Raw genomic sequence first — 288,358 nt, 5'->3', positions numbered from 1 at the left:
GCTTTTTTATAAGTTTATGTTGTAACTGTAACATTTACCCACTTTATGGGGTTGTGGAATACAAAAGAATTAAATAATTTTTAAAAAATGTCACAATATTATCACGTTTGGCATTTTGTTTACCACCGTAGTGTTGTAACACATCTAGCGTATATTATCGATTTATGACAAAAAATCTATTTCATATTAACGTTGATTTATTTATTTTGTTTCTTATATCAGATTTATATGTAGTTGTTGTAGCAAATAATAGATGTAAATTTTCTACAGCAGGAAAAAAAATACCACGTGGTTGTTTTATTAATAAATAAATAAATAAATATTTGACTTATCTGTTTAGTTTGTTGTTTCTCTTTTAGATTAATAATTAATTCATTTTGTTTTAGATTTCCAGAGCTAAATAAAAAATGGGTATAAAACATGAGACGTGTAGATTGGACGCCGTCGAAATTTGCTAGATTGTGTTCACTGCATTTCGAGCCTGCGTGTTATCAAGATGGATACTCTAGAAGAATTGTGCAATCTTACGCTTACGTTTTTTTGTTCCTTTAGATAATAAATACATTTGTGTGTGAGTGAATTTTTATTTGGAAATTTTTTTACACATTTACTTTAAATGTGTAACTATGTGAAAATTAAACGGTTGATTAAATGACAGTTCTCATAGATGAGAAACTACTATTGAAATACATACTTAATATACATGCGTTTTCAAAGAAAAACCCGCATATTTCCCATTCCTGTGGGATTTACGGGATCAAAAGTAATTTTTCCAAATTTCATTGTAATCGGTTTAGTAGTATAGGGCGTATTCAGAAAGAAAGCTTGAAACTTATAAGCGCTGATCGGCGCCGACAAGTTTGTTGAAACTTGTTGGAACTTGTCGGCGCCGATCAGCGCTTATAAGCGCATGTTCATATTATATTTTCCTGCGCGGGTTACCAGCGCTTATAAGCGCTGATAAGCGCTTATAAGCACTTATAAGTTTCAAGCTTTCTTTCTGAATACGCCCATTCGCGTGAAAGAGTAACAAACATCCATCCTCACAAACTTTCGCTTTATTAGTAGGATGTAAGGAAAATGTTTTCTTTAAGACTGTCCTTTTATGAACTTGTTAAAATTCATGCTGACTGTGCCTTTCTCCTCACTCCTTTAACTTTATTGATCTTTATTTTAAATTAGTTACATTTCAAGTTTTAAAATTTATTTTAAAATATACTAGCTTTCCGCCCGCGTTTTTAAAGAAAATCCCGCACAGTTCCCGTTCACGTGGGATTTCCGGTATAAAACCTATCCTATGTGTGTATGTACAAAATTTCATTGTAATCGGTTCAGCAGTGAAAGAGAAAGTTATCCATTCTCGCATAATTTCGCATTTATTATATTCGTAGGATTAAACAAATAATGTATTCAACTGAAATTTATGATTAATTTTGTTTTTTTTATTATTTATTATTTCACGAAACCGTAAATGCAAAATGCATTCACGATTTTATCGATTGAAGCACATCCCATCACTATCACCTTCTATCTATCTAAATACGTACCTATAGTAAAAATGGTGCCATGACTATGTTGAAACGTAGCTTGTAGTCTATAGCTATCTCATTCTTTCATACGACGTTTTCTTTAGATAGAGAGAAACAAATATATGTAAATTGTATACGCTCGATACAAGTACTCTATAGGTTTATTCCTCTGAGCGTATTTATGAAAAAAAAAATATCATGAACGTTAAAAATGACGTTCATGACCTCCCCTGAGTATATTACGAATATTATAATATGTTCTGTGCCAATCAAGAAGCTTTTATCCTCAGAGCAATAAACCTAGGTTTATTCCTCTGAGCTTTTATCTAATGTATCTAATACACTGGAGATTTCAGTATGAACATTAACTTGTAACAAGACAATATGGCCTTGAATGACGCCTATATGTTTTTTTATCTCTTTCACACCTAACTAACTACCTAGGTGTGAAAGGGATAAAAAAACATACAGGCGTCATTCAACGTCATATTTTCTTGTTACAAGTTAATGTTGGCTTCAGTATCCACTTGGCTGTTTTCCAATTACAGAGCATAATGCGACTCAGTGCCGCACAATGCCGAATTATGCTGATGCTTAATTGGAACATGAAACGCACCAGCAGGTTGCGCTAAAGTTCAGACTTGAAAAAAAAAATATTCATAGTTAGCAATAACCTCATTAATGTGTAAATAAATTGGTATAAGTACATAATAATTTTGAAAAATATTTACGGTTAATTTAAGTAATTTGGATTTTGATTATTTCATCCATACTTATATTTATTTTTTTAACACAATTTGAATTAACTTTGATTATTTCTAAAAAACTACAATGAAACGAAAGCTTTAAATTTTTTCCAACAATTATTATTTACTATAACGATACTATAACGATAAATCGATTGCACGCATCAATTCACGCGCATTTTTTTTCTAGTGCTCGATTGTGCGAAGCGTTGCTGTAGTTGGAACATTCAACCTTAAGCATTATGCCGCACAATGCGCTCTAGTGCTGTAATTGGAAAACGGGGACTTTTTCTAGTGCTCGATTGTGCGAAGCGTTGCTGTAGTTGGAACATTCAACGTAAGCATTATGCCGCATATACGCTCTAGTGCTGTAATTGGAAAACGGGGAGTGTTCGCAATCCACGGCGTGGATACCCGGCTTTACTTCGGCTTTAGATAAAAGCAAGATAAAAGCTTCTTGGCCAAATGGCATGGCAATTCACAAATGTCATTGTCACGTTTTGTTTAACAATTTCCAGTGCACGTGTTATACCTGGTTATACCTACTGTACATTAAATTGCAAAAACTTTATTTATGCAGCGAATATGTCGAAGTTAATTAAACATCTAGTCGTCGATACGACAGCGTTTATTAAAGCTGAGAATCTACAAAATATTGCGGAAAACATATACACAGTCCAAGAAGTAGTTGATGAAATAACCAACGATCGTCAGCGAAGAAAACTTGTTGTTTTACCATACGACTTAAAAGTTAAAGATGTATTCACTGAAAGCATCAAATTCATCACAGAGTTTTCGAAAAAGACAGGTGATTATACGAGTCTCTCTGCCACTGACATAAAAGTAATGGCTCTAACTTATCAAATGGAAAAAGAATTAGTTGGAATCGAACATTTAAAAACGGAACCAACGATGCAGAAAACTGTTAAAGTAACTGGGTTACCGGGTTATAACGCTGGTACAGATGATAAAAGCAAAAATGAAAAAGCAGAAGAGATAACAAATATAGAGAATTCAGACACAATAGTTGCAGATACCATTGATGACAGTTCCATTCCTACACATGAGACAGCTGAAGAAAATAAGGAAGATGATGAAGACAAGAAATTGGCAGATGAAATTGCTGAACAAATTAAGAATATGGAATTAAGGGATGATAAGGAGACAGCTGATCTCATTGTTAAGGTATAATTATATATTATTTTACTAGTTAACCCATTGAGCCCCGAACGGCCCGATCGGTCCACAACACAATAGATTTTCTATTATGTCTGTGATTCCGGGGCCTGAGTTATTAACGTTAAACAGTAAAGCAGGATATCAAAAATTATATAAATCTTAGCCAGTCTCAAAATGAAAATGCATGTCTTTGTGCATTTTATTCAACCAAATCATATGAACCAGAATTTCAGTGTAATTATTGTCTGGTGAAAAATAAGTCTCAAAGAAATACAGCTTGCTTTTTAAATTTATTTATAACTTGACATAAATTATATTTGAACTTTATTTTACAGGTAGAAGAAAGTGAAGAAGAGAGTGAAGAATATGAAAGTGAAAGTGATGATGATGATGATGGAAGTGAATGGATAACACCGAGCAATCTAAAGGAAAAGAAAAAGGAAATAGAGTTTGGTGAATGTGAGGAAAAGAATGTAGACGTTGCTTGTATAACATCGGACTTTGCCATGCAAAATGTCCTGAAACAAATAGGTTTAAACGTTACAGCAGTTGATGGGAGAATCATCAGGTATCTACGCACGTTTATTTTCCGCTGTACAACTTGCTTTAAAACAACCAGTGTAATGACTAAGCTATTCTGTCCTAAATGTGGTCATGCTACTCTAAAAAAAGTATCCGTCAGTGTTGACGATGATGGCAACCAACATATTCATATTAACGGACGTAAACCACTAACAGCTAGAGGCAAACGATTTAGCTTGCCGACACCAAGAGGTGGCCAACACTTCCAATATCCCATACTCACTGAAGATCAACATATACATAAACGATTTGCTAGCAAACTCGCTAGAAACAAGACTAACGCATTAGACCCTGACTATATCGCTGGATTCTCACCGTTTGCAATGAAAGACGTTAATTCAAAATCTGCCGTTCTAGGTGTGAGAGCCAATAAACAAGACATTAAATATTGGATGAAGAATTACTCAAAGGGCAAGAAGAAATAAAACAAGCTTGTGAAATATACTGTTTTATTGAAAAACATTATTTATACTGTTTATTGTACATACTTAATAAAAATTTTAAATCTTATAAGATTTATTATTGTCTTTGTGTGCGCCTTATCTTAATATATATAAATCTCGTGTCACAATGTTTGTCCTCAATGGACTCCTAAACCACTTAACCGATTATAATATAATTCGAACACATATAGTAACATGTGCAGTTCGATCCAACTTGAGAGATAGGATAGTTTTAACATGTAGGTACCACAGGCGAAGCCGGGGCAGACCGCTAGTGTATTATTATTTTTTTTTACATTAAATAGTCAGTAAATAGACTATGGCATATAGTAGTAGTAGTAATAATATATGTTGGTTAGCATTGATGCAAGGGCATGCTTGTCTAGATTGGGACCATTTACTCTAAACTATCACTGTATTCCTCTGTGAAGGTATTCCATTCCTTTGCAGTAAGATTGATGAAATTTGTTTGATATATTTTTGTGCGCATGTAATATAGATAACTAATACTTCTTAGCTAACTTTTTAACTTCTTATCAATAAATTTGAACACAGAACTCATACACGCATATGACGTCATTTCATGTTGAGGATGACCTGTAAAAATAAAACATTTATAATAACAAAACAAATTCAATTTTGTTGTAAAGAAAGAATAATTATTCATCCTTTTATCAGGGTATACAGAAATTTGCAAATAGTAGTAAAATACTTAGCTGGAATAAATGAAAAAAATATAAAGGGTGTAAGAAATGTCTCTAAAGGAAGTAAAAAAAAAAATATAGCAATGAAATTACCTGCTGATAATCTTGTTATATCAAACTCAGGAGTCTTCATTGGTGTGTCTAATGGTGATGAAGTAGCTATCCAATTTATTGCAACCTATAAAAAGTTAATATAATTTATATTATAAAATTTATATATATTTTAGAAGGAAATTTTGTACATAGTTTAATGACATATTACTCATATTTCCAAATCCCAACTCACTTCCAAAATAAATATAAGTCTGTATACAAACTACCACCAAACAACAATTTTAATGGTAAAAACTCCTTCATACATCATTCAATTTCCATGTTTATAAATATATTAAAAAGGAGATTACCTTTTTCAAAGCATCTGTTATTTTAGCACCAGAAAAGGAATGTACAGAATCTGTAAAGGCCACAGCTTTAACTCTGTTCTCAAAGTCACTTTTAAACTTCTGAGATAACATAACAGTTAATAAACCCCCATAACTATGGGCTATTATCACAACATTTTTAGCTTTTGAATCAGATATGTATGTCTTCCACACATAAGTAGCATGTTCTTCACTAGAACTGCTATTTGGAATTTTCTTGCCACCTCTGTGAGTGTCGTTTGGATTCATGACCAATATACCAAAATCTCGATTGACGGCTTCCTGGATGTATGGAATTTGGGTTCCTTTGTCTAAATTTTCATTGATTATGAGCCTGTAAAGTTAATACAATTGTAAGAGTGCAACATGTTATAAATTAACCCTTTGACCACCGAGCAGCCCGATCGGGCCACGACACAATAGATTTTCTATTGTCTGTGATTCCGGGGGCTGAGGCATTAATTCAATTTTTAATTAAATTCAATAACTTACCAGTTTAAATGTTTAAAAGCAATGAATTAAATAAAAAGTTATCAAGTAGACTCCATGTTTCTTTTGCCAAGTATACTCCATGACTATTTTCCCTAGTTATTTTATTATACAATACTTAACGTAAAAAATACTTACGATCTTGCCCATTGACCAGCGCGAACAGCGCCTGTGCCTTGTATCAAGACTAAAAGAGTGTCCTTTTTATCATAGTCTTTTGATACAAAAACAAATGTACCATTTTCTGAAGTTGTACCTTTAGGTACGGGTAACCTAGATAGATTCTCTGTAGTCTCCAAAAGCTGGTAAATGTGTTCAGTCACCGCAGCACCAAGAACTTCGTAGTGAGATTGGCATTCTTGATGATCGCTACTGATATTGAATTCAAACGGTTCATCGCCTAAAACACCATCGGAACCGAGCTTTCTCAATTGCCCATCTGGAAATCGATTTATAAAAACTTAGCAACCGCATGATAAATAGGAATATCAACAATAATTTATTATAGTTACCGGCGTTGAAACCGTAGCCAAGCTCTTGCATCGTTTTAATTGGACCCATAGTCCTTTCCTGTGTGACGAAAGTCCTAGCCTGCGAACCTAACAATCGACTAAACTTGGATAGTAATTTTTTAAACATCACATGCACTAGCACAAGGATGTTTCCAGTAATTCATTGAATTTTGAAAAAGTAAATATTTTGTTATCACTATTCTGTGAAGTGTGAAGTGAACTTTTATCATTAGTGTCACTGTCATGTTCACAATAATGACATTTGTAGGTGTTATATTAGTCTATGATTTATGATAGACCTCGGAGGAAGGAGGGAATTTGGAATTACTATAACTCACTGTAACCTGAATCATGTTTTCTAAGATTGTAGTAAAAATAAAATAAATCACAAAAACAATTTTTTTATTAAACCATATTAAAAAATCGTCTTAACTAATACTTTTCTTTCGCCACTTAACAGAAAAAAATAACCCAAGTACATACATTAATTAAATGTTATATTACCACATGAGATAATGACTATGTAATATCATACAATAAAGATCTGCTAAGATATTTTATTTCAATATATTTTCAATAAGTTAATTTATACATTTCGCAAACATTTTAATCATTATACCAATCAAGGAAAAGTAAAGTGAATGACATGACAAGGAAGAAAAATAGCATATAGACTCGCAGCCCAGCATTCCTTTGAATGGCTTGCTTTATTTGATCGTTTGCATCCTTCATAGTTTCTGTTGTACCCACTACTGTGTTGGCTATTCTATCTATATCTTGCTCCTGTTGCAATACCTGAAAAAATCAAATTCTTTAGTATCTGAGTAATTTTGTAAATTATGTTTTATGGTACATAATCAGTGTATTATTTGGAATTTATAATGCATGCATTTTATCTTTGCAGTAGATAAATATAATAAAAACAAGAGATAACTTATAATCCAATAAGATATCTCCACTGTTATTAAGTCTCATTATTTTGAAAATGATGAAAAAAAAAATTTTCACATTATTGTTAAGTTTTTGATTGCAATAGAGTATTCAAGTCATCCAACGCACCTTTTCAGTGAATATCTCCTGTAACTCAGCTATGTGAAGTACTTTGCTTTCAATCTGTCTAACTTCCTCTGTCATACTATTTAGTTCATTCAGTAGTTGCACATTTTCTGATTCAAACATTTGTAACTCCTCTGCACTTAGTTCGCCTTCATCAGACATCACGGCCACTTCATTTTCTGATAACTCTATTTTTTTCCTTGGACTATCAGTTTCTTCATTAACTATTTCATTATCTACATTGTCTTTCTCAATAGGCTCAATAATATTATCAACAAATGGATTTGGAATGGAAGATTTCTTCTGCGGCAGCTCCAAACGAGACAGTTTCCGCATATCCAGAGCTCTCTTTACCCTGAACGCTTTTAACTCACTGTGTATCTTACATACCGCTTTCAAATAGGCATCAACAAGATCTATAACAGCATCCATGTACTCCCGTGTCTGTTGTGAAACAGATAGCTTGCGATTATCATTTCGAAATTCTTTCAAAAGATGGGAACAAGTATTTATGATCCTTTGAGCGCCTGTGTCGATTTGATCGCGTTCATATTCCGACATTTCGTCTTCCGATAGAACATTTAACACGTTTAAGTACCTCTCTCGGTGCTCTAACAAAAAATCTCTCAGTTTCGTAATTTGAGACGTTATGTCTTTAGCTGCTAGCATAAAACCATTTTTTGATTTTGTTCGCAATATTGTCTTCTTCTCTTCAGGTATGGGACTCAGTATACCAAAAGTTTTATTCCGGGTCTTCACTGTTTTAATACAGGCTTTAAACAGAGGCGTGATATCCATATTTCTTTCAAAAATATGTTCTAAACGTATATGTAAATGTAGATATTAAACCAGTTTAATGTTTAATAAACCCTTGAATATCAATTCTTAACTTTTTACTTTGTTATTTGGTAAAACATACGAATCATGTTCTGCGAAATTGCAAGAAATTTATTAAATAATAAAGGATTTTTCAGTTTTCACTCCTATCGTCAATATTTAGATATTTGACGTTGACATATTTTGGAGAAGACATATTATGACAGTAGACATGTTATTGACACATCCACAGCACAGATACACACACACACAGGATCTACAGTACGGTATTTTTTACACTTCGCACAACTTATTTTACCTACTATTTACGTAGCATTCCATAAATTAATTTAAATCTATATTCTGTTATGCACATGCGTAGACAGAGATTCTCCGTCTACGTGCACATGTGATCTTTGACAGCTGACGTACGTGCAATGCGAAATTGTCATTTGTTTGTTTCTTGGTTTCATGTCATGCAAATTGCAAACAGTTTTGTTGCGTAGAAATAAATGCTTATATTAATTATTATTAGTTTCTTGTTTACTAACAAAAGAAATAAGCTGAGTTACAGTGTTTTTTAGACTTATTTTTACTTTTGTGTACACAAAGAAATGGCTTTTCAAAGCACAAGTTCAAAAGTAAATAAACATTCAATACCGATCGATATCCTCGACGATTTATGCAGGTAGAAATATAATAATGTGATGATATTTAAATACGTTTTTTCATTTTAGATTATGAACGTGAATATCGATTTAAATATGTTTAATCGTTTCTTTTTTTATCTAGTCGTTTCATCATAAATTTGCCGCCAGAAGACAGAGGCAATTTGGTACGAATATGTTTCCAAATAGAATTAGCACATTGGTTCTATTTGGATTATTATTGCACAGATGATAGCACCAGACTTAATCCATGTGGGATAAGGGAATTTGCAGCACATATTTTTCAGGTATAGTATTTTAAACATAGTACAGTTATTTCTACTTTGAATCCAAGTGGATTTTGTGTTATTATAGTACAGTTGAATATGACAGCAGAAATCAAATTGAAATAGTTTTATCAAAGCTAAATAAAAATAAAAAAACCGGTATTTCTTTAGAAATTTGCGGCACGAATTAAGGGGGGGGAGGGGAGGGAAAGGGAGGGGGGAGGTAAGAGGAGACCCCCTATAAAGTGGGGGGGTGAGGAAACCCCCCCTTCTATTTTTTTTTAATTTTTTTGAGATTATATTTATACTAGCTTACCGCTCGCGGCTTCGCCCGCTTTGACTTAAACCTAATAAATTATATACTAAAACCTTCCTCTTGAATCACTCTATCTATTAAAAAAAACCGCATCAAAATCCGTTGCGTAGTTTGAAAGATTTAAGCATACAAAGGGACATAGGGATAGAGAAAGTGACTTTGTTTTATACTATGTAGTGATGTAGTTAGAAATATAACGAAGATTATGGGCTTTCTTGACTGCTCCGGCGCTGCAGAACGTGGCGCTTGCCCCCGTGTACCTCGTTGCAGGCAGGAGTCTTCACTCGCCTTCGTAGCTTCGGCTTTTTGGTCGCCTTTGGCGACCAGCCTCAGCCACTCCGGCTCGCTTGACTCTGCCTGCTCCTCAGCACACGCGGGCGCCACGCTCCTCCGCGCCTCCGACTTTTTAAATACACTCTAGTGTATGACAGACAAGTACCACGTGGAATCGGGGTGGACAGATTCGGTTCTGTGATTAACAATTTGTGTGCAATATACTTACATACAATATTAAACATTTTTTTTAAATAATTATTTTTCAAATCTTGTATACATGTTTGATACAATTTACAATGGCAATGAATGGATCCATTTTATTTATTTCCACCCATCGTCTCCACATATTCTATAATATTATCACCGAAGTTTGCTGGGTGGTTATAGTTATCTTTTTTAAAAAATCTTTTTACAACATGCCACTGGGACTCAAATGGGTCAGAGGCAACAAATGGGTTGTCTGGGTCTGAGTGATCAACTTTTTTATGAACATACCCATATTGCCCCAAACAATCATATTATGCTCGCCAATAACCCGTATGAATTGTTGTCCCCTCAGCAACATGCTTTTGAATGAACTATGGTTTTTAATATGTACATTAAGACATTTGTTATCTCTTTCAAACACAATTCTTGTAGTTTTGTCAATGTAACTCAAACAATTTTGAACATAATCTCAAAAATTAAAAAAAAGATTTCTCTGTAATTACACGTTTCCGCACGAAAAGCCGCTAATGTATGTTTCGGGGCATCATTATCGATCGATAAAAATTAAAATCGCGCCGAAATTCGTGCCGCACGTTTCTAAAGTCAACCCAAAAAACCTATTGAGTACTTACCTATGTGATTTTTTGGTTGAATTAGATACTTGATAGAAAAATTCTTATTGCATTGTATGGCTTTCAAAATCTACTTTTACAACTCTTTAAATAAATCCATCATGTAAATTAAACTTTTAGAGAAAACAATAGTTAATCATGCAATCTTTGACTCAAATATTGCAGTGGTAACCTTAAACCTATCTACATCTTTTTAACCGACTTCAAAAAAAGGAGGAGTTTATCAATTCGGCCCGATTTTCTACTTATATCATTGTGTTTACCAGCATGTTCCCACACTCCGTGAGCATGTGAGCAGTCTGGACGCAGTGTTGGATAACTGGAGGGTGTACAAGCAAAGCGTGCCAACGTACGGCGCTATTATACTCGATACAGAACTGTCGCATGTGTTGCTAGTGCAGTCGTACTGGACGAAGGCGTCCTGGGGCTTCCCGAAGGGCAAGGTTAATGAGGATGAAGAGCCGTGGAAGTGTGCTGCTAGAGAGGTGATTTTATTTTTAGTCTTACTATCGGCAACTAACAAATAAACTTCACAAATACAACAAATAGGTAATACTAATCCAACTTTATCATAGAAAAATTTTTATTTTTATTTTTTAATGTTTTTTGTGAATGTTGTGTGTCTGTGCATTGTGAGTGTAGAACAAAATATTATAAAACTTTCATCATTCATGTAATTTTTTGTTACTTTAAATATAATGGAAATCTGATTTGTATAATCTTTCTTATATATAAAAATGAATCGCAAAATGTGTTGGTAAGCGCATAACTCGAGAACGGCTGAACCGATTTCGATAATTCTTTTTTTGTTATATTCCTTGAAATACGAGGATGGTTCTTATGTAGAGAAAACGTAAATATGTACCACGGGCGAAGCCGGGGCGGACCGCTAGTAACTACATACAATTAATATTAAAGATTTAACTAAAATACACTACATATTTACATTTTTGTTTGAATGCCCTAATTTCGACTAAAACAGTGTTCCATACAAGACTTTAAACTCATTTAATTAAAATTACAGGTACTGGAAGAGACTGGCTTTGATATCACCAATCTCATGAACAAGCAAGACTTCATAGAAGCTACAATTCACGATCAAATAGTTCGCCTCTACATAGTAGCTTACGTGCCGCGCGATACCAAGTTTCAGCCTAGAACCCGAAATGAAATTAAAGCGTGCGAATGGTTCCCTATTGCTGACTTACCAGCCAATAGAAAAGATATGACGCCGAAAGTTAAAATGGGCGTCAGCCCTAACGCATTCTTCATGGTTCTACCGTTCGTTAAACGCATCAGGCGTTGGGTCTCCGAAAGAAATCCTAAAGTGTTCTCGCGAAGAACGAGACACAAATCCATGGGAGAACTCGAATCTTGCAAGGGCAAACCGAAATCTATATCGCAAGGCTTGCAAAATGAAATACAAGAGTATCAACAGAATTCTGTGCAAGAATCGAAAAGTAATGGCCACTCAAGCAGTGGATCGAAGGTCAACAGTAATGGCAACAGAAAAGGCGGGAAATCGACGAAACGTCAACTGTTTACACCACAGAATGTCAACAATGACACAAACAGAATCTCGCCAGTGAAAAATGAAGAAAGCGCAAAAGATGATTTTGATAATTATTACAGTAAATATATCAACTTCGTTGCGCCTTCTTGGGCGAATTTTAAATTCGACACACGTGCAATTATAGAAAGTTTAAATTGAACGAGGGATGTTGGATTTGATCTCAAGAACTTTTATTACGTAGTGATATTTCCGTGGACGAAATAAAATTTTAAGACTGATAATTGTTTTATTCAAATTTATACATTGCATCACTATAATCTATAAAATTATGCTTTAATAATTAATATGAAGACCATGAAATGCAACTGCTATCTTAAAGTTTTCAACAGTTAGGTAAAAGTTATTTTATTTTGTTAATGTGTAAAGGTTAGCCTGGCTCTATATACATTGGTAAGGATGGGAGCAGAAACATAATATTATGTAAATGTCTGATTATAATATATACTATAGGTCATAGGTATAGGCCAAGAAGCTTATATCTAATACACTGCAGATTGCACTATGAACATTAACTTGTAACAAGAAAATATGACGTTGAATGACGCCTGTATGTTTTTTTTATCCCTTTCACACCAACTTGTCTTTGTCGCTCGTTCCGCGCTCTCGCTTGCACTTCAAGCCTTACATGGAACGCCTCAGAGCGAGGTAACGCCGCATGAGTCATGTTTTTTCGTGCGTGCAGCCGGCTCTATCGAATTATAAGACGTTGTCACGTCAAAAGAATTTTAGATTTATATGAGGCTGCGAAGAAATGTATAAGAGAAACAAGTTATAGCTATAACATCAACTTTATTTGCAAAGTACACATAAACATGACATCACAAAATAAAACAATCTTATAAATATACAAATTGGTCTAAAATATACAAAAGCCCGTAAGCTTCACACGTCTTAAATTAATTAGATCTTTTCATTAAAATAGTCAAAAAAAGTAAAAAAAAAAAATCAAGTCAAATTGATGAAAAGTTATCAATAAGTGATCTAGTCCTAAAAAGTGTTGAAAATATAAATTTCAAATTGAAATTTTAAACTTTAGGATAAGGAACATCTCGTTAATAAAAAGATTGTAATAAAATAATATATGGAATAAAGTTAAAGAAGATTACACAAATCATAACTCAGCATGGAAATAAATTAACTAAATTATTTTTAAATTAATAATATCCCATAATTTATGTCTAGTATTTTTGGGGTATTAGTGTTTATACATGACTGAAAAATAATGAATGCATGGTCAATCATAGAAAGTACGATTGATTCACTACATTTCGCAGCATAATCTGTGGTCTCATCATAAAACGAACAATTATTGACAATTACAATATTATAGAGGATAACTTTTTTTTTAATATTTTACACTCCAATAGTTAGAGCCCGCGCATAGGTACATACAACTTTTGCATGACTAAACTGTTCTGTCGAGTTGTGTTCTCCTCTTGAATTCCACACGACTAAACTGTTTAGACGATGGAGGTCGATTTCAGTCTTAATTTATATCCCGAACAAATCTAACAATCTTCTTGCAATTCTTGAATCCGTGATAAATATTAACTGTTTAGTCGATGACGCGCACTTCAATACGTTCCAACACTATGAGCGCGTGGTCGATAGTTGTCCAACTTTTTACTCAAAAGCAAATCGATACGGCTTTTCGACTTTTTTATCGATCAACTATCAAGTTGACAGTATGCGCACGTATATATTCTTATATACTTATGAGACACAACAAAACAGTTGTTCAACTAATAGTTGCATGTATACGCTAGCCCTAAGTCATTTAAAATTTCATGACCCATGGTCATCATCATATTATTGTGTTTATCTGTTTTTTTTAACTGTTCGAATTTTAGATATGGTCAATAGCATTTCTTTTTTATATGAAATGCTTCAACAATGCATAATAATTGTTATAAATTATAATACCTTTCTTAACATATTAGGATTCAACTACATCTTACTCGAATACATAATATTATACAAAACATTTATTTTTCTTTTTTTTTCTTATATAAAAAAAAACATTTAACATGTGTGTTCAATAAAGTCTAGTAAAAGTTTTATTTTTACATAATATTTAGTAACTGCCAAATTTTGTATACATTTCTGTGCTCAAGCAAACTTTTCTTTTACCATTTTTAGTGCCCAAAATTTTTTTATATCATATGTCATAAGTATAGGTACCTAGTTTGCCTGCATTTCTTAATTCCATATTCCTAAGATATTTTCTCAGTGTCCAATAAAATCATATACATTTTTTAACATTCAATTAAATTCCTATAAATTCAAAATATCAGCATACAAGCATATCATCGAATTACATTTAATCAATCAACATCTCATATAATAACTAAATAACGTGCCACATTCATTTGAATCCAGAATCACCAGTGCTACGGGTGCACCGAGTAATATCGTAATTACGAATAGTATATGACCTGTGGAATTATTTTTACCATCCAATCACAATCCTATATATTCCTAAACAAATGTTCCTCATATATTATCCCCCCCCCCCACAAAATCACAGTCCATCATCCAGCATCACATACAAGAGTAAGACTTCGCACGAGAGTACGTACGCCGAGTCCAATCGAAATAATGAGTTTTAGTTTTTATTATGTATGTGGAATTTTTTTTCATTACACAATCCCTCATCCCCCCCCCCCCTCTAACAAATCACAGTCCATCATCCAGCATCACATACGCATGTAAGTCCTCATTAGGGTGCGAAACCTCGATTGGTGCACGCAGTCCTATCAAAATGTTGTTAGTTATGTAGTTTAGCCTATTATGTATTATCTGTGGAGTTTTTTTTATCCCCCCCCCTACAAAATCACAGTCCATCATCGAGCATCACATACGCGAGTCAATCCTCATTAGTGAGTCTGGTGCGAGTCCTGGTTCGTGAGTATCTCCGTGCGAGTACATACACAATACCAGAAAGCGCTAATGCTATGGGGACACCGAGTCCTATTGAAATTATTAGAATAACGAATAGGGAAAAGCCCTCAACTGGTGGTACGCCATAGCCGATTGTGTATGACCTGTGGAATAAATTAATAGAATAAGGGCCGATTTTTCAATGCTTGGATAAAACTTATCCGTCCATTAAAGTATTACACGATAATATTACAATGTCACGTAAACTGTCAAATACGGGCAATTAGAATACGTTTTTAAAATGGTAGTTTTATACATTATTCGACGAATAAGTTTTATCCAAGCATTAAAAAATCGGCCCTAAGAGAAAATAATTAAATTGTTATATCTGTACTAATATTATGAGCTGAAGAGTTTTTGTTTGTTTGCTTGCTTGAACGCGCTAATATCAGGAACCATGGGTCAAATTTAAAAAATGATCGCTATTAGATAGTCGATTTATGGAGGAAGTCTATTAAAGGTATATATTATCACGCTAAGACCAATAGAAGCGAAACAATGCGTGTAAAACCGCAGGTCACAGCTTTTAATAATTATTGGATAATAGTTTGAATGGGATTAGCATGATAATTATAAACCCTTTTTTTTCAAGTGGGGAAATCTATAATTATAAACCCTCAGCAAGCGGTGAAACCTGTACATGGTAACATGAATAATTTAATAAATAATTCTCACCAGGCGGTATAATTGTGCTGCTTATAGAAGCCATCGCTAGCTTCACCAAAAGACATGAACATGTCTTGCACCAGCACCTTGGGGGAGTCTTTGAAGAACAGTTCTATGGTGCTGCGTTGGGGTAACCTTGTTCTGGTAATATGAATGGAATATTTCGTTTAGTATCCAGGCATTAATTAAAAGCCTCACCTAAGATATTTCTGGGTTGACACGGAAAAAAATTTAACAGCTTTTACTTCTTGATTGCTTTTCTTGATTGCATTACAATGTAATAACCCATAATACCTGTGACTCACAATAAATAATTTTTGAATTTTGAATTTCGTTGCTATTGATTATGTATATTTTTTGGGTCTATCCATTTTATACCGACAAATATTAATAATATTACAACAAGTTTAACATCTGCGCTTAATTTAATATGAGATTATGATCCCCCTCTGGACTCTTCGAGAATAGAAGCATTTTTAAAAAACTTACTGATACTTTGTCTATAAAATTTTCTCTAAAGTAAAAAAATAATAATTAGGTACATATTATTTACGCAGATGACTTTTTTGTTTATTTTTAATTACTACTTACATAAAGGCTTTGTCAGACAGGACGCGTACTTAGCGCGCGTCAGAGCGTTAAGTTGACGCCGCGATATGACGCTAAGATGTGTTCTACTACCATCGTAGAATACCGTCAAACAAAGCGCCGGCGCTAGCAGTACGCAACGCTCTGTCGCGGCGTTAGGACGCTTTAACGTCGGGTGTTGTATTTTTTTACAAATTTTATTTTAGCGTCGGAGTTAATAGGCGTAAAATAATAATAAAATACTGCATAATGACCGAAAATTTGATAGAATTGGTTAGAAAATATCCATGCTTATATAATACGAAGGATAGTTCATATAAACTATAAAGATATATCAATGAAGGCAAAATTGTGGGCACAAATCGGAGAAGAAATTAATGAAACTGGTAAGTAAACAATTCTTCCGACTCCGGAGTTAATATCGCTGTACCTTGTTTTGTTCGTAAGTAATAATTATGTAAACAACATGCAGCTTTAATAATATCAATTGCTGTGTCCTAACGCGCGCTAAAGCGTTCTGTTTGACGAAGCCTCGCGCGACGTTAAAACAGGACGCTGTAGCGCTACTACGCAGCGCTAAAATACGCGTCCTATCTGACAAAGCCTTAAGTCTACACTTATATTCTCACAAGTTCAAGGTTTTAGATAACACACAAGATTTTTTTATCAATTCACTTATCACATACTATAAATAAATAATATGCAATAATATTTCGCAAATTAAATCGTTTTCTAAAGTAATAAACAGAAAAGATTTTCATTTTTCAACATAAGCAGACGAATAATCACTTATAATACCACAAGAGCTTCAAGCTTTTCAGGTTAAAAAATCACGAGCGCGAAGCGCGAGTGATTTTTCCTCCTCCTTCATTTGTTTGCAACGAACCTATCGGAAAATACCCAATAATTTTGAAGCTCGTGTGGTATTCGGGGGATTATTTTTCCGTCCCAAATGTCGGCCAATAATTTCACAATTGAATTCAACCTGTCAGTTTGACGTCAACGACCAGAGAAAATTTTCAAAAAATTATCACTTATAATACCACAAGAGCTTCAAAATTATCGGGTATTTTCCGATAGGTTCGTTGCAAACAAATGAAGGAGTCAAGTCTTTCAGGTTAAAAAATCACGAGCGCGAAGCGCGAGTGAATTTTCCTGAAAATTGACGACTTTATTTGTTTGCAGGGAACCTTGAGGGAAATGTCAGATAATTTTGAAGCTCGTGTGGTATTAGGGGGATTATTTTTCCGTCCCAAATGTCGGCCAATAATTTCACAATTGAATTCAACCTGTCAGTTTGACGTGTGGCAACTACCAGAGAAAATTTTCAAAAAATTATCAGTATAATACCATGTAGGTTGTACCACGTGACGTCGAATGGTGCAATTCTATTGGTCGATATTTGGGTCGGAAAAATAATCTCAAAAATTACACGACCCTTCGATACATTTTTTCACCAGCGGAAAACATAATTCCATGAAAAAAATGTTATATTTTTCCAAAAAAAAAATACATGAAAAAATGTTATATTTTTCAAAAAAAAAAAAAAGATTACTTACCTGTTAAAATTAGATACATGTGCCATAGTAGAGCTGGCAACATTCCGCTCTTTGTCCGTATAACCGACAGGTCGGAACTGAAGATAGCCTCCTTCTTCATCATTAAATAGAGATGGAGTTTTGATCTCGATTATCTGTAAATTTTATTTAATTTTTAGTACAGACTATCGACAGTATGTGTTAAACCAGGCTAAAATACCAAATTTCATATTACATATAATCTGATAATTTTTTTTTGCATAAAGAGTAATAAAATATCCATAAAAACTCACAAACGTGTATGTTTATAAATTTAGAATAGAATGATTAGGTGAAAGTTAGAACTGAAGTAGAAACAATCAAAACTATGTTCACGGTGCGTTTACGTCAGCGTCATACGTTCGTTGTGCGGAGTGGCAACGCTGCGTTAGCCGCTCGTTATGCGTTCGTCGCGATTGTGCTGAGCGGCAATGTCGCGCCATTACTTAATTGTGCGGAGTGGTAACGTCGCGTCATGCGGCCGTGTAGACACAATATTAATTGTTTCTATGCTTGATGCAAACATTCATGTTGCAATTATCAATTAACGAAAGCATGCATATTATGTACAATTCAGACCAATAAGAAGATAAGATTAAAACTAACCTCAAAAACGCCTGGCGTGTGTTCATCATCCAAACTTTTACGCATAGTATAGTGCATTGTATCGCTCGCGTCATCTGTACTGACCAATACAAAATGTAACGCGAATCTCGAAGCATTGTACTCTTTAGATGTCGTCAAGTTCACTAAAGATAGGTCTATGAGCGTTGAATTGGCAGTGTGAATCAAATGTGGTAATTCTACTGCGTAGTCTCTGAATGGTAGTAGATCTAGCTGGAATACGAAAGTTAGATTTAGACTATTGTACATAAAATTTCCTCAAAAGCTTTAAAAATTCCATGCCGGTTTTTCCTTTAAAATGTTTGTGTAAAACTTGTGCCGAATTTAGGTAGGTATCAAATAACATTATTTATAATGATTTCCTGTTGATACAATATCATAAAAAGGAAAATTGTTTTTTGTTATTTTTAATTCTTATATCCTACTAATAACATATATGAATAACTACAGACACAAAAATTATCACGCCCCATGGCTTCACAAATAAACACTTTCGAATTTATAACATTCTTAAGGATACCTTACCTTTTTTTGTCTGGTGTCTCTAGATGTTAGCCAGAGGGGCTTCTACATTTTAACGCGAATGCGATATATATATATATATATATATTATATATAAGTATTGTGTATCCTTACCTTCATATGTACAAACCCGTCCTGTTCATGTCTGTCTGTGTGTAGCGTTCCAACTACGTGTATCATGGCCTCTTGTTCTGTCAAAATACTCTCTTTCAAGGCCCACGAGATTCGTTTGCAACTGTATTCATTTTGTGGATACTTCGGGCTTATGTAACCGTTGTCATTTAAGTCATCATATTCAATTAACTGAAAATATAATACAGGTCTTATTAACAGCAAAAAGCAAAAACACCATTATTTTTTTAACAATGTTATTGTTGATTTCCATTATTTTACAAGAAATGCAATTTTTAATTTTAGTGTTTTACGAATAATTCTTGACAAATGATATTAGGTGCAACTAAGCAGAACACTTATTTTTATAGCAAGGTGAAAATATTACATAATATTTCATACTCATATTACAAAGTATTCTTTTGTTTTTATATAAATGGGAAAAATAGCATCCCAATGACGCCCAAGAGTAGAAAGATGCTGGCGAAGCAAGTTTCAAATAATATTGTACTATAATGGGTGAAGTCTGATGTGTGAATAATTCTCCGTTTTCTAATAGGTATTTCAACTATGTTTACTAATATTAGCCATCTGTGAACATATTGATAGCAATAACTGGGTTAAATGTGACACTATCAGCTTTGCATATGCATATTATAGCCGACACTCACAGATGGTAGTGATTCATGTATTTGATTAGAGTAAATCATATTACAATAGCATTATTGAAATAAAAATGAAACTTGAATATGTGACTCATTCAATAAATTTATGGTATTTTAATAAGATTATAGTCAATTATGTACAGTTAACTTAGTTAATAAGAATAATATGTTATATGTTGCATGTTTACTACTTTCATTTTAACTGTAAATAATGATTTCTTCCGCTTTTAAGTTATAGTTGCCAGTTTATATAACAGAAATATTGCTTTGTTAATTTTATTTATATGTCGTGGCCATATCATACATTTGCTCATTTCATGAAATGATTGGCCATTTCACGAAATGGTCGCATTTCGTGAAATGGCCAATCATATCATGAAATGAGCAAATCTACAATATGGCCACGACATATACATAATATGTATGGTTTGAAAAAAGAGTTATTTTGATTCTCTTATGCTACTATGTTTATACTGTAAACAGCCATCTACATGCTATTATGATAAGGAATGAAACTATAATAGATATTTAATTGTAACTAACAGATAAAGCAATATCACAAAATTTGCCAAGTTTAGTCACTAAATACAACTGTTATAGATTTGAGTAACTAATATATTTTACTCAATAAATATCACATTATATGAAAAAAACCAAACATTAGTGAATATTATGTAATTTTATCATATTGTTATTATCTTAAATTTAAACATTTATGCAATATCATAAATACCTTGTCCATAACCGTAGCAAAACTATATCTCGGCTGTTCAGACCAAGAGAAGTATTTTGGCTCCGTTCCTTCCCACTTAATGTTTAAAGTGGAGTTGAGACTGCCGACAGACATAACCATTGTCGGTAAGTGTCTAGTGAAGTCCCATATCTGGTGAATGGTGTCGGAGTCACCATCAGCCCTGACATACACCAGGGTTGTGGTGTTCATGGGACAATCATTGCATCCAGGATTTAGTAGCGATGTTATCTGTGAAATATGTCATATTATTGTTAACATTTTTTAACTATATTTGAAATGATAGATAGATAGTGGTGATTGCTATGCATAGTTAATATTTATAAACTATCGTTAATTAATAATTATTGTAACATTTAATATCAATAAGTTGAAGGAATAACCACGTCTTATAAATCTAGTTCGAATAATTATTAGTCTACCTAATTGTTTTATTCATTAAGTATAGAGGTAAAAAGTTGAGCAATTAGTATTAATTACATCATTTCTAAAGAGAAATAAAGGCTTCAGTGACCTTCGTGATAATCTAGGTGAGGACAATTATATTTAAACACTATTAACTTAACATCTGTTACAAAATTATAGTCAATAAATAAAATTACTTACTTTTCTATCCAGTCCATGAGCGATAGAAAAAATAAAGGTAATCAATAATGCGTAATATACCCTTATCACCGAAGGGAACATTGTGTTTATAAAAACAATAATTATTCACTAAGGGGAAAGATCACAAGTCAAAAAGTAACAAATTATACAATAAACATATCAGCACGTGCGCCGAGACGAGACTGCAATTAAACTGAGAACGATAATGCGTATGATATCTTTAATTTATTTGTCTCGGTGTAATAAATATCAATTATTTCATTTCCTAACAAAGAATTACGCGAACTGAGCTTCAAATTTCAATTGCAAAATAAGCCTGTGTAGTGTGTCATTTGTTGACGTTATAAATGTCATTATAATGACATTGAGTGCGATAGCTAACAGATAAGATTGTAAAAATTTGTGTTATAATATCTTTTTTAACTCTTCTAATGCTTTAAAACGTGTTTAAAACACATTTAAAATAACTAGCTGAATTCATAAAATATTATCCTATTCAGACACAGTATTCAGAATACATTAACACCCCTCCCAAATTTAATATACTTAAATTTATCATAAAAGAAACAAGATATACCTATATTATATGTTTACTGACTACATCTTCTCTTTCACTATTATCTAATTTCTGTATTTGCGAATTTTTAAAGTATGGGGAGAATTTTTACAACTTCCCAGTTGTAACTCACAAGTCAATCATTTTTACCACAGATTGTATCCACAGATGAAATAAAACAATTTTTTAACAAAACATTTTATTGTACAGGAATATCGTCAACGTGCTGTTTCTTGCGTCCTTCGTCATCACTGCGCGGTGAATGTTCCCGCTTTTCTTGCTTTTTTCCCTTTTTATTCTGGTTTCGAACCGCCTTTGACATTTTACCTTCACCCACACTGTAAAAAGAATAATAAAATACTAATAGACATTGCAACTCATATAAAATTTAATTTAATTAAATAAAATTTGACTTTTTCTTTTTTCTTAGAATGCAGGTGCTTGATGAAAAAATTGGTTGATGATTTTTTTATAATATCGCATCGTTATAAAGTAACTAACTTTCATTCCTTTTACTTTCAATGTACATAAAAATACGAAGAAACGAAACAGCCCAACAGTAATTATTATTATACTTTAGTAGGGTCCCGGGATCCGGGGCACCAGTACGTCTAATCATTTTGAACTTTTCAAATATTAAATAGGATACAAATGATCAAAACCGTACACTAATAGCTTATTTCACAACTTACTTAATAGAGGCCCTGGATCCAGGGCCCCAATACGGTGCCGGGTTGAACTGGAACCTCAGGGCCCCGTTTCTTCGACTCACTGGGTTCGCATCCGGTCGTTCTGTTAGATCCACTGTGCTTTTGATCTCTTGGCTTAGTATGAACTTCGTTATAAGGTCTGCTTCAAGCCTGTGGTATAAATGCTTTGGTAAAATTTTCAATGTTTTGAAGTTGTTAAACCATTTTTTTAAGTTTTTAATATAGGTTGTAGGGGGTTGAGATTATTTGTGAATAATAGATACAATATATTCAATAATAAATAAATGATGAACAGCTATGAAATATCACATAATATAAAGATTATAGATAATATCAAACAAGACTTTTTAAGATTTGAAATATGTAAATGAATCCTAAATCCTTAAAAATAAAAGTAATTCTACAATCTGATTTTTAATTGATGTTGCTAAATAAATTTCAAGTTTCATTAAAATCGGTTAACTAAGTACCATTTATTACCAAAAACTGGCAACACTCACTTGGCTGGTTTGATAGGATGCGTTTTTTCCCATGTCCTTATAACTTCCCATAAGAACTGCGCAGGCGCAGTCGTTTTAATTGATAACTTTGACGCGTGTGAGAATGATACTTGGTAGCCAGCGTTCAGGATTGCTGATCTGAAATTTTGTTATATAATTTTATTGATGTAATTCTGGGCTTAAAATGTGTAACATGATTGCGTGCTAAATATGAAATCCAATGTTTTAAAAGCAAAAAACAAACTGTAGAATAGTAGTTAAGCTTAGCCTATAAAAACGTACGTATGTACGTATGTACATACGTACGTACATACGTACGTTTTTATATGTATGTACGTATGTACTACGCTAGCTATTACGTAATTTGACGCCGAAATCTCAAATAAAAAAAAAATTTATTTGAGATTTTTGAAGGGGTCAATTTTCGTTCTTCCAGCAGCAACAACAAACATACACCGTTAAACGTTAGAACTAATTTTATTCCTCATATTCTTGCTATTTTTACATCAAAAACTCATACCACATACTTAGCACACTATAAATATAAAAAACTAACCTCAATTTCAGCATCGGCATAGTTTCCAAATGCACTCTACCAAACAGTTTATCCAATATATAATACAGCGGTACATCTGGCAACTCCTCTAGGACCACAGATAACACACCGTTTATCCGTTTGGACGTGCCGAATCTGTGGCTATTGTCCTCTACGTGATGTAATACGCGGGAAACGAATTCCGCGTTGTGGATCGGCGCTGACCATATAGGACCACCTAGCTGATGATTTTTTTTTAAGTTAGTACAATATTTGATGGATATAATTTATAGAAATAAATGAAAATTTTTGAAAAGCTTGATGCTAAAACTGATCATTATCAAACAAGAAAGGTTAAAAAATTGTAACATATTACAATAATAGACAATATTAGCACTAACATAATATCAAAGCACAGGTAAAAGTTTAATGATCAAAAACTTAAAAAAATAGTGCAGGTTGTTGAAGGAATATTTTATTGGTTAAAAAAGTACTCACACAGTGTTTGTCTCACTAAAGGGCACAAAAAAATCATTTGTTTCGTTTTTAACAGTAGTATTTTTAATAAAGAGCTTAATTAAAAATACTTACATGGTGCCTCTGATTACAGTGTACACAGAACTCCGAAACCGGCGGCACAGTGGGCAGGCAGCTCTTCATTTGTCCCGGGTTCTTTTCCGTCGGGTTCGGTTTGAACGCGCCCAACGGTTGTAACGTTAGGTTATCACAACCCACGCATTGGTACACCATTGATAGCTTGCTGAAAGTGTTGATTAAATTCAATAGACAAAAAAAAAGACGTGTGGCACTCGGGGACTGGCGCGGTAAAGCTATTGCATAGCATGCCTTCAAGCGTGAGGTTTTTCGTAACGGAATTTCTGGATTCAGTCCCCGCGCTCAAGGCCCGCGATAGAAGCTATGCAATAGCTTAAAAAAATGTTGATGGTATTTTTTTTTGTACAACGAAAAACGTTAATCGTTGTAATAAATAGCGAAAAATAATCGTTGGGTAGACTGACAGTACTCAACTTTGCAAAGCTTTGGATATAGTGTATATAATTAAAAAAGTTTTGATACAAAAAATTATTGTTATAAAATAAATTACGGAAGCATTATGATGTCATAAAAGATAACTTAAGTTATTGCACGCCTCATAAGCGAAGCGTTGAGGTGGGTACTACTGTCACTTCGCGCAAAACATCTGATTTTTCAAACTTAAAATGTCTTTATGTATCATACATTGCACTTGTAAGATAATACATACACACACATATTAAGAAAAAACACTAATTTTAACGTTCATGATATTTTTGATGTCATTTTTGTTATTTAAACTAGTTAAAAAACAGTTTAAAAAAGTTCTGTCTTGGACGTCCGTGTGTCTGTATGTGCGGATCCTTTTTCTTGTTAACACGATAGCGACCGAAATACTTTACTAATCGAGTCTTTTTTTTTCTCTTACGCTTGAGTATGCTCAGGAATAGAACCCTTTCATTTTTCAGGGTCTGATTCGATGTGGTTTAATTGTTATTAAATAAACAAAAATAATAATTAATAAATATTTATAAAAAAAAAATTATGAGGCGTGCACTTTTGGATTTTCCAAATTATTTAATACTACTCTAGTTCGATAATTTTTTACCTGGTTGTTTTTTTACAATGTATAGCGCCGGAATGCACCCTTACAAACACGCGTATGTAGAAATCAGCCGATATGCTGAGCATCGGTTCTATGTACCTGCTGTATCTATTTGCGTGATGTTCTATACTTTGGAGTAATATTCTTAGTGCCTGTGAATTGCAAAAAATATGAGTATTTAATATTTTTTTGTATGATATGGAAAAATATTTGTTATAATATAAAGACGCATGATTATATACTAATTTTCTATAGATTACCTATCGGAATAAAATATTTTAAACTTAACAAATTTAAATGAAACAATGCTTTATTTCTACGTGAGAGATTGTAGATTCTTTTTAATTCTCACCATTTCATGACAGCATTTAGTTTTAAGGCTAACAGCACCATATTTGACGTAACAAGTTTCTGGCGAGTTTCCCGCCAAAACCGCCATGTCAGTTGCTGTGACAAGCAAGAGGCCGCCATCTTGGACACTTTGTACAGCCGAGTCGAGGAATATGGAAGGACATCCGTAGGGATCTAGGTCGATGGCTGCAAATCTTTTTGCTGGTGATTTGTGTTTGTACATTAGCATGCTGTAATAACAAATGTTATGTTTAAAAAGCAGATTGTGGAGGAAGGAATTCCGCTATCAAAAAAGGAAGGATCCTCGACCAGTCTACTCAGGCTGGCCAGTAAGGCCCCGATGAATGATGTCATAAAGATGTATATGTGGTCTGTTGCAAAAACATTTTGCTTATGTGATTCAAAGTGAAGTTTCCCTACAGAGATTTTTATTAAAATTATTTAATAGACTATTGTGAGGCAGTTTTTTCACTCATCTATACTAATATTATAAAGCTGAAGAGTTTGTTTGTTTGAACGCGCTAATCTCGGGAACTACTCGTCCAATTTGAAAAATTCTTTCGGTGTTAGATAGCTCATTTTATAGGCTATATATCATCACGCTACGACCAACAGGAGTGGAAACCGCACGGAGCAGCTAGTCTTTTATATGTATGAAAAACATAATGAATAGCTATTTCTTAATTTTTTTCAGCCTAGGCACAATTTTATTAATAAATTAGATAGAAGTAACCTACCAAGCATCATCATGGCTGGTTTCAATTAAATTGTCCACACCATTATATACAACATTATCTTTAATAGTTTCCACTGCTTGTTCAGATAAGTCATTTGCAACAATTTTAGTTACATTTGGCACTTCTTTTGCATATCTAATACTTCTCAAGCCAGTGGCTGATAGAGCTTCTAAAATTGTTATGGGAATCTGAAATAAATATCTTATCTTATCTTAATACTATTATAAAGGCGAAAGTTTGTATGGATGTATGGATGTATGGATGTATGGATGTTTGTTACTCTTTCACGTAAAAACTACTGAACCGATTACAATGAAATTTAGCACACATATAGAGGGTAACTTGGATTAACACATAGGATAGGTTTTATCCCGGAAATCCCACGGGAACGGGAACTATGCGGGTTTTCCTTTGAAAACGCGGGCGAAGCCGCGGGCGGAAATCTAGTAAACAAATATATAGTAAAATTACAATTTAAACAAAATAAATCTCTAGGACAGTTGTCCAATTGGAAAAATTAAAATTTGGTGGAATTGTGCCATATACATATAAGAAATGAAGGGCCTGGAAACTTAGCTCGATATTAAATAAGAATTTTACTATCACTATTTCCTGCTGCAACTTATATATTTTAATTTTTAACTTTAAAATTGGACTTAACTATATATAAATAAATAAATAATAACAAACCTCTTCAATCTTTTCATCTTGTACACCTTCCTGTGACTTTGCATCTAACTTTTTCTTAATTTTTGCGATCTTTTCATTCTTATAATCATTGATAAATACACTCAAAACAGCAATACTAAGATCTCTATTGAATTCTTGAACTGGGTTATAAAATACTTTTTCGGAAGATACTCGAATTTCCGCTTGTCCCTCTATTATACTTTTTTTAATCCCTGAAGTTGATGATTCCATTTTCATTATATTCTGTGCCACAGGAAACAAATGTTCAAAATAGAAAATCTAACCTATACGTCATAATCTTCTTATTTTTTATTATAAATAAGTACCTACCTTGCTAACTACAGATAGAACTCGTATATATTGTCTCATATATTTATTTTAAATTAAAAAATATGAAATATTCATTTAGGAAATAAGTAATAATATTAAAATTTGAGGTTGTTTACATTTTCAAATTGCAACCCATGGGAATTGGGAATTGGCTCGGGGAATTGGGATTTGGGAAGTTAAAAATAAATGTCAAAGTCATAAACGTCATAGATCTGTGAGTGTGAATTGTAGCTAAAAAAATCGAGCATGGCTTCCTATCTTTTGGTCAATTATATTACTTGCTCTGTGTTATATACAGTCATAAATAGATCAAAAAAAATCCAAAAGTGCACGCCTCATAATTTTTTTTAATAATTATTTATTAATTATTATTTTTGTTTATTTAATAACAATTAAACCACATCGAATCAGACCCTGAAAAATGAAAGGGTTCTATTCCTGAGCATACTCAAGCGTAAGAGAAAAAAAAGACTCGATTAGTAAAGTATTTCGGTCGCTATCGTGTTAACAAGAAAAAGGATCCGCACATACAGACACACGGACGTCCAAGACAGAACTTTTTTAAACTGTTTTTTAACTAGTTTAAATAACAAAAATGACATCAAAAATATCATGAACGTTAAAAATAGTGTTTTTTCTTAATATGTGTGTGTATGTATTATCTTACAAGTGCAATGTATGATACATAAAGACATTTTAAGTTTGAAAAATCAGATGTTTTGCGCGAAGTGACAGTAGTACCCACCTCAACGCTTCGCTTATGAGGCGTGCAATAAGCCTGTACAATTTCATTATAAGCTAAAATTCTCATTTTAAGTATTCATGACTTATTTCTGTGGTTTAGGCCAAGTTTTGGCTGTATGAACTATGAAGCAATGAAGAGTCAAAGTCAATTGTAAAAGTCGATGTCATGTGTCAATTTGAATTTGAACTTTGAAGAATCTGGAAAGTTAACCTTACCGATAATATTATAAATATATTTTAAATTTTAATTTAATGAATATTATTATTTATATTTTAGTTGTCTAAACTATAAAAACGCAAAATGCACACTGCCAGTTCTGTGATGCGAAATACTTTCTTGTTTAGTCCAAAAATTAAATATTCGTCGCGTCTTACCAGAAATGTTACTAAAGTTGCATCACAACTGAATTGTAAACCGGCAAATAGCAGACTTTTAAGCAATTTCAACAGCAATGGTTTAAAAGACTGTCGTGTATGCAGTAATGTTACTAGCTATGTACCCTACAACAAGGTAATTTATTCTTATACTTAATCATAAAATTCTCTGTATTAGATTTATCAACACTCTTGCTTCATTTTGCACCTATATTTACATTAAAACAAGTTGTTTATACTGTATTTATCAATAATTTAGTTACGATATGAATAAATTTTCCATGTTCTTCATGTTTACACATATATTTTGTGCTCAAAATTTTTCAGATTATAAACATAAGGCAGTATTCAACAAGCAATAAAAATGACCCGGAAGAGGAAGAAGTAGACGATATTAAAGAGGAGACACCATTGTTCTCCAGCCAACTACCAGCCACAGTAGCTGTGCCGGAGGTCTGGCCACAAGTGCCTGTTATAGCGATAAATAGGAATCCAGTGTTTCCTAGATTTATTAAGCTTATAGAAGTGAGTTGTTCATATTGTTAATAAGTAACTTGATATGTTTTCCAACAAGAGATTTATTGAGAATATTCTACTTAATTATTTTTTTTAATTTTGTAAGCTATTGATTTCTATAAAATTTGTCATCAATGCTAAAGTTATAGCCAGTTTCATTATGTTTGGATAATATGTTCTGTTATAAGCCTATCTGTCAGTTGGAAGCAAAAATGTTTGGAAATAAACATAAAACAACTAACTATTATGTACTGAATAATTATAAATTTTCCTAATCTATCACATTACAGATATCCAACCCAGCCCTCATAGACCTAATTCGACGTAAAGTTAAATTAAATCAACCGTACATAGGCATCTTTCTCCGCAAGAAAGAAGATGAGAAATCGGATGTTGTCTCAAACTTGGACGACTTGCATCAAGTCGGTGTGTTCGCACAAATACATGAAATGCAAGACATGGACTTCAAGTTACGACTGGTTGTGATGGCGCATCGGAGAATTAAAATTACAGGACAGTTTATTGAAGACGAAATCGAGACTGGACCAGCTGGTTAGTTGTAATATGAATTTAAATAGTTTGGTTATCTAGTTATGCTCTGTCTTTATGGTGAGAAAAACACAAAAGAGACACTATTAAGTCCCTAATTTGGTTAAAAATCTAAATATTGCACGTTTTAGCAGGCATCCAAGCTTAATTTCTTTGGATAGTTTTTGTTTATTGAAACAGATGTTTTATTAAAACAATATTAATGAACAGCTGTTGTAATGATATCATTTATTTATTTATCATACAGGTCACTTTTCTTGAGCAATATTTATGTAACTTCTAAATTTTTATGCCTTTCCAATTTTGATGCAGTTACAAAATATAGCTTTAAAGATCATAGATGAGAACTTAAAAGCATAATAACATCTTATAACTAGATCTAGGTTTAGTAAAGCAATATTATTACCATTTATGTTAAACAAGAAATATATGACTCAGGTTGTCTTTACATATTTATTTCAGTATAGTTTGCTTAAAACACGGTTTGCTATTACCCTTTCTAAACCATATTTATACACAACACATTCACACAGCTTCAGTTTCATTTCCGAAATGCGTGTCATTTCAGAAATGAACTTGAAGTTTCCGATATTTAACACGGAATTTAACGTTACGCGCGAAGAGTCGGACGCGGAACGGCGTCGGCGCAAGTACAGGAACTCTAGGAAACGGATTGATACTGAGAAAGAGGCTCCGGAAACTAAGAAGCCTCCGCCTGACCAAGTGTTAATGGTGAAAGTAGAAAATGTCATGCATGAGAAGTTTAAACAGAATGAAGAGGTTAAGGCGTTGACGCAGGAAGTCATTAAGACGATACGGGATATTATCAATTTGAATCCGTTGTATAGGTAAGTGATTTTGATAGTTGTGTGTGAATATTCTTTATATTTTGATCAGTTTGGTTATTCCTTTACATGTTGAAATGATTGGGTATATGACATTGATTTATTAAAATAGCGATATCTAACAGACATATTGTATTTTATCTATCATATTTTATTATATCCTATCATTTTAACATTATTTCTAATAAAAAATTTTGTTATGCAAATTTTTGATTTATAGCAAAATGCTCAAAATAAATTTTCATTTTCAAGGCTTTTGTCTAACAAATTGGTTACCTACATTCTATTCTTTAAAAAAATACAAACAATAAGATACGACATATTGTCGAAGCCACAATTCTATAAAAAAATATTATCATATTACATGTAAAAATTTATTTTCGTGCCAATCAGGGAGTCGCTCCACCACATGCTAGCTCAAGGCCAGCGAGTAGTGGACAATCCGGTGTACCTCAGTGATTTAGGCGCAGCGTTAACAGGCGCTGAACCCGCAGAGTTGCAGGCTGTGCTCGAGGAAATGGATGTAGGTTTGATTTTTAAAGTGAAACTTTTATTACATCGTCTCAAACTTTTTGGTCTGTGTAGCGCATGTCGCGTGATGGTCGGCTGCCGAGTAGGTATAAAGCAGTGTTCGGAACCGTTCGAACAGTTTCACTTTTACCGTGGTTTCATAAAACCACACAACATTTTATGTAGTTACTAGCTGCGCTCCGCGGTTTCATCTGCGTAGCTCTGCTGCTATTGGTCTTAGCGTGATGATATATAGCCTATAGCCTTCCTTGATAAATGGGCTATCTAACACCGAAATAATTTTTCTAATCGGACCAATAGTTCCTGAGATTAGCGCGTTCAAACAAACAAACAAACTCTTCATCTTTATAATATTAGTATAGATAGTATAAATTTGCTTATTTATAATTATATGTAAGTTTCTTGTGTCACCATTTTAGTTACTATACTCTTCGAAACGGCTGCACCGATTTTCATGAAATTTTGTGTATCTATTTAGTAGTCTGAGAATCGGCCAACATATATTTTTCATATGCTCAAGTGATAAGAGAACAATGTTTGCCGGGATAGCTAATTTATACATTTATTACACTTTATTGTACGTAGAATCTATATGAACTAATAATAGAATCCAAAAAAAGAAGGCAAGTAATTCTTATTAATAATGTTCATTTTGTATAATCAAGCTTTCTCTTTATGAGCAGTGGTGGCTCAGTGGTGAGACCTCGGACTTCGAATCGATAAGTCCGGGGTTCGAGACCGGGCGAGCGCGCAGGAAATAAATTGATTTTTCAATTTATCTGCGCATGTTGTAACATCACCACTGCTCGAACGGTGAAGGAAAACATCGTGATGAAACCGACATGTCGAAAAAAAAGTTCGACGACATGTGTCATCCGCCAACCCGCACTTGGCCAGCGTGGTGGATTATGGTCTGTACCCTCATAGGAGGCCCGTGTCCCAGCAGTGGGAACGTATATTATGGGCTGATGATGATGATGATGAAGCTTTCTCTTTAAGTCCATTAAGTTTAAGAATTAGGTATACAAAATATATATTATCCAATTGCAGATTCCAAAAAGACTGATGATGTCCCTATCGCTCCTTAAAAAGGAGTATGAACTATCAAAGCTTCAACAGAAGATTGGTAAAGAGGTGGAAGAGAAAGTTAAGCAGCAGCACAGGAAGTATATTCTACATGAACAGCTTAAGGTAAATAAATAAATAAATATTATAGGACATTATTACACAAATCGACCTAGTCCCACAGTAAGCTCAATTAAGGCTTGTGTTGTGGGTACCAGGCGACGATAAATATAATATTATTTTAATAAATACATATATAGATAATAACACCCAGACCCAAGAACAAATAATTGAGTTCATCACACAAATATTTGCCCTGACCGGGGATCGAACCCGGAACCGTCGGATCAATAGGCAGTTACTTTACCACTGCGCCAACCGCGTCGTCAAGGTGGGCTAAAACAGAGTGTTTTGAGCAGAATGTCATCGTAAATGTGGTAAAATATAGACAATAATTTATAAAAAATCATGCTCAATATGACTGTTGGATAAAAAAAATTAGAATTTAAATTTTATTAAAAATTGAATTTTTTATAATAATTGTTTTATCGATAAGTATGTACTCGAAAGGAACTCATAGTGTTATTTCTCGATGAATTTATGATTGGTAATGGAATTCGACATAATATTTTGTACGAATTTATGCATATATTTTTTTTCTTTCTAAAATCTTGTGGCACTAATCCATACTAATATTATAAATGCGAAAGTAACTTTGTCTGTCTGTCTGTTACTCAATCACGCCTTAACTACTGAACCAATTTGCATGAAATTTGGTATAGAGATATTTTGATACCCGAGAAAGGACATAGGCTACTTTTTACCCCGGGAAATAGGATAAGTTTTTTCCCGGAAATCCCAAGGGAACGGGAACTATGCGGGTTTCTCTTTGACTGCGCGGGCGAAGCTGCGGGTGGAAAGCTAGTAGTCTATAATAATGAATTTTCAATAAGATTATACTAAATTCATATGCCTTTATATGCTATATGATAATTTAATCTCCCTACAGGTAATAAAAAAAGAGCTAGGCCTCGAAAAAGACGACAAAGACGCGATCGGAGATAAGTTCCGGGAACGTCTCGCTGACAAGAAAGTGCCTCAAGCTGTACAAACAGTTATAGACGAAGAGCTCAACAAACTCAACTTCCTTGAGAGCCATAGCTCGGAGTTTAAGTTAGTATTTACTATTTACATACGAAAATGTACATTTTTATGCACAGCAAGGAATAAAGTTTACAATAAACAAAAATGAATGTAGTTGTACGCACACAGATAGTTGGGATTTCAATATTTATTGCTATGTACGCATAAAATTGAGTGTACATTTCAATGTACACAAAAAACACAGAGTACATTTCAATGTACCCAAAGACTGAGTGTACATTTCTATGGACATTCAAAATGTTTTTAATGGTAAATGGGTAAATTAATTACAGTAGTAGTATGTGTGACTATACGCGTGTTTGTGCGTGTCTAAATTTGTTTAATTATTACGTGTAGACACTACATCGCTTAAATGTTTGTTCTATAAAAAACTTCCACGAATGTGATATAACACCATCAAACTTGTTGAAAATAATATAATAATAGTTTAAAAAAACTAAAAAACACGCTTTTTATAGAAAACCGAACTAAAAAATAGAAAATTTTATCAAATTAGTGTATTGTCATCGGTCCTCAATAAATCTACAAAGTTTGAACGAAATCTGGCCGTTTAAAGTGGGTCAAAATCGCGCCCAAAGAAGTCGGTTACAAACAAACATACAGGTGAAGCTAATATAAAGCGTGTAAAAATAGAAATCGATAATTTTTATTACAACGAAGCTATTACTAACATTATAATTACAATTTAATCTATTTTCCAGTGTAACGCGTTGCTATCTCGACTGGTTGACATCCTTACCCTGGGGTATTACCTCCGAAGAGAATCTAAAACTCGAGGATGCCCAAATCATCCTCGACGAGGATCATTATGGGATGGAGGATATAAAGAAAAGGATATTGGAGTTCATAGCGGTGTCGCAGTTGAAGGGAAGTACTCAGGGGAAGATATTGTGCTTTCATGGACCTCCCGGTGTGGGTAAAACTAGTATTGGTGAGTGGAATTTATGTATTTATTTATTTAATTAAGAAAAGGATATTGGAGTTCATAGCGGTGTCGCAGTTGAAGGGAAGCACTCAGGGGAAGATATTGTGCTTCCATGGACCTCCCGGTGTGGGTAAAACTAGTAATGGGGAGTGTTCTGGAATTTATTAAAGTGAAACTTTTATTACATCGTCTCAAGCTTTTTGGTCTGTGTAGCGCATGTCGCGTGACGGCTGCGAGTAGGTATAAAGCAGTGTTCGGAACCGTTCGAACAGTTTCACTTTTACCGTGGTTTCATAAAACCACACAACATTTTTTATTTATTTATTTAATTATTGACAGTTTACAGGGTTTAGGGTACTTTTCGATCAATAATATGCAAGGATGTGTAGCGAGGAATGTACATACAATTTTTTGTTTTACACTTATAGTAAATAAATTGCTGTATTAATAAATTTATTAATTTATTATTTTTAACTTTGGAGAATAATAGTTTATTTATGTAGGTGAAAAATGTAGTAGTTTAAGGAAAATAATCAATAGTCTATTATGTATGTAGAAAATGTTTTAATTTAAATAAAAAAAGAGCGTATGTGCCGAGCATGTCAGAAGTGAAACTCCTTTGGCAAGATTCAAAGATACCAAAATCGTCGCCTCACTCCATGACGTGATGGTATTGCCATAACGCGACATTGAAATTTTACTCTCAACGCGCATAAAGAAGATTCATTTCAATAACAGTTATATTGATTAATGTGTTCGAGTTTTGACTTTGAAAAAATATTTTTTTTGAAAGAAAGAAGCATTGACAGTACAACACACACACACGTAGACATAAAACATAATGAACCGTAAATGTAAAATAAGAAAACATCACAGCAAGAAATAGCAATTAAATTAGCAGCATTAATAGAGGATTACATTTTGTTCCCGCTTTAGGCATGGGAACTGGAATCTCTTTAGGGAAACTCAATATTCCTTGTATAAAGATTTTATTTTCAACACCAACGCCCCATTTGTACAAAGGTTTCTTTATGAGTAAAAAAATACATTCTACCCGGCCAATAAATAATAAATAAAAATGACAATCCATGTCGGTGCGCGCGCGATTGCTATTATAAATTAACAGGCGTAGACATAATCCTCCCCCCGGTGAAAAGCGTAGATTTTCAAGCTTGAAGGTCTTCAGAAGTGGGCAGAGGACACAGTCGAACCAAAGGTCTTCGAACGCAGCCTCTTGTAGTTTCGACGTCCGCAACTCGACAAACGCCGTCTGTTTGGAATAATCGAACGATACGCCCCATGCGCCAACAAAGTGGTGGAGAATTATCCTCTTGAAGCAGTACGAGGTCTCCGACGTTTATTTTTGATTTGTCAACCTTCCATTTGGTTCGTAGTTGCATTTCTGAGATATACTCTTTCTGCCATCTCTATCCAGGGAGCTCTCTTTAGCGTTATCCAACGAAGGAGCCGGCAGTGCATTCAATGGTCTTCCGATTAAGAAGTGCCCTGGGGACAAGGAAAGGAAGTCATTGGGGAAAGATGACATGGGACACAGAGGACGGCTATTGAGAATGGCCTCCACTTGAGCAAACAATGTCGAAAGTTCCTCAAATGTGAGATGAGTATTGCCCATGACTCGCTTTATATGAAATTTAGCGGACTTAACCCCGGCCTATTCCACCAAAGTGAGGAGCGTAAGCGGGGATAAAAGAAAATTTTATTCCCTCCTGAGCAGCAAACTCAGAGAGAGGTTCCTGATTAGCCTTTAGAAAACTATTCAATTCTTTCGCGGCAGCTACAAAATTTTTACCGTTGTCGGAAAATATTTCGATTGGCTTTCCACGGCGTGCCACAAATCTGCGAAGTGTCATAATATAAGCATCTTTTGTCAAATCAGACACGACCGCTAAGTGAATGCATTTGAAACGCAGACACACAAACAAACATAAGTAGCACTTAACTACTCTAGCACCGCGTCCTTTACGATTTAGAATGAAGAATGGGCCCGCATAGTCCACTCCAACAGACTTGAAGGGAAAGTCAACGTTGACGCGATTTGAAGGTAAGTCAGCCATTTTTGGATTATAGGTCTGACCACGAAGACGAGTGCAGGTCACGCAGTTTTTGAAAAGAATAATTTAATTAGTCAATTGATAAAATGCCGGTAAGTTTATTATTTTTATTTTGTTTTTAGAGTTGTGTAAAATCGTAGAATGTAAGTGAAAGTTATTTGAAGTTTTGTAAATTTAGAATATTTTTTAAAATCAAAATTAATTTCAGATTCGACGGCTGTATGGACCTTGACTTCAGGTAAGTCTTCTTCGTATTTTTTGTTAAGTTGAGGCCATCAGCGCATTGAGATGCATCGCTAAACGAATGTAAACGATTTTTGGTGAATCGCAAAGAACTCTACGAGAAATATCGATGTTTGAAAGAAATTTTAGATTATCAACAATGTCCAACCAGTCATTTTTGATATCCTGCGACACAGGTTCATCCCACTCAACACCCTTGAGTCACAATTTTTGGAGCAAAATCTTTGGTTGAATAATACACGGGCTCAAAAGACCCAAAGGATCGAAGATTCGAAATGAACTTGAGAGGATATGTCTCTTTGTGATTTTGTCAGTATGAAGTGGAATTTCGATAGGAAAATTGAAGGCATCCTTCGATGGATCCCAACAAAGTCCGAGAGTGCTCGACGACTCACTGATTGTTAAATGTTCTGTATTACTTTCGTGTAAATTTTGAAATAAGTTTTTTGAATTAGTTTTGTACTTTCGTAGAGGAAAACAAGCTGAATTTAGAGCGTTTGAAACTGAATTTTGAATGTATTTAAGTTGATCTTCATCATAACAGCCGGTGATTAGATATTATTTCGTCTAAATCTTTTCTCAAGATTTAGGAATCGTTTTTTAGCTTGAGAATATGAATCGCCGAGGCAGTCAGGTGAGTCCTTTAGGGGTAACTTCACGCAGAATCTGCCGCTTTCTAAGCGAGTGGTGTTATTTAGAAAGTGTTTTTCGCATGCTATGTCATTTTGACTTAGAACAGTTTTTTGGGGTAGCTCTTCAAGCTCCCAGAATTTTGTGAGAATTTTGTGAATTTCGTGAGAAGTAGAGTATATAATTATGGCATGATTGCAATGAATTTCGTTACTACGAGAATTATTAATTGGGCCAGCTATTAACCAGCCGAATTTAGAATTTTGCAATTTTGGATTATTAGGACCTAAAGAAAGCTGTTCGCTTTCTAGAATGTCCCAGAAGATATCTGCTCCAATTAAAACTTCAATTGGAGCTGGCTTGTAGAACTCAGGGTCCGCCAAAGTTAAAGAATTAGGTATTTTGAGACCTTGAATGTCAACTGGCGTCTTAGGTAAGCGGCCCGTCAATTCCTTGAGAACAAGACATGAAAGAGTAACGCTGTAGTTGCTATTTAGAGATTTTAATTGAGTGAGACAGCTTTCGTGCACTGTATTAGAAGAATTATTGCCAATGCCAATGACATTCATTGCCTGCAATGGGCAAGTTCTTAATGACATTCTTCGTTGCAGGGATTTAGTGACAAATGAAGACTGGCTGCCACAATCTAAGAGAGCACGAACCTTTTCTACTTGCTTATTAATAGGGTTAAAAACTTCTATCAATGCTGTAGATAGAAGAACATGTTTGGACATTTGTCTAGAAAATGCTGCTACAGCAAATGCTGGTTCAACTTGTTCATCTGTGCTGAAGTTGGCAGTGACGTCATCATTAGAATTATGGAGAAGAGTGTTGTGTTTTTGCTGGCATTGTCGACATGAACCCATGCGGCAGTTGCTGACAGGATGCCCTTGTCTGAGGCAATTTCGACATAATTTATATTTATTTACATACGACAGCCTATCTTGAATGTTTTTAGACTTAAATGTAGGACAGTCATAAATTCTGTGATTTTCGTTACAAATTATGCAAAGATAAACGTTTAATTTATTTTGATTAGATGTAGAAAATGAATTAGTGTTTCTATTTGTATTAAATTTATTATTTTTTTGTGAATTTAGTTGTGAGGGACGTGACGTGAATTGTAATTTAGAATTATTTTGGGATTCATTATTAGTGCCAACCTTATTGCGATTTAAAGATTCTAGCACATCTGCACGGTTGATTAAAAATCTTTGAAATTGTTGCAAAGTTGGAATGTCATCAATAGTATTTCGATACTCTTCCCATTTAACAAGAGTACATTTGTCCAATTTAGAAGTCAAAATAAATATTATAAGTACATCCCAATAGTCAGTAGGCTGACCCAGGCTAGACAAGGCGCGCAGATTTTTTGTAACATGATCGACTAAAAAACGTAGTGACTTGTCTGACTCACGAGTTAAAGATTGAATATTAAGTAAAGAATCTAAGTGATGATCAACAAGAAGCCTTTTGTTATTATATCTGTCGCAAAGTAGCGTCCAGGCTGCCTGGTAGTTTGCTGTTGACACTTCGAGATTAGAGACAATCCGTGCCGCATCACCCTCAAGGTAAGAAATTAAATAATGAAATTTATGTATAACAGTAATATTTTTGTTTTTATGAACTAAATTTGAAAATGTATCGCGGAACTCTAGCCAACGGAAGTATGAACCATCAAACTTTGAGATTTCGATTCGTGGTAATTTAACATTTGAGTCTTGATGGAAGGAGTCTTCATTGCCCATCGATTTCCTACGATTTTCGTTGTCATTAAATAAATTATCATATTGTTTAATCATTATTTTAGCAGAAGCAATACCTTGGACGAAATCGTTCTCAATGTCGTCTCTTTCATCAATCTCAGAATCTATATTTTCAGAATTAAGAACCTCAATCTCAGTCTGCAACACATCAAACTTTGTTGACAATGCTTCAAATTTGCTAAGTTTCAATTTAAATTCAGCCATTAATAGTTCATCCATTGAAGTGGACTCGCTAATTCTGTCCAAATAATTTTTAAATTTTGTAATTTGGCCCTTAATAGCAGACCTTTTTGAATATAAATCTCTTAATAACTTTGGATTAGGTTCCGTAGACATTTTGTAAAATAGTTTAATTGAATATTGTTATGAAATTAAAATTTAATTGTATGTTATTATTTTGAAATTATGTAATTATTTTTCGATTAATTAATTATTTAAATGCACGTCAACAAGCTTGATAAAATTATGGAAGAAATAAAATGCTTATCTCACGCTCCTCGCCTGGTGGAACCTGCCGCTGGTAGCCGGGCTGCTGCTCACACGCAGCTGCTTCGCAGAAGATCGTGCAAGCGATATTTAGTCGCCTGAGAAGACGGCTCCTGAAATTATTCGGCGAAGTCGAGTTTATAAGCGAGAAGGGCTATGATATTCGAGATTGTTGTTAACAAAAAATGAATTTAATTTGGAACAAATGAATTACGATTTACATGCCAATCCCGCAAGGGAATCTGGCGTGAAGATATGATAATAGGTATTGATAAACCAATATTACTATAATTTAAATTGTTTTACACAAATGGAAGCGAAATTATAGGTAATTTTTGGATAATTATGAACGTAAATTTTATGTTATAAGGTTAGGTATAGGAATGTGTTATTGGAATTAAGGATTTGCACTTAACTTGGTACTATGAGCTGCACTCCGGCACGACACTTTAGCTGTATCGTTGTTCAGACGAGCAGGTTATCCTTTTCGACAGGAATCAGTCCCAAATTGAAGTCGTCAATTCCAGAAACAATGTTGCGTAGATGTGTAGATATTTTGTAATAAACTCGTATTTTGCGGTGAAATCCGTTTTCGTCCTGTCACGGTCGCCAAATTGTTCCCGCTTTAGGCATGGGAACTGGAATCTCTTTAGGGAAACTCAATATTCCTTGTATAAAGATTTTATTTTCAACACCAACGCCCCATTTGTACAAAGGTTTCTTTATGAGTAAAAAAATACATTCTACCCGGCCAATAAATAATAAATAAAAATGACAATCCATGTCGGTGCGCGCGCGATTGCTATTATAAATTAACAGGCGTAGACACATTTATACATATTAAAAACCCATACAAAAAATAATAAAATAAAAGCAGTATATTTTTTGAGATGTGTTACACGACCCTGACAAAAAGGACAAAGCTCAGCATATGCTGCAACGTTCAGGAACATTGGCAGTGTTGTTTTTCTGTGCCCACTCGTTATTTTTATAACCTTTTGCATTTTGGTATTATTTTTTTCTGCGGTGGTGGTAATTTGATGTCCCTAATAAATTTATTTTATTCTTATTCTATTCTATCTTAATAATTTTTTCCCTTTACCAGCGCGTTCGATCGCCCGGGCACTGAACCGGCAATACTTCCGTTTCTCTGTCGGCGGTATGACCGACGTGGCTGAGATCAAGGGCCACAGACGGACATATGTGGGCGCAATGCCCGGGAAACTGGTGCAGTGCTTGAAGAAAACGGCCACGGAAAACCCGTTGGTGCTGATCGATGAAGTGGACAAGATTGGCAAGTGAGTATAGAAAAATAAATAAAAAAGTTTATTTATCTCAATTTATCTTTCTTACAAGGGTTTTACAAATAATGTTTATAAGGGAATTTAAATTAATATGTTGTTTCTCCTGTAATAACCCAGGCCCCGGAACCACAGACACAATAGAAAATCTATTGTGTCTGGGACCGATCGGGCCGCTTGGGGCTCAATGGATTAAAAAGATGAGACTTTATTTTAATATTTGCGCATTGCTTTTTTATAATATCTATACCGAGCGGCAAAATTCAAATCCCCTAAAGAAATGAAGTTTCTTTATAATATACGACATACTATTTTCTTTCACTGCTGAGTTATTTATTTTTGCATTTTTGATATCATTGTCCTTTTTTAAATTAATAAATTATATTAATTTAAAAAAGGACAATTTAAAATATTTAATAAATTATCCATCCAAATTCAATATCCCAGAGGCGTCCACGGTGACCCATCCTCCGCACTACTCGAATTACTGGACCCGGAACAAAACGCGAACTTCCTGGACCACTATCTGGACGTACCCGTGGATTTGTCCCGGGTATTATTCATCTGTACCGCCAATGTGGTGGACCTCATACCCGAGCCGTTACGGGATCGCATGGAGTTGATTGATATGTCCGGTGAGATATGGCTTATACAGGGTGTCCCACTATTGGTATACTAAGCGCGAAGGGACTTGTAGTTTTGCATACACTGATCACGTAAAAAATACTTAAACAAAAAGATTACATCAAAAACATAATCTTAAACGATAGGTCACGTGCTGGTAGCAAAGCTGGGCGGGTTGCTTGTTATGGGTGTACACATAGAGTTTTAAGAATTCATCTATTTGAAAAAAAAAACTGCAAAAAACCTCATTTGAGCTTAGTATACCAACAGTGGGACACCCTGTATATGACACCTTACATATCCATACACAAACCTTACATACACACACATACGCACCTTGCATAGACTCGGCTTGCACACATACACCTTATACAATACGCATACACAAGCACATACATGCCGATGGACTTACTCCTCACATAATATGTAATACTAGCCGTGCCTCGCGGTTTCACCTTCGAGTTTTTCCGAGTTTTTAATAGGTTACCGTTTCACCTGCGTGGCTCTGCTCCTAGTAACTAACTAGCGTAATGATATATTATAGCCTATAGCCTTCCTCGATGAATGGGCTATGTAACACCGAAATAATTTTTCAAATCGGACCAGTAGCTCCTGAGTGAACAAAGAAACAAACTCTTCAATTGTATAATCCATACTATAATATATTATAAATGCGAAAGTAACTCTGTCTGTCTGTCTGTTACTCAATCACGCCTAAACACTCAACCAATTTGCATGAAATTTGATATGGAGATATTTTGATACCCGAGAAAGAATATAGGCTACTTTTTATTGCGAAATATGTACCACGGGTGAAGCCGGGGCGGACCGCTAGTATTAATATAAATTATAATTATCAACTTGCAGGCTACGTAGCAGAAGAAAAACTAGCTATAGCGCAACAGTACCTAGTACCCACAGCACAAAAGAACTGCGGTCTAACCACTGAGCAGTTGGACCTAACGCCAGAAGCACTGAATACGCTAATCAAGTCATATTGTAGGGAAAGTGGTGTGAGGAACTTGCAGAAGCATATTGAAAAGGTTTGGGAGGATTTTGTGAATTTTTTGTTGGCTTTTATCCTTTTAGAAGACTCTTAGGGCTGATTTTTCACTTAACTTATTCATCGCATAACGTATTAGACTACCATTTCAAAAATGTATTTTAATTGCCTGTATTTGATAGTTTACAGGTGACCTTTTTAGTATTATCGTGTAATACTTTATTATTAAAATCGGCCCTTAAAGTTTTATTTTGAGTTATATTGTTTTGTTTTGTTTCTGGGTATTTAATAAATACATTTTTAGTGTTTATATATAATTTTTTTTCTAATTGGCCAAATAAATTGAACTTTAAAATCGTGGATTTCGTCTTTTTTTCAAATAACTCTCAAACATATGTTTCTCACATGCTCCAGATTGGTCATTTTTATAACTTTTAAACCATTTGTTTTTGTTTATAGCATTAAAATGTTTATAAAAATTTGTTTTCTAACACATCAAACTTGTTATTTATATTAGTCCTTATAGATTGCTCAACTATATTATTTACCCAATTGTTTTACAGATTGCTCGCAAAGTAGCGTTCAAGATAGTGAAGCAAGAGGCCGACAAATTGGTTGTAACAGATGACAATCTGAACGAATTGGTCGGCAAGCCAACGTTCAAGCACGACCGGATGTATGACGTCACACCGCCTGGTGTCGTCATGGGATTGGCGTGGACCGCTATGGGTGAGTGGCCATAGAGTATAGACTACTAGGTTTCCGCCCGCGGCTTCGCCCGCGCAGTCAAAGAAAAACCCGCATAGTTCCCGTTCCCGTGGGATTTCCGGGATTGCGTCATTTTCCCGGGATAAAAAGTAGCCTATGTCCTTTCTTCCGTTAGTAGTTTAGGCGTGATTGAGTAACAGACAGACAGACAGAGTTACTTTCGCATTTATAATATTAAAGTATGGATAGCAGCGTTTCCCAACCTGGGGTCCGCGAGCATATGCCAGGGGGTCCGCAGACAAATCAAGAAAATTATGAAAGCCTTAGTAGCCAGACTATTTTGACGGCCGGATTTATTTTTCAGTTTTAAGATGAAATAATCTGTCAATAATCCAGTCTGTAGGTATTTATGCTCTACAAAAGGTGGCGTAGAAAATGTTTTGAAACGATATTGTTTAGGTATGAAAGGTTAATCAAAATCCAAGTTTTCGACCTTGACGGACCCAGGCGCTAGCCGCCATCTTGAATTAAAGGTGCTAAAATTAGGTATATTTTAAATAACTTCTCAATTGTTTACTAAATCACAAAAGTGTCTATGAGGGGTTCAAAGAAGACAAAATTACCTACATTTTTTTCATACATGATTATTCTGTAAGTCTTAAAGGTAAAAAGTTACAAGCGACGGAAATAAGTATATTTACAGAAATCATATAATTTTAATTTTGTTTAAAAATTGTACAGCTATCATTTTTTAATTCTCAATTTCATGGTTGTAAACTAAAAATACAGACAATGAAACAGAAAATTTCAGCGACGATAATGAAGAAGCCACCATTAACCAGCCCGGGCCATCAAAAAGAATAAAAAAAGATTGCTGCACAATTTTTAAACAAAATTAAAATTATATGATTTCTGTAAATATTACTATTTCCGTCGCTTGTAACTTTTTACCTTTAAGACTTACAGAATAATCATATATGAAAAAAAAGTAGGTAATTTTGTCTTCTTTGAACCCCTCATAGACACTTTTGTGATTTAGTAAACAATTGAGAAGTTATTTAAAATATATCTAATTTTAGCACCTTTAATTCAAGATGGCGGCTAGCGCCTGGGTCCGTCAAGGTCGAAAACTTGGATTTTTATTAACCTTTCATACCTAAACAATATTGTTGCAAAACATTTTCTACGCCACCTTTTGTAGAGCAGAGGCTTTTACATTTCCCGACAGACTGGACTACAAGTGATGGGTGGCTAAGCTATTTCATACCAAAACACTGCAAGAAATCAATCAATTATTAAAATAATTTAGATTGACTTATAAGAATACGTTTCTTTGGGGGTCCGCGGATCAGGATAAGGTGGCACTAGGGGTCCGCGGATCATCTTATGGTGGCGCTAGATAGGAAAGGCTGGACTATAGATTATATATACAGGCTGTCCCACCGACGGCCGAAAGGGCCGTTTATATCTGTTAATATGTGCACCGAATTTATAAAAAAAATGTCTTTAAACGTAAGCGTGCAAGTTGGTGACTGATGTGGGAGGGGGTTGCCAGATAGTACACATAATTTAAAAAAATCATCTAATAGAAAAATATGCGTCTTGAATTTTATATTCTTCGTCTTCGTCTTGAATTTTTACGTACTCACCGTATGAAAATCTGTACGTGCCTTTCGGCAGTACAATGACGGTCGAAATAAGGTGTACATTTCAACAACATACAACGCTATTACCTATTATCTTCTTTATTCTTATTCTTTATTCTATTAAAAGGCGATTTTGAGATTAGTTGTTTATACACGTCAATGAATTTCTATTTATTTCGCTACCATAAAATATAATTTAACCCTACTTTCTTCCACCAGGTGGCAGCACACTATACATAGAAACAGCACTTCGAAACTCACATCACGAAGAAAAAGCGTCAACCGGATCTCTCGAGCTGACGGGTCACCTCGGCGACGTGATGAAGGAGTCCGCCCGCATCGCGCTCACCGTCGCACGGAACTATCTGCGAGCTAACGAGCCCAACAACCAGTTCCTTAACACCAGGTGAGGGTGGCCAACCAGCCCCCCTAGACAAGTGGCTTTCTATTATCGTAACGTTTAATAGAATAGATTATGAATGTATGAGATTGACGTAAACTGGAGATACGTTTATATACAGCTTACGTCAATCTCATACATTCATAATCTATTCTATTAAACTTTACGCTAATAGAAAGCCACTTGTCTAGATGGGCTGTTCCTTAACACCAGGTGAGAGTGGGCAACCAGTTCCTTAACACCAGGTGAGGGTGGGGAAAGTATTGGACGTGAACGTGACGTATGTCACTAATGTCAAACGACAGTTCTCATCAAGAAGCTTATGTCTAATACACTGGAGATTTCCGTATGAACATTAACTTGTAACAAGAAAATATGACCTTGAATGACGCCTGTATGTTTTTTTATCCCTTTCACACCTAACTTGGCAAGTGGGTTTGTTAAAATTTAAATGTCCTTTAAAATTGATCGCCATCTCAACTCATTAACGAAAAAAATGTTTGAATTTTTACATGACTTAAAATGAAACTACATTTCACATAAGTCAAGAAACTTACAGAATATATTACGCACATATTTTGCAACCTCTGTCTTTATATTAACTTTCCATTATTCTTTACATAATATAATAAATAAGTATTTGAACTTAACTATAATAATGTTTATGTAATAAAAAAAAAAATTCTGATTATGCGGAGCTGTGAAATTATGTTTGCATGCCAGTATAACTGGCGAATGTGCTGTACTTTCCATAAAATAATAACTTGTGAACCACATTTGAGCAAATAAAGATTTATTTATTTATTATTTATTTATTTATTTATTTACAGTCACCTTCACCTCCACGTGCCTGAAGGTGCGACACCCAAAGACGGCCCTTCAGCCGGTGTTACCATCACAACAGCTCTACTCTCTCTAGCGCTGAATAAACCGGTTCGCCCGTTGGCCATGACCGGGGAAGTATCGCTTACGGGACGAGTGTTGCCAGTTGGTGGGATCAAGGAGAAAATTATTGCAGTGAGTTGTTGATACGCATAAATTCTAATATTGTGAACAATTCTTATGCAAAAACAATGAAAATATTAACACAATTTGTAATACAATCATCACAAATAACACATAACTGTCCTGTAACACTACCACATTCTGTAACTAATAAAGTAAACTACATAGTATAAAACAAAGTCGCTTTCTCTGTCCCTATGTCTCTATGTATGCTTAAATCTTTAAAACTACGCAACGGATTTTGATGAGTGTTTCAAGAGGAAGGTTTTAGTATGTATATCATTTATTATGTTTTAGACAAAGCGGGCGAAGCCGCGGGCGGAAAGCTAGTAATTTATAACAAGAAGACAATGTGAAACACAGACACATTTAAATCTTCACTAGTCCGCGAAGTTTTGTAGTAATATTTTAATGGACAAAGCTAGTCGTCCGCTAAATGGATGAATAAAATAAATTAGTCGTCCGATTACCGGATGAATAAAATAATTTAATCGTCCGATAACATCTATTTATCTATATAGTTTGGATGAATAAAATAAATTAGTCGTCCGATTACCGGATGAATAAAATAATTTAATCGTCCGATAACATCTATTTATCTATATAGTTAGGTTATCGGGGTTTCTTTAGAGAACTGCCGCACGTATTATAGGTTTTTTGTGGGGGGAGGAGGGGAGAGGAGGGCACACGTTGGTATTTGATTTTTTTTTTGCGCGTCGACGGAGCCCCGCTTCGCGGGGCTCCTATTTCTGTGTAGTTTTTTTTTTAAGAAACCTAACCTAACCTAAACTTGATTTTTTTTTGCGCGTCGACGGAGCCCCGCTTCGCGGGTCTCCTATTTCTGTGTAGTTTTTTTTTAAGAAACCTAACCTAACCTAACCTAACGGCTAACCTAACCTAAACTTGATTTTTTTTTTGCGCGTCGACGGAGCCCCGCTTCGCGGGGCTCCTATTTCTGTGTAGTTTTTTTTTAAGAAACCTAACCTAACCTAACCTAAAGGCTAACCTAACCTAAACCTAACCTAACGAATTAAGGGCGAATATCTCGGCCATTTTTGATTTTAGAGAAAAGTTGTTCCTATAAAACATGCTTATATTAGCGTAATCTTTACGATAAAATAATAATAAATAGGTGTTATAATGACACCAACTCCATCAAAAATTTTTTAAGTCCTGCGCCCCCTTTGCCTTAGTCCAACCCAACTAGCTTTAGTGTTAAAAGGTTATCTATTAATCCGAATAATCGGACGATTAAATTATTTTATTCATCCGGTAATCGGACGACTAATTTATTTTATTCATCCGTTTAGCGGACGACTAGACACTTCGTATTTTTATTTAGTAGTAGTAATACTTATGTTTCACAACTCGCAGTTTTTTCATCTATTTAATCTAATGTTTCAGGCGAAACGTGTAGGCATGACTTGTGTTATTCTGCCCGAAGAGAACAGGCGGGACTTCGACGATTTGCCCGACTTCATAAAGAAGGATATTGACGTGCATTTCGTCAACGAATATGATGACGTGTTTAAGATCGCTTTCGACGAGGTTTGAGGGTAGTTTGAGAATTGTAGATAGTTATAAATAGTGTTTAATTATAAGTAAAAAGGTGTAGGTTACCAATACAACATTCTATCTTCAAAAAAAATTGGTTGTCTGTAAAGTCGGTTTACTGACGATAGTTGAACGTGACAACGTCCGATTGTGCTTCTTTGTCGCTCGTTCCGCGCTCTCGCTCGCACTTCAAGCCTTACACGGAACGCCTCAGAGCGAGGTAACGCCGCATGAGTCATGTTTTTTCGTGCGTGCAGCCGGCTCTATCGAATTATAAGACGTTGTCACGTCAAAAGTAACAATAATGCACACACGATTAGACTTCTAAGTGAGATGGCATGATTCAACTATCGTTTCTTAAGTAAAATGTTTCTAATTAGCCACATTTCTACGTGACACTACCGGAGCGCTAAAAACATACCTACACCTTTTTACTTATAATGTTATTGATATTAAAAGGTCAATTCCGTTTAGTAATCCTATTTTAAGGTGATCACTATGGTCAAAACCGAAAAACACCTTAAACATATTGAATTTTGTTGAGGAAACTGTTGGTACGATCGTCTTAAAAAAAATATATGTGATACTCAAGGATATAATTAACAAAGTGTATTGTTTACTTTTCAGTTTAGAACGGCCTAAACATAAAAAAAATACATACAAATCAACCCCTTTTTTAACATAAAACGCATTTTGTTAGGAAAACGGCTACATATTTATACATGAAATTTATACCAAAAAATATGTTATGACATTTGTAACAATTTGTATTGATTGTTTTTTCAATTTTCATTATTATCACTAAATTATCAAGAAAAAACTCGAATTTATAATAAAACCCACATAAAACCTCACCTCTATTGCATATTTTCGACGAAATTTGACGGTGTCAGTTCGACTCGGACGGGGGACTGTACGTGCGGTTTTTTTTGCAAAATAACGCTAAAATTCACCGAATTGAATGTTTTGTTAAATTAAACCAGATTGTAATAGGTATTTACATGAGCAGTTCATGAAATGAAAGTTAAAAATAGGTATGTAAAGATATAAAAATCTGTTTGTAAATTAGTTTTGTTTTTGAAAGGCGTCATTGAATAATATCCAGTGTTGATAATTTTTGACAGTAAAATATTATCAGAAAACACATACCTATAAAACAGTAACCAGACTTTCCCTGTGCCTTGAATATTTTTAAAAAAAGATTAATTGCTGTTCTATCGTATATTTTAAGGGTCCAAAACAATCCAAAGCCGGGAGATACTGACACAAAATTTTGGGTCATTTGTAACAGGATGGCGGTTCTACAGTGGTCTTAGTACGCAATGACAAAAAGAAAAATCATGGTCAGAACAGTGGTACCGGTAGACTAGTCGCGTGGGCGTTAGTCGAACTCGTCGGAAAAATTACGGAAGGCAAACGATTTGTAACACAAAAATTTTAAGATTTACCGATAGCCCATAAAAAAGAAGTAGGCGGTAGTGTCATGCCATACTTTTCCGGTGTAATTTACAGCCCACAATACCGACGTGAATGCGTTGATTAAAAAAAAAATTCAACCATTTGTACCAGGCTAATTTTTGCACAGGTAATCATCGTCCAGTAGCCATTTACGAAAATCGCCATGCCATACTTTTCAGACAGTCCATGGTCGCCATACCGCCGAAAATCAGCAATTTTTTTTATATTGTATAAAATCATTTAATTTTATATTATTGTATAAAATCGTAGGAAAGTCAAAACTGACATAAACGTATAGCAACATTTTTAGCCGACGCCATTATAGGACGAAATTCTCAATTCAACTGAATTTTTTGTTGGTTCCGTTACCTCCGCACTTTTAACTGGGTGAACCGATGATTTCTTCTACACTAATATTATAAAGAGGAAAACTTTGTTTGTTTGTTTGTTTGATTGTAATGAATAGGCTCATAAACTACTGGACCGATTTTAAAAATTCTTATTCTTTCTTTTGTTAAATCAACGTTCGGCCTAGTAATCCAAACAAATATCAGATTTAATCAGATGTCGGCGATGTCTTATAGACACAAATAATGGAAACAATGCTAAAAAACATAAATTTAAAGTTACAACATCATAAAAAATAGATTTGATCGGAGCCCTCAGTGCGCGAGTCTAACTCGTACTGGGTCGGTTTTATTTCCTCTTCAACTGTACTATAATTTTCCTGTTGCCATGACATGGTGGTACTGATCTACACACGTCACATGCATTTTTTCCAAAGCCACAACAAAATAAATTATCCAAGTTTGCACCCTTATGAAACCAATTCCAAGTTGCCCAATTTCTTCCTTGCCCGCGCCAACATAATATGTAAGACTGTTTAACTATAGCGTTGAACATTGTAATAGACCATAGATACCGACACAACTAACACTGTATTCTTTGAACGGAAGGTATGACCCATATCAGTCATAGTCATAGGCTCTGGTAACTTCAGTCGCAGGAAAATCACTCATTTTGTAATTAATGTGTTCAAAGATAAACAGTAGAAAAAAATAAACTCAGTTTAAAACACGTTATAATATTTTTGATTTTAAGCTGCTATATAGTCGATAAATAGGCACCAAACTCTTAAAGGGGTATAATATTTTAATGTTTAAAAATCGAAACACATTTTTTTTCTCGTCATCATTTCAAAGACGTAAGGGATTTAAAAAATTAACCCCGAACTAACTACAAAATACATACCAAGTCGAAAAAAACGTGATTTTTTGTCCGTTCCCCTATTTTTTTCGGTGTGTGTAGGTTGCATGCATATATTCCTACTAGGTATGAAGAGATATACAGAGAACGCTAAATACATTTGCCTGGTCACCATTACCATTCGATACACCATGACATGTTAGAGGCCGTTCTATAGAATTACGTCAAATAATGTACTCCATCTTTTATATCTCTGTAGGTGAGATGTTCTCCACCCTAGCCATCATCAGGTCTCCAGAATATAGTAGAGTCCGTGTTGAATAAAATTAATTTCTAAATCGGTGTTTTCTTAACTGTTCCCTACTCTAGAACTTATATGTAATTACTTGCTTAGTCATCTTAAGGTCTCCAGAATGGGTCATGTAGTAGAGACTTTGCTTATAACGGTTAATGTTGAAAGATGAGTCTTCCTACATTACATTATTTTACAACATACATAGTACACAATATTTACTATTCATAAATGTAATATGTTACTGCCTCTCAGAGAAAACATAAATTAGGTAGAAACCAATAACACATTACGATACAATACGATACAGTATACAATTCCATAATCGTTGGTCACTTTTACTTCAACAACGATGTATATTTATAGAGGGCGGTTAAAAAAACAAATTCAAATGTAGTGACAGAATCATTAAGGTCGTTGAACCGTGTAATTGCCTTAAACATATTGTGTTCGAATTTGTATTATGGTAGCACCTGAAATGTTTTAAATGGGTAGCACATAATTATTATTTATTTTTTCCTTTATTTTACACATATCAGGCCATATTGTATGTGAAGTGAAATTGATTAAAATTGAATTGAGACTATTATTATTTCATACAAATGTGAAATTGTACATAAAATAATTCCTTTCAAAATGTGATGCAGCTTCGCTTTGATATTTGAGTCTTATTAACAAAGCATTTAAGTTCAATTTTGCTTGATAAACACACAAATATACATAGTTTATGCCGAAAAAGTATATGAATAGTTTTGAAGGGTTGTAACTTAAGAAAATAAATAGTTATTATTTTTCTTAATTATATTACGCCGGTACTCATGTAATATTTAGTTGTAAGTATGTATGGTATGTAAATATATAGCGATTATGTATGATTGTCTGTTTGTTCATTAGACTGTTATAATAGCATTTAGTTGAATATGTACTTGTGTATGCTTAGATTTAAGTTGTAAGTACGTTGTTGTTGAATAAAGTATGTTTTTTATATGTTGATTTTTTATTTTGAAAAAATAAGTGAAATTTAAAATAGAAAAAAGATAATAGTAAATGACCCTATCATATTAATTTGAGAGTTGTCTAAATGGTTAGCCTAACAATCATGCTTGACCCATCATACCCCTGGGGCCTGGGCCCTGCCCCAATTTTGGGATACAGGTTGAATTTCCTTTTTCAATTTAATATCTGTAATCTGTTCCTCTTGGCTCTTATATCATTTACTAGCTGTTCCCCGCGGTTTCACCCGCATTGCTCCGCTCCTGTTGGTCTTAGCGTGGTGATATATAGCCTATAGCCTTCCTCGATAAATGGGCTATCTAACACCGAAAGAATTTTTCAAATCGGACCAGTAGTTCCCGAGATTAGCGCGTTCAAACAAACAAACAGCTCTCAACTCTTCAGCTTTATAATATCTGTATAGATTACGTGAAATTTGACAATCAGTCCGTGGCTAAATGCCGGCTACTCAGGTACCTGCCGCAGGGGCGATATTGGTACAATCTCGGTTGGTCGGCGGTCGGAGCAATTTCAGTTGTTCTCTGAATTGCCCCTACTTGCTGACACATTACAATTTAGTCAATTAAGGGTCCAATTCCAATATTGCCCTTGCTGAAGGTACGTGAGTAGCCGGTTAAGCCTGCCTTTTTTTGACTAGGTAATAGGCATGGGCGTTGAATCAACGGACTAGTTAAATTAACCGTCTATGTACACTCAACGATTCGACTAGTCCATCGTTCATCAACGGACTAGTTGAATTCAACGACTAAACAAAAGAGTCGAAACGCTCGTCAACGCGTCCGCGACGGTTAACGCTTCGACGTGGCCGTATAATAGTCCACCGTAGACGGCTAAACGACTCGTCGCGTCGTAGACGGCTCGTCAGTCGACACGTTTGTATCAACTACCAACTTGCGACGCGACGCGTCGCGAGTTGATAGTTCAATATTTTTACCGTTAATTCCGTTTGACTTTTAATGAGATTACTATGATCAATGCTCGAAATATTGAAAAAAAAGGAGATTAATTTATATTAATTTGATATTATTGAATTGTCTTAAAAATCTAAGATATTTTTTTTATTCAGTTAATTTATTACATATCATAAGGATTACCTACCTATAATAATATATTGAATAATGTTAAAATATCGACTATAACTAACGACTTAAAACGACAAGTTAAAACATAAACAAAAACTTGGTAATAGATAGGTGATAAATATATAATTGTTAAAAAACAGCTCTGACTTTTTCTTTACTAGAGACAACCCTGACATTGAATTCTTTGAAAATCTATAATTCGTAATAACTTCGTGGTAAGAATGTGGAATTTTACATGTAGAGTGTAGACCTCAGTTCAAGGTAACGAACGTTCGATTACCAATACCGTCGCGCGTCGGTCGACCGTGTCAATTCGTTTCAGTTTACACATCGACTAGTCGAAGATTTTAACTAGTTGATCGACTAGTTGATGAACGACATTTAACGGTCTAGTCTCGTTGATGAAAAATGCGTCGACGACCCATTCCTACTAGGTAAGCACACAATTCTATGTATCTAAAATGCTGGACAGATTTTGATGAAACTTCGTGAGAAGCTTTAAATTTACATTCTAATTTGATCACAATATTATTCGATAGGATATTTATTTATTACTTGATTTAATCTAGGTAAGGCATGTCAGAAGTTAGTTTAATTTTACTAATTTAAATTTTAACATTTGTTCTAGGTATATGAAAAATCAAATACATTAAAGCGAGCTGAAGGGGATGTTTGAATAATAAAACATTGTAATTGTAAATAAGACAATTTTATTAATAAATAATTTCATATAACATAATATGTTTTATTTTAAACTTTTATTGCACTTAAATATTACTTCTTAACTAATTATAAACTACAATAGTTTATTTCTTAAAAATTTTTCTTCCATCATCAAGAAGCTGTAGTAATATGGGATATACTTCATCATATGTAGTGATTTGGTTCTGCCTCACATGGTTTTGGTATCTCTGTAAAGCACCCGCAACAAATTCAAGCCTGTCCTTTTCGTTTTTATGCGAATCCAACCATTGCATGAGTTTTTGTATGTTCCACCCTGCACATACATGGGGAGCTAATAGCTGAGGCCCAGAATGTGAGAATAAAAACATCATGACTAACGAATATGGTAAAGAAGCACCCTCATACTGGCTTTTAGCGACCTCTTGAGGTGTTTTTTCTAAAAGCAATTGCAGCGCTTTTAACTGACGATAGTGGTCCCCTAAATCCATCATATCAGTTATCAATGGGGATAGGGATATTTCCAATTGCTTGCAGTCAGCCTGTAGTTTCGCTCGCCCGTATGCGCTTAGGGGACGGACGTTGCACGCGTGATGTATGAACCGTTCAATACATGCCTTCGATATTGTAATAGAACACTCATTTAGCGCCGATTTCTCGTGAAACATTGAGAGGTATAAATCTTTGCAGCGTGACACAAACTGTTGCAGTTCTTTCATGTACGGTGAGCAAGAAATAGTTTTATTGCTTGGGTCGTCACTTCGACTGAATTCCTGTTCATCATGCATGGTCATAAGAATAATGAAGAGTGAATTTTTAATAGACTCTGCATATAATTGCAGAATTGGTAAGCTAGAAATGTCTTTTAAGCTGTTTTGTACGATTTGTATGCTCTCTGGTGGAAGAATTGAGTTCATGTTGTTGAGAACTCTGTTGATTTGTGATGAAAAGTAATACAGAGCATTGCATAGGTCAGCATTCTTCTGTTGTGTACTAGTGGGCGCTTCTATGATCTGAGCGACGTCACTGTCCATTGACAGTCGCTGTTCTGTCTCAACAAGCATTTGTTTTATACTTTTAGCTACACTATAAGCAAGGCTAATGCTCAGTTGTTTATCTCCAAGAGAAATACTGAGCGCCTCAGCTATAACTCTAACTGCGTTGTCAATTTGGTCCATATTCGGCACTTGGTTAAGATGCCACATACTTCTAACAGGTTCTAAGAGCTTTGCAAGAGACTTGGATAAGAAGGAATTCTCCCATTTTGTGAAATATGATCGATTCATTTCTAGATTCTTGTATTTTAGTTTAGACAACAAATCATTGAAGCATTTTAACAATTTAGCATAGTCTATCTCAATAGACTGGCTTACATTGGAAGGACTCTTGTCCAGTTCAGTACTAAAGACTAAACACAGTTCATTCCAGAAGTCTCTGGCTATGTTCCTAAAGTTACCAATAGCGTGTAATTCGGTTACTACATTTTGAAGCATTATCACTTTCATGCAGCTGTGATAAATACTACCAGCGAATAACTTCTCTATATTATCCCATAGTTTTATTTTAAAATCTTGTGCATTCATTATATTTGCTTTCCCTGGTGCAACACGCCCTGATGATGATTTCTTAACTTCTATAGACACCATTTGTATATTTAAAGCAGTGTGTATTTCTTTTTGTAGATCTTTAAGGATAGTTTTGACTGTGTTGTTTATTTGTTCGCTAGTACACTGTAAATTGTGGAACACCTTAAAACATTGTAAGAGTTTAGTTTTATCTCCATTTAATAAACTGCTTTGTAACAATTCTGTTGAATTATTCAGCAATTCCGTTCTTCTTTGTCGTACTTGTTTCAGTACATCATCTAATAAGATAATCCCATCAAAATCATAGTCACCAAACAATTCGTTTAACTCATACAAAAGCATTGCTTCTTTAGCCGGATTTTCTTGAATAGTTTGCAGTTTGTTCCATAGAGCCAATATTTTAGATGCATGTCGCAGTAGTTGACACGTTATTTGCACTCTTTCAAGCATACGCGTTTGGTTTTCCAAGGAATCGTAAGAAGCAAAGACCCCTTCAGCTAAACCCTCTGTGCCACGTAAAAGTGTTTCTTCTTGCACTTTAACCGATTCTAACATAGTTTCTAAATCTGAAATGTGGCTGGCTTGCGTTAATAAGTCATTGTGTTTTGCTAGAACTTGAGTTTCTAGGCTTTTAGTTAGTTTATTTATGCCTTCTGTTAGCTTGGTAACTTGGTCAGTTACCGAAATGTTATCTGTTGTGATCGGTTTAACAGTCGCTTCAAGGAATTTACTGTAGAATTCATCATTTTCTATAGCGGCGCAAACTTCTTTTGCTTCCATTGTGTTAAGGGGCACTGGGTAGTGGGTAATTACAATTTACGAAATTGCAAAGTAAAATTTAATTCAATTCAATTTATAAGTAAAATTTATCACTGGCAGAAGGGCAGATTTGACTTTTGACATATTTTGAGTTGTGTTTTGACAATTGACATTAAACGAGTAGCATGTTGATAGCATGACAAACGTGTTCCTTTACACGTTCTACATATTATTTATTCGAAAAATTTTATGCACAAGAAAGGAACAAGACACAGAACAGTTAAAAATAATAACGAAAAAGCTAATTCATCTACCTATTCAATTATACGTATATATGCCAACAATTTTTTTTTATATTTTATTTTGCATTTAAGACAAATAGGTATTGTAAGGGTGTTGTAGGTAGGTAAGTAATCTTGAAAAATATATCAGTGGTGTAGGTGGTGATGGCCTCTGACTTCCATTAACATTGTTTGGGTTTTAGGACTAAACAATAAGAAGAAAAATTATTCCAATGTATTCATTCGAAACATTCATAAAATATATTCTGTGAAAAAATTAATCATCTATTCAATTTGAGTATTTTTTATTAATTTATAATCCTCTATGTACCAACAAATAAGCTGTAATAAGTAGCCTATGCTACTGCTTTTTAATTATTATATACGAATGCAATCGTAGGCCAATCGGTACCGTAGTCAAAAATTAGTAGAATATTTGTGTCAAAATCAGTAAAAACTTTAATAAGTTAAAATAATAAACAATCGTTTCTACCAAAATGTGTGATATAATAATAAACTATTAATATTGATAAATTTGAGAATTTCTTTCTCATTTCACTAAGGATAGGACACATAGGAAAATAAAAAACGTATTAATTTTTTGCCAATTTATTAACCACAACAAGCACAATCATTGTGCCAGTTTCACAGAATTACAATGATTTTTAATTACCACCTATTTTGTGCTTTAGCGTTGATGTGTTTACAAATCATTATGTTGTCGGATAATATAAAGCCTTGGTTGCACTAGCATTGATTTTTAATAGCATAAAGTATAAAAATGAATTACTGGCAAAAACTGGGACTAACTTTCCATGGCAGTTTTACTTCGTTAAACTATAAATAAGTAAATTATCTAGGTACGCAATACTAATTGTAACTTAAAACTACAGAAAAAAACTGTCAAATTATTAAATAAAACTGAAGGTATAAAATTCGTTACATTGATTCATTGTACCTATATTTTCTTAACTAGGATAGTTTTATCTATATAAATAAAAAGTAAATAATGTTATATAGATAAAATTATTTGAAGATTAAAATAATGATTGCTGTGAGAAATGTAAAATTTGTACACAAAACATTGGTATACTGGCAACACAGCATTTTATATGATTATAAAGTAATTGCATGCCATTTTAATCACTAGTATTACAATGAATGATATTATAGTATAATAATATGATGAACAGCTTGTGTGCGAATAGAAAATAACATTAAAGAATATGTAAGGCAACTAATGATATTGTATTTATTACTAGATAGTTTGTGATATAATTCGGCAATTGTCTATGGTCATGGACAGTAGAAAGACATAACTGTTTATCATGAGACGCGGGTAAATATTGCTTTAAATTCTAACACGGTAATTTTATAAAATAAACAGAAATTAGCTTATATAGCTTATATATACACTATAACGAAACAATTGTAGGTAATTATGAAAATATAGTTACGCTTAGCATATTCTGCTAAATCTATTTTTAGCATCATCTAAGTTTACTTAGATCAGGTATTCGCGCAAGATCCAAATTGCTTATAGCAAATTAAACACCTATAGATAATAATTATAGTGATATGAAAAAAGAGGTTTTAATTTTAAATACAACATATTGCCATCCATTCTGCGTTTTGAGGAACGACACAGAGTATTATCCTGGTCACATATCAAAACAATGATTTTAGAAAAAATATGACAATACATTGAAGTCCTACCTGATCTAAGAGTAGAATTTAGTCCATTGAACATTGCATTACGTTAAGTATAAATTATGTTTATACTGGAGCATTAAATAACCATTGACGATATAATACATTCACATAATGCACATTTCACACCGAACATGACACGTGTGATATATTACAATAATTACATATCACGATTAGTAACTCTGATGACGGCTAAATGCGTTTTGTGCAAATAAAAAGCTTCCAAAACAATTAAAGTACTTAAAACAAAACCTTACAGCATAAAGGGGCCTTTGCAATTGATAATAATTATGTTATATTATGTAGAATGTAGATTGTCTACTTATAAACAATCTAAGTATAAGAATAACTGTATTATTGATAAACACAACCATGCTTAACATTCGTTTTAATACGAGTCGAGTTTTTCATTTAAATCGGCTTTATGGCCTATAGATTAGAGTTGCAAATGTTTATACAAATTTTTTACATGTTCAATGAAATATATGAGTTTAAAATGGTGCCACATAATTATGTGGATATACTAGCTACCATCGATTGTTTTGTCTAACAGTTTGACTTTACTGTATCATACATAATTGAGTTATAGTATCGTCTAAAAACATACATAATTTTGATATTAAATTTCCATTTTTCTTCAATTTTATACTACAATATATAATAGTACTCGCAGAGCTTTTAAAACATACTTTTTACATGAACAGAGGACTATCCCGATTTAATTCCACATGTTTTGTGAATACTATATATTTATATAGTCGATACATAAAATATTTAATGGTATTTATAGTATTGCAAAACTCTAAATTGGAATAACCCCTATTCCCAATAACAGTATTAACCATTAAATTATCGCCTCTATTTCGCGACCCATAACAATTCTTCGAATATTGCACAACGTCAAAATCTGTGCCATTTACTTAAATTCACTTATTATTATTAGCTACAATTCATTTAACACTATCTATCTGACGATAACTGAATCTGCGGAAGCTTAAAAACTAGGAAATTCAAAATTTATGTACAACAATTGCACAGTACAAAAATATGGGAAAAATTCTTGCGAACCCATTTCCTATTGTAATCGTGTCGTGTGAATATTATCAGTTGTTAAATACGCTTTTCGGTTTTAATGTCGGGAATGCACGTAACATATAACATTTACAATAGATTCCGTATGACTTGTATAAGTTTTTTTTTTTACAATTTTCGCGCGTTTTTACTAACGCTCACAAATGTCATTCAAATGTTAGAATAATGTTATGATATCAAATGATATAGACTAAAAAAAATATACGAATTGCGACACGCATGAACGCTCTTTAAGTTAAAACCCTTGCATTTCACGAATTTTATTGTGATGCTTTGAGTGGGTGGAAGGATACCTATATTTTAATTATGATTAGTATTTTATATCTGTAAACACTATCCCTATTGGATCCAATAATAAGCCGGTGTGTTATTTTAATTGTTCTCGTTAATTTGAATGCGAATTCTCAACGTAAAATGCAAAGGTATTTAACGATTCGCGTTCAATAATATTCATATACGTTTATTTTATTTCATAGTTATATCTAATACAATATGTATAGCATTTACAAACTTCATAGCTTGTGGGAGGTAAAGGCGTATTATAAAAGTGTCAAATCCAAATCATAGATAATCTAGAGCAGCAGTTCTTGTCAAAAATTTTAATATTTTTTGAGACTATCAATAAAAATGCTTGCAAAACTGCTAATCTTCGTATTAATTATTGTAGAAATTCAACGCCAACCTCCCACGCATTACAATGTGTATAACACAGAACATTACTTGGAAAAAGTTATTTAAATTTGATAATTATTAAAATTTGACGGTAAGTAGTAAATAAATTTTATAGAGTACCATACTAATACATATCATTATTTTGTAGAACTAATATACAGTGTAGTTTTTATCGGTCTTATTAATGTATCTATAAAAATGAATATTTCGTTATAAATGAGAAGTAGAGTTATCAAATCAGAAAAGCAAAAGCTGAATTATTTGTGCATATAGATAAATTTTTAAATGAATATCATCATATTTAAACATGGTGCATTAGTTTCACCTGGATTCCTTACATTTTATTTTTATTAGTAGGTCATATTGTTATATGATAGTATGCTATCTTAGGCTATGCATAGAAAAGTATTTGATTATAAAAATTGTGATGTTAGATTTTTTTTTTTATTCTATATTCATGGCACTATTATCACAATACACTGCAGTTGCAACAATACAAAAGCGTTGTGAAAGAAAAAACTTCGAAATAATCGTCAAAATTTATGGTAAGTATTATTGTCACTGAATATGGTTACAATTTTTCATGCAAGCAAACATTAAAATTAATATATAAAAATAGCAAATTAAAAAAGAAAACTGTATAAATGTTTCTTATTATTTTAATGTTGAAGTGAATAAAAAACCTACATATTAAACACGTTTACGGTAATACGTTATCGTTAACGTTATCAAAAAGGCATACGAAATACAAACCTTTGTAGGAACAGTTAATAGAATATGTCACTTGCCACAATTAATTCTTAATTCTTATCCTACTAAGACCAAGGCATACATGCTGAATCTTAAAATATGAATTGATCCGATACTGAGACACTTATGGAATAAAAATATATACCAAAGTTTATATGTCAGCTATACAGCTATACCTCTACACTAAACTAGGGATTAACATTGAACATTATAACCATAGACATAGAAAGTGTACTGACATATTCATTTCTTTTAACATCTTAATTGTGTGGCTCATAACAATCACTTCATTTTTATTTTGGTTTGTCATCAAACATCACACTTAGATATGAATATCTTTAATTTTCATAATATCACTCGCAAATTGTGTAGATAGTAAAATTGGCATGTAGCAACACACGATACCGTCAACGAAGCATTAACGTCAAACTCAACCCGTGCGAAAGGGAGGGAACATTTGTCTATGGTAATGTATGTGACAGAGTGCTCTCTCCCTTTCACGCGTAGACCGTCGTCGTTCGATTAGCCGTATATCCGATCCGTATAGAAAACCACACTGTATAATAAGCCCTGCACAGTTCAAAATTACAATTACTGATAGAAGCCTTAATTTAGAGTAACGTACACTTGAATGTACGCCTAGAGCCGAGTTTGTTACCCCGCCTGTACTTTTTCCCGCGGCTCTCCTTGTCTTTGCGAATTTCGCGGACTAGCGTGTAGAATGCGTCGTCGACGCCCATTCGTGTTTTGGCTGACGTTTCTACGAAGGGCACTCCGTAACTCCGCGCCACCTGGAATGTACCAATTGAATGATTAAATTTATGAATTAATTCAGGATAGTTTGTTACCTATTGTTTTTGGTGGTATTGTTAAGGACATTCATTATAAATAAAAAAAGTTTATATTATCATTTTATCATTTGAAAACAACACAAACAATAAAAAAATGTGCTTTAACTTAATAAATACATAATATTATATTTTTGTAATGAACAAAATCAGACAGAGGAATGATCAATGACTTGATGAACTGTTTAAATTGATGAAAATATTAGGTATCTCTTTATTTGAGTAATGGATAAATCTGGATGGAAATTTAAATAGCAACAATAAAACCAATAATTTCTTTATTCATAATTCTATACTCCTATCCTATGTGTTAATCCAAGTTACCCTCTATATGTGTGCTAAATTTCATTGTAATCGGTTCAGTAGTTTTTACGTGAAAGAGTAACAAACATCCATACATCCATACAAACTTTCACATTTATAATATTAATAGGATCAACATCACAGACCAAAACTAACTTGATGACTTTACATGCTTTAGTGAATACTAACCTTTATATAGAATTATATAAAGGTAAAGATTTTAGATTAAACAAGGTCTCCAGCCTCAATTCATTAAAGTAGTGACAGCTAACAACTTACAAATAGCCGAAAATCAATGAGTCCAAAGTTTATGCATATGATTAAATTATTTTGCTCATAGACCAACAAGTTGAAAAATCATCCAATCACAAATTCAAAATCCAAATTCAAATTGTCTTTATTTGACACAGATGATAATTATTCACTAATCTTCTATAATATAAAAATGAATCCCAAAATGTGTTGGTAAGCGCATAACTTGAGAACGGCTGAACCGATTTCGATAATTCTTTTTTTATTATATTCCTTGAAGTACGTGGATGGTTCTTATGTAGAGAAAACGTAAATATGTAAGCACGGGTGAAGCCGGGGCGGACCGCTAGTAATACAATAATTACAGTAAACAATGTTATCCCTTATCTGTGAAACAAACGATAATGATGATTGTTCTTGCAACAAAATATTCTTTAAGTTGAATTAAGATTAGAATGATTCACAGCAGATGTAACTGTATGAATCATGAGTCACAGTTTAATATTAATCAGGAATTATGAGCCATTGTATGGTTAAATACTTTGTTAAGGGCCGATTTTTCAATCCTTGGATAAAACTTATTTGTCGAATAATGTATAAAACTACCATTTTAAAAATGTATTCTAATTGCCCATAATTGACAGTTTACGTGACATTTTAATATTATCGTGTAATACTTTATTGGACGGATAAGTTTTAACCAAGCATTGAAAAATCGGCCCTTAAACGAATTACAATTTGAGAATTCTTTGTTAATTTGATGGTATTTTTTTTAAGGCACCCGCTATCTAAGCATTTTGTCTAAGCATCCTCTGGAATGTAGTTCAGAGTTTATTTTCTTTTTTATATCTACTTCCAATCTAATTTGATTGTTGTGATAGTGCCTAATTAAGATAAATAAATATTTCAAGACAATTTTCACACACGGCACGATCTGATCCCATACTAAGCTATCGCTTGTGTTATGGAAACCAAATGGCTGATAAACATACATATATAATCCATACTAATATTATAAATGCGAAAGTAACACTGTCTGTCTGTCTGTTACTCAATCACCCCTAAACTACTGAACTAATTTGCATGAAATTTGGTATGGGGATATTTTGATACCCGAGAAAGGACATAGGCTACCTTTTATTGCGAAATATGTACCACGGGCGAAGCCGGGGCGGACCTCTAGTTCTAAATAAATACATATTATATAGTAGATAATTAACACCCAGACACAGAGCAAACATTTATGTTCATCACACAAATATTTGCCCTGGGTGGGAATGGAACCCACAACCTCTGGCTTAAAAGGCAGGGTGTATAAGTACTATAGCTTACTCTTTAGTCAAATTTTATTCTAATTTGTTTAGCAATTTAGACCTTTGATTGTTAGACCAATATCAAAAACATAATAATTATATACCAAATCCAATGACACAAGTATTATAGGAATTTAAAACCTGCCTCATCAGATAATATCTATATTATTACTAGCGGTCTGCCCCGGCTTCGCCCATGGTACCTACATGTTTAAACTATCCTATCTCAAGTTGGATCGAACTGCACATGGTGTGCGAATTTTATTATAATCGGTTAAGTGGTTTAGGAGTCCATTGAGGACAAACATTGTGACACGAGATTTATATATATTAAGATAAAAATATGCTACTTATCTATAAGGCAAGAGATGAGAGAAGAGAAGAAAAATAAGAGGATTGACATATCTTCCCAGGAAAGACTGTACCAGGACCCAGAGGTAGAACACACCTTCAGCTACCAGAATCACCTTTCATAGTTTAGAAGAATATGATTTTTTGTGAATTTTCTCTTATTTACATATTTCATTAAACTTATTTAAGTGCTCAATGGGACACCCAATATATCAGTTTAAATTGATCAATTTTTTAAGGACAGGTAAGTAATTAGTAGTCATTGTTTGTGTATGTAGTCTTTAATTTTTTTAATACTTATTCTCAATTAATTTCTATTTATTATTAATTAATTTATTGTAAGTGTACTGTGTACTCCACGTCGCAAGGGGTTGCTGAAAACCAGTGTTGTGTAAGGGCTCTGACTCTTGCACAACTATTAGCTGAGACAACTCCTTTTGTCGTCGACTAATGAGCTGCAATTCACTAAATGTATAGTGATTATTTATAGTTTGTTTTATTGTTTGTAACCAGTGTATTTGTGGTGTGGTGGAGTTGAAGACAATAAATTATTTCTTTCTTTCTTTCTTAATTAGGCTTCTGTATTTTGCTGGAGGAACTACATTTGTTTTGTTAGTTGTCACACAGAACAGAACTCAGGACTGCCTAGTATCTAGTATCTATGCTTGCATATAGGGATGTAACGATACATGATTTTGCCGATACGATACCGATACCGATATTTGTAGTAATGTATCGGCGATACCGATACCGATACCGATATCGATGGGTTGGTAGAAAAATAAATAGTGAATTATGCATAAAAAGTTACCAACATTTAACAGAGACAACTGTTAATCGTATTCTTTTAAATAAAAATGCCAAATCAAAAAACAACAAAACCATTTATTTTAGTATTATTATTTTACGAAGTCAGTTAAACTTTAAGTAATACACATACAATCAGTACCTAATAAAAGTTTACTATTAATTGGTAGAGATTTTTCAGAAAACAAAGTGCGCACGGCCTCCGCGGGCGGCCTCCCGCATCGTTCATTGGGCGCGGAAGTTTGAATTATTTGATATCAAAAAAATTGGTTGTTTGTAAAGTAGGTTTACGATCGAGATGTTTACGTGATAACATAATGCAGTGGCAGCGCTCGAGATGAAACGGGAGATCGGTCCGTCTCTCTCTCGTTATACCTGCGATCGCGTTCGTGAGGTTTTGGTGTGACACAAGTTTATGAACATGTCACCCGACTAAAACGATTTTAAAAACGTTATCACGTTAAAAATTAAAAAAATTCTAAATTATTTATTTCTTTCCTTTACATAAACAAATTTGTGATTGGAACACTCCTAGTAAGCAAATAAAATGCTTGTGTCAGGAGGTTCCGCTCTTCCTTAACACTATTACAGAAACAGAAATAAAACAATATGAATGAATACAATGCAAAAACATAAAAGAAAAGAAAGAATTTAATAAAAAAATATCGGTATCGGTTGAATTATTATCGGCGATACCGATATATCGGCTTGCCGATATATCGGCCGATATATCGGTATCGGTATCGGTATCGTTACATCCCTACTTGCATATTACCACTGAATCAAGATAGCGGCTACAAATGGTGTGGAATAGTAAAATTCATAGAATATGTAATCTGGAATGCAGTAATTTTTAAAGTATAAAACTATGCTCTTCCACAAATAAAAAATATTTTAATAATTATTGGTCTATTATTGTGCCAGCTATTAGTTTTTAAAATTGGAAATAGTAATTGGTTAAGGAAAATATTTAAGTGTAAATACAATAAAAAATTAGTAGCGTTTCATTTAGTTTTGTTATTATAATATCTTAAATAACATTATTAAAGAAAAATAAGCTCTTAAGACCTTTGATATGATGGCCATCAAAATAAAGGAAAATAATATTCATGACATTCATGTTTGTAAAATAGTAAACAACATTTACTATGGCTATGTTTATAATTCAGTATGGAGGCTGCAACTTTGATACATATTATCTTCTTATATATATTTATATATACAAATGAAGTAATAAAGCAAGAACTGCAAAAAATTAAATTTCCTGCACCACACCCTATAAGGAAACGAATGATGGACATAAGAACAAATCAACCCGATGTAAAATTACATAGTTCTAACAGCAAAAGAACTTACGCTTCTGTCACAAAAGGTGCGCAACAACCTAACATTGAAAATAATAATGAATCAACCATAAACAACAAAGCTGGAACTAACGGCGATCTAAACGGTATACGGGATCTATTAACAACTCTTATGAACCAAATGCTCATTATGACAAAAACGTTAACCGAAGTCATTGCCAATATCCAAACACATTCACTGCACTAATTATTGGCGTATGGAATGCGAACGGCTTGTCACACCACTCAGAAGAGTTGAAAATATTTCTCAAAATGAACCACATAGATATAATGCTTATCTCCGAAACTCACTTCACATCAAAGAGCTACCTAACAATAACAGGTTATACTATATATCGCACAGACCACCCAGACAACAAGGCCCATGGTGGTTCAGCTGTTCTTATCAAATCGAAGTTAAAACACTACCTTCTGGGCTCTTACTCAAAAAATTATATTCAAGCAACAAGTGTAGTAATAAGTGACTGGGTCAGCGATATTACGGTTTCAGCACTATACCTACCACCAAGATACACTGTAAAAGAAGCAGAATTTAACGACTACTTTCAAACGCTTGGTCGCCGTTTCATTGCGGGCGGTGATTATAATGCAAAGCATACTTTTTGGGGCTCCCGGTTGATACTACCTAGAGGGCGAGAGCTTCTCAGATGCGTCCAAGCCAAGAATCTGGAAGTTGTGTCTACTGGACAACCCACCTATTGGCCATCTGACAAAAATAAAATTCCGGATCTTATAGACTTCTGCATCACCAAAGGAATCCCCAAGAACAACATCACCTGTCAAGGTTCCCTAGATCTGTCCTCCGATCATTCCCCAATTCTAGTAAATGTTCAAACTGTCGCTGAAACACAAATAGAAAAATGTACACTACACAATAAAAACACTAACTGGCCACTTTTTAGAGAACTTGTCGATAAGGCATTTACTAATCAAATCCGTTTAAAATCAGCAGATGACATAACAAAAGCAGTGGAATTTTTCAATAGTAGTGTACAAGATGCAGCATGGTCGTCGACCCCGCCATCGAAACCTCCAAGGACAGATAACCTTGTCCCCAGACACGTACTTCATAAGGTAGCATTAAAAAGGAAACTACGTAAACAGTGGCAAGAAACTAGAAATCCCAATACTAAAAAGCAGCTTAATCACATCATCAGAGACTTGAAGCATACACTAGATCTAGATCGTAATGTAAGATTTAGTAATTACCTATCGGGACTGGACTCCACCGCTTCCTCAGACTACTCCTTGTGGAAGGCCACCAGAAAACTCAAACGACCTGTCAGAATATCACCCCCCATTAGAAAAACAGATGAAACTTGGGCCCGAACAGACCAAGAGAAGGCTAAGTGCTTCTCGAATCATCTGACGAACGTTTTCTCTCCTCACCCATATGAAGGCCCATTAGATCACCTCGAAGTTGTCAACAACCTTCTGGGCACAGATGTGGATACGGAAAACCCCCCGCCCAAATTCTCAAAAAAGGAGATCAGCAATACTATAAAGTGCTCTAACCCAAAAAAATCACCTGGTTACGATCTCATCACCAATCGTTTATTAAAAGAGCTGCCTGAATCGGGAATGATCTACCTAACGTCTCTTTTCAATGCCATAACGAGGCTACGATTCTTCCCTGATCAATGGAAAGTCGGGATGATTATTATGTTGCTTAAGCCAAACAAAAAACCTGAAGAGGCGAAGTCATATAGGCCCATAAGCCTTCTACCGATGGTTTCCAAAATATATGAGTCACTCCTACTGACACGCCTGCTACCCATACTCGCGGAAAAGAAATTAATACCAGATCACCAGTTCGGGTTCCGCAGCAAACATGCCACTGTTGATCAGGTACATAGGCTCACGAAAAAAATTATGGAGTCCTTGGAAACAAAAACGTACTGCTCTGGTGCTTTCTTGGACATATCCCAGGCATTTGACCGTGTATGGCACGAAGGCCTACTCTATAAAGCTAAATCCTCACTACCAAATGACCTATATGACCTTATAAAATCATTCTTGGAAAGAAGACACTTCATTGTCCGGGAAGGAGAAGCGTTGTCCGAGCTGTGTCCTATAAAGGCGGGAGTCCCTCAGGGCAGCGTGTTGGGACCTGTACTATACCTGCTCTTTACTGCCGATATACCGACACCCACAACAGTCATCACAGGTACATTTGCTGACGACACCGCTATCTTAGCAACGCATAGTGACCCAGTAATAGCCTCAGAGATACTTCAAAAGGCACTTAATGAAATCTCCCAATGGCTCAAGAAATGGCGTATGAAGGCAAATGAAACAAAATCTGTAAACGTCACGTTCACTTTGAGAAGAGGCTTATGTCCCGCAGTAAAATTAAACGACATTGTAATTCCTCAAGCTGATCATGTGAAATACCTCGGAATCCACCTTGACAAGAGATTAACCTGGCAAAAACACATCTTCACTAAAAGAAAACAACTTGGGCTACAGGCTAGAAAACTGCACTGGCTCATCGGTGGAAAGTCCCAACTGTCCCTTGAGAACAAAATACTAGTATATAAGGCTATCCTAAAACCCATATGGACATATGGGATCCAACTTTGGGGAACCGCGGCTAATTCCAATATTGAGATACTACAAAGATTTCAAAACAAGATACTAAGAATAATGACAAGCTCTCCGTGGTACATACCCAACGAGCTCCTTCACAATGACCTAAGAATCCCTACTGTGAAACAAGAGATCCAACGCTACACCAAGTCATATAAAGACCGCTTAGCGCACCACCCTAATATTCTCGCCCAGACACTTATGGGTGAAGATCATCAAGCACGACGACTGAAACGAAAAATACCTCAAGATTTGGTCCGCCCACAGTGACCACACTGTTATAATGAGGATGTGACAAAGGTCACATACCGTGCATGCCAATAATGATATGTCCAACATGCCGCTTATTGTCCCAATTATGATGGAGACAGATCGCAGCAAAAAAAAGATAAAAAAAAAAAAAAAAAAAAAAAAAAATGAAGTAATAAATGAACTATACATACCTCTCTTGCTTGCGCCATATCCACAGCCCATGCTTGCAAATCACACTTGTTACCAACTAATACCATTGGCACTTCTTCCGCGTCCTTCACACGTTTTATTTGTTCTCTATACGAGCCTATATCTTCGAAACTCTTAGCACTGTTCACTGCAAACACCAGTAAAAATCCTTCCCCCGTTCGCATGTATTGGTCCCTCATCGCGGAGTATTCCTCTTGACCTGCCGTGTCCAAAATATCGAGGAGACACGTCTCCCCGTCGATCACAACCTGCTTCCTATACGAATCCTCGATAGTGGGATCGTACTCGTCCACGAAGTGGTTTTGTATCAGCTGTATTGTCAAAGCTGATTTACCGACGCCGCCAGCGCCCACCACTACCAATTTATACTCGGTCATCTTGTGGCGAGATAGGAATATTTTTTCTTAACACCAAACGTCACAGCACTAAGATATATCAAAACGCCCCACAACGACGCGCCACACCTCTGATATTACTCACATCTGCATGGCTGTCACGACCTGTTATGTATGTTATTGCACTCACTGTACCCGTAAAACGGCTAATTAATGTATTATTAGAGTCAAATGCAATAAATAACAATGAGGCAGTTCACTCACCCTTTATCACAGATTAAATAAAAGTACTGTTATGTTCCGTATGACATTGCAAAGATGAATAGTACAGTATTTTTATTTTTATTTTTGGAACATCTTTTAAAATTCTTAAAGACAAATCTGTTTCAGGCAAATTATAATATCTATAAATAGATTTATGTTATGAATATTATTTTTGGGGATCCAGTTGTTCATGAAAATTTTTAATCTATAAATAAAATCCAACCACCTAGTTCCGAAGTAGAACACAAGATGTCGTGATAACAAACTTTTAGTATTCAAAGGAAAATTAAAGATGGCATTAAAAATAAAATGCATTTTTAATTGTACATAAAAAGCATAGCTCTTGATAAAGGTTTAATTGTTAAACTAATTACGATGTATTGGATTAGATGCGGAAGTTGGTAATATTTATAAACATAAAATAATTTTCGGAATTTAACATGAATTTAAATAATTTTTAATTTTTTAAATGGACCGTCATTGGACAGTGTAGACTACTCACAGGACTACTGGACTACATTACATTGTCAAACATAAAATTATCAATAGAAATTGTTTTATATTTTCAATTTTGATATAATTATATTAGCTAATTGTAGAAAGATACTGGATAGTTTAATATTAAATAATTATAATTAATTAGCATCAGCATGTCTTCAGATAAAAATGACGATGATGATGCCGAACCGGAAAGTTTGGAAGAGGCGGGAATTTTGGAAGCTGATGTCGGAGCGAATTTGTATGTAAATTGCTTAGTAAATTGCATCTTATTAGATAAATAGTGATAAAATAATCGAAATAATCTATTGAATATGTGTATCAGCGTATCAGTCACAAATAATATAAAGATAACAAGTAAATTATTAAAAAAACAAAATACCCGACTGCACACTAAAAAAAGAGTGATTGAAATGAATCTAATGATACCGCATACATATTTTTTTAAAGGGAAATTTAGAAAAAATATTATTATGTCTTTATCCCGTGGGACTTTTAGGATAAAATGTATCCTATGACACTCCCGTAATCAAGACAAATCTAACGATACCTCATACATCAAAATCCATCAAGCCGTTTAGGCTACAGGTGGTCACAAAGGAAAAGACATACATACATACTTACATACACTCGAAAAACATTACCCTCCTTCTTTGGCAGTCGGGTAAAAATTGTACCGAATAAAAGAGGAAAATTGCATAAATGAAAAAACTTGTTCCTTTTTATTGTTAGTTAGTGTTCAACATAATATTTGGCCATCGCATATGTATTATGTACTTATAATTTTAATTCCCTTCAACCAGCGATCAACAACTGGCCAACATAGACCCAAAGCTAAAAGTTGACATGGATCCAAAAGCCCATCGCGACTTGCGTCCAGAAATGATGTTCATACGAGAAGAACTGCGGCAGGCTAAGATGCAGACACTTGCGGTAAATACTACTAGCGATCTGTCCCGGCTTTGCCCATGGTATATTATTAAAGCCTATATAAGGGGTCAGGATTACCTATATACCAATCTATATACTGATATTATAACTATATATATATTATATATATAAATATTTGTTTTAACGGGCTAATGTCAGGAACTACTGGTCTGATTTGAAAAAATATTACGGTGATTAGTGATAGATAGCCCATTTTATCGAGGAAGGCTATATAGTCTACTTAACGCTACGCTAAGACCAACAGGAGCGGAACAATGCGGGTGAAACCGCGGGGAACAGCTAGTCGTTCATATTACTTTTTTGTAAAATATAAATTTCTGATTTAAGAAGTTTCTGTAAAGAAATAAAAAAATTTAGTTTGATGTATATCGACTTTATGTAGAATCTATATATCCTTAGTATATCTCTTATATTTGCTTTGAAAATTATACATTTTACGATTGAGAACTGAAGTCACCACATTTGATGTCTAGACCTTTGAGTATACAAGTAATTAGTAAATTATATTATGTAGATATATTTTGTAGGTGCGACGAACTGCTCTGAAGAAATTACTCATAAAGGACTTTTTGCAAGAGGACTGCGAATTGAAGAATATCGGGCTGTCGTATGCACCGCCTGATCCTTAATAAATTTTTTAAAATATTTGGTGTTTTATTTTCTCTATCAGTTCCTATTTTTTTGTAGGTACTTACTGTAATAATTAGCATGCGTAATTATTATTAGATAGTGGATATTGATGCTTGCACAACCAACAAAAGGAGAATGTTTATAAAATATATAGTGGTACCACTATGTGTATCGATTTTGATGAGGTTTGCAGACTGGAAAAGACTCAAAGCCAGTGCTCAAAGCTCACTGAGGCCACATCTTTTTATTTATTCGGATGAATTTTTTGGTCCGTGGTTTTGTTGCATTTTGTTGACGGTAGAAAACATGGGATAGAGCCTATCATGGTAGAACTAGTAAAAATCATTTTCATTTACACAACAATATTTCACATATTTTTAAGGCGGGCGGTAAGCTAGTAGAGCTTACCGGCTACCGCCCACGGCTTCGCCCACTTTCTCTGAAACCTAATAAATTATGTACTAATTTCTTCCTCTTAAATCACTCTATCTATTAAAAAATGCAACAAAATCCATTGTGTATATTTAAGATTTAAGCATACAAAAAGACATAGGGACAGAGAAAGCGACTTTTTATACTATGTAGTGAAGGAAATTAGCAAGAAAGTCGAAATAACGTGACCATAACGTGACCAAGAACGTGACACATTCACGTATAACGTGACAGTAACATTGATGATTTCATTTCCTGAGCACGGAAATGTTATACCTACATAATATTATCTTAATATATATGTTACGGCTAAAGGTAGGTGAGAACATAAACTTAAGATTAGCCGGCTAAACTTAGGTTTATTTTCGACGAGGTGTTAATGTTAGTTTGTTCTATCTTTAGCCGGCTAAACTTAAGTGTAACCGCAGGCCCGTGGCTAAAAATGTCGGGGTGGGTAGATTTGGTTACTATAATACATGTAAGGAACAGGGCGAGTGTTTTCTGGCACTTCGCCGGCTGCTGCCGCAGCACGCTCGCTGCGCTCGCTCGGCTCGTGCGGGTCTTAAGAGTTCTAACCTAACCTAACCTAGCCACCAGCTTTCTGCCCTGAGTCGGGGTGGGTAGATTTGGTTACTATAATACATGTAAGGAACAGGGCGAGTGTTTTCTGGCACTGTGCGGGCCCCTCAAGCCCTCCACCGGCCCGGCGCTAACCAAATCTACCCACCCCGACATTTTTAGCCACGGGCCTGCGGTTACACTTAAGTTTAGCCGGCTAAAGATAGAACAAACTAACATTAACACCTCGTCGAAAATAAACCTAAGTTTAGCCGGCTAATCTTAAGTTTATGTTCTCACCTACCTTTAGCCGTGACATATATAAATCTCGTGTCACAATGTTTGTCCTCAATGGACTCCTAAACCAATTAACCGTTTATAATAAAATTCGCACACCATGTGTAGTTCGATCCAACTTGAGGATAGTTTAAACATGTAGGGACCACGGGCGAAGCCGGGGCGGACCGCTAGTATTATATTAAGATTATATTCTACATAGAATGAATTGCATTTTCGATTTATCTTCGAGCATTAAGTTCGAGCACTTTATTATATTTAATTAGTTAAGAGGGCTGTGGACTTTGGACTCATCTAATATACCTAATTAAAGTTAAACTGTTTTTAACAAGCATAATATTACATTATTGTATGGCGGTAGTGCTATTTGTTTGAAGTGGGATATCTTTTATACATAAAATGATTTGCATTTTCATCTTATCTTCAAGAGTATCTTATAAGCGGATAATTGATGAGAGAAGCATGTGAACTTTGGACATACTTGTATTTAAGTGAAAAATTTAGATAAAGTTTATCATGCCAATAAAGCTGAAGAGTTTGTTCGTTTGTATGTTTGTTTGTTTGAACGCGCTAATCTCAGAAACTACAAGTCCGATTTGAAAAATTATTTCGGTGTTAGATAGCCCATTTATCGAGGAAGGCTAAAGGCTACATAACATCACGCTAAGACCAACAGGAGCGGTGCAACGCGGGTGAAAACGCGGGGAGCAGCTAGTCACTGATATTATTTAAATTGGGTGACAATGACTCTTTAATGAATATTGACAGATATATTTGTTGTAATAAACGTTAATTACTAAACAAGTCCTTTTTACAAAACAACTAGCGGTCCGCCCCGGCTTCGCCCGTGGTAACTACATGTTTAAACTATCCTATCTCTCAAGTTGTATCGAACTGCACATGGTGTGCGAATTTTATTATAATCGGTTAAGTGGTTTAGGAGTCCATTGAGGACAAACATTGTGACACGAGATTTGTATATATAGATACATAGCAGGTAATTCATTCGATGAAACAATACAAAATTCATTTGATGAAAAAATTAGGTAACTCATAGGTACCATGTTTACAATGAACAATCTGTATCATCTTTAATAATTACGATCGCCTACACGTGTAATAAACCTACATAAAATTACATACCTTCGGAAAACTTCGAACTGCATCGACAACCTGACGCTTCAACAATGTGCAGCAAAGGTATTGCGAAGTTTGTACCACGTGTGTTTGGTTTTTAGCTAGAAATTTGCAATATACAGTTATGGAATACTTGGTTGTGTCAGGCTATTTTTAGTGGAACTATGTGGATGCATTTTAATTATAAATGCTACATTGGTATAGTAAATGTTCAAGGGTTATAACCAATTAGCTGTGCCCCACGGTTTTACCCGCATTTCTCTGCGCCTATTATTCCTAGCGAGATGATATTATACCTATTATCTATAGCTTATATTATAGCCTTCCTCGATAAATGGACTATCTAACACAGAAATATTCTTAAATTCAATTCAATTCAAGTAACCGTTGTTCCTGAGATTAGTGCGTTCAAACAAACTCTACAGCTTTATAATATGAGTATTGATATGAATCTATGAGACGAATCTAAAAGGACAGTTTCGTTTATGTGCTTGCGTGCCTACGACGAATAGATAATAATTAACATCACCAACTTTAGGAAAGCAATATACATCGATTTTCTGACTCTTATTTTTCTTTTACAAAAATAATCCATACTAATTTTATAAATGCGAAAGTAACTCTGTCTGTCTGTCTGTTACTCAATCACGCCTAAACTACTGAACCAATTTTCATGAAATTTGGTATGGAGATATTTTGATACCCGAGAAAGGACATAGGCTACTTTTTATCTCGGGAAAATGACGCAATCCCGGGAATCCCACGGGAACGGGAACTATGCGGTAACTTTGACTGCGCGGGCGAAGCCGCGGGCGGAAACCTAGTTACTAATAGGTACAAACTTTTGAATGTAAATATTAAGTCAATAATGCGTTTATTACAATGTATTACATTGTATGTAGGATGTTTACTCTGTTCAAAGTTAATTGCACGAAACGCATTGTCTACGTGAAAATAAGCCAACGACATAATATTGTTTTTTAGCGAATTTCCAGGACTTATGTAAATTGAACTCGTCTATAATATGTGACGTCATCGCATCGCGATCCGTCAATTTTTTAATATTTTTCACAGCTTTTTTTAAATAGTAGAATGTCCTTATTTCTCAAAGGTTTAGAGAAATTTATTTTGGATATAATATAATTATGAGTAATTATTTTTTTATAGATTAGCAGATTCATTATATTATTATTACCCAGTACTTATTTGTGAAACTTAGTTTAGTAGAACAAATAACAATATATACCTATGTTGCCTAGATTACTTCACTAAACATACCGCCGTAATATAATTTTGATCGTAGAAATTGTTATGTATCAATAATATTCGTGTATTAATTATAATTCATTAAATGTAATTACTACTATGATAGGTTGATTAACTTGATTATTGTTTTTAATTAAATCATACTAAAACTGGGGGAAAGTGGAAACTAAATAACTTTGAGTAGCTCGGTTTGTGAAATTTTCAGACAACTGTAGAGTAAATATATCAGACATTAGCAAGAGGCACACAGGTAACAAATAAAAGGCCATACCTACAATTTAATCGTATGTTGGGTAGATTAAAAGTAAGGTACTTATAATAATGAAGATTTGAGAAGAAAAAACTATATTAGTAAATATTTAAACGTAAATAATGGGCACAAAGTGAAATAAGGCAAGGAAGGAATCACTTCTGAATCTCTTTATTTTATGTATTACAACTAGCTCTTACCTACAGCTTCGCCTGCGTGGAAAAGATAAATTTTCATGATACAAATTCAATCATTCCCTATTTTATCCCCTTGGGGATAGAATTGATCGAAATCCTTAGCGGATGTCTACGTCCTATCATCTACCTGCAAGCCGAATTTCAGCCCGATCCGTCCAGTGATTTGGACTGTGCGTTGATAGATCACTATGTCAGTCAGTCAGTCAGTCAGTCAATCACCCTTGAGTTTTATTTATACCTATAGCATAGCCTATAGATATTACAGTTTAGGCAACAGTCTCAAACTTTTTAGCGCGTAATTAAATTAATTTAATTCTTTGTACTGAAATAAATGTATGAAATTTTGGTGATATCTTTAACATCCTGACATCTAAAGTATCAAGAATATTAGTTTTAAATAAAAATAAAATAATTCGAGTATAAAGTGTCATCTACTGTATACGGCATGGATAATGTTGGATGGTATTACAATTTTTATTGTTTTTTAATTCATCATGAACAATCGCTAAATAAATAAAGATAGAATTTGAACTAGCTTTTTCAATAACCTGATAAAATGAAAAAAATAATAACAAAGGACCGGGTATCTTCCTTCTGGTGATACCCGTGTATTATGCAGAGAAACATAATAATATAATATATAATATTATAATAATAATTAATATATGTGTACCGGGGCGAGCAGGTATGAAGTAAACTGGTACTACCTACAAATATTATCTTGTTTATAGAATTAATTTAAATAAATAATAATAAGTACCAATATGTTTGTTCAACTATATAAAAAAAAATCGATTTAAAATGTTTAAAAACAAGATATTTGTTGATGTGAAATGAATGGTAATAAATAATTTTATTAATAATAATAATAACTAGTTACGTGAAACTATAAATTAATTTGCATATATATTTGAAAGTTTCGAAATAATATCCTTCATTTATCAAAGTCGGTTAAATAAAAAAATTAATAAACAAGACGCAGGCTTTCGATCTCATGCCTCGTGTACGCCAATATAAGTAATTACAAGTAATTTATAAGTGAATGTCGGGGAATAATAATTTACTTACAAAAGAAGCTTCAGAAAACATAGTTGCTGATATAGATTTTTATTTGAGTGTATCGTGGATTCTGTTAAAACTGACGCTCTAAAAAGATATACTACCTATTATTTTTTTAAGAAGATAAATAATGGTTAATTTATTTGCATTTAAATTATTATAAAAACGTTAATAAACTCAAGGATTAATTCAGAAAAACTGGAAGTATTATACATGCAAGTTAGATTCTAGAGAATCTTTAGTCTTTATTTTTATTAGTGTGTATAATTTTTCCTCTCAGTGACAGTCTAAAGAGTAAGGAAAAATTGTGGAATTGGTGAAAATAAAGTTATTTGTGTGATATAATAAGAAAGTAAGGTGAGTTTAAAATTAGAGTTTTTATTTTATTTAATTGAGTTAAAACCTAAGTTTAATATAATATTTGTCGTTTAGATAAAAAAAATAGTAATTATATGATTTTTTATGGAAATGGAGAAAACACTATTTAGTATATATTTTTTTCTCTGTGGCCAATACTGGTCGATCGTTAAAATTTAAACAATTTCTTTTTACTTTAAATATTCAGGTATTTTATAAAAGGTCTAAAAGTAAGTTTTTTTATCAATGACCACGTGTCGTATGGACACGATTTCTGTTTGTTTGAATGCATTTATATCAGGAACAACTCGATCGATTTCAAAAATTCTGTCAACGCTGAATATGTACATTTTCTATGAAGAAATGGCTTTCTATAGTGGTTAAATTAATTTATTATTAAATAAATGTAGTCTGTTCAATACAGATTAAAAAAAATAATCTATCCGTTAATAAATAGCTTAGATAAATACATAGTTTAATTTGTTGGAAATGTTAAATTCGATAATGCTCACGAATTTCCGCGTAATATGTAACTAATACCATAGAATCATAGAGAGTTGATTGTAAAATTACTAAGAATTTAAAATAACAGATATTAGCCTCACATTAGCTTATAACTTTGCTGAGGATCCAGTATTTTCATGTAGTCCAATTAACAACAATTACATAGAACACATAACAATTTTCCTACACAAAGTAATTTCCTACTGACATACTACTAAAGGATAAAAGGAGAGCTATGATTTTTAAGTATATGTCTTATAGTATGTATGTATTTTTATTATTTCTTTGGCATGCCCTATTGGCCAAACCATTGGACGGATTTTGACTTATGAGATGTCGTTATAATCTTGAAAATTGCGATATGTAGTGATAGAAGGAAAACCCACCTGCTTATTTATGTAGCCCCCCATAAATTAGCAGACGGGTTTTTCTTTTCAATATGATATTGTTATTTTCAGTTACAATGTTCTACCAAATAATAGCAAGTGTTCTGGCTATAATAGTATGGTGTTTCTTTCGGGGTAGGAAGTCAGATGTGGATGATTTGCCCGGACCACCACGATGGCCCATCGTGGGCAGCTTGCCCATTTTCCTGGGACTTAATGAAAGTATGTATCATCTTTATCCGACTTTGCTAAAAGGGGGGTTATGTTTTTGATCAATGATTTGACAATAGTTGATTTGGTACGCTTTGTAGCGTAATGCATTTAGAATGTAGATATTTGTAGTGTTAAATGCAATTTATAAATAGTTGAAAAAAAAATGGTGTCTAAAAATGTTTTAAAACTGAAAGAGTAGTTAGTATTACTCTGACAAATTAAGTTCTTGGGTAGGCGGGGAGTTGAGTGGTCGAATAGAGATTTTTATTTTTTATTTTTTACAAAATAAAAAAAATTGTGTCATATAAGTAAAAAATATTTTTCAGGTGAAATATTTTCAGTGATAACTGGTTTTTCGAAGAAATATGGGCATCGTATTGGTATGAAGATATTTCATTACAATATTATCCACTTGTACAATCCTAAGGACATTGAGGTAATTATATGTATGTACTGTACTGTAGCTTCTCAGTTTTACCCGCAGTGCTCTGCTCCTGTTGGTCTTAGCGAGATGATATTATAATATAGCCTCGATGCCTTCGATGAGGGCTTTCTAACACCGAAAGAATTTTTCAAATCGGAGCAGTAGTTCCCGAGATTAGCGCGTTCAAACAAACAAACTCTTCAGCATTCTAAAATTAGTATAGATTAGTAATTATTAGTATAGATACTATATATAATATGAATACGCATAAATCATCGCTCAGTAATAATTTTATTTTATTTTTTATTCTTCATAGTTCTTAAAAATAACACTAAAATTAAAATAAAATAAAAATTAAAACAATCACCAGATGTATTTGCGTCAGAAACAAGAATAATATAGTGGTACGGGAGCTGTTAACGTTAAAAAAAAAGTCATTTTAGTATAGTTGGTTTTTTTTGATATACTGTTCCTCTTGCTATTTCGGTTAGAGTCCGGGCTGTCTGGCTGGTCGCAGTGGTTGCGTTTTTTAGTGCGCATCTCATCTGCACAGGATAATTTCCTTAATTTAAAGTCATTTTTTAACGCGTAATTTTTAATATTTTGCCTTTAGATAGATCCATTAGACATAATTTTTTTATTGCAAGACGTTTTTTTCGTTGTTAAATAGGTGCCAGACGCAATTTTTTATTTCGTTTTTATAAAAAATTCAAATTATTTTAGAATGTCTGTAAATTTCATATTATGTTCTTCAAACATAATATAATCTAAAATTAATTAGCCAGACGCTAATTCGATTGTTAAGTATTAAATATGTACAAATAAAAACGTAGTGAAAGTAGGTAAGTATAACGATATGATGATTGTGTATATGGAGAGATAGTTTAAAGTGCAAGAGAGATACAAAGGGTCGGCCGCGAAAATTAAATAACAATAAACAGTAACTTTTTTTTTCGAAAATATAAGATGCATAGAAATTGAACTGTTCCTACTCTAGGATTCCCTGTGTTGTGGGAACAAGTACCTTCCATGGTACATTTTATTACTTAGGCTAAAAAATAAACTATGTATTAGAGTACATCAACAATCTTCTATACAAAACATTTTTTTTATTACTTAACTATTAAGTTATGGGTTTAAATGAAAACAACGATTACATAAACTTATTTATATTGTTTCCAATAGCACATTGCCTAATACCACACATTACACACCGCGTACAAGAAGAAAAAGAACCACAGACAAAATACAGTGTTGCCAATACAAGTTAAATTTTCTAATATTAACTAGTGACCCGCCCGGCCCTGGCTTCGCATGGGTGCAATGCTGATACTAAATACACTACAGAAAAACTGTGAACGTTGAATATAAAAACATAGCGGCCCGCTCCGGCTTCGCACGGGTATAAAATATTTAGCCGGGCGGCCGGCTGGTACCGCCGCAAACGCTACGTCCCGCAATTTTTAAATCTGTAATATCTTCGAAAATATTCACTTAAATCATGCGGTGTAAAGGGCCATATAGATCTATATTAAATGAACAATGTATTCAAGGTCTTTAATTGGTTAAGGATTAATGCTGTATTGGTTTAAATCGCTTCGAAAATTAGCCATTATTTGTCGTAAAAAGTAAATGACAAAAAAAGTTATTGTGGGTTATCCATAAGAGATAGACATATAATACCATCACGGACTTTTCTGTAGACCTTTTCAATGTGTACTATAGTTAGTACATTATTTTGATAAAACTCGTAGGGTGCCTGCGTTTGCACTGTAAGTGGAAAAAATGTAATTATTTACGAAATCACATTAGAAACCTCAAAAATAACAGTACTTCTCCACTATTTAATGGATGTTATTATACATATAAACCTCCCACTTGAATCACTTTATCTATTTAGAAAAAACCACATCAAAATCCGTTGCGTAGTTTCAAAGATTTAAAGAGACATAGGGACAGAGAAAGCGACTTTGTTTTATACTATGTAGTGGTGATGATAACAATATTAATTCATTAATCTTAATTCTTAATATATATACATAAATCTCGTGTCATAATGTTTGTCCTCAATGGACTCCTAAACCACTTAACCGATTATAATAAAATTCGCACACCATGTGCAGTTCGATCCAACTTGAGAGATAGGATAGTTTATACATGTAGGACCGCTAGTATACCTATATAAATTCATGCTATGTAATTGTTTAACCTTCATTGATATAGTTTTTATTCCATTCTTTTCAATGTATGGTAACTTTAATTTATTTTTCACTTTTATGTTTTTTTTTTCATTTTAGCTTTTATTTATAAGAACAAGTGTAAATAATATTGTATTCTTGCAATTATTTCCTGTCGCATAGTTAAAATACACTAGCTGATGAGCTGCATGCTTCATTACTTTTTTTTATTTATACACATTATTTAAAACTTAACAATCGAATTAGCGTCTGGCTAATTAATTTTAGATTATATTATGTTTGAAGAACATAATATGAAATTTACAGACATTCTAAAATAATTTGAATTTTTTATAAAAACGAAATAAAAAATTGCGTCTGGCACCTATTTAACAACGAAAAAAACGTCTTGCAATAAAAAAATTATGTCTGATGGATCTATCTAAAGGTAAAATATTAAAAATTACGCGTTAAAAAATGACTTAAAATTAAGGAAATTATCCTGTGCAGATGAGATGCGCACTAAAAAACGCAACCACTGCGACCAGCCAGACAGCCCGGACTCTAACCGAAATAGCAAGAGGAACAGTATATCAAAGAACCAACTATACTAAAATGCTCACTTGTCAACGTTGGTAGCTCCTATACGATAGGAAGTAACATTTTTAAGCTATTGCATAGCTTCTATCGCGGGCCTTGAGCGTGGGGACCGAATCCAGAAATTCCGTAACGAAAAAACCTCACGCTCACTCAGTGGGGACACTCCGACGGGCACGGAGGTGTGGCTTGAAGGCATAGCATGCAATAGCTTTACCGCGGCAGTCCCCGAGTGACACACGTCTTTTTATGTTTTTAATTTTATATCATTTAAACAGTGCAAGTGTTCTAATAGACCGGGAGATACTGACACAAAATTTCGAGTCATTTGTAACAGGATGGCGGTTCTACAGGGGTCTTAGTACGCAATGACAAAAAGAAAAATGATGGTGTGAACGCTGGTACCGGTGGGTTAGTCGCGTGGGCGTTAGTCGAACTCGTCGGAAAAATAGCGAAAGTCAAACGATTTGTAACACAAAAATTTTAGAATTTACCGATAGCCCATAAAAAAGAAGTAGGCGGTAGTGTCATGCCATACTTTTCCGGTATGACTTACAGCCCGCCATACCGACGCGAATGTGTTGATTTAAAAAAAACAATTATTCAACCATTTGTACCAAGCTAACTCTTGCACAGGTAACCATCGTCGTGCAGCCATTTACGAAAATCGCCATGCCATACTTTTCGGACGATTCCAAATGGTCGCCATACCGCCGAAAATCTGCAAAATTTTTTTATTTCGCCTATCTTTTTGTACCAGTATTGCATTTGGCTTTTTGGAGAGTATTTGATAAAATGTGACCGTTATTATATTTGCCATACTTCTAGTAGGGGGAAAAAGTGCTGTCATACTTGAAAAATAAATTTATTATTAATTTATATAAGTGAAGATTTCCAACACCTAGATCTTTGAAATTTTGTATTTATATTCGTTGATCCTCAAACTTACAGGAAAAATAAGTGCCATACTGTTACAAATTGTTTGACTTTCGCTATTTTCCGATGAGTTCGACTAACGCCCACGCGACTAAGCCGCCGGTACCAGCGTTCACACCATCATTTTTCTTTTTGTCATTGCGTACTAAGAACCCTGTAGAACCGCCATCCTGTTACAAATGACTCGAAATTTTGTGTCAGTATCTCCCGGTCTATAAATACGAGTAACAAAAAGAAAATAAGAAATGAGATCTTTTCTTTATATGGCATTTTTGAAATTACAATCTACAGATTAAAAATGTAACTTCCTGCACGCCGCGGCTTCGCCCATTTTGTAGAAAATTTATTACTGAAACCTCCCTTAAAAAGCACTATCTGTTAAAAACAAACCTCATCAAAATCCGTTGCGAGGCATACTTAAAGATAAGAGACGGATAGATAGACACAGCGACTTTTGTTTTACCCTACGTGGTGATTAATAGTACATTCAAATGGACATAAATAAAACGTTTCTTTTGCAGATTGTTTTAACAAATTCGAAGAATATATCGAAGACGAAAGGATACCTTTTTTTGGAACCCTGGCTCGGATCGGGGCTGCTGCTTAATACAGGTATGTTTAATTTTCTTTGCCGTCCTAGATAGCTTCAAGTCTCAAGTTTTCTGGCAACTTAAGCCCGTACGAAAGTCCGTCGTTAACCTAAGTTTTAAAGTTTTAAATAATCTTTCTCAAAAGCTTAATGCTCATTTCTTTAGCTGCGAGATTTATTATATTTCTAGTTCATAAATCCATTCGCTTCTTATTAAAAACGTTTTCATAAAAATTTATGGAAATCATATTAAAATATCCCCGTACACTTCCAAGTTTTTTTAACAAGAATCCTCATGTTTTCCTTTTGAAATTAATATAGATAATCATGGCCGACGATGCTAGATAGCAGGTATATTTTTTATTACAAAGACTACATGTTCATCTATAGATACAAATTTATCGTACCATAGGTGCAAAATGGCACAAGCGTCGTAAGATCCTTACACCGGCGTTCCACTTCGACATTCTGAAGAACTTCGCGCGCGTGTTTGAAGAAGAAAGTCGTACTATGGTTCGAGACCTGCATGAGCGGCTGCAGCGCGGCGAACGCAACCTCGACGTGATGCCCTTTATCAGCGACTACACGCTCTATACTATCTGTGGTAGGCTCCTTATATCTATACTTAATATTATAAAGCTGAAGAGTTTGTTTGTTAGTTTGAACGCGCTAATCTTCTCTGGTCCGATTTGAAAAAATATTTCAGTGTTAGATAGCCCATTCGTCGAGGAAGGCTATATGCTATATATTATAATCACGCTAAGACCAACAGGAGCGTAGCTACGCGGGTGAAACCGCGGAGCGCAGCTAGTAAATACATATAAGAAACGATAAGTAATCCTTCTGTGAATTTTTTCTGTTAAGTGTGATTGAATCTGTTTACGGCTTACAGTAAAAAATTCTTTAACTTAACTTACTTTACTACTTCAAAATTTAATTTAACTTACTCCCATTATAAGCGTGTTCACAGTAATACCACAGATAATATAATCCTATACTAGTAATAGTATGGAAAATTAAAGATCACTAATTATTTATTTTTTTCAGAAACCGCAATGGGTGGCAGATTGAATTCAGAAACTAATGCTGCAAAGGAATACAAGAAGGCCATTTTAGGCTTGGGAAAAGCTATCTATCGCCGTTTGACTCGATTCTGGTTGTTTTTTGACATTATGTTTTATTTATCACCAACTGGCAGACAATTTAAGAAGGATCTAGAACAGAACTGTATCTTCACGAATAGTATAATTGAGGAGAGAAGAAGGAAGAGAAATGGAATAGACTTTACGGGGTCGGGGAAGAGAATGGCTTTGCTGGATCTCTTGTTGGACGCGGAGAGTAAAGGGGAAATTGACATGGAAGGAATAAGGGATGAAGTGAACACTTTTATGTTTGAGGTGAGTAAATAAAACAAATATTGTTATCTTGAATTGCATGAAAGTTTCATGTTATTAAAAAGTCAGAAGGTCAACAACGATAGTTGGAAAAGCGACCATATTTTACGTCAGAGGAAGTTTGATGCCTCAATGCTGGTCTTAGTCCGATGAGTACAGTGATTTGCTTTCTGATAATTAATTAATAATTACTGTAAAAAATGAATGAATGAATGTTTTTTATGTATTGTCTAGATGCAATTATGAAAGCAATGATAATAACTTAAAAGGGGAGGACAAAAACATCTATTATTATATAGTATAATAGAATGTTGTTTTGATGAAATGTTTTTGCCCTGTCTGTTTATTTTTACTACGTTATTATATTATGATAGTGGATATCATGAAAATATGTAAAAGATAGATACGTTATGTGGGTACTTAGCAAGTTTTTGTTTGTAATTCACTGTTTCAAACTTCAGAAATTGAAAGGCGATTAAAGCGCTACTCTTCAAACGACGCGACGCCAACCACTTTCAGGGTTGTCACTTGACAGTTTCACTTTGACGACATCTGTATTACAGATTGATCTGTTTTTTTAAAACCTAATTTGATCTACATTAGTCGAGTTGGATAAATTCAATACAGCATGGGAATAAATTATTTTTGAAATAATACGATTATAAAAGCAAAAAAAGTTTTTTTTGAATTTTTGGTTTAGAGTTTTTTTGTAAGTGAGCCTCCCTTAAAAATTATTTTATTATATGTTTTTAAAGCGGCAACGGAAATAAATATTGTCTGAAATTTAACAAATTCTAACTATCACGATTGAAGAGATACATTTATAGCCTTGGTGATAGATGGACGGATCGGCAGACAGACAATGAAATCTTACGTTCCCGTTTTACGTTTTAAAAACACAGTATAGTTTATAATGCGACATTATCACACTATTTCAAACTCAAAAACAAACTCAAACATTTATTAATTCAATTAAACTTCTTCAAGAAGCACTTTTGAATCGTCGTTACATATTTTAACATTTACCACCGATTCGGTAAGCAGTATCTATGGAGAAGAAACCCCATAGTCGCTCTTTTAAAATCATGTCAATTTTACATAGGTAATTTGTAACTACATAATATAAAAAATTGATTGTCTGTAAAGTCGGTTTACTGACGATAGTTGAACGTGACAACGTCCGATTATGCTTCTTTGTCGCTCTTTCCGCGCTCTCGCTTGCACTTCAAGTCTTACATGGAACGCCCCAGAGCGAGGTATACGCCGCATGAGTCATGTTTTTTCGTGCGTGCAGCCGGCTCTATCGAATTATAAGACGTTGTCACGTCAAAAATAATTATTAGAAATGTGTTTTAAATACATATTTAGAAGCAGCCCTAACAGTTGACGAGGTAAACCCAATCATTTTGAATAAACTGCAATTTATCCAGACTTGTTCGTTCCGCATTCCACATTGATTGATAAACTGAACGGGATGCATTTTAACCCACTCCCTTTGATGTTACTGGTTTGTAGGTTTGAGTAAATAGTAAATATACCTTTGGATAAGGTAACAGAAATTCAGAAACATGTTTACAAAGCTTTGCGTTAATCGATATGTATCGTTTCGATGTATCGTTTGAATAAGGTTAAGCTAAATTACATTTCAACCGACTCAAAAAAATATTCGTAAGTATTTTGAGTTTTGGATTTTTTATCATTGAATGAATTGAAACCTATGAATGAAGGAGGTAAATTACTTTTTATTGTGATATATTGAAAACTAGAGGTCCGCCCCGGCTTCGCCCGTGGTACATATTTCGCAATAAAGGGTAGCCTATGTCCTTTCTCGGGTATCAAAATATCTCCATACCAAATTTCATGCAAATTGGTTCAGTAGTTTAGGCGTGATTGAGTAACAGACAGACAGACAGAGTTACTTTCGCATTTATAATAATAATAATATAGTATGGATTGTAAATTGTAATAAATGGAAAAATAAATTGAATTGAATTGTCTTTATAAATTATTCGTTATTTTGATAATTATTTGTTCAATGGATTTGATTCATTGGAATCGCTTGCAGGCATTATGGTATTGTTTTCACAGAATAGGTGGTATCGGTGTTGTTAGATCCATTAAAATTTCATCGAAAATTTCAACAGCACTTGTGAAATTCGAAATAATCTGAGTTTACAGGAAATGTAACAACAAGTCTCTTTATATTTCTATGGCTTTTGTTAAATTTTAACTCCTAACACAACTGAGGGATTTTATAAATGTTAAGCGTGTCGCTTTGGGTCTGTTTACTTATCATGACTTTTAAAGGGAAACTCAATTTAAGTATGATTTCTTATGACAGTGACTTTTTAATTTTTATATCAATAGAAATAAATATATACTAACCTAGTCTACTAGTTTTTGGAAGGGTTCGCCGGCGTTTTCTAGACCTCAACAAATTATACACGAATTCCACATATTTTTAGAGTGAAGATAAACAAAGAAAATTTCATGTTTTGCATTTTCCCGCTCTCTTTACTAAATTAGTTTCATAAATATCTATAATGCTCCAGACGGTCTATTACTATTATATGTATAGATTGGAATTCCATTGATGGCATAGCATTCACCTTTTACATTGAAAATTAAATCTAGATGTTAATTGCTAGCACTAAAAGGTAATTACCGTAGAAGCTGTTGCTAAGAAGTAATTTAGAAATTTTGTACTATAACTGTTAAAATAACTCAAAGGCTAGTACCTAGGACTAGGTATTCTGATCAACTTGTGCCATTCTTTGTGTACTAAAATCAATTATGTGATTTTATATTGACTGGTTAATTTTTAGGATACCTACTAGGCTTTAGTAGGCTTTAGGCTATTAGGCTTGTATTAAACCTTTTCGCTGAAAAACAAGAAAGCTTTTTTGCGATTCCATGAAAATAAATACGTTTTCTCTTTTTGCCTTATCCAGATTAATTGATTTCGAAAATAATTTTACAGCTATGGAATAGGAAATGGCAATTTGTACACTGTATGGGCTGCTGATTGATATGGTATGATATCCCATACACTCCTTTAGCTGATAAATTGATAGTTTGATAGTTTCTACTGATGATGTAAAACAAGTTATTGCCTTTGATCACTTTATTGTTGATTGCTATAAACTAATGATGATAATATGATATTGATATATTTGATAGTTGATTGATAATGAGATTAATTGATATAGCGCGTACACCCCGAGCGCTTTACACGAGCCGCGAGCGCAGACCAACTGGGTGAAGATGTTCTTGTCACCATAATGAAATAGGATCGTGTAAAGCGCTGAGTCAGGATGTACGGCTAGCCCGTACATGCTCCCAGGCCAAAAAGATGATATTGATGATATGATAATGATCTAAAACTAAACAAGGTGATAAACAATAAGAACTTATATCTAATGATGATGATATTACAATATATGATCTTAAATGCTAAACACAGGGGGAGATTATACATTGAACATTGATAGAGTGTTGTTTGGGGAAGTGGACCGATCACACTTTTTGCTTTTTGCACTTTCACTATCACTTCTCACTAACACTTGTTGCTGCAATGGCGAGCCCTTAGCTCGCGCCACCGGCCCCAGCGGCCGCTGGAGAGGCGAGCCTCTGGCTCGCGTCGACGACACCGGCGACTGCTGTAGTGGCGAGCCTCTAGCTCGCGCGGGAGACCCCTGCTGCTGTTGTTGAGACGGTGAGCCCCGTGCTCGCCGCCTTGCCCGCCAGAATAAGATGCCACCGATAACCAGTATGATGACCATGGCGAGATAAATCATCGCATAATGATGTATATCGTGATAAGATATACCATCGATGACTGGATCAATCTTTTTGATGTTGTTAATTTGCTCTTCAATCTTGATAATATTTGATGTGATATTATTTGTACTCTCATCGGCTGGCAGGTCCGTTAATGATAAATTTATTAAATTATTGATAGGTGATAACCATGATGTGTTCATATCAGGTGTTATTTGCAATATATTGTTCTTCTTTCTATAAGTTTGAATATAAAATTCTGATGATTTTATCAAACAATTTTGATCAATTGATATGATTCCGGTGTTATTTAATTGGATGGCCATAAGTTTTTGTTCACATAATATCTTGTACTGGCAATTGTTGCAGCAAAAATAAAAGTATTTATTGGGCTTGTTGATTGAAACTAAAATATTCTTGCATTTATTCATAACAGTTAGACAGCTGTTGGAGTTTTCTGCTTTCTCACATAAGTCTTTTTCGCTATTAAAATGATAAATAGGCTTGTTAATACGACACAACATTGTCTCTATGTTTTGATTCTCACAAACATGTAATTCGATCTCTGATAGCATTATGAATGAGTCTTTCTTTATATTTAGCGCCAGGTATTCGCTAATAGGTACTATACTGATCATATTTTTTTCAAATTGTTTTGGAATAGCAATGACCTTGAGTAAATCATATGTATCTCTAGTGACTAGAGGTATTGATATTTCGAATATGAGAAACTTTTTTGATAATCTAGCTTTGATCTTTAGCAATTTATAAATACTTGATGGATTCGTGGGGTCAGTGGGTAGTGATAAATCTTTTGATAATTGGGATGATATTATGTTCAACTCTTCCTGCAGTTGCTTGGGGGTTAAAAAGTGAATGTTATATTTTCCATTAAATATATCTGTGATAGTTTCTAATAGATAACCTTGAATGCTTTTAAGTTCAATTAAAATATTATTAACGATTATCGCTGTCATAGTAAATTCACTGATATAGGTGTTGTTTTGCATCTCCGACTGTAATACGCCCATTGCAATGTCGATTTCATTTAACTTTTTGGTAACGCTTTTATGATGATTTTGCATAACTGATTCAATTCTTTTGATAAGATTAAATTCCGCTTCTACAACGGAAGTTTGATTTTTCCATAAACTAGCCATGTGCCGCTGATTTACTTTAATTAATTCGATATCTTTCTCGTACTGTTCGGCAAAGTTACTATCGAGTATTCCAAACAACTGATTAGCGACGTAACCTACACCGTTGATAAGGCCGCGCCGTCTGCGCGCGTGCCCGTCCAAACGCTGATCTAGCAACAATCTATTGTAATGTTGTAGCTCGGAGTACTCATGATTTAATTGATACATGATACCTTCGCACTGTGAATGTTGTTTTATCTTAACACAGATGGATTCTAAGTATTCTAAATACTTGCGAGACGCCATGTCGCCATGCCAATACGGGTTCATGTCGTAGTAAACAATGAGTCTCCAGTCATCTGTTATTAAATGCATTTTTGCAATGTCGTCGAAAAATAAACTTGTATTATTTTGTAGCGGAGTGATATTATATGAGGCGATTGTGTTTGTAAATAATGTCATAAAAAATAGAAGAATTGTTGTTGCGACGGTTGCAAAATTGTATTTTTGATTTCTCCTTCTCGTGGTTGTATGATTGTTTGATACTGTTTCTTCTTGATTGACGGGTAAAATTGATAACTTTATGATAGGTCTTTTGATATATCCATTTTTAGTTTTTAATGTGACCACACGCACGTAGCCATCACTACCAGGATGCAACTCCACCACTCGCCCTAAAGGCCATTTTCCTGCGGGAAGATTGCTGTCGTGAATGATTACAATGTCATTTAATTTGATATTATCTTTTGATTGTCTCCACTTGCTTCTCGTTGATAAATTTGTTAAATATTCATGTTGCCACCTCTTCCATATGTCTTGAAATATTTTTTATGCTAAATGTAATCTTGTTCGTAGACCCCTCTCTGTTTCATATATTGATAATACTGGACCGCTGGCTAGAAAATGTGATGGTGTCAAATAATCGAGCTCCTCGGAGTCTTCTGTTAAAGCACAGAGTGGCCTTGAATTTAAGCAAGCCTCCAGCTGAGCTAGTATTGTACTATATTCTTCGTATGTTAATCGTTGCTCGCCAACCACCCTCTTAAGGTGAAATTTGAGACTTTTGACGGCTGCTTCACTAAGACCGCTCGCTGAAGGCCAAGATGGGGCATTAAAATGCCATGTTATGCCCATATCCGCCACCTCTGATTGAAATTGTGTGTTAAATATTTTGAGTATTTCATCGTATTCTTGCTGTAATATTTTATTTGCTCCTATGAAATTAGTGCCGTTATCACTGTAGATGTGACCAGGCTTACCCCTGCGAGCTGACATTCTACGCAGGGCTGATATAAAACTTGCACTTGATAAATCTGATACCAGTTCCAGGTGTACAGCCTTGGTGGCCATACAAGTAAATATTGCAATGTAACCTTTTGTTGTCTTGATACCTCTTCCAGCGTTTGATTTGATAAATACATGACCTGTATAGTCGACTCCCACGTTGTAGAAGGGTCTTGATGGGTTTACTCTAGCAGCTGGTAAATCTCCCATAATTTGATGATGCTTGGTGGGATTATGCCTCCTACATTTGATACATTGTCGTACTATCTTTTTAACAGCCCTATAGCCACCCATAATCCAATATTTCTGCCTCAAATATGATGATGTTAGCCTAGCACCTCCATGATAAGTAGATTGGTGTGCTTCATTAATTAATAATTTCGAGAGACGACTGTTATTCGGTATGATGATAGGATTTTTCATGTCAGGGTCAAGGTAAGCATGTCGCAGCCTTCCCCCTACTCTGATGATTTGTTGTTGATCGATATAAGGATTTAATTCACATAATTTACTTTTCCTATGTATATTATTACCACTTCTTAAATCTGATATTTCCCTTTCAAATGATAACTGTTGAATATTTCTGATAATAAGCAATGTTGCACGTTTCAATTCCTCGACTGATAAATAACTTTGATATTTATTTTTGTTGTTGGTGAATCTACACATCCATGCAACAATTCGCACAGCCTTACGGAATGTGCTGTGTTTTGATAATATATCTAGTATGATAGAATTATTATGATGATTTGTTACCGCAGCGGTAACTTGTTTTGATACTTTCAACTCTTGATCTGTTGAATATATTGTGACCTTATTATTTTGATCACTAAATGTTGATAGCCACTTGGGGCCTTGCCACCACAAAGAATGATCCTTCAATTGTGATGCTGATAAACCTCGACTTGCACAGTCAGCAGGATTTTCTTCTGATTTGACATACCGCCAGCAATCTGGAGGCATGACCTTCGTTATTTGCTGCACTCTGTTTGCCACAAACGTTTTCCATCTAGCTGCATCTCCATTTAACCAACCTAAAACTACTGTACTGTCAACCCATCCATACATTTTGATATCATGATCCTTAAAATATTCCTTAACCTTATTCATTAATTTTGATAAAAGTAATGCTCCACTTAATTCTAATCTAGGTAATGTAACGACCTTGCTAGTGGGCACAAGTCTCGTTTTTCCAACCAATAATGTTATATGTGAATCTTCGCCTTTATTTACACGGCAATATATAACACATGCATATGCTTTCATAGACGAGTCACAGAACCCATGTAACTCGATACTATCGCAATTACGGGTGTGAATCCAGCGTGGTAGTTTTATATCTTTGATCACGCTAATATCGTTTCTAACTTTGATCCATTCCTTATATATTTCTTCTGGTATTTGATCATCCCATCCTATATGCGCCGCCCATACTTGTTGAAAAATAATTTTTAATTTTGTTGATAACGGTGATAGCCATCCGATAGGGTCGAATAATTTTGATATGTCTGATAAAAGCATTCTTTTTGTTATTTTTGATGATTTCAAGGGTTCTAGTTGCAAATGAAATGTAAAAATATCTTCTTCGGGATTCCAGCCTAATCCTAGCGTTTTTGTTGTTTCTGATTGTTTAAAACTAAAATCACTAGAATTGATATTGGATTCTTTTATATTTTGTGATAATTCCGTAGTATTTGATTTCCACTTACGTAAGTTAAAGCCACTTGATTGCAATAACTTAATTAAATCGTTTTGTAATATCTTAGCTTCCTCTATGGAATGACAACCGTGTATGACGTCATCCATATAAAATGAGTTCTCTAAGACTTCGATTGCGGAGCTATGTAAATAATTATTTCTCTCATCACTAGCCAGCTGTTTTAAGGTCATCATAGCTAGGAATGGAGCTGCTTTTGTACCATAAGTAACCGTCGTGAGTTGATATTCACGAATAGGTTCCGAAGTAGAGTCCCGCCATACTATTTTTAATAATTTCTGATCTTCCGGGTGTAGCCAAATTTGACGAAACATTTTTTCTATGTCCGCAGTAAAAGCAAATTGATATTGTCTCCATTTAATGATTAAAGACTGTAAATCTTGTTGAAGATTCGGACCTTTTTGCATAAGGTCATTTAAACTGTATCCTGATGAAGTTTTGCATGATGCATTGAACACAACTCGAAATTTCGAATTTATGTCGCTATCTGTACGCACGCAATGATGAGTATTGAAACACTCTGGCTTAGACGTATTAGAGGCCGGTATCATATGACCCATTGAGTGATAATCTTGCATAAATAATTTATATTGTGTATGAATGTTATTGTTTTTGATAAATCTCTTTTCTAACGATTTAAATTGCGCTACAGCCTTGAATTTTGACTCTCCTAATTTTTCCGAATAATTGTTATGCATTGGAAGACGAACCTCGTAACGGCCATCTTCCCACCTTGTTGTTGTATTTTTGTAGTAGTTGATACATTGTTGATCTTCGGTTGATAATTGCGACTCCTCAATGATATCCTCGATTTCCCAAAATTTTTGAATTTCTTCCAAATTATTGATGACGACGTTGCATTGTAAAGTTTTCACGCTACCTATCAAAATCCAACCCAGCTGTGTGTTTTGTGCTATAGGCATATTATTATTACCTTTACAAATTCCTTCCATAACAATTAATGAATAAATATCTGCCCCTAATAGCAAGTCCACCGGGCGACTTATATTGAAGTCGGGATCGGCTAATTTGATATTGTTGATATACGGCAAAAATGGCTTCGAAAAAGTGCTATTAGGCAGGTTATTCACTAGGTTTTTCATGATATATGCTTCCGTTTCAAATTGAAAATGATTGTTAATTGATGCACATGTGATTGATATGACACCCTTGCAATTGCTCTCCTTGATACCGACACCTGATATTACACCACGGCATTGTTGTCGAGGTTGTCCTAAAATTTGAGCAGCGTGTTCTGTGATAAGTGAGGTTTGAGAACCTTGATCAATTAAAGCCCGCATTTTGATAAATGACCCGTCGTTTGCTTGTACTTTTAATATGGCCGTCGCTAAAAGAATCTCAGGTGTTTCACGTTGCATTGAAACGTGAGCATTCCTCTGCACCTGTTGCGGCTCATGTTTTTGATAACCCTGGCTTGCTATTTTCGAAGAACTAGGTATGGATATCTCATACGCCTCGTGTATGATAGTATTATGCTTCCCATGGCATTTCAAACATCTTTTTTCAGAAAAACATGGTTTACCATTGTGTGAATAGAGGCAACTTTCGCATACACCCAATCTTGTAACCGTGCCGCGTCTTGTTGGAGGTGTCATATTCAAAAACTTATTACAGTAAAACAGACAATGCTCGTTGGTTTTGCAAAGTTCGCATTTATGATGTTTCTGCGAACTGATGGGAACTGATGGGTCTTCTTGTTTGCGATTTTGATGGGAATGGGAAATAAATTTATTGCTTGTGGGAAACGATGTCTTGATAAAATTTTTGTTTAATTTATAAAATGGTTGATATGAATTCTTGATCTCAGGTTTCTTTTTTAATGACTCTAATGATGTAAATTTGTTCTCCAAAAATGTTAAAAACTCTTTTAATGTTGCTAATTCTCGAGGCTGTTTTAAAGCATTGATATATGCGTTATGCGTCTCGGAGTCTAATTTCTGGGCAATTAAATGTACAATTAATGGATCCCACGATCCTACGTCGACACCTAAGTTTTTGATAGCGTTGATAGTTTCTATGGTCGTATCATGTATCCGTTTGATATGATTTAATGATGTTTGTTGAGCGACAGGTATATTCAATAAAATATCAATATGCGAACGGAAAATTAATGATTTGTTATTGTAGCGATTATTAAGTATATCCCAGCATATTAAATAATTATCCGAGGTTATTGGTAGATGCTGAATAAGCCTTTCAGCTTCTCCTCTAACTTTTGTTTTCAAGAATTGCATTTTTTGCGCCGATGATAATGATGGATTGTCATGAATTGTTTCTTTAAATACATCTTTAAAAGAGCACCACTGATGATAATTACCACTAAATACTGGTATTTCTATATGTGGTGTAGATTGTTCCCTATGTGATATAGACCATAATTTTTTGTTGAGCGATTTGATGATATCATTATATTTTTGTTCATATGATAAAAAGGTATTCTCGTATTCCGAGTTTCTACCCCCAAGCTCACTGTCCAACTCCCAATGGAGAGAGTCTATTAGAGACCAGCGCGACTGTATTGATTTTAATAAATGATCGAATTCCCACTTTTCGTTAACATCATCCAAAATTATATTTGATATTGTATGATCAAAAGCCTTAAAATAACTTATCTGTCTACGAATCATTTCGTCCGTTTTGCTACTAATTTTTTGATCAGTTAGTACCTTAGAAGATGACTGAGATTGAGAGGTCCCTGGGACACCGAGAGGTTTAGCAGGTTGTAATAACGGTGTCTTAGGCCTTTCCTCTTTGCCTTGATTATAATTAGAAATTACTCCCCTGATATATTTATATCTATCTTGCGCTAACTCAAACTCATTATTTTCGAAATAACTATGAGATCGTATGACCTCGATATTACATAAAGCATTATGATTCTCTTGATATTCGTGCCAGTGTCTATCTAGCACATCCAACCTTCTTTTTATGTAATCGAAGGTTTTCCTTTCCGCGCCATCCTTTTTAAAATTACTATAAATGTTTTCGATGGTATTTGATAGTTGTTGTTGATTTTGAAGCAAATCTTCGGCGTTAGACATGATAAAAAATTTAAAGACTCACTGCTTGATACTAATCCTCACTTGTGAACACTAACACAACACTGATCACACACACAATATGTCCACACGCGAGGTCCAAGGCTGCGAAGGACCAAAAAGAGAGTCCTTATGATGATTAAAATGATATTTATTTTTCGCTCGAAGAACCAAAAAGAGAGATGTATGGGCTGCTGATTGATATGGTATGATATCCCATACACTCCTTTAGCTGATAAATTGATAGTTTGATAGTTTCTACTGATGATGTAAAACAAGTTATTGCCTTTGATCACTTTATTGTTGATTGCTATAAACTAATGATGATAATATGATATTGATATATTTGATAGTTGATTGATAATGAGATTAATTGATATAGCGCGTACACCCCGAGCGCTTTACACGAGCCGCGAGCGCAGACCAACTGGGTGAAGATGTTCTTGTCACCATAATGAAATAGGATCGTGTAAAGCGCTGAGTCAGGATGTACGGCTAGCCCGTACATACACAAATTAATTTGCATCCAAACGCACACGAACAAATATGTTGTATTTGAGTTAATAGAGCTAATATAATTATTCAAGTATTTTGTTATACTTGGACTTTCAGTGGAAAATGTTGTATTCAATTTTTTTTAATATATTTTTACTGTTTTTATCCGTGCCCATTTTCAACTGAAAATGTTAAATCAATGACCATTTTTTTGTAGAATTTTCTTCTGATATTAACATTTCGTGGGAATTTAAATAACTTTTGAAACATTTCTTTTTTTTTCTTTTCAGGGTCACGATACTACGGCAATGGCGTTGACATTTGGATTGATGCTTCTGGCTGACCATGAAGATGTTCAGGTATTTAGAAAAAAAAAATGGAATATTTTTTTTATATTTGTTGCCAGTCTTATCATGTTTACTTAGTAAATTTATCTATGGTTATGTGGTTATGCACAGATAAAAAATGTATGTCAGCTCGCGAAGTCTTTAGTTTTATTTTTATTGCATCACTAGCTGCGCTCCGCGGTTTCACCCGCGTGGCTCCGCTTCTGTTGGTCTTAGCGTGATAATAATAATATACAGTCTTTCACTATAAATGGACTATCAAACACCGCAAGAATTTTTCAAATCGGACCAGTAGTTCTTGAGATTAGCGTGGTCAAACAAACAATCAAAATCTTCAGCTTTATAATATTAGTATAGATTACCGACTGATCAACTGTTACTTTTACCCATGCTTTTACCACCTTTTACTACAGATAATATGATACTATACTTCTTTTGCTATAACCCGTGATATAACTAATTAATGGTAATTAACTCATTTGAAAAGGCTGCGAGAGCCAATTATTTGAGGGTCTATATTGTGATGCCGAATAGTCTGTTATTTACCCGGGAATTGGTCGATTACAGCAAAAGTTTTCTTTGAATTTCGACTTCTAGGTTCAATAATTATCGTCTTGAAACTGTTCTTATAATTTATTAGAGTTGTCGATTTCTACCATGATTTATTACTAGAAATAAGACGTGGTTTTCGTTCCGGTAGAATACTAAAACATTTTTTCGTACAGTAGGATTTTTTTTTATAAAATAAACATTTTTAAAGACCGTTGTATCAAAATAAAAACGCATTAATTATTATCTATACAGGGTGTCCCACCCTTGGTATACTAAGCTCAAAGGAGGTTATAGTTTTGCATATGCTGAGTACGTAAAATATACTTATAAAATTCCAGACGCATTTCTTTTTTCAAATAGATGAATTCTTAGAACTCTATGTGTACACCCATAACCCGCCCAACTTTGCCACCCGCATGTTTTCATTGATAAAATGCTCATATTAGCGAAGCGGTATATGCCGGCTGCGCGAAGTTAGAGAAGAAAACATGGATATTAAGGAAAAATGTAGCAAAAAAAATTTTAAGTAAACTTTTTTGTTTAAGTATTTTTTACGTGATCAGTGTTTGCAAAACTACAAGTCCCTTCGCGCTTAGTATACCAATAGTGGGACACCCTGTATACTTACCTTAAAAAAAATAATATTCAATTTCTAATTATACATTACAGGAAAAAATATACAAAGAATGTAAGAGCATTATTGGAGATTCGACGAGGACCGCCAACACATCAGATCTAGCTGAGATGAAGTACCTGGATGCTGTAATCAAAGAAGTACTGAGGCTGTATCCCAGTGTGCCTTTGATTGGGAGAGAGATCACTGAAGAATTGGTGTTAGGTACTTGTTAATTCTATTATGTTTCTCGTTGAATATTTGCCTTATGAAATGTAAATATCATGTTAAATGTGAAGTAATTAGTATAAATTTTTAAAGAATAAAAAAAAATCGATCACGAGGCGGGATTCGAACCCGAACGAATTTCACCTATTTTTCAAAAACTAAATACTTTTTGTCTGTAAAAATCAAACTTACAAGTAAACATTTATTAATATAATCTTTACAGATGATCTAGTAATACCACAAGGTTCTGAAGTTATAATACACATATACGAGTTGCAGCGGCGAGGCGACTTGTTCCCGGATCCCGAAGTATTCCGCCCGGAAAGGTTCCTACATGAGGATAAGATTAACTTCAGCTATTTGCCGTTTAGTGCTGGACTTAGGAACTGTATTGGTAGGTTTAACAATGCTTTATTATTTGTTGTGGTAATAGATTTGTTTCTGGATCCTGAAATTTCCTTTCTGGATCCTAAAGGTTTTTTTACTGGAAAGGTGCCTACAGCACGGCAGATATTTTATTATTAACAAGCTATATAATATTTGGTTGCTTTTATTGGAAAGAAAGGCCAAAATATTAGTATGATAATAATTATTCATCTTAAAAATATTATTTTCAGGTCAACGTTTCGCAATGCAAGAAATGAAATGCATGTTAAGTGAAATAATCCGCCATTTTAAATTCTCACCCATCGTGAAAGGATATCGGCCCAGTATCAAATCAGATTTGGTACTACGACCCAATGAACCTATATTGGTGAATTTTTCTGCAAGATGACGTATAAATTGACAAGATTATTAAAGTGAAACTTCTTTAGGGGCGTCGAGAGTAAAATTTTAAGATCGTGTTATGGAAATACGTCACGTCATGAAGTCAGACGACGATTTTAGTATCTTTGAATCCCGCTCAAGAAGTTTCACTTCCGACACGTGTGCTTGGCACACACGCTCTTTTTCATCCATGAGCGTTCGCTTTTTCGGGGACCCATACAATTAAATTAATTTTACGCTAAATTTAACGCTGTGATATTATATTTGTATTTCTTTGGACAATAAGTGCTAATTAAAATGTTAATATTAGAACACATTGTTTAATTTAAATACATTTTAAAATATCCCCGATGTTTCCTTCATAAATTTTAATTTTATTCCTTGGTGGCTACTGTTAACTTTATGTGTTATAATTAGCTATGGTAAGTTCTCTCATATTCTAAAATAATTAAGGCAGGCTTAAATAAATTTGGAATTCTATAAATTTGGAATAAGAATTCCAAATTTATTTAAGCCCGCCTAAAAACGGATTTCTACAAAATTGCGTGTTTGACTTTTGCCATTACATTTGTGTAGGAGTCACAAAAAGGTTATAAGATTACAATAAATATTTTTCAGAAATGTATTACTCAGAACATTTATTTTAATTTTGAAACCTTATATTCCTGAGAACTTATTTCAGCTCTTATGGGTTTTGTTTTTGAGACAAATATTACTATTTCTGTGTAAAAATTTAATCTTTCTTACATGTTTATCTACACTTACTAATATAATAAAGCTGAAGAGTTTGTTTGTTTGTTCGAACGCGCTTATCTTAGGAACTACCTGGTTCGGTGTTAGCCCATTTACCAAAGAAGGCTATAATAAGCTACATATCATCACGCTAAGACCAACGGGAGTGCAGCACTGCGGGTAAAACCGCGGGGCACAGCTAGTTTTATCTATGGTTAAAATCATAACAATCGGTTCAACCATTTTATAAACTGAATACGCATACATATCAATACAATTTCGTCTTAGATTAAGGATTGGTCTCCGCGCGCGCGCTACGACTAGATACCGCCCCACCTAAAAAAAATAGCTCTGTGAGTGCGGCAACTCAGTTCTGTAGTGTGTGTTAGGCAATTTGTAAAGACGCTAGTGTGTGTGAAGAATTGGGCTGCCAGCTACATAAATTTTACCTGATAAATGGGAAATCTGCCATCTTGGAAAGAAGTTTGAAAAATATATTTTTTCATCCTGACCTGGCCGGGAATCGAATCCATGAACGATTTGAGTCGCATGACTCAAATCCACTTGCGACGCTACTATACTATAGTCACAAAGGTTGATTAAAAGTAAAAAAGCGGAAATAAAAAATATAACATACTAAATGAGTCAGTTAAACATGGTTAAACCATCGAGATAGAATGTACTACGTACTAGAGAGGCGATCGCTACTACACTCTCTTTAACACGAGCTAGAGGTAAGAATCACAAGTCTCTTTAGTCTGTGTCGGACTGTGCCCCCCGCTTGCCGCGTCAACACGTGTTATTGCTCTGTTCAAAATGCCTTCGTGTTTGCTTAGATATTGTTTTAACAGTTCCCATAATACAAACAAAGCCCGAGGAGTGACTTTTCACCAGTAAGTTTCCTTATTATGAGTAAGTCATGCATTTTACTAATATTGTTATCATTTTGCGAAAAATCACCACGCGTTCTGCGTTTCGCGCCATTTTTCATAGACTAACAGCACAGACGTGACACTATCGATGAGTCTGTTAAAAAAATGTAACTGGATTTTTTTAACTATGTATATACAATATCTACTAGGAAAGATTACCGTGGTGTAGTACCTAAATATTTATACTTTTACCCGACTACGCAAAGTAAAACGGTAGGTTATATTAAGTAATATTTATTTATTTACCTATTTTTATTTATTAAAAAAAGCCTAATCAATAGTTGTTCCAATAGGATTTATAAATTATTATGCACAACAATTACAAATAAACACAACATTCACAGAAACTAATACAGTAAAAGTTCCTTAATCGCGGTTCCTTTATTCGTGTTTTCACTATTCGCGGATTAAAAAAATGCGACCCAATTTCTATATTCACGACTAAAAATTTTTTTTATTCGCGGATTTAATAAGTACATACATAATAATAAAATTATTCCAATAGGTATCTTACCCAATATCCTTGTCAAATGGACTAATAAGAAAGTAAAATAGATCTTATAACAAGTTTGCCTAAAGTACATAATATTATGTTCTTAAATGATATCGCCGAGGCCTTTGACACAAGCCGCCTTTGTCGCAAGCCACCTCTGCAGCGATTGATGTTTTTGAGAATGTAAATAAACAGAATGGAAGCAACCTTATAACTCAATAAATAAAGTATATTTTTAAATGTAGTTCCGTTTATAGTAAAGTTACAAAAATTGTGATCGAGTAAGGGCGCGTCCATAAATTACGTGAGGTGTTTTTTTAAATTTTCTGCACCTCCCTCCCCCCCTGGTGAGATGTCGTGAGAATTTATTCAACCCCTCCCCCATCCTCGAATCTCGCGTGAGATTTTTCAAAATGTGAGTTTCTTATACGTAAACGCCATCAACATTGAATCATCGTATCCATTTAAATTACATCATGAAGCAAAAACTGATAAAACTATTGATTACTACACAAAACGACAAAAGCTTAATAAATTGATATTATTTAAAGGAAATTAAAATACATAGTTTAATATAAAATCCTCGTTTTATTAATTCCCTAGTATCAGTACCACCAGATAGTACCGAGTAAACAGATTGCACAATGTGTCGCATCTGCACGCATTGCTTAATCTTTGAACTTGAAGCCACGCCTCGCTCGTTCCACACGTACCCCACCACATCGGCCGCGCGCAATGTTTTTGTTTGGAATAACCCCTCTAGTAATATATCTCGATGGGTTAAACAGAAATAAATTATTGTTATTATACTCTTTTATGTATGTATTAGTAATAGTATTGAAAAAAAAAGTTCAAATTATTGCTAAAAGATTCAACTCAACCACGTGTATTTTTTTGGATATGCAATACGGCAACACTGAATGGCATCGTATTTTCGTAGAAAAAAATTTCGAAGTAAAGGAGAAATTTCGAATAATACGATACTTAGTGATGGTACGTGATCCCATTGTCATTCTTATTTTTTGTTGTATTATTTTTAAATAGTTTTATGGCACAAATAGGCATTTTACTTCAGATTTTGTTCAAAATCTTTATAAACTATCGGTTCGCCCTCTCCACACAATGCTTGTGACACGACTGGCTTGGGTACGCCGAATTCGGCGTACTTTTAGTTGCCGCATTTTTCAAGTACGCCGGCGGCATCTAGTCGTAGCGCGCGCGCGGAGACCAATCCTTAATCTAAGCAATTTCGTATTACCTTTCTCAAACTAATATCGGTTAATTTTCCGGTAGCAGTTAATTAAACAACAAAGTAACAAACAATTAGCCGAAACTTCTTACAAGTTTAGGTATATTATTAATTATACTGATTGAAGATGATAAATTGATCAAGTTAGAAAAACTCCAGGCCAAAGTTCGTAAACAAAGTTTTTAGAATGACTTTGTTTGAATGTTTAAGTGCCAGTCATGGTGATTAGTACTTTATCATCATTTCACAGGAAATGGCTTGATGACATATAATTTAGTTTGAGAGTTATGTCTATAGTTCTGTGGTTTTTGTTGTGAATGAAAATAGGTGTATTATGAAAATTATTTGTAATCTGAAGAAAATCTATCTATATACTAATATTATAAAGCTGAAATGTTTGTTTGTTTGAACGCACTAATCTCAGGAACTACTGATCCGATTTGAAAAATTCTTTCGGTGTTAGATAGCCTCATTTATCAAGGAATATATCATCACGCATCGTGCATCCGCGAAGTAATATATCATCACGATAAGTCCAACAGGAGCGGAGCAATGCGGGTAAAACCGCGGGGCACAGCTAGTATTTCTTGCTTTTAAGTAGATCAAAACGTAACGTATTCGTAACTTTAAAAAGTAGAGTTACAAATGCTTCTTTTCATATATTTTATTCTATAGAACTGTTAAATTTGATTTGAGTTAGAGTTTGAGTTTAAACTCACACACAAACTCATTTTTTGTTCATAAATACATAATTAATGATAATTTCACTACAATTTTATTAAAATTTGCGTAAACTATACCACATCAACTCACATCATAATAATTATTATACACAGCTATTTGGATTATCAACGATAAAAAGATAATATTTAAAGCGAAAGATTTTGTAAAAATATCTTATCTATAGTTAGTATCATTAATTAATAATATAAATAAATAAGATAATACGTATAAATATTCCATCTATATTTACTACGGTTCATGCCAAGCAGTGTATGTTTTATGTAAATATGTATTTTAGTAATAGACTTGTAACTATATTTATGTACTAAAACAATATTTGTAATAGGTAATCCGTACTAATATTATAAATGCGAAAGTAACTCTGTCTGTCTGTCTGTTACTCAATCACGCCTAAACTACTGAACCAATTTGTATGAAATTTGGTATGGAGATATTTTGATACCCGAGAAAGGACATAGGCTACCATAAACCATTTATTGCGAAATATGTACCACGGGCGAAGCCGGGGCGGACCTCTAGTAGGTAATAATATATACAAACAAGCTGTGCTTCTCGCTCGCGCCGCTCCTGTTGGTCTTAGCTTGATGATATATAGCCTGCTAGCTTTCCGCCCGCGGCTTCGCCCGCGTTTTCAAAGAATAACCCGCATAGTTCCCGTTCTCGTGCGATTTTCGGGATAAAACCTATCCTATGTGTTAATCCAAGTTACCCTCTATATGTGTGCTAAATTTCATTTTAATCGGTTCAGTGGTATGTACGTGAAAGAGTAACAAACATTCATACATCCATACTTACAAACTTTCGCTTTTATAATAGTAGTAGGATAGCCTTCCTCGATAAATGGGCTATCTAACACCCTAAGAATTTTTCAAATCGGATCAGTAGTTCCTGATATTAGCGCGTTCAAACAAACAAGCAAACTCTTCAGCTTTATAATATTAAGTAGGTATATATTATTGAATTATGTTAAGTAAGCTATTTCTCTACTTTTAATAACTAGTAGATTATTTTCGTAAGATTTTCAACTTTTATCAGTTATTTAAAGCGGTGAAAAATCCAACAATTTATTTGGCCATTTTTATTAGACCGGGAGATATTGACACAAAATTTCGAGTCATTTGTAACAGGATGGCGGTTCTACAGGGTTCTTAGTACGCAATGACAAAAAGAATAATAAAAACCGGCCAAGTGCGAGTCGGGCTCGCGCACAAAGGGTTCCGTAGCAGCAAATATAATAAATTACAGTTAAATCAACCTATCTCAAAAACTATAAGAGATACTTTGATCAAACCAAAAATCGTTGAAAGAGTTAATTAGCATGCATCACCTCTATTTTTTTTAGAATTTTATACCCCGTAGTTATAAAAATAGAGGGGGGGGGACATACTTTTTACGACTTTGAGAGCTGATATCTCAAAAACCGTTCACTTTAAGAAAAATGTTTTTTAGAAAACTTTATATCATTTTAAAAGACCTTTCCATTGATACCCCACACGGGTATGTACATCGAAAAAAAAAATTTCATCCCTCAGTTACATGTATGGGGGGCCCCACCCCCAATTCTTTTTTTTACTATTTAGTGTCATATTTTTGTAGCGGTTCATACAACACATATTCCCATCAAATTTCATCACTGTAGTACTTATAGTTTCCGAGTAAATCGGCTGTGACAGACGGACAGACGGACAGACGGACAGACGGACATGACGAAACTATAAGGGTTCCGTTTTTGCCATTTTGGCTACGGAACCCTAAAAATGATGGTGTGAACGCTGGTACCGGCGGCTTAGTCGCGTGGGCGTTAGTCGAACTCGTCGGAAAATAGGGAAAGTCAAACGATTTGTAACAGTATGGCACTTATTTTTCCTGGAAGTTTGAGGATCAACGAACATAAATACAAAATTTCAAAGATCTAGGTGTTATATAAATTAATAATAAATTAATTTTTCAAGTATGACAGCACTTTTTCCCCCTACTAGAAGTATGGCAAATATAATAATGGTCACATTTTATCAAATACTCTCCAAAAATCCAAATGCAATACTGGTACAAAAAGTTTGGCGAAATAAAATTTTTTTGCAGATTTTCGACGGTATGGCGACCATTTGGAATCGTCCGAAAAGTATGGCATGGCGATTTTCGTAAATGGCTGCATGACGATAGTTACCTGTGCAAAAGTTAGCCTGGTACAAGTATATTATTATTAACCCGACTTTCTTTGATATATCTTTATATATATTTTATATATATATTTATATTTAACTGCTACATTATACATATCTCTTATTTGTACATATATGCAATTGGTGCATAAATATCATTTTTATATTATATAATTACTTAACAGTTAATACTGCTTGACTGGCTGCGCCCGGGATGACCCCAGATAAAAAATTTCCTGTTTAAAGCAACAACATGAAATTAATAGGAAAAATACAAAATAAATACGAAATATTAATATAATATTATTATATTAACTAACTACGGAAAAACGCTTTTTATCATTAGAATAATTTCGTAATAAGGTCATGATTCAGTCCTCTCACTGAATTGAAATGTCATTGTGAGTATAGAGTTTACACAGAAGCCCTCTTTAACCGATTTTAAAAAAGGAGGACGTTATTGCTATCTGTGCTATATACAGGGTTACTTGTAAAACACCAGCAACCTCGCAGGACAAGATAGCTAACAATCTAACATCATAAGTAACAACATTTTGTTCTACGAGTTTTGATAATTTGTTAGATTTTATTTTGGTTTATCAGTTATTTAAAGCGGTGTAGGTTAGGTAGGCGGTTAGGTAGGGGCTGAGCGGCGAACTAAAAAATACTAAAGCGAACTAAAAAATAGAAAATTTTATCAAATAGTTTGGAAAATCCAAAAGTGCACGCCTCATAATTTTTTTTAATAATTATTTATTAATTATTATTTTTGTTTATTTAATAACAATTAAACCACATCGAATCAGACCCTGAAAAATGAAAGGGTTCTATTCCTGAGCATACTCAAGCGTAAGAGAAAAAAAAAGACTCGATTAGTAAAGTATTTCGGTCGCTATCGTGTTAACAAGAAAAAGGATCCGCACATACAGACACACGGACGTCCAAGACAGAACTTTTTTAAACTGCTTTTTAACTAGTTTAAATAACAAAAATGACATCAAAAATATCATGAACGTTAAAAATAGTGTTTTTTCTTAATATGTGTGTGTATGTATTATCTTACAAGTGCAATGTATGATACATAAAGACATTTTAAGTTTGAAAAATCAGATGTTTTGCGCGAAGTGACAGTAGTACCCACCTCAACGCTTCGCTTATGAGGCGTGCAATTAGTGTATTGTCATCGGTCCTCAATAAATCTACAAAGTTTGAACGAAATCTGGCCGTTTAAAGTGGGTCAAAATCGCGCCCAAAGAAGTCGGTTACAAACAAACAAACATACAGGTGAAGCTAATATAAAGCGTGTAAAAATGAATCCCTATTTAACTTGGTCCGATTACAATAACTCTTTTTTTGATGTGTTCGTTATTGTCGAGCGTAGGATCTTAGGAAAGAAAACATTATCAAGTCAAGTTGTACTTTGTAGTGCAATAATATGTTGAAACCACTGAAACAAACTTGATTTTTATTTTGCCTCACAAAAACTTTGATTTGCAAAAACTTGTGCATTAAATTATAAATATTCCTAACAAAATAAGATTGAAAAACTTGAAATGGGTTACAAAATTGGAGAATTAAACATCTTTATTTATTTGAGACAAGCTTTCCGACCGCGGCTTCGCCCACGTAGTCAAAGAATAACCCGTATGTGTTCCCGTTTCTGTAGGTGTTCCGGGATAAAACCAATCCTATGTCGTCGCTTAGGTCTAAAGCTATCTCTGTACCAAATTTCATCCAAATCAGTATGGACTCAAAATAAATTCCTCATCATTATGCAAAAATTTAAAATATTATGAAATGCGCATGAGTCATAATTGGCCATCCGTTAAAATTGCGTTCCACCAATTTCTGATGAAACGAAGCTTATTTTCGCGTAAAGTGTTATTCACTACAATTTTGAACTTTGTATTGTTACATCTTGATGTAACTGCATTTTATATTATACTAGCTTTCCGCCCGCGGCTTCGCCCGCTTTGTCTAAAACCTAATAAATTACACTAATAAAACCTTCATAGAGAATCACTCTATATACAAAAAAACCGCATCAAAATCCGTTGAGTAGTTATAAAGATTTAAGCATACATACGGACAGAGAAAGCGACTTTGTAATCTACTATGTAGTGAAGATTCATAATATCAAAAGCTAAATACCTACATTAGCTCTAGTTTTATTTCCTTTTTAAATTTATCATTATTATTTAATCGTCACTTGTTAAGTATACAAAGATTGAATAAATCTGTCATTTTTGATCCTCTTAGGGTCAATAATAATTCAAAAAAAGTCTTAAAGGTTCGATTGCGTAACATCGTAACATTTATGCACAAAGGTTGTTTTTAAAATCTTGTAAACTTAATTATATGTATACCTTTTCATTTTCATATTTTCTTAAGCGATTCCGAGACGATTGACTCAATTTTCAGAGAAGCGAGTTGCAGTTACATCGCATGTGAACGTAAAATACCTAGTCACATTTTTATGAATATTTTATGATTTTATCTTTCGCAACCTGATCTAATTATTTTGCACGCCTCATAATTTTATTATTTTTGTGAAGCTACGTAGATTGTTGAATTAAATCTCTTAACTAATTATTTATACTTAAATACATTTATAAATTGCAAAATGAATAATATTATATACCTACTTAGATGTGACACGAGATCGTTTTAGAAAAGGTAAATCTATATATGCGGTCCGCCCCGGCTTCGCCCGTGGTACATATGAAAAATAGATGTTGGCCGATTCTCAGACTTACCCGATATGCACAGAAAATTTCATGAGAATCGATCCACCCGTTTCGGAGGAGTATGCAGACTACATTGTAGACACGAGAATTTTATATATAAGATATAAAAAAAATGAAACCCGTTTTCCTTGGTCACAGCATCACGCGTAAACGGGTGGATCGATTTCTATAATTCTTTTTATCAATTTCTTTCTTTTTTTATTCCTTGAAGTACGCGGATGGTTATAATGGAGAGAAAACGTAAACATGTACCACGGGCGAAGCCGGGGCGGACCGCTAGTACCTACCTACCTTATAAAATTTAAAATATATTACAACTAGATTTCCGCCCGCGGCTTCGCCCGCGTTTTCAAAGAAAAACCCATTCCCGTAGGATTTCCGGGATAAAACCTATCCTATGTCCTTTCTCGAGTATCAAAATATGTATCTCTATACCAAATTTCATGCAAATTGGTTGAGTAGATAAGGCATGATTGAGTAACAGACAGACAGACAGAGTTACTTTCGCATTTATAATATTAGTATGGATATTGTAAACGCGTATCCTTATCTATATACTAATATTATTAAGCTGAAGAGTTGGTTTGTTTGTTTGTTTGTTTGTTTGAACGCGCTAATCTCGAGAACTACTGGTCCGATTTGAAAATTTCTTTCGGTGTTAGATAGCCCATTTATCGAGGAAGGTTATAGGCTATATATCATCACGCTACGACCAACAGGAGTGGAGCCACGGGGGTGAAACCGCGCGGAGCAGCTAGTTTTCTATAAAGTTTATTAAAATATTCAGCCTATTTAATTAATTGCGGTTATCGTTATTTTCATCGAAGTTCAATTACAGTTTTTACGTTATGCAAAAAAGAAGTAATATAAATTCAAATTTGTCATTAACATTATGTAAATTTTTTTGTAGTTTTCAGCAAACAACATGATTATTTGAATATTGTAGTCGTATATACTAGAACCATAGATAATATAATATTACTAGAAATACATTATTAGATTGATACAGAATCCTTGCCCTAGGACTTTTTTTATTGACCATAATATCGTTTACAACATGCACACGTTATACGATCCAATTTATGCTGCAGTTAAAGTATGAAAAATATAGAAATAAGTATACAATCCAGTTTCGATGGTAGAAATCGCAGTCACAATAGTGAAGGGGAGGTTTTAAATATTATAATCAAGAGATATAGTTAAATGTATTACAAGGTATGCGTAGTGAAAAATCCGTACTAATATTATAAATGCGAAAGTAACTCTGTCTGTCTGTCTGTTACTCAATCACGCCTAAACTACTGAACCAATTTGCATGAAATTTGGTATGGAGATATTTTGATACCCGAGAAAGGACATAGGCTACCTTTTATTGCGAAATATGTACCACGGGCGAAGCCGGGGCGGACCTCTAGTAGTTAATAAATAGATATTAATTACTTTTGCAATTAAATGAACCAATTAATCGATTAGTTTTGTTTAGTTTAAATAACGTTTTCAAATGATGTTATAATAAGCTGTTGTCAAACTTAATATATTATATTAAATTTCTGGTTCATTTATTATGTTCCATAATGTGAAATATCATATTATTTTCATTATTATTATTAATAGAACCTCGAAAAATTATCAAAGTATAATTTCTATACATAGATCAGCAAGTCAACAAGGCAGCAGTCGCCTGGACATTTTTATATCTCAAACGTGAACCAGTTTAGCCGTAACATATACATAGTATGTATATACAGATAAGCAGACCTAGTATATAATACTCAAGCGTAAGGTCAGTGTGATGAATTATGCAATCAACCATACACGTAGTTTGACAGTTTATGTTTTTAATTTCGATTAAAATATAGTCTGTGGTATTGTTATGTGAAAAGTGAATTAAAAAGTTACGTGTTCTTTTTTTAATTTGGGTAAGTTGATTATCTTTGGGGTTTTATTTAAGTATTAGTTTTATTATAATATATTTAAAGTCACCGGCCGGTGTATCAAGGTTATTGTTTTAATTATAGTAATTTAGTCGTAAAGACCAGATTAGATTGACAGCGGTTTTTTATTTATTTATATTTTATAAATAACAATACGTGAGACTTACATGAGGTTTGTTGCTATTAAATTTTTGAAGTTTAAATGTATGTTTATTTTGGATACCGGCATAAAAACGTTAGCTCCAAAATTGGTGTCACAATAAGTTATTATTGAGGGAAATAATTAGGTATGGATAGATTTATAAAAACAAATAATAGTGGAAAACGTTGTAAAACCTTATTTATTAGACATATTTAATCAAAGTTATATTTATTTTCAATTCCCCAACCGGTTTAATCCTTAACATGACCTTTAGTTTTTATGATAATATGTTTTTCTTTAGTTTTTATTTATTTAATTATTTTAATAATAATATGTATTGTACCTCCTTCGTTATAACTTATATAATGTTAAGGAATTGTTAATATATTCGGAATATTTTTTGTCTGTCTCTTTTTTGTTTTGTATGATAAGATAATATACTCATCATAATAATATTTTATTCCAAATAATCCAATATTATATACATATAATAAAAATAATAGGAAATTCAAAACTGTACATTGAATATTTTTTTTAAAGTATAGGTACCTACTTTGATCTACTATAGAAGCCGAAACCAAAAATACAGTTTTTAGAATTTTTGTCCGGGCTAAATTCAAAAAGTGCGGCATGGATATACTTAAAATTTGGTACACAGATAGAGACCTGAAGAAGGAAATTTAGGTTTTATCCCGGAAATGGCATTTCCGGGGCACGGAAACTATGCGGGTTTTTCTTTGACTTCGCGGGCAAAGCCGCTGGCGAAAAGCTAGTAAAACATAATTACGATTAGTGAGTTCTATTATTAGAATATTATTTATTATTAATTTATTTATTAATACTTTATTGCTCTTAGAATCATTACAATAATACTTAATCTAAGGATACATTACAACAATTGGCGGTCTTATCGCTATGCAGCGATTTCTTCCAGACAACCGGACGTACGGAGAGAAATTAAATTAGAGGAAAGGTGAAGGGTAGAGCATAAAATATATATATATTTATAAAAGAAATAAAAATCTTCTTATCTACGTATTTGATCAATGAATGCATAAAATTTTATATCATAATTAATTTGATATAATTTTTTTAAAGCCGGTTTTTTATCTTCATGAAAACTTCGTGCACAATTTCATACTTTTTGTAGTCTGTCCTACCAATATTATGAATGCGAAAGTTTGTGAGGATGTGTATGTGTGTGTTTGTTACTCTTTCACGTAAATACTACTGAACCGATTACAATGAAATTTAGCACACATATAGAGGGTAACTTGGATTAACACATAGGATAGGTTTTATCCCGGAAATCCCACGGGAACGGGAACTATGCGAGTTTATCTTTGAAAACGCGGGCGATGCCGCGGGCGGATAGCTATAGTTAATCATAAATATGACTGACAAAAGTTAATTAGCTTGATGTAGTAAAAAATTATATGGGAAATTTGGTCCTGAATTTATAATTCCAAAAATAACCGGTTTTTGGATACCGGTTATCTTTTTTACGAGAGCTTTTGTGTCTTTAGCCTAAAATAAATGGTGAATATCAATGTGTATCAACTTCTGAATAGTACTTAGGTTATAAAAAAATATCTGTGATATTATGTAAAAAAATAAATAATATACATTCAATTTTGAATATCTGCAAAATTGTTTCATTTATCTAGGCTCAAAATAGATACCTATGTATAATGAAATAGTTATACCTACTTAGATAATGTTGTATCTCATTGTTTGTACTTCGCTTATCAGTACTCAAGACTATACTCATAATATGTTTATTTATTGTTAAACAAATACACTATTACCACAGATAATATAAAACTATCTATACCTATTACCACAGTTGACAGATATATAGTGCTACTAGGTTTCCGCCCGCGGCTTCACCCGCGTAGTCAAAGAAAAACCCGCGTAGTTCCCGTTCCCGTGGGATTTTCGGGATTGCGTCATTTTCCCGGGATAAAAAGTAGCCTATGTCCTTTCTCGGGTATCAAAATATCTCCATACCAAATTTCATGAAAATTGGTTCAGTAGTTTAGGCGTGATTGAGTAACAGACAGACAGACAGAGTTACTTTCGCATTTATAATATTAGTATGGATTACTGTGTAATACTGGAATATTATTTTATCTAGAGTGTTTATTTATAAACAGGTTATTAATAAGAGCTAATAAAATTAACCACTTGAATTAATATTATATCTATTGCCACACTTTGAATATGCAAATAACACTTTTTTGTACAAGGATTAACTTTCATACATATAGTATATACTAAACAGAAAAGTAACACTACATATTATAGACTAATTGATTGAAAATAGTATAGAAATAGTATGACACAGATGCCGTACAAAATCAAATGACCAAATTTACCCCGGCAACTGTCGAAAAATAAAAATAAATTCCGACTTTGTGGACCACCATTTTTGTACGGCATCTGTGTCATACTATTTCTATACTGCTTTTAAGCCATTATTCCGCAACGCCGTACAAAAATCATGGAGACAAGGGGAGAAAATCTCTACCTGAACTTTCGAATTCTCATCTGCACTCAGGTGGACAGCTTACAAGTGACGTCATAGTGCTGAATCTTATTATTTTATGCTCTTATATCATTCTAGATAGGTCAGGTGGTGGGTCAAATGACCCATAATTTTTTCAACATGGGCCTGTAGTCTATTATAATTAATTATTTTTTGACAAAAGACTTTATTTAAATAGTCACAACTGGAAAAAAATGGCACCAATCGGAAGGCATTAGCTTTGAAATTGGTTTAACCAATTGAAAGTAAAGAGATACTAAACCCAAAAAAAGGAATTCGGTCGAATAAGCACCTCCTCCTCAGTCGGTTGAAAAGAACCTAATAAATCAAATACAAGCAATTAGGTAAGAATTTCTTATCGAAAAAGAATCTAAAGGATGGATTGAAAAACTTGTATCATTAACCTTAATATACAATAGAGGTTAAAAAATACGCTTAGAATTAAGAATTTCAGGCGTTTTCGAGACCGTCGTTTGATAAATTACTTCAATTGTTCAATTGTGAGAGATTTGTAATAAAAGTCTAATAAAACTGTAACTATTTGTCTATCTGTATGTGTTTCCTATCAGGTTTCCTACGTGACTTTTTATCTGCTTTATGACATTTAAAAAGACATACAGAACTGTGTTTTCTGTGTCCCCCGAGAACTATTTATTTGGACCTAATACGCTCTTTCAGGACAGGCATAATAAGCAATCAAGCGCATCTACGCTTACCACCAGGCGAGATCGTCAAATGCCCACTATGTTTTGAATAAAAAAAAAAATCGGTGAACAAATTTTTAAATACTGTTTATTTAAAAAAAATGCCTCTAATTGTAAATAACGTTCTATCTTGAATGTGATAAAGTTTATTATAAAAGTACGTTGTAACTTAGCATAAAGTTGTTTTATATTGTCATCGAAATTCTCAAGATTGAAGCATAATGTTTTTATACTTGCATCAAGAAAAACACGGTCCTTGATATTTTATAACATCCATATAATTTAGCTGAATTATGTGTAATAAACAATGGAGCATGTTGATTATCTAAGTGTGGGAGTATGATTAATTACTTCTAGGAAGTATTGTGAGAAACATGTCATTAAATAAAACAAGATTGACTTTTAGTTGTAGACAATAATTAATCGCTAAAGGTTCATGGTAATTTTCATATACTCAGAGTCCATAAAATTCAAATTATAGATACAATATACAGATACAACCAGTTTGGAAACTGTATACAAACGTTCGAAATGGCCCACGCAGTACGCACACAAGCAAGCGTGTTCATGAGAATCGTAAGGGTATTCTCCATCCATAGAAATCTAAATAACAAGACACTAGAAGTCGTAAGCGCGCGTGACCTTGTCGCCACTCAGGTGACTTTCACATCACCAGCTGTGCCACAGTGTGTTCGTCACAGTTCAGTTGCTCTGGAGACGTATGTGTGTAAACATGGTGTGTTTCAGCATTTCCCATTGCGGAAATTCTTCCACAAGTTGTAATTATACTAATAAAGGAATAATATTTCATCGGTTAATATTTTTTTTTAGAAATAATGCCGTTTTTCCATAAAATTATAGAATATTTACAAGTATTACGAGTGTCACCATAGTAATCGAAATAACAATGAATGACACAGTCGAGCATTCTTATTATCACGTTTAACACAAATTTCAACCTTATTGGAGCAAAAAGAAACAAAACGTCTCATATACTTAGGGATGTTATTCTAAAATAAACCGTAAATTCGTGCGTTAGGATACATATTAAAAAGCTTAATTTAATATTTAAGTTAGTTTTCACTAAAATCAAGCTGTTCAATTAAAGGCATAGTTTACTTGTGTGTACTGTTTAGCTATCGGTTTAAATGTGTTGATTTTGGCGACAGCGGTTTTCATACGAATTATGACATTATAGCACTTCTATGTGTCTTGTTATTTAGATTTCTATGGTATTCTCATATCTGTCAATTGTCATAATAGTCCGGGATACATCGCCCATTTTTGCAAGTGATTACTATCAAGCTAATTTTTCGTGAGTAGCTTTATTTTGATGAGTTGCCCAATAATTTCATGTACGAAACTCTCGATTGTGGTAGCTTACAGAGGTAACAAGGATAAAAATTTTTGATTTGAAGTTTATCAAATATTTATTACGCAATTTGTAGGACAATATATCTGTTGAATTATATAAGTATTAAATAAGTGAAAATAAAAAAATCAGCTGGTTAGTAATCATTTATGATGACTTCGTTATCGATACACATTGGAAAGGGGGACTCTTTGATCAAACCATAGATTTTGTAGGACAAATATTTTTTCGAATAATTTAGATAATTATCTTGAGATTGAACAACAAAAAAAACATTCAGTTAGTAATTAATATTTGAGAACCATCAAATCAAAATATTTTATCCTTGTTTCCTCTGGTAGCTACCACAATCGAGAGTTTTGTACATGAAATTATTGGGCATCTCATCAAAATAAAGCTACTCACGAAAAATTAGCTTGATAGTAATCACTTGCAAAAATGGGCGATGTATCCCGGACTATAATACCCTTATGATTCTCGTAGACACGCTTACTTGTGTGCGTGAGCCATTTCGAATGTTTGTATGAAGTCTCCCTACTGGTTGTATTTGTATACTATGATATAGATTTAGTAACTTACCTATCGTTAACTATCGTAAATAATTTTAAGACAGTAAAAGTACACTCATATGAATCAATTGATAAGATTAGTAAGCAAATTCAATGCAATTAAAGTATTTTATGAAACACAAATATAAAAAATAACAAGCAGAAATAAAGAGAGAGAGAACGCGACTTCACATTAAAATCTCTACATAAATAGAGCCTAGAGATACTACTACATTAATTAACTATATATAAAACTAGCTGTGCTCCGCGGTTTCATCCACATTGCTCCGCTCCTGTTGGTTTTAGAGTGATTATATATAGCTTTATAGCCTTCCTCGATAAATGGGCTATCTAACACCGAAATAATTTTTCAAATCAGACTAGCAGTTCCTGACATTAACGCCTTCAAACAAACAAACTCTTTATTATATTAGTAAAATTAGTATAGATTATGTTCTTAATGATAATTTTGTTTCAGGTTTCAAGATGTTGTGGCAGATCGCTTTTGCCTGCCTTCTCATATATCTCATAAGGAATTGGTTAAAGTCCAATTTCAACGAAATCGCGAAGCTCCCCGGACCTCCGAGATGGCCGCTAGTGGGATCTGCTTTTCGTTTCATTGGACATTCGCAAAGTAAGACCATTATTATTTTTAAAACTTTGCTGTACATAAGCAGTTACTACTATTAAACCGTAAACGATATTTATATACTTTTTGGTATTTTTGCATCATATTATAAGGGTTATATAAGTTAAGTATCAAATTAGAGCAATGGTGGTTTTATTATTTTTTTTTGAGACAATTTTAATTTGATTTCCTCATATTATAATTTAAAATTAATGCCTTTCATTTCAGGTGAACTATTCAAAATAGTAACGGATTTTCCCAAGGAATATGGCAATCGAGTTTGTATAAAAGTTTTTAATCGTTATATTTTACATTTATACAACCCGAAGGATATAGAGGCAAGTAAATTAAAATTAAATTAATTATTTATCTCCTCAAGGCACACTATCTATCACTCTCTTGATCCTTCCTCCATTTCATTGCTGTTGTCCTTTTCTTTCTTTTCTCCTCTTACGCTGTATTAAGTTATTCATTACTAGATTTCCGCCCGCGGCTTCGCCCGCGTTTGCAAAGGAAAACCCGCATAGTTCCCGTTCCCATGGGATTTCCGGGATAAAAACTATCCTATGTGTTAATCCAAGTTACCCTCTATATGTGTGCTAAATTTCATTGTAATCGGTTCAGTAGTTTTTACGTGATAGAGTAACAAACATCCATACATCCATACATCCTTACAAACTTTCGCCTTTATAATATTAGTACTTATAGATTATTTATTTTAGGTATGTTTTAGGTATATAATATGTATTATCGGATTTATTATATTCTTATTTTATATTATGCCTGCTTTATGTAATTATACGTGATAAAATTTATTTTTCCCAATGCAATAATTTTTGCTCAACCACCTCCTTTAATTGTGTTTTCCTGTTAATGTTAATGGTAGTCTGGAAGAGATCGCTGCCTAGCGATAAGGCCGCCATTTGTACATACTTGCATCTATTTGTCTTTCTCTGTGTTTATTGTAAATCTTGTGTGTGTGCAATAAAGAATTATCTATCTATCTATCTATCTAAATTATAAATTCATATTCAGCAACATTTGGAAAATTATTGTAAAGAAAGAATTTGAAAGAAAATTATTACTTTAAAACTATTTTAGACCAGTCTTTATAATGATTAAAAATATAGACTACCCATTTATTCACAAACGACGTGGGTGAAGTAAAGTGAAAGTTGAAAACAAAGTTACGAATTAATTACTTTTTTAAATGTCTGTCGTAAAATCATCAAACTTTTCTTCGTTTATTTCAGGTTATATTGACTAGCACGAAGAATATAACTAAAAACAGGCCCTACGTATTCATGGAGCCGTGGCTTGGAACAGGTCTTCTCTTAAGCACAGGTACAACAGTTTTGATTACTTGCTTGATATTAATCCTGCATATTGCTTTACTTCAAAGGGCAATGTCAACGAGCTAATATAAGCTGGGAGACAGCTAATCATTTAGTTATGAAAATTATACATTTATGGATAATATTGCATTTAATATTTGAAGTTCAAATCACAAGATGACAATGATTTTTAGTACCTATAGTTTTTGATAGATGAATTTCGTTATTCCTTTTTTACCCCCTTCTCCTCTTCTCTTTTACGTTGGCCATCTATTTGTAGAGGAGTAAGGACTGCAAAAGATCTTAAGCCTATAGAAATGTTCATGGGCGGTGGTAATGCTAGTATAAACTCGTATTTAATATACTAAAGGACTTTTTATCTATTGAAAGGTGCAAAATGGCACAAGCGGCGTAAGATCCTCACACCAGCATTCCATTTCGATATTCTGAAGAACTTCGCGCGCGTGTTTGAAGAAGAGAGTCGTGCAATGGTGCGGGATCTGCATGAGCGGCTGCAGCGCGGCGAAAGCACCCTCGACGTGATGTCTTTTATCAGCGACTACACGCTTTATACTATTTGTGGTAAGCCGATGTGTCGTAACATGACTTAGTAGTTCGATCTTTTTACTCAGAAGGCACTCTTCTTCTTTCGTCAGGCTTTTCATCTTTTGATCCTTTTCGTTTCATAAATCCACTGAATGTTACTGTTAAATATATTTTACCTACGTGCAGCGACATTTTTGTCATATTATTATTCACTGTTCCTGAAAATAGAAATTAAATCTGGCATTAACCTAAATGCTTTTTTGCAGAAACGGCAATGGGCACTCGTTTAAATTCAGAAAACAATGCCTCCAAAGCCGAGTACAAAGAGTCAGTTCTAGGTATTGGGCTTATAGTTATGAACCGGCTATCGAGGTTCTGGCTTCACTCTGACCTAATTTTCTATTTATCCTCTATGGGAAAGAAGTTCAAGAAACTTTTGGAACAGAACTTTGCATTCACGGATAGAGTAATAGAAGAAAGGAGGAAGACTTGGGCGGAGACAAAGAAAGAAGAAACTGGGAGCGGGAAGAGAAGAATGGCTTTGCTGGATCTCTTGTTGGACGCGGAGAGTAAAGGAGAAATAGACTTGGAAGGGATAAGAGAAGAAGTAAATACGTTTATGTTTGAGGTGAGTAGAAATGAAATAATACACTTATAGAAGCTCTTGTAATTGTCGAATAAATGAATTTAGTTACGCATCCACCCCAACCCTCTGTGTTAGGTTGAGCAATAGCTTTCCGCTGGCCTCAGCAAGACCACCGGAGAGTTCTTGCAATTTAACATAAGCATAGCAGTTATTGAAAAACATTTGTTTCGTAATAAGGTATCCATTGTATCATTGCATGTAATTCTGGCATTAACATTTGTGACTCCAAATCGTCCACTTGTTATAGTTAATAATTAAATAAGTTTAATTTTAATTTTATTTTTTTTTTTTTTAAAAAGTCAAAACGCTCCCGCAAAGTTTAACTGGCGCAGCCGGTAGGATAGCCATATAAGGTCTGCATGTCTAGAGGTCTTCAAAATTAGCCCTAGAACATTGCTATAAAGGCCGTGCTATCCTAAAAGAACCGAAATATAAATTTGTTAAACGACCACGACGAGGAATAATGGGATCGACGATCGGTTGGTGAGTAAAACTTTTTGCCATCCTTTCTGATATATTCCCATATCCTTTTCACGAGAGTGTAATTTTGACTTTTAACTATTTTTAACTGTTATTTTGGGATTGAACGTCTCGCATTATAACGGATCTGGTTTTAATATGAAATTCTATTAAATCAGTAATTAGTTAGAACTTATACAATATAAGAAATATCGTATTTAATTCTAAGAATTGTCTTGCATAAAACTCTGCACAGACTAATTAACTATAGAGTGTGACTTAATTAAAAGTTTTAAATTAGAAAATTAAATGATTTTTGCATAAAGAAATATTAATATTAATTGATTTAATTGATCTCAAAATCGATCGTAATTCAATTAATGATTTTTATATTTTATATGTGATTTTATAACTTATTTCAAGTTTTAATTTTTATAGTAATTGATAACATATATTTCTTTTATTGTGCTATATTTTAAGAATTTTTATTACTTATATTGTGTTTTAAATTGATTTCTGTGTGTGTGATTTTTATAATTCGAAATTATTGTAATTGGTTAAAGACTTCAGAACTTTAATTACTCTGTACTTATTTAACATGGAAAGCGTAAACGTAATAACAATTCCGAGTGATATGTTAAAGCTTATTCCTCTTTTTGGTGGAGACAAAAGAATTTTGAATTTATTCTTTCGAAAATGCGAATATATAATTAATAAATTTAGAGGGCATGAAGAGCAGAATATTTACGTTTTACATGCAATAACTAGTAGATTAATAGGCGATGCCGCCGCGTTATTATCGGAGCGCGAAGATATTAATACTTGGCCCGCGCTAAAAGAATTACTAGAACAACATTTTGGGGATCCGCGCAGTGAGGATTGCATAAAAATCTCGCTCGAGTCCTGCAAAATAAAATCCGGGGAAAGTTATCTTGAATTTTGTAATAGGATACAGAATATTAGATCGTTACTAATATCGAAGGTTAATTTATCGGTAGATACGGAAATTAAACGCGCGAAAATTGCGATTTATAATCATACAGCCCTGAACGTTTTCTTGTATAATTTGCCCGAAAACATGGTGCGAATTGTTAGACTAAAATCGCCTAATACATTAGAACAGGCTCTAGAAGTTGTGTTAGAAGAAGTTAATTTTCACGAACAATATCAGTCGCGCAATCGTACCCATAATAATACAACGGTGCCCCAATTTTTACAAAATCCTCAACAAAGATTTAATTTTGGGACACCAAATGTACCTCAAAAATTTGGTTTTAAATTCACACCCCAGCAACCGTTTAATAAAAATCCACAATTTGGTTATAAGCCACCGTTTAATAAAAACCCACAGTTCGGGTATAGGCCTTCATTCCATCAAAATCCACAATTTGGTTATAGACCAACATTAAATCAAAATCCACAATTTGGTTATGGACCAACATTAAATCAAAATCCACAATTTGGTTATAGGCCTACATTTAATCAAAACCCACAACTTGGTTATAGGCCCCCTCAAACTTTTGGTATGAAGCCACAGCATTTCGGTCAAGGACCTCCTCAAAATAACCGCTTTGAGTCTACTGACGTTTCCATGAGGACGGCACCCCCTCGACCGCAAATAACTCAGCAAGGTTTTAGACTGAATGAAACCGACATACATAATGACAATTTACTATATGACAATTATTACTATGACTATAATCCTTACGACTATACGAATTACGAATACGATGAGAATGATATTTATATACCCACTGACGATACTGAAGACATTAATGTGCCTCCGTCAGATGAAGAAAATTTTCAAACGGAAGCCTCTACAAAGGAGAAATCATAGAATTAAATTGCGATCCAAATCTGAAATTGCCACACATTTATATTCCTGAAATTAATTCCAAATTTATGATTGATACTGGGAGCACGCGATCATTCATCAGCCCCCGAATTGCCTATCAATATTTTCCGAATTTTATAAAATATGAACCCTTTAAAGTTATAAGCACCCATGCATCCAGTCAACATGACGAAGTTATAGAAATTCCGCTTTTTCCAACGTTAAATACCCCTGACGACCACAAATTTCATTTGTATGACGTAGACGAACGCTATGACGGACTTATTGGTAATGACCTACTAAAAAAAATAGACGCAATAATTGACCTGAAACATTTGCTACTGAGAACCAGGAACACAGACATCCCCATCATTAATAATAACTTAGATTATATTATCCACTTGCCACCCCGATGTGAACAGAAGGTAAAAATTCCTACCGACCTTCACTCAGGTGTTGCAGTAATCGACTTTAAAGAATTTAAACCCGGAGTAAGAATGCCCTCAGCACTAGTTAACTGTAATAATGGCTATGCGACAACAATAATCCAGAATAGCGTAGAATCACCCATGACTCTGAAAATTAACGAACCTCTTCAAACATCAGACCCTTCCGATTGTAACTTTGTACATAACGACAAACACAACGACAACGAAGATGACGAATTACTCAAAAATAATTTATCAAAGCTGAGACTTGACCACACTAGCGAAATAGAGCGTAATAAGATATTCGCCCTATGTCACGAATATAGGGACATATTTTATTGCGAACAAATCCCATTAAGTTTTACAAACGAAGTTAAACATAAAATTAATACCAAAAACGAAGACCCGATTTTTGTTAGACCGTATAGACAGGCTCCTGCGCAAGCAGATGAAATTAATAGACAAGTCGAAAAATTACTTCAAGACAATGTAATACGAGAATCACATTCCCCGTGGAATGCTCCAGTTCATTTAGTTCCGAAGAAGCGCGATGCTTCCGGATTAGTTAAATGGCGTATGGTAGTTGATTATCGAAGGCTTAATGACGTGACTGTTGACGACCGTTATCCACTTCCTAATATTACTGACTTACTGGACAAACTTGGTAAGAGCCTCTACTTCACTACACTTGATTTAGCAAGTGGTTATCATCAGATTGAGGTAGACGAGCGAGACATTAAGAAAACAGCCTTCAGCACTCAGTACGGACACTATGAATTCCTTAGAATGCCATTTGGCCTAAAAACAGCTCCTGCTACATTCCAGAGAGCAATGGACAATATATTAAGAGGGCTACAGGGAATACATTGCATGGTCTACTTGGATGACGTAATTGTATTCTCCTCTAGCTTAGATGAACATATATTAAAATTAAGAACCATTTTTGACCGACTCAGACAGACAAACTTAAAGGTACAACTAGACAAATCTGAATTTTTACGAAAAGAAGTAATTTACCTCGGACATACTATTACTAAAGACGGACTGAAACCTAATGACGATAAAATTACTGCGGTACTTAATTACCCGATACCCAAAACAACTACTGAGATCAAATCCTTCCTTGGTCTTATAGGATACTATAGACGGTTTATTAAAGATTTTGCACATGTAACGAAGCCCTTAACATCTTGCCTGAAAAAACGGAATAAAATCATTTTAGATAAAAATTACATAGACGCATTCAATAGATGTAAGGAACTCTTAACGAATGCACCACTTTTGCAATACCCAGACTTTGAAAAACCTTTTATCTTAACGACTGATGCGTCTAATGTTGCGTTAGGGGCAGTATTATCACAGGGCCCCATTGGAGGCGATAAACCCGTTGCATATGCAAGCCGCACCTTAAGTGACACCGAATCACGCTATAGCACCATAGAACGCGAGTGTCTAGCCATTGTTTGGGCTATTAAACATTTTAGGCCTTATCTTTATGGTAAGAAATTTATGATATATACAGATCACAAACCTTTATCATGGCTTAACTCTCAAAAGGATACAAGTAGTAAACTGACTCGTTGGCGACTTCGACTCCAAGACTATGATTATGAAATAGTTTATAAGAAAGGGAAGCAAAATCTAAACGCGGATGCTTTGTCTAGAATTAGGGTTAACGCTACGCATTCCGATAACGAAAACGAATCTATGGTTGTTAATATAGACGATAGAGACAATAGGCCAAGAACGCGTAACGACTCTAGTACAATTACTATATCAGAACGCGATTCTAGTGAAACGATATCTATTCCCGACTCTGAAACTCTATCGGCGATGAGTTCTCCTAGAACATGTGACTACCCAGTCAGGTCACCATCTGTAACGTCGAAATCGGATACAGTTCATTCAGCTAATATTGTAGAATCGTCCGGTATACCTATATTACATGAAGCAATAGACACAAAACCAAATCAAATTTTAGTATATACGTGGTTTAAGAACGAAATGCAAGTTCACGACCTTTCACGTGAAAAGCAAAAGGTTTTAGAAGTATTCTTGCCTACTAATAACCCAGATCTAGTAAAACAATTTTTAAAAGAGTATATTAACCGAAAGTTAAGTATTTCATTTATTTCGAAGATGATGAACATCGCAAACAGTTCACTAGCATTGTCATAGAATTATTTAGAAAGGATACAGTATTGTTATTTGAATGTACGGAGCGTGTAGTTTTTATAGAAGATGAGAAGGAACAAAAGGCTATTATAATAAAACACCATCAAGGCAAAACGTGTCACCGCGGTATTAAAGAGACTCTAGCAAGTATACGTAGAAATTATTTTTGGCACAATATGCAGGAGACTATTTCAGCCCTTATTAATGCCTGTGAAACGTGTTGTAAAATGAAGTATGATCGTAATCCCTTTAAACCTATTTTACAATTAACTCAAACACAAGACGCGCCGTTCCAAGAAATATTTATTGATATTTTTCAGATAGAAGGAAATTATTACTTAACTATTATCGACGCATTTAGTAAGTTAGGTCAAGCCATTCCAATAGACAATAGATCAACGGCAGAGGTAGTGCGTGCACTCATGAAGTATTTTTCATTTTACGGCACTCCTAGAAAGATTAGTTCAGATCCCGGTAGTGAATTTAACAACGAGCTAATGAAAGAATTTTTGAATTTACATAAAATTGAGCTTCATATCGGCTCACCTAATAATCCTAATTCAATGGGATTAATTGAGCGTTTACATTCGACCATTAGTGAAATTTATAGATGTGCGAAATATGAAGAGAAATGCACGGATGCAGCATCAGTAATGATGTATTCAATTATTGCCTATAATAGTTCCATTCATTCAGTTACGGGCTTAACCCCTTTTGAAGTCGTATTTGGTCACACGGATTCAGGTAGCTTATTTAACGCTGATTTCGAACAGCATTATATACAGCAATTGGTTAAGGACCATGCAAAACGTTTAAAGATTCTATATAAACATTTAGCAGAGAAAATGATCGAAACTAAGCAAAAGGTAAAGGATAGGAGAGGTGGTGAAGACCAAATCAGTCTCCCATCAGGAAAAATTATATTTGCGAAAGACGTTAATAAGCGAAAAAGCAAGGATAAGCCGCGATTCCATAAAGCTAAGGTTATAGGACAAGGTTCAAGGAACGTTATACCGATAGAGATTGGTAAACGGAAGACTAAGGTCCCTATTAAAAATGTAAAACGCCCTCCGCAGGTGGTGTTGGCTGATAGTGATGAGGTCCGCGCTGGCCCTTCAACTACAACTTCTTCAACATAACCCGGGAATTTATCCTGTGAAAGAAGGGCAAGCATATCTCCAAACAGACTATTGGACTATAATTAAGGTTTTAAATTTAGATAAGATAAATGATGACTTAAATTTTATTATTAGCAAATACAGTGAATTCGATAGTTTAATTAATAAGAATATTTCATACTTACACGATTTTCAAGTGGCAAAATATCACGCTGAATATATTCGCGACATAACGGTTCAGAAATACGAACAGTTAGTTCCACACAAACGCGTCAAAAGAGGTATCCTCAACCCTCTGGGTTCCTTAATTAAAATTATAACGGGAAATTTAGACTATAGTGACGCAATTAGATACGATAAACTTACAGCTAAACTTGAAAACGATCAGACTATCATTAGAAATAAAATTACCTTAATATCTAAAATGCTCGATAGTTTTATCAATTCTACTGAAGTCTTAAATCAAAATTCTAATATATTAGATAAGCGTTTAAAAATTGTAGAATCTATGATTAAGGAATTAGCATCTAAGGATAATCATTGGGTTTATACTACTTATGTTGTAAGCCTTTTAAATTTATTTGTTAGTAATTTTCGTTCTATTTTTATAAAATTAGGAGAAATAGAGACTGCTCTAGCATTTAGTAAAGTATCCATATTACATCAAAGTATTATTAATTCTACTGAACTGTTGCAACATTTAATTCTTATATCTCAAACTGAAAATTTAGTGTTTAAAGCGAGTGAGGCAAATTTAGTAAAACTAGAAGAAACTATTAATGTTAAATCGTATATTAAACAAAACCAGATTACGTTCATAATGGAGGTTCCAATTACAGATAATTATACTTATAACTATTACAAATTATACTCTATACCTATGTACCGTGAATCCGATAGTAATACCGTTTCCATTTTTCCTAAATATCCTTTCCTGTTGGCAAAGGGGATGAAATACTTACCGGTCGTAAAACCGTGCCGATCGCTCGCTGCTGGAGAACAATTTCTATGCGATGAACAAAATCAAACGCCATATCCTGAAACTACTTGCATAGAACAACTGCTTAAATTTGAAGGAAACCCAATGCACTGCGAACAACAGCTAATCAATATAGAGAATGTGAGAATTCAAAGAATCACACCTATAAGTTGGATACTTTTCTCAAAATACAGAAATACTCTGACTCAAATTTGCAATGGTGATGTCAGCAAATATCCTGTCGTGGGCACATACATAATGACCATCGACGAACCATGTAGCATCGAGATCCAGAATATAACGATTCGCCCTCACCAAGTAATCACTGAGAATGATCCTGTAGAACCAACAAAAATTATAGTTTTGCCGCAATTACCTGTGAATAGAACTCCAATATTATCCAGTACACGTGTACTCAATATGCGAGGCATCAACTTGGACGAAGTTAAATATATGTCAACGATATTAAAGCAATCAGTGTTCAGTGATAGTGAAATGGTTAACAGTGAAAGAAATTTTAGATTCAGTGCTACTTTAGGCTATACGTCTCTATTTTTAATCTTTGTACTTGTAATTCTATTTTTACTTTACTTACTTCGTTATAAGATATTAAATGTAACATGTCTGCGAAATCATCGGATAGTTATTAAAAATGAACAAACCGATAATTTCGCACTTAAGGAGGGAGGAGTTACGCATCCACCCCAACCCTCTGTGTTAGGTTGAGCAATAGCTTTCCGCTGGCCTCAGCAAGACCACCGGAGAGTTCTTGCAATTTAACATAAGCATAGCAGTTATTGAAAAACATTTGTTTCGTAATAAGGTATCCATTGTATCATTGCATGTAATTCTGGCATTAACATTTGTGACTCCAAATCGTCCACTTGTTATAGTTAATAATTAAATAAGTTTAATTTTAATTTTATTTTATTTTTTTTAAAAAAGTCAAAACGCTCCCGCAAAGTTTAACTATTTATTTATTATTTATTTATTTAATTATGGTCAGCCAACAGTTGTTTACATCAACACAAACATACAGAAACAAGAAAACAAAATAACTTATATAAATATAACACACGCATGAATGATGATTTAAGCATTTTAAAAATTCAAGTCTAAATAATCAGAAATACCCAAAATAAGCTCCATAGTTCTTATGTTAAATCTTATATACGAAAAGATTTTTATAATTTACTTTTCTAAAATTAGTTTGGTTCATGATTGACCCGTTCTGAAAACTCTGCTCGATTTAATAGAAACAGTAAAAGTTTATATAATAAAGAACTATAAGTCTACAACTTCGAGGATTTTCTGAAGTGGGCCGATTTTTAAAACTTGTATTTTACTTTGGAGTTATATTTTTTTAATCTATTTTGATTAATCTATTTTGACGATGATAAAATTGCGGTTAAGCACTAAATTAAAATTCTCTTTTTTTGTAATAATTATTCTCATACAACGTTACTTTAAAATTAGTTTAGTAATTTTAGTTTCTGTATACAATTAAAGTAAAAATGATGCAAAGATCATAAGGTAAATGTTATCGGTTCGTAGTAAAATAGGATTATACTTTTAGAATAAATTACGGGATATTCCTTTGGAATTTTTCGCTGTTAAGTTTTCGCTACGAATAAATTCGTCGAATTTTCGATTTTTGGTATACATACTTTAAATTTCCGTTACTGTTAACCTTGCAGATTGTTTATTTTCAATTCTAGATAACTTCTTGTTAACTTTAAATTATTTAAATTGTGTTTTATTATTCATGAAAACAACCGCGATAGTAACAATGTAAAATTAGGAAATTTTAGACTTTACTATATAGTTTTTTCTGAATTTAGTTATGTACGTGTAGTAAATTAAAAAAATGAGATGAAAAATGTTTACATATTGGGTGTGTTGTTAAGCAGTATTTATTTCAACCGAAAATTCGATTCATTCATATAAAATTTGAACCGATTATGAGTAAAAAATATTTCTTTGTTTCAGGGTCACGATACAACCGCTATGGCATTGACATTTGGACTTATGTTGTTGGCTGATCACGAAGATATTCAGGTAAATGATGATTGCATGTATTTTTTATTTAATTATCATCTCATATTATTAAGTATGAACAGTAATATTTCAATAGTGTTTGAATGTGTTCAAGCGAACCTGTAACTGTATGTTTGTGTGTGAGTGAGCGTTTATTTGAGTGCGCGCGTGCGTGCGTGTGTGTGTGTGTGTGTGTGTATATTTGAGCGTCTGTAAGTGTGTATAGCTGTGTTGTGTGTGTGTGTTTGTATATGTGTGGATCATTAATGTTGTTATGATCGACCATTATTTCTAATTCCGCAGTAGTATCACAGATTACTACGTGTATGTAGTAGTATGTCCAAATCATTTGTAGTATTTGCTTATAGACCCAACATTAGTCAGATGATATGAGAGAGTATATGAAAAGATTTATTTTCAGTCAAAATTAAATTATAATTCTTTACTAATGATGTTTTCGACTGCAATCCTTTAACAGAATAAATATTACAGTTTCAACAATACTATCCCTTAACAAAAGAATACAAGAAAGCTTTTGTACCCTTAGATAAGTTTTTATAAGGTTTCTTCATTCGTTTCTTGGGAGCAATAAGGAAAATCTTAGTACAGCTAAAGCCTCTACTACACGTCCGCAGATGCATCCGCGGACGGACGCAAATGCACCCGCAGACGAAATTCCACCAACCGACCACACGTCTGTTGATCTTTCTGTCTGAGATCAAACTAGGCAGACAATACTCGTGCGCATGGATAATATTCATTTATTCAAGCAACCAGGACACATTTTGTTAATAACAATTATTCAATTAATACCATATTGAAACTAGCCGCCGCAGAATATGTAACGCGAATATAGCTCCGCGAACGCATCCGCATACGTGTAGAGGAGGCTTAACAATGATCTATCCCATGGGTCTTGTATACGTAGTATATTATTATTAGTCTGTGGTATTACCTTGAACGACAATTGATTTTATTTTATGTTTCCGTTTTAAAATTGCTTAAAATGAATAGGGGAATCCATTACGTAATATTAGCGAGGGTTTCAATGCGAAACTAGATTAATAATCGCATGATAAATTAAAAATATCTTACCAATCTTTTTACTCATCTTAATCTATACTAATATTATAAAGCTGAAGAGTTTGTTTGTTTGAACGCGCTAATCTCAGGAACTACTGGTCCGATTTGAAAAATTCTTTCAGTGTGAGATCGCCCATTTATCGAGAAGGCTATAGTATATATTATCACGCTAAGACCAATAATATAAATATGAAAGTTTGTGAGGATGTATGTATGTAGGTTTGGTCTCCTTTCACGTGAAATATATTGAACGGACATGTAATTTTGATCGACGTGGTATCGGACATGTAATTTTGATCGGCCTAATTGCTCAGGATGACGTATTTCTAGAGACTTCCTTACAATAGAAACAAACATGGGCTAATAACGATTTTTCTTAATTAAATGTGGGCGAATTTTTGGTTAGAAATAAGAGCCAATATTAACCATTTATTTTTCTTGCTCGGATATTTTAATGCCCATTTATACAGGATGTCCCACCGTTGGTATACTAAGCTCAAAGAAGGTTATAGTTTTGCATACGCTGAGTACATAAAAAATACTTTAAAAATTCCAATTTTTGTCAAATAGATGAATTCTTAAAACTCTATGTGTACACCCATAACAAGCAACCCGCCCAACTTTGCACGTGAACTTTCTCTTCAAATTATGTTTTCATAGACAAAACACTCACATTAGCGAAGCGGTAAATTTAGAGAAGAAAACATGGATTTTAAGGAAAAATTTAGCAAAAATTTTTTGACGTTATTTTGTTGTTTAAGTATTTTCTACGTGATCAGTGTATGCAAAACTACAAATCCCTTCGCGCTTAGTATACCGATAGTGGGACACCCTGTATAGACAGTTTAATTAACAAAAAATTTATAAATTCAGGAAAATATTTACGAAGAATGCAAGAGTATCTTCGGAGATTCGACACGGACAGCCAACACATCCGATCTCGCTGAGATGAAGTACCTGGAAGCTGTTATTAAAGAGATATTGAGGCTGTATCCCAGTGTGCCAATTATAGGAAGGTTGGTCACTGAAGAATTTAAATTAGGTAAGGTTATCCTAACTGACATTATAAATGCGAAAGTAATAGCTTTTGTTACAAAATAATAGTTTAAATTGATAAAACTAGTTAATTTTACTTTCTTGAACCAACTACTGACTAGCCCACCTGTCTGTCGGTCTGTCTGTCCCTTCTTCACGCTTAGACCATGACTAGACCGATTTGTATGAAATTTAGAACAAATATAGTTTAAGACCTGAGTAAATACATCGCATAAGTTTTATACCGTAACAACCACTAGAACGGGAACTAAGTGGTTTTTCTTTTACTAGGGCGATGCCGCGGGAGTAAGCTAGTATAAAATATAATTAGAAACCATTGAGATAATATTAATAGGAGACGACACCGCCTACATCACTTATGTTCCACTCAACATACGTCATGTGACGTATGTTGAGCGGTATTTTTTAATGGTTTTAAAGTGAAACGCATCAAACATGCCTTCGTGTGTGTTACGATATTGCACAAATAATACAAATAATACGGAAAAGTGCAAAGGAATAACTTTCATCGTTAAGAACCTAACTAAATAATAATTTTTAAAACTTAGTTAGAGCAAAAAAATGGCGCACAGATTTTGTTCGTGGTGTCTCCTCCATACGTAGTAATATTATCTCAATGTTAGAAACTTTTCTTTTTATAGATTTTTAAGAATGATTTATTAACTTGAGTGTAATATTGTTATTAGATTATTATCTTGTTGCAAAAATAATTTAATTTGATAATTTTAATTAGTTCGATAATTTTGGATAAAGATATCTATTTTTAGAAGTCTAAATTACATTTTTTGTGTCTTGATCTTATCTTCTGTAAGAGAAGCTATCAGAAACAAGACAAGTAATAATAATTATGTCAATATAATATAATATAAGTTTTATACATTATTCGACAAATAAGTTTTATCCAAGCATTGAAAAATCGGCCCTAATACAGTTTGAAGTCTGTTATTGATCAATATTGAACAAACTTAAAATATACAGGGTTACTTGTAAAACACCAGCAACCTCGCAGGACAAGATAGCTAACATCATATAAGTAACAACATTTATTCTTCGACAAGGTTATAAAAATATGAAGATTTTTGGTATTTAAAAATTTTCGTTGAAATTCATCAAGTAATGAAGTACCTAATGAAGCATGAAAATTTAACGTCTTCTAAAAGCGAATACATTGAATAAATTTAAAATCCGTTTCAGCCTTTAATTACTAAATGTATAATAGGTACTCGTGTATAATCAAACACAAGAAAATACTTTAATAATTTATTTCAATTTTTTAAGCTATTGCATAGCTTCTATCGCGGGCCTTGAGCGCGGGGACCGAATCCAGAAATTTAGTAACGAAAAACCTCACGCTCCCCACTCCGACGGGCGCGGAGGTGTGGCTTGAAGGCATAGCATGCAATAGCTTTACCGCGGCAGTCCCCGAGTGCCACACGTCTTTTTAATTTAATATGAGAATTCAATTTTGTATCGATCAACAAAAGACTAGGCCTGTGCCTAAGCCTTAAAAAAAAAATGAATTTGAAATCCCGCCAACGCTATACGTCAAAACAATTTATTTTTTCCTTCTGTTTTAGATGACATAACAATCCCCGTGGGTACAGAGGTGGTGGTCCACTTCTACAATCTACAGAGACGAGAGGATCTGTTCCCGGAACCAGAACTCTTCAAGCCGGAGCGTTTCCTGAATAATGATAAAATGCATTTCACCTATGTGCCCTTTAGTGCTGGACCTAGGAACTGTATTGGTAAGACTTCAATTAAATCCTCTACATAGACCAATTAACTTGACTTTTGATAAATGTTTGAGTTTGAGTTAGAGTTTGAGTTTGACATAATATCAGAAGGTCATATTCAGCATACCTACTAATATTATTAATCCTCCTCGTTTAATTCTCCTTTAATTATTATTAATTACTAGATTTCCGCCCGCGGCTTCACCCGCGTTTTCAAAGGAAAACCCGCATAGTTCCCGTTACCGTGGGATTTCCGGGATAAAACCTATCCTATGTGTTAATCCAAGTTACCCTCTATATGTGTGCTAAATTTCATTGTAATCGGTTCAGTAGTTTTTACGTGAAAGAGTAACAAACATCCATACATCCATACATCCTTACAAACTTTCGCCTTTATAATAGTATTAAGATTAAGATTATTTACTATTTATTAGCTTAAAAACTACTGAATTTGTTGTCTATCATGAATCATGATATTTTAGTAGAAAATTTTCATTAATTCCTGTATTCATGTACCTACTTACTGACTTTTGGATTGGCTTCTTACGAAAGGCGTTTTATCTTTTCAATCGATAATTCAAATCTGACTCTACAAGTCTACACAATAATTAATAATAATATGATTTCGTGCATTTTAATTTTATTATTTAAATCTACAATAATAGACTACAAGCCCGCATAGGACAAAAATATGGGTCAAATGAACCACCAGGGGACATATCTAGAACGATAGCAGAGCAAAAAATAATAAGATTCATCACTATGCCGTCACTTGTAAGCTGTCCAACTGAGTGCAGATGAGAATTGAAAAGTACAGGTAGACTCGGTAAATTTTGGTCATATATTTTTGTACGGCATTCTTAACCATCGATAGATCCATTAAAAATAATAAGAAACCGCTCAGTGCCGTACAAAAATGGTGGTCCACCAAGTCGGAATTTTTATTTAATTTCCGAGAGTTACCGGGGGTAAATTTGGTCATTTGACCATGTACGGCATCTGTGTCATACTATTGCTATACTGCTTTTAATCCATTATTCCGCAACGCCGTACAAAAATCATGGGGACAAGGGGAAAAAATCGAGAGTTGCAATCCCCTCTCTTTCCCCACTCCAGGGGGTCATTTGACTAAGTACGGCTTCGGTTCCAAAACATTATCTAGCACTCAAAAGTACTATTAAAAGCAATGCCGTCAAAAAATAATTGTTCTTTTAAATGTATACCAATAATCATCTTAATCTCTCCGATTGAACTGTGGTGTGATTGAGACGTCTGCCACAGGCTCCCAAGATGGGTGCGTACAGATATATCCAAGAGTTGTATCGCAAAAAGCTGAGCGATGTTATGCGTTTTTTGTTGCGTATAAGAGTATGGCAGTATCGTCAGTTGACTCGTATGCACCGCGCCCCCAGGCCTACACGACCTGACAAAGCCAGGAGGCTAGGATACCGTGCCAAGCAAGGTTATGTTATCTTCAGAATCCGCGTGCGCCGCGGTGGCCGCAAGCGCCCAGTGCCCAAGGGTGCCACTTACGGTAAACCCAAGAGCCATGGAGTCAACCAACTCAAGCCCACACGCAACCTGCAATCCATTGCCGAGGAGCGTGTCGGTCGCCGTTGCGGTGGTCTCCGTGTGTTGAACTCGTACTGGGTTGCCCAGGACTCTTCGTACAAATACTTTGAAGTCATCTTGATTGATCCTTCACACAAGGCTATCCGCCGCGATCCTAAAATCAACTGGATCGTAAACGCTGTTCACAAGCATCGCGAAATGCGCGGTCTCACGTCAGCTGGCCGCAGCTCCCGAGGGCTCGGCAAGGGCCATCGCTTCTCACAGACCAAGGGTGGCTCCAGACGAGCGGCCTGGATCAGACGCAACACTCTTCAACTACGCCGCAAGCGATAAATAAATTTCAATTTCATCGAATTCTTGATATAAAGAGTAAGGTCATTTGACCCTGTACGGGAACTTTTTTTTTAACATGATATTGTAAAATTCAATTGTTGTATAGTATTGCCGTTCAAAAGTAACCGTTCTAAAAAAAGTTATAGAGAAATGCAAAACCAGAAATTTTGTTAAAGTTTAAACATCGTAGATTAATGAAATATAATAGTTTTCTACACTTTATTCGTTGTTTTAAATAGTATTAACATAGATAAATTAGGAAAAAACGATGCCGTACTTTTTTGTGCAGACCACATCTTTTAGGCTGATGAAAGCGACGAAAGCTACAATTTTAAGGGTGCTTTATGGCCATTTGATACAGTACGGCATTAAGATATTTTTACCCAACTACGGCAAAGCAAAAGGAGGGTTATGGTTTTGACAGGTCATGTATGTATGTTCATCTATTCCCTCGTAACTTCTAAACTACTTATCAGAATTCGACAAATGACATATCATTAGAAGCGTCTGAATTGTTCACTGGATAACCAGCGACCAGCTAGCTAAAGGCTATATGGGGTTTCACAAAATCTAATGTGGCGCCCTCTAGCGGACAAAACATACAGAGTAAAAAAATAAAGTTAAGATAAATATGCCGTGTTTGGTATCATTTGAAAGCGCTTTACTTGTACATTTTGAATATGTATATATTACTAGCATTTGCTTGTGACTTTACCTGTATTCATGGGCTGATTTCATATAATTCACATCTTTTCGTTCATAGCTTTTTTATTAGTTCATCAATTTAACGGAGTCCATTCCACTTGACTCCGACTTTCCAAGGTGATAATTAACCACCTCGAGCTTTTTAATATTAATGTATATTTATATTTTATTATCAAAATATAAAGCAAACATTTCGTTATATGGATTTTTTCTTTTTCAGATTTTTCCCCTTTGAACCAACGAAAATGTACGGCACATGAAAAAATACTATCTATGCATAAAATACTTTAAAAATAAATTTATTTCGTGTTGTGTCAAATGACCCCCTGGAGTGGGGAAAGAGAGGGGATTACAACTTTCGATTTTTTCCCCTTGTCCCCATGATTTTTGTACGGCGTTGCGGAATAATGGATTAAAAGCAGTATAGCAATAGTATGACACAGATGCCGTACATGGTCAAATGACCAAATTTACCCCCGGTAACTCTCGGAAATTAAATAAAAATTCCGACTTGGTGGACCACCATTTTTGTACGGCACTGAGCGGTTTCTTATTATTTTTAATGGATCTATCGATGGTTAAGAATGCCGTACAAAAATATATGACCAAAATTTACCGAGTCTACCTGTACTTTTCAATTCTCATCTGCACTCAGTTGGACAGCTTACAAGTGACGGCATAGTGATGAATCTTATTATTTTTTGCTCTGCTATCGTTCTAGATATGTCCCCTGGTGGTTCATTTGACCCATATTTTTGTCCTATGCGGGCTTGTAGTCTAAAAACAGCGAAGAGATTTTCACTACAAAAACAAACGAGAAAATTATATTTTTATTAATTAATTTATCTTATAAAACATTTATCTCATTTAACCGTTAAATATAAATTAAAATGTTATTTTATTATAAAAGCTACCTCATTAAAGGATTTGTCTAATGAGAAATAAAAATTAAATTCCTCTTAAAATGTTATAATTAACATTAATTGAGAAAAGAGTTAACGAAGAAAGTAATACTCCTTTATAAATTAAATTTTATTTAACATTTTAGAGCATTCTAGGAAATTATAATTGAATAATAGAGATGGTTTGATTCTACGAAATGTTTCTTATAATTTACAGGGTGCTTGGAATTTTGCAAATTTTAAGATATTTAAGACCAATTTTAGTCTTGATACTAGAATAACTTTAAATATGAAACGGTATTTTAAGTGCCCTTATTTGGTTAATTTATATGATACTTACTTACCTTTATTTTTGCAGTTGAAGCTCTGATTACAACAATTTTAAATTAATTTTATAAAACATATTTAAGCATTACTTATTACCTTAAAAAAATCCTATGTATTTATTTATTTTTTACACACATATAATATGACAAATCGTTCTCTATTGTCTCACGAAGTCCATTGTTAAAGTTTTTTTTCGCAAAATTGCATTGCCTTTATATGACATGGCTAGAGTTAAGCCGTAGGCGATTCCATTGTCTACACCCTGTATACAAGTAACATTTAACCCAAACGGCAAACTAGAAATATAAGTTTTAACGAGCATTTGTGAAAGTATTTAATCCTGTTCTTTGAATATTGAACTAAGTTTAACATTAGAATATTTGAGATTACTTTAAACTCAGAGAGTTTGGCTGAATCAGAAGTTTTTATATTTTACTAGCGGTCCGCCCCGGCTTCGCCCGTGGTACATATTTATGTTTTCTCTACATAAGAACCATCCTGGTACTTCAAGGAATATAATAAAAAAAGAATTATCGAAATCGGTTCAGCCGTTCTCGAGTTATGCGCTTACCAACACATTTAGCGATTCATTTTTATATATAAGACTAGCGGTCCGCCCCGGCTTCGCCCGTGGTACATGTTTACGTTTTCTCTACATAAGAACCATCCTCGTACTTCAAGGAATATAATAAAAAAAGAATTATCGAAATCGGTTCAGCCGTTCTCGAGTTATGCGCTTACCAATACATTTTGCGATTCATTTTTATATATAAGATTAATACATTTACAAGTAGATTACATTTCTAAGCGTCTCGGTTGAGTTGTAATAAAAACTAATTTCTTTATTGATCCACATTATGATAATACGACGAATAATACTCCTTTACGACGCGAAATGAATATGTACAAACAAACAACAATACAAACACACTTTTGCATTAATAATCTAAATATTTGCTATTATTTTCAGGTCAACGCTTCGCAATGCAAGAAATGAAATATATGCTGAGCGAAATAATCCGCCATTTTAAATTGAAGTCGATAGTAAAGGGCTACAGACCAAAAATCTCAATGGATCTTGTACTACGTGCTAGTGAACCGGTTAATATTGAGTTTTCTGCACGATAAACTGTATTTTTAAGAATATACATTAATAATAAGTATTAAATCGAACATAAACCTTCGAATTATTTCAGATTTTTTCTAGAAAATTTGTGAGATTTAACTATGTCTACTTAAAAATGAAGTCCCATGTCCCCATGTGGGGTAAGGGGCAGATGTATTATGCATTTAATATCTGTTTTACTGATCGACTTTTCTTTATGGACAAGTAGGTGATCATCCTGCCAGACCGAGACATTTTTTATCTTCGTCTCCACCAGGAATCGAACCCAAGACCCCTCAGTTCTACGCACACGCGTCAACCACTGTACCAAGTACCACTGTACTGTCTTTTGGGTATAAGTATGTACATTAATTTTTAATCAAAAGATGAGAGAATCGAGATTCTTGTAACTTGTCTCCACAAAGAGGTTTGTTGTACTTTTAATTACATTTTTTTTAAAATGCAATTAATGTTCGTTGTTTTTAATTTGATATAAATTCATTGAAAATTTTAACTTAAACATTAATTTCGTTTGAAATTAATGTTATATAGAGTTTAATTTCATGTTATTTTTTTAGATTAGGATTTTTACATTGAACGTCGTTCATTATAAAATGTGATCAATTTTTTTATATTTGTATTCGACCAAAAAATATTTGTACATAAACTGTTTCATAGGTAAGTGATAATATGTATATTGTATAGGTATTTTATGTACGATTCAGATAATAAAACGAGTATTTACTTATTTGAGATGTTTCATTAATTAACCCAACCTTTAATAGACTTAAAAAAAGGTTTATTAATATTTTTTATTTTTTTCACTTTCTATTTATTCCTTACTAGGTTTCCGCCCGCGGCTTCGCCCGCGCAGTCAAAGAAAAACCCGCATAGTTCCCGTTCCCGTGGGATTTCCGGGATTGCGTCATTTTCCCGGGATAAACTATGTCCTTTCTCGGGTATCAAAATAACTCCATACCAAATTTCATGCAAATTGGTTCAGTAGTTTAGGCGTGATTGAGTAACAGACAGACAGACAGAGTTACTTTCGTATTTTATATATTAGTATGGATTTTCACAGAAATGTGTGATAAGGCTACAAGTTTTTATAATTATTTAATTAATCAAATTGAATCGTATTTTTGCTACATTCTTTTATCATCAAATCTTGTACACAAGTATTAAAACAATATAAACATTTCCAAAGCATTTATTTCATATTAAAAATAATCATAGCTCAACGAACAACTATCCTCCCACCCCTCAGTATTCCACCAATTCCTAAACTCTGGATACATACTAACAGACTTCATTCGTTGTCTATCATTCAACGTTGCACAAAGCTCACACACTTGAGATCTAGTGGACACATGTCTGTAGGATATGTGATTGGTCCACTTGAAGAAGTCGTATAGGATCTCACGGTGGGTGACTATCTTGTTCATGATTCGGGCCAGTTCTTGCGTGGTTAGTTCCCGCGCGTCTAAATAGCTGCCTGGTGGGAGGAATCTGAAAGAAATGTAGTTATGTTAGTATAATCTTGAGACTTTATTAATATTACTAAAATTCTCTAATTCTCTAGTCTTTGTTCACATACGTATATTATTTTACAACCTATTGGTGTACCTTTAAATTGGCGTATCTTAGTATTTATACATTTCAAAAATTGTATCACTAGCCTTACAAGGTACCTTACCAATAAATAAATTATGATTACATACAGCCTATAAAATAATAAATCCTTCATCAAATCGGTCAAAACTGGTCATCAAGAGGTAACAATAAGTATAAATTATTGGTAAAAAATTTATAATAATACTGAATGGATCCTTCGTAGAAACTTGATTGGAAATTATCACATTTTAATTACAATTAGGGTATGGGTGCAATATCAATAAAATTATTGAATTGTCATAACAAAAGAAGAACAAACAATGAAATACCTAGAATAATTCACGGCGCCATAAACAACTGGAATAGCCAAATTGTTCAAGCCCAGCAATATCTTCTCGGTCACATAGTCTTCCGCGAAGGAATTTTCTAATGCCAAATAGAAGAAATATCGTTTTTCAATCTGTTGATTACATAATTCCGCGTACCTTCTAGGGCAAGCATGATCTCCACAACTACCGTAAATATCTATCGACCATCCGTACCGTTCCTTCAATTCCTTATCAAGTTCCTTTGCTACCCATTCCCTCCCACTAATAGTATCACAATTCGATACAAACCACGCTGCCATTCTAGTTTTGCCATCCAATTTGGACTTTAAATCATCATCAATAGGGTTGAAATCCGGCCACACATCCACAGGCGGTCCTATTTTTGTATCATTCAGATCGTAGATTTCAAAGAACCACCAGCGAAAGTCTGAATTCAATTTGTAAGTGAATGTCCAGTTGAAGAAGTCGTCATAGATGTCTATACACACTGGATGGTACTGCGGTGATTCGTAAGAGAAGAACGCATACTTCTGGTGAAGAGATCTGTTCTCTGGCACTTCTAGATCGTGGAGATCTGGGGCGTTGAATGCGACCATGTCAAATGAGGCTTCATCTATGTAAGTTTTATCATCAATGATGTAGCAGTTGGTGTGATCACAAGCGTTCTCAGTGAAAATAACATTTCCTAAAGTAAAAGTTGCGAACGGATATTTTGGCGGTTCCTTTGATTTAACCAACAGGATGTATTTGTTACTGTTGTCTAGAAATTGTTCTGTTTCATACGAATCTTCCACGTTATTTCCATAGTCGAAATGAATCGTTGTTATCTCCGGTGGTCTTGGCAATTCTTCGATTTGCGAGTTACTTAAAAGGTGACTTGTCAATTTTATAAACTGACTGACACATATTATTAAAAGTATACTTATAACAATTCGTTTCAATTTCCTTTTGCTTAGATTTATCATATTTTGTAAACTTAAATATTTTTGTACAGACATGTCTCCCACGCCGTTGGTTGGTAGGTTGGTGTCAGAATTATGCCAGATTGACATGTAGTATAACATAATTCTTAGAAACTGTATAAAGTTTTTATGGGGTAGGTTGTGGTGAAACCTTTTTTGAATAATTTAATGAGTCATATATTCTTAAATAATAAAAAATATTCTATTAATCCGCCCTCAACCACTGATCCAATTTGGAAGAAATTTGGAACAGATAGCTTAAGAGTTTGTGAGTCTTTGAGTTTGAGTTTGAGTTTAAGACTTGAGAGAGGATATAGGATAGGTTTTATCCCAAAAATACCACGGTGCGTGTTTATCATTCACCACGCGGGCAATGCCGCGGGCGGTAAGCTAGTAGTATGATGTTATAAAGTATGATTTTTTCTCAAATTATAATTTGTTGTTTTTCGTGTTAAAGACCTTTAGTAAATAATAATTCAAATGTATGTGCATTGGAGTGTGATTTATAACTTATCAAAAACTTGTGAAATTTTACAGAAACGATAATTATTTTCCGATAAACTTGTAACTTGAATACGAAAGGATAATGAAATCGAATGTTCGATGAATGCAGTTACGATTTCAGTGAACAGAAGTGAATTATTCTGAAATAAACAATTTAATTCAGAGATTTCATTGAACAACTTGAAAGGATGCGATGTTTTATTGAATTTATTTTAGGATGCCTTTTGGTTGTTAATAAGATGTCTTCAGAAATAAGAATATGATTTGTGAAAGCTCATTCATATTATTTTCTATATAAAATCAGATTTTGAAACGAATACCTATGTAGGTACTTACTATTTCTTTATGAAGTAAAGATATACTTACCTATAATTTATTGTATTACATTGTAACTTCCATATGGGAACACAATATGTCCTGAAATAAAACAATTTTTTGAAGTGAAAACTTCTTTAGCGGCGTTGGGTATAAAATCTTAAACTCTCGTCAGGACACGTGGCCTGATCCAAAAAGCGTAAGACGGTTTTTTTTTAGCCCTTATATTCCATTCGTAAGACGGATACCATTCCAAAATATCAAACATGCTGAACGTTAAATAATCAAGTTTTCACTTCTGCCGGCACTCCCGGAGTGCAACCCGTCTTTTTTTTTTATTTATTGTATTTGTAGCTAACTAAGTACCTATAAATTGGTTTTATTTATATTAATGTTTGACGTTAATACATTAATAGGATTTCCACAAAAATAAACTTAAATGATAATACATTATGGATAGTCCCTATATAATTTTCCATACAAAAACGAAATTCTGCATGTATGATGATTTGACCTGCCTGCATAAAGGATAACAACACAGATGTAGAAAATGGACTTTTATCTATAATTTTTCACATAAAACTAATATTTTATTTCTAATGGAAATAAATACATACAGATTGAAGTCTCAAAAAGAGATACAATTAATTAATGTCTCACTTACAAATACCTATTAGAAAACTTTGTTATACTAGGAATGAACATAATCAAAGGATGCTTTGATTTAAGTAAGGTTCCTAGGAACTAAGTATTAGAAACCATTTTAATAAGATTTCTTATCCTGATCAACCTGATTAATTATTCATACCATGAATGATAATCAATTTATATTTTCTAGGAACGAATGTATTTTTTTATGAATTCGGCTTAGGAGCTATAGTCTAAAATCCCACTGCAGGATTACTTCGTTCATAGTTTTTTTGATGAAACCAAAATTTTATGTGTAGGTATTTACTATTTATAATTAGGAGAATATATATCGACTAGATTTCCAATTAAAATTAGAACACAAACTATATTGTTATACAAATTATACGTAAATTACAATAGGTGACTATTACTTATCAGCGATTCAAGGCTGCCTAAGGCAAAATAAATATAAATAAAATACATCATACAATGAACGTCGCTACCACCACACATAAATATTTGCAGAGGACATTTGCACACCTCACACCTCTACAAATGGATTGCCGACGTTAAAAGGAAGAGAATAACGAAATGATAAACAAAAAAATGTTGTGTGGTTTTATGAAACCACGGTAAAAGTGAAACTGTTCGAACGGTTCCGAACACTGCTTTGTGTAGCGCATGTCGCGTGACGGTCGGCTGCCGAGTAGGTATACCTACTCGGCAGCCGCGATACACGCGACATGCGCTACACAGACCAAAAAGTTTGAAACGATGTAATAAAAGTTTCACTTTAAAAAATAAAGGAAAGGTATGAGATGGATATAGGGCACGTGAACTCCATATATTTTCATAAATTACAACATACATATTAACGTATATAAAAAAGAGCGTGTGTGCCGAGCACACTTGTCAGAAGTGAAACATCTTTGACAAGATTCAGATATATCAAAATCAAGCAAAATCGTCGCCTTACAACATGACGTGGTGCCCATGACGCGACCTTGAAATTTTAATCTCTACGCGCCTAAAGAAGTCTCACTTCAGAATTATTAAAAATAATCCACTTTCACTATATGAACAATTTATTTAGTATTTAAATCACGTATTAAAGCCGTTAAATTTAAAATTATCCCTCACAGGGCAACGACCGTCGCAAAATAATCACGCAAACATCAAATATCAATTTAAGAAGTCAATTGTTACGCGCAATTGGTTTCGGAAAAAAATTACTTAGAAAATATTATATTTGATACAAAATCACCTCAGTTTATTTTGGAGTTCCTTAGAAGTGTAAAAAAAGGTCATTGCTACTAGCTGTCTAGAAGTTTTGGACAAATATATCTTTGTTCTATTTTTATAATACAGATTAATTAAAAACGTTACACAGAGCAGTGCAAATTGGTTTAAAAGGTTGGTAATATTCAGATTGGTAAATATACCTTTTATTAATAAATTTATATATTAGCTTTCCGCCCGCGGCTTTGCCCGCGTTTTCAAAGAAAACTGACTGTACCGATGATTTTTCATGAATCACTCTTTCAATTATTGAAAACCGCATGAAAATACGTTCAGTAGTTTCATGAAAATACGTTCAGTAGTTTCAAACAAATACATGTACAAATGTGGCGAGGCCAATGCCCATTTGTAATATCAGTTCAATGATTTAGAATTTCGCTACTTGTATCTACTAGAAAGTGACAATTATATGTAAATTTTGTATTCACTTAATGCTTTTAGCCCTTCAAAAGTGTTCGTAAAGTTAAAGGTCAGAGCCATTTACAATACTTTGGAGTTGGGAGCGCGTAGTAATTGCTTTACTAAACTTTATGTTGAAAACAGATTTATATGAAACTCTAAAAGTCAATCTATAGATAATGGAATTGGCGATACTACTCTCAACTTCACCACTAATGAAACAAGTGCATGTATTCTGCTATTAATTTTCAACAGACTTCAAAAAAAGAAGATTCTCGAATCGACTGTTTAAATATTACCTATATGAATCGAATTTCATCATTCTTTTTTTTAATTTTAAAGCTGTGGCCTTCCCTGTGACCCATTTATATTTGGTCTAATTCTAACAATCTCAAGGCAGGTTAGTTTTTGCAAAAAATAATTATTTTTGAGTAGGATGTAGAGAGTAGACATATGTAACTAATTAAATACTCATTATTTTAAATTAAAAACGTGCATACTATTAAGTTGTTTAAAAATATATAGAAAAGTGCAAACGACAAATGCATAGATATTATTCAAATAAACTATTAAATAACTGTTAGTACAGTTGGAGCGCTAAAAGTTTAAATTGCTAGCATTTTATTCGGTTCGCAACACCTAACTAACATCCTTGATATTTGTAGTTGAATTTTGTTGAAAAATAGATAGTTTTGCAATATTTTCTCGATGTTCAATATAATTCATGTTTAAAGTTATACTAGCGGCGCCACGCGGTTTCACTCGCGGACGAACTCCTAAAATCAAGTATTTCTATAGCTAATGTGTTATTATGATGTATAAGCTATATTATTGTTAAGCTGCATCAAAACCCGTCCTGTACTTTCAAGCTATTTCGTTACAAACATACATACAAATCATTTATTTCTAAAATATTATTTTCGTCGTATACGAAAGCTTTTTGTTTTAATGTAATTACCTGCCCCGGCAGACGATGTTCTGCCCTAAGCCCCTTTTTTGTTGTGTTTTCTCTCTATCCTCCTCTGATCCATTGTCATCTATAAAGGACAATTCACAGAAAGCCTTGCGGCCCAAACTTTTTAATAAGGAAACATAATTTTCCACCCAGTGTCAATCATAAGGGACACTTTTGAATTTTGCGCTTAAATTCAAAAATTCGCGACATTTCTTTTTGTCTTTGCTTTTTTTCTATTGGTCAGTTATATTCGAATAGGAAACAGAAGCCATATTGCCAATCTAACCAATTGTGTCACAACAAATCTCCGCCAAGTGTCATCATGAGCGCCCGCCGAAGGAATGGTGAGTATTAATCCGTTTTTTAATGAATAATCTTTGTGTTTTTAAACTTAAACCTTGTTTATATTTATTATGATTCGTATATTCGTTTATTTAATGACATTATTTTAGGCGTCCTTATTAAAAACAAAGATTTACTAACAGTCAAAGTTAGTTGTCCATTATAATGGACATTGGGATGAACCTTTACTATGTCATAAATTTTAATTACAGGGATTTTTCCAATGAAGCAATTATGTCCGGGCAAACCCCATCCCACAGGACTCAAAGCCTTTGTATTTGCCAATCCCAATGGACTAGTATGCGATTTACATATTTATCAAGGCGAAACTACATATCCGGATTACGCAGGAACTGAATTTGGCCTGGCCGAAAAAGCTGGATAATCTGGTCCCAGGCCATGTTCTCTACTTTGACCAATTTATTACGTCCCAAAGGTTAGCATATGAGCAGCAGTTAGCAGAGGTATTGGATGCACCAGCACGCTGAAGAAATATCGAATCCCTCGCGATTGTCCCATTAAACAAGACTACGAACTCAAAGAAATGGGTAGAGGAAGTTCCCATGTTCTAGTAAAAGAAGACAATATATTATATTATATAATAGACAATATAAACCGATGCAGACTATGTCATTTTAATAAAACTTATTTCAAGTGCACTTCGTGCCAAATATATTTGTGCCTTACTAAAAACAGAAATTGTTATTTAGAGTTTCATCAGCAATAATTGCTGAAGGTTTTTTTGATTGTACTTGATTTTTATTTGTTACCTGTTTCATCAGTATTACTTACTTATAACTAGTTTTTATTTATTAGATTTAGCATTGCAGGGCATAAAAGAGAAGTTTACTTTTTATTTTTGATACGAAGGTTTTTGTTTTTAGTTGATTTTAATTTGAATATGAAGAAGTATTGTTTTTGTTTACTGCTAGATATTTTTTTTGATATTTCTTATGCCCCTGCCTAAATATTTTTGAAACAACTTTAAATATATTGTTATTTTTTCCATATTGAATGGTTTTCTTTTATCCCAAGTACCCAGTGGTAGATTTTTCGTTATGAGCCCAATGTCCTTCATAAAACCCAAACACAAATCAGCTGATTTTAAAGTATCAGCCCAATGTCCTTTAAAATGGACACCACAAATTGTAACAAACAAGCGTACCGATCGACTAAGTATCATGCCATTGTATCCCAAAAAATAATATAAAAATTCTAGTTTTCCTTTTTAATGAATAACGCCACACGAAAGTCGTGGGCGGCAAGCCTTAAAAATATGTTGTCCTTTTTGCTTGACACTGGGAGGAAAACAAATATTGCTATTTAGGTCTTGGGCCTGAGGAGGCTATAAAAACCTTCCTAGTGCCCAAACAAAAACGTTAAAAAAGTATCAACAGAATTGGTTAAGCCGTTCTCGAGTTTTACGCTTAGCAACACAATTGGCGATTCATTTTTATTATTTAAATAGATATATACCTAGTAGGGGAGCCCATAATGCTAAATGTGGATTTACTCGAGCGTTACGGGAACCTATTAGAACTACGTTTCGAGCTCTAGGATTTACTCTAGCGTTACGGGAACCTAAACTGACGATTCGAGCTCAACCTTAGGGAATTATGGATTTTTTAAATTTTGATCCCGAGCGCCTGAGCGCACCCACCAACCATAACTGCTCATATTGACTAGAGGTACTAATGAAAGCTAAGGTACCTTCCCTATAGTAATCTGACGCGCTCGAGTAAATCCCAAAATCCCCTCTTGGGCTCCCCTACTTTAAATTAGTGCATGCAAGTAAAGGCACGGTATCAAGCTAGTAAGCCTTATAAATATGCGCTGCAGGCTAGGTCTCCTGGGAGCTGTATATGGCTCTATAAACAGAGGTCTAATTATGTCCCCGGGGGCATCAACTGTGCCTGTTATAATTCCTAGATTCTAGCAATTGTTGGATACTAGATAATAGGATAACCAAAAATGTAATTTCTTAATGAAAACGGCTAAGGAATGGAACTCTCTCCCTAGCTCCATATTTCCCGCACAATACAATCTGGACCTTTTCAAATCGAGGGTGAACAGGCTTCTTCTAGGCAGACGTGCATCCAAGTAGACCACATCGCCGCTTCCCATCAGGTGGGATCGTGGTCAAACGTCTGCCTATTCATTATAAAAAAAAAAAAAATGTAATTATGGTTATTATCAGCTAAGATTAAGATTCACCTTAATGAAAGGAACCTTCAAGGTAATTTTTTTATATGAAATTATTTTTTTGTTTTTAAACGACTTCAAAAAATAGGAGGAGGTTATCAATTCGGCTGCTATTTTTTTTGTAGTTGTTTGTCCATACATTCTGATCTCCTTTCGCATTTTTATAATATCATACTACATTTCCGCCCGCGGCTTTGCCCGCGTTTTCAAAGGAAAACCCGCATAGTTCCCGTTCCCGTGGGATTTCCGGGATAAAACCTATCCTATGTGTTAATCTAAGTTACCCTCTATATGTGTGCTAAATTTCAAATGTAATCGGTTCATTAGTATTTGCGAGAAAGAGTAACAAACACACACACATCCTACAAACTTTCGCATTATAATTAAATATTAGTAGTCTATACTAATATTATAAAGAGGAAAGGCTTGTATGTATGTATGTATGTATGGTTTTCACGCATAAACTACAGGACCGATTTTGATGAAATTTGGCACAGATAATCTTTAGACCCTGAGGAAGAACATAGGCTACCATTTATTGCGAAATATGTACCACGGGCGAAGCCGGGGCGGACCGGATATTATAAAGTTAAAGCTTTTTATAAACGAATTATAATCAAATCGTTCAATATAACATAATAATATAATATATTTAAAGCTGACTGAAGATTATACTCCACACCAAGATATAATAAGTAAATTCCCTCTTCTCTACTCGTACCTTCCTTTCACGTTAGAAACAGGAAATTATAAATTTATTTTCAATTTTCACTCCTCTCAACGGATTTGTGTTAAAATAGAAATGTGAAATAGTATTTTCTTTTGAAATTCTACCATAATGCTACTATGTTTTTCCTTCTCCTTTTTACGAGATTACCTACTCAAATCTTTTGTTTTATATCTTTACTTTCAAAATATGTTTGCATTTTTATGTTTGTTTGGTCGTGGGTTCGATTCCCACCCGGGGCAAATATTTGTGTGATGACCATAGGTGTTTGCTCTGTATTTGGGTGTTAATTATCTATATAAGTATTTATTTAAAATTATTTTTGTATGTTTATCAGCCATCTGGTTGCTATAACACAAGCGAAAGCTTAGTATGGGATCAGATCGTGCCGTTTGTTAAAATTATTCTTAAATATTTATTTATTTATTGGTAGCTATTAACTTTTAAATATTGCGTTAAATAAACGTATTAAACACAGATTACTAAATAATTACAACGTAAATTAAACTCATTTTTAACTAAAACTTTATATATAAAAATGAATCGCAAAATGTGTTGGTAAGCACATAACTCGAGAACGGCTGAACCGATTTCGATAATTCTTTTTTTATTATATTCCTTGAAGTACGAGGATGGTTCTTACGTAGAGAAAACGTAAATATGTACCACGGGCGAAGCCGGGGCGGACCGCTAGTTTACTATAGATTTGATTTATGTTGAATTGTTTTTATAATTACTTATTTTAGAACTAACACATTACAAGTTTTCTCTATCAATAGGTAGAGAAAGTATTTATCCATTTAGAAATAGATTAACATTTATATTTGTAGTTAAAGTTGTTTGCGTGTTTTTAGGGATTTTTGTAGACTGTGATATGAAAAAGGGAGAAAGAGAAATAAGTATATTTGCTTTGGAATTCTGATATTTGATACAAATCTTATAAATGAAGTATTTTGATGAAAAGTCAGTCAATAATTTGTGAGAATTATTGAAGGTTAAATGATTGTTTACCCGAAATATAGACTCAGGCCAATTATATCAGATTCGTGTAGAAGATCTATTTGATTATTTAAACGGTAAATGAGGAGGTAAGTAAAGGATTATATCTTCCTTAAATTAATTTAATCCTGAAATTTAAGGGAAATGTCACAAATTTTAGTAGAAATGAGGGTTTATTTCTCGTTAGTTGAAACCATTATATTCAGTGTGTTGAAAAGCTTCATTCTTAATTATTTAAACATAATTTCATGTCTTATGCTTATCCCTTCCCTACTAATATTATAAATGCTAAAGTAACTCTGTCTGTCTGTTACGCTTTCCCGCTTAAACCTCTCAACCGATTTTGATGAAATTTGGCACAGACCATCTTTAGACCCTGAGAAAGAACATGGGCTACCTTTTATCAAAACACCACGCGGGCGAAGCCGCGGTCGGAAGCTAGTGTAATATAATTCAAATATTTCTTAAATGTAATTTAAGCTTAGAATTTAAGCAATTTTAAAGGAAGCGAATTAAAAAAAATCAAATCTTTATTTTTTTAATAGCCTTAAACTACCTTCTTTATAGTTTACGTGAACTAAAACATGTCGATGAATATATTTTTTTAAATCAATTCGTATAAAAAATATAAAGTTTACCAATGTATGTCGTCTTACTTAATGATCTAAGGTCGTCAGCATGTTGCACAGAAAAACAATTAACAGTTAACAAACAAGTTGTGGAATAATAAAAATAGTTTATTTTGTGAATAGATGACGGTGTTTATTTGCAGTGTTTTCAAATTGTTTAAATTCGAACAATATAAACAATGAAACTGTATGTTCAACATTGGTATAGGTAATTTTTAATTCATATAGAAAAAAAACATTTCGTTAAGAAATAAACATAAATAGTTCTATCCCATCAAAAACATCCTGTAAAAAACCCAAGTCTCGCAGCTCAGTCTTTCTACCGTCAAAAGTTGTGAGATCCATGTAATACCAAGTCGGTTAATCTATTTAGTGTCTACTTGAAGGACCTTCTGTCTTAAGTTATTACATAAGTTATTATCATGCCAATATTAAAAATATTTAACGTTTTAAACAAATAGATCGACTTGGACATCGCTATTGGACATAGTTATTGATGCAGTTGGTGTATTTGGAAAACTGGACCGAAATTACAAAATATTTAAGTTTTCCCATGATTAAGACACTAAACTCTATATGTATTCCAAATATGAAGCTTCTAAGTCTGCTAGAAGTGCCTTGGACTTTTGATGATCGGTGAGTCAGTGAGTGACAAAATTTAGAAACTTTAACAAGTTGTCATTCTTAAACTACTGGTTCAAATTGACTGAAATTTTAAATATTCCGTGTTTATACAATGCCGGATTAGTTACTGAAGATTCAGGTTTCTTGCTTTATCCACAACCGAATTATAGGGGGTCGAAAAAGGCCCGAATTGCTTCGAGAAAAGGATGGTACGGCCGTGCCGCTTTTTTTTTGCTCGACTTGGCGGGGGCACTGCCGTGCCCCCAGATTTTCAACAAAAAAAACTAAATACCATCTTCAAATTGTCAGACCAAATGGCAGGCACCTGCTTCGAACTAAAAAAAAAAAAATTCGTATGGCACTCGAGGACTACCGCGGTAAAGCAAATTGCATAACATCCCATCGCTGTGCCGGTTGGAGGGGAGTGTTAGGTTTTTTCGTTACGGAATTTTATATTCGTTCGCCGCGCTCAAAGTCTGAGATAAAAGCTATGCAATAGCTTAAAATATCCCTTTAAATAACCCTCCCTTTTTTGAAGTCAGATGAAGAATAAATAACCGAATTCAATATAACATTTACAAGAACTACAATACGCTGAAAACCTTTTGTACAGATTAAAAATACGTTTAAAAACGATATAAAAAGAAATTCTATGATTCCATTGTTTTATATTTCTCCGTTTCCAATGAAAGAAAATGCATTTAGTCAATTCAATATGACTGGTATTGTATTCGCAATCATCTTAAGAATAATCTTATTTGTAATTTATATTGTAAGATTGTATTTAATGAAGTGAAGTCCCATGTCCCCAAGTGGGGTAAGGGTTAATTCGCTGAACGATTTTCTTAGAGAACAAGTAAGTGATTTCTTCTGTGTCCTACCAGACCAAGACATTTTTTTTAAAAGTAACAGTTTTGTTAGGAGTTTATTTTTCATGTTACGTGTAATGATCGAATTTTATAATAACATCACACGTCGGTATTTTTTTATATATTTTTGTCATAAGTTCAATGAAAGGAATGGGATTTTAACCATTTTAACCAGATTAAGAAAGAAATAAATGTTGCATTTTCGTGTATAGATATAGATTTAAGAACGAATTTTATGAAAATTTCGTTATATTATTTTAATATAAATAAACTTAAACTAAAATTCACATAGGGACTTAACCATAATTTTCTATTTTATATAATTGAAGTTATTTTAAAGTGTTAAAGAGTTCCAACCTACACAGTACACACGTTTTCCTGTAATTCTCTCGAACTGTCGTATTTTTTAATAAGGTCCAGGTATGGGAAAATTTAACAATACCTATGTATATGAATATCTATCTTCAAGTTGTTCTCGAGTACTGACGTTTTCTTGGAAATAAGGATTTTTTTATTTATAGTCAAACAGCTTTCCACCCGCGGCTTCGCCTGCGTTTTCGAAGAAAAACCCGCATAGTTCCCGTTCCCGTGGGATTTCCAGGATAAAACCTATTTATTTATTTATTTATTTATTCTTCACTGTATAGGAAATACAAGATTAAGACGACACAAAATAAAAGATACAATCGGCATACAGTGGGCGGCCTTATGGCTATAAGCCATTTCTTCCAGGCAACCGTCGGGTAGAGGATAAAAATATAATAACTTCGGTAGTGTGAGCCAATAATTAACATGAGTTATAACTTATAAATATTTGAATAATAAAATATATAGTAACACATATACATAAATATTATATACGTATAGAATATAATAATCACATACATACATACATATACAAATATCATACACATACTTACAGATACAAACAGCAATACGATAATTACATAAATACTACAATTAGAGGGAAAGGAAATAATCTTTCAGCATTTTCTTGAAAGAGCTTATTGATTGAGCACAACGAATTCTCTCAGGTAGGTTGTTCCATAAACGGATTGCAGTGACAGTGAAGGAGGAGGTGTAATATTTAGTTGAGTGTATAGGGAAACTAAGCAAAAGATTGTTGGAAGATCTAAGAGAGTAGGTATCAGTTGTAAGGAAGTTAAAGTTAGATTTTAAGTAGGAAGGAGAATTAGGACAGAAAAGAATAGAGTAGAGAAGTTTGAGGACATGCATATTCCGGCGTGAACGGATTGGCAGCCATTTAAGTTTCCTACGATACTCGGAAATATGGTCAAACTTTCGCAGCCCATAAACAAATCGGATGCAAGTATTTTGGAGCCGTTCGAGTCGATTAAGCTGCTCTTCACATAAGTTTGTGTAACACGCATCAGCATAATCCAGGAGTGGCAAAAGAAGAGTCTGCGCAAGCATAACCTTGGTAGGTATAGGTAGGAAGTGGCTTAACCGTTTTAAACTGTTTGCGGATGCATACACTTTTTTAGAAACAGCTTTGACTTGTGGTACCCATGATAGTATTTCGTCAAAGGTTAATCCCAGATTTTTCACCTCAGAAGTGTATGGTATAACAAACCCATCGAGTTGTATACATGGAAAATCGGTCCAGTTAATTCTTGAGCGTAGTTGTGAACTTCCAATGACTATTGCTTGGCTTTTATTAGGATTAATTTTAATACCAAATAGTTTACTCCATTCGTGTATGGATTCCAAATCAGTGTTCAGTGTTTGAATAGCATTAGAAAGAGTGTTGAGTTCTGAGTGAGCATATATTTGGAGATCATCTGCATACATATGGTAGGGAGAAGACAGTTTAGGAGTAAGGGAATTTATAAAAAGTGCAAAGAGGAGTGGGGACAACACGCCACCCTGTGGGACACCAGCTGTAATGTTGCTCCAACACGATATTTGATCGTTCATTACTATGCGTTGCCGGCGTCCAAACAGGTAACTTTGAAACCATTCAATTACCGTTGGAGATATGTTAATAGAATTGAGCAAGCTCAACAGTAACTCGAAATCAACACAGTTGAAGGCATTCGTGAAATCCAGTAAGACGAGTACTGTAAGTTGCTGGCTATCCATACCTAAACGAATATCGTCGGCAACTTTGACTAGAGCAGTAACCGTACTATGACCAGGACGGAAACCGGATTGAAAAGGACTAAGGATGTGATTTGAGTAAAGGAAATTACTTAGTTGGTTATAGACAAGACGTTCAAGAACTTTGGAGAGGAATGGAAGGATAGAAATAGGGCGATACTCATTGTAGGATGAAGGATTACTTTTTTTAGGAATAGGAATAATATGAGCATCTTTCCACATGGTTGGAAATGTATGTGAGGTTAAGGAAAAATTAAGGATATGAGTGATTATAGGAGCAATTATGTCAAGGATGGGAATGATCATATTACGGCTAATAGCGTCACTGCCAACGGCCTTCGAGGTGATGGATAGAATATTCTTTTTAACACCACAGACGGAAAATTGACGGAAAAAGAACGGAGGATAGGTAGGGGTCGGAATAAGAGAAATCTGATTTAAAGAAGCATGTTTGTTGATGTGAGCTGAAGAATTGGAACAAAAGAACTTATTAAGGTCATCTAAATTTACATTTGAAGGAACAGTACAATTTTTATTGCTTCCGACACCTAGTGACTTAAGAAACTTCCATACGTTGGATGGGTCGCCGTTCTCGACCGAGCTATGGATATGGCGTCGTTGCGCATCCCTACACATAGTATTGCAGCGATTCCGAATGTTCTTATATTTTTCACGACGCTCATTCGATTTACACGTTCTCAGTTTTGCTTTAGCACGGTTTTTTAACTTCATTATTTTTTTAATCTCAGGAGTTATCCAAGGCGACGGCGCTTGTTTCAACTTTACAGGTCTGAGTGGAGCATGTTTATCGTATAACTCGGTAAGGAGAGAATTGAATGTCTGAATTTTAGTGTCAATGCTATCAACACTCAAGACCTGCAACCAATCAATCAACTGAGCATCATCACAAAGGGTTTTCAGATCCATACCACCAAAGTTACGCCGCAAGACCGTTCTTTTTTTGCTTTTAGGAACCCGGAGGTTGTACGAGAGAAAGATTAAATCATGAAATGAGAAGGCTTCGGCGGGAAATTGGCCATGTTTGGAAACAAGATGTGGAGCAGATACAAACATAAGATCTAAAAGAGAAGGAGCACAATTTGGGAAAAAGTGAGTAGCGTTTAACGGAAGAGAATGTAGATTAAAAGAGTCAATAATAGAAATAAGCTTGGAACTACGCGAGTCTTTCTTCATTAAACAGGTGTTGAAATCACCCATAAGAATTACGTGATTGAAGAGAGGAATAAAGTTATGAAGTATGCTTTCAAAGTTTAGGAAATAATCAAATGAGACAGATGGGCTATAAAATACACCAAGAAGAATTTTAGCTCGAGATATAGAGATTTCTAGAAGAAGATGCTCAGCCGCATTGGCTAGGGGTGGTTGAGGTGACATACTAATTATTTTAAAAGGAATATCTGTGCGCAGATAAATAGCAACACCACCTCCACCTCTACCCACGCGGTCGTTGCGGATTAAATTAAAATTAGGGAGATGGTAAAATGAGGAGGGTAGATTTGGCTTAAGCCACGACTCAGAGACCAATAAGGCATGGAGATTCACTCCTTCAAAGGACGCCAACAAGTCTGAGAAATGTGCAGGAATGCTTTGGGCATTTATATGCACAACATTGAGACCACTAAATGAGTTAGCGAATTCAGATTGCAATAGAGAATTTAAAGAAGGAAGAGATGCGTCATGGAAACTATCACTACTGGACAACTCATCATGAGATGAAGCAGAAAGAAACTCATCCGTATCGGTATCGCTAAAAGACATGTATCATAGGTATAATATAATATAATATATAAGTAAAATTTTAAATTAAGATATATTATAATATTGAAAATAGATAATATAAAAATATAATACTTATTTATAAATAAGTATAAATAATTATAAAGATAAATTAGTTTAATAAATGAACAAATAATTATTTTAATTAAAAAAATTATTTTAAATATTTAAACAATTAGGTTTAATTAAAATAATTATTTTACAAATAATTATTTTAATTAAACCTATCCTATGTGTTAATCCAAGTTACCCTCTATATGTGTGCTAAATTTCATTGTAATCGGTTCAGTATTTGCGTGAAAGAGTAAAAATCACACACACACACACATCCTCACAAACTTTCGCATCACTACATAGTATAAAACATAGTCGCCTTTTCTGTCCTTATGTCCCCATGTATGCGTAAATCTTTAAAACTACACAACGGATTTTGATGCGGGTTTTTTTAAGGATAGAGTGATTCAAGGGGAAGGTTTTAGTATACAATTTATTAGGTTTTAGACAAAGCGGGTGAAGCCGCAGGTGGATAGCTAGTTTATAATATTAGTAAGATTAACATTTTTAGCAAGAAAAGGTAAAGACTGAGTATGTCTTTACATATTAAAAGAGAAACGTAAGATAAGGTATGCAATTGTTAATATTTCTAGCAAGAATAACTGAGTCTTTAGATATTAAAATAGAACGTTAAGATCATATAAAGAGGTGATTCCGTCTTTGACGTGGGTTTAAGTGGTCTTATTAATTGAGATTGAGACGAATTCTAAATCGTTGAAACGTGCCGACCCACGCAAGATGTTACAGGATTATAAATAAGTAATTTAAATAACAAAAACAACCAAACACTGTTATATTTAATGTTTAATTGTGGTCGCTTTTATAATTTTACATTTCGATCACTTGGAAAATTTTAAATGAATTTTGAAATAACAAATTATTTGAACACAAGAATTAAGACCTTATTTTAATATCTACAATTTCACAATTAAAATGAATACATAAAAAAAAACTCAAAAATCTCAAACATTTATTTAGGTATTCAATTAGACTTCTTATTTTTATTATTTATTTCTTCATCGGATTTTGTATTTAACTAGCTTCCGCCCACGAATTTGTACGTGCATCCCCGCTTTTCCCCGTTCCCGCAAGAATTTCGGGAAATCCTTTCTTAGCGGATGCCTACGTCCAAACATCTACCTGCATGCCAAATTTCAGCCCGATACGTCCAGTGGTTTGGGCTGTGCGTTGATAGATCACTAATCACTATATCAGTCAACTTTGAGTTTTATATATGTAGATTTTACACGAGGATTATGCATAGAAATTAATATCTTTAATTTTAAATATGTTGTGGTTCATCTCAATCTAAATTGTCGTTACCCTGCAGACTTAAAGTTAGTATAAGGTAGGTAATAGTTTTTAAACAAAAAATTATTTAACTAGACATTATTAAACTCGCCCAATTCCAAACTTGTACAGCAACATGGACAGGTGTTACAGTGCACAAAGCTAAACATGCTTTGTGTGGAAGATTGAGGCTTTGTGAAACGGACTGTACGATGACAAGTCGCACCAAGCTACTGTAGATTTTCTTAAGTTATACATACTTTTGAAGAAATTACAGTAATAAATCAAAGACAGAAAAGATTTATTTATTTAATTTGTTTATAGCACTTTATTGTACAAATGAATAATATTAAAAAAGGCCTTATTGCCCAACAGCAATCTCTTCCAGGTAATCTGGTAGGAAAGGAAATGTTTGCAGTTCAGAGGATAGTGAAAAAAAACGAGCGTGGGTGCCGAACACACCTGTCAGAAGTGAAACTTCTTTGGCCTGATTCAAAGATACCAATATTGTTACCTTACTCCATGACGTGACGGTATTTCCATGACGCGACCTTGAAATTTTACTCTCAACGTGCCTCAAGAAATTTCACTTTTAAGAATACTTTCTTCTTCACTTTCATTTCTTTGTCTTTGTCTTTGTAATACGTATAATATGTTACTAATTCACATGATTCTTCTGACTATGTAAATGCACTGTATATGTATTTTACTAACAAATGGATCTTTGTTATCTGTACATTATGGAAAATAAAAAAATAAAGCATGACTAATTTTAAATATTTCAACTTTGTATAAATTCATTAATTTTCTCTTTGATATCGAGTTTAAATTACTTACGTAAAGCTTTTGATTTAACGATTACAGTGCAACCTTAATATAACGTACCTCAATATAACGATTTCCTCGATTTAACAAATTTTTCGTAATCCCCTTGAATTGTCCATAAGATTCAATATAAAATATCCCTTTACATTACGAACATTTTTTGCGAACAACCTCTTTATAACGAATTTTTAACTATCAAGAAAAGTATAAATACCTCTAATTAACGAATTTCGTCAACCCAAAACCTTTATATAAAGTTCAAACTAATGTAATGATTCGTTAATCTCATAGTATGTGATTCATGTCGCGACAGGTGTCGACATGCTTTTGTTCGTAAAACGATCATTTTTGTTTAATTTAAATTGGAAAGTAATGTGAACACTGCTGCTCGTCACTATTGTTAAAGATTCAAGTTGAAATGGATCAGAAACGTAAAAGACCTCTTTATAACGAATTTTAGACCAACCTAACCTCAACATAACGAACCTCAGTTCAACGAAATATTTGATTTAACGAATATTTATTTGTTCCCTTCAGATTTGTTATATCGAGGTTGCACTGTATATTGTTTAGAATTGTGGTAACAACAAATTTTCGCACTTTATATGTTATCAGTAAGCGAAGCCATGTTACTACATAATATATTATTTTAATACAAATAATTAAGACGGCTTTTTTCAGAAAAGCTTTCACTACTATATGAACAGGTTTTAAATATTATATTACGTTACATTTTTGTGATAACTCACCCATAGATATTTTCAAAATTAAAATTAATTATCACAGAATTAAAGGCTATCATCACTATAATATAATAAATTACACTAACATTTCACCTGCGGCTTCGCCCGCTTTATCAATAAAATGTGATAAATTAGGTATTAGGTACCTTCCCTTGAATAATGAATAACTCTATCTGTAAAAAAACTACATCTATTTCCGTTGTGTACCTAGTTTAAAATATCTAAGGACTTCTTATTATAGACCGGGAGATACTGACATAAAATTTCGAGTCATTTGTAACAGGATGGCGGTTCTACAGGGGTCTTAGTACGCAATGACAAAAAGAAAAACGATGACGTGAACGCTGGTACCGGCGGCTTAGTCGCGTGGACGTTAGTCGAACTCGTCGGAAAATAGCGAAAGTCAAACGATTTGTAACAGTATGGCACTTATTTTTCCTGTAAGTTTGAGGATCAACAAATATAAATACAAAATTTCAAAGATCTATGTGTTGGAAATCTTCACTTATATAAATTAATAATAAATTAAGTTTTCAAGTATGACAGCACTTTTTCCCCCTACTAGAAGTATGGCAAATATAATAATGGTCACATTTTATCAAATACTCTCCAAAAATCCAAATGCAATACTGGTACAAAAAGTTTGGCGAAATAAAAATTTTTTGCAGATTTTCGGCGGTATGGCGACCATTTGGAATCGTCCGAAAAGTATGGCATGGCGATTTTCGTAAATGGCTGCACGACGATAGTTACCTGTGCAAAAGTTAGCCTGGTACAAATGGTTGAATGATTGTTTTATTTAAATCAACACATTCGCGTCGGTATGGCGGGCTGTAAGTCACACCGGAAAAGTATGGCATGACACTACCGCCTACTACTTTTTTATGGGCTATCGGTAAATTCTAAAATTTTTGTGTTACAAATCGTTTGACTTTCGCTATTTTTCCGACGAGTTCGACAAACGCCCACGCGACTAAGCCACCGGTACCAGCGTTCAAACCATCATTTTTCTTTTTGTCATTGCGTACTAAGACCCCTGTAGAACCGCCATCCTTGTTACAAATGACTCGAAATTTTGTGTCAGTATCTCCCGGTCTATTAGGACAGACGCAGGAAGTGATTTTACATCAAACGAACGAATGCTCATACTAATCCCACTATGTCAAATTATGTAACAGGAGTAGAGCATTCTTTCGTTGTTCTTAGTGCGTTCGAAAAGATTAAAAACACTTAATACGAGTTATCGTGTACACTAAAAAATCACCAAAAAATGCTCATGCTCTTGCTCTGGCTCTACGTTCGTTTGAATAAATTTTCGTTTCATCGTTAAGAGGACACTGCAATTTTCAGATATCCTATTAGAAATGAAACTCAGCTCACTGTTTAGTCCTTGCTTATTTATTATGAATCATTAATTGTGTTCAATGACGCAGTTTTATTTGCAATACCAAAGATCAACTACACTGCGCCAAGGTTATTACTATTATTTCAATTTTGATTAATTCTCTAATCACTCAATTAACCTCTTGATTTTAAATAAAACTTCACATAATATTTCAATATTCACACTTTATTATACACAAAATATGAACACCTGCAAATTATATTAAAACTTCGAGAATAATTTGATTTATTCAATAATTTGTCTAAATCATTATAAACAAGTTTAATAATTATTCAAATTCGCTTTTCTGTAGTTGACTCCACCACGAAGGGAACCGCTGTGCTAACGGATTTTTTGATGAATCTTCCTCAGAACTATCTTTTTCCACTGAACTAGAATTTGATTCGTTCTGTGTTTTACTATTTCGTTGAAATCCTTTGTCCAATGCTTCTTTATCAATCGGAAATGTAATAGTTAGGATATTGTTTTCATACGTCCAGGTACCATCAACATGAAGGTATGGAGGTAGAACTTTATATTGTTCAATATTACAATCGGTTCCATTAGCATGTTTAGAGTGTAGTTTTATCAATAGCAGTTCCTTGGTTGCTCTGATTTCTATGTCTTCTTCTTTGTAATCAATCAATGTTATCGTAAGTTTATATTCTGCAGCTTCATGTATTGTTATTAATTCTACAGTGTTGGGTTCTGTGTTTGCTATAGCACTTTCTGTTGCCTTTTCATCTTGACTGTTGGGGGCAGCGTTGACGGTTGTCAAGAGAGCAACTAACAATAAAGCGAACATCGTGCAAGGATGTTGGTAATGTGACTAAGAATTATTGATTCCAATTATTACGATTTATAGTCATGTTATTCGAGTATTTTCGGCGTATGTGCATTCGACACAGGAAGGAAAAACGTGAATTAAATGGATTAATTATGCTAAATAACTTGTTGTTGGACACAGTTATTTAATATGTTCAATTTTTTTTTATTACGTGATGATAAGTAATCTTTTATATTGTTATTCGTGATTATTGCCACAATCTCAGTATACTATATGTATGTGATTATTTTCACCTAATATAGATAATTCTGCAAAATTAAGTCTGTGAAAAAATTCTAATGAAGATTAATTAATACAGTTAATGGCTTAGCTACATCGGTACGTATAACAAAATAAAAAAAGAGCGTGTGTGCCGAGCACAAGTGTCGGAAGTGAAACTTCTTCGGCAAGATTCAAACATACCAAAAGCGGGGCCTTACTAAATAGCATGACGGTATCGCCATGACACGCCCTTGAAATTTTACTCTCAACGTGCATAAAGAGAGCTTCACTTAAAAAAAAAAAACAAAAAACAGTCGAATTGTGAACCACCTTCCGAATTTGGGACCGTCATCAGAAATAATGCATCCGACACAATACATTTTACATTTTCACACTTTATTGTCACACGGTATAATTGTGGTTATTTGTAGATTTTAAAGTATCCCTTCGTGAGGCGGGTTGCGGCTCACTAAAATTAATATTTAATATGAATTGACAAATTGTTTTATAACGCTACTAAAAAATTATGAGTTTATTCTTCTGTTTGATTTTCAAATTTGATTCAAAATCGCCTTTATGTTTCGAAAACCTTGCAGACTAATCTTCTGTCAATACGTCTTCTGCTGGATCATCTTCATCAAAGCCTCCTCTATAAAGAAGTCTAATATCAGGTACTTTATCTCTTCTCTTATTTTTAATTCTTTTGCCTCCGGCTTTCTTAATAGGAAATGTAATAGTAAGAATATTATTTTCATAAGTCCAAGTGCCGTTAACATCAAGATATACTGGTATAGTTATGAAATGTGCGAAATCATAATCGGTTCCATTAGCATGTTTGCAATGTAGTTCTATCTTCAGTAATTCCTTCTTTGCTCTAACTTGTATGTCTTCTTCTTTGTAATCAGTCAATATTATGGTAATATTATATTCTGCGACTTCGTGTACTGTAATTAATCCTTCAGTGCTAGGTTCCGTAATTGTTTTAGCACTTTCCTTTGTCATTCCAGTCGTGACTGCCTTTCTACTTCCATGATTGGGAGCAGCATTCACTGTTGTTAGAAAAGCTATTAATAAAAAAGTGAACATCTCGCGAGGATATACGAAATCTAACTAACAATTTACAAACCCAATTATTACGATTTATACTCCTTTTGTTTTAATGTTATCGGTTTTGGAAAATTGTTAACTTTACACCGGGAAGGAAAAACCGGATTAATTAGATACTTATTTGCAATCGACATTACTCGGTCGCCATTTTTGAATTTTGTTAAGAAATATGTTAATAGTAGTGCCATGTTTCTAATTATTCTGTGTGGTATTTTTAAATACTCAATTGAAATTTAAAGTGTGACCCGCCATGACCGTTATACATTAACTTTGTTACTCGGAACTCTACTATTCGCTAAATCGCTTCTCGTCATCTAGATGGTTTCAATTTTTTTCATCGTGATCATTTTTGTGACTAAGAATTTTTTTTATTGAATACTTAAAAGGTCTTTGACTTTTCTTTTTTTATTTATTATTTTGAAATCATTAAAGATATAAAATAAGAGCCATTAAAAATTGGTCTCAAATCTGCAAGAAAAAGAAAACATATGTATTATTTTGAAATACTAGTACATTTTTATGGTTTATATCAGTTCTAATTATACTATGGTCAATTTACGAGATCCGTGTTCAAATATTTCTACATTCCAAATAATATGGTTGATCTATATTATAACAATTTTTCCTTCTTCGAAAACAAACACTTCTGGGTATTCCCATTATTTTAATTATTGGTTTCGACAATATTAACTCAGCGTATAATTAGATATTGTCAACATTATTGTTGATCGTAAAAGTACCTACTGTGATAATATTACACTAACGTTTTTAAAATTATAAGATACCGACTTTGGTTGCGGAACAGACCAGAATGTGCATTCGTGCCTTTACGTTGGTCTGCCAAAACTAGATGTTGACCATTGACACATAATTTCATGAGAATCGGGTCAGCCGTTTCGGCGGAGCATGTCAAGCAAGAAGAGGAGAGAAAGTGAAATCCCATGTCCCCTGGTGGGGTTTGGGACACAACAAGTAGTGCAACGAAATAAAATATTTTTTGCGAAATTGGGAGCAAAGCTAAATGTATTAATTCCTTGTTTCATTAATTTCGAATGATGTTTATCTCGCTTCCAGGAATATATACTGCAGTCAGAAACACGTAAAATGAATTTTTCAATTAATTGATGTTCTTAGTATAACAAAAATGAATAATAAATTTAATTGATAATGAAATAATTTGAACATGAAACTAATTAATATTTCAATGGTTTAAGAAATAAGTTCAAAATATATTTAATCCGTTGTTAAAATATTTAAAGAGAATGTGAAATGATTAATTGTTGTGTTTTCTATCTGGGGGCACGGTAGTGCCCCCGCCAAGACGAGCCAAGCGAAAGCGAAGCGCACGGGCACTACCTACCTTTTCTCGAAGCGCTTCGACGTTTTTTTGAACCCTCATAACTTGGGTTTGGATTATGCTAGATCAACAAAATTTTCGGGATATATTGTCAATAGCGGACTTATTGAACATATTAAGTTTTAATTACATTAGCTTTTATACTTCAGATTTTATTTATATCTAAAAAACGCTAATTTCGTCACTGACTCACTGATGATCATCAAAATTCTTAAGGTATTTCCTAATGTCCTAGAAAGCTGAAATTTTGTATGTAAGCTAGTATTAGCACACAAACAACAAAAAAATTATAAAACTTGTAACTTTCATCCCCCAACCCCTTAAACTAGGGGATGGGAGTTTGTATGAGACCTGTAATTTTAAATTAAATTTTGATTACGCTAGAGGTCTAATCTAATAATCTAAAACTTGGTTCCCCTATATTTTTTTTTAATATATATGTATAGGTACTCCTTGTTAAAAAAAATAAAATAAAAATATAATCGACATATATTGAGACATACTTCAGATCAGATCATATAAATATGAATGAATTGACAGCGAGCGCGTCGATTGTCGATTGTCTTGCTACTGATTTAAAAGTGAACATGGATTGTGAAATAGTTTCACTTGAAGTAAATCTTGGACCTTGCCATCATCATGTGTCAGCGAACAGCGAACAGCGAACAGCGAACAGCGAACAGCGAACAGCGAACAGCGAACAGCGAACAGCGAACAGCGAACAGCGAACAGCGAACAGCGAACAGCGAACAGCGAACAGCGAACAGCGAACAGCGAACAGCGAACAGCGAACAGCGAACAGCGAACAGCGAACAGCGAACAGCGAACAGCGAACAGCGAACAGCGAACAGCGAACAGCGAACAGCGAACAGCGAACAGCGAAAAGCGACAGCGACAGCGAACAGCGAACAGCGAACAGCGAACAGCGAACAGCGAACAGCGAACAGCGAACAGCGAACAGCGAACTGCGAACAGCGAACAGCGAACTGCGAACAGCGAACAGCGAACAGCGAACAGCGAACAGCGAACAGCGAACAGCGAACAGCGAACAGCGAACAGCGAACAGCGAACAGCGAACAGCGAACAGCGAACAGCGAACAGCGAACAGCGAACAGCGAACAGCGAACAGCGAACAGCGAACAGCGAACAGCGAACAGCGAACAGCGAACAGCGAACAGCGAACAGCGAACAGCGAACAGCGAACAGCGAACAGCGAACAGCGAACAGCGAACAGCGAACAGCGAACAGCGAACAGCGAACAGCGAACAGCGAACAGCGAACAGCGAACAGCGAACAGCGAACAGCGAACAGCGAACAGCGAACAGCGAACAGCGAACAGCGAACAGCGAACAGCGAACAGCGAACAACGAACAACGAACAACGAACAATGTGAATGTGAATGTGAATGTAAATGTGAATGTGAATATGAATGTGAATGTGAATGTGAATGTGAATGTGAATGTGAATGTGAATGTGAATGTGAATGTGAATGTGAATGTGAATGTGAATGTGAATGTGAACATACACAAACACAAACACGAACACGAAAACGAACAACGAACAGCGAACAGCGAACAGCGATCAGTGAACAGCGAACTCGAATTTTAATTCGAACACAAACACAAACACAAACACGAACAACGAACATCAAACAACGAACAACGAACAACGAACAACGAACAACGAACAACGAACAACGAACAACGAACAACGAACAACGAACAACGAACAACGAACAACGAAAAACGAACAACGAACAACGAACAACGAACAACAAACAACAATCAACGAACAACTAACAACGAACAACGAACAATGTGAATGTGAATGTGAATGTGAATGTGAATATGAATGTGAATGTGAACAGCGAACAGCGAACAGCGAACAGCGAACAGCGAACAGCGAACAGCGAACAGCGAACAGCGAACAGCGAACAGCGAACAGCGAACAGCGAACAGCGAACAGCGAACAGCGAACAGCGAACAGCGAACAGCGAACAGCGAACAGCGAACAGCGAACAGCGAACAGCGTACAGCGAACAGCGAACAGCGAACAGCGAACAGCGAACAGCGAACAGCGAACAGCGAACAGCGAACAGCGAACAGCGAACAGCGAACAGCGAACAGCGAACAGCGAACAGCGAACAGCGAACAGCGAACAGCGAACAGCGAAAAGCGAACAGCGAACAGCGAACAGCGAACAGCGAACAGCGAACAGCGAACAGCGAACAGCGAACAGCGAACAGCGAACAGCGAACAACGAACAACGAACAACGAACAACGAACAACGGTGAATGTGAATGTGAATGTGAATGTGAATGTGAATGTGAATGTGAATGTGAATGTGAATGTGAATGTGAATGTGAATGTGAATGTGAATGTGAATGTGAATGTGAATGTGAATGTGAATGTGAATGTGAATGTGAATGTGAATGTGAATGTGAATGTGAATGTGAATGTGAATGTGAATGTGAATGTGAATGTGAATGTGAATGTGAATGTGAATGTGAATGTGAATGTGAATGTGAATGTGAATGTGAATGTGAATGTGAATGTGAATGTGAATGTGAATGTGAATGTGAATGTGAATGTGAATGTGAATGTGAATGTGAATGTGAATGTGAATGTGAATGTGAATGTGAATGTGAATGTGAATGTGAATGTGAATGTGAATGTGAATGTGAATGTGAATGTGAATGTGAATGTGAATGTGAATGTGAATGTGAATGTGAATGTGAATGTGAATGTGAATGTGAATGTGAATGTGAATGTGAATGTGAATGTGAATGTGAATGTGAATGTGAATGTGAATGTGAATGTGAATGTGAATGTGAATGTGAATGTACAACGAACAACGAACAACGAACAACGAACAACGAACAACGAACAACAATCAACGAACACCTAACAACGAACAATGTGAATGTGAATGTGAATGTGAATGTGAATGTGAACAGCGAACAGCGAACAGCGAACAGCGAACAGCGAACAGCGAACAGCGAACAGCGAACAGCGAACAGCGAACAGCGAACAGCGAACAGCGAACAGCGAAAAGCGAACAGCGAACAGCGAACAGCGAACAGCGAACAGCGAACAGCGAACAGCGAACAGCGAACAGCGAACAGCGAACAGCGAACAGCGAACAGCGAACAGCGAACAGCGAACAGCGAACAGCGAACAGCGAACAGCGAACAGCGAACAGCGAACAGCGAACAGCGAACAGCGAACAGCGAACAGCGAACAGCGAACAGCGAACAGCGAACAGCGAACAGCGAACAGCGAACAGCGAACAGCGAACAGCGAACAGCGAACAGCGAACAGCGAACAGCGAACAGCGAACAGCGAACAGCGAACAGCGAACAGCGAACAGCGAACAGCGAACAGCGAACAGCGAACAGCGAACAGCGAACAGCGAACAGCGAACAGCGAACAGCGAACAGCGAACAGCGAACAGCGAACAGCGAACAGCGAACAGCGAACAGCGAACAGCGAACAGCGAACAGCGAACAGCGAACAGCGAACAGCGAACAGCGAACAGCGAACAGCGAACAGCGAACAGCGAACAGCGAACAGCGAACAGCGAACAGCGAACAGCGAACAGCGAACAGCGAACAGCGAACAGCGAACAGCGAACAGCGAACAGCGAACAGCGAACAGCGAAAAGCGAACAACGAACAACGAACAACGAACAACGAACAACGAACAACGAACAATGTGAATGTGAATGTGAATGTGAATGTGAATGTGAATGTGAATGTGAATGTGAATGTGAATGTGAATGTGAATGTGAATGTGAATGTGAATGTGAATGTGAATGTGAATGTGAATGTGAATGTGAATGTGAATGTGAATGTGAATGTGAATGTGAATGTGAATGTGAATGTGAATGTGAATGTGAATGTGAATGTGAATGTGAATGTGAATGTGAATGTGAATGTACAACGAACAACGAACAACGAACAACGAACAACGAACAACGAACAACGAACAACGAACAACAATCAACGAACACCTAACAACGAACAATGTGAATGTGAATGTGAATGTGAATGTGAATGTGAACAGCGAACAGCGAACAGCGAACAGCGAACAGCGAACAGCGAACAGCGAACAGCGAACAGCGAACAGCGAACAGCGAACAGCGAACAGCGAACAGCGAAAAGCGAACAGCGAACAGCGAACAGCGAACAGCGAACAGCGAACAGCGAACAGCGAACAGCGAACAGCGAACAGCGAACAGCGAACAGCGAACAGCGAACAGCGAACAACGAACAACGAACAACGAACAACGAACAACGAACAACGAACAACGAACAACGAACAATGTGAATGTGAATGTGAATGTGAATGTGAATGTGAATGTGAATGTGAATGTGAATGTGAATGTGAATGTGAATGTGAATGTGAATGTGAATGTGAATGTGAATGTGAATGTGAATGTGAATGTGAATGTGAATGTGAATGTGAATGTGAATGTGAATGTGAATGTGAATGTGAATGTGAATGTGAATGTGAATGTGAATGTGAATGTGAATGTGAATGTGAATGTGAATGTGAATGTGAATGTGAATGTGAATGTGAATGTGAATGTGAATGTACAACGAACAACGAACAACGAACAACGAACAACGAACAACGAACAACGAACAACGAACAACGAACAACGAACAACAATCAACGAACACCTAACAACGAACAATGTGAATGTGAATGTGAATGTGAATGTGAATGTGAACAGCGAACAGCGAACAGCGAACAGCGAACAGCGAACAGCGAACAGCGAACAGCGAACAGCGAACAGCGAACAGCGAACAGCGAACAGCGAAAAGCGAACAGCGAACAGCGAACAGCGAACAGCGAACAGCGAACAGCGAACAGCGAACAGCGAACAGCGAACAGCGAACAGCGAACAGCGAACAGCGAACAGCGAACAGCGAACAGCGAACAGCGAACAGCGAACAGCGAACAGCGAACAGCGAACAGCGAACAGCGAACAGCGAACAGCGAACAGCGAACAGCGAACAGCGAACAGCGAACAGCGAACAGCGAACAGCGAACAGCGAACAGCGAACAGCGAACAGCGAACAGCGAACAGCGAACAGCGAACAGCGAACAGCGAACAGCGAACAGCGAACAGCGAACAGCGAACAACGAACAACGAACAACGAACAACGAACAACGAACAATTTGAATGTGAATGTGAATGTGAATGTGAATGTGAATGTGAATGTGAATGTGAATGTGAATGTGAATGTGAATGTGAATGTGAATGTGAATGTGAATGTGAATGTGAATGTGAATGTGAATGTGAATGTGAATGTGAATGTGAATGTGAATGTGAATGTGAATGTGAATGTGAATGTGAATGTGAATGTGAATGTGAATGTGAATGTGAATGTGAATGTGAATGTGAATGTGAATGTGAATGTGAATGTGAATGTGAATGTGAATGTGAATGTGAATGTGAATGTGAACATACACAAACACAAACACGAACACGAAAACGAACAACGAACAGTGAACAGCGAACAGCGAACTCGAATTTTAATTCGAACACAAACACAAACACAAACACGAACAACGAACATCAAACAACGAACAACGAACAACGAACAACGAACAACGAACAACGAACAACGAACAACGAACAACGAACAACGAACAACGAACAACGAACAACGAACAACGAACAACGAACAACAAACAACAATCAACGAACAACTAACAACGAACAACTAACAACGAACAATGTGAATGTGAATGTGAATGTGAATGTGAATGTGAATGTGAATGTGAATGTGAATGTGAATGTGAATGTGAATGTGAATGTGAATGTGAATGTGAATGTGAATGTGAATGTGAATGTGAATGTGAATGTGAATGTGAATGTGAACAGCGAACAGCGAATAATCTGAAACTTGGTTCCCCTAGATATATATATATATGTATAGGTACTCCTTGTTAAAAAAAAAAAAAATTAAATTTAATCGACATATATTGAGACATATACTTCAGATCAGATCATATAAATATGAATGAATAGAAGTGTTGCGAACGTCTCCTGCCTCTTACGTCCACACAGTAGCTAAAAATAAAAAAAAAATTTGTTACAAACAACTTACAAAAAGAAATGAAATCCCACCAAAAACATTTTCATGTAAAATGTTGCCAAGACGAGCCCATATGACTCGCACTGTCAAAAAGTTATCAGATCTCATGTAGAGCCAAGCTTCTAAAACTACACGCCCTAACTCTACAAGGCCTAACTTCACAAACTCTACACCTTAGTCAAAATATGTGGCTTGGCCGTTCATTACTACAAGAACTATTGTATAACACAAAAGTAATGAACAGTGAATTAATTTTTCACCTTACGCCGATGTGAATGTAGCGAAATGGCCAAGCCACATATTTTGACCAAGGTGTAGAGTTTGTGAAGTTAGGCCTTGTAGAGTTAGGGCGTGTAGTTTTAGAAGCTTGGCTCTACATGAGATCTGATAACTTTTTGACAGTGCGAGTCATATGGGCTCGTCTTGGCAACATTTTACATGAAAATGTTTTTGGTGGGATTATAATATACTAAATTTAATCCAGTTCCAAACTCTTTTGTTAAAAGTTCATTCAACTTTTAATATCAAATTTTTTGAAGCTATTTTAAACATTTTGATTTTTTAGTTCAATTCCTTATTAGTTATTGTAATAAAATGAAGCGAAAATTTTATTATTTTGGCAATAATTCACATTCGGAAACGTGTTGTAAATAATGACAAAGCACAATTTGGTTTATACCAACACAAATAAGGAAAAATGGACAATACTATCTCTTCCAAAGATAGTTGTTTTTGTAAGAATTATAATGAATGTTACAATAAAACTCAATATACAAATATGTACTACTTTTATATGAACAACTAGCTTTCCGGACAAATGTTGTTCTGCCTTACTAATATCACTTAGGTTTATAAAAAAAGATGTTGGCCGTTTTTCAGACCTACCCAATATCCTCACAAAATTTCATGAAAATCGGTGCAGCCGTTTCGGAGGAGTATGGTAACTAACACTGTGTCACGAATTATATTTATATAGAGACTAGATTTAACATTGTTTTCTACTGAAGAGGGACTAAGTTAACATTTTTAAAAGGACTCAGATCCAATTTAGCATAGGAAATGTTATAATGTCGCAGGAGTGCAAAGTGCTGTTACTGGAAACAGCTCGTTTGAAGCTAATTCCCAACGTCAGGATGTTGTTCGTTGTCCTCTTTATATCAAACTTGCAAGTCCGGAGATTTACGTAGGATGGCATCATTATTGTCCTATTGCATGCAAAATGTAACATCTATACTAATACTAGCGGTCCGCCCCGGCTTCGCCCGTGGTACATATGAAAAATAGATGTTGGCCGATTCTCAGACTTACCCGATATGCACAGAAAATTTCATGAGAATCGGTCCACCCGTTTCGGAGGAGTATGCAGACTAACATTGTGACACGAGAATTTTATATATAAGATTATAAAGCTGAAGAGTTTGTATGTTTGTTTGAACGCGCTAATCTACTACTGGTCCGATTTGAAAAATTATTTCGGTGTTAGATAGCCCATTCATTGAGGAAGGCTATAGGCTATATAAAATCACGCTATGACCAACAGGAGCGGAGCCACGCGGGTGAAACCGCGGAGCGCAGCTAGTATTTAATATAAGCTATTACAGATAAATCTACTAATAAATAGACCGACGATGATATTACATTGCTGTTAACACCAATGATATTTTTATTATGTTTATATAATACTAGTGGAAAGCGCGCGGCTTTACCCGTATTAAAATTTAACAAATTATATACTATAGCTTCCTCAAAAACTATCTCTCTCTCTTCTCTCTCTTCCTATATAAAAAATCATTGAAATCCGTTGCATAGTCTTAAACATAGGGACGGACAGACAGCGACTGCAACTTTGTTTTATACTAGTGATTTGATTAGTTGTATGTTTGCCTGTTACCGACTCCTTCGGAGTAGATTTTTACGCACTTTAAACAGATAGATTTAATTTAAACTTACATTTCACTTGAGTTAATGTAATGTAAAACCGTTTTAATTATGATAAAAATGATTATACGATGACAATACAATAATTTATATACTGATGAAAAATATAGTGAGTTTTTTTAGTTTTTCAGTACTATTTTAAGAATTCATAAAATACACAAACGGCTAAAATATATTATAGCTGTAATAAGTACCTAAACATTAAAATGGAAGCGATCTATTTAATTAAAAAAAACATGCTTGTAACTTCACCAATATATTGGTTAACCTTAACACCGTGCTTTCAGCAAATGAAATTAATTATAATTTGTACTACGTAATTCTGTGGTTTTGTATATATAGTTCACCCTTTTTAAGTATCGTTTCCTTAACAAAATTTTTTTTTATCAATCAATTTAACATAAAGATCAATTAATGGATGTTTATTTGACTTTGTAAATCATAGATCATCTATCTGTCTAGATACCTATGTATTACGTAAACATCTCCTTTTAAATATAGTATATGTATAGGAAGAGATTCTTTATGAGTTTTTTTAATTCTTATCATTTTTATTCTCTTGAAATGCCAGAAAGTAAAACACAGAAAATTTAATTTTACGTGTTAAATTGCACCGAAAAATTTAACGTTTTTAATATTAATAACGCTTTTAGTCTGTATATCTTTCTCTTGACTGTTGAATTTTCCGTTGATCGCAAATAATTGATTTCTTTTTTAAAAGATAATTCTGTATCGCAATTCACTTTCTTATTAATAAGTGTATAAGGTTGCAAATGCAATTTCAATAATTGGACTAATTTACACGTATTCCACTCAAATAGTAATTTGCAATCATCATCAACACTTGGTTGAATTTATTTGAATCAAACGCCTTCATACACCGTATGATAAGGGCATGTTTTGCTACAGCTACGTTAGTTAGTGCTACGACGTCGAACGAGAGCTACGCGCGTAGCGCGCTACGAACTTTCACATTGACGAAAATGTTTCGGAGTTTCACAAAAAATATAACTTTGTTTTTACGTTTAATTTATATAATAATGATACGTTTTTAAACATGCTTATAAAAATACATTAGTGAGTGTTAATTTTGTTGTTTTATTTGTGTAGTTATAGTGAAGTGAAGATGTCTTTAAATTCGACTTTCGAGACGTCAACTTTCTTCATCGATAAACAGTTTTGGGATTATTTCGATGGTTCTTCATCTCTTAATGTGACGTTTGAGGATATTCTGCCGCGGGACCAGGGGGTGGTGATCACGACGTATGGGATATTGATGGCTATAGGTGGTCTTGGGAATTTGGCGGTATTGGTGACGCTGGCCAGGTCCAGGCGAAGGAAGTCCAGAGTGGATCTGCTGATGACACACTTGGCTGTCGCTGATGTGTGCGTGACTTGTGGTGTTATACCTTTGGAGGTAAGTTTTCGGGACCTGAAAGTCAAATATTTATGTACTCAATTAGAGATGATACAGTAAATTAATAACATTAGACTTCTTCTAGCACTTTAGAATCATCATAGTTTTACCATTTCCGGGGTTCGGGAAGCATTTTCTACAGGGAATAATAAAAGCGAAATGATAATGATAAAAAATAAAATAATTGAGGAAAATCTTCAGTCAATTCATCTATTAAAAAATAATCATATCTCAGTAAAGCTTTAGGGGCTTCCTTGAAATATTTGTATGTGATTGTTTTTCTTATCTACTTGTTCAATGTTTTTTTGGTACTTCGGTACTTGTTCGGTACCAAAAGGCATCGCGAAATATAATATGTTTGTTAATTTATACTTTCTATATTATGTATTTCCCGAAAAACTTCTTTTTTGTAACGATAAGTTCTGTTCTCTGAAACGGCTCTATGATTTTTTGATATATTTTTATTTATTCGGCAAGTCTGTCAATCCATCCAGGGTTGTAGAGTAGGTATATTTCGTTTCATAAAGTGAAAAATTTCACCAGCAGAACTTTTTCCGAACAAGCAAATACATAATTATACAAATTCTAGCTGATCTGGTTTAAAAAATAACTATCGATATATTCTTAAACCTATCGATATCCTAATACACAACATTTACATTCAAATCGAGTAAAAAAAGGCATTTCTGATTAGAAAATAGCATGTTCCGTTCATGTTCATACTAAAACTTTTCTCAAGAACGACTCTATCTATTAAAAAAATACCTTTTATAGCTTAAATAAAAATATTTTATACCGTTATAAAGATTTAAAGCATACATAGGGATAGACAGACACAGCGATTTCGTTTTATACTATAGCTATAGCTATAGTATAAAACGAAGTATAAAACGAAAGTATAAACGAAGTTTTATACTATAGAAATAGCAATAGCCAATTTCTATATAAATATTTAATACTAGCTGTGCCCGCGACTTCGTCCGCGTGGAATAGTGACTGCATAGTAGTTACTACTTAACACACAATTATTGAGTAAACACGTCTTGAAACACGTACTATCATATACAACTAAATTATAAGTACTTACACATTATTATAAAGTTAAGAAATAAAATAAATAATAACACAAAAGAACTGTTAGTAAAATTTATTACTAAACTGAGCTAGGTATAAAACTTAGGTACAGAAGAGTTCAAAATTTCCAGGATGTGGTTATTCTCCCGCTCCCATATTCCTTCTACTTTCACAGACGTTCAACTTTTCCCTTTCACCCCTAGTAAATGGCAGAACCGATTTTGATCTAAACCATGTCTATTGTCTAATCATACCTATATATTATGTACATGTCATATCCTTTCGTTTGGTACTCCATTTGGATTATTTATCCCCACTATCACCTGTGCCCTATATGTAATAAACAGATTAACCAATTTTGATAAAACATGACTAATTGTAATTCACACGTCATTTGATATGCCGCTTGATTATATTATTTGACCACATTCGATTATTCATTCCCACTTTTACCGCTATAAATCAATAAATGGATGAACCGATTTTGCCTCATCATACTTCTCACGTCAGGTCATGCCCTTTCATTTGATATGCCACTTGGGTATATTATTTGACAACTTTTATACCTATATCCAATAAATGGATGAACCAATTTTGATAAAATATGTCTTATTGTACTTTACACGTCATGTCTTTCATTAGATACGTCACTTGAGTATATTTGATAAAATTCATTTATTTATTCCCACTTTTACCCCTTTATCAAATAAATGGATGAACCGATTTTGATAAAATTTGACTAATTGTTTCTGACATGTCGTCTATTTTCATTTGATATATCACTTGGGTATAACCTACATTAACAACCTACATTAACAACTAACATTCGTTTTTTTCATTCCCACTTACCCCTATATAATAATATAATAAACAACTAATGTAACAAAAAAACGCATCTAATTGGTATTACCCGTTAGCGAGCTACGGTGGCACAGACATACACGCAATACACACATAGCGGACATAACACCCCTCTTTTTGCGTCGGGGGTTAAAAATAATACCTACGACATAATTTCAAAGACCTTTTATATAGAAAATTTACCTAGAAGTAACCATAATGCTACATATTTGTGCAGGTTTTAGACTTATGAGCAAAAATCTAAATAAAGGTCCTTTGACCCCCCTACTACCCCCTCAGCATAACCACCCCCCCCCCACGCTTGGGGACTTTCGATATGATCATCTGGACATGTCAAGGAATAACTTTAGCGTATAATTTACGTAATAAAGTAATTCATGTATAAGAATGCCTTAGCAAATGTTCACCGTGATTACTTAAATGGTCATAACTTTTTTATTTATGAACCGATTGACATGAAATAAACACTAAATGTTAAATGAAGCTTACCACAATATATTAGTGAAAACCGCATCTAAATCGGATAAGCCGTTTCTGAGATTAGCGTGTTCAAACATACAGACAAACAGACAAACCGACAAACAGACAAACAGACAAAAATTTTTTTAACAACAGTTTTGGGTTTGGGATCGATTTAGTAATAACCCCTGCTAATTTTTTTTTACATATTTTCATTGTACAGACACCACTTTTCTAGAATTTTATTATATGTATTGATGATAATAAATGCGAAAGTAACTGTCGGTATGTCGTTATTTCATGCTTTTATATCCGAAGAGGGATTTCCACGAATTATGACATACATTATTGTTAAAATATACAATATGTAGGTTCCATCTTTTAAAGATGAAAAAGATATTTCATGTCACGAATTTCGGCTTATAATATAATCGTATCGTAATTTATATTATTAATGTCGATTATTATGAAATTCGACTGTCTGTGTGTCTGTTTCTTCTTCAAGTCTCAATCATTGCGCTGCTGAACCGATTTTGATGAAGAGATAGCTTGAGACCTGAAAAGGACATAGGATAGGTTTTATTCCACGAGAATAGGAACTAAACTTAAATTTTCATATATCAGCTGCTATGCTAATATTATATAGCTGAAGAGTTTGTTTGTTTGATTGTTTGAACGCGCTAAACACAGGAACTACTGATCCGAATTGAAAAGTTCTTTCGGTGTTAGATAGCCCATTTATCTAGGAGAGCTATAGGCTATATATTATCACACTAAGACCAACAGGAGTGGAGCACTGCGGGTAAAACCGCAGGGCACAGCTAGTTTGCTATATTTTTAACTGACAGTTTAGCTAAACAGAACATAATCCACAAGTTGTGAAACTGGGCATGAATAATATAAACATCATCAATGTTTGTGAGTACTTAATCTACTAGTTATTACTAGTAAAAATGTCACCAGGCGATGCTTTATCATTAGGGTGCTTTTTCACCAATAATGTGCGAAGATGAGTAGCGAATAATTTTTTTGTAAATAATATCGTTTCAAACGCTTAAACGCTTCAGACTTAAAACTAAATGAAGGATATGATTGGTTACTTACAAACACATTCCTCGCTATACACCCTCGCACATTATTGGTAGAAAAGCGCACTTATCAAGAGATTTGTGAAGATGTGGAAACTGGAAATATCTCATCATAGTATCGTGTGGTCTGACGTATATTTTGCACATATCAAAGGATAGCTTTACCCAATAGCTGGATTACACTTGTCATTGGCTTTATTTAGGATATCAAAATTAATATTAATTCAATTCCTAGTTGTGCTTAGCTTACTCTTATTATAAAGTTATATAAGTATTGAATAAGGCAGTTTTTAACTTTTGAAATGTGATTCAATTTATCGTTTATTTAGTCAAAATATCAAAACATCTAGGTACGAAGATAAAAGCTTTGATAAATTTATAAATTCTAAATCAAGTTTTAAAAAGTTTGAGCTACAAAGATTATAAAGTTTTTTCTATTCTATTTTAAAATTATTCCGATATTTTAAATTTTTTGAATAACAAATATCCTATCCTACTAAAAACTAATATTATAAATGCGAAAGTTTGTGAGGATGTGTGTGTGTTTGTTACTCACGCAAATACTACTGTACCGATTACAATGAAATTTAGCACACATATAGAGGGTAACTTGGATTAACACATAGGATAGGTTTTATCCCGGAAATCCCACGGGAATGGGAACTATACGGGATTTCCCTTGAAAACGCGGGCGAAGCCGCGGGCGGAAATCTAGTCTTTCTATAATACAGATAACAAAGGAGAAGGTGAACCGTAAAGTTATAGACGAAAAAGCCAAGAGAATTATCAGTTTTTGATGCTGGGAATTTCTTTGTTTCCATTGTTCCGTATAAAACAGATTTCTGCTTTACTGAATATATGAGCCTTTGGCTCCGGAGTTTTGTTCATTCTAAGGTGTATTCGTCGTCAGTTAAACTTGAGAACAATTTGGCTTTTCGATACCTAAAATATTTTTATTGATCTTCTTCTCGGTTTCACTATCACTATCACTATCGTCGCTTCACTATAAGTCGCTTTCACTGTCCCTATTTCCCTATGTCTCTTTGTTTGTCAACGGATTTTGATGCGGTTTTTTTTAATAGATAGAGTGATTCAAGAGGAAGGTTATAGTATATAATTTATTAAGTTTTTATAAAAGCGGGCGAAGCCGCGGGCGAAAAGCTAGTTATCGATAAAGAATGACTATCGGTGAAAATGTAGCTTTGTAAAACATTCTTTGGACGTAAGAGTTTGAATTAAATGGTAACAATCAATCATCCTTTTTAATATATAAATACCTGGATACAGCTTCTGCAGCATATTTTATTAAAATAAACTCAAATAGCAAAATTATTTGTTTTATTTACAATCACAACGTTAAATCGTTCGATTTATAATATTTTCTTCGACATTTACACAGGAATACGATTTAATACTTATTTGTAGAAAAAAGGATATGAAGACAGATGGTATTCAATTCGTTTTATTGGGCTCAGGATTCGTTTATAGGCCATTGGATGTCGCTAAATTGACATGGCCAAATCGGACTACTATCGTATTTTATGATATTGAATTACACATAATAGTATAACTATTTCTTATACAAAAAGATTTAGATGCAACTTTTATGATAAGAACACGTGAATTAGAGACAGGCAGACGGACTTTCGCATTTATAATCTTATTAAAAGTATTAAGATGAATAATAAGAGAAAATAACAAGGCAAAACAATGAAAGAACATCAAAAGGATATTATACCTTAATCCTTCTGAAGACAAAACAATACTTGTAATAATTGTGTAAACAAGTATTTATAATGTACATCTTCAATATTGTCTGGGTGTCGTGACTGAGTTCTGTTATGAATAAATCTTTAAATATATAAAACTCAAAGGTTTATTGACTGAGTGTAAACGTGATCTATCAACGCACAGACCAAACCACTGAACGAATCGGGCTGAAATTTGGCATATGTGAGGATTAAAATTTATCGTTACCACGCAAGCAAAGCTGCGGGAAACAGCTTGTTTTTTATTGAAATATTTTATTATTATAAATTTATGAAATTGATTATTATAATAACCTCAGCGATATCGGTGTACACACATAAACAAAATATACCAGCCAAATTGAACACCTTTTTTTGAAGTCGTTTATAAATTAGTGAATCCTAATTGATATCAGTAAAAATATTTTAATCAATACTGTGTTTATTAAATAGCCTATACTGACTATACTGTCTGTTATCTGCTAGTAAAAGTCAGGTTAAAATTGATCCAGCATTTTCAGAGATTGGACCGGACAAAAAAAAACCGGCCAGGTGCGAGTCGGACTCGCGCACAAAGGCAAAAAAGTACGAAAAATAATTAGTATTTGTAGTTTATTGTAGTTGTTTGTGTGTATAGCGGCAATGGAAATGCATCATTTGTGAAAGTTTCTGTTATAAGTTACACAGCCTGGAGACAGACACGCAGACAGACAGCGGAGGCTTAGTAAGAAGGTTCCCGTTTTACTCTTTGGGTAGGTACGGAACCCTAGAAACAGAGCTTCTATTATTATAGGAGCTTTGTATTTCCATACATTACTTAAAAAGCGTATTTTATTGATTAAACGTCGGATTGTACGTGATTCATTACATGTTTAATCTGTGTCATAGGCTTCACAAGGAATTTCTTTTTTTATATTTTATTGTTTTTTGAATACGCCTTTATTTATTTCACCGGTCGGAGTCGGAGTCGGTTACATATTATAAACATACAAATATGTAACCGACTCCTTACCGAATGAGGTATTTTATTGCGTTACATAAAACGTCTTGATTTTGATTCTACGCGATAAAATGTTTTCAAACATTATTTTCAATTACTCTTCAATTGTTTCCCTATTAACTGAAAATTGTCCAATTAAACAACAAAGACATAAAAGAGTTACAAAAGGACGGAAGTAATCTTAATTCTATATGTATCTAAGGATAGCAATCATGTAAACTCAGATACAAAGAAAGAACAAACGAGTTATATCAAAATTGCTGTTGCTGTTGTTGACGACAACTGTAAACGATTTTCATTCATTTGTCGTGACTCGTGGTAAGGAAAAAAAGACGTGTGGCACTCGGGGACTGCCGCGGTAAAGCTATTGCACGCTATGCCTTCAAGCCACACCTCCGTGCCCGTCGGAGTGGGGAGCGTGAGGTTTTTCGTTACTAAATTTCTGGATTCGGTCCCCGCGCTCAAGGCCCGCGATAGAAGCTATGCAATAGCTTAATAAAAAGCCTAAGGAGTTGCTGGAAATGCTCATATATTTGTGGAAGTTGAAGGAACGATTAAAAAGACATACAATGTAGCTAGTCAATATGTTTGTATTGATTCGTTTAAATATTTGATTGTAAGTCTATGGAAAGAAGTTAATTGTACTTATTCCATTGTAAATTTTAAGAATAGAAAATATATTTCTATGATAATAAAATGTATTTAACTGTTGAATCTATCATTTATCAGACTTTAATTTTTTTTATATATAACCCATCAAAATACTCTTCAAAATATGATATTAACACATAACCTACTATTCTTACTACCCTCTCTCTCTCTCTTGTCGGTCCCTCATGTCTGAGGATCGTGGTCAGCATCAGGGTTGCATCTGGAGCGGATGATTTGCCTCCACCGGTCTCTGTCCATGGCGTCTCTTACGACCGGACCGTGTAAAAATTAGTGGCAGATGAGTTCTTGATTTGGTCTGTCCATCGTGTTGGTGAACGACCACGCGATCTTTTTCCCTCCGTGTTCCCATAACCACTATCACTCTCCACCTTTTCATCGCCTCTGCGTATCGTGTGGCCGAAGTATGACAAGATGCATTGTGGGCATATGGTACGCATCTTACTTCTTCTACCCATTATATGAATAAGTCCAGGCATCTTCACTAAATCAACAGGTTTCCAAGCTAAAGCAACCTTAATTGTACGGCCAAACAAAACCGACCTACATTGGCATAATTAAATGCTTCGCCAAATAAACGCTATTATTTTTAGCTTCCATTACTTCTGGAAGTGATTTTGAGTCCCTCGTGGGCAATAATGTTGGAATATGATCAAAATAGCCCTTGAAATTGTTACTTCCTTTTTCGAGAATCAGGATGCGTTTATTGTTTATACACGTGTTAGTAATTTTCCAATAATATCGTCTATGTGTGTAGGAATATTATTTCCTGCGAAAAATAAATTATTTATTATCTATGGAATGACTTTAAGAATACACATATGAAATTTACAGAAAGACATATCTATAAACGGCCTATATAATTTGATGCCGAAATAATATAACGCAACGCAAATATCTACGTAATTGTAAAAGTTTCAAATAAATTAATATTTAGATCATTAGTAATCTCCATTAATTATTATTATTAGAAGCTCTTCATCATCCAAATAATTGTATGGACATTTATTGATAAAGTTCTATAAAAATATAGGTACATCATTCACGACTGAAAAATTCTACTCAATTCTTTTACTAAATTACAAAAAATCTAAATTTGCAATAAACAAAACAATTATAAAATTGTACACTTAGATTGTACAGTTTACATTGAAACGCAAATAAACAGCTAGGTACCTCGTTATTATTGAGTATTGTTAACCTTCCTCCAGTTATCATCTCCTTACAAACTAGGTTAATTCCCTTCTCAATAATAGACTTCGAAGAAAAAATCATAACGAACCCGGTATTGATTCCTTTCTACTTTCACAGACATTTATGCAATAATTGATATTTAAAATACATAGAGTAAAGACTGATGGTTATAGACTAAAGATTATAGATACATATTTCTACAAAAGAAAAAAAAATAGCGCGGGAACATTCTTTTTGACACAGATCTGTTGTACTAGATCTGTGCTTTTTGATATTAAAAAAGAATTCGAATTCGGCTATTCTTTATTCAAAACTCGCAATTCGATTAAACATGGTTCGTGATAGGTCGACCTTATTTCGTGTTGTTTTAAAATATTTCAAATAATTGTCCGTTTTGAGTGGTTTTGAACTCTCCTAAATAAATTTGATAACAAGGAAATTGGTTTCGTATAATAATTAATAGTTCGTAAAATCTTTTTGAGGTTTCCTAGTAATGATTCCGACTTACTGGCTTGTTTAACTTCGCAATAATTTGTTTTGAAATGAAATATTTGATTGTGTGTAGGATGTGTGTAGGATTATGTTTTATATATGATATTATACATATATACTTGATGAATTATCAATTTATTATTATTATTTGTTATTCTAATAGAAAACGTTTTAACTGGTGGTATTTATTTCGCAGAGTATTTATACTACATATTTACTTATATTCGCGTAAAATTAACATTTTCCTATATATCTGACAGTTGAAATCTAGAATCCTCATAAATAACTCCGGTGTTATTTTCCGAATGATATTTAATAAATAAATTAAACGAAAGCTCTATACGTTATATTTAATCAGAATTACTGTAAGGATAATAATATTGTCTAGAAATTTCGAGAACGTCTGTCTTGTATTAGTGTTGTTTACTCAACTCATTTAACGATTCATTGTGTGGAAAATTAGCTGTCTTAAAAACCTTTGTATAAGCTCAATGCAAATCTTATTTTTAGTTGTGTATTTCTAAGTAATTTACTGTGATTTTACTTTATTTATAAAATATAGATAAAGTTAAAAGAACTTCATTATCGGTAATTGTGAAATTTGTTTTTGTACTGCGTAAGATTTTGTTTGTCCCTGTGTTTTTATAATCAAATTGTATTAGCGTATCTGTAGTAAAACGATTTATATTATTACACATTTTTAAAGTTTAATAGAGAACAACTGATATTCCTATACAGTTTTCTTTTGTTTCCTTTAACCAAATCCAAACCAACAATAATGTTCCAAATGAACAAAAGTAACATTTGTATGTTATACTAGCGGTCCGCCCCGGCTTCGCCCGTGGTACATGTTTACGTTTTCTCTACATAAAAACCATCCTCGTACTTCAAGGTATATAATATAAAAAGAATTATCGAAATCGGTTCAGCCGTTCTCGAGTTATGCGCTTACCAACACATTTTGCGATTCATTTTTATATATAAGATTTAGAACGGTATTAAACCTCTTTGGACTAAAAGCGCGGTAAACCCTCTCATTCGTAAATATGTATACGTATCTACTAGTGTTCTCCATAGTTTTAATGTCAAACGAGAAGTAATTTTGTATTTGATATGAAACATTTTGCATTTTTAATTAAAATTTGATGCTCTTTATAAAATATTTTATTTCATATTCATTTTAAATATGTGTCACGTGTTTATTAAGTATCCTTATAACATAAGTATTCGTCCCTTTGATGATTAATTAATATTTATTCTGATCACTGATGAGTGATGTTTAACCGTGATGTCTTTGTGTGAATAGGATCAATGATAATATTAATTATATTTTTATTATAAATTCTGGTATCTTTTCGACTTTTACAATTTACAATTTTCGGTGATATAAGTACATACAATTAGAATGGATCTTCTTAAATAACCAAACCTACTATTGCCTACATTTCAAAAATATAACTTTTGCAAGATGTAACATAATTTTACAATTTTCACTTTCCTAATTAATAAACAGAAACAAAATATCTATCTATATTATGCTATTAAACATCAAATCTTGACTAGATGCTTCCTATCCTTGTCCTGTCAAATACAGTAAAGCTCCTTTGTGATGGTTTTCCGTTATTAGCACTAATTTCCTAGATCTAGTTAGCTGATATCTTCGTAGATATTTTCGTTACGTTACAAGGCTGGTTATTTTAAGACTCTAATTGTACATTTCATTTATAAATAACTAGCTGTCCTCCCACTTTGTATAATACTTAACAAACTACTAAAACCTGCCTACAGAGTATAAAAATAAAAAAAATACGTGTGGCACTCGAGGACTGCCTCGGTAAAGCTATTGCTATTGAAATATATATATATATATTGCTATTGCATCGCATCGCTGTACCTGTTGGAGCGGGAGGTGTTAGGTTTTGTCGTTACGGAATTTTTACATTCGGTCGCCCCGCTCAAAGTCTGAGATAAAAGCTATGCAAAAGCTTAAAAATTATTTAAAACAAAAATACCTAGTTTAATAAAATACCTATCATAAATTATTGGTGTAAGTGTGTAAATTGTTAGAGGAACATGGTAATATTGAACGCTTATAATAATTTAAGCTTATAATTCTCAGAATTTGTAACATCCTGTATATTTAGCTCAAAGTAACCGCTAAGCGCCTGAGATGCTGAAGATCGAGTAGGTATATTAACCGGAAAGTTACCTTCGGATTACTCGAGTAGTTGAACTTTGATAAGATAATACAGTGTTGTCTATAATCTATTAATATTATAAAGCTGAAGAGTTTGTTTGTTTGAACGCGCTAATCTCGGGAACTACCGGGCCGATTTGAAAAATTACTTCGGTGTTAGATAACCCATTTATCAAGGAAGGCTATCTAATACATATTATAAAGGCGAAAGTTTGTAAGGATGTATGGATGTATGGATGTATGGATGTATGGATGTATGGATGTTTGTTACTCTTTCACGTAAAAACTACTGAACCGATTACAATGAAATTTAGCACACATATACAGGGTAACTTGGATTAACACATAGGATAGTTTTTATCCCGGAAATCCCACGGGAACGGGAACTATGCGGGTTTTCCTTTGCAAACGCGGGCGAAGCCGCGGGCGGAAATCTAGTCAATTTATATTTAGATGTCCCGTTTAACATTAACTGAATGAAAACACTGGAATCAATTTACTCAGAAATCTATTATTATAATATTAGGTACATGGCTCTGCGAATTATGTCCGAATTATGCAAAACGTCTAGGCTTTTAATTCGGTTAGAGCAAATAAGATACACTAAAAGAAAGAAAATGGAATTCATATATTAAATTAAAGGCATTATCCATACTAATACTATAAATGCGAAAGTAACTCTGTCTGTCTGTCTGTTACTCAATCACGCCTTAACTACTGAACCAATTTGCATGAAATTCGGTATAGAGATTATTTGATACCCGAGAAAGGACATAGAAGAAAGAAAGAAAGAAAGAAAATACATTTATTCGGCAATCAGTAAGACACAATCATCACAAAACATTAATAAAAGCAAAACAAAAACATACAAAAAAGAAATGGAAAACAATAATAAAATAAAACAAAAAAATAAATCAATGTAATATGAAAGTGCCCCCGTATCGCCAAAAAGGACCAAGTTCAGCATGTGCCAGGCATAATACTATGCCTGGCGCTGGTTTTCAACAAGATCCCTTTAAGATCCGACTCACGGACGTGAGACGACGCAATGATAATAATAATTAAAATAGTGTTTATAATAAGTAGGTAGTGCATTTTGAGTGTATGAAAATCATATATATAAATAGGATAGGATAGGTTTTATCCCAGAAAGCCTACGGGAATGGGTTTTTCTTTGAAAACGCGGGCGAAGCCGCGGGCGGAAAGCTAGTAAGGCTATAAATCATCACGCTAAAACCAACAGGAGGGGAGTCACGCGGGTGAAACCGCGCGGCGCAGCTAGTTGTGCTTGTGAATAAGAACCTGAAAACTGTTCAAAAATTTTCTTGCAAATTTCAAAAGAAACTTTGTTAAGAATTATAAATCACTTCTAAGCAACGAAAAGGCGTTTCTATACTTGAACAAAATGTTTAAATTCTAAAGAGTTTTCTTTGTGAGAGATCGTTCAATTTATAATAGAGATATTCCAGTTTGATTTATTTACAATTCTTTTTGAAGTGAAACTTCTTTATCGGGGTTGGACAAAAACTTAGTGTAACATTTTTGCGTTACGCCGTACGCGTGACATTTTTGCGTTACGCCATACTCGTGACATTTTTAAGGTCATAAAGAAGTTTCACTTCTTACGTGTGTACCTAGAGTACACACGCACACATTTTTGAAGTGAAACTTCTTTATCGGGGTTGGAAAAAAATTTAGTGTAACATTTTTTCGTTACGCGTGACATTTTTCCGTTACGCGCCATCTTTTTCTTAGGTAGGGACCGCGCGTGATTCGACGTATTTCTGTAAAATTGCATATAGTAAATTATTTTTTGAAAAATAAGGTCATAAATAAGTTTCACTTCTTACGTGTGTACACTAGTGTCTAGTACACGCACACATGTTTTTTTGATTAAAGAAACATTATAATAATATATTGATAGAGTTTACTTTTATACCGTGGTTTCAAAGAATACTTCAATCTGCTAATAAAAAATTCTCTTTAAGTGAAACTGCATGGAAAAGTGCTTCTAAAAATTAGCTAGTTAGGTACTTATATATAACATTCACGAGTCACAGTATTTACCTATACCTGTATTTCTTAGAATCCTTTCAATTTTTGCGATATTTTTCGTGTATGATATTATAATCGTGTTAACTAGTTGTGCCCCGCGGTTTTACCTAGTTGTATTTATATATAAGTAATTCAAGAAGAAGGTTTAAGTCCTACTAATATTATAAATGCGAAAGTTTATGAGGATGTGTGTGTGTGTGTGTGTGTGTGTGTGTGTGTTTGTTACTCTTTCACGCAAATACTACTGAACTGATAACAATTAAATTAAGCACACATATTATAGAGGGTATCTTGGATTAACACATAGGATAGGTTTTAAAGCTAGTGTTAATTAAGTTTTCTACAAAGAAAGGAAATTAAATGAAATACGTGTTTTATGGATACAAAGCGGGTGAAGTCGCGCGCCAAAGCTAGCTATTTATATGTTGTGTTGTAAAACTACACTTACATAATGTATTTTAACTCGTTTAATCATTTATGTTGCTCAATAAAAAGGAAAATTAAATATTTTTCGGAATATCACGTGTCAAAGTGAATTCATTTCGCGTGCCTCAAACTTTTGGCTTGATAGGTACTTGAGTAGGAAATGTTTTGAGTTTATTGTTTGACTCGCTTTTATCCTTCACTGTAGTAAATAAAAGGACAAAATTCGCTTTTTATCAGTGTTTTATGATGTGTAATTATTTCCCAATGTGTTTTAAGATGTGTAAGGTAAGACTTGGTTAGTGGAGATTAATATAAAAGCAATAACTTGAACCTTTGCCATGTAGTCGGAAATAGATTTCTTAGTTTATGCAACACAATAATAAATACCTTTTTTATAGCCTGGGTAAAAAATATAATGAGGTGGTTCGAATGGAATATTATTGAAGAATTGGTAAGGTTCAATTCAGTGTCACTATGGGCCATACTGAATTGAAAGTCACTAAATATCATATTATTTACCCACGTTTAAGAGTCGGCGCAAACAAGCCACCGACCACAGCCACTAGTGGCCAGCGACAGCCGACAGCCACGTATCACTTTCTTTTCATATAATATTTTGATAGACGCACCGCACACGTGTAGCCCGCACGGTGGCGATCACTCGCTAGTCTACAGAAGTGTCTGCGACAAAATATGTAAAACTAGCTGCTCTCCGCGGTTTTACCCGCGTGGCTCCGCTTCTGCGAGCTCTCCGCGGTTTCACCCGCGTGGCTCTTCTGTTGGTCTTAGCGTGATGATTCGGAGCCTATAGCCTTCCTCCATAAATGGACTTTCCAACACCTAAATAATTATTCAAATTGGACCATTATGTGGCCCAATATGTGACCAATAGTGGCTGTCGCTTGCCACTAGTGGCTGAGGTTGATGGCTCGTTTACGCCGTACCTTAAAGAATTAGGTTCCATTCAGTGTATCTATAGGCTAGCAGATATATGATTTACCCATAGATTTACCCACGTTTAAAAAGGACTAAACGCACACACCCACACATGTGTCAAGTCAATTACACACAACATTGTTCTGTCTATCGTGGGAGTGAAACGTGGTCCGGCGATATGGGCTTCGGTAACAAGAATTACGTGACCTTAAATAGATCTAGGTGTTAGGTAGAGTCAGGAAAGTTGATTTGACAGCATTTAGACTGAAAGGCAAAGGCTTATTTTGAAAAAGAATGTTTTGTTAAGCTAAGGAAGTTGATTTGACGGTATTAAGATTGATAGGCAAAGAATTATTTAGAAAAAAAGCTATATAATTATAACAAAATTATTTTTAACAAAAAATATGCTGCCTTCAAATTGCCAGAATTACCAAATTAAGTAACGCAAAGCAGGCGTCAGCTTTCAAATAAAAATTATTATCAAATCGGTACACCAAGTCAAAAGTTGTGAGTTCTGACAAATCCATACTAATATTATAAATGAGAAAGTAACTCTGTCTGTCTGTCTGTTACTCAATCACGCCTAAACTACTGAACCAATTTGCATGAAATTTGGTATGGAGATATTTTGATACCCGAGAAAGGACATAGGCTACCTTTTATTGCGAAATATGTACCACGGGCGAAGCCGGGGCGGACCACTAGTCCAAAATAAAAAAGAAACACAATCGAATTAAGTACTTCGTCCTTTTTTGAAGTCAGTAGAAAATGTTAATAAAGTAAATATACGAAGGTAAATATTATACAGAGTATGCAAAAACAAATAAATAAACACGAAAAAGAGAGCAATATGGAATCAGTATTAATGTTTGTTTAAGCAAATATGTACGCGGCTACTATACTGCATTTTTTTAATTTTATGTTATTATAGCTTATATTAAAAATTAATATCTATTATATTTTGGCTTTGTAAACGGCATTCTCTGTTTCTTAAAATTTAACAAGTTTTACATTTTATGTAGTTAGGTATTTCTATAAGAACTGTATCTTAAGTACATTATCAGAAGCTCTGTCAATGCTTATGTGTAACCTACCAACTTACTAAGTTCTTCCATTTTTACCTATATAAAAAATAAAAACCACCATTTATAATTTCATTTCTTTATTTTATATATTAGCAATCGATTTAAAACCATCAAAAATTATTGGAATTAAATGAATTACATATTTAAAAGAGACATATATAAACATTGTATTTGCAAACCTGAATACTTGTTAAAAACAATAAAAAGCAATTATTTTTCAAACCTTCATTATTTGCTTTACGTGTTTCATCCCTTGTTGATTGTAGGGATAATGTAAAGGCCCTTTAATCTCGCTTCTGTGAGCTGTGAAATATGAAATATAAGCTTATTCTGAAGTGTGCAAATATTTATTGTATACTAGCCTCTAGTTGCGGCTTCGTCCGTGTTGACCGGGAAATATGTATACTAACCTTTAGTCCCGGCTTCGTCCCTGTTGTCCGGGATAAAGTAAAAAGGCTTATAGACTTATGGGATTGGATTGAACAATTTAAAATATAGCAATCCATAAATTAAGGATTGTTAAAAACCGGTCGAGTATAAGTGTTTGAGTCAAATTGTAACAAAAAAAAGACGCGTGGCACTCGGGGACTGCCGCGGTAAAGCTATTGCATGCTTTGCCTTCAAGCCACACCTCCGCGCCCGGAGGAGTGGGGAGCGTGAGGTTTTTCATTACGCAATTTCCGGATTCGGTCCCCGCGCTCAAGGCCCGCAATAAAAGCTATGCAATAGCTTAAAATCTGATCTTTTTAAATCTCATGTATTAGCTAGTGCCCGGGATAACATTTAGGTATACTTTGAGAAAAAATAGCATGTACTATTCCAGGCTATTGACCGCCTCCTGGGTACAGTGGTTGACGCGTGAGCGTAGAACCGAGGGGTCCTGGGTTCGATTCCCGGTGGAGACGAAAAAAAAATGTCTCGGTCTGGCAGGACAGAAGACAGAAGGCTGATCACCTACTTGTCCCTAAAGAAAAATCGATCAGTGAAACAGATGTATGAATAATGCATCTGCCCCCTACCCCACTACGGGGACACGGGACTTCACTTTTTTTTATTCCAGGCTATAATAATATATATTTAATCCAAATGAGATATCTACAACTATTTTTGCGGGAAAGAATAACAAAAATTATATCCCACAGGCTTTTATGCTTACTATAAAATTCTTATAATAATAATATAATATTATGAGTATTGGAACCTTTGAATGAATCGGAATAATTAAATTTTCTCTGAATAAAAGACAAGTGATTTTAAGCAGAAGAGCCGGATTTCTTGGAAACTAATAAAGTGGACGTTTTTTTTATATTTGATAGTGATAATGCTTTACTGTAGCGATGATTTAGTTAATTACTTATTATTATTGTAAGAATTCACTAGAGTATTTTATTACTAAATATTAGTATTGAGTATTTAATACAAATAATTGAAAAAAAAAAATAGTTTATATGCGATAATCGTACGTCTTCTCCTGAATTTTATAAAGTTTTTTAAAAGTTTTAAACTGTCACTTACTTTTTTTTCTTTTTAGTCTGTGGCCTTTTTTATTTGAATGAAAGGAACGTTTTGGACTCAGGAGTCAGGACTCAATAATTAAATTATTTTCTCGTCATTTGAGACAAATATATGAATGTTAATGCACCTGTGAAATTATTAACGATAAACCCGTAATCCATTGGCCAAATAGATTAGTAATTAACCAGGTATTTGTTAAGTATGTTGTTGTTTGTGTACTAAATTGACACGCTTTGTGGCTCAATGTATTTGTGAATTATGTAGCACTATGTTTATTCAAATAAGGTGGATAATTGCCGATAATTTTAGCAATCCTATCCTATTAATTCTATCCTACTAATATTATAAATGCGAAAGTTTTTGAGGATGGATGTATGTGTATATGTAGTATGTACGTATATTTATTTCTCTTTCACGCAAATACTACTGAACCGATTACAATTAAATTTAGCACACATACACAGTGTAACTCGGACTAAAACGTAGGAAAGGTTTAATCCCGGAAATTCCACGGGAACGGGAGCTATGCGGGTTTTTCTTTGAAAACGCGAACGAACCCGCGGGCGGAAAGCTAGTATACAATAAGGTCACGTTTGCCTTTTTAATAACCAATTAATAAATATTCCACTTTTTACCTTTGTAGTTATTTTAAAAGAAATAGTAGGTGTTTCTTTTCATGTCCTATCTAATGGCGCGTCATCTAGCAATAAGTGACGCCCACAGAGCTTTTAAGAAAGAGTTCTGCGTCACTTCTATTCATTATTGAACTTTTTCTGTAACAATATAATATCACGGAAAGATGTCTAATATACGACGACGATACGATATTATAGCACATTTCATACTTAGGTACAAATTGGCTGATATTCAGGCTGATATACATAAATATAATTGTATTCTATTGACTGATTTTATTCTAAGAATACGTATTTATAATTTACTAGCTATTGCATAGATGGTTAGCATAATGTTATATCCTATACCTAGCCTTCCTCGATAAGTGGGTTATCTAACACCGAAAGAATTTTTCAAATCGGACCAGTAGTTCCTGAGATTAGCGCGTTCGAACAAACAAACTCTTCAGCTTTATAATATTAGTATTATAATGTGTGAATTATTTTTTATTAAATTATCGGCGTAATTACATGTGATTGATTTTCATAATAAAGTAATGACTGATTGCAGTTCACGCGGAGTTGAATTTAATTTTGTTTGCATGCCAAATGAGGTAAATGTGTAGAAATAAATAAATAAGCGCCTGTGATAGTTATGCTTATGATTTTTATTATAACTGATGATCTATTAATTATAAAACACGGATGTTCTATTATATGCTAGTTTCCCCTGCCTAAAACTCAATATAATTCATAGGCTGGCTCGCTAGGGAACTATTTTCTACTGTTGAAATAATTATTAGAATCCCACAGAGCAAGCAGCCTCGCGAAGTAATTGCTGCGCGAAGCAGCTGTGTCAGCGTGGACGTGAAAATTACGTGTATCTTTTTCCTGGGCCGAGCCAACAGGGAAAATGACAGTACATACCAATTTTCTTGATTAAACTATCGATTCGCGGGGCTGCTCGTTCTGTTAAGACACAGCTTATTACTTATTCTATACTATCTAAAGAAAGTATTATGAAATATATTGCACGCCTCATTACGCGAAGCGTTTGAGGTTGTGCTCTACTCTGAACACGTCAAGGCGAAGCAATTTTCTAGCTTTAAAATGACTCTATCGCGTTTATTTTCGTATAGACTTTTTGTTGAATTTTTTACATATTCCGAAGGATCTATAAAATGTATTATCAACATGTTTGGACATATTGTAGCATCGAACAATGAAATATTGGTAGGTACACGTAGGCGGCCGTGGGCGGACATAGCTATGCAATGAATGACTGGTCAATTGACTGCAGGCGTTGACAGGATGACAATGCATTAAGCTCGGTTATAATTCGATATCATGTGTTGCTGTTTATAAGTCGCAGTATCTGGTTGAATTTGCTATTTGATTAAATGATTAGCGCGTTCATTGAATGACGACATTTAATTGAATGACTAGGCCGAACGTTGATTTAACAAGCACCACTTAACATCCAACTAGTGAGTGGATTGTAACTTTTTGGCAAGGAATAAAACTACCGAATATGATTAAAATATTATACCTACCGATCCTGAACATTGCATATAAGGTGATTTTTTATTTACTTATTTAGAACATCATTGCCAATACAGGATATGCCTAGGCGACTAACACGAATTTCTTTCATATACAGATAGATAAAAACCTCCTCGTGAGTGACAAATGAATGATGAAAGTTTATTGAAGTGTAAAAATGTTTACGGCTTTCTCAAGCAGAACTATTAGTTAGGGCAATTTTCATATAAAATACTAGCTGCGCTCCGCGGTATCACTCGCGTGGCTCCGCTTCTGTTGGCATTAGCGTGATCATACTATGTAGCCTAGCCTTCCTCTTTCAAATCAGACCAGTAGTTTTTGAGATTAGCGCGTTCATACAAACAAACAAACAAACAAACTCTTCAAATTATTAGTATTAGGGTGCACTCACACACATCAGTCACCGTCAAGTCACCGATGACTGATCGGTGACGGTTTGTGTACGTATCCACAAACACCAGTCACCGTCATGTTGTCCGTCAGTCACGTCGCCGGTTTGACTGAATCATTGAACACATACATCAGGTTAGTGAGTGATTAGACGTGTGTCACGCTAGAGAACATGTAGCAATTGACGGTAGCACGACGCTGACTGAACTGAGACGTGACGGCACCGGGTGAGTGGGGATAAAAGTATGATACATGTATGGAAAGATATTTGACGTGCCTGACCGGGGACGTCACTGATAGATTTCGTGCCGGCGACTGTCGTGTGGGAACAGAGTCATACTAGAACTATTGATACATATTTTTTTTTAATCCTGTCCGGTGACGTGCCGTGACGGTGACTGATGTGTGTGAGTGCACCCTAAATATGTATAAATTGGAGGTATTTCTGCCACAACAGTTATATTTTGTTAGACTATTAATTACACCCGAATATTAACAGTAGTATGAAATGATCGCGAATTTTAACTTTCTAAAAGGCTAATGATTTAAACCTGTGTTTGTATTTTCCTTATTTTCTTTATTCCACGACGTAAATACTGTTTCAATACCGTGTTTTTATCAGAAAAAGTAAAAAGTCTTTTCACTGTCGTTTTAAACGTCCCAAAATAGCTCGTTACAGAGAAATCTGTTTGAAACAAAAGTGTTTTTCGTTCCTTTAAAGTCTTAGAGAACGGTTTTCCAGTGATACACGTGGAACAGCTTATGCTATGTACTGCATTGAGATAATATTAATATGGAGTCGATACCGCCTACACCACTTATGTTCCACTCAACATACGTCATGTGGCGTAACTGCACTCAGTCGCTTGCTCGCTCATTGGCGCGAACGTCACGCTCATTTTTTATTTGTTTTAAAGTGAAACGCATCAAATATGCCTACGTGTGTGTTACGATATTGCACAAATAATACAAATAATACGGAAAAGTGCAAAGGAATAACTTTTCAATCAGTAAGTAACTAGATAATAATTTTTAAAACTTAGTTAGAACAAAATTTTTGGCGGGCGACATTTTGCGTCATTTGTCATAGATTAAAAATTTAAGATATGACATTGGGCATGAAATAAGTGTTGTTATAGGTAAACCAGAATCTGATGGCAATTAGGGAAATCAAAATTTTGAGTGTGCAACCCTAGGCAAAATGGACTGAACGATCTTGATACTACTTATTTTTTATTTTGTCCTCAATATCATTACTAACATTACATAAGTGGACAATACTGTACTTAATAATGAGATATCCACTTAATATTACGTTGGTACATACTTACATGTATAATAATATACTTATACAAATTACTTTTATACGGGTTATACATATTATTATTTACACATACCTATATTTGTATATTCATTACCAGTATGCCATGTGAAAATATCGATATAATGATAATGTAGATCAAAACTGCTTATAATTTTTTTATAAAATAAAATAAAAATGCTCAATGCTCACCCACATCATATTGTTAAATTTCCTCTGATTGTTGGGTTGCCTGGTAGATATCGCTACCTAGCGATAAGGCCGCCCTTTGCTGTTTCTGTAGTATTGTCTTTGTTATATGTATTTTTGTATTTTCAATGCAATAAAGTATAATAAATAAAATAAAAATAAAATAAAAATAAAATAAAAATAAAATAAAAATAAAATAAAATTACTTATGTTTATTTTCGTAAGTATTAACAGACACACATTATAAAATTGACTTGGACAGCTTGGACTTGACGAATAGCCGTATTGGAAACTCCTGTAATAAGTTTTCATAAAATTATATTCTAATCAACAAACAATATTATAGTTACCTACATATATATTTTTTTTTAATTTATAGTATCAAAACGGGTAAGTCCAATTTTCCAATAAAATCTTCAAAATTGAAAATTGTGATGTGTTTGACCCTTCTTCATCGAATGTTTTTCTATACGTATTATAAAAAACACCTCTTGCTTGTGATCGCAGCGGCTTTTTCGACATTTTCGAAGATTTTTTAGACAAAATCTTAAAAATTATTCATCAACTGCAAAAAAGACAAATAATTTGACATCCAATTTGATAGTTGTCAAATAAGTTGCCACATAAAAATCTTTTATTTCTTAAATATAAATATGCCATCAGATTCTGGTAGACCTATAGTAATATTTGCTGGCGTATATTTTTATAGTATAAAATAATAATTTGACATATTTAGAAAAGCATAGACTGGTTGTTAATTGAAAAAAGGTGAAATCATGAAATATGAAAATCAATTACTTAATCACCAATTATTTTTTTGTTAATTGATTTTAATCAATTTTAATTGATATTGTATATAAGCTACTGACTTGAACGTATAATTGAATTATTATTTATTTATCTGCAATCTGCACTAATATTATAAAGAGGAAAACTTTGTTTGTTTGTTTGATTGTAATAAATAGACTCATAAACTATTGGACCGATTTTGATGAAATTTGGCACAGACAATCTTTAGACCCTGAGAAAAAACATAGGCTACTTTTTATTGCGAAATATGTACCACGGGCGAAGCCGGGGCGGACCGCTAGTTCAGAGATTAATATTTTTTCTATTCAAGGTTACCATGTCTGGGTCGTGAAGAAAGGGAAAAATGGGTAAAATTTGTCCAAAACAACCGCAGTGAAGAAACCTGGTTACCATCCGATAGAACTAGCGTCTGTTCATTGCATTTTCGCGATGAGGATAAATATACCACAAAAGCGGGAAGGCGTATTCTAAAGAAGTCTGCTGTTCCTTGTATTGATGTTAGTAATAATAATAAAATTTTACGGATTTGTACAACAAATAAAATATTATTTTAGCCATCACTAACATTATAATTATTATATTTATTTTAGCCGAAGGTGTGCTACAATAGTACTGGAACAATACAAGCAATTTCTGAGCCGGGAACATGTTCTGAGGATGATGAACTAAATATAAATAAACACAATTTTTACACGGCTTTTATTTTTTTTCTAAAAAAGGCTCAATTTGTAAGGAATGAAACTTCCCATAGCCCATATTGAACCTCCTCATCCTATATTATTATGCCAGATATTGTTAGCCCCACGTAGTAAAGTCAGTTTATATCTTTAATAAATATTAAGTAAGTACAAAGAAAATTTCAAGTCAACGTGCATGTAAGGAGTGGCACCCAATAAAATAAACAGAAAGAAACAAAGTGTCGCCTCTATAGCGGTGAGTCAGTGACATCGCATAATCTATGATTGTCTAGCCGTCATTCGCGCGCCCCGCGCCGCCATCTTGGCGCACAGATTTTGTTCGTGGTGTCTGCTCCATTATTAATATTATCTCAATGATGTACTGTGGATACGTTTGATATCGACCATTATCCACCATTATTAATCGCTGCATATAGCTTAGAACTGGTAGTGGTGAAAACGGATTCAACTTAGATACGTTTTTTATGTCGTGAGGAAACCGACATGTCGAAGAATCAAATTCGACGACATAATGTGTCATCCGCCAACCCGCACTTGGCCAGCGTGGTGGATGGTCTGTACCTCCATAAAAGGTCCGTGTCCCAGCAGTGGGAACGTATATGGGCTGATGATGATGTTTTTTATATGGCAGGAGGCGTGCTATGGATGACCACTAGTGGTATAGCTATGTGCACAGCGCCTGCAATTGATACATCGCATAGCTACTTTGCGGCAGCAGATCTTACTCGCAACACTACTCGTACAAAACTTATCATCAGTGGAAACGGTCACATAGGATAGCTATTACATTTTCGTAACATAGCATGTCTGGTGGAAAGGCACCCTTAGTCTTTGAACAAACAGTTTTCCAATGATACACGTGCTATAACTCAAAGCTAATCGCTTTCATGATATTTATTTAATTATTATAGCAAGGCTTTATTGGTTATTTTTATCTATAATTCGCTTTGCGTTGTTTTAATTGCACTTTTAGCACGTGTCATTTAATAATGAAATGCTGTTTAAACATATCATTTGTTTGAATAAACGATTCTATGATTAACTAGCTTTTAGATTGAAATTGAAAATTTATTTATATATTCTTCCTGTGAATGTTAATTCTAGAGTTACTTTTAGTTCGTTATGATTTTTATGTTATAAGACTGTCTTTAATCACATTTTTACTGTTGTTGCCTTCGAAGCTTATTACGTATTACATATTTGTGATATCAAGAAATTTCACCTCAGTTGACTAATTAAAAGCTAGTCGTAGGTATTTTTTTACTTCCCGTTATTTATGCATGTATGTATAAGACAAAGTAGATACGTTTTACTACAGATAATATATACCAGTAGTTATTATAGCATTTTCAACCCTAATTTAAGTTCAGTATAACGTATGTCTATTTATAATCTGTATCTCACCAAGGGCATACAATGTTAATACGATCCCATTCACTTTAGCAAGTATTTGGCAGATCGAGGGTTCATTATAAATGAAGGCTCTTAATTTCGCCGGGCATTCGATCTATGGTTACTGGAGCTTAAGGGCATTTAGATTATAGTGCATATATAGAAATTATACATACTATATGGTAAACTACAGAGTATTATATTAGATTATATTATATATTATGTGAGATATAACATACCGTTACCCGTAGCTTCGCCCGCGTGGTAAAGAAAATTCTTATAACAATGAGCTCTTCCATCGCGGTAAAAAGTATCATACTCTTGCCTCCCAACTATCTCCATATACAAAAATCAAACCAAAAATGACATATTTCGATATGAAAAAAAGACGAACAAATACACTTCCGCATTTATAGTAAAATTAAGTTAAATAAAACCGGCCAAGTGCGAGTCGGGCTCGCGCACAAAGGGTTCCGTAGCAGCAAATATAATAAATTACAGTTAAATCAACCTATCTCAAAAACTATAAGAGATACTTTGATCAAACCAAAAATCGTTGAAAGAGTTAATTAGCATGCATCACCTCTATTTTTTTTAGAATTTTATACCCCGTAGTTATAAAAATAGAGGGGGGGGGACATACTTTTTACGACTTTGAGAGCTGATATCTCAAAAACCGTTCACTTTAAGAAAAATGTTTTTTAGAAAACTTTATATCATTTTAAAAGACCTTTCCATTGATACCCCACACGGGTATGTACATCGAAAAAAAAAATTTCATCCCTCAGTTACATGTATGGGGGGCCCCACCCCCAATTCTTTTTTTTACTATTTAGTGTCATATTTTTGTAGCGGTTCATACAACACATATTCCCATCAAATTTCATCACTGTAGTACTTATAGTTTCCGAGTAAATCGGCTGTGACAGACGGACAGACGGACAGACGGACAGACGGACATGACGAAACTATAAGGGTTCCGTTTTTGCCATTTTGGCTACGGAACCCTAAAAACGATAAGGATTGGAATTTCCACTATATCTAGATAGGTCCATGCGTCTTATCTTTCTTCAATCGTGTTTTGCGTCCTATAGGATTATGAGAGTGATTAGAATTGAACTGCTCTTGCAAATAAACTGTTTTCTTAATATAAATTAGCGTGAGAATATTTGAATTTGTAGGTTAAGAATCTTAACTTAAGATATTTTTAAATAATTAAAGATGTACTTTTATTATATTACTAGCGGTGCGCCCCGGCTTCGCCTGTGGTACATGTTTACGTTTTCTCTACATAAGAACCATCCTCGTACTTCAAGGAATATAATAAAAAAAGAATTATCGAAATCGGTTCAGCCGTTCTCGAGTTATGCGCTTACCAACACATTTTGCGATTCATTTTTATATATAAGAACTAGCGGTCCGCCCCGGCTTCGCCCGTGGTACTTACTTACGTTTTCTCTACATAAAAACCATCCTTGTACTTCAAGGAATATATTAAAAAAAGAATTATCGAAATCGGTTCAGCCGTTCTCGAGTTATGCGCTTACCAACACATTTTGCGATTCATTTTTATATATAAGATAAGCTTGCCGCACGAATAGGCAATTTCATTAAATTCATTTTAATTTCTGTTCAATTTGAAAAAAGATGTTGACAAAAGTTTGAATTTAAATTTTCAAAAAACATTTTGTTTATTGTAATTCTCCTCCATTGATAAGTGTAAGCGCTTTTAAATATTAGATAACAATGTAATAGCTTTTTCAAGTTTCTGAACGATTAATATCTCGGCAACGGTGAATCTTACGAAAAAAGTGTTTAACAATTTTTATATTAAAAAGCTTAGATATTTTTATGATAAAACTTACCGTTTAGCTGAAAATTCGTTATCCTTTGGTGCTAACTTTGCCCTTGAATATTTTTATTTACATACGTCGCGTGGGTTTGATATGGGTATGTACATTATTTTCTTAATTATTTTTTTATATGTATAGGACAATTTTCACACACGGCATGATCTGTACCCATACTAAGCTTTCGCTTGTGTTATGGAAACCAGATGGCTGATAAACATACTGTATATATAATGTTAAATAAATAATTATATATAATATTTTAATATGTTGTTTCGACTATTCGTACAGATTTTCAGTCGTTACAGAATTTATCTTGAATTTCCATTTTCACCAGATTCTCTCGTACAAACATTACCGGAACTCGTATTAAAAAAGAAGAACCTAATTTGTTGTAGTTTGTAACTGCAACACGGAAGTAGGGTTGCCAACTCTTACAAAAAACATATTTGAACCGGATATAGAAGTTTTGCGTTGTTGGAAACTGCAATTTGTATACTTTTTTTAATAATATAATGTATTAAAAATGAAATGACATATAATATAATATTGTTGTTGGGACCCTTAAAATAAATTATGTTCGGTTCGATCTTCTTAAAAAATCATACATTTTATCTCTATTCTCTAGCAAAATATTCATATTACGTTATTTTAATAATTTCTTTGATATTACAGTTAGTCACATTCCTTGCTTGATTTTAGTAAGGTCAATGTCTTTACCGGACCTCTTTAAATATTTCAGATTTACCTTTGATCTTTACGAAGATAATATCATTATAATGGTCTTATATATTTTTCAATATTATCTCTCGTCCCTGAATAAAAAAGACGTGTGGCACTCGGGGACTGCCGCGGTAAAGCTATTGCATGCCACACATTTCTTCAAGCCACACCTCCGCGCCCGTCGGAGTGGGGAGCGTGAGGATTTTTCGTTAAGGAATTTCTGGATTCGGTTCCCGCGCTCAAGGCCCGCGATAGAAGCTATGCAATAGCTTAATAAAAAAAATATTTATTTGCCTTCTGTCTTAAGTGACTATACAGGCACTTGATAACAAAGTGGGCAGTGTTGGGCGAGTAGAGGCAATCACGATAAAGTAGAGGGCCGTCATTGTAGATGTTTATTCATATTTGCCGTAATTGCGGCAAACATCGACGATCGTTGGGCCAACGCTGCCCATTGTGATGAGGGCCCGTCAAAGTGAGGTGACATTTTATTGGATTCGACCACGATTCGACCAATTCCATTGTTTAAAGGCACACACACGCTACGCTACACCTGAGTCCATTTGTAAAGATAGACCTTAACTTGTGTGTGTGACCTTAACTGTAAATAGACCTGTGCAGTGTTTTGAGCCTACCTATGATTGGTTGACAATAAAAACAAATGAAAAAATAATAATCTTGGCCACATATTTTCTACAATTTGTAATGAGGAAAACAGAATACAACTAAGGAATCACGATCTCATATGTCTTTCAGGAGTCGTATTCGTTTAATATAGTGGGTAAGTTTTGTAAAAGCAAAAGGTCAGGGAAAAGTTTAGGGCAAATAATAATCGATAGTAAAGCTAAGAACAGCTTATGGGATATAATATCGTCGAATATGTATATGAAATACTAATTAAATAAGTTGCCCCAAGCCCCAAGCGGCCCGATCGGTCCCAGACACAATAGATTTTCTATTGTGTCTGTGGTTCCGGGGCCTGAGTTACTACGAGTTAAACTATAGAAGTAATTTAGCCCATAATCTTTATGCTTTGATAAAGTTAATCTGATAAATCATATACTAATACGTCTTATCTCCAGAGACATATTGCCTAAGGAATTAGTGATATATTTGCATGATTGGTTAAGGTATATGCATAGTGACATAGTCAGACAAACAGTCTGTCATTATTGAATCAATATATGAATAGGAACATACCAGCAAAGCGTAATGACTATTAGAACACCAATCTACATATTAACCCTATACTATACATATAATATGATCTACATATACATATAGGTATATCGTTTATTATTTTAGCAGAAGGAACAAAATTCTACTATCCTTAACAAATCATTATCATCACTGCATATTATAAAACAAAGTTGTACTCGGTGTATGTCATGCTTAAATCCTTATAACTCGGGATTTTTTTAAATAGATAGAGTGATGAACGGAAGTTGTAAGTATAATTAAGTACACAATAATTTATTTATAACAACAATTTATTTCGATTACAAAGCGGGTACGGATGGAAAGGTAGTGATTTAAAAATGCGAAAGATTTTTTTTATTCCTTAGGTTATCTTTTTGTAAGCACAATAGCATAATTTTTTGTATCTCGAGAGGCGAAAGAAGAGGTTCTTTCTAATTCAGCGAATCATCTCATTCCCATGAAAAAAGGAAAGCTACTTATTGGAATATGTTTATTGTTGCATTTTAATAACATTCTAAAATACCAACTGTTGAATGAAAATTTCTGTCGCTTTCTGAGAATTTTCATATTTTTATATACGTTATAAACGTATCTTTATCGAGACGTAGGTATCTAATCTACTGAGTTTAAAAATAGTGTTTTAAAAATATATTTCCGGATTACCGTTTTAAAATGAAATAAGCTTTACTCCACTTATAGCTTCGACGTAATCCGCTCTTATTTTCAAAATAACTTGATCCATTTCTTAAAATATTACTTGAGTTAAATTTCTTAGACTACTAAAAATAGATAAAGATAATTTTTCTTTGAATTAAAATCTGTAAGAAGAAGATTTAAAAGTATTCTTGTTTCAAACGTTTTTGTTTTTAATCCCAAGTATTACCCACAAGTATTAATAACTTACATTACTTTTATTAATTAGTTATCTCTGTTTATATTTCAAAACTAATATTTAAACAGCTTTTGGTAAGAGCTTTGTACCTTGTTTAAAAGTGGGTATAAAGCAAAATAATTTGGAAAATCCAAAAGTGCACACCTCATAATTTTTTTTTAATAATTATTTATTAATTCTTATTTTTGTTTATTTAATAACAATTAAACCACATCGAATCAGACCCTGAAAAATGAAAGGGTTCTATTCCTGAGCATACTCAAGCGTAAGAGAAAAAAAAAGACTCGATTAGTAAAGTATTTCGGTCGCTATCGTGTTAACAAGAAAATCCTCCGCACATACAGACACACGGACGTCCAAGACAGAACTTTTTTAAACTGTTTTTTAACTAGTTTAAATAACAAAAATGACATCAAAAATATCATGAATGTTAAAAATAGTGTTTTTTCTTAATATGTGTGTGTATGTATTATCTTACAAGTGCAATGTATGATACATAAAGACATTTTAAGTTTGAAAAATCAGATGTTTTGCGCGAAGTGACAGTAGTACCCACCTCAACGCTTCGCTTATGGCGTGCAACAATCTTCTATTACATGATACGTAAGTATAATATTCAAGACCAAATTTAAAAAATAAAATATGTATCAAACTAGATGGTATTTTCGAGAACTCTGTTTGATCAAAAACATCAAATATTAAAATTGACTCGATAAAAAAAAATCACGAAGTTACCTCTAATTTTCCCACTTTTACGATTTCTACTTGACATAGAGACAATACTTATCACGATTTATTTTATAAATATGTAATTGTATTAAAACATTTGCGAAGGCTTTGACTGCATAATAATTACTTTGAGTTTTGGTTTTATTACGATAAAACACTTTTTTGCATTTAATACATTTTTTAATTCCACAAGAAAAAAAAATAATCCTAGGTTAATAAACATGCCTTTAGGCACGTAAAGACTTTGTGACAATGCCCGAGTTGTGTAACTCTGAAATAAGCGGCTTTTCCACGCTCTGATGTTTGCTTTGCAGTTTTTGAAGTACTAATTAATAGCTCTAAAATTAGTTGACGGGTTAAATTAGTATGATAGAGTTGAAAAGTGGAGAAAATTAATTTTACCCTGTTGTAGTGAAAATGTTAACTTATTTTCTCTCTGTTTAGTATACAAATACAATTAAAAACAAAACAACGTCGGTGCTTTTGACTCTGAAAATGTTTTAACCATTTTTTAAACACTACAACAATTATTTGATCATTTTATATAGATACATTGAAATTTTCAGACCATAATCAATACTAGAGTCAATAAATTAAACATGAATTACTTACTAAGGCTGTCTCAATTACTATTCTTCAGAATGGCGAAATACTATCAGGATGTGTATATATCAATAATATCATTGAAATAGGTTTTTAGAAGCTTTTTTTTTCAAATTCGTTATGTTGAGCGCCCTTATAATAAACAAAAGTTTGTTTCCTTATCACTACATAGTATAGCATAGTATAAGATACTATGGTATAAAAATAAGTCGCATTCGGCATGTGTGTTTGTATGCTTAGATCTTTAAAATTACGCAATCGATTTTGATGGAATTTTTTTATTAGGTTGAAGAAGAAGAAGGTTTTTGGTAAATAATTTATTAAGTTTTTGACAAAGTGGGTGAAGCCGCGGGTGGAATCAAGTGTATTATGTGTGGTTAGGTTGTTTTTTCAGGCTTTCGGCTGCCATTAGGCTCGTTAAAATTCAACCGTCGTTTAAGCTTTGGGAACACGGATGTCGCTGGTAATTATGTAATTTGTCCTTCTGGAATCTTAATTTACATTAAAATGATCGAGGATTGCTCTTATTAAGGCGAGTCACTTCCTATTTGAAGTCTGACTTTAACAAGGAGAGAAAATTGTTTGATAAATTATATAGGTAGTATAATATTATTAAACTGGAGTGTTTGTTTGGACGCGCTAATCTCAGGAACTACTGGTCCGATTTGAAAAATTCTTTCGGTGTTAGATAGCCCATTTATCGAGGAAGGCTATATAGCCTATATATCTCTACGCTAAGACCAACAGGAGCGGACCATGCGGGTGAAACCGCGAGGTGCAGCTAGTAATTCTATATTTTTAAAGTTATAAAATCAAAACGCCGACGCATTATATGAAAATAATGAAAATAATGTTTTAATCCAAATTTTCTATCGATATTTCCAATTTCATATTGCATCGTTTAATCGCCGAACTGGATCTAAATTAAATTCTGCTATTTTTATAACATTTTATACAGTTTGTATAAAAATTTGTTTGAAAATATAAAAATGGTTTAGTGTGCGAATTCGTCAATCGTTTTTAGTATGTCATCTATGTTTATAAAATTTATATTCCTTATGTGTAGGTATGTAGATATAATTTAGTGTTTTAAATTCTCTCTGTTATGCCTATATATTCTTACAACAGTATAAAACCTTTTAGTGTATTATTATTTACAAATTAAGTTCATGAAAACTAATTTATCTCATAGTTGGCTGTTCCCCGTGGTTTTACCCGCATTGCTCCGCTCCTATTACTCTTAGCGTGATGGTATATAGCCAACAGCCTTCCTCGATAAGTGGACTATCTAACAGTGAAATGGTTTTTCAAATCGGATCAGTGGTTCCTGAGATTAGCAAGACCAAGCAAATAAACTAACTCTTCAGCCATTAAATATAGATATATGAAGTAAAATTTAGTATTACAACATACTTCCTTAGTTATAACTCTATCAAGTAGGAATGACTCCGTTTTCTGTGAGTTTACCAACTGTTTAATTACTTTGAAACTTTAACGGCTTGTCATGTAACTTACCATTTTACGTTACAAGTCTTTCACAAGTATTCACTGTCTGGTAAAGGATATGAATACGTATTTGGTTAACTTTTTAACTGATTTGTGAAAGAAAGATAGGTATAGTTCAATGGTGCGTTTTTTGTATGTTATTTCTCAAATTTAAAAGGTTTATAAATTGTGACGTCAATTTTATTTAAAACTATTTATTGATCATATTTTATTAATCGTATTGGGTATTATTTCTTTTAGATTTGACTAATTAGTTTTGGAATTATCTTTAATAATGCGTAGGTACTTAATTAAAAAAACCTAAAAAGTAAGTACCTACTATAATAAATGTCAATATTTGCCTCTTACATAATATTATTTACGAAGGTTCTCGGCTTCATTCAGGCAGTATTCTGTATCCGGAATTGTAGCGAAAATATATTCTTATTGGAATCTGTCATTGGGTTTCCCTGTGACACGTTTAGATTGCGGTTTCAAAACTAGCCGCTCAATTCGGCTCCGCTCGATTTTTTTTAAGTTTTTCACATATCGTATCTGTATCGGAAAGTATAAAATACTTCCTTACTACTTATAAATAAACGTTACAAATTCCATTGCAAATAATGTTTTGAGAGAGAGATTGTTTTTTTAATAAAGCTAGGTACCTACTGTGTCCTGATTCATATTCCTATTTCTTAAAATTTTCATTTATTTTTAATCATTTCATAATGTTGACCAATTGTAACGGGAATAAATCCTTGTTACTTACTTTTAATATAAAGGTTTCCTGATCTAAATACTTACTTACTACTTACTTACTTACTAGAGTGGCGCAGGGACCCAAAGTGAGTCTTGGCCTCCGACAATAAGAGCCTCCATTTGACTCTATCCTGCGCCATCTCTTGCCAGTTTTCAATCTGGAGGCTGCGCAGGTCTTTGGCAATTTCGTCTTTCCAGCGGTACCTGGGACGTCCAACCGGACGGCGTCCAGATGGCTGTCCCAGGTACGCTCGTTTCGCTGCTCGATCTTCCCCCATTCTTTCCTGATCTAAATAAAATAATCATTTTACCAGTAGCCTTTTCGTTCCAATTCTAATATACCTCGGCTTTTGAATAAATTGTATTGCGCCGGATTTTCGATTTTCGTTCATACAACGTTTGAATAGTCCGGTGTGTAACATAGAAACGTGGCAAGATTAAACTTTTTTTTATGATAATGTAGTTTAGTGGGTTCAAATTTAAATTTAGTCCTATTTTTATATTATTCAGGTACTTTTATAGTTATAGTTTGTACTGTTAAGAATTTTGTGGTGTTAGTGTCTCGGATCGTAGAATGGTTTAAAACTATTAATTATTGTTTTTTATGTATTAGTTATGTAATTATAACGATTTAACTTGATTAAGAATTTTCAACAAAGTCATAAAACCTACCTAGTCTAAAAGTATTGTGAATGAAGTTGTAAATAAAATGCCTTGTTTTCTTTGCAACACTTCTTTCGCTATTTCTTTTTTAATTCTTGACTTTTTATGTCTTCCTACTACTTTAAAGAGGGTTCTAAATAAATATCACATTGATAAATTGAAATCCTACATTTTGTACCATCTAATAATCCCTTCTACGCTGGATCATAACTTTTATATATATTCATAATTAAAACTAAATTAATCCAATGAATACCGTATATTATAACTGAAATATTTCAAAACTTTTCTTATTCGTCTCTGATGAATGTATCTTTAACATATTTACATATTATTATATAAAACTAGCGTTCCGCCCCGGCTTCGCCCGTGGAACATATTTACGTTTTCTCTACATAAAAACCATCCTCGGACTTCAAGGAATATAATAAAAAAAGAATTATCGAAATCGGTTCAGCCGTTCTCGAGTTATGCGCTTACCAACACATTTTGCGATTCATTTTTATATATAAGATGTACCTATTTGTTTCTTGCTATATTTTCTTCTTAGAAATTTGCCTGAGTCTTAGAAATAAAAGGTTAAAGGACCATTTGAATGTATCCAGTTAAATGATGAATGTCTCAAAACTTTGCCAAATAAATTCGTTGAGCTGCTTGCGTTTATTTTATTCTACCTTTTGTATCAATACTAAATGCAAATTGCTATTACTTGTTGTAATCTTATTATTACAATTAATTAGCTTATAAGACAAATAGATGCGAAAACTTTCATTCCATTCTAGATTTATAGTTTTATACTAGCGGTCCGCCCCGGCTTCGCCCGTGGTACATATTTTGCAATCAAAAGTAGCCTATGTCCTTTCTCAGGTATCAAAATATCTCCACACCAAATTTCATGCAAATTTGTTCAGTAGTTTAGGCGTGATTGAGTAACAGACAGACAGACAGAGTTACTTTCGCATTTATAATATTAGTATGGATTTAGCGTGGTCTCGCTACAAAGTATGCAAAACGTCGCGTCGGGCTAATAATATCCTACCAATAGTAAAAGTCCATAATTTCAAAATGTATTATGTAATTATACTCGCGTAAATCAAACGAGAGTTCGATTTATTTTTTATACAAAACTTAACGGTTTTAGTTTACTTTTAGTTTACAAAAATTTATTTTATTTTATTCAATTAGACTTCTTCTAGAAGCACTTTTCAATCGTCATTATATATTTTTACCATCTACCATAGAGTTTAAGTTGGTTCAGTAGTACATTGTTTTATATGTTATATTATGATACCAATTTAAATATTATTTTTGTTTGTTTCAGATTGGATGGAAGTACACAAATGCGTGGTTGGCGGGGAACATGATGTGCAAAGTGCTTCTTGTGATGAGAGCTTTCGGCCTCTACCTTTCGTCAAACGTGCTTGTTTGTATTTCTTTGGACAGGTTAGTATTTTAAACTTTTGATAGATGCTACAACAGACGTTGTTCTGTCCTCTTTTCCATAAAGTAATAATTTTTAAGTCTTTTCCTTCCCAAATTGGTCGATAGGTATCGAGTATTGCGCAACAAAACATCTTATACAGGTTGTCCGGCTACGCGAAGCTAGATAAGAAAACATGGATTTTCAGGAAAAATTTAGCAAAAATTTTTGACGTAATTTTGTTGTTTAAGAATTTTTTACGTGATCAGTGTATGCAAAACCACAAGTCCCTTTGCGTTTAGTATACCAATAGTGGGACACCCTGTATAGATAATAAATTATTTCATTTCCTACTTTACAACTTTAAGTTTATTTTCTACCGTGGCAATATCGTCACGTCATGGAGTAAGGCGACGATTTTGGTATCTTTGAATCTTGCCAAAGAAGTTTCACTTCTGACACGTGTGCTAGGCGCACTCGCTCTTTTTTTTAAAGCATGAGTCCTTATTCTATACACCTATATATAATTATTTTAAATTGATTGTTTGTAAAAAAATAGCATTACGAGAGGAAAGAAAAAATGTTAATCTACGGGGAAGTCAAAGTTCGTTAGTTAATTTAAAAAGGTTCCCATCTCTCTAACTTTTATTTGAAGAATAACATTTCGGCTACCGTCATTTTGATTATGAATAAATCTTCATTTTATTTTGCAAAATGTTATCATTTAGTCTTGAATTTCATATAAAGGTAAGTCAAGAGTAAGTTCCTATAAAAGGGCTTATAGACAGCGAATAAGATATGAAAGTTTTATTTCAAGTTCTTAGAACCTTATTCTTCAAGGCCATATAGCTACCAGGGCCCTTATAATAATATATAATACAATAATATATATAAATACAAATGATCTTGTAATAAGTTGAAAATAATAAATTCCTAACATCTATACTAATATTATAAAGCTGAAGAGTTTGTTTGTTTGTTTGTTTGAACGCGCTTATCTCGGGAACTACTGGTCCGATTTAAAAAATTCTTTCGGTGTTAGAAAGCTCATTTATCGAGGAAGGTTATAGGCTATATATCATCACGCTACGACCAACAGGAGCGGAGCCACGGGGGTGAAACCGCGGGGAGCAGCTAGTATTTTATAAAATATTTCATTTATAACTTTGCTAATTTAAGTTCGACGTTCTTTGAAGCACTGAAACAGAGCGAATAAATGTTATATTCATGTCTTTGTTATCTTGAAATGCCTAATATGAAGATACAAATTATTAATCTGTACATGAGAACAAAGATCCAAAAGACAAACTTCAAGTATGAATTTAACATGAAAATGGCTTATATATTTAAATACACGCGGTTTCACCCGGGTGGCTCCGCTCCTGTTGGTCTTAGCGTGATTATATTATATAGCCTATAGCCTTCCTCCGAATGTGCTATCAAACACCGAAAGAATTCTTCAAATCAGACCAGTAGTTCCTGATGTTTGTGATGTCTATCTCTTTATAAAAATTTTAACATAATATTATGAATAAATTCTTTTTATTATGAGCACAAAATAAGTTCCTACGCCTTGTTGAGTTATAGCGTTGGATGATGAAAAAAAATAACATTTAAATAATTATGCGAATTTGAGATGCAAATGATTCCAGATTTTTTCCTACAGATGGTATAATATTTTCTTGGTATTTTTATAATTGAGAAACATTCTAGTTTATTTAGACATAGAATTACCCAGTTGTTACCTAAATAAGATTTAATTCGTACACTTACCTATATATTTTATCAAACAAGTTTAGTTATAACTGCTATTTATATTTATTAAACCAATATTGACAGGTTTGACACGATAACATGAAATGATTAGTGTACACGAGCCAAGCCGCAGGCGGAAAGCTAGTTATCGATAATATGAAGCCAGGCCGTCTCCATAATATGATATCGAAACTCTATTTAAACATGAGTTGAAGCTTTATAGATAATACTAAATTCCGCCCGCGGCTTCGCCCGCGTGGTGTGTTCAAAAGTTCCCTATGTTCTTTCTCAGGGTCTAAAAATTGTCTGTGCCAAATTTCATCAAAATCGGTAGAGAGGTTTAAGCGGGAAAGCGTAACAGACAGACAGCATAATTGCACACCTCGGAGAGGTAGTGTTCTATTTTTATTTTTCACAGATTATTATTACACCAATTTAAAGAGCACCTTTTGAGTCATAACGAGTAGGTATTATATTTTAGCTTATAAGCCCGTCGGTTTACTTTATGGGCTAACTAACACTGAAAGACTTTTTTAAATCAGACCCGTGAATCCCGAGATTAGCCCGTTAAATCAAACAAACTCTTTAACTTCATCATGTACAGTTTTTTAAGCTATTGCATAGCTTCTATCGCGGGCCTTGAGCGCGGGGACCGAATCCAAAAATTCCGTAACGAAAAAACCTCACGCTCCCCACTCCGACGGGCGCGGAGGTGTGGCTTGAAGGCATAGCATGCAATAGCTTTACCGCGGCAGTCCCCGAGTGCCACACGTCTTTTTTTAATATTCTTTGTTCTAGATATTTCGCGGTGGTGTATCCTCTACGACTGTCAGAAGCGCGCAGACGAAGCAAGCAAATGCTTTACTGCGCCTGGGCAGTGGCTCTCGCATGCAGCTTACCACAGGTAATTGTAAATACAGGATAATATATAATTTACTAGCCCATGAAATAATGCTGTAGTTTTTATCCTTTACCAGACGGTTGCCGGGAAGAAATAGCTTATAGTCTTAAGGCCGCCAATTATTGCTTTTTTTGTTCTTAACTGTGTAAATGAAGAGCAAATAAAAAAATGTTGTGAAGTTATTATTCTTTCAGGTCATTCATGTACAATTTTTCTAAGTTAATGTGAGAAAAGGACTTGAAAAGCATGCAATTGTTTGGCTCAATCATAATAAAATATGTATGTCCTTTCGTCTCGAATAGTAATTAAGAAAATATAGTAGAGCTCTCCTTTAGTAATAGAATTTTCATGATCGGATGACTTCCGAAGACTGACCCTACACACAAACATACCTTCAAACTTTACCACTTTTTAATATTTGTTTGGATAAGGTTTCCTCTAGTTCCTGATTTCGAGCATAAAACTTCGTTGTCGATGTCAATCGACTGGAAATACACCTGCCAGTGATCAGTGAACGCCTACGTGTTGTATATATAACTGAATAAATTCATATTTTATTCATGATTCCTTTGCCAAAGCAAATCAATCAAATTTGATGATAAAATTGCTTTGCTTTGGAATATTATTTGTAAGAGGATGTATTAATCTGTAAATATAATTTATAAATTCTTATGTTAGTTAGTTATTTCTTTTAAGATGTACTATATACCAAAATGCAGATACATTTTTGTTGGTTCTATTCCTTCGTTGCTTTGCATTAAAAGTTTTTGTCCATCTTTCCATTAACGGCAGAGCGAACTAGCGTAATGTATAGATTGTGTTTAAGTTGACAATACTGGTGGTTTTACAGATGCTCTGTATAATTGTCGAGAGAAAGTTGATTGTTCTTACTAATCGTAAATATTTTAATATTATTTTTAAATCTAAATCATTATAATATTGTTACAGAGCCTAGTTTTCCGTGTAAAACGACACCCTTACGTCGCCGGCTTCGAACAATGTGTTTCCTTCGACGCGTTCGCGAGCGCAAGACTTGAAATCGCGTACAACGTGTTCTGCGCGTGCGCAATGTACTTCGTGCCGCTGCTCGTGATCACCGCGTGCTATGTGCGCATCTTCTGCGAGATACAAGCCAGCAGTAAGGAGCTGACTGGTGAGATATGGATAGAAAACCCAAAAGACGTGTGGCACTCGAGGACTGCCGCGGTAAAGCTATTGGTTAGGGAGCCAGGTGCAAATTTGGTTAACTATTTCCTCTCAAGAGATAATTCGTCAGACGCATGAGAGTATAGTATTATAAAGCCTCGTGAACGTCAGCTGGCGCTCGGTTGGGGGGTGAGCCTCCCACGCACATAGGAAAAAAAAATACATTCATTCATTCATTTCCTCTCAGCTAAAAATTTGTCAAATTGTAGCTAACCCAATATCTCAACGAAAAAAAATAGTCAGCTGGTTACAACATGGTGTATTATACGTCAGCTGGTGTCTCGAACATGAAAGTTAAATTTAAAGAAAAATTTATTTTCCGTTATTTCCTCTCAAACAAAAATTTACCTGATGATAGCTTATATGTAACTGTGGATAAATATATATGTCAGCTGGCTGTATCTTGGTGGAAAAACCGTCAGCTGATACGAGAGGCTACAACCGCTCTTCCCCCCAACCGAGCTCCAGCTGACGTTCACGAGGCTTCATAATACTATACTTTGATGCATTTTACTAATTACCGCTTGAGAGGAACTTGGTCATAAAATCTGCTGCTGGCTCCCGGACCATATTGCATAGCATGCCTTCAAGCCACACCTCTGTGCCCGTCGGAGTGGGGAGCGTGAGGTTTCGCTTTAAGCTTTAAGTTTAAGTCGCTTTCTCTGTCCCTATGTATGCTTAAATGATAAATCTTTAAAACTACACAACGGATTTTGATCCGGTTTTTTTTAATAGATAGAGTGATTCAAGAGGAAGGTATGATTTATTATGATTTAGACAAAGCGGGCGAAGCCGCGGGCGGAAAGCTTGTTCAAAATAAATTATGATGCGCCATATATCTTTTATAAATAGACTTTTATAACTTTTATTCGTATATAAATGTCATTATAAGGTGAAAGTTCAATTTCACGTTAAACAGTCAACGAGGCTTCTTTAAAACCACTTCTGCGTCAACAATCAGCTTGTAGGGCTATTAATTAAATACCATCAATTAATTATAAGTCTTATTATTTATAAATTTGTTCAAAAATAACGAAAAATATCATTTTAGTAAAGACAAATCAAATAAAAACCTGCAAATTATTAAATAGCATATCTATTAGTTCACTTCAACAGGCAAATTATTTCTACTCTTTCGATTTTACAATTAAGTTTTTTAGTGAAACCGTCACATCATGGAGTGGCGACGATTTTGGTATCTTTGAATATTGCTAAAGAAGTTTCACTTCTGAGACGTGTGCAGACACACGCTCTTTTTTATTTCAAAAGAGACTGGCCTCTGTTTCATAGATCTAGAATGTGAATTCCACTAGGTTTTACGAGAGAACAAATAATTTGATTGTAAATAAACATAAAATAATGACAAATATAATAATAATATGTCTAGACGTGGTGAACCCAATGTAGCGAAATTCAAAATCTTTGGGTAAGCCTAACTTGATTGAGTTAAGAATTTACACTATCTTTGACATGAATATACGAATCAAATACCTATATCCTAAATTAGTCCTATCCTAATCCCGAAACTGATTTGTAAGAAATTTGATACAGAGATAGATTATACGTCCAATTTATTATATATGTTTATTTATTATATGTCTAAACTAGCTGCGCTCCGCGGTTTCACCTGCGTGGCTTCGCTCTGGTTTTAGCGTAATGATAATTATATAGCCTTATAGCCTTCTTCGATGAATAGGCTATCTAGCACCGAAATAATTTTTCAAATAGGACCAGCAGTTCCTGAGATAAGCGCGTTCAAACAAACAAACCAACAAGCTTTATAATATTAACTGTAGATTGTAATCTATAACAAAATTGAATTATCTCAGCCATTATACGATAATTTATGCATTAACTAATTTAACACGTATGCATCATGTTGAATCAGTACTAACATAATATCTTCAGCCTTCAGAATTTCCGAGAAAGACACAAAGTTTTCATAATTGATATGAACTAAATGATGATCTATAGTTTTAGAGCTATAGATGACTTTTCTCTTGTGTGTTTTAACTACCGAATCAAATGGAATAGTTATAAATGTGGATGATAAATTGAATTTTTGTTCAACAGATTTTAATTAGGTATATTATGCAGGTAAACTGCATATTATTCAAAACCACTTCCCATATGGATTATTATTACTGCATATTTGTGAAAAAATCTCAATAACGGAGTCATTCATATTAAACGTCCTTTAATATTTATCGCATAAATCTATTACGAAACGAATAATATATTATGGGGTATGTATCAGTTAACTGTACCTCTGTTCAGATTCTTTAAAAAAGTGAGTGAAGTCGCGTATTCAGCTAGTATTTCTTATTTAGTTTGTTTTATCTCTAGAGAGAACTTGTCAAAGAACAAAGGATGAACAGTTTATCAAACGTCCAATGTTTGACACTCGAGTATTATTAGTTCCAAGAAAAGAGTTCAGAAACACAACATAAGCTATACAAGCTTACAAAGCTATTGCAAATGAAAACACTTTGGCAATAATTTGGATGCTCGTTACTATAAAATATACTTTTTTCTAGTGATTGATTTTACGCAAGTATTATACATTTAGAAATTAAGATTTTTACGGATTTTAAACGCGATTTATTCCTTATCTTCTTATATATAAAATTCTCGTGTCACAATGTTAGTCTGCATACTCCTCCGAAACGGGTGGACCGATTCTCATGAAATTTTCTGTGCACATCGGGTAAGTCTGAGAATCGGCCAACATCTATTTTTCATATGTACCACGGGCGAAGCCGGGGAGGACCGCTAGTATTATTATATTATGTCGCACACTTTTTAGCGAGCGTGTATTTCCCCTTGAAAACGCTCCTTATATTTATCATAATAATATTTAAGTTTTATTTCATTGAGAATGATTTAAAGAATTAAAGATAATTCGATAAAAGACGGGATTCGAGCCCGCTGCATGTTTCGCCGTACCTTAACGCTTGACCGGCCGCCTTTTTGAAGTGAAACTTTTTAAGCGCGTTGAGAGTAAAATTTCAAGGTCATGGCAATACCGTCACGTCATGGAGAAGCGGCGATTTTGGTATCTTTTAATCTTGCCAAAGAACTTCTGACACGTGTGCTCGGCACACACGCTCTTTTTTCTGAATTAATTATATATATCGCTATTCTCATATATTATATCGCTATTTATTTTATGTGACATGCCTATAAGTCTTAATATAACGTTCAATTTTCTCTACCAAATATTTGCAGTACCTACCTAAAACGTTTCGGTCAATCGTTGAGACCTCACTAATGAGTTTGTCTTACTGTAATATTGCGAACTTTACTGTGGGAGGGAAACGATTTATTTCATATTATTTTGTTGTTTTGTCTTTATTGTTAGCTAGAATATGCTCTGCAATAATTCTTTATTACTAGCAGTCGGTGATAGTGTGCCTTGCTCTTAAAGTGTTTTATTAATTTCTAACAATATTTTGTGTTGTTACTTAAGTTAATATTTATAATAAATAATTTTTCCACTACAATGCTCATAATATGTATATTATATATTAATATAAACAAGGTGTTTTATATTATCACGGATATTTTCATTTTACATGATAATAACAACTTAATCGTAGGCGTAAGGAAAAAATATTTTATAATTATAAGAATATCTACAAAATATTAACAACCCACATTCTTATAAAAGTAATAATTATTTACATACATACTAGTTTATTAAAAATACATTGTTCTTTTTACCTGTAAACCTGTCACAAAAGTAAGAAAATGGTAGTGAAACAAAACAACTTTTCGTGCGTGTTAGTTTCGATAAATCTCTAAAATGGATTGATCTATTGATGTGACTGTTAACGTGGATAAATCTGTCTTGATCTTTATTATTATTACAGAAGAGATATCCTGGTATGATATCGTTTAGCTTATTCTCCGCCCGCGGCTTCGCCCGCGTTGTCTTAAAACCTAATAAATTATATATACTTAAACCTTCCTCTTGAATCACTCTATATAATATATAAAAAAGCGCATCAAAGTCTATTGCGTAGTTTAAAGATTTATAAGGACATAGGGACAGAGAAAGCGACTTTGTTTTATACTATGTAGTGAAGTGTAAGCTAGTTAAAACTTGTAATACACAAAGCGGTTTTCAGGAACAACTGGAATTTTCAACCGCTTGTTATATTAAAACTGTTGCAATGAATACTAAATATGTCGAAACATTAAACATGTTTTCATTTAATTGCATTGTTTGAAATTTCATTCTGAAATGGCGGAGTGCGGCAAATTTTTAGCTGCAAGCGAATATGGATTTTAATTTAAATAAAATAAAAATTATATTTTAATGTTTCTATTTGAATTTTGGACGTTCAATATTAGATCATACGGAAGCAAATATTAGAATTTTGCAATAGCTCCTAATATAATATGAAGTCCTGTGTCCTTTATAGTGTAAGTACATATTACCATTTTGTAACACGAGTTAGAGTCAATCGTCTCAAACCAATTTTTTTTTCTTACATTGATTGGTTTTAAATTAATATATAAGTAATAAGAGGCAGGATATCTACAAAGTGTATGACTCACTAGCCACCCCGCGCCGCCACGCTTGTCGTACAGATTTTGTTCGTGGTGTCCTGTCTATACGTAGTAATAATACCTCAATGATGTTACCAGAGATTTTATGAAATGGCAAATAATTTAATATGAAACTCAAACTTAAACATTTATTCAACTGGACTTTTTTCTGAAGCGCTTTTGAATCGTCAAAATACATCATATTTACCGCCATTTTGGAAAGCAGTTTCTACTAAGAAGAACCGACATGAAACTCTAAAGTTCCCTCGTTTTAAATCATCTCTACTTAAATTAATGATTTTTAATAAATATTAAGTACAAATCCGCCATTCTTAGCTCTACCTAGTAAAATATTTAGAAACTTAATATATGAAACAGTAAACTTCTAAGCTCAGTTAAGTCTGTGTATATAAGACATAGTAAGATTAGTTTATAGCACTATTTTGTAAAAAAAAAGGTTTATTGAAGTGAAAACTTCTTTAGCGGCGTTGGGTATAAAATCTTAAACTCGAGTCAGGACACGTGGCCTGATCGAAAAAGCGTAAGACGGACTTTTTTTTTTAGCCCTTATATTCCATGCGTAAGACGGATACCATTCCAAAATATCAAACATGCTGAACGTTAATAATCAAGTTTTCACTTCTGTCGGCACTCCCGGAGTGTAATCCGTCTTTTTAGGGTTCCGTAGCCAAAATGGCAAAAACGGAACCCTTATAGTTTCGTCATGTCCGTCTGTCCGTCTGTCCGTCTGTCCGTCTGTCACAGCCGATTTACTCGGAAACTATAAGTACTACAGTGATGAAATTTGATGGGAATATGTGTTGTATGAACCGCTACAAAAATATGACACTAAATAGTAAAAAAAAGAATTGGGGGTGGGGCCCCCCATACATGTAACTGAGGGATGAAATTTTTTTTTTCGATGTACATACCCGTGTGGGGTATCAATGGAAAGGTCTTTTAAAATGATATAAAGTTTTCTAAAAAACATTTTTCTTAAAGTGAACGGTTTTTGAGATATCAGCTCTCAAAGTCGTAAAAAGTATGTCCCCCCCCCTCTATTTTTATAACTACGGGGTATAAAATTCTAAAAAAAATAGAGGTGATGCATGCTAATTAACTCTTTCAACGATTTTTGGTTTGATCAAAGTATCTCTTATAGTTTTTGAGATAGGTTGATTTAACTGTAATTTATTATATTTGCTGCTACGGAACCCTTTGTGCGCGAGCCCGACTCGCACTTGGCCGGTTTTTTTATATAAAATATTCCCGCCCAAAATAAATAGGCACCATTTTTGTCATTGGCTTTTAAATATGTAGGTACCACAAGTAATGTACCCTTTGTGAATTTTGTATGTTTGTTTGTTATTCATTCCTATTCCAAGTTGGCATTATGTATGCTTCCCACAGATAAACAAGAGTACACGAACGGTATAGCGAACGTGCGCCTGCGTCGCTCAGACCGCCGCGTGTTAGAGCGCGCGCGACAACGCACCCTACGCATGACGCTAATTATTGTGTTCGTCTTTGCGCTGTGTTGGCTGCCGTATGCTACTATGGCTATGTGGTAAGTAATAAAATACATTAATTATAAAATAATCTATTTAATAAAAATGAATAGCTAAAAGTGTTGCTAAGCGCAAAACTCGAGAACGGCCAAACAGATTTCGTTTATTAGGTATGTATAATATTCCTTGAAGCACTTGAAGGATGGTTCTTATGGAGAGAAAACGTAAACAAGTACCACGGGCGAAGCCGGGGTGGACTGCTAGTTAAGTTATGAAGTTGAAAGTTACGATGTGATTTCATTTGGATCCTAATCTACATCTACACATTTTTATATTTTGATGCTTCAATGCATCGAGAAACATATGATTTATAAAATATAGTACGTTAAAAATTCATAAAAATAACATTCGTCGTTGGACTTCATATAGGCTACGTTTATTTTGATAAAGAGTAAAAGTTTCATTGATAAATCATTTATAATATGAAATGAAAGGAGCCACGGTCATCAACGATTTAAAAAACATACGCCCGCCTTATGTCACTTATAACTATACGAAAAAATAACAATCCTTTCCAGAATTTCAGAAACCTGATCTAAACAAAACAAGCCACTATTCACAATCTCACCTCAATAATATTTATTTACTCTTGAATAAATCGTAGAGGAAAACATTTGCGAAGCTTATGCCTTTACAGTTTACACGTGGTCCGATTGGAATGTACTTCTGTATTTAACCGACTTCAAGAATAGAGAGAATTTAACTGACGTTACAAAAGAGCTTTCTCAATTCGACTTTCTACCATTGCTTATGTATTTCTATGTATCTGCGAGCTTTGTCGTTTATGCACCGATTTTAATGTTTTTTTTTGCTGGCAAGGATTTTTTGCAAGGTGGTCTCATGATTTGTAACGACCTACTTAAGAAATTAAACAGGATCCAAAAAGTAAGAAATAAAGTCAAGTCAAAGTCGATGCCCAAAACAATAAAAAAACATCCACGTTAGTTATGTGTTTACTTACTACAAGGAAAAAAATTGCTTTTTAAGTTTTTAGAATAAAATTTCCGTTAAAAATTACTTTCGCTTTAGAAAGCTCCATATTGAAAGAGAAATACTTGCGAAAACGAAGCAACAAGTGGCTGATAACCTATAAACTCAAAAACAAATAAATTCCGAGTATTCCTTCACCAATATCGTTATATGGCTTTTGATAAAACCCTTCTATTCAAAGCTTCATAATTGTATCGTATTTTCCAAGAAACGAACGTGATAATACACCAGCCAACTCTCTTATGTTTTCCTTTGAAATGCCTTTAAATTTTATTTGTACTCGATCCGATTTCTCTCACGGATAATCTTGTTTTTGAAGTGAAAACTTCTTTAGCGGCGTTGAGCACTTTTTCTGTAATGGGTATACAATCTTAAACTCGCGTCAGGACACGAGACCTGATCGAAAAAGCGTAAGTTGTAATATCAAACATGCTCAACGTTAATAATCAAGTTTTCACTTCTGCCGGCACTCCCGGAGTGCAACCCGTCTTTTTTTCACGCCTTGCGTTTGTGCTAGAATATACATTGTAACAATGCATCGTTAGATTTACCGAACATGTTTTGTAGTGCTTACGTGCCTTTAAAAGAAGATTGGTTGAAAGAATATGTGATTTTGAGATTGTGACATTTAAATTGGTTAGGGAGGATAGGAGGCTTCTTATTCACATGTAAATTTATATGTTCCATATCCATAAGGAATAACGGACGTTACTAATTTAAAAATGGTCTCAGAAAAGAACTAAATGATCTAAATAGATCGATAAGCATTTTCCGATATAGTAAAATAGCTGTAACTCGCGGTTTCACCCATGGTTAACCCACGAACCCACGAGCTTAATCAAGTATCTCGCAAACTTTCGAATTTATAATATACTAGCTTTCAAAGAAAAACCCGCATAGTTCCCGTTCCCGTGGGATTTCCGGGATACAACCTATCCTATGTGTTAATCTAAGTTAAACTTCATTGTAATCAGTTTAGTAGAATTTCCGTGAAAGAGTAACAAACATACCTACATACACATACATGCATCCTCACAAACTTTCGCATTTATAATATTAGTAGGTAGGATAGGATAGGAAGTAGGATATCAATAAAAACTTTTGGCAGTTTATAATAAATCCATACTAATATTATAAATGCGAAAGTAACTCTATCTGTCTGTCTGTTACTCAATCACGCCCGAACTACTGAACCAATTTGAATGAGATTTGGTATGGAGATATTTTGATAACCGAGAAAGGACATAGGCTACTTTTTATTGCGAAATATGTACCACGGGCGAAGCCGGGGCGGACCGCTAGTTTCCATATAAGTTAGAACACGTGAATAGCTCTAGTTAATAATCACTATACAATAGCTGGCTTTAATCAGTCTCAATTCGAACCAAATGACGAGCTTTGTGAACAAAATTGCAGTTGAAATTGTCAAAACAGTTTCTAATTAGAACACGCATTTTGATGACCAATTATTTATTAATTATGCTATTAAATTAATCCCACGTTTATAATCTGATAGCTTATTTAATAAATTTATAATATTTTCTTTAGAATGTATCTAAAAATCAGATCTAAATACTAATGTAGACGTAGAGCCAAGCGTGTAACTCTACACGTTTATCTCTACAATACCATAGTATAAATGTGTCTTAGTAGACTTTTTTTCCAAGTAATTTGGATTTGGGATTTGATATAGTAAAGATATAAATAATATTAATTAATTATCAAATTAGATAATTTGTAAAAATAAATTGTAATGCAAATATCGAATTGTAAAGAGTTGAAATCACAACGTAAACAAAATTCTATCTACCTAGTCTATTTGAAGAAACATGCCATTTAAAGTTTCAAGACTGTAACAGAGACGTATTGCAATAAAGCTCTGCCTACACAATTAATCCGATAACAAAAAAGAAGGTGATGGATTCGTACTTTAATGAAGAATTTCAATATGTACTGTAATGATATCACATTATGCTTAATTTATTATCTTCTTATATATAAAATTCTCGTGTCACAATGTTAGTCTGCATACTCCTCCGAAACGGGTGGACCGATTCTCATGAAATTTTCTGTGCATATCGGGTAAGTCTGAGAATCGGCCAACATCTATTTTTCATATGTACCACGGGCGAAGCCGGGGCGGACCGCTAGTTTAACTATAAAACTGTTGTGTATAGTTAGGACGTGCCTAGAAGCAATACAATATTTAGTTGTCATTGAATCGAAACTTTTTTAGGCGAGTTGAGAGTAAAATATCATGATCGCGTCATGGCAATATTGTCACGTCATGGAGTAAAGCAACGATTTTGGTATCTTTGAATCTTGCCAAAGAAGTTTCACATCTGACACGTGTGCTCGGCACACAAACTCACGGCTCTTTTTTGTTCTTTAACATATAAATCGTGTTTAAACATTCAAAACAGCCACATACTCTTTGTGTGAACATCGGAAATTCATATAAAACATAAACATTATTGAATAATTAAGCCTAATAAATCATGTATGTTTAATTTAGCTGTAATTTCATTCATTAGTATAAATTTATTTTATCTAATTTATCTATACAAATATTATAAAGAGGAAAGGTTTGATTTTTTGTTTGTTTGTTTGTATGAATTGAATAGGCTCCGAAACTACTTGGCAGATTTGAAAAATTCTTTCACTGTTGGAAAGCTACATCATTTCTGAGTGACATAGGCTAGGTTTTATCCCGGAAATCCCACGGGAACGGGAACTATGCGGGTTTTTTTTTGAAAACGCGGGCGAAGCCGCAGGCGGAAAGCTAGTAGGTCTATAAACTATCGATATAGGTAGTTCGCCCACGACTTCTTTCGTATGCTCTTTAAACTAAACACGTATCAGCTATTCATTAGTATTCCATTTCTACTTAACATTTATTTTCGTAACAAAATTAAATCTAATTCGTATTAAAGACTTAGAAGAAGTTCAAGATAAAACTTCTGTGACCTTAATTTTTCTTAATCAATACATCTAAAAATATTGTCTCCGTCTATTTTTGTTTGTTAAAGCTATCGAATAAATAAATCCAAATAATTACGGTAATTACTATGTCACTATTTACTTATTCCATTATAACTTTTATTATTCTTAAAAGATGGGAATTTATGTACGAGAACTTTTTTTTAAATTCACAAAAAAGGTTTGTTTATTTGTAATTATAAAAAAAGTTGCTGGCCGTATACAAACGCAAAGAAGAAAATAATTCAAATGATGTTCTTATTTCATAAGCCTTATTATTTATTCGTTTTTGTTTCACGTTTTTCTTTTGTTATTTTTAAGTTCTGTGTTTGTGAATAAACTAGTTTGTTGATTTTTTTGTTACAAAGATAATTGTGTGTTGGATAATATTGTTATAATTATTTTTACTATCTACGCTTTTGAAACTACGTCGGCATTGTCTGTTAGGTAGGTTGTTTGTTTTATATACGGCATATATAATATGGCATAATATGGCATTTGATATCAATGAAAAAAGTAAAAGTTGTAGAATATATTATGTCATTGGTATAATGTAAACATCGTTGGATATAATAAATCTTTAAATAGGTATGTATAGTTAAATAGATCTGAGATTTAAAAGTATTTGGGTATGATTTTCCTTTTGAAAGTTTTAATGAATAACGTGTGTGATGTGTGTTTATTGCACGCCTCATAAGCGAAGCGTTGAGGTGGGTACTACTGTCACTTCGCGCAAAACATCTGATTTTTCAAACTTAAAATGTCTTTATTTATCATACATTGCACTTGTAAGATAATACATACACACACATATTAAGAAAAAACACTATTTTTAACATTCATGATATTTTTGATGTCATTTTTGTTATTTAAACTAATTATAAAACAGTTTAAAAAAGTTCTGTCTTGGACGTCCGTGTGTCTGTATGTGCGGTACGATAGCGACCGAAATACTTTACTAATACGCTTGAGTATGCTCAGGAATAGAACCCTTTCATTTTTCAGGGTCTCATTCGATGTGGTTTAATTGTTATTAAATAAACTAAAATAATAATTAATAAAAAATAATTATTAAAAAAAAATTATGAGGCGTGCACTTTTGGATTTTCCAAACTATTTCTTTATATTCAATCCGGCCCTGATGGGCGAGATATTAAAATATTTTTCCCTGAGCGTTCTCGTTTACATTGCAATAACGTTTTTGTCGGGAAATTACGAGCAGTTTTGAGTAGCTACGTTGTTACAATGACATATTATACAATTCTAACATTCATTTCAAATATATAAAAATGAATCGCAAAATGTGTTGGTAAGCGCATAACTCGAGAACGGCTGAACCGATTCTGATAATTTTTTTTTATTATATTCCTTGAAGTACGAGGATGGTTCTTATGGAGCGAAAACGTAAACATGTACCACGGGCGAAGCCGGGCCGGACCGCTAGTTTCAAATAGTTATCTCTTTATAAGCGAAGACAGCAATGTAAATGTAGAGCACGTTGGAGTTGTATTAATTTTTGACCAAATGCTTTAAATTACAATTAAATTATGGCAATAATTTTATAATTATTTTTACATGGTGACTTTGGTCAATTAGAACGTTAGGATTTTTCCCGCCCAATTGCTCACATGGATATAAAAAAAATATAAGAAATTCAGATTTATCGTGCGCTTGAAATAAAAATAGTTTGATAAAAAGAATCTGGACGAGTGGAATAATTCCTAGACCACGAAGTAAAGTACATAGTATAATAGAAATATATACGAAGTAAAGCACATAGTGTAATACATAATGAAATATAGATTAACTTTTATATGTATAATACGGGTAGGTATTAATAGATTATCAAGAAACCGCATCTTATCCACAAACCACATTCAGGGAATTGCCTGCCATTTGCAATTGCAGCACGTTCCATATCCACTAGTCGAGATCAATTATATTTAATACAAGTTTAATGAGAATCTGTAAGCTAATAAACGGGTTCACACAGAGCGAGCAGCCTCGAGACGCAATTTGTACGCGAGGCAACCACGTCTAATGCTAAAAATTTCGAATAGATACCTCCACGAATCCACTTCAAGTGCTAGAGAATTTTAGAACTTTTATATTAAACTTCGCTTGCAATGGAACTACCTGTGTACTTTTTATTGTGTTTTTATTTCTTTGTGAAATGTTGTTGAAAGTTAAATAAAGGTGTGTTGAGTCGAACTTCAATAATTGTCGTCTCTGAAATTAGATATTATCAGTTTCTGCCATTATTAAATTTTAAATATATTGTTATTTGATGCCAAATGAAAGAATGTCTATACTTATAATTTTACTTGTCAATATTCTGTATGTTTGTCTACCTGACTGATACATGAACATACTACAAATTACCGAGTAAAGCGCGTCACACACGGTGAAGATACTATAATATTTTATCTTAAGATACTGTTATATTTTATATTACAGTATCTTAACGCTTCCGGTATCAGCGTTCGGACCATCATTTTTCTTTTTGTCATTGCGTACCACCCACCCCTGTAGAACCGCCATCCTGTTACAAATGACGCGAAATTTTGTGGGTCATTTGTAACAGGATGGCGGATCTACAGGAGTCTTAGTACGCAATGACAAAAAGAAAAATGATGGTCCGAACGCTGATACCGGATGCGTTAAGATACTGTAATATAAAATATAACAGTATCTTAAGATAAAATCTTCACCGTGTGTGACGCGCTTAAGAAATACGGTTTGTGTAACATTTTCTTATTTGTTTAAAGAGAGCCGAACTAAAACACATCTTCGAAGATATTAATCACAGTTTTAAATTTAGTTTTCGAACACATTTTAATGGAAAACTAATCACAGGTACATGGTAGACCGCGACTCCGCGTCCCGGGTACCAGCGCAAGTCCAGGACCTACTGTTCGCGATGGCCGTCTCCAACTCCTGTATGAACCCACTCGTGTATGGCACCTACACCCTGCGCCTGCACGGCTCCCTGCAACGCCTGATGAAGACCCTGTGCTGCATGAGCGGAACTGCTTCTGATACTTTGGGTGAGGTTTTCCTAAGAAGTAAAGCTTAATGTTATTATTTGAATAATGTTCCTGTTGTTGATGTTGAAGATTTATATCTTCCCTTTATTTTTTAACGGACAAATGCCATAGTACAATCAAAGAGCCTTCCAATATCTTTTGTTGGTCAAATAATGTACACAAGGTACTAAGTGGATCAAAATTAACTAAATAAACATTTTTATACTATAATGAATCCATCACTTAGTTCATAAAGTGAACCGAATGCAACATTATTTTCTGTTTAAAATTTTGCAAATTTTCGCGAAATATAAAAATTCTTCCGCGACTCATGACAGCGACGAACAGGTAATTCTTTAAATTCTCTACTTTAAAGCACTGCAATTTATGACATAAAATGTTTTAGTGAATGCAAAGTATTTCGAAGTATTTGAAAGATTAATTTATCCTTTTTTAAATTTAAGTTAGAGTGCATATGAATGACAAAAAATGCACCTATCTGTTTAATCGAAACAATGAAACCAAACTAAATCAACTAAATCGCTGTTATTTGACTGACCGGTTGGCTTGGTTGGTAATGGCCCTGCCTTCCAAGCCGGAGGTTGTAGGTTCGATTCCCACCTGGGGCAAATATTTGTGTGATGAACATAGATGTTTGCTCTGTGTTCTGTGTCTGGGTGTTCATTATCTATATAAGTACTTATTTAAACTTATATATGTATGTTTATCAGCCATCTGGTTTCCATAAAACAAGCGAAAGCAAATGGGATGGGATGGGAAGAGAGAGAGAAGAAAGAAATGGGATCAGATCATGCCGTGTGTGAGAAAATTGTCCTGAAAAATTTATAAAATAAATAATAATAATTATGTTGATGATGATCGTTATATTATAATTTAGATATTTTCATTACACAACTGAACCTCAATCTATTTTTGTTAAAAACTATGTATGAATTCATGACTAAAGATTTATTTATTTAACTATAATCTCTACTTCGTAATATTATTTATCATGAGAAAGCTCTTCGTGACTATCTGAAATGCTTTCACATCTAACTACTTGCAATGTGCATATTAAAATAATTTGGAAAATCCAAAAGTGCACGCCTCATAATTTTTTTTTAATAAATATTTATTAATTATTATTTTTGTTTATTTAATAACAATTAAACCACATCGAATCAGACCCTGAAAAATGAAAGGGTTCTATTCCTGAGCATACTCAAGCGTAAGAGAAAAAAAAAGACTCGATTAGTAAAGTATTTCGGTCGCTATCGTGTTAACAAGAAAAAGGATCCGCACATACAGACACACGGACGTCCAAGACAGAACTTTTTTAAACTGTTTTTTAACTAGTTTAAATAACAAAAATGACATCAAAAATATCATGAACGTTAAAAATAGTGTTTTTTCTTAATATGTGTGTGTATTTATTATCTTACAAGTGCAATGTATGATACATAAAGACATTTTAAGTTTGAAAAATCAGATGTTTTGCGCGAAGTGACAGTAGTACCCACCTCAACGCTTCGCTTATGAGGCGTGCAAAATATTTAAAAGCTTAAAACACAGCATAAGATGCACACCTTATGCTTATCCAATGTTCTATGCACAAAATTTTCCATCATCGCTAAAATATAGTCACTTATAAAATATAATACTTACATAGGTACATCATCGCTGTGTACGTATTCAACTTTTGTGGCAGATCTATACTAATATTATAAAGCTGAAGAGTTTGTTCATTTGTTTGTTTGAACGCGCTAATCTCAGGAACTACTGGTCCAATTTAAAATATTATTTCGGTGTTAGATAGCCCATTTATCGAGGAAGGCTATAAGCTATATTTCATCACGCTAAGACCAACAGGAGCGGAGCAATGCGGGTAAAAACGCAGGGCACAGCTAGTAAAATATAATATACAGACAATACAATACTATACTATGATACTTACAAATTTACATCATATCTGTGTACGTAATTCAACTTTTGTGGCAGATAATAAATATTATATAATAATAGTTGTAAAGTTTTCGCTAAAGTAATTTCTGACTATGCACAGCTGTTCGTTTCACAATTCATATGAAATATAATCCTGCAAGTTTGCGTGGTAGCCAGTTAGCCAGAAATATTCATACGTATAAGCGAATTTGTGTTCGTAAACTGAGCTTAAATGCTAAAGCAATATGTAGCCTATGTAAGTGTATTTTTGGTGCAAAATTGAAGAACAAGATGAACAAGGTAAGGGAGTTATGTGAGGGTCAGTGTTGCTGACGTAAGCGCTTAGATTTACCCGACTGTGAAGAAAAGCTATGGTTGATACTGTACGGTAAAGTATCTTTTATGTTACATTTAAAGTTTACAGAAGGTAATTGACTCTAGTTAAGTAGTACCTAATCATTTTAATTTTTTCAATCAAGAATTTAAATTTCGACTATTTAAATTTAAATCTAAAATTTAACAACAATGGAATTTTTATGTCGATTACCTGCAGTGTGTGTTCTTCAATGTCTATAATTTTTTTGTGAAAACTGTCTGTCTGTCAGTCATTTTTTCAGGCAAATAAAACAATTATTTAAACTTTGAACTTGTAATGTTCTTCCAAAAACTGAACAATAAGAAGTGCCTTTAAATATTATTATTCATAATATTTACCAAGTATCAGATAATAATAACGAAGTGTAAAATCTTTAATTTCTTACTCAGTAAATTAATTACACGAACTAATTATAATAAGAGTATAAATTAAAGTCAATTACCAAGAAAAAGATTCTTGCACCAGAGTTTAAAAATAACACCTACAAAATTGATACTGTAATGTTTCAACATAATTTAAATTAGCGAAATCAAATTATTTCGTACTCGTAGACTGCCGGCAGCTATCTGATAATGAGGTTTAATAAATTTTCTACCGTGTAGTTAGGTACTTAATTATTATAATAAAATGTAATAGCAAAATATAAATTCAAATAGTAAATAGAGGAGCTTCTGTTCAAAAGGAGATAAATCCACTTTACATTTTTATTTTTTTTTATTTTTTTTATTGTTCTCTATGTTCGAATACACCAACTTGTGCACACATTTTGCTTCAAAAAGCTATATTTCCAATACAAAAACGACGTTCAAATTTCAAGTTTCAATCAAAGGGAGATAATTCCGAACGATATTTTTAGAAATACATAAATGTTTTGAACAAAAAGAGATATATTTCATATAAAATGTCGACTAGACCAAAATTATCGGTACAAAAGGAGATATTTTCGTTTCGTTTCGACTACGATTATTTTAAAATCGATTTGTTATGTGTGAGTTTGGATAACTTGGAAGGGTTTCAGAATGCGTTATTTGCTGCTAAAAAAAAGGATGTTGAAAACCTTCTAAAGAAGCAATTTGGAGATGAATGGCCTGAACTGACAGAATTATCTTGGTATAAAAGAATTTTAGCTAACAATGCTAATACCGCTGTTGATAGTGATGATGAAACTGAACAACACCGAGTCTGTGATGATGATGACAACAGCTGTATATATGCCTCGAACCTGATGTGGGGCACGTCCGAGTGTAATTTTTATTTTTTGTGTCTTTCTATAATAATAAGAATAAAAATAAAGAATTAACCATTTTTTAATGTTTTATTTCGGTATTAAAATATTTACAAGTTATCTGAGTCAAAAGGAGATATTAACAAAGTTATCTGAATCAAAAGGAGATATTTACAAAGCATATGAAACAAAAGGAGTTATAATCTGAAATTCGAACCAAAAAGCGATAATTCCGAATATTTTTATTTTTTTATAAAATACCATGCTATTAAAAAAAAATTTATTGCCATGATTTTGAACTGTTGTGTTGATACTTACCCATCACCTTTTTTTAAATATAACTATAACCTTTACTCAGCTAATTATCAGAAATATTGCTTTTCTGAAAATTCTCTTATGGTGGATTTATCTCCTTTTGAACAGAAGCTCCTCAATAATGGCTAGGGAATCTCATTATTTATAATATTGTTATCAAGTCTTACGGATAAATAAAAAGCTATTAACTAAACTAAACTGATACAAAAGTTTTGCTGCTTTTTTATAGTTACTCTATTATTTTTTATGTGCCTTTATTAATTCGTCTGTTCTGTCGACATTATCAACTGACATTCCAATTTTATTCCTGTTACCTACAGCCTAGTTCCACAAAATATATGATTATAATAAAACTTAACGATTCGTAGAAAGAGCTCCCTGGGTTGTAATCCCTATGCTGCGTAAAATAAGAGCTCTCCTACTAAAAGAAAATCGGTCATTAAAACACCTATGAAAGCTTCCCATACTTTAATAAATGACTCTTAACAAACAGCTTAGATATAAGCATGTATAACGTATATGTGTGAAACATTTGCTATTTGGAATTCAAAGCCTTTTGAACAGTACGGTCAACTTACTTGCTTGCTCGTTGAAGCAAATTCTAGTACGGTTTTGGAGGGCTTTAACAACCCTTTATTATCGACGAGTCAGGCCCGGCCTTGCGAGTGGCAGGGCTCTGGATGTAAGGGCCTCTGAATGATATCAATACTAACTTAACACGTAGGTACTATTGATGCAATAGTGTGTTTCTTTTGTCGTTCACGTCGCATCGAACCTTTATGAAATGATAATATGTGTGTACTGTTGTTATGAAGCTAAATAGTAAGTTTAGCTATTTTTAACTTTAAGTAAGAAAATTACTTGGTTTTCTGTTAACTCGTGTGTAAACACTACGGATTAAATATTATTAAACGTTTAAAAAAAAATAAAGTGTGGCACTCGGGGACTGCCGCGGTAAAGCTATTGCATGCTATGCCTTCAAGCCACACCTCCGCGCCCGTCGAAGTGGGGAGCGTGAGGTTTTTTCGTTACGGAATTTCTGGATTCGGTCCCCGCGCTCAAGGCCCGCGATAGAAGCTATGCAATAGCTTAAAAATTGCATATTATGAGGTAGCTTATAACCTTTTGAAGATCTTTTCTAACAGCATACTGAAATTAATGAAATTCAGTCATTTTGGAGCAAATCTCAACTCAACTCACATACATAGATAATTCCGGTTTTATCACATTTAGTACTTACATGTACTCACTAAAACTAAATTTAACAAAAAAAGAAATAAAATGAATCATCAAGGGCCCTTTCAATACGCTGATTGATTGGGGCCCCGCAATCTCTAAAGCTGTCACTGATTGCTCTTAACACATAGATTCACATAAGGACAGTACTTATTGAAGACCACTTCCAAATTTGTGATGGAAATGGGAGTACCTGTTTTCGTGATATTCAGCTCTAATTGGAAATAGTGTTAGAAATATATCGATCTGTAATTAATTGATACTTTGGTTTCTTACATTTCTTTAACGCAACGAACGGAACGCCATTGTTAAATTAATTTACTAGCTGTGCCCCGCGGTTTCTCCGCTCCTATTTGACATAACATGTATGTAGCCTTTCTCTATAAATGGACTATCTAGCAGTGAAATAATCTTTCAAATTGGACCCGTGGTTTCTTGCCGATTCTTCTCCATAGATACTGCTTTCCGAATCGGTGGTAAATGTTAAAAATACTTATGTAATGACGATTCGAAAGTGCTACTACATAGTAGTCTAATTGAATAAACGAATGTTTGAGTTTGAGTTTGAGTTCAGCTTAGCGCGTTCAACCTTAAAAATAAACTCGGCTTTATAATATTAAGTATAGATTCAGCTGAATATATTAATAATTTTGCTAATCAATCGGCCCCTTTATCAAGAGCGACTACGGCTATTAAAATAATGTGTGATATTGATTAAACTGGTTTCTAGCTGCATGATCATTTATTTACTTTATATGTTTTATGAGAAATGATATGGAAATACGAGACAAATCTATTTAGTATTAGGAAACACAGTTTGAATAATATTTAAACAAAATTGTATTTATTTTAAGAAAAAGCTCCCACTGAATATAATAATATGTATAAAAAAAGACGTGTGGCACTCGGGAACTGCCGCGGTAAAGCTATTGCATAGCATGCCTTCAAGCCACACCTCCATGCCCGTTGGAGTGGGGAGCGTGAGGTTTTTTCGTTACGGAATTTCTAGATTCGGTCCCCGCGCTCAAGGCCCGCGATAGAAGCTATGCAATAGCTTAACATCACTACATAGTATAAAACAAAGTCGCTCTCTCTGTCCCTATGTTCCTTTGTATGCTTAAATCTTTAAAACTACGCAACGGATTTTGATGCGGTTTTTTTTAATAGATAGAGTCATTCAAGAGGAAGGTTTTAGTCTATAATTTATTAGGTTTTAGACAAAGCGGACGAGGCCGCGGGCGGTAAGCTAGTTCAATCATACTTTGATTTGAATGTTTTAACAGTCGTGAGTAGAATAACAATTTATTTGCGATCTTTTGTTATTTTCGTTATCCATTGAGATCAAACCTTTTGTTTATCAAGAATAATGATGCCAATTTCCGGACCATACTCAGCTGTAAACAGAATTTAATCTTTGTTTTTCGGTTTAATATGAAATTGTATAAAGGCAAGGAGAGGATTTTATCAATAAAAGGACAATCGCTTTTGTTTTCATGACAATATTATTTGTAACTAAGATATATGTATGTATTATTGTTGTATGAATTCAACCATGAATTCATTGATACAGTATAAATAGAAACTCAAATAATAAAAATAATAAACATTATATTAATAAATATGAAGAACACAAAGTATTATTGATAGAGTATTAATATTATGACTTATATTATTTAATATCGGAACACGTTTATGATTTTTTAATAGTCCAGTAGTTCGATAATATATATATAACTTACAGGGGAGAAGTAAAGAAAATAATTAATACATACAGTAACTTGGAATTTCAGCGAAGACGCGGGCAAAACTAATAGAGAGAATTAAAATAAAATTCATTACAGTTTATAACTTTACAATTTATATTTTAAACAAAAGATACTATTCATTAATCTCTGTCAAGAAAATTTATTTGCTTGCAGGCTTCGCCCGCGTTTTCGAAAGAAAAACCCGCATAGTTCCCGTTCCTGTGGGATTTCTGGGATAAATGTCTATGTATCATTCTGGGTCTTCAGCTACCTACGTACCAAATTTCATTGTAATCGGTTCAGTACTATTTACGTGAAAGAGTAACAAACATGCATACATCCATACTCACGAACTTTCGCATTTATAATATTAGTACTACTAACTACTAATTTATTAGGATTTGCAAATCATCACTACCCACTTCTTAACTTTTTTTATCACAAAAACCAATTACAGAGTACATCCAAGTGAAAAAGTGAATATTACAAGTAATAAGAAATGAAAATATCGCTTACCAACAGAATTCCAATTTATAAGTCGGATTCGGATTTATTTACGGACCTAGCACGAGTAGGCGATCAAAGTTAGTGGGCTGAGTTAATATTAATTATATTGATCTTATTATAGTTCGAACCTTATGAAATTCTGTAGGTAAATGTTGATGTATATATATTTGTAGGTACCTATGGTCTACATTACCTGGCATATATCTTCTGACAGATACTTATCTGGCAGATATTATTAAGATCTATACTGTTTTGTTTGTTTGTTTGAACGCGCTAATCTCAGGAACTACTGGTCCGATTTGAAAAATTCTTTCGGTGTTAGATAGCTCATTCATCGAGGAAGGCTATACAGGAGCGGAGCCACGCGGGTGAAACCGCGGAGCGCAGCTAGTATAGTATAAAGACTATTCTGAGAGCCTCCAAATGTACATACACATAGGAAAACTTTTCCATTAATTCTGACAAGTTAATACGCTTAAGCTTACAAAAAGGAGTTTACATTATTTGTATATAATTTTAATTTGTATTATTCATTTGTATAACGTATAGTATTTATTAATCTTTCTTGCAATACATATACACACAGTAATCGGTACTATACAATAACCATATTATTAAGGTAAATATTAGTTAGGTACGTACTTATATGGAGTTTACTTGGTTTCATTAAGTGCATACATAAGTTGTGAGAGCTTAGCTGTACAAAAGTTTTACCGGTGGGGCTTCTTATTATAATTATCCTAAATAATCAGTTAGTAATATTTTGAAGCATTAATTTTCAAATTATTTTTACGATAGAGTATTTTATTTGGGTTTTTAGATTTAGAAATTAAAGATATTATTTATTACGGGGAGACTGCTCACATGACGCTCGTTGTAAAATATGCGAAACGTCGCGTCGTCGGTCTAAATTATAATATAACTAGCTTTCCGCCCGCAGCTTCGTCCGCTTTGTCTAAAACCAATACAATACAAAACAAATAATAAATTATATACTAAAACCTTCCTCTGGAATCAGTCTATCTATTAAAAAAAGCCGCATCAAAATCCGTTGCGTAGTTTTAAAGATTTAAGCATACATAGGGACAGAGAAAGCGACTTTATTTTATACTATGAAGTGATGAATAAACAAAAAAATCTTAAATTTCGATGTTTAAATATTTGTTATTAAATGTTAGTAGATATGAGATGAGCAATATACCAGAAAATATAGCTAAAATCTCACAACTTCAATTAATTTACATCTATACCAATGTTTACTAGAGAGAGTGTTTACTTATGGCAGTTATAACGTTAGACTTGAATAAATAATAATTTAACTACGCTATTCTCTACAATTACACTATATGTATGTATGTTAACTAAGTAGTTAGTGATATAGATGTATAATTCCTAGATTTAACACATTTCCTGGAATATGCAAATTCCATTTACAAAAACTGCTTTCCTATTTTGATGAATTTTAATATAAATATATGAAGCTGTGTTTTAAATAGTTTTTTTTTTCAATTTTTATAGAAAATGTCACGCATTGATGTGAAGAGTGCATGCGCGGAAAGTCAATATAATTGAATTTCCCTTATGATGCTTTTATAAATAACTAGCTTTCCACCCGCGGCATAGCCCGCGCAGTCAAAGAAAAACCCGCATAGTTCCCGTTCCCGTGGGATTTCCGGGATAAAACCTATCCCTATCCTTTCTCGGGTATCAAAATGTCTCTATACTTACCAAATTTCATGCAAATTGGTTCAGTAGTTAAGGCGTGATTGAGTAACAGACAGACAGACAGAGTTACTTTCGCATTTATAATATTAGTATGGATAATGTAATATTTTAAAGAGGAAATGTTTTTCTTGTTCCTTATGGAATAAACGCAAACCCATTTAAGCTTGAATTTGATATTTTTAGTTTAATGGCATTCAAATGCTTTATAAATATAAATTTATAAAGAATAGAAAAAATTCGATCCCATTTAAGCTTTTTATTCACCAGGAAAAACTCTACATTATTTCCGAGTGATTTTTAATTTATTCATATTCTACTTCTATTAGCTTTTATTAGCTTCACCTATATGTTTGTATGTAACCGACTTTTTGGACTTGATTTTTACTCATTTTATACGGACAGACTTAATCCAAACTTTGTACCCTTATCAAGAATCGGTGACAATACAATAATTTCATTAGATTCGTGTTTTTTTAGTATATTAATTATCTCTATGAATTATCCAGGCGGAACATGGGCACCTAGTTAGCTATGAGATGCAATTCAATAATTTATTTGTTCACAGGTACGTCAAGATCGAGTTCATCGAGAAATAAAAAGATAGATACACCGTTAACGACAATGAAGGTATTATTACTTAATAAAATAAGCCTTTATTACTGCAAAAACATTACAAACTACTACAAAAATCTTATAATACTATATGCCGTTGACATTATTCCTTATTTATTCCTATATTATATTGTATATTATTTTAAACGTTTTTAAACTATTTTCTCTATTATATTATTTCATTAGCTGTTAATCTATATAATCGGCAAACTTGGATCTTCTATGGCAGCTTATCTTCCGACAAAGGCCTCCTCTAAGGATTTCCATTTCGCTCTATTTTTAGCTATTCTGATCCATTCCGCGCCAGCTATCTTTTTAATATCGTCTTCCCACCACTTGAACTGTCTTCCTCTTTTTCGTATTTCTTAATAACACTCTCCAAATTTGATTATTATTTTTGCTTTCAGACTTGAATGTAGTATTGTTTGTTTTACGTATATATAATGTGTATTGTAAAGTAATTGTTTCCCCTTTCCTAAAGGAATTATATTCTAACAGACATACTATAATTAGAAATCGTTTGTCCAGTCTGTCTTACACATAGCCAAAAGTCTAAGAATAAATTGGTTGATATGGCTAAGAAAGATTAGTTTATCTTTTTATTTCGTATAATTGTAACCTTAATATAATATATATATTTAAATTATACTTACTTAAGTAATTATTTTTCACAATCTCTTTTTTGTTTCTTTGAACAGTGATAAAACACTTTTTAGTTGTAGGTAATTAGTACTTAAGTAATTGATTTCGAAATTCTTAAAATCTACTAAAAACTATTTCAAAGTGAAATTAATTAATTGAGTAATGTAATATATTTTCTCCTTTTTTACAAAGGTCACTATTAAGTTAAAAATTCTTGGGATTGGATAGTAAACTGTTAACATTTATTTTAGACACAAAGTCAAATTAAATCTTTAAAAAAATGTAATAATTCTTAAAAAAAATGTTGTGTGGTTTTATGAAACCACGGTAAAAGTGAAACTTTCCGAACACTGCTTTATACCTAATCGGCAGCCGACCGTCACGCGACATGCGCTACACAGACCAAAAAGTTTGAGACGATGTAATAAAAGTTTCACTTTAAAAAGGCATAATTTTTGAATAAAACATGAATCCAGCGAAAATGTTACAATTACGTAACTGTCTTGTACATGGAAAGAAAAAGACCCAATAAATCATATACTAAAGTTCCTAAAAAAATATATATAATAATCATAAAGTTAAAGAATATTAATGCAAATTCACATAAAATTAATTTGAGGAGCCTCCTCTTAACTGTTTCGTCATATTTTCATTTACAATATATTAATAATAATTAATCAAAAAGCTGTCGCTAGGTAATTAATTAAAATACGTAGTAGTATATTATTGTGCTGAAACAAGCAGTCCACAGAATGGTAACATTTTAATATTGTTCAATGATGCTCAGATGATGTGTATTGTATTTATTAATTAACTTGAATTTATATTATAACTAAAATGAACATGAGTCTCTTTGACTGACCGGTTGGCTTGGTTGATAGTGGCCCTGCCTTCCAAGTGATGAACATAGATGTTTGCTCTGTGTCTGGGTGTTAATTATCTATATAAGTATTTATTTAAAATTATATATGTATGTTTATCAGCCATCTGGTTTCCATAACACAAGCGAAAAGCTTAGTATGGGATCAGATCGTGCCGTTTGTGAAAATTGTCCTGAAATATTAATTATGAATGTTATTTCGCACGTGGTCGTGGGTATTTTTTTTTGTAGTCAGATTATTGTTTTGTAGAAATAGATTTACCTATTCTTTTCTCGTATCACAAATGAACTGAAATAATTGTTTTCCAATACAGATACCAAATGTAACTTTCATTTAGGTACGTGTTTCGTTCATTCCTTTTGAGACGTATGATATTATGTAGAATATTGTATCCAACACCGCTCAATCTTCTTATAATTTAAATTAAAAAAAATAAACATAATAATATTATAATATATTATGTCTGTGATGCATACTGCCGCTTTATCTTTTTACTAGCCGCGCCGCGCGGTTTCACCCGCGTGGCTCCCATCCTGTTGGTCTTAGCGTGATGATATATAGCCTTCCGGCCTTCCTCGATAAATGGGCTATCTAACACCGAAAGAATTTTTCAAATCGGACCAGTAGTTCCTGAGATTAGCGCGTTCAAATATACAAACAAACAAACTCTTCACCTTTTTAATATTATTAGTAAAAATAAAAGCTTACCCATAACAAACTGTTTTATAATACTTACACTAGCTGTCCCAGCAAATATTTTTCCGCTTTTCTCTACATCTATAGAAAAATAATATATAGTTTATTGATTTATTTGTTTATTTTTATTTATTTGTTGTTCTCAGACCTACCCGATATGCACACAAAATCATGAAAATCGGATCGAGCCGTTTCGGAGTTTTACTTCAAACACCGCGTCACGAGAATTTTGTAATATATGTATTTTATTTATTGAAGTGAAACTTCTTAAGGCTTAAACTTCTTCGTAAGGCGACGATTTTGGTGCCTTTGAATCTTGCTAAAGAAGTTTCACTTCTGACACGTGTGCTCAGCACACAGCTCTTTTTTAGTTTTTATTTAGAATAAAAATTGAATAAACTTTTTATCTATCTAGAACGGTGGTGTAAAAAAGCAGCTCGGCGTGCGTTTCGCCGAGACGTCACTAAGCGCGGTGGGTGAACGCGGTGAGGCGGTGGCTTGGTGCCGCGCGCCTGCCTGACACCCGCCCGCGCGCTTACACTGCGCCAGGCATGAGCGGTGCCGTGTACTGCACGAGTATTACAAGGCGAGGACTAGCCATGTATAGTGTGATCAATGTCGCGAGTACTGCGAGTACTCGTGTCTTGTGTGTCGCGAGTATTGGCGGCCTCGTAAGTGACCGGCGCGATGTGTCATCATGTAGGCGGTGGCACGGTGCCGCGTGCTGCACGAGTATTACAAGGCGAGGACTACTCATGTATAGTGTGATCAATGTCGCGAGTACTGTGAGTACTCGTGTGTAGTGTGTCGCGAGTATTGGCGGCCTCGTGTATAAGTGACGTAATAGCGTGCTATAAAAGTGTTTGGAGACAGTGGCGTGGTGCCGCTCGCCCGCTCGACTGCACTGCGCCAAGCACGAGCGGTGCTGTGTGCTGCACGAGTATTACAAGGCGAGGACTAGCCATGTATAGTGTGATCAATGTCGCGAGTACTGCGAGTACTCGTGTCTTGTGTGTCGCGAGTATTGGCGGCCTCGTAAGTGACCGGCGCGATGTGTCATCATGTAGGCGGTGGCACGGTGCCGCGTGCTGCACGAGTATTACAAGGCGAGGACTACTCATGTATAGTGTGATCAATGTCGCGAGTACTGTGAGTACTCGTGTGTAGTGTGTCGCGAGTATTGGCGGCCTCGTGTATAAGTGACGTAATAGCGTGCTATAAAAGTGTTTGGAGACAGTGGCGTGGTGCCGCTCGCCCGCTCGACTGCACTGCGCCAAGCACGAGCGGTGCTGTGTGCTGCACGAGTATTACAAGGCGAGGACTAGCCATGTATAGTGTGATCAATGTCGCGAGTACTGTGAGTACTCGTGTGTGGTGTGTCGCGAGTATTCGCGGCCTCGTGTGTAGTGTGTAGCGAGTATTGGCGGCCTCGTGTGTAGTGTGTAGCGAGTATTGGCGGCCTCGTGTGTAGTATGTAGCGAGTATTGGCGGCCTCGTGTGTAGTGTGTAGCGAGTATTGCAGCACTCGTGTATAAGTGACGTAACAGCTTGATGAGTTAGCGTGGAGCCGGTGGTGTTATGACTTGCTTTGCTGAACGAGTTCTTTAAGGCGAGAACTCCGCATATGTAATGTGACGAGTGTTGCGAGTACTATAAGTCGAGTATTGAAGTACTCGTGTGTATGTAATTATTATAAGTGATGTAAATTAGGTGGAATACGTGGATGTGGACGCATGTGCTATATCTAAATAAAATGTTATGAACCAGTATATAGGTTAATAATAAGTCATGTATAAAAATAGAAAAAAATGACTCATAAATTAATCAACTTTAAGACTACTATGTTTATGTATATGTTTTTGTGAATTCATATGGTAAATCTAGCTAAGTATATATTTAAAGGAATAAAGGTAATGGTAAAAAGTGGCGGATTTACTTGTTGACTGAGTAGGCGGGTGCCTAGGGCGGCACATTTTTAGACGTGGAAATTTTTCTTCTTTCACATTACAGTTACAGGAATATACTTAAATCGCTTCCAAAATAAGAATGATTAGATATCGTTCTTATTTTAATGAAATAAGAAGTCTACTAAACAGTAAATCTGCCACTAATGGTAAAAGACTTGAAGGTTAATTAAGGAAAAAAATAAAGACTGCATGTGAAATTTATAGAGATATTCAGTCAAGTAACTCAGTGGTTCTTAAGAATGTTAAATAAATTATTAGTTTAATGGGTTAGTTGTATATTATTTGTATAAGATCGTCATAAAATAATGTCTGCCTCTGTAAATATTCGCTTTATATTGTTTTTGAAAATCAAAAGATATCCTACTACCATGATTATTGATTACCCATTACACTAAAAGTATTTTGAGCTTGTAATCCATACTAATATTATAAATGCGAAAGTAACTCTGTCTGTCTGTCTGTCTGTTACTCAATCACGCCTTAACTACTGAACCAATTTGCATGAAATTTGGTATAGAGATATTTTGATACCCGAGAAAGGACATAGGATAGGTTTTATCCCGGAAATCCTACGGGAACGGGTTTTTCTTTGAAAACGCGGGCGAAGCCACGGGCGGAAAGCTAGTACAGTATATAAGATAGAGCATTTAAGAAGCAAAATAATGTAGGTAATAGAATGACGAAGGACTTAAACTATTTCATAGTAATTAAGATACTATATTGGAAAAGTATTAAAATCTTAATTACATTCTAAGCGCTTAGCTTACGGCTAATATGCCTCATTAGATACGAGGCAATATTATAGCCTTGTAAAACAATGCTCAATTAAGCTTCCGATACTTTAATTATGATTTTAGTACTCTATAGGAATTTAGCTTAATATGATAGGTAACACCTTTTATTAAAATTCCGGTTACCATGGCAACTAATACGAGCATTAAAGATGTATATTTAGAAAATAATTTGGAAAATCCAAAAGTGCACGCCTCATAATTTTTTTTTAATAAATATTTATTAATTATTATTTTTGTTTATTTAATAACAATTAAACCACATCGAATCAGACCCTGAAAAATGAAAGGGTTCTATTCCTGAGCATACTCAAGCGTAAGAGAAAAAAAAAGACTCGATTAGTAAGTATTTCGGTCGCTATCGTGTTAACAAGAAAAAGGATCCGCACATACAGACACACGGACGTCCAAGACAGAACTTTTTTAAACTGTTTTTTAACTAGTTTAAATAACAAAAATGACATCAAAAATATCATGAACGTTAAAAATAGTGTTTTTTCTTAATATGTGTGTGTATGTATTATCTTACAAGTGCAATGTATGATACATAAAGACATTTTAAGTTTGAATAAAAAAACCGGCCAAGTGCGAGTCGGACTCGCGCACCGAGGGTTCCGTATGTGATGCAACTACAAATTTATGGTTTTCGTAATTTTTCCTTTATCTATGCTATAAGACGATGCTTCATACCAAATTTCAAGATTCTGAGTTCACGGGAAGCACCCTGTAGGTTTTGATTCCCTTGCAAATGTCGAAAATTTGCGGCATAAACGGCTGTATCTTTTGATTGCGTTGGCTTAGAAGTTTGATATTTTCATAGCTTCAAGGGACAGTAGACCTGAGTAAGTGATATAAATTTCAGCTTCATACCTCCACGCGTTCCTGAGTTAAATGGTCTTGACAGACGGACGGACGGACGGACGGACGGACGGACAGACGGACAACAAAGTGATCCTATAAGGGTTCCGTTTTTTCCTCTTGAGGTACGGAACCCTAAAAATCAGATGTTTTGCGCGAAGTGATAGTAGTACCCACCTCAACGCTTCGCTTATGAGGCGTGCAATTATACAAATATTTGTTATTATTAAGACGATACACAAAAAAAAATCTACTGCTTGGCGGGCGGAGTCTAATAGCTCGCTATCGCGAACGCGGGTGTGCGCGAAGTCTTGCAAACTCGCCGCCGCGCCGCTGGCCGACTCGGGACAAACATATATGGAGTCGTCATACAGTTATAATATTCTTATACATATATTTAATTGTTGATTTATTGGTTTTATTTTCTTGCTTATAAACAAATAATCTTCTTTTTAACAACTACTTAGACATTATTAATAATTATTATTATTTCGTAATGTTTACTTTATTACAAAATAATACAGGTTATAAATAATCTTTAAAATAACAAAAAATATTGTTACTCTGAAAAAATGAAATGGTACTCAATAACGCGGACTACTGAATGGATTTAGATAGAATTTGATGCTGACGTAGATATTACGTCATGCCCAGAAATGAAAGGTAATATTTCTGAAAGAAGTTTCCCTAATTCTTCTCAGTCAAAGTCAAGAGTGGAAGATATCACTAATACAGTAAAACTGATGCGAAACTTTGGATGTTAATTTGTATGTTTTTGTTAGTTGTTACTTAATCACGTCAAGACTACATTACCAATTTTGATAAAGTATAGCTAATTGCCTGGATTTACACATAGGATACTTTTTATTCGAACTGAACACTTCTGTGGGATAAGACAGGATTCACGATATAATCTAATTCCACGCGGGCAAAGCCGCGGTCGGAATGATATTTTTTTAAATAAAAAAATTGTTTAAAAAACACAAAATATATTGACGCATGTATTTATTTTTTGCACTCTATTATAATTGTAATTATTCATTACAAATAATCAAACTAAAATAGCCAGAACAAAGTTAGGCCCTGGTAGGGTAGGTAGGCAGGTACAGCAATGTGAGACGAACACTGGCTTATTTATACCAATAATAATGTATTATAAACATTAAATTAAGTTTACTTTCTAACAACAAAAATACATAATATTAGCTAATGTGAAAGCGAATCAACCAATCATCCCACAAAAATGAAATGTGCACACAAATATTCATCCAAATCGGTTCATGTCATTAGGAGGAGTGACTGCAGCGCCATCTTCCGGGCCCAATTGTGTTTCCAGATCACCCAGGAACTCAATTTAATATACTTACACAAAATTTTTCGAAATGAAAACTCACATTACTATGTAAATATGAATATTTAAACCTGTTTTATTACTAAGCAATTTCCCGCACAGGTGTAGTAAGTATAAATGAAATAAATATCAACATCAAATTCTTTATATAACATACTTATCTACCACCTTCTAAGAAATGTAATTCTTGAAATTATTTCGTATTTTTTTTTAATATAATACTACTCCAATGAGCTCCTGTTCCATATTATGTCCACCATACTTCCACTAAGTTCACCATGATTTTTTATTTCTTTGAACTTTGTTGCTTTTTGCTAAAAATGGAATCATGCGATAAAACCAGTAGAGCTTTGATAACATACATTTTTGACTGAATAAAGGTACTTACGAAGGAGTGGATTCACATTGTGAACAATCAGTGGGTTTATTTTCCTTCTGGATTCCGGATTTCTGAACAGATTATTTATGCTATAAATGAAAAAATCTTACACATTCGTTATGTACTTAAAACAGGGGTACATATCAAACATCGTCTATAATACAATTATCATCAAATTTAAAATAAAACCAACTTACTTCATTAATTTGTTCCAATTGTAAGCATTCTTTTTCCTCCAACCTTTATGTTTCTTCTTCTTATTTTCTTTATTGTCCCCATTTGTCTCATTTTGTCTTATCGTGTTGTCACCCTTTTTTACGATTGCGCGAGCGACACAAGTTCCCCGTGTGACGGCCGTAGCGGGAATGACTCGTGCAGCGATCGGGGTAGGAAGGTACAGGGCGGCTCTCGCTATATTGGCTGGTCGCGCGCTAATTTCAAGTATTTCTTGTTTATTTCAAAACTATCGCATATTTCAAAATTCTAACACGGTAGACGTATAGGTTGTATATTTTATAGTTAATATCCAAAAAGTCGTAACTTTACGATTGTTATTTTGAAGATGCCAGAGATTAAAAAAAAATAACAATGATAACTTTGTATTTTTTTTCTATCGAGAAAATATCATGGAATCATGTTTCTAAAACGGTAGACGTATTGTGTTACTATTGAACTTTCTTGTCAAGAATTTTCATCACGACAACTTTAATAATATAAAAATCACGAAGGTTTGAAAAGGGCCGTAAATGTTAGAAAAATTAATTCATCACCTTAAAGTTGTTCGTATTCTGTGAGAAATTTAAGAGAGTTTAGCTTGCTAGCTGTGCCCCGGTTTTACCCGCATTGCTCCGCTCCTATTGATCTTAGCGTGATATTATATGATGCCTTTACCCTTCCTCGATTATTGGACTATCTAACAGTGAAAATATAATTTTTCATATGGGACCCATAGTCCCTGAGATTAGCGCGTTCAAACAAACAAACTCTTCAGCTTTATAACATTACTATAGTTGTATGGACAATGTGGATTCCGTATCACTTTGGAACACTATGTGTAACATAATATCGTTTATACATGTCTATTTAGTACCTCATGTGATGACAGTAGGTACTCTAATCCTTTGTGAGACAACACACCACTAGAGATACCGAAAGTCGATTATGCAATTGTGCATGCACTTTACTATCCATTCGAGTAAATGGAACTTATCCCTAATACTACTTTCTACTAATTAATCAATCTATTCGAGCAAGCATTTTTACAAGCTGTTCATTTGACATTTCAAACTCTTGATACTTGATACAAAATGTTTCTTTACTTCTTTTAAAAGCACTATTGTTTCCTCATAACAACAAGTATTTTAACAGATAACCATATCTACTAGGTAGTACATTTTATATTATGAATACACGGTATATTTACGCCACAGAATTTTCGGAAAAATAAATTTTCCTTTCCAAAACTACGAAACCATAAAACTGAAGCGAACATCGTTAATTAATTTTTACTTTATAATCACTTTTAACCAACGTCAAACGGTTACAATTAAGTAAAATTCGCGGTTAAAAAAATATTTGCAGACACCGATTGTCTGCATAATGTAATTTAAATATTCATAAGAAGAACAATAAATGCAGCTTGCTCGTATGAATAATTTATTTTGGGAATTAAAAGCAATCACATTTCGAGTTAATGAAAAATCTCAATTTTTTATTAGTTTTTTGCAGCGTTTTTATGACGGTGCATATTTAGATCAAACGAACATAGAGCAAGAGCATTCTTTCGTGATATTTTAGTGTAAACAAAAACTCGTATTCAGTGTTATTCAGTATCAGAAATAAACATTTATGAACATTGCATAAAATCTTTTCGAGCGCAATAAGAATAATAAAACAATGCTTTACGCCTGTTTACACTAAAATAATTTGGCACAGTGGGGTAAGAAAGTGCATTCGCTCGTTTGATGTAAATTCACAGTGAGACACTATAGCTATACTGGCTGTGCCCCGGGATGTCAGCTGTGGTCAAAATATAGAGCGGGAAGGGAAAAACTATCATCCGTAATATTTTTATACTTAACGGTGTATAAAGTAACGAATACTCATTCTAACCCCAATATGTCAAATTATTTTAGTGTATACAGGCGTAGAGCATTCTTTCGTTGTTCAGTGCGTTCGAAAAGATTCTATGCAATGTTCTAATACTGAACAATGAATACGAGCTTTCGTTTACACTAAAAGACCACGAAAGAAGGCTCTAGCTCTATGTTCGTTTGATTTAAATGCACCGTAGGTTGATTTTTAATATAAAATCGTAAAACCTATGTCTTCAACTATACAATAAATAACACATTGGTGTTAAATGTTGTAGATTTACTATGAAAGTGACAGAACAAGACAGACAGACATTATAAATAAATAAATAAATATTATAGGACATTATTACACAAATCAACCTAGTCCCACAGTAAGCTCAATTAAGTTGTGGATACTAGGCGACGATAAATATAATATTATAAATACATATACACACCCAGACCCAAGAACAAATAATTGAGTTCATCACACAAATATTTGCCCTGACCGGGGATCGAACCCGGGACCGTCGGCTCAGTAGGCAGTTACTTTTCCACTGCGCCAACCGCGTCGTCAATAAATATTATAATAATTATATTTTACTAGTATGATGAACATAAGTAAAATAGCGTTTCAACGCAATTCTCCATAATTATAATAATAAACCTACTTACACGTATTTCTCAAGGGATTGTCGGTGTACTCCAAATTAAGGTTTTCCTAGAACTTGACGAAATCTAAATGTCTCACGAGGAATATTATTATTAATTTACAGAACCAAGTTAATGTTATTCAATTAGGAAAATAAACTGTTCAGATCTATCTTTATATTACCTATACAAAAATGAAACTCGTTTTCCTTGGTCACGCGTGAATGGGTGGACCGATTTCGATAATTCCTTTTTTATTATAATCCTTGAAGTACGAGGATGGTTCTTATGTAGAGAAAACGTAAATATGTACCACGGGAGAAGCCGGGGCGGACCGCTAGTTTATTATAAAAATCCCTTTTTAAGTAGATTAATGAACGTGGTTTTGAACAATATTCTCAAATTCCGATTAACTATATACCTAGTGTTAATTTTTGTTCAACACTGCCTTTGATCATAACACAGCCAACAAATGAAAATATTAGCTTAAAACCTCCGACCGCCCAACTTATTAGCGTCGCATTAGTTAAAATAATAGTCGCTCAGTAATTACGTCACGTCAAATCCAATTTTCCCTAAAACATGATATAATTACTGTAAAAACAGCTTCTGACAATGATTAAATGGTGTTATTAAATGGGCAAGTTTTTTGTCGACAAGACGCTTACAAAGTATAAAAAGCCTAAATAGTGGTAATAGTCTTGAACATTGGAAAAACAATTTGCCGCTTTTGTTATTGAAGCTTACGTAAAATCTTAATCTTAATCTTATCTTAATACTATTATAAAGGCGAAAGTTTGTAAGGATTTATGGATGTATAAATGTATGGATGTATGGATGTATGGATGTTTGTTACTCTTTCACGTAAAAACTACTGAACCGATTACAATGAAATTTAGCACACATATAGAGGGTAACTTGGATTAACACATAGGATAGGTTTTATCCCGGAAATCCCACGGGAACGGGAACTATGCGGGTTTTCCTTTGAAAACGCGGGCGAAGCCGCGGGCGGAAATCTAGTTTTTACATAAACACTTTTTAGCACATCACAAAAATATATGTATAAAACATTCATCATAATAATTATATCAAAAACCGTGGGCGAACTCCATACACTGAACAAAATCTGTTCGATTGGGGTCGATAGAAAATAATTGCGAAGATCAACCTTAAGCGGTTCTATATCTTTACTTTTTCTGACGTATGGGTGAGCAATCCATACTATATATTTAATATTTAATTAATATTATAAATGCGAAAGTAACTCTGTCTGTCTGTCTGTTACTCAATCACGCCTAAACTACTGAACCAATTTTCATGAAATTTGGTATGGAGATATTTTGATACCCGAGAAAGGACATAGGCTACTTTTAATCCCGGGAAAATGATGTAATCCCGGAAATCCCCCGGGAACGGGAACGAAACCTAGTTTAAAATATAAGCAATTTAAAAACAACATATTCATACCTAAACCACAGATTAGAGAATAGTTACCCTAAACCGTGTATTCCTCTACATCGTATCGTCCTGCAGTTATCTTAAATGTATACGAGGCAACAGCACGGCGCAACCTACGCAAATGTAGTCCAGCAAACTATTTTAACATTACTACGAATAATATTAATATTAGTATTCTAAGTTCTTACACGTGGTACGTGTGTTACATGTTAAATATATTTTACTACATTTCTTGTGTTATATAATAACTAAAACCCTAATTAGTTCATATCAATCAAACATGGATTAACTAAATTTATATCTACGTAAATGTTTCAAAGGCCTCTCTACAGATTATCTTCATGATTTAAGCGTATTGTACTAAATCACTAGTCTAAAATTTTATATACTTGCTTTTTGGAAAGCGTATGTCTTGAGCATGTAAATAAATCATTCATGCATATAATATTATCTGGTATTCCTTGAACATAAGATTACTTACGGCTGATTTTACAATCCTTGGTTAAAATTAATTCGTCGAATATCGAATCAAACAACCATATTTATTCTAATTGAATGTTTTCTGGTGACATTTTAATATTATTGTGTAATACTTTATTGGAAGTTTAACTTTTAACCAAAGAAGGAATAATCGGCGGAATAATATTATTATTAATTAATGGTGTTTGAAATGACAGGGAATAATTATTATTGTTATATTATGTATTTATAAAAGCTCTATCTTCTCTATCTATATGTGAGAATTATTGTAAAGTATATTATTAATTGTAAATATAAAACACTTTTGTAAGATGGAAAATTTTTGGGAAGAATTCCATATTAATGTTTTTGTCTTTTTCTTACATATAAAAAGGAACGTGGGTTATTTTAAGGACTACGAAATAGGAGTTAATTTATATTCGTACTACTTGTAGAGGTGTATAAATGGAAAATAATTATTATTGTACTTCATATATTTTCATGTTGTTCCTAAAATAATCTAAGCCTAAGGCGCCTGAAATATTTGCTATTTTGATACAGGCCCTTAAATGTTGGAATATGTTTGTGCTATATATTATTAAGGTTTCAGATGATAGTGGGATCATTATCTATTGATTTGAATGTAAAAAATATTAATATAATGTAATAAATGCTAATATTATATGTATTTTTGTTAAATAAATGTATTAAATATCTTGTCATATTTGCTCCACGCGGTTTCACTCCCGTGGCTCCACTGCTGTTGGTCGTAGCGTGATGATATAGCCTATAGCCTTCCTCGATAAATGAGCTATCTAACACCGAAAGAATTTTTTAAATCGGACCAGTAGTTCCCGAGATAAGCGCGTTCAAACAAACAATCGATCGACTACACGTGATCTTAACTGTATTTTATGGGACTGTCTCATGCCCCATTCGGGGCTTTTGGACGTAAATGCTATAAATATGTAAATATTAGTTTTATTTAATAAAACTGATTGTTATATCGAATTATTGTGAACTTATACGATTTAAATTTTAAATATATGTATGTATTTATCTAGGTATATATCAAATTACATAAATGTTGAACTTATTATTGTAAAACGTTATTGTATAAAAGACTTTATTTATTGTGAAATAAATGTTTTTTAAATATGAAGTTGTTTTATTTTCACTATTTTAAGTTGTGTAAAAAAAACTAAGCGACGTATATAAAGTGTGTTTAAGCTCTATAAGTAGGTATATGAATGAAAAAACGTCTCTTAAAAAGGGATCATTTAGTTGACTAGACCAAAAAGAGTAGTATAAATAGAATACGTAATAATTATATGCCTGTAAAATAATTTTACACAAAGGTAGCACAGTAGAAAGCTATTAAGTTTTAAAGTCAAAGAGGTTGTCATCTTATCAACTAACTAGCTGTGCCCTGCGGTTTTACCCTCAGTACTCCGCTCCTGTTAGTCTTAGCGTGATGATATATAGCTTTCCTCGATAAATGGGCTATCTAACACTGAAAGAATTTTTCAAATCGGATCAGTAGTTCCTGAGATTAGCGCGTTCAAACAAACAAACTCTCCAGCTTTATTATCTTATATATAAAATTCTCGTGTCACAATGTTAGTCTGCATACTCCTCCGAAACGGGTGGACCGATTCTCATGAAATTTTCTGTGCATATCGGGTAAGTCTGAGAATCGGCCAACATCTATTTTTCATATGTACCACGGGCGAAGCCGGGGCGGACCGCTAGTATTAGTATAGATATAGATAAGTAAAATTATATTCATTTATTTTTACCCATATTTCAAACCCATGGTAGTCCCTGTGGTAGTCCCTATTATTTACGTCATAATATCTTCTTAAATTCTCTTATCTTCTATGTTTATTTTAACGATGACGATTTAATCTTTGAAGGTTTTTTACATGACATAATATTTTAACTGTTATTTCCTTGGTCAAGGTAAGGGCCTAATTGGACATCTTGTTCAGTAAAAAAAAACATGTTAACTTAGAAATACAAAATAATAAAAATTGTTATGAATAGAGTTTTAAGAAAATATATTAGTAGATAGAATATAAGTAATTTATAAGAACTAAATAAAAAATCGGCGTATCCAAAATCTAATCGTAAGATATTTTGGATTTTTTTTAATTTACTCTAATTGACCATTTTGAACAGCTCTTTATATTTCATTGTATCTTTATTTTATATTTTCTAAAATTTGCTTGAAATAAACCTAAATAATAAATAATAATACCTACTCTAATGCTTGGCCAAATTCATCTGAACTTTAAAGGAATATTTTCTTCATTGCTGTTCCGCTCTAGTGTAGCATCATGTTATATAGGCAAATACCTGCCTCGGTAAATAAGCATTTATTATTTGTAAATAAAATCAAACAAGAGTCTACAAGAGTAACAAACTACAAAGATCAATGAAAAAGCTGTGCCCTGTGGTTCCATGGAAAACTGCCAAATAAACGCCAAGAGAATGATTTCCAATTTCAACCCTTTAAATAAGGAGCATTTATTTAAATCTGGGTATTCAACTATTTTCATTCCTAATTTAATAAGGAAGTATACGTGACAAAATAAGCAGAGTAAAAATTAATGTATCGTCATTGAGATATACATATATGGAGACGACACCGCCTACATCACTTATGTTCCGCTCAACATACGCCACATGACGTATGTTGAGCGGTTTTTTTTAATGGTTTTAAAGTGAAACGCATCAAATATGCCTTCGTGTGTGTTACAATATTGCACAAATAATACAAATAATACGGAAATGTGCAAAGGAATAACTTTCATCGGTAAGAACCTAACTAGATAATAATTTTTAAAACTTAGTTAGAGCAAAAAAATGGCGCACAGATTTTGTTCGTGGTGTTTCCTCCATACGTATAGTAATATTATCTCAATGTGTATTGTTAGCAATTAGCATATTCTTATAAGTAGATACAAATAATAAGAGCCAATAATACATATAATTCAGTAAATGCTCACGGGTGTATATTTTGCTACCGTAAAGAAAAAAAGGAGAAATAAAGTGCATAGAAGCGTATTTTATTTAAATCATACTTTCAATACATAGGTCTCTTCTTTTCGATGGAAGGAGGGACCTATCGCGTAAAAAAACATAACACTATACAACTGTTACTTTAATTGCCGCTAATAACACAATTATGTTAACTCAATTTCATCACTCCATTACTCATCAATGAGTGACTCACTCATAGTTGTAAAACGCGCTTATACGCTTATGTTAGCTTCACCTGTATGTTTGTATGTAACAGATTCCTGTCTCGATTTTGAGTTTTGACCCACTTTTAACGGACATTTTATTCAAACTTGGTACACTTATCAAGGATCGGTGATTATACAATAATTTTATCTTATAACAGCGTGTTTTTTCATTTTTCTTGTGTTCGTATTTAATGTTTATTCTTTATTTTTAATCGTCAGTTATTAAATGTTAAGTACTTATACGTTCTAGTTCTAGTAATTTTCATAATTACTAGAACGTTCTTTTATGGACTTATCAATATATTTTTTCCTTGTGATGGTAAATTTCCTGTTAATGTAAAGTATGTTACGGTTAAAGTGGCTGATTATGTTTATTGTGTAAATATCGTCATGATTTTATAGTGCTTTGATGCTCTCTTTTTCGGAAATTCCTTATTCATATTTTTCTACTTAAGATTAACAGTAAAGAAATACATAGGTAATATAATTATTTTTCTATCAAATATCTAAGTAAATAAATATTTGCTTTACTTATTTTTTTATATTTCTTTAAAATGGCTTCAATACCTTTTGGGTTTATCCATTTCAAACAGGCGCAAAATTTAGTCATTGTTCTTTTTCCTAAAATGTAAGCCTATTCCTTTTTTATAATAAGCAAGATCGAAGACAAATGTGTCGCTAGTTATACTCAAACATGTTTAGAATACTACCGTTTTGTCGTAATCGAAACGTTTGTTTACCTTCCTCTTGAATAAACAAAACACCCATGGCATCACTTTAACCGTAACATGTTAATGTTAAATGTAGGCGATAACAGTTTACCATTGAATGCGCACGCGCACCGACGCTTTGACGCCAAAATGTTAATAATAAAACGCGTGTCGTGCTTCTAAAAATACATTAAAGTGATTTAACATTCATAAATAATGTGAACATGAAATAATATGACGCGTTCCCTCGGTGAGAATTACCTTTGAAACGATGTTAAAAATATTGACCTGGCCAATTAGAAGCTTTTCAAGGATACTCATCTTTTTGATACTTATCTACGTGTGGTCGCTTCTAAGTCTTTACAACACCAAGCTGTATGACATTAGAGCTAAGCGGAAGGAAATACTTTCATACACAAATCACAGGAATTTTAAATATATTCTCCAATGGACGCGCCGGTTCAGCGCCCCTTTCGATTACCTGAGCGAGGGCAACGCTGCCTTTATCAAAAACAAATGCAAGCACAAAAACTGTTATGTCACAGATGATAAAAACTATTTCCTCGATCAAAGGGAATTCGACGCTATCGTATTCAACGGTAGAGATGTGATACACCTGTGGCCGTTCCAAATGCCGGCACAAAGATCCCCGAAACAGAAGTATATATTCGGCGCTATGGAATCCCCGGATAATTTTCCGGCGTGCGACGAAAACTTAGATGGATTCTTTAATTGGACGTGGACGTACAAATTGGATTCGGATTTCCGATGGGGTTATATAACGATATTCGATTTGAATGGAACGATAGTTGGGCCGAATATTGGGATGGAGTGGCCGCAGCATATGCAAGAGATTAGTGATGAATTGAAGAACAAATTGTCGAGCAAAACGAAAGCGGTGGCTTGGTTCGTGTCCCATTGCTCTACCAAGAGTGGTAGAGAGAATTTTGTGTCTGATTTGGATGATGAACTGAATAGATATGGATTATCTGTAGATGTTTACGGTAGTTGTGGGAAATGGAGTTGTCCCCGAAGTGACGAGCGTTCGTGCTTCAAGATGATTGAGGACAAATACCATTTTTATTTATCCTTCGAGAATTCCTTCTCAGAGGACTACGTGACTGAGAAATTGTTGACCGCTTTGAACAATTACGCAGTGCCCATTGTTTTTGGTGCCGCGAACTACACGAGGTAATAATAGATTATATAGTTTATGTAAATCGCCTTATAATAAGGATGATTAGGAAGCGACAAATCTTGGGTTGCAAGAGTCATTGACAATGTATTTAAGGTATTTAATTGAAGGTAGATTAGGCTAACAATAGTCACTAGTCTTAATACTATTATAAAGGCGAAAGTTTGTAAGTATGGATGTATGGATGTATGGATGTTTGTTACTCTTTCACGTAAAAACTACTGAACCGATTACAATGAAACTTAGCACACATATAGAGGGTAACTTGGATTAAAACATAGGATAGGTTTTATCCCGAAAATCCCACGGGAACGGGAACTACGCGGGTTTTCCTTTGAAAACGCGGGCGAAGCCGCGGGCGGAAATCTAGTAAGCTATAACCTTAAACATTTTTTTTCTTATTTACTTAAATATCTTAGTTACATTATGTTGTATGTACATAATTTTCTCTTTTCTGTTCATTAATATTTTTTAGTAAACTCGTTCGGAAAGCAATTTTATTATAGAAAGAGCCGGCAAAAAAACTACATAATTAAGTAGACCGTACTCTTTTGAAATCATATCATTTTTATAAAAAATTTCATAAAAAATAATAATGATGCCAAAGCCTTCTTTTCTTTATAGAGAGCGACGTAAAATATGTTATATTCGTAAGAAAAGTTAATCCTTTGACCTCTTGAGTATTTTTTTATAAATATAAAGTAAATTCTTGTTTTTTGTAAAGATAAGTAAATTCTTTATCCACGTGTACGAAGGCGCGACAGAACTTGATTTGTTCATCGCATTTAGAAAACTTAAAAAAAACCTGCCTTCGATTAGTTAGGTTAGAAATAAAAAGTACCGTCAATAATTTCCTTCAAATAAAATAAAAACTGACACAAGTTTTATCCTTTGTTAAAAACTCGTTATGCTATCAAAAAGCAAATTAGGTTATTCCCTGAAAAAATCTGTTTCTTGTTGATATTTAATTGTTATCGTGGGTACTTCCGAGAATTTTTGTGTGAAGCTATCCAAGGTATAAAGAATTTTTTTTTATAATTATTAATGTAGGCCATTGTTTAGAAATTTAAGAAATAATCTCTACAATTTTTCGGATTAAATTTATTGCTGTTTCAAAATGAAATGTTCTGACATTTGAAATCATGAATTAAATTCGATTTTATGAAGGATTATATGAATTAATTTTTTTTTTGTTTTATTAGCTAACCTAACTCTAAACTCATCCACTTATCACAATCTAAATAAAATATACAGAGATAACATCATTCGGGAACAATAATTGCTACATGCTCTAAATTTTATCACAATAGGTTTAGCAGTTTAGCCATGAAAGCTTAACCACTTGACAGATTGATTAACATTACGATATGGAACTAATTATAATAATTAATCCCTTCACTTTTAAAGTCACGGTTTTAGTTACGTCGTAAATATTTTATAACCCATAAAACTATAACAATTGATACAGACCTAAACAATACAAGGGTATTTTCTTGGAAACTAGTTATGCCCCGCGGTTTTACCCTCATAGCTCCGTTCCTTTAGGTCTTAGTGGGACGATATAATATTATGTAGCCTATAGCTTTCCTCGATAATATGTGGGACTGGGATATCTAACACCGAAAGAGATTCAAATCAGACCAGTAGTTTTTGAGATTAGCGCGTTCAAACAAACAAACAAATAAACTCTTCAGCTTTATAATTTAGAATTGATAATAATGATATCATTGCATATTTGTTTTTTTTATACATATTATAAACAATGCATACAAGAGACTACTTTTTTTAGTTAATTCAGCAAAACATGCGATACCTATACTCACTCTAAATTTACTTTTTACAGATTAACTTTCATATTCGGTTATTTCGAATCACATTTTTATCCTAATCCGTTTACAATATCAAACAACAATAACCTCCTCCTTTTTTTGAAGTCGGCATGTAATAATTTTAAGAAGAGTAACAGCAATAAAAGCTATTTTATTTTTATTTATTTTATTTATTTATATGTCTACAATCACATGTCTACAATCTACAGTCATTTCTACATACCCTTGATCCTTACCGTTTGAACCATATTTTTATACTTATAAATTATAATTCCTCTTGATTTTGCACGCCTCATAAGCGAAGCGTTGAGGTGGGTACTACTGTCACTTCGCGCAAAACATCTGATTTTTCAAACTTAAAATGTCTTTATGTATCATACATTGCACTTGTAAGATAATACATACACACAAATATTAAGAAAAAACACTATTTTTAACGTTCATGATATTTTTGATGTCATTTTTGTTATTTAAACTAGTTAAAAAACAGTTTAAAAAAGTTCTGTCTTGGACGTCCGTGTGTCTGTATGTGCGGATCCTTTTTCTTGTTAACACGATAGCGACCGAAATACTTTACTAATCGAGTCTTTTTTTTTCTCTTACGCTTGAGTATGCTCAGGAATAGAACCCTTTCATTTTTCAGGGTCTGATTCGATGTGGTTTAATTGACCGGAAGGAAGTTAGCGCGGAAAGTTTATTTTTTTTAATTATTAATATCTCAAAAAATTGCTCCTTAAATGCTCCATCAGAATCTGTAATTGCTCCACTTCTATAATTATTAGTTTATTTATAATTAATTAAAAAAAAAATCCAAATACTGAAAACTTGATTTCCCTATAGAATGAAAAATATTCACTTTTCATAGAAAATTTTTTTGCAAAAAAATTGCTCCCGATTTGCTCTATCAATTACAAAAAAAAAAATTATTTAATTTTGATAATTTTTACAATAATTAACTGAAAAACTATGTTTGCATAGTAAACTACTGCGCTGTGACATCATCAATTAAATTAAATTAAATTAAATTTATTTATTTTCTCATCACAAATGCACAATCAACACATACATTGTTAATCTATATATCTTATTGTCGTTGCGACGCATAACTCATAAGGGTCATAGGTATTTACACGTATCAGCACTGCAGCGATATCTATTAAGACCTTAATGTTTATGTTTTCTTATTTATATTATTTACTAGATTTCCGCCCGCGGCTTCGCCCGCGCAATCAAAGAAAAGCCCTCATAGTTCCCGTTCCCGTGAGATTTCCGGGATTGCGTCATTTTCTCGAGATAGCCTATGTCCTTTCTCGGGTATCAAAATATCTCCATACCAAATTTCATGAAAATTGGTTCAGTAGTTTAGGCGTGATTGAGTAACAGACAGACAGACAGAGTTACTTTCGCATTTATAATATTAGTATGGATAGTGATTGAGTCAACAATTGAATAACAAGTGTAAGTACTATTTTATTCAATAATAATGAACAATTAATAAATATTTCTACTGTCAATCATCATCAAAGTATTGGATTGGTATTAATAATTGAATTTGAATTTCTGTTTACTATAAGAAAAATTAATATGCACTTTTTATTTCAGGGTGTGAAGGGATTCAGTAAAGGAATTATTGAAGAGTGGTAATTATTTAGAAGTAGGGTTCGCGAAAAAAATTGAGCCCTACTTTTATATAATCACCTGAAAATTTTTCACTAGAGTATAATTAATAATTCTTTATAATTATATAAAGAATTATTTTTGACAATAAGTTTTACATAAAAATTTTACTTAGTTATTACATAAATTAATTATTGAGTTTCATCTAGCAAAAGTTGAAAGAAACAGATATTATTATGTATTTAAAATTATTCTTATCATAGGTATGTTTATAAACATTTCCTTACCTATCCCTAAACTCGCATATTACGTTTATTCGTATTATTAAAACTTCAAGTAATTTTTAATTAATTTGTGTTTCAGTCGCTTGTTTCATCTTTCGGTGTCAAGTTGCTATCGTTTGCGGGATCTATGCGGGTTTTCCTTTGAAAACGCGGGCGAAGCGGCGGGCAGAAATCTAGTAAATAATATAAATAAGAAAACATAAACATTAAGGTCTACAGATATCGCTGCAGTGCTGATAAATGTAAATATGGCCCTTATGCGTCGCAACAGCAATAATTGATGACGTCACAGCGCAGTAGTTTACTATGTAAACATAGTTTTTCAGTCAACTATTGTAAAAATTATCAAAATTAAATAATTTTTTTTGTAATTGATAGAGCAAATCGGGAGCAATTTTTTTGCAAAAAAATTTTTTATGAAAAGTGAATATTTTTCATTCTATAGGGAAATCAAGTTTTCAGTATTTGGATTTTTTTTAAAATTAATTATAAATAAACTAATAATTATAGAAGCGGAGAAATTACAGATTCTGATGGAGCATTTAAGGAGCAATTTTTTGAGATATTAATAATTAAAAAAAATAAACTTTCCGCGCTAACTTCCTTCCGGTGTTTAATTGTTATTAAATAAACAAAAATAATAATTAATAAATATTTATTAAAAAAAATTATGAGGCGTGCACTTTTGGATTTTCCAAATTATTTCTAGTCTTTGATCCCTTATTTTGAGTGTCGTCAACCCCGAATCTCTCGTCGTGCCTTATAACAAGGAACATAATAATTCTTAAGTTCATACCATAAACTTTATACCCTCATGGCGTAATATTTTGTAGAAAGAACATTTGAATATCTTACTTAGTACAAAGATAAAAAGTACGTGATTAGGGAATGGATATGTCGATGTAAGAAAATTACGTACCTAAATATGTAGGTAGGTATATAAAAAATGCCTATTTTGAATAAGACGTTTCTTTTTATTTCTTTTTTGTGGGGATTTTAGCATAGAAATATATTTTGTTGTAGGTATTATGCGATTTAACTAAGAATAGGATTTTTTCAGCGCCATATTGTGACGTCAAGATATTAATTCCAGCGAATTAATACCTAATCTTGTTTAGCGATAATTGCCTGACAAATAACAATCTGAAAAATGCATCCAAAATGGCTAAGTGATTTACGTTTTTCAAATGACATTTACTCGGTCATTGACGTTCCCATTCTTAGTTAAAGCCGGCTACTCACATACCTGCCGAAGGGGCAATATTGGAATTGCATCCTTAATTGTGATGTGTGCAAGCAAGGGCAATTTAGAGAACAACTGAAATTTCTCCGATCGCCGTGCAACCGCGATTGTTCCAATATTGCCCCTGCGGCAGGCACGTGAGTAGCCGGCTTTAGAATTATTGCACCCTTAATTGGCTCCTTAATTGTAATGTTTATAGATAAGCAGCGGCAATTTTTAATTTTGGACTCTTTGGCTTTAATTGCTCCGACTGCCGTGCAACCGGTATTGTCCCTTCGGCAGGTAGGTGAGTAGCCCGCTTTATGTGGTAGAATTCTCGACTCTAGTACAACCTCTAGTCTACATACTCTCTAAGAATCTCGAAACTCTTGTTTTATACAATAACTAGTGCAACAATACTCAATACCTTTGGTTAAAACATCAAGTTAGGTTTAGCTTTGTAATTAATATCACTTATTTGAAGTAGGTACTTAGAGCACATTGTTTGAAACCTTATTGTAATCTGGGAAATTTAATTAATACATTTTAGTCAATTAGTATACGTACCTTTTTATCATTAGCACAGTTAAATGAATACAGAAATTGATAAATAAATTTAAAGTACAGACAGTTTAAATTTTAAATACAGTTAAAATTAAATTTAAATAAAAATTATATCACAGATTAATAATTTCTTGACAATATTTACCACACCAAAGAATAAAGCATAAAATCTCTTCTCTTCCATTTATTTGCGCTTCGTTTTTCAAAACAACGCTGAAAAGAATGCCGTTCAAAAACAAATCTCATTTTATTTCCTTGCAACACGATACCTCACCTACGTAAAAAATACCGAACATAGAAACACAAAGGTTTTCAAATTTCACACTATACACGTATATGTATAAAATACGTATGGAGAGATATAACGTATGCACTCTTTGCAAATCTGACTATCTGTTTTTTATCAATGATTAGCAATTTGTAGGGTTCCGTATCCAAAGGGCAAAACGGACCTTATATACAGACCTCGCTGTCTGTTTGTCCGTCCGTTTTTCACCGCTTTATCTCATGGACCGTGATAAGTAAACAGCACAGATAGACTGTTAATTAGGCTTAAAGTATTTCTGTTTGCGCTATAATAACAAATAATAGGAAATCGAGGTTAAGCAACGATCATGAGTTGGATATTAACTGCACTCTTTTATAGTTTATTTTTACGGAACCCTAAGTTCCGCGAGTCTTTCGCACTTAGCCGATTTTCTAAGAGATTTACTAATTTGTTATCGAGAAAAGTGATTTTTTAAAAATTCATACATAAAATAGTTCTTCTGATATTCATCATAATATTTTGTTTTATGGTTAACCCAAAAGGTTTGCCCTTGTGGCTTGTACTAAATTACGCGAAAACTTTTGACACCCATCAAAACTTAACCACTTTCGTATCATAACCGTACTATCTTAGAAACGCAACCAAATCCTACATAAGTAATAAATTTTATGTAAATTAAAATATGCATAGTTATAGGTAGGATCTTAGCGCTATTTGTTATTGATTCTTGATACGATTTTTGGGATAAGGCCTATTTTATACCTTTGTACCTATACAAAACCGTTGAAAAATATATAATATTATTTACTGTTCAAAATCACTTGTTAAAGATATATTTGTACTTAGAAAGTTATTAATAAAAAACAAATTGTTATTACTAGTTACTAATACTTGGTATTTTAAGCAGTTGTCTATTGTGTAGGTAACTATGTCCAAGCTTTGAAAATTTCAGACACAAGTGGCTGAAGCAATTAACTTCCTGTCCAAATTACGAAAAGACCCAATGAAGCTTGCTACAGGAATTTTCCCTGACCTATCTCTTTGTCCGAGACTGCAATTTTGCCTTATTAACCTCGTTTTATAACAAAGGAATTGTAAGCCTATACAAAAGTGATATGAAGTATTGAGTGAATAATATGAAACAATGTAGTACATTTTACTTAACTTTAGCTTAGCAATTTTTTTCAAAAATTACTAATCAGTAACTTTTGACGAGTGACCTAATAAATCAATTTCAAAACGTATACAAAAACAAATATTTCTTTTTGAAATATGTAAATGGTCTACAGACTACATAGTATAATATAGAATTGTAGATATAGGGAATAGATAGACCTATTTTCTTTAATTACTACAGGGTCTATCGAAACTTTAAGCAACTAGCTTTCCACCCGCGGCATCGCCCGCGCAGTCAAAGAATAACCCGCATAGTTCCCGTGGGATTTCCGGGATAAAACCTATCCTATGTCCTTTCTCGGGAATCAAAATATCTGTATACCAAATTTCATGCAAATGGTTTCAGTAAGTAGTTAAGGCGTGATTGAGTAACAGACAGACAGACAGAGTTACTTTCGCATTTATAATATTAGTATGGATTTATGAATGAGCGTGCCCGCTCGCCTGTGTAGGTTTTATTAAAATATATTTCTAACCTATTTTCTTATTTACAAGTACCTATTGTTTTCGCGCTATAAACGTTAGTCTATATAATTCAGTCACTCTATGTGTTTATAAAATACAAGCTGAATCACGCACCTTCATCTATTCTTTATAGAAAGGTAATATTATGGTTTCCCATTTCTTTATCATTTATGTTTATTTATTTTTATTTATTTATTAAAAAAAGGTCCATCAACAGTTGTTAACATCCTTCGCCCCAAACAGTCACAATAAGATTTAAAACTTATAATGCACAACAATTATAGATGAACACACACACATGTTCGATGCTCCGTTCCTATATTGTCGTAGATAGAGTGTAATTGCTAAATATATTAAATTACTTGTAATATTTTGTAATATTTTTAGTATACCTAGATATTATTGCTTGATAAGAAATGGACTGTCCTTCTGAAAAAATCATGCGTGTAGTTTCAGAGATAACGGTAAAGGATAACAAATAATATAGATAATAGTAAATAAGGACACGCAAAAATGACTGATCTGATCACTGATCTGAATACATTTTGGCATAGAGATAAATTATTATCGACTAGAAAGCGGCACCTTTATTTCATTTTATTTCATTTATTTCTTTACATTCTATCCGAATACCAGTAGAGTAAAACCGCGGATTAAAGCTAGTTTATTTATTTTTCAGATTTGTACCGGAAGGCAGTTACCTCAACGCAAGGGAACTGGGGCCAAGGAAACTTGCGAAAGCTATTAGTGACATTATCGCAAATAAAAACAGGTGAATTACATGACAGTCGAAATTCATATCTATTCTTTAATTTTGAATTTATGTGGGAAATATGGAAATCATTGTCAAAATTAACTACTTATTAGGTATATTTAAATAAAAACTTTGTTTAAATCGGTACATCCGTTTAGTGATATTTCAACATACCTACATACCTACAATCACATAGTTAGTATTTTTAAAAGGGTCTAATCGTATATACTTCGTACTTTTTTATAATTTGGTAATATATTTAGGTAGTTTTAATAGTAATGAAAATCCCACAAAACGAGTCGAAATTTTAATTAAACACACGGATAGCGCGAGGTAGACTTTATTCATTGGAACATGGATGAACACAGTTAATCAAACTAACTTTGGATTGGTTTTTCCAGTAAAAAATCTCGAACCGTTTACCAAAATATTCAACAAACTATAAGAATTAAGATGGCTTAATAATTATTCTCTTAGGTTCAATAATCTTCATTTAGTTGTTTTAGGATACACAGAAAACCAAAATAACCCTTATTGCCTTACTGGTTCATGCTTGAGTTAACTTATTTACTTACAACCACTACCATTCTGTTATTAACTTAGATTTCGTAGAGAGAAATACATATTGGTCCATGGAAATACCTACTTACTAAGTAATATTTATCTGATTTAGCTTTTCCTTCAAAATAATAGTATGTATTAAGACGATACACAAAAAAAAATCCACTGCTTGGCGGGCGGAGTCTAATAGCTCGCTATCGCGAACGCGGGTGTGCGCGAAGTCATTCTTGCAAACTCGCCGCGCTGCCGCTGGCCGACTCGGGACAAACATGTATGGAGTCGTCATACAGTTATAATATTGTTATACTGTATTTATTTAATTGTTGATTTATTGGTTTTATTTTCTTGCTTATAAACAAATAATCTTCTTTTTAACAACTACTTAGACATTATTAATAATTATTATTATTTCGTAATGTTAACTTTATTACAAAATAATACAGGTTATAAATAATCTTTAAAATAACAAAAAATATTTGTACTCTGAAAAAATGAAATGGTACTCAATAACGATTAACGCGGACTACTGAATTGATTTAGATAGAATTTGATGCTGACGTAGATATTACATCATGCCCAGAAATGAAAGGTACTATTTCTGAAAGAAGTTATAAACCCTAATTCTTCTCAGTCAAAGTCAAGAGTGGAAGATATCACTAATACCTACAGTAAAACTGATGCGAAACTTTGGATGTTAATTTGTATATTTTTTTGTTAGTTGTTACTTAATCACGTCAAGACTACATTACCAATTTTGATAAAATATAGCTAATTGCCTGGATTTATACATAGGATACTTTTTATCCGAACTGAACACTTCTGTGGGATAAAACAGGATTCACGATATAACCTAATTTACGCGGGCAAAGCCGCGGTGAGCGGTCGGAATGATATTTTTTTAAATAAAAAAATTGTTTTAAAAAAAACACAAAATATATTGACGCATGTATTTATTTTTTGCACTCTATTATAATTGTAATTATTCATTACAAATAATCAAAATAAAATAGCCAGAAAAAAGTTAGGCCCTGGTAGGGTAGGTAGGCAGGTACAGCAATGTGAGACGAACACTGGCTTATTTATACCAAAAATAATGTATTATAAACATTAAATTAAGTTTACAACAAAAATACATAATATTAGCTAATGTGAAAACGAATCAACCAATCATCCCACAACAATGAAATGTGCACACAAATATTCATCCAAATCGGTTCATGTGATTAGGAGGAGTGACTGCAGCGCCATCTTCCGGGCCCAATTGTGTTTCCAGATCACCCAGGAACTCAATTTAATATACTTACACAAAATTTTTCGAAATGAAAACTCACATTACTATGTAAATATGAATATAAACCTGTTTTAGTACTAAGCAATTTCCCGCACAGGTGTAGTAAGTTTATATGAAATAAATATCAACATCAAATTCTTTATACAACATACTTATCTACCACCTAAGTACTAAGAAATGTAATTCTTGAAATTTTTTCGTATTTTTTTAAATATAATACTACTCCAATGAGCTCCTGTTCCATATTACATCCACCATACTTCCACTAAGTTCACCATGATTTTTTATTTCTTTGCACTTTGTTGCTTTTTGCTAAAAATGGAATCATGCGATAAAACCAGTAGAGCGTTGATAACATACATTTTTGACTGAATATAGGTACTTACGAAGGAGTGGGTTCACATTGTGAACAATCAGTGGGTTTATTTTCCTTTTGGATTCCGGATTTCTGAAAAGATTATTTATGCTATAAATGAAAAAATCTTACACATTCGTTACGTACTTAAAACAGGGGTACATATCAAATATCGTCTATAATACAATTATCATCAAATTTAAAATAAAACCAACTTACTTCATTAATTTGTTCCAATTGTAAGCATTCTTTTTCCTCCAACCTTTATGTTTCTTCTTCTTATTTTCTTTATTGTCCCCATTTGTCTCATTTTGTCTTATCGTGTTGTCACCCTTTTTTACGATTGCGCAAGCGACACAAGTTCCCCGTGTGACGGCCGTAGCGGGAATGACTCGTGCAGCGATCGGGGTGGGAAGGTACAGGGCGGCTCTCGCTATATTGGCTGGTCGCGCGCTAATTTCAAGTATTTCTTGTTTATTTCAAAACCATCGCATATTTCAAAATTCTAACACGGTAGACGTATAGGTTGTATATTTTATAGTTAATATCCAAAAAGTCGTAACTTTACGTTTGTTATTTTGAAGATGCCAGAGATTAAAAAAAAATAACAATGAGAACTTTGTATTTTTTTTCTATCGAGAAAATATCATGGAATCATGTTTCTAAAACGGTAGACGTATTGTGTTACTATTGAACTTTCTTGTCAAGAATTTTCATCACGACAACTTTAATAATATAAAAATTACGAAGGTTTGAAAAGGGCCGTAAATGTTAGAAAAATTAATTCATCACCTTAAGTATATCTTCTTTTTATTAAAGTGAAACTTTTATTACATCGTCTCAAACTTTTTGGTCTGTGTAGTGCATGTCGCGTGTATCGCGGCTGCCGAGTAGGTATACCTACTCGGCAGCCGACCGTCACGCGACATGCGCTACACAAAGCAGTTTTCGGAACCGTTCGAACAGTTTCACTTTTACCGTGGTTTCATAAAACCACACAACATTTTTTTTATTCATATTGTTAGACGTAACTTTTGATTTAATATTTTTGTGGATAAATAGTTGTCAATATAGTTGTCACTGTTTCCTGTCCGAACATGCTTAGCTGTCGAATACAATAAATTGCCGCTTTCCTTTGACTCGTGGCGCATTCGTACGAATCGTGCCTAGGGGCTCGGACGCTGTTTATACGACGTTCGACCCAACTACCCTCACTTTACTAATAGTCTTTGACTAGCTGCGTTTTGTTATCAACTACCTACATCAATTAGGTAGCTGTGTAGAATCGCAGTACATTTTTATTACATTCAAACTAATATTTAACGCAGCCTCGCATCTTTATTTCTTATATCAGAAGCGGGATAGAATTCAAGCCCATACTTTTTAAATGTGTTTAAAGTTTACGTAGTTTTGTAACGGCATACTGGCGTTTGTGTTTTTTCGTGCGTTGTGTAAAGTAAAAGTTTGTTACGTGGATTATTGTAACGGGAATGTAGTTCATCGAAGGAATTGTGTAGTGATCCAAATCGCTAGTCGAACCCTGGCGTTGAGGTATTGTCTAGTCGCTGACGTATCGTAGTGATGTATTTCACTAGTCGAACGAGCGTAGATATACCAAGATACGCGAAGGGAGTGTAGGCACTGTCATGTGGATGTGGTTATTGTTCTGTCAGGTCAGTCTGGCCGAGGCAGGATTGTTGTGCAATCCCGAGATGAACTACCGTAGTGTTTTAATACGAGAAAAGGCGTACGAGGACGCACGATTGTCAGTATGGCCGTGTTAGACGTAACTTTTGATTTAATATTTTTGTGGATAAATAGTTGTCAATATAGTTGTCACTGTTTCCTGTCCGAACATGCTTAGCTGTCGAATACAATAAATTGCCGCTTTCCTTTGACTCGTGGCGCATTCGTACGAATCGTGCCTAGGGGCTCGGACGCTGTTTATACGACGTTCGACCCAACTACCCTCACTTTACTAATAGTCTTTGACTAGCTGCGTTTTGTTATCAACTACCTACATCAATTAGGTAGCTGTGTAGAATCGCAGTACATTTTTATTACATTCAAACTAATATTTAACGCAGCCTCGCATCTTTATTTCTTATAATATAATATGTATTTTATTTACTCTCTTTTATCTTTATTTCATTGCCACCCATGTACCCATTTAATATCAATCTTTATCCTTTACCTTGGGCAGCCTGGAAGAGATCGCTGATAAGCGATAAGGTTGCCTTATGTGCTGTGAATGTTTCCTTTTCTGTTAATATTATATGATTGTAAAATTTGTAATGGTACATAAAATTGTTAAATAAATAATATTTTGGCTCCAAAAAATAACCTATTTTACATTGTTGCCAACAAAGAATTTATGAAATCGACATTGAGATAATATTAATATGGAGACGACACCGCCTACATCACTTATGTTCCACTCAACATACGTCATGTGACGTATGTTGAGCGGTATTTTTTAATGGTTTTAAAGTGAAACGCATCAAACATGCCTTCGTGTGTGTTACGATATTGCACAATTAATACAAATAATACGGAAAAGTGCAAAGGAATATAACTTTCATCGTTAAGTACCTAACTAGATAATAATTTTTAAAACTTAGTTAGAGCAAAAAAATGGCGCACAGATTTTGTTCGTGGTGTCTCCTCCATACGTAGTAATATTATCTCAATGGAAATCGAAAGAATTTATGAATAGAGTTCAGTAATTACCTATTGATATAGTAGTTCAAAAATTTAAAAATAAAAATATTTTTATTTAAATAGTATAGACTATATTATTATAATTTGTTTCAGATACTACGACTTCTTTCGATGGCGCAATTACTATGTGTACAAAGGAACAGATGAAGTAGATGTTTGCCATCTTTGTGACATGCTGAATAATGAACAAAAAGTAAATGAAATGACTGTGTGGCAGGACTTCCGAACCTGGTGGAATGGAGCTAGATATAAGGAAAACTGTTTTTAATAACATAACTTAAAATGCACACAAAATCCGCGGGAAATCCACGAATGACTAAGGATTGAATTTCGAATTCTTGTTTCTTTTTTTTTAAATAAAAAGTAGCAACCAGCTTGCAGGATTTTTTTCACAGACATAAACGTTAGTAGGCCAAAAAAAACAAACAAAAAATAATCGAGCAAACCAATGTTAAATAAAAAAAAAGTGGCAATTGTAAATACTTAGCTTCCAAAATAATTTTACCGATATACCTATTTTATCATGTAAAACATGATTAGAGCAACTTAATTAAAATGGCTTATAACTTACCTTATTAGAACTGTTATAAATTGTATATTTATGTTTAAATTATTAATAAATAGAGAAATAACAACATAAATTTATGTCGTTTTATTTTATAGTAAACTAGCGGTCCGCCCCGGCTTCGCCCGTGGTACATATTTACGTTTTCTCTACATAAAAACCATCCTCGTACTTCAAGGAATATAATAAAAAAAGAATTATCGAAATCGGTTCAGCCGTTCTCGAGTTATGCGCTTACCAACACATTTTGCGATTCATTTTTATATATAAGATGAATTAATGTAAGTAACTACCTGCCTATTACACAGATAAACATAAACATGAAACACATTCCTAAGAATATCGATAAATTTTTATATAGGTACCTACCTTAGAGCTATTTATTAAAAGAATTTTCCAAAAAGTAGGTAAGAAAGGAACAAAATGCACTCACAAAATATAAGATTAGAGAACGCATAGGTACATTTAGTTATAAACCTAACCTACCTTCCTTTTCTATGAAGAAAAATCTTTCCCGGAAAATATAGTTTTGTAACATCGTTCATCGTAGAACAAAAAAAAACGATCCTTTGACGTGTGATGCAAAGAGGCTTCAAAGAACGGATTAATAGGAATTTTAATTGAAAAATTGCTGTATGTATGCGGAATTTTTATTTTCCACCGTAGGTAGGTATACGTTTCATTTGATGTAAGTCGATCACACGTCCAGCGGTAGAACCTTTAAATCTCTTCATTGTGATTATTTTTTAGTTATAAATGCTATTTACTTACCATAAGCCTCACAATATGATATAATTTTACCTGCACAAATTAGTTATGGTAGCCCCGTATTCAATAGTAGTCTTTAGCCTCTTCTTGATATTCACATCATAACGGTATCGGTAGGTATAGAAAGTGTTTCAGAAAAAAATATTTATGTGGGTAGATTTTTAAAAACTGCATTACTAAATGAAGCAGGTAGGTAATAGCCATAGGTAATAGCTCATAGGTAATAACGGGTCTACATGCCACAAACAAGCCACAAACTTATAACACCCTAAAGGCCTAAAGTATGGAACCCACATGGAACCTAAATTGCAAATGTAATAAAATGCAAGAAATATTTGTACTTTTAATATATGTATTCAGAAACTTACGCGCCAATTTCAATGTATCTCAAACCGTCATCACGTGCGGTTTGCGCAAACTTAGACAATATTAGTGCAAATTGTTGTTGGTGTGTGGACCCGCTTTAATGTACTTTTTATAGAATTGAATCAATATGTAAAGGTAATTATATTGAATTTTTACAACCCAAGCTTCTTTTTCTATTATCTCTCATACAATAATAATTCTCATACCAGCGATGATATTTTCAATTTCAAACATAGAACGAATAATAACGAAACGTCAACATTTATTTCTAAACGTAACTGTCAGGGTCACCGGTCAGCTGTCAAAACAAAAAAGATTTTCAAATGTCAGCACGGAACACGTCAAAACTCGAAACTCAAATTTTCGGATGTTCTAAATAAGAGAAAAGCTTTCTTATATTTGTTGTTAATAAACAAAGTGTGACAATGGCTACAACACCGTCGTATAACAATGATAAAGTTGTTACCGGTGAAGTGGAGTATCCTGCGGGCGACCCAGCCTCTGGAGCTTTCTTTCAACCGGATTATAAAAAGTAAGATCGATACACATACTTTCTATTTTTAATGTATTTGATACGAAAACTCAAACTTGCAATTCATAATTAAATTATAAATAGATGCCTAATATATCGGGGATTGCCTTTGAAATGTGACACTTCTAGTAATGTTAGCAGTTGTATGTAGTAATCCAACAGGATTATGAAAGCTTCTATCTAAAAGTAATTATTCAGGAATATATCAAGCCGCTGTTATTGTGCTTAAAATTAACTCTGCTGTAAATATTCACCATTTATGTTTATTAATTTATCACTGTTACTAAATGGAATACACTTCTGCTGTGTTTCTATGCCCTTAGCAATGTTAATTTTATATAGCTTAAATTTTGACATAATATCTATAATTATATGAAACATGGATAAACTACTGGCTTCAAATACACTATCCTGAGGGTTTTCCTGATTTATAAATAAACTAGCTTACCGTCCACGGTTTCAACCACTTTGTCTATAAATATATATATATATAGACAAAGTAGTCTGTCTGTCAAGTGGTATATAGTAAAGCCTTATAAATTTCATACTAAAACCTTCCTTGAGAAGTACTCTATCTATTAAAAGAGAGAATCTAAGCATACAGACACAGACCGCTGAAATCAAATTTTCACTGTTATTTTAGAAATGAAGATCTGAAATTGATGCTGGATGGATCAAAAGATTCTCTCAAATTGGAAGCTATGAAGAGGATCATCGGAATGATTGCTAAAGGACGGGATGCTTCAGATTTGTAAGTTATAAGTTATATTTATTCAAAACTTGTTTTTAGAAATTAACTTTAACGAGGTAAATCAAACATCATAAAAAATATTCATGTTTTATTTAGTTATTACTAGCTTCCGCCCGCAGCTTCGTCCGCGTGGTGTTTTGATAAAAAGTAGTGTTCTTTCTCATGGTCTAAAGATTGTCTGTGCCAAATTTCATCAAAATCGGTTGAGATCATCATCATTTATCAAGTAATTGATTCATCAGTCATCATCATCAAGATTGTCAATTTTAAAATTATTTATTTTCACACTTAGGGGCCGTTCAAGTATTATGTAAGCATATTCATTACAATTATTTACCGCCCCTCATCCCCTTGTCAGCAAAAGTAAGCAAAGCTCTTACTCCCTCCCCCCATGCTTACGTAAACATTTGTCAACTAATGTATCTTTTTTTTTAATTATAATAATTTCTACGTTATAATTATAATGTGAAAAAAAAAATAAAATTGATTTAGGATAGGGATTACCTATATTTTACTGATACGATGTTCAACATCGAGTAAGTCAAAAATATTATATCTTACTAACATAACAAACTTATTAAAAAATTTGGTACATATATTCAAATTAACCATTGCCATTTGTGTAAAAAAGTAAATAACTACCTATGACGATATCATTATCTAGACGTCATCCAAAATAAAAAAAGCAAAGAAACCCCCCCCCCCCTTACGTAACACTTACTAGTACTTGAACGGTCCCTTACATGAATATTTTACAATTTTAACGTTCACTCTAATTTGTTTAAATTTTAAAAATGAACTTACCATTTTTATTAACCACGCCAAATTTACAGATTTCCAGCAGTAGTAAAGAATGTGGTGTCAAAAAACATAGAAGTGAAGAAGTTAGTGTATGTGTATCTCGTCAGGTATGCTGAAGAGCAGCAGGATCTGGCTCTACTCTCTATTAGTACTTTCCAAAGAGCTCTAAAGGTAAGCTTGTTTGTTAACCATTATTGAAAATAATAAAAAAGAGTGTGTGCCAAGGACATGTGTCAGAAGTGAAAATTCTTTGGCAAGATTTAGCATGTTCGGTGTTAAGTAGCTTTAAAATACATAAGTTGTTAATTCATAATGTTGATGATTATAAGAGTTATTGAAGTGAAACTTCGCGTTACGAGTTAATTTTCTAGGTCACGTCATGGTAATACCATCACGTCATGGAGTAAGGTGATGATTTTGGTATATTTGAATCTTGCAGAAGTCACTTCTGACGTGTGTGCTCAGCAGAAGCGCTCTTTTTTAATGTTATGTGTATAACACAGTAAAGTGCAATAAACAAAAAAATAAGACGGGTTGCACTCCGAGAGTGCCGGCAGTAGTGAAAACTTGATTATTAACGTTGAGCATGTTTGATATCCATCCGTCTTACGCTTTTTCGATCAGGTCACGTGTCCTGACGCGAGTTTAAGATTTTATACCCAACGCCGCTAAAGAAGTTTTCACTTCAACAATAAAAATTTGTATTCCAGGATCCGAACCAACTAATTAGAGCTAGTGCTTTACGTGTCCTATCTTCTATTCGAGTACCAATGATCGTGCCGATCGTGATGTTAGCTATCAGAGACTCGGCGAGCGACATGAGTCCGTATGTGAGGAAGACAGCTGCACATGCTATACCTAAGTTGTACAGGTGAGAGAGAGATGGATGTAGTTTTGGTTGTGTGGATTTTAATTTTAGGTAGAGGAAATGGAATATTAAGCTTATGAAATTGTTGATTAAAATAACAGGTTTTATCGTAAGCATACTTACGGCCAGTTTCTGAATTGACTATTTGTCGTTAAGAATGTCTCAAACCATACTTAAATGCTGTTTTAATGTTTTCTTGTATGCGATATAAGCTTTCTCAAACCATGATCAAATCAATTTGCAACCGGCCTTTGGTATTCATATGTGGTGTATCCAGAAACAAAAAAAAAATATCATAAATAATATTAACATTACTGTAAACCTTGCAATTTTTTTCTCTTTCATGCTTAATTTTTTTTTAGTTAATTATTGTTATTTATAAAATGCACTGACAATGATAAAATGTTTTGTTTAACAGCCTAGATCCAGAGCAAAAGGAGGAATTAGTGGCCATCATAGATAAGTTACTATCTGATAAAGCACCTTTAGTAGTGGGATCTGCGGCCATGGCATTCTCTGAAGTGTGTGGAGATAGAATGAGTCTTATACATAGGAGTTACAGGTAATTACCGCGACTACCTATACAAATTTTCAATTACTATTTTTAAAAATAATTTAATAAATGTATACAATAATCAGTCTCTTTTATAGGTTTGTAGAAGTTTGGTATGAAATATACTAACGTCTTTGTATATTTCATACCAAACTTCATGATTCTAAGTTAAGGGAGCCTTGTGATTTTACTGGTTGATTTTTCTCTCAAAATTTGCCGTAAACACGGTTATTTTATATGTTATTGACTTAATGCATGATCGAGCCAGAGCAATGGAATTTATTCAAAAATTTCGGATTTATATTTATTTTCATAAAAACTAAATATCAAAGTATTGATACACATTTTATTTCCTTTCTACAGAAAACTATGTGCATTATTAGCTGACGTGGACGAGTGGGGACAACTAGCGTTGCTCAATGTACTCACAGTGTACGCCAAAACTTGCTTTCCCGATCCTAATAATGATGTAAGTATTTTATTTCATATTTCTTGTTGTCTTGTCATTAAGTTATAATAATGCACGTGAGTGGTAATGCCGTGTAATAAAAAATAGACTCGCTCAAAAATTGTCCGATGCAAAACTCTGCCTACGTGTCTATAGGCAGGGTTTCCTTATAAGTGTATGCAATATATTTTGAACATTACTGCCACGAAATAAGGTACTAATTTGTATAAATATTTTATACTATGTTGATCGGAAATTTTTTGACGACCTTTTGATTGGTGATAGTAGTATTTTAAGTATAGTAAATGCTTAGACACTATTTGTATATCAACTTGACTCATAATAAAAATAAATTATAGCCTATGTCACCCAAACTCAAACTCAAACATTCATTTATTCAATTAGACTACTATTTAGTAGCACTTTCGAATCGTCATTACATAAGTATTTTTAATATTTACCATTTAACATTTACTCATCCTTTATGTTCACGATTAACAGACACAAGCTAACCAAGCTTGTGTCTGTTAAAATTATTTTGAAAATAGTTTTTGTGTTTATCCAATTTTGGTCTGCAAACGAAAAAATCGTTCCTATTTATAATGTGAATTCTTTCAGAACTATTCAAGCGAGAGTGAAGAAGACAAACCGTTCTACGATTCAGACTCAGATGCAAGTAATCCAAAAAGAACATCATCTTCACCTACTGTAGATCCTGATCTACGGTTATTGCTTCGAGCTGCAAAACCACTGTTACAGAGTAGAAACGCTGGTGTGGTTATGGCAGTAGCTCAACTGTTCTATCATTGTGGACCTGGTGAGTTTTTGTATACTATGGCGATTTTATTGGTCCCTTTGTATGTGTTCTCGAATACTTACATAGAGTTGTAAAGCCAATGCTATAGAGTAGAAACGCTGGTGTGGTTATGGCAGTAGCTCAACTGTTTTATCATTGTGGACCTGGTGAGTTTTTGTACTGTGGCAATAAAGTATCTTATTTGTAAATGTTGAATCGAGAAGCTATGTGACTGCTAGTGGCTTAAGCTTCTTTTCAGACCTCCACACAACTACAATAGGTCTGAAAAAAAAGACTGCTATAGACAATATTTCTCCAATTTTGGAAATAAATTGTACTTCATTCCAAGTTTAAAATATTGTACAGTCTCTGACTTTATCTTCATAATGTTTAGATCAGAAAGAGATAGATTAATTTCCTGATTTTGTCAATCTGAACATCATAACGAAAAATTACCTTGGTAAAAAATAATACAACAAAACTTTGTTTCAGTACAAGAACTACCGCCAGTAGCGAAAGCGATGGTGCGTTTACTTCGAGCGCATGTCGAAGTGCAAAGTGTTGTATTGAATTCGATCGCTGCACTTACTGTGTCTAAACGGGTAAGTTATATTTAAGTATATAATTTTAATAAATATCGAGACAAAAAATTAACAAAAAATTTGCAATTTTTTTTATTGATTTGAATTTATGTTTTTCTTAATTATTAGCATCAAAGTTCTTAGGTTAAAAAATCACGATACAAAGTACACAGTACAACGGTACAGAAAATATACATATAAATATTTTGTCAGTTTTTATTTCAGAAATACTACTACTAAAGTACTAAATACTACTATAAATTGAGTGAATGAATGAATTACTATCATTGCCTTTAAATTCAAAAGTCTTTACTTTTGAATTGAAAAGCTGCGCAAAAAAATCTTTTTTTTTTAATTTTCTCACCCCTTTCATAAGAACATTTTGAACCACCATTTTTTTGAAAAAAGCATTTTTATATACCTACCATTCCTTTCAGGCGCTTTTCGAACCATTTCTCAAATCGTTTTTCGTGCGTAACTCCGACCCAACTCACATTAAACTGCTAAAACTTGAGATCTTAACCAACTTGGCAACGGAGGGTACTGCTTCAACGGTATTAAGAGAATATCAGACATATGTGACGTCGAATGATAGAGCTTTTGTAGCGGCCACTATACAAGCTATAGGGAGATTGGCGGTCGCTATAAGTAGTGAGACAGAGACGTGTTTGAATGGGTTACTACATTTGCTGTCGAGTAAGGATGGTGAGTGTTGAATATGTACTTGAGATATATCCTTAAGGGGTCATCCATAAATTACGTCACACAAATTTCAAAACTTTTATACCCCTCCCCCCGTCCTTGTAACAGGTTGTCACATTTTTAGAACCCCCTTCCCCTTGTGTGACGTCACACATTTTTCAAAATAACGTTTATATTTAGAAAAACAGTTGTAGTTCAATTTGTTTTATATTTTCATTACTCGTAACTCGTAAGATTAAATACCCCACTTGCATTAAAATTTCTCACTTGAAGCACACATGTAGTGGGTAACTTGGATTAACACATAGAATAGGATTTATCCCGGATATCCCACGGGAACGGGAACTATGCGGGTTTTCTTTGAATATTGCGGTTGAAGCAGCGGGTGGAAAGCTAGTTGACTATAATGCAAAAAATAACTTTTTTTTAGTATTTTAAGTATTCCATTAAAATGAGTAAATTGTTGACATTTTTTTTTCGAGTTTTTAAATTAGTACTATAACTTGCTTTGCTAAATGATGCGATTGAATTTTGTTTTTTCTAGTGTTTGAGATTCGAGGCCTTACGAATTGAACTACCGTTACTTTAATTGTAAAATAAAATAAAAATTGACTAGAATTGATAATTTTGCTTGACAGATCAACTTAAATAATTTTATAATAAAATATCATTATATTTCGACAGAATGGGTGGTATGCGAAGCAGTGGTAGTGGTTAAAAGAGTGGTGGGTGGTGGCGCTAGTTCTGCGCGTGCTGCTGTATCCAGAGCCGCTAAACTGCTGCGCTCGGATCGGTGAGATTTTTATCGTATTGTAGTAAAAATGACAATTATATTACTGCTAGTAAGAGCAAATTATTTTTACAATAAATTAACAATTTATTATTTTTAACATTGTTTAGGTCCATTTGAAGAATGAAATAACAATTTTGTTTAGTTCGATTCTTGGTTGAAGCACGTGAATTTTAGAACATCTTTGAATGCCATTCTTTTTCTTTTGAAAAGTAAAGGAATATTTCCTTGTAACATATTTTTGATATCTGCAGTATTTCAAGTACTTTCCCTCCTGTGGCCATCGAAAATTTCCATCCTGTACAAACAAACATACAATATAACTAGCCCGCCCCGACTTCGCCCGTGGTACCTACATGTTTAAACTATCCTATTTCTCAAGTTGGAACGATCTGCACATGGTGTTCGAATTTAATTATAATCGGTTAAGTGGTTTAGGAGTCCATTGAGGACAAACATTGTGACACGAGATTTATATATATTAAGATAATATCTTTAAAATTATGTACATGTTTTCGTGTTAAGTCTGGCGGGCAACGCCCGAGCGGCGGCCGTGTGGCTGGTGGCGGAGCACGGGGCGAAGCACCCGCGGGCCGCCGCCATACTCGCGCACATGCTCGCTAGCTTCGCCGACCAGGTACGGGCTGTGCGGTGGGGACACTCACTTAACTCACTCATTCACTCCTTAAGTGTGATATAAATAAATAATTTTAGTGTCAAACAATAACTCAGTTTATGAAACGATTCGCACTTTTAACGATGTATTCATTCATGATAAAATATACATTGGATATTGGACAACTATAAATAATACAAATATTAAAATAATGTACAATACTATATTATATTATATGCAAAATTAATGTTTTTTGTGTTTTTATAAGTTTTTTTCACTTCCAGGACGAGCTAGTAAAACTACAACTACTTTCTCTAGCTGTAAAACTGTCAATAACGCAATCAGACACACTACCAATGTGCCGCTACGTGCTAAATCTCGCGCGCTACGACGCGAGCTACGACGTGAGAGATCGCGCGAGAATGCTACGAAAGTTCATTGAACCCGGTGATAATTCGTTACTGGCGCAGTATGCCGCGCATATTTTCTGCCCAGACAAGCCAAAACCAACCGTATTAGCCAGTTTTAAGGGTGAGTTTTGTATAAATTAAGATTTTTTTTAAGTATTTATCGTTTATGCGCTACGATATCCGGCTACGTACCTCACCTCACCTCGTATTTCTTTCTTTCTAAAATTTGTAACTCAACAAAAATTGCCCAATGCCTTTAAATAAATCTGTTACTCTCTTTCACAGACCGTGAACAGTACACACTGGGCTCGCTATCCCAATACATAGGGGTAGCAGCTAACTCATACCGCGCGCTACCAGCCGCCCCGCCGCGCGCACAGCACGCCGACTTGCGCGAGCCGCCCGCGCAAGTGCCGCAGCCTGTGGATACACCGGTATGTGGAGATATACTAATACTAGATTTCCGCCCGCGGCTTCGCCCGCGTTTTCAAAGGAAAACCCGCATAGTTCCCGTTCCCATGGGATTTCCGGGATAAAACCTATCCTATGTGTTAATCCAAGTTACTTTCTATATGTGTGCTAAATTTCATTGTAATCGGTTCAGTAGTTTTTACGTGAAAGAGTAACAAACATCCATACATCCATACATCCATACATCCTTACAAACTTTCGCCTTTATAATAGTATTAAGATTATAAAGCTGAAGAGTTTGTTTGTTTGAACGCGCTATTCTCGGGAACTAGTGGTCTGATTTGAAAAATTCTTTCTGTGTTAGATAGCCCATTTATCGAGGAAGGCTATATCGTCACGCTAAGACCAACAGGAGCGGAGCCACGCGGGTGAAACCGCGGAGCACACCTAGTTGTGTATATGAAAAAATGAAAATTACTAACACGATAATTCATTAGTACTCAATTTATTGCTATTCAATTAATTTTTTTATTGAATGAATGTGTTTATTCTCATTATTTTATTAATTAATTCAGGCACTCATTCAGAAAATGGATTTTTTTTACATTCATCTTTAAATTCACTGTATTTCAAACATTCGTTAATATTCGGAAATTAATTTAATCGCCGATTTATTCGCTTGTTTATTCATTATTCATGCAATCATTCATTTTTCGATGCATCAATAAGTCTTAAACCTATTGTCCGCGTAATACGCACTTCATGCGGAGCGGCAACGTCGCATCTGCCGCTCGTCATGCGACCGTCGTGTGGATAAGCATATTACTTGTACAATCATAGGCCTTAGATATTACGAGAACTAACATTTGTAATTTACAATATCTCATTGACAATTTCGCATCTAAAATATTAATATACGCTTACATACATGCTCGTATGCAGTTGCGTACATATAATTACAAGGTTTAACTATTATTGTTTGTAGCTCTGTCCCACTTTCGTCGATATAAAGTTTAATCGAACTTTCCAGAAAAACAAGACGTTTTACTCGGAGCCGGAAAGCCATTCAGGGTCTTCATCATCAGGCTCGTCATCTTCCAGTGGTTCTGAAGAATCGTCTGACGAGTAAGCTTCCTAATTTTAACATAATTTTTTTCTATTATGTTATCACATCTTCAGTTGGTTGCCTGGAAGAAATCACTTATAAGTGATAAGGCCGCCATCTGTGCTGTCTCTTCTTTTAGTATAAGTTTTCTTTTTGTAATTTTTGTTGGCAGTACAATAAAGTATTTAAATAAATAAATAAATAGTATTGATGATTAGAGAGAAATGTTTGCTTTGAAAATAGTTGCTTGACAAGATTTTATTTATGATGTTAAAACCTGCTAAAGAAATTTTTCTGTATTTTAACAATTCAAAAGTGCTTTTAAACTAAGTCTAGTTGAATAAATAAATGTTTGTTTATAATAAATCAAATATAAATCATTTTGTTGAAGCAGATACTTTATAGTCAAAATCTTCTGTCATTTAATAATATCTAAAGTTAATCTATCACATAAAATTAAAGTATAAAAAAATATTTATAAATAAACTGATGAATTAACTTTTTTAGGGAGGGAGATAATGAAAATGAAAATGAAAACGAACAAGAGAAATCAAAGGAAACTAATAACTACAAGTAAGTTAAAAAAGAGTAGATCTAAAAATAATATGCTCTCTAATAATATGCTAATATGCTCTATATTAGCCGAGCACACGTGTCAGAAGTGAAACTTCTTCGGCGAGGTTCAATGATATATAAATTTATAAATAATAGAAAAAACTGTTGGCTGCGAGTTCGAATTTCGCCTCGTGATCTATTTTTTTATATTCTTTTTAAATTTATAAAGCATTTGAATGCCATAAAACCAAAAAAATATCAAATTCAAGATTTAATGATAGCAAAATCGTCGTCTTTCTCCATGACGTGACGGTATTGCTATGACGCGACCTTAAAATTTTACTCATATAAACGTGCCTAACAAAATATTTTGTCTTAAAATTAGGTGTAAAAATATAATTTATCTATTTTCGATCATTTTGTCACAAATTAGATCTAATTCTGAGACATCGGACAGTGAGTCAGACAGCGAGTCGTCTAGTTCTGAAGCGAGTGGCTCGGAGAGTGACAGCAGTGCGGAGGGTACGGACAAACAGACTAAACAGGAACGGAAGGTAAGGAAAACGCTCATTTTTATACTTTTTAATTGATTTATCATTCTCTATATTCTCTATATTTCTCTATCATTAAATTAAATAAAGTAAAAACCATGACCAACAAATATTATCCTGGTTTATGTATTTATCCCAATAATAAAATTGGAGTGTCTATTTGTAATATTAAAATTACCACTTTTTACTAAATGCGTATGGATCTAAAAACGGTACTTACATATATACCAAAATAGTAATTTTTACAATTCACATCTGTCTGTCTGTTTGTTCCGGCTAATCTCAGGAACGGCTGGACCGATTTTGACGGGCCTTTCACTGACAGATAACTGATATTATAAGAAGTAAATTAGGCTACTTTTTATACTGGTATTCCCACCAGAACATTAGGATTAAAAGCAAAAACTCATTTACGCGGGTGAAACCGCGGGAGTGCAGCTAGTTTTATATACATTTTTTTCAGGCACAAGACTTACCAAAACAAGATGCACAAAAGAAAAATGAGAAATCGAACCTGGAACTCCTGCTCGAGCTCGACGAAGTGGCCAGCACTTTACCAACCATGACCCCCACGTGTGGTGGCTTTTTGTCACCGCCCACTAATAAACATGGCGGTTTTAATGATGGTGAGTGTAATTTTTTGTAATTTTTTATGCTTTTTTTGAAAATCGGACGTTATCACGTTCAACTTTCGTCAGTAAACCGACTTTACAGACAACCAATTTATTGTGTTTTTTTTTTGAGAATTTTTTTCTGGAAGGATGTTTTTTTATTGTTTCGAAATTGTATGGACGTATAGTCGGACACCGTAATAAACGACAATATTATGCAATTTTCCTGCGACATAATATTATTTATGTGTTTTGGTTATCTAAGAATGAATGCTAGGTATTATATTGTTAATTAACACACGTGATTAAATTTAAATTTGTAAAAGTCTGTGCTCATTTGTAGTATTACAAAACAAGGTAAGAACATGAACAACAACAACAATCACTTATTAGTAATTTCCTATATAATAATTTTAAATATTGTATTATTCCCCACAGAGGACACAATAACCCCCATAGGGGCTAGCATAATCCCCACGCGGGGAACCGAAGTGGTGTCCCGCGTGATGTCCGGTGGTTTAGCCGTGAGCAGCCACTGGACTCGAACCCCGCACCTCGCGGGAGCCAAGCTCTGCGGGGTCCGGTTGGAACTGGTCAACCACACCGCTGATGATGTACTGGATCTGAGGGTTGGGAGGATGGTGAGTAATTTAAATTGTTATAAAAAAACGTATTTTTTCAATAAATTAATAAAATTGTACATTCATAATTTCATATCATTGAAGTTCAATAAAAAACTGGATATAACGAGAAAAAAAATGTCCGAAGCAAAACTCTGCCCACACATATTGTAGGCAGAGTTCTATTGAGCGATGCAATTGACTTTGAAAATTATTGCCATGACATAAGATATGCATTTGTTTGAATGTATTAAACATCACCCTCTCGAACATTTTTTAAAACATTTAAATATGGCTAGTTCTATAAAGTATGTCCATGAATTATATCTACTTATCCAGTATATTGTCTACTAAAAAGTGATTAAGTTGATATTTATGATACATGAAATAAATAATTACCTTTTACATACATTTAATCTTCTAAATAAATTCCATATTAATATTTCCCTAATTATTAAAATATTCCAGTCCCTCTCTGGCGCTCGCAGTATACACCCGTTCCCATCGATCCCGTGCCTCGGTCCGGGGGCCACAACTACTGTGCTATTGGGCGTAGACTTCGCGGATTCGATACAACCCGTGGAATTCACTATTGTTAGCTCTTTGGGTATGTATATTAAGTGTTAGGCAGATATAAGTAGTTAGAAAATATAATTAGTGATTGCTTATTGATTAAAGAGGTGGTTGGTTATATTTGTTTGTTTATTTTGTTATAGATATTGTTAGAGATAAACTACGATAACATGGCGCGCCCCTCCAAATTACTGTTTCAATGTGTGTAGTGACATCCTTACGAAGGAGTTTGTAGTTGTACGTATTCGTCTTTAGTACTGTACGTCCAGATTTGTTGGTCAACTAATCATAAGTTGCCGAGCGCCCAAGACAACGCACGTGTCGTTTTCATAGAATACGTCAGTGCAGCGCCATTACTAATAATAATGAGCGATTAGAGCGTGACTAGTCGAGCAACAAATCCGTGGATTTGTTTTTGTTTGACGGCCGTCTCATTACGCACACATGCGTTGTGTAAAAACAAATACTTTCAAACGTTTTGAATTTTGGAGGGGCGCGCCATGTTATCGTAGTTTATCTCTACTTCTCGTTTCGTTATAAATATTGCATTGTAATATTGAAATATTAAAAAGAAATGGTATGCATATAGCGGATTCCATTATCTATCTTTGATCTCATATATATTATAGAAAAAATATTAATTTGGAATGTGGACGTGTAAAAATATCATCGTAGATAAAATAAATAACGTTCAAATATAACATTAAGGGCCGATTTTTCAATGCTTGGATAAAACTTATCCGTCCAATAAAGTATTACACGATAATATTAAAATGTCACGTAAACTGTCAAATACGGGCAATTAGAATACGTTTTTAAAATGGTAGTTTTAGCCCTAGCCCTTAATCTCCTACTCCCAAAGTAAAATACGATGTAATAAACAACATTCGTATTCTGAATAAACGATTTCTATTTCAGGTGAAGTGTCCGTAGTGCTAACACCTCCCGTGGGGGAATTAGTTCGAGCCGTCACAATGTCGGACACACGTTGGATCAGCGAGCAAAGGAAGTTACGCGGCATGACTGAGGTATACACACAGGCTTTATAACTAACTAGCTGTGCCCCGCGGTTTCACCCGCATTGCTCCGCTCCTGTTGGTCTTAGCACAGTTGACAGATATATACGTACATACAGTTAGGAAACTAAGCCCCTGCGATGAAATTATGACATAAGCACTATTATAGCTATAGGGCTGTTACCTTTTTGATATTTAACCGACTTCAAAAATAAAGCAGGAGGTTATCAATTCGGCCTGTATGTTTCTGTTTGCTTTTTTTTCACAGATGATTTTGTGGTAATTTTGAGATTAAAACCCGTTAAAATACAAAAATGATGTAGCCTAAATATGAATTTACAAGAAGAAACAATCCGAATAAAATCAATAAATATACCTTGTAAAAGTAAATACGTTTTTTTCAGTGCTATATTTCGAAATCTTGTTTTGTTATGGACGCCGAAGGCTATTTAATGTACCTAAATTATTTATAATGCTTGATATTTGTATGATACATATTATATTCAATAATTATTTTAAATCAGAATTAACAATACTTGTATGTAGGTATACCTACTAAATTATTTATAAAACGATAAATTAAATTAAATTAAAAAGCACAAAATATGCAAAAATAAATTAAAATTATTATTATACGAGCATAGAACCTCCACCTTTTTGGTTAAGGATGAAAAAGAAAATAGTTTGACAGGCTTAGTGCTTGACAAAGTGGTAAAGTCACGTATCGATAAAAATACAATAATTATAATATCTATCTTTTTCTTCCCTAATATTTACGTAATTATGCACATAAATTTAAACAAGATTTTTTAAGGTTTCCATTTTTTTAGAGTTTCGTGCTCTTCTAGATTGCGTAAAAAATAGATGCTATCTTTAAACAGACTGGACTCCTAATAGGTACTATTTGTAGCCAATGATATTATATATAGAAACAAGAGGTAGATACGTCATCAACGCACCAAAACTGATTCCGTGAATTGGTCCTATTTGGGACCAATGCAATCAGTCAGATTGTCACCGGTCCCAGTGAGCGCATGTGCCTATAGGTACATTAAAGTTGTCGAAAATGCCTTCCTGTGTGTTCAGAAAGTGCACGTATTCGTGCAAAAAAATAAAGAAAGATAAAGGAATATCATATCACAGCAAAATATATTAAGTTACTAGCTTCCGCCCGCGACTCCGTCCGCGCGGATGTCGGTCTTCGCGTGGATGGTTTATTTCTCCATTTTGAGTAACTCTGACAATGACATCTTATAAATATCTATTGGACCCAAATACGGCTAGGCCTATAATAATACGCAACGTGTGTTCGCGGTTCTACAGAACAACGTCTATGGATAAAACTGAAAAATTAAGATTAATTTTTTTTTACGTATTTTTCCAGGATAAAAAGTATCCTATTTTACGCCCAGGATATTATGGTATAATTATACCAAGTTTCATCGAAATCGAACCGTTAGTTTTTACGTGATGCCTGAACATACAGACAGACAGACAGACAGACAGACAGACAGACAGACAGACAAAAATTTTTTTAATCACATATTTGGGTTTGGTATCGATCCAGTAACACCCCCTGCTATTTATTTTTTCAATATTTTCAATGTACAGAATTGACCCTTCTACAGATTTATTATATGTATAGATTACAGTTTAAGATTAAAAATAACAATTTACAATTCTTTAAGAATGACACTTGCTTGACACTTCTATTTAAATAATGAAAGGGATAAAACATTGCTTCAATCACTAGTGTGACAAAGCTAGCGTACACTGTGTTCAAAGATTATCATGTAGATACGATTATTGAAAATAGAACGGCTATTTTATTAATTTAGATTTGGGTAAATACTTTATTATTTTTATATTTAAATCCACACAGTGCATGTAATTAACAAATATATCTATCTATTTATTATATTGTACAATGAAAACGTGATGGCAAAAATGTTTGTTTGCAAAAATGATGTTGAAAAGATTATCGCTACTGACGAAAAATGCTATTTGCTTTTCTTTATGTAGGTATTGAACATAAATTTTATTTGTGTTTTAGATAAAAAAGGCTTGTACTTCATCCTTTCTTTTATTTCATCTTTTTTTTTCATCTAGGCACCACTATTATTAAAGTGAAAACTTCTTTAGCGGCGTTGGGTATAAAATCTTAAACTCGCGTCAGGACACGTGTGGCCTGATCGAAAAAGCGTAACACGGATTTTTATTTTTTTTTAGCCCTTATATTCCATGCGTAAGAACTAAGACGGATACCATTCCAAAATATCAAACATGCTCAACGTTAATAATCAAGTTTTCACTTCTGCAGGCACTCCCGGAGTGCAACCCGTCTTTTTTTTATATCCTACAAGTTGGAGCGATGACCTTATACGGGTTTCAGGAACTGCCTTGAAACGAATAGCGTAAGATCGGTCCTTATGGAGTTCTATAAGGAGGACTATGCTCAGCAGTGGGTGTTTACTGTTTATCGGGTGAAATAATGATGACCGAAAACGAACACCACAGCTAGTAATAAATACTTAATACAGTTATATCTCCAAAAAAGTTTTTTTCATTTTAATACAACATCATAATAATGATTAAATAGTAAATGAAATTGTCACATTTGTTTTCTTGTGCAGGAAAGGTAACATCTATAACATTGAACCTTCTGTGTCGTTAGTATATGCCAATTACCATGGCAACTATTTGTTTATTTATATTTAATTGGTGAATTCTTATGACTTTTGCTTACACCTGCGCGGAAGTGACAAACTATCTTTGTCTTTTTTGTTTATATCATTTTATTAGACCCATCACTCTTATACAGTCTGTCAATGTAATAAATTAAGTAAAATGAAACTTGTATTTGTGTGTGCCTGACACTGCATATGAAGCATTTTTTTTTTGATACATATATTGTGAGTATATAACGAATCTATTCATAAAATATCATTGTTTGTAGCTATCATTTTGGTAGAAAATATGTCAACATAATTTAAAACTCATACTGCCATATCTATAGAAATTAAGTCTCTTTTTAACTTGTAGTCAGATACGGTATTTACAAATATATTTATTGAAAGGGCTACAAACTGAAACAATCGATATTTATTTAATGTGAAATGACATCACTTTAAACTTTTTTCTATACTATGTATCTTTGTCATTCAAAATCTGTGGATGTGTCACCCGCTACTATCGATCCCCCTCAATACCCTTGTAAACACGCTTGATGGGGGGGAGCCATTTCGAACATTTTGTATGAAGTTTCCTTACTGTATGTATCTGTATATTGTGGTCTTAGCGTAGCCAATAACCTTCCTCTATGAATGGGCTATCTAACACCGAAAGAATTTTTCAAATCGGACCAATAGTTCCTGAGATTAGCGCATTCAAACAAACTCTTAGAGCGTATACGCACTATGCGGGTAGCCGTCCGGCTGACCGCAAGCACAATTATGTACGTAATATTCATTTCTATGCCCACTGTGCGGTCTGCGGTAGCCGCATCGCAGTGCGCATAGAAATGAATATTACGTACATAATTGTGATTGCGGTCAGCCGGACGGCTACCCGCATAGTGCGTATACGCTCTTAAGCTTTATAATATTAGTATAGATGATATTATATACACAGACGCAGACACACATACATGTACGCACTTAAATCACACGCACACATATTAGCTTTATAACTTACATGCGTCACAGTCTCGAACACATACACACGGAGACGCCTATAATATAACACCTTTAAATTACCATATAGGTGCAAATAAACATATTTGATTTGATTTGAACGTACGCATTCACACGCACTCGCGGGCTAACGTACACATGCGCACATAAAACCATGCATATCTAGTTTTTTCTCGCGTTAGATGTTACGTGAGTAATATACATCTATAAATTAAAGATTTTTACTCCCAGTGACCAAGCTCGCTGCTAAGTGTGCGAAACGTCGGGAAAATAATATTATGAATAAATCGCGTTAAAATCTTTAATTTCTATATGAATAACTGTATGTGTGCAAAGTTTTGTATATGACGAATTCAATAATAAGAAAATAATAATAGAGATTTTTTTTATTTTTTATTTTCAGTACCTACCTTCACATTAATTACATGGATTAATATATTTATATTATGTATTACAGTGTGACAAAAAGGCGCCAAAAATGCCGGACGACCTGCTCGTGTGTCAGCGAGTGTTCGAAACAGCGAATGTCGGTTCCGTCGATTCTCCGGCTAATTTCCCCAAGTAATTACAACTATTTTTATTGTGATCTTTAAGTAAAATTATTATTATCCCCATTTAAAAAAAAGTATCTTGTGATTCTAAGAGCTAGCGCGCACGAGCAACTTTGTCTCCGCAACTATTTTGTCTCCGCAACTACTTTGTCTCCGCAACTATTTTGTCTCTCCACCCATGGGCTAGTATGAAAGTGCGCGCACGTAGCGACGCAACTCCCCATACAAATTGATGGGAGAGACAAAATAGTTGCGGAGACAAAGTTGCTCGTGCGCACTTGCTCTAAAGAATAACTTCATTACACGCTAAGAATTGTCGTAACATCCTTGCAAATTAAATTTAACTAAATTCAAATTCAAATTCAAAATTCAATCTTCTTTATATATAAAATTGAATCGCAAAATGTGTTGGTAAGCGCATAACTCGAGAACGGCTGAACCGATTTCGATAATTCTTTTTTTAATATATTCCTTGAAGTACGAGGATGGTTCTTATGTAGAGAAAACGTAAACATGTACCACGGGCGAAGCCGGGGCGGACCGCTAGTTTAATATAAAATTAAAATAAAAAATAATTTCACATTTAAAAAAACTTCCTTATTATTCGGTTGAGATAACTAGGTAAATAATTCCATTAAAACAATATTTTATAACTATAAGTATTCACTTAAATAATTTTAGTTTAAAGTAGTAAAAGTGCTAAAACTTATACTTATTTTTAAATTCAAAAAAATGTTGTGTGGTTTTATGAAACCACGGTAAAAGTGAAACTGTTCGAACGGTTCCGAACACTGCTTTGTGTAGCGCATGTCGCGTGACGGTCGGCTGCCGAGTAGGTATACCTACTCGGCAGCCGCGATACACGCGACATGCGCTACACAGACCAAAAAGTGAAGAGACGATGTAATAAAAGTTTCACTTTAAAAATTTTTTTTTTTTCAGATTTGCCGGTCGTCTTCTATCTTCTCAAGACTTAGTGCTCATATCAGTTAAAATCCAAAATGACCATAACATGGTCACAGTGAATTGCCAAAACATGGCGATAGCGTCTATGCTCGCTAACGCAATCGCTAATTCTTTTTGTAAATAAATATTCAATTATGGGCTGATTTTTCAATCCTTGGATAAAACTTATTCGTCGAATAATGTATAAAACTACCATTTTAAAAACGTATTCTATAATTGCCCGTATTTGACAGTTTACGTGACATTTTAATATTATCGTGTAATAATTTATTGGACGGATAAGTTTTATCCAAGCATTGAAAAATCGGCCCATATGTTATAAGTATATTCCATTTATCTATCGAATAAAGACTTTATATTGATCGAATTTTGTGTTTTATTTTTCTTCTGAATGGTTAATTTATGTTTGCATATAAAGAACTAACGAAACTCTATATCTCTATATCTAAAACTAAACTAAATAAAAGTTACTTAACTGTTTTGTAAGTTAACTCTGCCTCGTTAGACCCGACGCAGATATGGCGTATCGCAGCGCAGCGCATTTTTCATTGTCAAACTATTTTCGACATTGTTTTCATTAAATAAAATTAAAAATCAAATAACAATTTATTTTGGGGAGCATCGAAGCGAAAGGTAGCGCGCTGCGCTTTTTTGAACGTTAGTTAAGAACAATGTCGATAATAGTTTGACAATTAAAAGTGCGGTTATAGCCTTCGAACTTAAAACTACAATCTATCCTTAAATATGTTTGTAAAAATCGTATGGAAAGAACGAACGTAACAGCAAAATAAAGTTTTACATCATTATTTTAGTGTATTTAAAAAACGCGCCAACAGCAATATAATTTTTGCGCCCTAAGTTAGCCGGCAATCAAGAAATAAATTCAATCTTATTCGGATAAGTCCATTGGACTTACAAAAGGCGAGAACACTTTATCTATACTAATATTAAAAAGAGGAAAGGTTTGTCATTATGTATGTATGTATGGTTTTCACGCATAAACTACTGGACCGATTTCAAAAATTCTTTCACCATTAGAAAGCTGCATCTTTACTGAGCAACATAGGCTATATTGCATTTTCAAAAAAATTAGAGATCCTTACCAAAAATGCAATAATGTAACCCAAGGTGTAAAAAATTCTGCAATAAAACTTCTGTCATCGCGTGCGCTGCGGAATCTATTGAAGATAGAACAAAAAAATGTTCTAAGGTATTATAGAATGGATCAATATCTACAAGAAAGTCCGCGATACCATATGTCCATCTTCAGTAGGTAGTTATGTTGCTACAACAACTTTTTTACGTTTTCAATGTAAATAGAAATGCTGACAGTAATCAAACCATGTTATCCATACATATATGTTAATCCTTATCCAATTAAATGATGTTTTATTATAGATTGTTTCAATAGCAGCAAAATACTAGTTAAATATAAAAAATTGGATATTCCATTCAAAAGATATTAGTTACAATCAGCAGACGTAGTGCGGGACGGGGTAAAGGTGATTTTCATGTGATTAACAATTAAACCTATAGTAGACTTTTCACTGTCACGATATCGCTATCTACTACGTGACCAAGCCACATGAGTAGAAAGACGGAACAGAGACTAAGCTTCTTAAGAACGTGCAAAATTGTTACCTATTTTGGTAGGGTTGTCACAATAGGTTAAGACAAATTAAACAAAACTACCTACTACAACCCAACCTAGGTATGTACACACTTACAATACATACATACTTACAAATGCTAAACTTGTAATAATAATGAAAGGTACAAAAAACACACCATGTACAATTCTCATCTTATTAAACAAGGACCTAATATAATAAACGCAAGTAGGTACTGACTTGAAAAAGTAATAATCAAAATATTTACTCACCTATTGTACTCCTTGAGATAGTTGAAGTATGATATATTTTTAGTTTTTCTACTATTATTCATACACACAGTACAATAAACAACCATTTTTGACAATGAAATATTACGTTTTATATTAAAATATTCAAACTTGCAAGTTGCAACTAATAAAACAAACAACGTGCGTCGTATCAACCCTGAGACTGTCCTCTGCCTGTGCAAGCGCAAACCGGTTTTTTCCAGAATCGCTGCGTACGCGACAAGCGGCCAGAGTCACACACACATGGCCCCGCGTACTTGTAGTAGTGCAATCGATTCTCGCGTTTGTTTGAAGCTTAGTCTCTGTTCCGTCTTTCTACTCATGTGACCAAGCCAACTAGACCCTTTTCAACTGTGACGTCACCCGCCCATGTCTCGGGTACAGATAGCAAAAAAAAATATTAATAATATCACTGTTCGCTCTCCGCTATGAATAGTCTTATTTTTCCTTATTTCGAGGGCTGTCTATGAATAACAACACAGTAAAAACTTAAACAAATAACAACAAAAAACTTGACAGTCAACAACAAGCTTTAACGATTAATAATAAAAAGTACAGAAATAACTAGCGATGCGAAACGTACGAATGCGTCGATGCTGCGAACCGTACTAAGGCGAACGCGGTACCTGAGGCGGTAAGCGGGCGGGGAGGCCGCATTCCACCCGAGCGTCTAGTTGGCTTGGTCGAATAATATGCGGGTGAAACCGCAGGGCATTGCTAGTTAGTCATAATTATCCAGTTTACATTTTCGCATAAGAATAATACCTACACGACGATTGATTCAATAAAAAAATATATTATTGAAATTATTTATTTTGCTGAGTAGTCCACCTTATCACAAAATATACTGACCAAATAGTAGAATATATCCGATGTAATATTTATTTATTACTAGCTTTCCGCCCGCAGCTTCGCCCGCGTTTTCAAAGAAAAACCCGTTCCCGTAGGATTTCCGGGATAAAACCTATCCTTTGTCTTTTCTCGGGTATCAAAATATCTCTATACCAAATTTCATGCAAATTGGTTCAGTAGTTAAGGCGTGATTGAGTAACAGACAGACAGACAGAGTTACTTTCGCATTTATAATATTAGTATGGATTGTTCTTAAAATGTATTAGTTGTAAGCTAAAATGTTGTATTTGTGATTAAATGTATTTTCTTTCTTCTTTCTCTCAAAATTAATTATCTCCGAAAATTTTGTGACTATCACCACATGAGTAGAAAGACGGAACAGAGACTAAGCTTCAAACAACCGCGCGAATCGATTGCACTACTACAAGTACGCGGGGCATGTGTGTGTGACCGCAGGCCGCTTGTCACGTACGCAGCGATTCTGGAAAAAACCGGTTTGCGCTTGCACAGGCTGAGGACAGTCTCAGGGTTGATACGACGCACGTTGTTTGTTTTATTAGTTGCAACTTGCAAGTTTTAATATTTTAATATAAAACGTAATATTGTATTGTTAAAAATGGTTGTTTATTGTACTGTGTGTATGAATAATACTAGAAAAACTAAAAATATATCATATTTCATTTATCCCAAGTACAATAGGTGAGTAAATATTTTGATTATTACTTTTTCAAGTAAGTACCTACTTGCGTTTATTTCATTAGGTCCTTTTTTAATAAGAAGAGAATTGTACACGGTGTGTTTTTACCTTTCATTATTATTACAAGTTTAGCATTTGTAAGTATGTATGTATGTATTGTAAGTGTGTACATACCTACCTACTACAACCCAACCCACCCAGGTTGGGTTGTAGTAGGTAGTTTTGTTTAATTTGTCTTAACCAATTGTGACAACCCTACCAAAATAGGTAACAATTTTGCACGTTCTTAAGAAGCTTAGTCTCTGTTCCGTCTTTCTACTCATGTGCTATCACATTGTGCTTCCACGGTTCATAAGATACAGACAGCAGTCCCGTTCCACCCACCCACTACAACAAGCACGTATTTTTTCACAATTTTTGAATTTAAATACTAACCACATAATCTATGCCGCTCTGTTATAAATTACATTATATTGTTAATCTTTTTTTGGTTCCGCAGGACAGGCTTCGCTTAGTGAGGGAACCAATTTTATAATTATATTAACATCAATTTATTAAATTAATTAATATTGTGAAATACACCATTTGTGCGAATAAAATAGGAAATTTTTTATTACTTTTATTTGGATAAGAATTATATTAAAGGTATCAATGGATGTTTTTGAGTTCATTCGCAACATTACATAAAAATATAAATCTTACCTCTTATTATATATTTTTATTTTATTATTCTATTATTATTAGTGTAAAATCGATACAGAATTATATAAATTTCGGAATAGCAGTTTCCGGATCAAAATGAGTCATGATTCTGCAAAAAGTTATAAAGTCGGTTTATAATTTTGTTAGATCGCCAAAGGAATGCAATTTGAAAGTACTATACTGGTTTTGGTTTATTAGTATATTTATAAAATCGTCTCGTTATTCTTCATTGCAAAAGTTATTTTAAAATAAAACAAATATTCTTACATCAAATAATTTTATTATGATATTCACATTTTCTTAAATAATATAATCCCATATATATTTCTCATAATTTTGAGATTCATGTACGTAATAAAATTGACCTTAATCCTAAAAATTACTTAACAGTTAACAGTGTTTGTTTGAACTTGCTGAGAGTAGACGTCTCGCTCGAGCTACTAAAAAGTTCTAACGCATCATAACAACGCCGCGCGTCGCTGCGGCCGGCCGCAATGACCTTAAATTGTTTAGGCGAAGTAAGATTCGTTCGTTTACAGCTTTCAGAACAATTTTAGCATTCTTGATTTTAACGCCAGTCCTGCTGATCTTTTCGTGGTCTCCAATCTTTCTTTTTTCACCTCTTTTTTCCGGAGACTCTACAGCGTCAGACAACAACTTCACGATATCTATTTATATCGTTATTCACATTAACGCGAGTTCTGCCGATATTTTTCTTGTCTCCTTTCTTTCTTTTTTCAACTCTTTTTTTTGGAGACTCCACAGCATCAGTGCATCAGCCCATGCCTCCGTGGCCTGTCGCCGGCCCTACGCCTGTCCATATCTCCTGGCGATATGCTCCGATGCAGGCCAACTTCTTCTCGCCAGTGAAACATGGTGGAAAGAACCTCCGCTTCCAAGTCCCAGGGGAGACATCTAGCTAGTAAGCAAGCTGCGTCACAACCCAAACCTTCGTACCACATATATACACCATATCGTTACACGTGCGGCCAAAATGTTGGGCTTTTTGATTCGCAACATGAAAGGTCTACAAAACGCTTCATCAAAAATGTCTTTATTTAACAGCCTTGTCCGTAGCATATTGGAATAGCTTATGCTGATGCACTGATGCTGTGGAGTCACCGGAAAAAGAGTTGAGAAAAGAAAGATTGAAGACAAGGAAAAGATCGGCAGAACTGGCGTTAATGTGAATAATGTTATAAATATAGGGTGTCCCAACAAGAACGTAAGATTTAAAGTTGGCGCCATTCGAAGTGTCATTGTTTGACATATCAACAAGTGTTATTTTTTTTAGTAGAAGGTATAAGGTTAGTAAAAATGGAACGCTAAACGAAGGATCATCGCATTCTCATTGTAAAATTTGTTTTACCAAAATAGTGAAAGTTTTGCTGCTACAATACGCAAATTGCGATCAAAGAAATTGCGATCAGTAAAGAGATTAATGGAAAAATTTGCTGAAACTGAGTCTGTTAGTGATGTAAACACAACAACGCGCCTTCGACCATGTCAATCAACCGAAAATATCGTAGCTGTACGTGATGATATCGCTCAAACTCCATCCATCTCAATTCAACACCGAGCTCCAAAAATTGGTGTTTCCGAATCCACTATGCAGCGAATTTTGACGAAAGATTTGCGTCTTGCATGCTGGAGGGGATGTGGTTTCATCAAGACGGCGCCACATGTCATACAGCCAGAGAAACAATAAAATTGCTGCATCAGTCATTTCTCGGTCGTGTTATTTCACGCTTTGGGGACCATAATTGGCCACTTAGATCATGCAATTTAGGGGGTTTTTTTTAATTGATGGTTTATGCGATTAAGCCGACGACGACTCAAGCCTTAAAAGACGAAATTGGACGCTGTATTAATGAAATACCACAGCATTTATGTAAAACGGTCATTGAAAATTTCATTAAAAGATTGCGTCTGTGCCAGCAAAGCCGTGGCGGCCATCTCCCTGATGTGTTGTTCCAAACATAACCTCATCTTGTCTACTTTACGATATTAAAATTATACAGATATTAAAAAAAAATAGTTTTCACAATTTTTTTTTAATATCTGCGTTTTATGTCAAATTTAAATCTTGCGTTCTTGTTGGGACACCCTATAGATATCGTAAAGTTGTTATGTCTGATGCTGTGGAGTCTCCGAAAAAAAGAGTTGAAAAAAGAAAGAAAGGAGACAAGAAAAATATCGGCAGAACTGGCGTTAATGTGAATAATGATATAAATTAATATCGTGATGTTGTTATGTCTGATGCTGTGGAATCTCCGAAAAAAAGAGTTGAAAAAAGAAAGAAAGGAGACAAGAAAAATATCGGCAGAACTGGCGTTAATGTGAATAATGATATAAATAGATATCGTGAAGTTGTTGTCTGACGCTGTGGAGTCTCCGGAAAAAAGAGGTGAAAAAAGAAAGATTGGAGACCACGAAAAGATCAGCAGGACTGGCGTTAAAACCAAGAAAGCTAAAATTGTACTGAAAAGATTGTTCTGAAAGCTGTAAATTTTGAGAATCCGGTAGAACATAACACTAACGCCACATGGTTAACAAAAACTGCAGATACAACTCACATCACATCAATGGAGTTTGATAACCTTCCCATAGACACTTTCCTTCAAGTTATCAATCGCACTCACAACTGGAAAGCCCCTGGCACTGACAACATACACAACTATTGGTACAAGAAACTCACATGCACATTTTGTTAAGTAGTAAGTAAGAGACTTACTACTTAAGCTAACTTCCGCACCACTTATAATACTGTTAAAATGTACACAGAGATACTAAATAAGTCGTAACAATCAAACAATAGATAGGATCAAATCATGGCTATTTTCTTGAGAAATACACTCTTTTATCTCAAAGAAATACATCTAAATTGTCATGAGACATAATGGA

At 33.8% G+C, this 288,358-nt stretch overlaps 19 protein-coding genes, 1 long non-coding RNA gene and 1 pseudogene across 21 annotated transcripts; 11 read left to right on the top strand and 10 right to left on the bottom strand.

Moving 5' to 3' along the window:
- Positions 1-2,771: 2,771 nt before the first annotated feature.
- LOC149899963 (RNA-binding protein NOB1) lies at positions 2,772-4,549 on the top strand. Its single transcript, XM_090113090.1, has 2 exons — positions 2,772-3,460; positions 3,790-4,549. The coding sequence occupies exons 1-2, from the start codon at positions 2,861-2,863 to the stop codon at positions 4,459-4,461; spliced, it is 1,272 nt and encodes a 423-aa protein (XP_089969216.1). The 5' UTR covers positions 2,772-2,860; the 3' UTR covers positions 4,462-4,549.
- LOC149899962 (FAM172 family protein homolog CG10038) lies at positions 4,495-6,821 on the bottom strand. Its single transcript, XM_090113092.1, has 5 exons — positions 6,607-6,821; positions 6,233-6,533; positions 5,588-5,939; positions 5,277-5,361; positions 4,495-5,076 (listed from the first exon to the last, which is right to left on the bottom strand). The coding sequence occupies exons 1-5, from the start codon at positions 6,731-6,733 to the stop codon at positions 4,997-4,999; spliced, it is 945 nt and encodes a 314-aa protein (XP_089969218.1). The 5' UTR covers positions 6,734-6,821; the 3' UTR covers positions 4,495-4,996.
- Positions 6,822-6,991: 170 nt separating this feature from the next.
- Syx18 (syntaxin 18) lies at positions 6,992-8,679 on the bottom strand. The gene is made up of 2 exons (XM_090113068.1): positions 7,666-8,679; positions 6,992-7,401 (listed from the first exon to the last, which is right to left on the bottom strand). The coding sequence occupies exons 1-2, from the start codon at positions 8,458-8,460 to the stop codon at positions 7,213-7,215; spliced, it is 984 nt and encodes a 327-aa protein (XP_089969194.1). The 5' UTR covers positions 8,461-8,679; the 3' UTR covers positions 6,992-7,212.
- Positions 8,680-8,947: 268 nt separating this feature from the next.
- LOC149899960 (m7GpppN-mRNA hydrolase-like) lies at positions 8,948-12,637 on the top strand. The gene is made up of 4 exons (XM_090113040.1): positions 8,948-9,166; positions 9,271-9,433; positions 11,110-11,328; positions 11,868-12,637. The coding sequence occupies exons 1-4, from the start codon at positions 9,093-9,095 to the stop codon at positions 12,552-12,554; spliced, it is 1,143 nt and encodes a 380-aa protein (XP_089969166.1). The 5' UTR covers positions 8,948-9,092; the 3' UTR covers positions 12,555-12,637.
- A 2,597-nt stretch (positions 12,638-15,234) lies between these two features.
- On the bottom strand, positions 15,235-21,777 carry LOC149899959 (glycosylated lysosomal membrane protein B-like). Its single transcript, XM_090113223.1, has 7 exons — positions 21,467-21,777; positions 20,843-21,091; positions 19,448-19,636; positions 18,794-19,024; positions 18,170-18,303; positions 16,032-16,163; positions 15,235-15,460 (listed from the first exon to the last, which is right to left on the bottom strand). Exons 1-7 carry the CDS (start codon positions 21,545-21,547, stop codon positions 15,283-15,285), a joined length of 1,194 nt encoding a protein of 397 aa, XP_089969349.1. The 5' UTR covers positions 21,548-21,777; the 3' UTR covers positions 15,235-15,282.
- Positions 21,778-22,210: 433 nt separating this feature from the next.
- On the bottom strand, positions 22,211-27,675 carry Trm1 (tRNA methyltransferase 1). Its single transcript, XM_090113222.1, has 10 exons — positions 27,515-27,675; positions 27,185-27,427; positions 26,495-26,682; positions 25,759-25,987; positions 25,410-25,558; positions 24,359-24,527; positions 23,789-24,009; positions 23,233-23,370; positions 22,715-22,882; positions 22,211-22,360 (listed from the first exon to the last, which is right to left on the bottom strand). Exons 1-10 carry the CDS (start codon positions 27,551-27,553, stop codon positions 22,222-22,224), a joined length of 1,683 nt encoding a protein of 560 aa, XP_089969348.1. The 5' UTR covers positions 27,554-27,675; the 3' UTR covers positions 22,211-22,221.
- Positions 27,676-28,444: 769 nt separating this feature from the next.
- Positions 28,445-48,148, top strand: Lon (lon protease homolog, mitochondrial). Of its 2 annotated transcripts, none has more exons than XM_090113055.1 (15): positions 28,445-28,769; positions 28,961-29,158; positions 29,440-29,701; positions 30,321-30,546; positions 30,937-31,066; positions 32,125-32,265; positions 33,149-33,312; positions 34,005-34,234; positions 40,531-40,723; positions 41,174-41,361; positions 42,218-42,393; positions 42,917-43,082; positions 44,927-45,113; positions 45,938-46,124; positions 47,517-48,148. In XM_090113055.1, exons 1-15 carry the CDS (start codon positions 28,560-28,562, stop codon positions 47,664-47,666), a joined length of 2,808 nt encoding a protein of 935 aa, XP_089969181.1. In that variant the 5' UTR covers positions 28,445-28,559; the 3' UTR covers positions 47,667-48,148. The 2 variants fall into 2 exon arrangements, with proteins under 2 accessions (XP_089969181.1, XP_089969180.1); XM_090113054.1 differs by having other exon boundaries at positions 30,267-30,546.
- On the bottom strand, positions 35,157-35,892 carry LOC149899957 (uncharacterized; annotated as a pseudogene).
- A 5,334-nt stretch (positions 48,149-53,482) lies between the features above and the next one.
- fws (Conserved oligomeric Golgi complex subunit 5 four way stop) lies at positions 53,483-55,820 on the bottom strand. The gene has a single exon (XM_090113216.1). The coding sequence runs from the start codon at positions 55,763-55,765 to the stop codon at positions 53,525-53,527; it is 2,241 nt and encodes a 746-aa protein (XP_089969342.1). The 5' UTR covers positions 55,766-55,820; the 3' UTR covers positions 53,483-53,524.
- Positions 55,821-60,537: 4,717 nt separating this feature from the next.
- Ras85D (GTPase ras-like protein 1) lies at positions 60,538-69,137 on the bottom strand. The gene is made up of 2 exons (XM_090113355.1): positions 68,520-69,137; positions 60,538-61,040 (listed from the first exon to the last, which is right to left on the bottom strand). The coding sequence occupies exons 1-2, from the start codon at positions 68,913-68,915 to the stop codon at positions 60,861-60,863; spliced, it is 576 nt and encodes a 191-aa protein (XP_089969481.1). The 5' UTR covers positions 68,916-69,137; the 3' UTR covers positions 60,538-60,860.
- Positions 69,138-69,787: 650 nt separating this feature from the next.
- On the top strand, positions 69,788-71,215 carry LOC149899953 (uncharacterized). The gene is made up of 3 exons (XM_090113021.1): positions 69,788-69,876; positions 70,439-70,568; positions 71,114-71,215. Exons 1-3 carry the CDS (start codon positions 69,788-69,790, stop codon positions 71,213-71,215), a joined length of 321 nt encoding a protein of 106 aa, XP_089969147.1.
- A 7,039-nt stretch (positions 71,216-78,254) lies between these two features.
- LOC149899952 (cytochrome P450 4C1-like) lies at positions 78,255-97,978 on the top strand. Its single transcript, XM_090112821.1, has 8 exons — positions 78,255-78,308; positions 82,528-82,618; positions 83,008-83,199; positions 83,643-83,992; positions 95,754-95,822; positions 97,032-97,200; positions 97,427-97,597; positions 97,821-97,978. Exons 1-8 carry the CDS (start codon positions 78,255-78,257, stop codon positions 97,976-97,978), a joined length of 1,254 nt encoding a protein of 417 aa, XP_089968947.1.
- A 10,846-nt stretch (positions 97,979-108,824) lies between these two features.
- LOC149899950 (cytochrome P450 4C1-like) lies at positions 108,825-135,710 on the top strand. The gene is made up of 10 exons (XM_090113176.1): positions 108,825-108,949; positions 114,757-114,912; positions 115,135-115,244; positions 116,160-116,250; positions 116,631-116,822; positions 117,053-117,414; positions 126,415-126,483; positions 128,419-128,587; positions 130,179-130,349; positions 135,147-135,710. The coding sequence occupies exons 2-10, from the start codon at positions 114,765-114,767 to the stop codon at positions 135,302-135,304; spliced, it is 1,470 nt and encodes a 489-aa protein (XP_089969302.1). The 5' UTR covers positions 108,825-108,949; positions 114,757-114,764; the 3' UTR covers positions 135,305-135,710.
- Positions 131,573-132,242, top strand: LOC149899951 (large ribosomal subunit protein eL15). The gene has a single exon (XM_090113175.1). The coding sequence runs from the start codon at positions 131,628-131,630 to the stop codon at positions 132,240-132,242; it is 615 nt and encodes a 204-aa protein (XP_089969301.1). The 5' UTR covers positions 131,573-131,627.
- Positions 135,711-136,501: 791 nt separating the features above from the next.
- LOC149899949 (lewis-type alpha-(1,3)-fucosyltransferase-like) lies at positions 136,502-138,189 on the bottom strand. The gene is made up of 2 exons (XM_090113023.1): positions 137,225-138,189; positions 136,502-136,790 (listed from the first exon to the last, which is right to left on the bottom strand). The coding sequence occupies exons 1-2, from the start codon at positions 138,187-138,189 to the stop codon at positions 136,502-136,504; spliced, it is 1,254 nt and encodes a 417-aa protein (XP_089969149.1).
- Positions 138,190-142,561: 4,372 nt separating this feature from the next.
- LOC149899948 (uncharacterized) lies at positions 142,562-143,493 on the top strand. Its single transcript, XR_016457794.1, has 2 exons — positions 142,562-142,632; positions 142,843-143,493. It is a non-coding gene; the product is annotated as an uncharacterized LOC149899948 (long non-coding RNA).
- A 13,569-nt stretch (positions 143,494-157,062) lies between these two features.
- LOC149899947 (uncharacterized) lies at positions 157,063-157,783 on the bottom strand. The gene has a single exon (XM_090113321.1). It carries the CDS (start codon positions 157,697-157,699, stop codon positions 157,184-157,186), a length of 516 nt encoding a protein of 171 aa, XP_089969447.1. The 5' UTR covers positions 157,700-157,783; the 3' UTR covers positions 157,063-157,183.
- Positions 157,784-169,579: 11,796 nt separating this feature from the next.
- LOC149899946 (adipokinetic hormone/corazonin-related peptide receptor variant I-like) lies at positions 169,580-233,381 on the top strand. The gene is made up of 8 exons (XM_090113370.1): positions 169,580-169,870; positions 203,872-203,993; positions 206,524-206,629; positions 207,575-207,779; positions 213,797-213,953; positions 220,780-220,970; positions 230,585-230,646; positions 233,266-233,381. Exons 1-8 carry the CDS (start codon positions 169,580-169,582, stop codon positions 233,368-233,370), a joined length of 1,239 nt encoding a protein of 412 aa, XP_089969496.1. The 3' UTR covers positions 233,371-233,381.
- A 13,545-nt stretch (positions 233,382-246,926) lies between these two features.
- LOC149899944 (lewis-type alpha-(1,3)-fucosyltransferase-like) lies at positions 246,927-261,722 on the top strand. Its single transcript, XM_090113096.1, has 3 exons — positions 246,927-247,994; positions 256,103-256,195; positions 261,199-261,722. Exons 1-3 carry the CDS (start codon positions 247,075-247,077, stop codon positions 261,371-261,373), a joined length of 1,188 nt encoding a protein of 395 aa, XP_089969222.1. The 5' UTR covers positions 246,927-247,074; the 3' UTR covers positions 261,374-261,722.
- On the bottom strand, positions 257,674-260,546 carry LOC149899945 (uncharacterized). Its single transcript, XM_090113368.1, has 4 exons — positions 260,516-260,546; positions 258,604-258,811; positions 258,416-258,477; positions 257,674-258,341 (listed from the first exon to the last, which is right to left on the bottom strand). The coding sequence occupies exons 1-4, from the start codon at positions 260,544-260,546 to the stop codon at positions 258,301-258,303; spliced, it is 342 nt and encodes a 113-aa protein (XP_089969494.1). The 3' UTR covers positions 257,674-258,300.
- Positions 261,723-263,128: 1,406 nt separating the features above from the next.
- rb (adaptor related protein complex 3 subunit ruby) lies at positions 263,129-281,670 on the top strand. Its single transcript, XM_090113082.1, has 22 exons — positions 263,129-263,336; positions 263,980-264,087; positions 264,921-265,059; positions 265,599-265,759; positions 266,175-266,318; positions 266,673-266,778; positions 267,376-267,574; positions 268,046-268,155; positions 268,572-268,839; positions 269,521-269,629; positions 270,152-270,263; positions 270,527-270,773; positions 270,938-271,086; positions 272,094-272,188; positions 272,676-272,741; positions 273,157-273,277; positions 273,738-273,900; positions 274,324-274,526; positions 274,974-275,112; positions 275,997-276,106; positions 280,244-280,347; positions 281,280-281,670. The coding sequence occupies exons 1-22, from the start codon at positions 263,230-263,232 to the stop codon at positions 281,425-281,427; spliced, it is 3,108 nt and encodes a 1,035-aa protein (XP_089969208.1). The 5' UTR covers positions 263,129-263,229; the 3' UTR covers positions 281,428-281,670.
- Positions 281,671-288,358: the final 6,688 nt, after the last annotated feature.

The sequence above is a fragment of the Colias eurytheme genome, chromosome 19 (assembly GCF_061535395.1).
Source record: "Colias eurytheme isolate Ceu_HAF_F1 chromosome 19, ilColEury1 Martin Lab GWU primary, whole genome shotgun sequence".
Taxonomy (NCBI): Eukaryota; Metazoa; Arthropoda; class Insecta; order Lepidoptera; family Pieridae; genus Colias; species Colias eurytheme.
This window is presented reverse-complemented; position numbering and strand designations above follow the sequence as displayed.

Coding starts and splice junctions, on each gene's coding strand:
- LOC149899959 (XM_090113223.1), bottom strand. CDS start 21,547: ATGTTCCCTTCGGTGATAAGGGTATATTACGCATTATTGATTACCTTT. Junction 21,092..21,466: donor CTCATGGACTGGATAGAAAA/GTAAGTAATTTT, acceptor CATATTTCACAG/ATAACATCGCTACTAAATCC. Junction 19,637..20,842: donor TTGCTACGGTTATGGACAAG/GTATTTATGATA, acceptor TTATATTTTCAG/TTAATTGAATATGATGACTT.
- LOC149899951 (XM_090113175.1), top strand. CDS start 131,628: ATGGGTGCGTACAGATATATCCAAGAGTTGTATCGCAAAAAGCTGAGC.
- LOC149899950 (XM_090113176.1), top strand. CDS start 114,765: ATGTTGTGGCAGATCGCTTTTGCCTGCCTTCTCATATATCTCATAAGG. Junction 116,823..117,052: donor CACGCTTTATACTATTTGTG/GTAAGCCGATGT, acceptor GCTTTTTTGCAG/AAACGGCAATGGGCACTCGT. Junction 117,415..126,414: donor TAAATACGTTTATGTTTGAG/GTGAGTAGAAAT, acceptor TCTTTGTTTCAG/GGTCACGATACAACCGCTAT.
- LOC149899945 (XM_090113368.1), bottom strand. CDS start 260,546: ATGGGTGGCAATGAAATAAAGATAAAAGAGA. Junction 258,812..260,515: donor TGAAATAAAGATAAAAGAGA/GTAAATAAAATA, acceptor ATATAGCGAGAG/CCGCCCTGTACCTTCCCACC. Junction 258,342..258,415: donor CAATGTGAACCCACTCCTTC/GTAAGTACCTAT, acceptor TTCCATTTTTAG/CAAAAAGCAACAAAGTGCAA.
- LOC149899963 (XM_090113090.1), top strand. CDS start 2,861: ATGTCGAAGTTAATTAAACATCTAGTCGTCGATACGACAGCGTTTATT. Junction 3,461..3,789: donor CAGCTGATCTCATTGTTAAG/GTATAATTATAT, acceptor TTTATTTTACAG/GTAGAAGAAAGTGAAGAAGA.
- LOC149899949 (XM_090113023.1), bottom strand. CDS start 138,189: ATGATAAATCTAAGCAAAAGGAAATTGAAACGAATTGTTATAAGTATA. Junction 136,791..137,224: donor GGCGCCGTGAATTATTCTAG/GTATTTCATTGT, acceptor CATTTCTTTCAG/ATTCCTCCCACCAGGCAGCT.
- LOC149899960 (XM_090113040.1), top strand. CDS start 9,093: ATGGCTTTTCAAAGCACAAGTTCAAAAGTAAATAAACATTCAATACCG. Junction 9,167..9,270: donor ATCCTCGACGATTTATGCAG/GTAGAAATATAA, acceptor TTTTTTATCTAG/TCGTTTCATCATAAATTTGC. Junction 9,434..11,109: donor TTGCAGCACATATTTTTCAG/GTATAGTATTTT, acceptor TGTGTTTACCAG/CATGTTCCCACACTCCGTGA.
- LOC149899944 (XM_090113096.1), top strand. CDS start 247,075: ATGTTAAAAATATTGACCTGGCCAATTAGAAGCTTTTCAAGGATACTC. Junction 247,995..256,102: donor GGTGCCGCGAACTACACGAG/GTAATAATAGAT, acceptor TTTATTTTTCAG/ATTTGTACCGGAAGGCAGTT. Junction 256,196..261,198: donor ATTATCGCAAATAAAAACAG/GTGAATTACATG, acceptor AATTTGTTTCAG/ATACTACGACTTCTTTCGAT.
- LOC149899947 (XM_090113321.1), bottom strand. CDS start 157,699: ATGTTCGCTTTATTGTTAGTTGCTCTCTTGACAACCGTCAACGCTGCC.
- Lon (XM_090113054.1), top strand. CDS start 28,560: ATGCACACTGCCAGTTCTGTGATGCGAAATACTTTCTTGTTTAGTCCA. Junction 34,235..40,530: donor TGTGGGTAAAACTAGTATTG/GTGAGTGGAATT, acceptor TCCCTTTACCAG/CGCGTTCGATCGCCCGGGCA. Junction 40,724..41,173: donor GAAGTGGACAAGATTGGCAA/GTGAGTATAGAA, acceptor TCAATATCCCAG/AGGCGTCCACGGTGACCCAT.
- LOC149899962 (XM_090113092.1), bottom strand. CDS start 6,733: ATGTTTAAAAAATTACTATCCAAGTTTAGTCGATTGTTAGGTTCGCAG. Junction 5,940..6,232: donor GCTGGTCAATGGGCAAGATC/GTAAGTATTTTT, acceptor TTAACTTTACAG/GCTCATAATCAATGAAAATT. Junction 5,077..5,276: donor TATAACAAGATTATCAGCAG/GTAATTTCATTG, acceptor TTATTTTTACAG/GTCATCCTCAACATGAAATG.
- fws (XM_090113216.1), bottom strand. CDS start 55,765: ATGGAAGCAAAAGAAGTTTGCGCCGCTATAGAAAATGATGAATTCTAC.
- LOC149899952 (XM_090112821.1), top strand. CDS start 78,255: ATGAAGATATTTCATTACAATATTATCCACTTGTACAATCCTAAGGAC. Junction 82,619..83,007: donor GGGGCTGCTGCTTAATACAG/GTATGTTTAATT, acceptor ATCGTACCATAG/GTGCAAAATGGCACAAGCGT. Junction 83,993..95,753: donor TGAACACTTTTATGTTTGAG/GTGAGTAAATAA, acceptor TTTTCTTTTCAG/GGTCACGATACTACGGCAAT.
- Syx18 (XM_090113068.1), bottom strand. CDS start 8,460: ATGGATATCACGCCTCTGTTTAAAGCCTGTATTAAAACAGTGAAGACC. Junction 7,402..7,665: donor AGGAGATATTCACTGAAAAG/GTGCGTTGGATG, acceptor TGATTTTTTCAG/GTATTGCAACAGGAGCAAGA.
- LOC149899946 (XM_090113370.1), top strand. CDS start 169,580: ATGTCTTTAAATTCGACTTTCGAGACGTCAACTTTCTTCATCGATAAA. Junction 206,630..207,574: donor TCGCATGCAGCTTACCACAG/GTAATTGTAAAT, acceptor ATATTGTTACAG/AGCCTAGTTTTCCGTGTAAA. Junction 207,780..213,796: donor CAGCAGTAAGGAGCTGACTG/GTGAGATATGGA, acceptor TGCTTCCCACAG/ATAAACAAGAGTACACGAAC.
- Trm1 (XM_090113222.1), bottom strand. CDS start 27,553: ATGAGACAATATATACGAGTTCTATCTGTAGTTAGCAAG. Junction 22,883..23,232: donor CATCCTATCAAACCAGCCAA/GTGAGTGTTGCC, acceptor TTTATACCACAG/GCTTGAAGCAGACCTTATAA. Junction 22,361..22,714: donor GGATCCAGGGCCTCTATTAA/GTAAGTTGTGAA, acceptor TTCTTTTTACAG/TGTGGGTGAAGGTAAAATGT.
- LOC149899953 (XM_090113021.1), top strand. CDS start 69,788: ATGTCTTCAGATAAAAATGACGATGATGATGCCGAACCGGAAAGTTTG. Junction 69,877..70,438: donor GCTGATGTCGGAGCGAATTT/GTATGTAAATTG, acceptor CCCTTCAACCAG/CGATCAACAACTGGCCAACA. Junction 70,569..71,113: donor CTAAGATGCAGACACTTGCG/GTAAATACTACT, acceptor TATATTTTGTAG/GTGCGACGAACTGCTCTGAA.
- rb (XM_090113082.1), top strand. CDS start 263,230: ATGGCTACAACACCGTCGTATAACAATGATAAAGTTGTTACCGGTGAA. Junction 268,156..268,571: donor CACTTACTGTGTCTAAACGG/GTAAGTTATATT, acceptor CATTCCTTTCAG/GCGCTTTTCGAACCATTTCT. Junction 269,630..270,151: donor AAACTGCTGCGCTCGGATCG/GTGAGATTTTTA, acceptor TTTCGTGTTAAG/TCTGGCGGGCAACGCCCGAG.
- Ras85D (XM_090113355.1), bottom strand. CDS start 68,915: ATGACCGAGTATAAATTGGTAGTGGTGGGCGCTGGCGGCGTCGGTAAA. Junction 61,041..68,519: donor ATATGGCGCAAGCAAGAGAG/GTATGTATAGTT, acceptor GGTACATTCCAG/GTGGCGCGGAGTTACGGAGT.